Source organism: Balaenoptera musculus, chromosome 10, assembly GCF_009873245.2.
Source record: "Balaenoptera musculus isolate JJ_BM4_2016_0621 chromosome 10, mBalMus1.pri.v3, whole genome shotgun sequence".
Lineage (NCBI taxonomy): Eukaryota > Metazoa > Chordata > Mammalia > Artiodactyla > Balaenopteridae > Balaenoptera > Balaenoptera musculus.
The window spans coordinates 69,271,641-69,559,998 of record NC_045794.1 but is presented as its reverse complement, the minus strand read 5'-3'; positions in this window follow the sequence as shown (position 1 = coordinate 69,559,998).

Below are 288,358 nucleotides of genomic sequence, written 5' to 3'. Positions count from 1 at the left end.
AACCTAACCTTACACCTAAAGCAATTAGAGAAAGAAGAACAACGACAAAAAAAAAACAACCCAAAGTTAGCAGAAGGAAAGAAAACATAAAGATCAGATCTGAAATAAATGAAAAAGAAATGAAGGAAACGATAGCAAAGATCAATAAAACTAAAAGCTGGTTCTTTGAGAAGATAAACAAAATTGATAAACCTTTAGCCAGACTCATCAAGAAAAAAAGGGAGAAGACTGAAATCAATAGAATTTGAAATGAAAAAGAAGTAAGAACTGACACTGCAGAAATACAAAGGATCATGAGAGATTACTACAAGCAACTATATGCCAATAAAATGGACAACCTGGAAGAAATGGACAAATTCTTAGAAAAGCACAACCTTCTGAGACTGAACCAGGAAGAAATGGAAAATATAAACAGACCAATCACAAGCACTGAAATTGAAACTGTGATTAAAAATCTTCCAACAAACAAAAGCCCAGGACCAGAAGGCTTCACAGATGAATACTATCCAACATTTAGAGAAGAGCTAACACCTATCCTTCTCAAACTCTTTCAAAATATAGCAGAGGGAGGAACACACCCCAACTCATTCTATGAGGCCACCATCACCCTGATACCAAAACCAGATAAAGATGTCACAAAGAAAGAAAACTACAGGCCAATATCACTGATGAATATAGATGCAAAAATCCTCAACAAAATACTAGCAAACAGAATCCAACAGCACATTAAAAGGATCATACACCAGGATCAAGTGGGGTTTATTCAAGGAATGCAAGGATTCTTCAATACACACAAATCAATCGATGTGATAAACTATATTAACAAATGGAGGAGAAAAAGCATATGATCATCTCAATAGATGCAGAAAAAGCTTTTGACAAAATTCAACACCCATTTATGATAAAAACCCTCCAGACAGAAAACATAGAGGGAACTTACCTCAACATAATAAAAGCCATAGATGACAAACCCACAACAAACATCATTCTCAATGGTGAAAAACTGAAACCATTTCCACTAAGATCAGGAAAAAGGCAAGGTTGCCCATTCTCACCACTATTATTCAACATAGTTTTGGAAGTTTTAGCCACAGCAATCAGAGAAGAAAAAGAAATAAAAGGAATCCAAATCAGAAAAGAAGTCAAACTGTCACTGTTTGCAGATGACATGATACTATACATAGAGAATCTATGCATTAAAGCATTAAAGATACTACCAGAAAACTACTAGAGCTAATCAATGAATTTGGTAAAGTTGCAGGATACAAAATTAATGCACAGAAATCCCTTGCATTCCTATACATTAATGAAGAAAAATCTGAAAGAAAAATTAAGGAAACACTCCCATTCACCACTGCAACAAAAAGAATAAAATACCTAGGAATAAACCTACCTAAGGAGACAAAAGACCTGTATGCAGAAAAATATAAGACACTGATGAAAGAAATCAAAGATGATGCAAACTGATGGAGAGATATACCATGTTCTTGGGTGGGAAGAATCAACATTGTGAAAATGACTATATTACCCAAAGCAATCTGCAGATTCAGTGCAATCTCTATCAAACTACCAATGGCATTTTTCACATAAAACGTGTATGGAAACAAAAGACCCCGAACAGCCAAAGCAACCTTGAGAAAGAAAAACGGAGCTGGAGGAATCAGGCTCCCAGGCTTCAGACTGTATTACAAAGCTACAGTAATCAAGACAGTATGGTACTGTCACAAAAAGAGAAATATAGATCAATGGAACAGGATAGAAAGCCCAGAGATAAACCCACACACATATGGTCACCTTATCTTTGATAAAGGAGGCAATAATATACAATGGAGAAAAGACAGCCTCTTCAATAAGTGGTGCTGGGAAAACTGGACAGCTACATGGAAAAGAATGAAATTAGAACACTCCCTTACACCATACACAAAAATAAACTCATAATGGATTAAAGACCTAAATGTAAGGCCAGACACTATAAAACTCGTAGAGGAAAACACAGGCAGAACACTCTATGACATACATCACAGCAAGATTCCTTTTGACCCACCTTCTGGAGAAATGGAAATAAAAACAAAAATATACAAATGGGACCTAATGAAACTTAAAAGCTTTTGCACAGCAAAGGAAACCATAAACTAGACGAAAAGACAACCCTCAGAATGGGAGAAAATATTTGCAAATGAAGCAACTGACAAAGGATTAATCTCCCAAATTTACAAGCAGCTCATGCAGCTCAATATCAAAAAAACAAACAACCCAATCCAAAAATGGGCAGAAGACCTAAATAGACATTTCTCCAAAGAAGATATACAGATTGCCAACAAACACATGAAAGGATGCTCAACATCACTAATCATTAGAGAAATGCAAATCAAAACCACAATGAGGTATCACCTCACACCAGTCAGAATGGCCATGATCAAAAAATCTACAAACAATAAATGCTGGAGAGGGTGTGGAGAAAAGGGAACTCTCTTGCACTGTTGGTGGGAATGTAAATTGATACAGCCACTATGGAGAACAGTATGGAGGTTCCTTAAAAAATAAAACAGAACTACCATATGACCCAGCAATCCCACTACCGGGCATATACCCTGAGAAAATCATAATTCAAAAAGAGTCATGTACCACAATGTTCATTGCAGCTGTATTTACAATAGCCAGGACATGGAAGCAACCTAAGTGTCCATCGACAGATGAATGGATAAAGATGTGGTACATATATACAATGGAATATTACTCAGCCATGAAAAGAAATGAAATTGAGTTATTTGTAGTGAGGTGGATGGACCTTGATTCTGTCATGCAGAGTGAAGTAAGTCAGAAAGAGAAAAACAAATACCGTATGCTAACGCATATATATGGAATCTAAAAGAAAAAAAAAAATGGTTCTCAAGGACCTAGGCGTAGGACAGGAATAAAGACGCAGACATAGAGAATGGACTTGAGGACACAGGGAGAGGGAAGGGTAAGCTGGGACGAAGTGAGAGAGTGGCATGGACATATATACACTACCAAATGTAAACTAGCTAGTGGGAAGCAGCCGCAGAGCCCAGGGAGATCAGCTCTGTGCTTTGTGACAACCTAGAGGCGTTGGATAGGGAGGGAGGGAGGGAGACGCAAGGGGGGGGGTATAGCGACATATGTATACATATAGCTGATTCACTTTGTGATATAGCAGAAACTAATACACCACTGTAAAGCAATTATACTCCAATAAAGATGTGAAAAGAAAAAAAGAGAAGTTTCAAGTACAATCATTTTACTTCTTTGTCAAGAGCATTAGGCAGAATATTAAAAAGATGCATACTCAAGGGTTAATATTTAATACAAATTATTATTTTTTACTGCTTCATTAAGGGCATTCTTAAGTGAATCTATTTTTTTTTTTTTTTTTTTTTTAATCTGTGAGTGCATGGTGCATAGCAAAGATTAGAATGACTACTACAGTTTGGTGCAACTGCCTTGTTTCAGGCTCAGTGCCAGTAGTTTTACCCACCATTAGTGTAATGTCAACATTTAAAAAAGGCAAAGGCAAAAAATGTCTTATAGAAATAATTTTGGCCTTGATCACCTCCTGAAAGTGTTTTAGCGACCCTCCAAGTTCACAGACTACACTATGAGATCCTAGTCTATGGTATTAATAAAATAACTATTTGATTTTATAAATGGTCTCTAATAAAGCTCAATTTATTCTATTTCTTTTGTTGACTTCAGCTTGATTTTTCTACTGACTAATTGTATCTATGTATAAATGGCTGAGTATATATAGATATACATATCCCCGTATATATTTTTGTTATTAACCTGCTAACCCAAGATATTGATTTTGTCTATTGATTAATGTATTGTGTCCACTATACCCTCTCCACTTCCAGGACATGATTTTAAGAGTGGATTAACCTATCTAAAATAGTGACTGAATATTCAGCATTATAGTTTGACAGTGATGGGGTTCAGGTCATGCTACCTCAAAATATGGCACCTTGGCATATTGGATATTTTAAGTTGAAAGAACTTAAGATGACAGCAGAAAGAGGAAGGCCATCTGACCTTCTTCCCATGCCTCTCCCCTGAAATGAGTCAGAAAACTCTCACATGACAGTAGCCCTCCCTATTCCCAGAGGAAATGAACATCCTTATCTCTGAAGATAGAGACACTGACAAGAATCCAAAGGAGTCTTGCTAAGTTTCCCCCAGTTTAAAGTTTATTACTTATGTCATACTCTTCACCTATCATATTCCTTCGTGACTCTCCACCCTTGAGCAAACTTAGCATAAAAATACTCGTGTCTGTTTCTTCAGGTCTTCATTTCCTTATGAAGGCTACTGTTGTCACATAAAATTTATATTAAATAAACTCACCTGTTTTTCTCATGTGAATGCTACTATGTTATGTAAAACATATTAAATACATTTGTTTGCTCCTCTCCTGTTAACCTATCATTGCCAGTTTAACTTTCATACCCATCCAGGGACCCTAGCAGGGTCGAGAAAAATGTTTTCCTTCCCTACAACACAAATGTCACAACACTTTGGACTCAAAACTTCAGACTTTGTGCTTATGGTATAATGTATTATCATGAGCAATTGAATAATTAGAAAAACATCCAGTTACAAAAGTTCTTTAAACAATATGATGCAAGAATGCAAGCTGGAGGAGAAAATCAGGTAAGTTTATTTTAAAAAGGCTTAAGTATCAAGAGACAGAAAACCTGACATTTGACTGTTGTTTAGTTGCAAACTTTTCCATTCTTTTGTTTGCATGGGAGAAAATCATAATATTTCTTACTCTAAGTAACCTTTCAAATGCTATAGTCTTTAACAAACTATATATGAGAACAATTAAAAAGCTTTTTTATCCATATATAATTTTATCACCTTAGGGCATGGAGCTGTTTGTTTCTTTATTTCAGTGCCTTTTTTTTTAATTCATCAATTAAAAAATTGAGAGTTTAGATGTTTTACTTCAAAATAGTTTTATGCTTATAAACTAGCTGTCAGTGTGAAACACTAGGTCAAGCACAGATAAATTAGAATGCAGTTACTGATGTTGACAGAAAATTAATATGGTGAGTATTTGGGAATAAATAACTGCATAAGGTCACCTTATGATAGTATTTGATTTGATCATTATATTGTAAAAGGGTTTGTGATGTGTGGCTTTTCTTAACTCTCACTAAAAATAGAGAATAGAGAGAAGTAAAAAAATAATTGGCAAAGTTTGAGTCTTGTCTGTTTGCCTCTTCTACAAAATAAAATGTTCATTTTAGTATTTTTAAAAATAATTTCAGTTCCATTATAATCTATTTTAAGATTATGAAGAACATTATAACACTATATATCTTAAAAGAACATTTTAATTGTATGCAGTTTTTTATACACTCTTTTATTTGTTGTAAATTTAGTTATATTCATTGAGCATTTAATGAATACCTACTATGTGCCAAGATCTTCGCTGAAAGGATAGTGTTTTATTAAAGAGAGTATAAAGTCAACGGAGAAAAACAGACAAACAACTGAATTAAAATATACAGTTATATCTTAAGAGATAGGTTTGAGTAACTTTATATACAGATTATTTTATATTTATAGACTATCATCTACAGAAATTTTGGATTAGATGTTTAACTTCAAAGTCTTAGCAGGAGATGTTACAACACATATATACCTCATATGTAATTCTTTTTCTTTTTTTAGATGAACCTACATTATACCTGTGATTCATTTTCAGGAAGGAAATCTGGATTATGAGCCCGAAGCAGTTTAAGCATCACTTAAATTCTTTACTAGCTTTGTGATCTTGAGTAAGATCACCCCTTGGCTTGTTTCAACATCAGTAAAACAGGAATAATAATATTCCCTCCTATCAAGAGGGCTATACAGAGAGGCTTCAGTTATATGCATATTGTTTTATCTATAAAAATAAAATGAAGTGTGGCAAAACACTCAGATACAAAAGAGCTTTGTAGTAGCATATGGTTGTTCTTCATTCTATTTTCTGGACTTTTCTCTGTGTTTGAAATATGTCATTATGCATTGTATATTTTCACAAAGATGGATATATCATGTAATAGTTCCCTACTTTATTAGATCATGGGTTTTTTTTGTTTCTGGAATATCACATGGTAATAGTATTCTAGAATATGCAATTTGGTAAACACTACAATACCAACACAATAAGATAATAAAATAAAGATTGCCAAGCACTGTCATATGTCACATTTAGGTTAGATGGCCATAGTCTGTAGTAGAGCTAATTGGCATATTCTGCTTTTTTCAGATATGATCAGCAGTCTAGGATTAAGCATGTGAAAAAAAATGTTTTAAAAAAGGTAGTAAGTTTGTTATGATCTATTAGATCAATTAGCAAGAGAGACTTCAAACTTCCCTAAGAAATTACCATATAGTAATAAGAATTTCTTTCTCCAGAATGTCCCTTAAATTGACCCTTGAAGACTTTCAATAAAAAGCAGACTGAAGTAATTTAATTTGAATGGGTAGTCTGAATTTATCTCAAATGAGATGTTTGTAATGATAGGCTTGGATTTGGCACATAAAAAGTCATCTTGTATGCATTGGACTAAGAAAGTCAGATTGCTAAACCCAATATCTATGGGATGGGAAATTATACTCTTCCCACAAGCAGTTACTGCTGGACACATAGCAATTGGCAAGGATATTTAATCCTCTTACAGGGAAGGAGAATCAATAGTTAGAAACAATAATAGAAACCATGGTAATCCTCTCTCCCTACACAAATATTTATTTACTTCCTGCATGCAAAATTCACTCACTCTTTCCTAAGCAACACACCCCAAAATCTCATCCAATCATGGTATTAGGCTCCAAGTCCAGGATCTCATGATAATCTCTATACCAGATTAGATGTGGCTTCTCTTCCATCAGATATCAATAGATTTAAAAGTTAAAAAAAAAATAAAAGTTCTCTTTCTCCCAGTTACGCAGCATACAATGGGAAACAGATACATAATAACTGCAATACACACTCTAGTGTCTAGTGTCTAAAGGGGAAAATGGAAGACATACAGCATTAACGGGTCAATAACAATTCTCTCTGGTCAAGTGTTGTGCAGATCCCCTACCCTGATGATAAGGGAATATTCTTGGATTATTCCTCAACCATATTCCTTGGGAGTAGTTTCTCCGTGGTTTTTGGATTCCCCCTCTGTGAGGACTGTCTTATTCCTTTTAGGCTCCTATAACAAAATACCACAGACTGGGTAGCTTATAAGAAACAGAAATTTATTGCTCACAGTTCTGGAGGTTGAAAAGGCAAAGATCAAGGTGCCAGCATGGTAGGCTTCTGGTGAGAACTTCCTTTCTGTTTATAGCCAGCCCCTTCCTGTTTAGTGGAAAGGTTAGGGATCTCTATGGAGCCTTCCTTATAAGAGCACTAAACCCTTTCATGGGGGCTCCGCCATTATGACTTAAGCACTTCCCAAAAGCCCCGCCTACTAATATCATCATATGGGAATTAGGATTTCAACATATGATTTTGGGGGGAACACAAACATTTAGAGCATAGCAAGGACTTTCCTTGGCCATACCTGGAAAGAACACTGAGAAATACATGATCTCTGGGAGTTGAGTAGCATTTTCAGTCTGTTTCTTCTCTGTCAATATTAGGAATTCTGAAAGTTTTCTATCTCTTAATCCATGCTGTTGGCTCTTCTGGTGGTACAATTCTGAAATTCATTTTCTGCTTTATGTATTCTCACCCACAATTCATTGGAGAAATACCTTTTTTTTTCTATACTGATACAATAATAAAAATCTACCTCATCTCTCTTTACTGGATAAGGAGACCCAATCCTCTAGAGATCGCCTAGTCTGTAGGAAATCTCCCTTTCCACTATCACTGAGGATTTATTCTGCTTTTAGTAAAAGCAGTAATCCTTTCCTACCCCTTTTCTGGGAATTTTCCCACTTCTCTTCTATGTTTCCAGGCAATAGGAGGCATGACATTAACACTTCCTCTACTTCCCTTACACTTAGTGAGTCTATGTTTCTTGTGTAGAGGCCTTATCATTTAAAAAGTTCTGCTTTTCCAACTATAAAATTTAGACTATGATGGGGAAAAGGAGTTTGGAAGGTGGTTATAATAGAAGCTTCTAGGGCACTAAAAAGGCATGGTTGACATGACTGATGGTGGCATACACATTAGGTAAGACTAAAAAAAAAAAAGCTCCTATAGTAAATTACTAGAGTAAAAAAAAAAGATTTTTTTTATAGGAGACCTAAGAGACTAAATATTTAAATGAGGATAAAGACACAGCTCTATTGGAGTTAGAGAATGAGAGAGCCTGGAATAATGGATGGTGGTAGTTTGAACAAAAAATTTTGGAACCCACAATCAGAAATACATAAATAGTCTATATCCTGAAGAAAGGAAAAATATTTGGAGCTATGTCTTAAATATTCCTATTTTACTTTATTTAGAATATATCTAAACGAAGTTATCTCTTGCACATTTTCTCAAAAAAACTTTGGCATGCATACCATCTGTAATATGTAAAAATGGGGAGAGAAAAAAAGCACTTTATTGAATTCACATATAATTTGAGAGATAAACATTAAAATTAAATTGTGTCATATGCCACGATAGAAAAAGGAACTGTTAATACATGGCTTTCTCAATACAAAGATCATTTGCTAGAAAATATGGTCTCAATTTGAATTAAGTGACATAGAAACTTACTGATACAGTTTCTTTCTAGATAAAGCTCTTGTGGTACTGAAATCAAAACCAGTGGAAACAGTGGACAGATTACCGATTAAATTTTTAGAGAGAAGAATTACATTTGCCATGAATTTGACTTACGCTGGAGGTTGGTCTCTTACCTAGTCAAATGTTAATTCACATAGCTAAATATCATTGTAGAAATATATTGTCCACTATTTTTTCAGACAAATATAAAAGAATTTTTTAAAAGATATCACCAGATGATTGGATTCTCACTTTGGAACTTATAAAAAATTGTAATTGCTTCTGCACAGCTCTGTTACCAAAGACAGTGATAAGATCAATGGTAAAATAAAATCTACTATCTCTTAGTGAGAAAATCTCTATGCAATACTTGGTCCTTTCTATAGAATATCTCTTGACTGAATGTATAGAGATGCTTTGGGAATGAGTGTTCTGAAATGAGTACTACAATTTGGAGATGTATATTCAATATTCCAATTGTATTGAGACATTTGTTTATTCATTCTTTCAGAAGGCACTGTGATGGAAATTGGGAATACAGGCTAAATACACCTATGTCCTTGCCTGACTTTTTGAAAAGTGAGGCACTTGCTTCATAGATAAAATCCTCAGGAGTTCTTATGTTCAAATCACTATTTCTTGTCAGCTTCAGAGTTAGAAAGGCCACTTGACATGGGAGAAGGGGGTTTTTAATAATCAAGTGCTTCTCTGGTCTTCCCTGAGGTTATATGAAAATGTAGAACCTATTGAAGTGCATTGAAGAAATTCACATTATTAATTGCCTGGTCTGCTTTATATTTAGTAGATCTGATGAATACCTTTCAGAAGTATATTAAGAATTCAAAATTGTAATTGAAAATCTGAAAATACAAGTGTGTATGGATTCCCTGGTGATTTAGAAGTGATTGATGGTATTTTTCTACTTAATGTTGAATATATATGATTTAAAAATAATATTCTAAAAGAATATTATTGTACTTCATTAAGATGCCATAAATAATAAATACATCTTTAATTTATGTGCAATTAAAAAAGAAAAACAGTACCAAATAACAACATACTGTGATTTGTAAAAAGTACACATATATCTTCATTTCAGATAGCTTAAAATGGAAAAATTAATATTGAAATCAATAAAATAGAATATATATGCACATATACACAAATACACACACTTTTTATTGTTTTTCCTTTCATTTTTCTAGGTACTTGAACTGATTTCATGTGAACTGATTCCCATGCAGTTGTCAGCAATAATATAGACAGATCCTATGTGCCCTTGATCTAGTTTCATACAGTGATACCATCTCTCAAAGCTACAGTAGAATATCCCATCGAAGAAACTGACATTGCTACAGTCCACTGTCTTACTTAGATTTCCCCAGTTTTTCATATACTCATTTGTGTGTGTGTGTGTATGTGTATGTGTGCGTATGTTTATTTCAGACTACAAAAATTTTTGCATATCTATTTGGGCATCCACCACTGCATTCAAAATACAACACAATTCCATTATAGCACAGATATCTTGTTTTGCCCTGTTGCCTGTCATCCTTACCACCCCCAAACTCCAACTCGAACCTCTAACAACTACTAGTCTGTTTTTCATTTCTATAATTTTTCATTTCAATGATGTTATATAAGTGGAATCATATAGTATATAATTTTGTGGTATCAGCTTTTTTCAGTCAGCATAATTTCCTGGAGATTCATTCAAGTTGTGGCATGTACCAATATTTCCTTCCTTTTGATTGCTGAGTAGTATCCCATGCACGGTTTGCTTAAATATTCATCCAGTGAAAAACATCTGGGTTGTTTCCAGTTTGGGCTATAACAAAGAAAACTGCTCTGAAGAGTCATTTACAGATAAACTGAAGTTTTTTGTGAACATAGTTTTCAGTTATCTGGAGCAAATGCCCAAGAATGCAATTGCTTGATCTTATAGTAATTACATGTTTAGTTTTACAAGAAACATTTGAATTCTTGTCCAGCGTGGAAAACATTTACCCTTTTATAATCTATAATCTTGCCAGCATTCTGTGTTATCACTATTTTTGCAGCCTTTCTGACAGGTATGCAGTGATATATTATATTATATTATTTATTTATTTTATTGCGGTAACTAACATTGGTTTATAATATTATATAAGTCTTATACGTAAAACATTTCAAATTCTGTATACACTACTGTGTGCTCACCATCAGAAGTTTAGCTTACATCCGTCATCATACAGTTTATCTCCTTTACCCATCTTGCCTTCCCCCAAACCCCTTCTTCCTGGTAACCACATTCTGCTCTCTGTATCCATACTTGTTTTTGTTTGGTTTGGTTTGTTTACTTTTTAAATATTCTACATATGAGTGCAATCATGAGGTATTTATTCTTCTCCATCTGACTTTCTTTCATTTAGCATAATACATTTAAGGTCCATCCATGCTGCTGCAAATGGCAAAATTTCATCTTTTTTTTTTTTTTATTATTGCTGAGTAGTATTCCATTGTATGTAATACCAAAACTTCTTTATCCATTAACCCAATGATGGGCACTTAGGTTGTTACCCTATCTTGGTTATTGTAAATAATACTACGATGAACATAGGAGTGCATATATCTTTTTGAGTTAGTGTTTTCATATTGTTTGGATAAGTACCCAAAAGTGGAATAGCTGTATCATATGGTAGTTCTCCTCTTAATTTTTTTTTCGTAATCTCCCTATTGTTTTCCATTGTGGCTACATCAATTGACATTCCCACCTCTAGTGTAGAGGGTTCCCATTTCCCCACATCCTCTCCAACACTTATTTCTTGCCTTTTTGATAATAGACATTCTAAAGGGCTTGAGGTGATATCTCTCTATGCTTTTGATTTGCATTTCCCTAATAATTAATGATGTTGAACTTCTTTTCATGTGTCTGTTGGCTATCTGTATGTCTTCTTGGGAGGAATGTCTATTCAGCTCTCTGCCCATTTTTAATCAAGTTGTTTTTTGTTGTTGAGCTATGTGAATTCTTTATATATACATATTTATACATCTTTATTGGAGTATAATTGCTTCACAATGCTGTTAGTTTCTGTTGTACACCAAAGTGAATCAGCCATATGCATACATATATCCCCATATCCCCACTCTCTTGAGCCTCCCTCCCACCCTCACTATCTCACTTCCTTAGGTCGTCGCAAAGCACTGAGCTGATCTCCCTGTGCTATGCTGCTGCTTCCCACTAGCTATCTATTTTACATTTGGTATTGTATATATGTCGATGCTTTTCTCACTTCGCTCCAGCTTCCCCCTCCCCTCCCATCGTGTCCTCAAGTCCATTCTCTATGTCTGCGTATTTATTCCTGCTCTGCCACTAGGTTCATCGCTACTATTTTTTTTTGGATTCCATATATATGCGTTAGCATTGTTTTTCTCTTTCTGACTTACTTCACTCTGTATGACAGACTCTGTGCTAACCTTTTATCAGATATCTGATTTGCAAATATATTCTCCCATTCAGTAGGTTGTCTTTTCATTTTGTTGATGGTTTCCTTTGTTAGGCAGAAGTGTTTTTTTTAGTTTGATATAGTCCTATTTGTATATTTTTGCACTGGTTTCCCTTGCCTGAGGAGACATATCCAGAAAGATATTACTAAGATGGATGTCAAATAATGTATTGCCTATGTTTTCTTCTAGGAGTTTTATGGTTTCAGGTCTTACATTCAAATATTTTTGAGTTGATTATTGTGTGTGGTATAATGGTTATTAATTTCTTTTAGGTTGTCCAATTTGTTGGTGTATAGCTGTTCACAGTATTCTCTTATGATCTTTTGTATTTCTGTGGTATCTATTGTAATTTCTCCTCTTTAATTTCTGATTTGACTTATCTGAGCCTATCTCTTTTTTTCTTTGTGAGTCTACCTAAAGGTTTGTCAATTTTGTTTATCTTTTTAAAGAACCAACTCTTAGTTTCATTGATTTTTTTTCTACTGTCTTTTAAGTCTCTATTTCATTTATTTCTGCTGTGATCTTTATTATTTTCTTCCTTCTACTGAGTTTGGGCTTTGTTTGTTCTTTTTTGCTAGTTCCTTTAGGTGTAAGTGTAGATTGTTTATTTGAGATTTTTCATTTCTTGAGGTAGGCCTGTATTGCTATAAACTTCCCTCTTAGTACTGCTTTTGCTGAATCCCATAATTTTGCTTTGTCATATTTTCATTTTCATCTGTCTTTAGGTATCTTTTTATTTCTTCCTTGGTTTCTTCATTGACCCAATTGTTGTTTAGTCTCCACATATTTTGGGGTTTTTTTTCCAGCTTTCTTCCTGTAGTTGTTTCTAGTTTCATACCATTGTGGTTCGAAAAGATGCTTGACATGATTGCAATCTTCTTAAATTTACTGAGATTTGTTTTACATCCCAGCATATGGTTCAGACTTGAGAATGTTCCATTTGCACTTGAGAAGAATGTATTCTGCTGTATTTGGATGGAATGTTCTGTATAAATTTATTAAGTCCATCTGGCCTAATGTTTTATTTAAGGAGGCTGTTTCCTTGTTGATTTTCTGTCTGGATGATCTACTCATTGATGTAAGTGGGCTGTTAGAGTCCCCTGCAATTACTGTGTTGCTGCCAATTTCTCTCTTTAGGTTTGATACTAATTGCTTTATATATTTTGGTGCTCCTATGTTAGGTGCATATATATTAGTAATTGCTATGTCTTTTTGATGAATTGTCTCCTTTATCATTATATATTATTCATTTTTTCTTTTGTTACCATTTTTGGCTTAAAATCTATTTTGTCTAAAGTGAGTATGGCTGCACCTGCTTTACTTTGGTTGCCATTCCCTTGGAGTAACATCTTCCATCCCTTCACTTTAAGCCTAGGTTTGTCATTAGAGTTGAGATGAGTCTCCTGGAGGCAGCACACAGTTGAGTCTTGTTTTTTTCATCTATCTAGTCACTGTGTGTCTTTTGATTGGTGAATTCAATCCATTTACATTTACAGTGATTATTGGTAAATGAGGACTTAGTACTGCCATTTTATCTTTTGTTTTATGGTTGCTCTATATCTCCCTATTTCTTTTACCTTATGTTTCTGTCTGATATTTTAGTTTGGTGGTTTTCTATGACGTTTCTGTTTCCTCATTTTTTTAATGTTTTGTGTCTGTCCTCTAGATTTATGTTTTGTGGTTATCATGAGGTTTGTATAAAATGTCTCATAAATAAAATAGTTCTCTTTCTGCTGATAGCATCTTACCTTCATTTGCCTATACAAGTTCTATCCTTTTCATTCTTTTATGTTTTTGTTGTCTCAAGTTATTCCTTTTTATGTTGTGAGGTTGTTACCAAACTGAAGTAATGCTATAGCTATTTTTACTGACTTTTTCCCTTTAATCCTTATGCTATAATATTTTAAAAACTTATTCTAATATATAGAGTTGCAATTTTTTGGTTCTGTCAATCTATTTATATCACCTTACTCAAAGTTTTGTATACATTTGACTTTTTGGTTCAGGAAGAATAGCTCCTTTCAACATTTCGTGTAAGGCAGGTCTAGTGGTGATGAACTCCCTCAGTTTTGTTTGACTGGGAAAGCCTTTGTTTTTTCCTCATATCTGAATGATAACATTGCCAGATGTCAGTATTCTTGGCTGACAGTTTTTATCTTTCAATATTTTGAGTATGTCATTCCAATTTCCTGGTCTATAGAGTTTCTGCTGAGAAACCTGCTGATACCTTATGGGGGCTCCTTTGTTGCTTGCCATCCTTTTTTTCTGGTTGCCTTTAAAATTCTTTATCATTGACTTTTGACAGTTTTAATATAATGTGTCTTGGAGAAGGTCTTTTTGTGTTGAGGTAATTAGGTGTTATCTTAGTTTTATGGACTTGTGTATCCAGTTCCTTCCCCTGGTTTGTGAAGTTCTCAGCTATTATTTCTTTAAATAAAGTCTCCGCTCCCTTCTTCCTCTCCTCCCTCTCTGGGATACCCATTATCCTCATTTTCTTAAAAAGAGGAGGAACTGTATGAGCTTCTTCCAGGTTTGTGATTATTTGCATCATTTCCAATACAGTATATGATGCCATGCTCTTACTTCTTAGCAATTTAAGATTTTTAAATTTCAAATAGAGTCAATACTTTGAAAAGAAAAATTCTTACTTCTTTTTAACTTTTTTATTCATTTGAAATCAATTTTATCATATTTTTCCCTGATTGGTCATAGAACTATAATACATTAATCTCATAGAAAAATCCTAGTTATACATACCAAAATAAAACCTCAATAAGAATTACATCTATAATTACTGAAGTTTGGACTAAATCAAATTACTTCCTCAACTATTTATTAAAATTTACAAAGCTAAGCTTGGGATCACAACGTACATAACTAATTGTTTTTGTTCCTATTGTAAAGCACATAAGTACATAGTAATTAGTTTTCTTTCTTTCTTCTTCTTCTTTTCTTTTTCTCTTGATGATTGATCTTAGGAATTTATATGAGTTACACTAGTTACAATGGTACCTAATGGTGCATCTTAGTTAAAGCAATTTTAAGAATTTGCTTGATCATGACCAATTTTCAAATCATATTGATATTTTTATAATATTAATAATCAGATGTTTTCAAAAATTATTTTAAAAACTAAACACCAATTTTAATGTAGTCTTAAAATAAGTAAATGTAATTGTCTGAGAAAGAGCATGTGTTTAAATATAAAGGAATATATGAAACTAAGAGGCAATGTAGGAAGTTTAAAAGAAAAGTGATTGAAAAGGAATGAGAAAATGTTACTTACTCAGAAAGATCTTATTTTCAAACCAAATATTGAAAATCCATTCAATCAAATGTATATTCTTTCTTTCCTTTAAAATTGCAATTCCCTTCCCAAAGCTCTGAGTGAAAAATGAAGATTATAAAGAACCATTCTTCAGTTATGGGAAAGCTGAAGCCATTGTTGAATTTGTTGAATTACTCAATTATTCCAAAAAGTCGTACAGGGATTGCCAAGGGTGATGGTAATGAATGAAATTGATCTAATCTTGCAATATGAAAAGAATTTCTTGGAGTGCAACACTTGTTTCACAGAGGAATCTTCAGGGAAATAACTGGCAAAAGCATTTTTTTTTTTCATGGAAGGAAACTTATTAACATGACATATAAGAGAAAGCATGGGCATTTTAAATCCTAAAGCAAAGCTTGTCTGTTAGATTCTCACAGTAATACTGGCTTCAAGGGAGCTTGAAAGCATCCTGAAAAATGAAAATGCCACAGCCTTTGTCTCAGTGATATACGTACATTCTTGGCCAGGTCCTTTTAATTCTTCTCACCTAGTAATGTGAAATTTAATTTACTTTATGATCTGTCAGGTACAGGCTTCAAGACTTGTGAGGCTACTAGGCATCTTTGATTTACTTTAAAGATTGGCACCAATAAATGGCACTCTGATTTGCATTCATAAAGCAAAGCTACTACATGGGACCTTACGGTATTGGACCCCAGTGATGAAGTATAACTCTATGATAGTTTACAGCTTTCAAAGTTCTTTCATATATATTTGGTTACTTGAATCCTGTAGCAACCTCAGCAACTGTTATAATAACTGCAATTCATCTTTAAATTCATTTCACCACCTACTCTACTCCATGACAGCAGTTGACAATAGCTACAGAAAAGTAGAAAACCATGCTGGCTGATGTCACTTTAAATTCATGACCAGGAATCTCAAGTGGGCCCTTAGCACTGCCAGGCAATTTTACTACATTTCCCTCATCAGTTTACTCTCCTACTTTTTACATGACTATTTCACAACCCTTCCCTTTCCTCACTCTCAGCTGATAACTTTGCTTCTCAATTACTGAGATAGATGCAATTAGAAGAGATTTCTAAAAATTCTATCATTAAATCTATCATTCTATCTGAGTCAGTACCTACATATTTCTTCTTCCTTTTAATTGCAAAGAATGAACCATTCTTGCTCTCAGGTCACTTCCTCCACTTGTTCATCGCATCCCCTCTCACCTCCTCAAGGACATCACTTATGATTTTTTTCACTTTCTTTTCTGTGTCATCAATATTCCCTCTCTGCTCTTTCTTCCATCAAAACACAAACATATTATGTTAGCTTTTTTTCTTAAAATACTTCTTCCTAACCCCACACTCCCTTGATCTAACACCCCAATTCTCTAAATTTCTCTAGAGAGTTTCAGTATTCTCCTCCCATTCTCATATTACCCACTCCAATATATATTTTTTGTCATTGTCATTCCACTGACACCACTCTCGTCAAGGTGACCAGTGATCTCTACATTATGGAATTCAAGGGTCAACTTTCATTCCACATCTTATTTAACCACTCAGCAGCCCTTAACCTGCTAACCACACCACTATTTGGAACCCTTTTAGCGCTTGAATAGAGAATATCAATCTCACTTGGCTCTCTTACTTTACTAGCTACATATTTCTTCTTTGAAGTTTTCTCCTTGTTTTCCTGACTTCTAAATAATGCAGTTCTACAGACTCAGTCCCTGTACTTTTCTTCTTTATCTACAATTAATCTATTTTGACCTCATCCGGAGTATATATGTAAATACCATCTGAATGATGATTACTTCAAATTTACATCTTCAGCCAAGTGCACCTCCTGAATTCCACATTTAAATATTTCAACTGCCTATTTAACTTTTTAAAAATTTGAATATACTGGTACACCCCCCCAATATTAATGTTTACAAAACTGCACTTCTGTTCTTTTCCTCACAAAAATGCTCATTCCTGAGTATATGGCAACTCTTGTTTTTCCATTTGCTCAGATCATCCTTGATGCACTGTATCAAGTGCATCCCTTGATATTTCCTTTTTCTCATTCTTCACAACCAGTTTATCAATAAATCCTGCTGACTCTACCTTTGAAAATCGTCTACAGTGTGACCAATCCACTGTCGTCTCCTACCAGCATTATTACAATTACATCTAACTCACTTCTCTCTTTCTATACTTAGCTCTCTTTAACCCTTTCAACATAGAAATTGGATTATGTAAATTAATAAATCAGATCCTTACTTCTGTGCTCAAAACCCTTCAATATGTCCTCATTTTACTCCATTGGCTTATAAGGAACTCATTATCATGGCCCCAGATAATTCTGTGACCTTAGCTCCTCTCATTCCCTCATCTGATTTACTTCAACCACATTATCCACAGACTCTTCTGGACCACAACAAAGTTACTCCAGTTTTGGGTTACTTCTACCATGTTCTTTTGACTCTTCTTCCTCACCTTTTTAAAGTCTCTGCTCAAATGTCCCCTTTTCTTAGGGGTCTTTCCTGATGATTCTATTAAAAATAGCTAACTTTCCAAAACTGGCTTCAGTAACTCTCTAGCTCCATATCCTGCTTTTTTATTCCTTAACATTTTTTAAAATCTAATATAAATCTATAGTACAAGGATTTTTGTGTGATTTAAATGGTGATTGGCACTCAGAGGTGCTCAACAAATATTGGCTAAATAAATATTATAGACTTTTGGTACATTTGCTTGTTTCTGTCTCCCTAACCACCTATCACATACATTAGGCTATACTGGCCACATAAGAATGGGCTTTCATCTGTTTTGTTTGAGACTGTGCCCCTGTGGTTAGACCAGTGTCTGCCTCATAGCGAGACCTGATCAATAGATGTTAAATGAATGAACACATTAAAATATTAACATTAATTTAAGCTCAGAAAGGTTAAATAAATTGTAAGAACTTATTGTTATATAAATAAAAACTGACCTGAATTCAGATCATTAGTTACAATCTGGCTTTAATCTATATTTTCATATCATCTTCTACCATGGACCTCTCAACTTCCATATACAACTTATAGCTCAAAAACCCAGACCAAATACTATTCCTGAGTATAGCAGGAAATTGAACATATTTTGCATGTTGTTGCTTCTGGCTTGGATGCTCTGCTCTTTATGACTGCTTGTTAATGTTTTATTTATCTTTCAAGACCCAAATCAAAGGTCAACTTCTCTTTGAAACCTTTCTAGACTTCCCCAGGCAGAATTAATTACTCTCTCTTCTGCTATTTCACAACTCATTTATGCATTCATTAAACAATTATTTATTGAATTTTCCAGGGAGCATACTAGGCACAGTGGCGAAAGAAATGGTTACCTAGATGGATATTTTACTGTGAGTGTCCTGGAATAGATTTTCCAGAGCATTAGAGAAATTGCAAATTGTTATTAATTATTGATTTATAGCTGTACTACCACAATTTTTCTATAAACAGTTTCCATGTATTATTCTATTTGTGGTTGTGGTTCTGAATACTGTGTTTAGTATATAACCAATTCAGACAATGTTTGTTGAAATGAAACTAAAACATCCATTCATTTCAGGGCTATTTCTACAGCTGTACGCTAAAACTTCCATAGTTTCTCTGTTACGCTCATTATTCTCTGTTAGAAACAATACCTAATCTCTCCACACTCAAATCAAATGGAGCACAATTTCAGTAAATTACATCTCAAGTTTCAACTCTGCCTTTTCCCCGACTGCACATTGGTTGTTCCTTCAGTTGAATACCTACACTGTGATTATTTTTTATATAAATTGTATGCCTATTAACTAAAGAGGAAATAAAACATGTTTTTTGACCTAGAGATTTGGGAGTGCACCATTTTCTATATTTTGTTTATTACTTTACAAGGTATTTCTTTTCTCCTATCCAGAAGAGCTCAAGTGTTAGGCTGTTTGGAATAGATTTGAAAGATCTATTCCCTTTAGAGATATTCAAGCCAAGATGGAGGCACCGCCTAAGATGCTCTGGCAGGCAATTTACATCTGTTGTTTGACAAGTAATTTATAATGAGTTTGAATACTCTTCAGAGAGACGTGCCAAGATCTTCACCATTGCCATAGAGTAATACTGGGAAATTTCCAATTGTGTAAACACTACATTTTTTTTTAAGATTTATTTATTATTGATTTATTTTATTTTATGTATATTTTGGCTGCATTGGGTCATAGTTGCGGCATGTGGGATCTTCACTGAGGCACGCAGGATCTTTCATTGTGGTGCGCGGGCTTCTCTCTAGTTATGGCGTGTGGGTTTTCTCTCTCTAGTTGTGGTGCACAAGCTCCAGGGTGCATGGGCTCTGTAGTTGTAGCGTGCGGGGTCCATAGTGCGTGGGCTCTGTAGCTTGCAGCACGCGGGCTCTGGTTGAGGCGCGCAAGCTCAGAAGTTGTGGCACGTGGGCTTAGTTGCCCAGCAGCATGTGGGATCTTAGTTCCCTGACCAGGGATCGAACTCACGTCCCCTGCATTGTAAGGCAGATTCTTTACCACTGGACCACCATGGAAGTCCCTAAACACTACATTCTTATCTAATTCAGCTGATGAATGAATGTAAGTTCATATTCCCTGCTACCTACAATATTTATTTTTCCTAGACTGAAAATCAGTTCTTGAAAATGCCAGGAGTCTTGTTTTTTCCCATGGTTATTTTATCAATCTTGTGGGTGATTCTTCTACATGTCCTCTGTCTCTGATCATTTTGTTTGACGTCAAGACAGGTGAATGGGATCCTATGGCTATAATCAGCTCATATCTTCATGAAGAAAGGCAGCTGTCAGTGTTCAGCAATTGGGTCAAGGTATTTTCAGAGAGATTCCTTAAAGTTCATTTTATTTTAGTTTCCTAATGTATTTTCAAATGGGTTTTTTTTGGACATAGCAGCATCCCTTTCAGTTTTATAAATATGTGTGTGTGTTTTTTAATGAAGGTACAAATGTAACATTATACTTTATGTGAGACTGTAGCTGATTTAGTTTTTATTCTTTAAAGAAGGTAAAGGAAAACATTCACTGCTATAGTTCATCAATAAAATTATAACATTTTAAATTTGGTAATACTGGATATTAAATAGAATTATGTAACAGAAGGTGCTCCATTAAATAAGCAACTTTTTCTATCAGAATTGATTTATCCTTGAGAATTCAGGTTTGTTTATTATGAAAATAAATGAGCATGTTGATTAACAAAGACCATTGGCACTTTGATCTCTTCAGGTATATGCTTTTGAATAACATAGGCATCTGAAAATATAATTCCCAGTCTAAATTTTAATGTTAATTTTTTAAAATTAGCAGGTTCAACATGCCATAGGGCATATTTCTCTATGGTGATAAAATCATCAAGAGCGACTATGAAAATTGGCCATAGAACAATATTTAGAAAAGAGTTCACACAAGTTGTTCATTGTAAAATTATTCACTATTCTGCCCCCAGGTACAGTTCAGCTGAGGACAAATTGACAGTGGAAGATGAAGGCATATTTATTTTGTTGGTCAGGCTCAGTTAGTATACAAGTATAAATGCTAAATGTGTAGAAAACTGGGAGCAGCTTAACTTGATTCACCCAAAATACAGATATAAAATCAATACCAGGCAAAACAACAGCTCACTGAGAAAGTTCTGAGGAAATCTTGATGTGCAGCAGCACTTCACAATGAAGCTGAACCAAGTGTCTATGGGTGTCTTGGTACCAGAGTCCTGAGTCAGATAAACAACTACTAACTATTCCAATACTTTTGTTGCCCCCTCGCCTTCTTTTTAAATGTCAGCATGAGTGGGTCAGAAAAATACTATAGAATTCTTTTTGTTTTTAAATTTTCTTAAAAAATCTTTCACTGACTAGAACAATTGCAATTTCTTTCTTTTCATAGTAGGATTGGTAATTTTAGCAGATAAAAATATTTCATGGAACATTCTTTTACAAAAGATTATTCATCGTTTATCTGAAATTCAAATTTAACTGGGCATCCTATATTTTATCTGGCAACCCTACTTGAATTAAAAGACAAAGAAGCCCCGATTATCACTGTTTCAACCTGAAAATATAAAACATATTATTGGGATGCTGAAAGACGATCTTTTCTTTCTGGTTTATTTAGAGTTCTAATCCACTCAGCTGAAGTTGGACACTCACAATGGTGCCCAGACTGTTTTGTTTCTGTAATCTTTTTAGAATCCTAAAATTTGAACTTCACTGAGTGGGGCATGAGCTCCTTTTTCTTCCACCCTTGTTCCAAAGAACACACATTTGCATAAGAAAAAAAGAAAAATCAGTCTGAAAAGTAGGCTAATTAATCTGCTCAACATTTTCAAGACATGGAGATACTAGGGTTGAATCTTTCCAAACATACTGTGGAGCTTGTGTTTTCATGAGGAACTGAAAAGAGGGTGTTACACCAGAGAGACTATTGGCTTTGGACTCAGGAGATGTTTTATCTTTATTTCTATGTTTAACTGGAACAAATAATGTAATCTTTTAGAAACTCAGCATCTTTCCCTTTAAATAAAAAAAAAAAGTCCTTCCTAAGGTAGCTCCTTTCAAATTTAACAAAGTGTGAAGATGTATTTCTCACCGTAATTAAAACTTTAATCAAGTCATTATTTGCAGAGTCATTTAAAAATTCTATTATCGGAGGAGGGGCAAGATGGCGGAAGAGTAAGACGCGGAGATCACCTTCCTTCCCACAGATACAGTAGAAACACATCTACACGTGGAACTGCTCCTACAGAACACCTACTGAACGCTGGCAGAAGACGTCAGACCTCCCAAAAGGCAAGAAAATCCCCAGGTACTAGGGTAGGGCAAAAGAAAAAAGAAATAACACAGACAAAAGAATAGGGACGGGACATGCGCCAGTGAGAGGGAGCCGTGAAGGAGGAAAGGTGTCCACACACTAGGAAGCCCCTTTGCGGGCAGAGACTGCGGGTGGCAGAGGGGGGAAGCTTCGGAGCCACGGAGGAGAGCGCAGCCACAGGGGTGCGGAGGGCAAAGCGGAGAGATTCCCACACAGAGAAGTGGTGCCGACCAGCACTCACTAGCCTGAGAGGCTTGTCTGCTCCCCCGCCGGGGCGGGCGGGGCTGGGAGCTGAGGCTCAGGCTTCGGTCGGATCCCAGGGAGAGGACTGGGGTTGGCAGCGTGAACACAGCCTGAAGGGGTTAGTGCACCATGGCTAGCCGAGAGGGAGTCCGGGAAAAAGCCTGCAGCTGCTGAAAAGGAAAGAGACTTTTTCTTGCCTCTTTGTTTCGTGGCGCACAAGGAGAGGGGATTCAGAGCGCCGCCTTAACGAACTCCAGAGACGGGCGCGAGCCGCGGCTATCAGTGTGGATCCCACAGCAACAGGGGCGCAGAGGGAAAAACGGAGAGATTCCCGCACAGAGGCTTGGCGCCGAGCAGCACTCACCAGCCCGAGAGGCTTGTCTGCTCACCCGCCGGGGCGGGCAGGGGCTGGGAGCCGAGGCTCGGGCTTCGGTAGGATCGCAGGGAGAGGACTGGGGCTGGCGGCGTGACACAGCCTGAGGGGGGCTAGTGCGCCACAGCTAGCCGGGAGGGAGCCCGAGAAAAAGTCTGCAGCCGCCGAAGAGGCAAGAGACTTTTTCTTGCCTCTTTGTTTCACGGCGCGCAAGGAGAGGGGATTCAGAGCGCCGCCTAAACGAACTCCAGAGACTGGCGCGAGCCGCGACTATCAGCGCGGACCCCAGAGACGGGCAGGAGATGCTAGGGCTGCTGCTGCTGCCGCCACCAAGAAGCCTGTGTGTGAGCGCAGGTCACTCTCCACACCGCCCCTCCCGGGAGCCAGTGCAGCTCACTGCTGCCAGGCTCCCGTGGTCTGGGGACAACTTCCCCGGGAGAACGCACGGCGCGCCTCAGGCTGCTGCAATGTCACGCCGGCCTTTGCTGGCGCAGGCTCGCCCCACATCCGTACCCCTCCCTCCCCCCGGCCTGAGTGAGCCAGAGCCCCCAAAGCAGCTGCTCCTTTAACCCCGTTCTGTCTGGGCGGGGAATCGACGCCCTCAGGCGACCTACATGCAGAGGCGGGTCCAAATCCAACGCTGAACCCCGGGAGCTGTACGAACAAAGAAGAGAAAGGGAAATCTCTCCCAGCAGCCTCAGAAGCAGCGGATTAAAGCTCCACAAACAACTTGATGTGCCTGCATCTGTTGAATACCTGAATAGACAACGAATCATCCCAAATTCAAGAGGTGGACTTTGGGAGCAGGATATATAAATTTTTCCCCTTTTCCTTTTTTTGTGAGTGGATATGTGTATGCTTCTCTGTGAGAATTTGTCTGTATACCTTTGCTTTCACCATTAATCCTAGGGTTAGGTCCGTCCGTTTTTTTTTTTTTTCTAATGAATGTTTTCTTAATAATTTTTTCCTTATTTTCTATATTTAGAAATTAAAAAAATTTTTAATAAGTTTTTTCATATTTTTTATTTTAAAAAAAATTAAAAACATTTTTTTCTTAATAAATTTTTTTCTTAATAATTTTTTCTTATTTTTTATTATAAAAAATTAATAAATCTATCTTTAAAAATTAAAAAAAAATTTTTTTTCTGAATACATTTACTCTTAATAATTTTTTTTCTTATTTTTTATTATAATAGCTTTATTTTACTTTATTTTATCCTCTTTCTTTCTTTCTTTCTATTTTTTTCTCCCTTATATTCTGAGCTGTGTGGATGAAAGGCTCTTGGTGCTCCAGCCAGGCATCAGGGCTGTGCCTCTGAGGTGGGAGAGCCAACTTCAGGACACTGGTCCACAAGAGACCTCCCAGCTCCACGTAATACCAAACGGTGAAAATCTCTCAGAGATCTCCATCTCAACATCAAGACCCAGCTTCACTCAACGACCAGCAAGCTACAGTGCTGGACACCCTATGCCAAACAACTAGCAAGACAGGAACATAGCCCCATCCATTAGCAGAGAGGCTGCCTAAAATCATAATAAGGCCACAGACACCCCAAAACACATCACCAGACGTGGACGTGCCCACCAGAAAGACAAGATCCAACCTCATCCAACAGAACACAGGCACTAGTCCCCTCCACCAGGAAGCCTACACAACCCGCTGAACCAACCTTAGCCACTGGGGACAGATACCAAAAACAACGGGAACTACGAACCTGCAGCCTGTGAAAAGGAGACCCCAAACACAGTAAGATAAGCAAAATGAGAAGACAAAAAAACACACAGCAGGTGAAGGAGCAGGGTCAAAACACACCAGACCTAACAAATGAAGAGGAAATAGGCAATCTACCTGAAAAAGAATTCAGAATAATGATAGTAAAGATGATCCAAAATCTTGGAAATAGAATAGACAAAATGCAAGAAACATTTAACAAGGATGTAGAAGAACTAAAGAGGAACCAAGCAACGATGAAAAACACAATAAATGAAATTAAAAATACTCTAGACGGGATCAATAGCAGAATAACTGAGGCAGAAGAACGGGTAAGTGACCTGGAAGATAAAATAGTGGAAATAACTACTGCAGAGCAGAATAAAGAAAAAAGAATGAAAAGAACTGAGGACAGTCTCAGAGACCTCTGGGACAACATTAAACGCACCAACATTCGAATTATAGGGGTCCCAGAAGAAGAAGAGAAAAAGAAAGGGACTGAGAAAATATTTGAAGAGATTATAGTTGAAAACTTCCCTAATATGGGAAAGGAAATAGTTAATCAAGTCCTGGAAGCACAGAGAGTCCCATACAGGATAAATCCAAGGAGAAGCACGCCAAGACACATATTAATCAAACTATCCAAAATTAAATATAAAGAAAACATATTAAAAGCAGCAAGGGAAAAACAACAAATAACACACAAGGGAATCCCCATAAGGTTAACAGCTGACCTTTCAGCAGAAACTCTGCAAGCCAGAAGGGAGTGGCAGGATATACTTAAAGTGATGAAGGAGAAAAACTTACAACCAAGGTTACTCTACCCAGCAAGGATCTCATTCAGATTTGATGGAGAAATTAAAACCTTTACAGACAAGCAAAAGCTGAGAGAGTTCAGCACCACCAAACCAGCTTTACAACACATGCAAAAGGAACTTCTCTAGGCAAGAAACACAAGAGAAGGAAAACACCTACAACAACAAACCCAAAACATTTAAGAAAATGGGAATAGGAACATACATATCAATAATTACCTTAAATGTAAATGGATTAAATGCTCCCACCAAAAGACACAGACTGGCTGAATGGATACAAAAACAAGACCCATATATATGCTGTCTACAAGAGACCCACTTCAGACCTAGAGACACATACAGACTGAAAGTGAGGGGATGGAAAAAGATATTCCATGCAAATGGAAATCAAAAGAAAGCTGGAGTAGCAATTCTCATATCAGACAAAATAGACTTTAAAATAAAGACTATTACAAGAGACAAAGAAGGACACTATATAATGATCAAGGGATCGATCCAAGAGGAAGATATAACAATTGTAAATATTTATGCACCCAACATAGGAGCACCTCAATACATAAGGCAAATACTAACAGCCAGAAAAGGGGAAATCGACAGTAACACAATCATAGTAGGGAACTTTAACACCCCACTTTCACCAATGGACAGATCATCCAAAATGAAAATAAATAAGGAAACACAAGCTTTAAATGATACATTAAACAAGATGGACTTAATTGATATTTATAGGACATTCCACCCAAAAACAACAGAATACACATTTTTCTCAAGTGCTCATGCAACATTCTCCAGGATAGATCATATATTGGGTCACAAATCAAGCCTTGATAAATTTAACAAAATTGAAATCGTATCAAGTATCTTTTCTGACCACAATGCTATGAGACTAGATATCAATTACAGGAAAAGATCTGTAAAAAATACAAACACATGGAGGCTACACAATACAGTACTTAATAACGAAGTGATCATTGAAGAAATCAAAGGGGAAATCAAAAAAGACCTAGAAACAAATGACAATGGAGACATGACAACCCAAAACCTATGGGATGCAGCAAAAGCAGTTCTAAGAGGGAAGTTTATAGCAATACAAGCCTACATCAAGAAACAGGAAACATCTCGAATAAACAACCTAACCTTGCACCTAAAGCAATTAGAGAAAGAAGAGCAAAAAAACCCCAAAGCTAGCAGAAGGAAAGAAATCATAAAGATCAAGTCAGAAATAAATGAAAAAGAAATGAAGGAAACAATAGCAAAAATCAATGAAACTAAAAGCTGGTTCTTCGAGAAGATAAACAAAATTGACAAACCATTAGCCAGACTCATCAAGAGAAAAAGGGAGAAGACTCAAATCAATAGAATTAGAAATGAAAAAGGAGAAGTAACCACTGACACTGCAGAAATACAAACGATCATGAGAGATTACTACAAGCAACTCTATGCCAATAAAATGGACAACTTGGAAGAAATGGACAGATTCTTAGAAATGCACAACCTACCGAGACTGAACCAGGAAGAAATAGAAAATATAAACAGACCAGTCACAAGTACTGAAATTGAAACTGTGATTAAAAATCTTCCATAAACAAAAGCCCAGGACCAGATGGCTTCACTGGCGAATTCTATCAAACATTTAGAGAAGAGCTAACACCTATCCTTCTCAAACTCTTCCAAAATATTGCAGAGGGAGGAACACTCCCCAACTCATTCTACGAGGCCACCATCACCCTGATACCAAAACCAGACAAAGATGTCACAAAGAAAGAAAACTACAGGCCAATATCACTAATGAACATAGATGCAAAAATCCTCAACAAAATACTAGCAAACAGAATTCAACAGCACATTAAAAGGATTATACACCATGATCAAGTGGGGTTTATTCCAGGAATGCAAGGATTCTTCAATATACGCAAATCAATCAACGTGATACATCATATTAACAAACTGAAGGAGAAAAACCATATGATCATCTCAATAGATGAAGAGAAAGCTTTCGACAAAATTCAACACCCATTTATGATAAAAGCCCTGCAGAAAGTAGGCATAGAGGGAACTTTCCTCAACATAATAAAGGCCATATATGACAAACCCACAGCCAACATTGTCCTCAATGGTGAAAAACTGAAACCATTTCCACTAAGATCAGGAACAAGACAAGGTTGCCCACTCTCACCACTATCATTCAACATAGTTTTGGAAGTGTTAGCCACAGCAATCAGAGAAGAAAAAGAAAGAAAAATAATCCAAATCGGAAAAGAAGAAGTAAAGCTGTCACTGTTTGCAGATGACATGATACTATACATAGAGAATCCTAAAACTGCCACTAGAAAACTACTAGAGCTAATCAATGAATTTGGTAAAGTAGCAGGATACAAAATTAATGCACAGAAATCTCTTGCATTCCTATATACTAATGATGAAAAATCTGAAAGTGAAATTAAGAAAACACTCCCGTTTACCATTGCAACAAAAAGAATAAAATATCTAGGAATAAACCTACCTAAGGAGACAAAAGACCTGTATGCAGAAAATTATAGGACACTGATGAAAGAAATTAAAGATGATACAAATAGATGGAGATATATACCATGCTCGTGGATTGGAAGAATCAACATTGTGAAAATGACTCTACTACCCAAAGCAATGTACAGATTCAATGCAATCCCTATCAAACTACCACAGGCATTTTTCACAGAAGTAGAACAAAAAATTTCACAATTTGTATGGAAACACAAAAGACCCTGAATAGCCAAAGCAATCTTGAGAACGAAAAATGGAGCTGGAGGAATCTGGCTCCCTGACTTCAGACTATATTACAAAGCTACAGTAATCAAGACAGTTTGGTACTGGCACAAAAACAGAAATATAGATCAATGGAACAGGATAGAAAGCCCAGAGATAAACCCACGTACATATGGTCACCTTATCTTTGATAAAGGAGGCAAGCATATACAGTGGAGAAAAGACAGCCTCTTCAATAAGTGGTGCTGGGAAAATTGGACAGGTACATGTAAAAGTATGAAACTAGAACACTCCCTGACACCATACACAAAAATAAACTTAAAATGGATTAAAGACCTAAATGTTAAGCCAGACACTATAAAACCCTTAGAGGAAAACATAGGCAGAACACTCTATGACATAAATTGTAGCAAGATCCTTTTTGACCCAGCTCCTAGAGAAATGGAAATAAAAACACAAATAAACAAATGGGACCTAATGAAACTTAAAAGCTTTTGCACAGCAAAGGAAACCATAAACAAGACGAAAAGACAACCCTCAGAATGGGAGAAAATATTTGCAAATGAAGCAACTGACAAAGGATTGATCTCCAAGATTTACAAGCAGCTGATGCAGCTCAATAACAAAAAAAACAAAGAACCCAATCCAAAAATGGGCAGAAGACCTAAACAGACATTTCTCCAAAGAAGATATACAGATGGCCAACAGACACATGAAAGAATGCTCAACATCCTTAATCATTAGAGAAATGCAAATCAAAACTACAATGAGGTATCATCTCACACCGGTCAGAATGGCCATCATCAAAAAATCTAGAAACAATAAATGCTGGAGCAGGTGTGGAGAAAAGGGAACACTCTTGCACTGTTGGTGGGAATGTAAATTGATACAGCCACTATGGAGAACAGTATGGGTGTTCCTTCAAAAACTAAAAATAGAACTACCATATGACCCAGCAATCCCACTCCTGGGCATATACCCTGAGAAAACCATAATTCAAAAAGAGTCATGTACCAAAATGTTCATTGCAGCTCTATTTACAATAGCCAGGACATGGAAGCAACCAAAGTGTCCATCATCGGATGAATGGATAAAGAAGATGTGGCACATATATACAATGGAATATTACTCAGCCATAAAAAGAAATGAAATGGAGGTATTTGTAATGAGGTGGATGGAGTTAGAGTCTGTCATACAGAGTGAAGTAAGTCAGAAAGAGAAAAAGAAATAACAAATACAGTATGCTAACACATATATATGGAATCTAAGGAAAAAAAAAAAAAAAGGACATGAAGAACCTAGTGGCAAGATGGGAATAAAGACACAGACCTACTAAAGAATGGACTTGAGGATATGGGGAGGGGAAGGGGTGAGATGTGACAGGGTGAGAGAGTGTCATGGACATATATACATTACCAAATGTAAAATAGATAGCTAGTGGGAAGCAGCCGCATAGCACAGGGAGATCAGCTCAGTGCTTTGTGACCACCTAGAGGGGTGGGATAGGGAGGGTGGGAGGGAGGGAGATGCAAGAGGGAAGAGATATGGGAACATATGTATATGTATAACTGATTCACTTTGTTTTAAAGCAGAAACTAACACACCATTGTAAAGCAATTATACTTCAATAAAGATGTTAAAAAAAAATTCTATTATCCTTGCAATTCTGTTCTGTAATTTCTTTGTTTCATCATGACACAGATCAGTTATCCCCTTTTCAATATAGTATTCTCAGGATTCAGTACATATTTCACACTTAGACGGCATAAAATAAATGTCCAGATATCGAAGGAATACTGAGTAGTACAGAATGATAAGGTGAAAATGATATATGGCTTTATGTTGGTTAAATTATAGATTTTTTCCTCCAAAGTAGTATCATGATTTGAATGAAAGCTCCATGAGGAATGGAATTTTTTCTTGCATTGTTCAATGCTATATCTTAGCATCTAGGAGCAGGTCTGGCACATATTAGGCATTCAATAAATACCTACTGCATGAATCAAGATGTCTGCAGAACCTCTTTATAGCACTCAAAATGCAATGCCTATTTGCTTTGAAATAAAATTCAATATAAAATTCTTGGTATAGAAAGGAGAAAATGTGATTTTCCTAAATGAGGTCAAGCATTTTTAATTTTATGAGAAATAAAATTTGTCAGTTTTGTATGATATGTAAACAAAAAAGTAGTTATTAGCTTTTGTTTTTTAGTCTTTTTTAATTATAAAATTAAAAACTACATATTTAAGAATGGCTTTTTGAAACTGCTAAAATAAAAATACTTTTCTTATTAATGCATCTTTTGTTTTTAGACATTAAATTTTAATATTGTCATAGTCAACAGTTGAAGATTTAAAATGAAAAGGTCCAACATGGAATTTCCCAACCTTTTTTTGATTTGGAAACCATTTTCATGGTAGTAATTTCATAAATATATATAACCTAATATAGTACACACATTTTGACATATAATATATACATTTACTCAATGTATCTAATCTCTTAAATTTACTTCATTTAGTTAGGTCCTACTGTCAGGTACCAGTTAAGATACTGGGGAGAGACAAATCTGAATAAATACATCCCCTGCTTTCAAGGGCATTCTGGTATAATCCTGATGTCAATCTTTTTTTTTTCCCCTAGCTATGTTGTATAGTTTTAAGGGATAGGCCATCTGACTTTCCCACAGCACATCTAGTATAGTGAATTTCAAATTAAATTAAATAACTTATTAATCAAGCGCTTCTGTGTGCACAACAAAGTTATTTAATGAATGCTTTTGGTTAGATTGTACTGATCTCTGTAAGGTTAATAATGATGCTTGATTTACTTCAGTGACTCTTCCATTTCAATGACTTTACACCTTTCTACACAATAATCACAGTGTTCTCAATAATAAATAATGATTATTAAAGATTTTAATATATCAGGTTCCCTTCAAACAACTTTTTAGGTGACATCTCATTTGATCCTCACTAAGAGGTAGAAAGAATTATTATCACTGTGTTGAAATTGGAAAAGGAAGCACAGAGTAGTCTACACAGTGTGTAAGTAGTAGAACTGAGATTCAAGACCAGACAACGATGAGCAAAGACAAATTTCTCTCCATAATTAAAACTTCAATGAAGCTATTATTTTAGGGTCCACACGTCACTGCTTCAAGTTGCCTTAAGAACCAACTGATTACCAACAACTTTCCATTGAACTGTCCAGGCCAGAACTGACAATTCATAGGTTTTTTTCATTCATAAATATTTATTTAGCACTTACTATTTGCTGGTTACTCTTCTGCACTAACAGAGCAGAAAAGGTTTTTGGCCTCATGAAACTTATACTCAGAAAGAGTAGAGACTGAAAAATAAATGCACAGAATCTTTTCAGGGAAAATGTTGTATAATAAAGAATATGGCTAGCCTTTGCCTCAGTTCCTGAGAAGGAGTCTCTAAATCCTTTTCCTAAGTGATGGGAGTGTCTTTGTTTTTCATGGTAGATACTGATAGTTTATGCTAATGAAATGATTTATGGTAGACCCCCCAGATAGTCTGCACAAATGAGAAGATTCAGAATGAGGGCTGGCCATGCCAGAAAGACTAGCCATGTGATTAGAGCTTTGGGTTTTGAGCTCATTGAGAGCAGCTGATTTCTGATAGGAGGAGAGAGGCTAGAAGATTGAATTGAATCATATGACCAATGACTCAATCAATGAACCTCCAACAAATGTAGTAAAATCCCAATAAAACTGGAAAACAAAGCTTGGATGAGCTTCTCTGGTTGGTAATACACATTTATGTGCAGGGAAGGTGCCTTGTCCTGACTCCCTAGGGAGAGGGAACCAGTAGATTTGCATTTGGGATCCTCCCAGACCTCACCTTATGTGTCTCTTCTTTTAGCTGATCTTTATTTGTATCCTTTTTGCTATAATAAAACTGTAATAGTAAGTATAGCACTTTTCTCAGTTCTGTGGTTTGTCCTTGTGAATTATCAAACATGAAGGGGAAATGGGAACCCCCAACTTGGTAGCTAGTTTGACAGAAATTGTAGGTGGCTTAGGAACCCCAAGCTTGAGGCTGGTGTCTGAAGTGATGGCAGTTTTGTGAAGGACTCTGCCCTTAATCTATGAAATTTGTCCTAACTCCAGGTAGTCAGCCTCAGAAGTCATTGCAGAAAGGTAAGTGCTTTCAGGGCAGTTAAACAAGGTGCTAAGAAAGGGAGTATCTGTGAGTTGATATCTAGAATCGAAAATCAAAAATAGCTCCCAGGGTTGACATTGGAGCTGAGATCTGAAGGATCAGAAAGATCCAGAAATGAGTAATCTAGAGGTAGAATACTCCAGGAAAGAAGAAACAGCAAATTCAATGCCACAAAAATGTTTAGGGCAAAGAAAGAAGCTAATTGAGTTTAGAGCAGAAGGAAACTGATAGATGACAAAACTAGACATATGATAGATCATTAAAAGCTAGATCTAACAGTTGTGGTAAAGATTGTTTACTAAAATCCACATTCCTTTTTTTTTATAGGAAGACTGCTAGAATTATGTTTCCCAGCATCTCTTGAAGTAAAGGAGGGCCTGTGTGATTGAATTCTAGCCAAGGGAAAGAAAGTAGAAGTAGTGTGTGTTCTTACTAGACCACCATTCTCTTTCCTTTAGGAAGGCTTAATGCAAATGACAATGAAAATGTAGAAAATATTAGAGCCACAAGATGGAAAGGAGCTGCATTCCTGAATTACTATATGGAGGAGAACCATTTTCTGATCAGGAAAAGAACAAATTAAAATTAACAAAAAAATAAATCTTCATTTGGGGTTTACTCTAATATAGAATCTTATTTCTTACCTAATGTAAATCACTGTGATGACTTTTGTGAACCTTTTTGACCTTGGAGAGCTTTTAGGTAAGGGTTGAGAGTAGAATTTCCTAACCAGAATTTTCTAAAGGAATTTCTAAGCCACAAATTTTAGTAAGTGCTAGGAATCAAGCCACTAAGAAAAGAATCAAGATAAGTGCAATGGGCAATATGGCAGCAAAAAATAAAATATAATCTGAGGGCCAGGAGTTTGATGAAAGAATAAACCAAGAAGGAGCATGAACACGGAGTGAGTCATTGGCAACTGCCACCAAGACAATAAAATGCCCTTAGCTTATCAGTCTTGGCTTTAGCTGTAGAATTCTATTATATGCTAGACATGAAGGCATAGGTATAGGTAGACAATAGTAATAACTACAATTTATTAAATATCAAATAAGATTTGGACACTGATGTTTTACATATAGTTCCTCAAAAAATTTAAATAATCCAGCATATACTGTGCTGAAGGGACTATGGCGGGTAAAGATAATAAGATTTGGGAAGGTTGAGGTTAAATAATTTGATTAATTTTGTCTAGCTATTACATAGTAAATCCTAGATTAGAACCCAGTTTGACTGACTTCAACTTCACTCCTACAAAGCAGCTGCTCTCTATCAGCATAATTTCTTTTCTTCCTACTTGTCTTAAATTTAATTAAAGAACTTCACAGATGGAAAAGAGAAAGTAGAAAGGGTTTCACATGACTCTATGTCTTTATTTTATATCACCTTAAGAAAAGCTGTTCAAAAATACTCTTCCCACTTTGGTGTGAGAATAGATTAAGGTGCTCTGACAGTTGGCATAATACTCCTATTGCTATAATTAGGCAAGGCACAAAGTCTAATGTGAAACCACATCAGCTACACAGTAGGCCTACTATTTGCAAGATTACACGTGGAACAGGTCAGTTTAAGAGGGTGATAGTTTATTTTTTTGCTTGGGATGAGCAAATACATAATTTCTCAGCTACTTCAGTGGTGTAAGTATTAAAAGGACATACCATAAAATACTACTCTGTTTCCATTTGCCATATACTAGTAGTATTTTTCTCTTTAAGTGATTTCCCAAAATTTCTGAAAGGGAATGAAAATAGCTTTTATTTGAATAGCTACCTTTTGTCAGGTACTTTTGTAGATGCTATGTTTTACAGACAAAGAAATTAAAACTCAGAGAGGTTAAGTTACTTGCTTAAAGTTACAGAAAGTCTGTGGCAACAATCAAGATTTATATTCAGATTGATCTGAATATAAAACCTATGGTACATTAAAAGTTTGGATTTACAAGTAAAACTGTTTTCACGTTAGACCTTGGCGTTTATATCTTTTTAAATGAGGGAAAACTTTCACTTTTTTCTGTAGTCATATTTGAGTAGATTTTATTCACTCACTCAGCAAATAGTTATTATGCACCAAATATGTACCAGGTATTTTGATACATATAAGGTCTAAAGCAATAACCATAGACAAAACTCTGGAACCTCACTGAGTTTTTTACATTTTATGTAAGAGAGACACATAAAATAAATTAACAAAATGTACGTTACATGGGGACTTACTTTAAACTTCTAAGTGTACAATAGTATGGAAGTTTTTTCAGAAAGTTCTGTTAAAATAGACTTTATTGGTCTTTATCTTCAACCAAATATGTAGTTATACGACTATTAATGCAGGGTGCTGAATTAATTTCTTATACATTTATAAGCTTGTTTTACCTTAGAGTGACTTACTGTAGTTGTTGGAAAACACATAATAGTTGTTAAATGACAAAGATAAAAATAAATCCTGTGACAATGTTCTTCTGAAAAGAAAGATATTTTAAAGATTCTAGCAAAGTTGTTTTGACTACTAAGGGAATTCCCTGAATATGCATAAATCATAAATAGGACTGTTATTTTAACCTATATTTTATTTGTCTATATTTTAGATACCCTTCTACATGTATAGTTGTAGCAGCCCAGCTGATTAGTCAAAATTAAATATTTTAAGAGTCCAACTAACAGCACATGAAAACTAGGACAATTTTTAATAAGAAGAAAAAGGTGTTGCATCACAAATCTAAATTGATTCACTGATCTAAAGCTGTTTGAACATCTGTTTAAAATGGGCCTCAAGAACATGTTTCTTGTTGGATTAAATGAAGATACTTCAGTTCAGAAAATTATAGCTTCTAAAGGACAATGCATACCATCATCCCCATTTCTAACCCGTGCTTGTCTTCTGGAGCCCAAACCAGATGCAAACGGTTTAATGGCATTTAATGAAATCTTTGGAGACCTGCAGTGGAATAGTGCCCCCTGGTCATTATTCAGGCTTGCCAGGTATTTCATTTATTTTGCATTTTCTCCTAAATATAGAAAATATAATAATCAGTGTGTCATAATTGCCATTGCTCAACACATTGTACTTTTTTCTTTCTTTTTCCTGCCTTACAGACTAAGTTTCTTTTCTTATTTCTTTTTATTTAGGTGAAAGAAAATGGCTCTAAATGATAGGAACATCATCCTTTAGCTCTGTTTTCTTCATTATAGGAGATATAACTGCACATGCAAAATTGCTCTGCCCAGGGAATTGTTATTTGAACTCTTTAAATCCACTGTGGGAAAACAATCAAGTGGACGTATAAATGTGATTGAAAAAATTCCAAATTGTTACTTTTGAAGCTACATTTGCAAGATAAATATTACTCTCTACATTTCCATTTATTCTGTGGGTTTTTTTTTTTGTTTTTCTTTTTCAAGACAGTGGTAACTAATATAAAATATTCTTGTGCCTTTATTTAAATGAAAGCTCAAAAATGCCTGGAATATATTTGATATTTTTATGTCACAAAGTGCTTATCAATTAAATTTTCTAAGAAAACCTTTTAGTTTTTTATCTCAGAGAAAAGCAAAACAACATTAGCACAACCTACTTGTTGAGAATAATCACATTATAGTTACAAAATTCTTTGGCTGTATGGAATTTATTATGATTTGGGAAAAACTGAAACATTTTTTCCTAATGTATTTTTATTTTTCATATTACATAGAGTAATTTTATTTTTCATGAGACAAGTCTTGTCAGACAAGTTCACTTGAAAATATGAAATCACATTCAGTTCTCCCCAGAGAGAGCCAGGGACTGGCATTCTTGTGGAGAGCAAGGAAGGATTTATCTTTACTGAGAATGAAAGGGGAAGTTTGTATATTTCTTATTGCATAATTGTCACACAAATCAGAAAAAGTAGTTAGTTAATTTGAAACACATTTTCAGTTTCTCAGGAAATTTTTTTTTTTAAAAAATGACTCCTGTTTCAGTTCCAGCAGATTTGGGATAATTCAATATCACTAAGGTCATTTGTTCCCAAGCAGTACAATTCTTGCACCCCTCACCTCTCCACCCCAGGGATATTTAGTAATGTCTGAAGACATGTTTGATTGCCATGTCTGGGGGTGCTACTGGCATCTAGTGGGCAGAGGACATATATGCTGAACGTATAATGCACAGGACAGCTCCCACAACAAAAAATTATCTGGAATAAAATGTCAGTAGTGTCAAGGTTAGGAAACCATGTCTAAGGTAAAGACAATCTTGTTATTACCAGTCACTAAGGCTAACTGAAGAGTTTTATGGAATCCATCCTTCTATATGGAAGGAAGTAAAGCACAACTCTGTCTTTAGAATCTTATACTGTGAGTGTTTTATGTACGAACACTCAAAATACTTCAACATTAAAGAAAATAAAGTTGATAACTCATCCATTTATTAATTAATTTATCCAACTAATATTTATTACAAAAACCCTATGTGACAATTCCTGTGCTAGATACAGATACACAGTCTATACACAAGGACATTACAATTGGATATAAATGTTCCATAAAAGCAGGGAATGATGGTGGTGTGTTTAATGTTACATTTTTCAATTACTAGCATAGAGCCTAAACACATAAGGCTTAATCAATATTTGTTGCATTCACTAAAAAAATAATGACTGTATTAAAGTATATGACATGACAAGCATACATCAGGTACATTGGCTCTTTAGAGAAGGAATTAGCATGCATGGTCAGACATATCAGAAGGGCCTTCATGGATGAGGGAGCGTTTGACCTAAGAATATCTGAGTGAGAAAATAATGAGAACATAGAGAGAAGGGGAGAGAGAGATTCAAAGATGGAATATTTGTAGAAGTGAGGGATACAGATAAAAATTAATCTTTATATTATAGTGTAGTACCATGAGAGCCAAGAGAAAAATGATTTTTTAAAAGAATTACTGGTTTACAGTGACAAATAACGAAAAGAACTCAGTGAAGATGAGATTTCAAAGAGGTCACTGGGTTTTTCATTAGGAGGTCCAATATTTCATACACATATACCAGGTGATAGAAAGGATGAGGGTCAGAGGTCAAGGGAAAGTTACCTGAAAGAGCTGTGAAATTTCACTCCTCTTTCTAGTACCACTTTCCTGGTTCACAGCCTCATTCTATTTTACTTGGGTTACAGCCATAGCCTCCTAAATAGCCTTTCCCTGGCACAATGCCTTTTATAAACAGCTTCAATATGAATCTTTTCAAATCTCAAATTTGAACATAGTACTCCCTTGCTCAAAAGCCATCACAGACTAGTCATTACTTAGAGTCTGAAATTTTATTGTGGAATTCAAAGCCCTTTTGAATCAATTTTTTCTTACCTTATTTTTTTTATGTTTCATCACAGTTTGAATAATTATGTAACAGGCAGTTTTCTGTTTTTACTCCATTATTTCTTGACTGAATGTTCTTTCTCATGTTTTTATTTTTCCCACTTGGGAACATCACTTTTTTAGTTCCTCAATATCAATATCCGAGGCATCTTCCACGCTATAGATTTAATACTGCCTATTCAATTAGACTCTCCCTGATTCTCTCTCCTTGCAGATCATTTCTGTTTTCCATTCTTCTGAAGTATCTTCAGACCTCCCTCATAGCACTTACGTACTCTTTTCTTTATCATATTTATGTACTTTAGTTGATATATATGTATATATTGCTTGCCTGCTCAGCATCCATTCCATACGCTTCTGTTAATAGCAGCCTAGTTAAAATTAGGTGACTACCTAGGCCATGTGGTTCTAGGATTACATTCATATAGGATTAACCTATTCCCATGGCCATGGTGAACTGGCTTATGATCCAAGTGAGGAGGGTGGAACAATCAAGCATCAACACCTGGATTTTTCTGACACTATAAAGAATGTTTTCACCTTCTACTAGAGTCATGTAAGTGACAGAATTAATGTCATGAAGAGGACTGGCCTGGGTATTAAGTCAACGTAGATTAAAATGGAATTGAGAAAAATGAGGATGAAGAGAAAAAGGCCAATTCTAATGAAAAATTTTTGACCCTGGATTTAGGAATTCTGTATTGCATAACTACAGGGAACAATGTTCGCTTGTATTCTGTATCAATGGTACCTCCAGGAATTTTGTGATGTGGTAGCCTGACATCTTAGTTATTTGAGCCAAAAAAATTCTTAATCTCAGATTAGTCCAATTTAACTGAGTTCCTGCCACTCATTTGCAAATGAAACATTTATATGTAGCTTTTAAAAACATTTTTTCTATCAGAGAATACACTCTTGAGTACTATATTTGCTTGCTCATTTTGAGTTCAAGTGGTCCCTAACAGTGCTTTCCCCATAGTAAACAAATTTATGTTTTAGTGTATTCTACTAAGTTGGCCGGTTCTAAGATTAAGTGAATGTCAATAAAGAGAAAATCAAGGACTATAAACCATAAAGGAAGGGTTTATGTGGTATGTACAGGGCTAGTAGTTTAGGGAAAATATCAAAGTTTTCTTTCAGGGAAAGTCATTTGTTTTTGAAAAATTAAATTGAAAAAGTCAAAACAATTATAATTTACATTATATCATCCTGGTTATTAGAATTTATGAATCATTGTTATAGTTCATTGTTTATGCCATTATTCTTATTACCGGATTTTTATTTGTATAACTGAAAAACTGTGGGCAATATGGAGGACTTTTGATAGATCTGGTTCAATAGCTATATCTATATATCTATCTCAATAACTATATCTTAGAAGAAATATGAGCTTATTCTCAGCACTTGAGAAAGTAGTCTGACACATACATCCACACTTAAACTCTAGTAGAGCCATAATAATAAGTGACATTCTGTCAGCTTTTGGTAAGAAATCTAAGGAAAATGACTACCATGATCTTCCCTTCCTCTTAGACTCATCGGCTAATTTTTAAAATTCTCCAACTCAGAGCCCTGCTTCACTCAGTCCTCATTTTTTTATACATGTTTAAAAACATAGTAAATATCTTTATATTATAAAAAAGATGAATAAGAACTTGAACAGTGTTTTTCTGGTTTGAAAAGATCAGTGAAAAGAAACAGGACTTGGGGAAGAAAGAGTGCAGGCAAAAATTATTTTACTAGTTTTTACGGAGTAGTTGAAAATAGTGATCATGAGCGTGGGACACAAAAGTTAGTGGGTTTCTAAAATGTCAAAAAGTATTTAAGTTAAAGTGGGTAGAAATGGAGTCTTTTAAGGTTTGGAATGCTAGAGAGGACGACTATGCTGGGTGTGGAATCATTTTCTCTGACGTTATTAATGCTAAGCCAAATCATTCCTTTTCTGGACTCTTTCCAAGGCAGTTATGCCTGGAGATGTGAGGATGGACCAGATGACTTCTTGAAATGCTTCCTTTGATTTATAACTATCAAGATGAGTATATGTAGACATGAATACACATGTACTCAATTTGAGAAATAGCAGTGCTCCAGATATGTGTGCTGTAACAGATGTGTACTCCCTGAAGAAACCAATGGAAAAATCTTTGTATATAGACAAAAATGTACAACAGAAATTCAAAGAAATTTCTCAAGATTACTTTTACCCTTCACAATGACAATCTACGAAGGCATTTTAGTGAAAGTTCTATAATGAAATAGTAAAATTTTCTAAGTGCTTTTTTCCTCCTTAGAGAAAAAAAGCCGCGTATGTTAAATAAGGTGATGCAAATTAGTATCATTATAAACAATCCAAGAATGAGCTTAGCTAACAGGAACAGGAAATAACCCAATATGTCTTTTAATTACATTTACATGATTACTAGTCAAACAGAGCAAAACATTTACATTTTTGTTTCTGTGTAGTTCTGACTCTAGGACATACTTTATTTTTAAGCAGCTTTGATATTTCCTTTAAAATAACAAACATACCTCAAGTTATCTAAGAAAAAATCAAATCATGGGTTCATAATTGGAAAATTTTAGCTTCATCCTTGGATATTTATTCTCAGTGGATTTTAATGCTGTTATTCACTTCACTTTAGTTATGCAGTAGGAAACCAGTTTGAGGCAAACCAACATTATTTCTCTGTGCAAGTTAAGCTTAGAAAATCCTGCATGTTAAAGTAATGAGAATGGTAATGGTAATGTAAGGTAATGAGGATGGGTGGCATAATCTTTATGTACATACAAAGAACTTTCCCATGATTTTCAGGAGAGCATAAGTTAACGTTAAAAAATATTGCTTAAATATTTTATAAAGCATGACCTTTAGCCATAACTAAAATTAATAATAATAATAATAATAAAACTCATCACAAAGACTCTAGGATCTCTAGAAATATACCTGTTTTGAGATTATAACTATATAAGATAATCCTGTCTGATGAGATTTTTAAATCAAAATTTAAAAAAAACTTTCCTTAAAATTTTTGATGTAATACTTATCTGTGATCAAATATATTGAAGTTCAGGGTGCAGAAGAGAAATCTATACAGTGTTCTGTCTTACATGATGATGTAACTTAGTTTTGCAATTCCAAACCAATAGTCTAGCACACAGTTCTCTTGGTTAGATGAATAACTTTTCTCTTGTGTTTAAATAATATACATTCTTTATTAACTTTGATTTCAGTGTAGTCCAAAGCTTTCAGTAAAATCTCCCCTTTTCCCCACCATCAATAACATTCTCATTTTATACCTGTTCTGCCATATGCACTAAAAGTCTGGGACTCATGACAAGTCCAAGCTATGTCTCAAGACAACTTCAATTCTTAACAACACTTTGCAGACTAGGTACCTAAAGGAAGTCCTATTATTTCTGAGAACTAAGCCGCCAAGCTATCCATCCTCAAGGAAACTTTGGAACCTCTAAGTTTATACAAAACTCATTGAGGTCCCTGGGCGTAATCCAGCTATTCTAATTCTGTTCTCTTTTTGTGATTGATTTCCCAATTATTTGTCTTGTATTTAAATAATGTGTAGCTGTTTCCCTGGTAATGCTTGCTGCCTAAAAATATTTTGGTCTGATATTACTATAGGCTCTCTAGCTTTCCTTTGACTTGCATGTCTGCATATTTTTCCAGGAATTTACTTTCAAAATTGATCCTTATGTTTGGTATGCCTTTGTAAACATAACTTAGGTGGGATAGTTCTCTTTTGTTTTGTTTTGTTTTGGTATGTGGTTACTAATAAAATTTGGATTGATTACTACCATTTTAATGTGTTTTCTTTTTACATTCCCCCTGCCTCCTTTCCACCCCAACTCCCCAATTTTTACTCTTTTCTGTTGAATGGGAGATATATTTACATCTTCCATTTAAACAACGTAAGGAACTTCAAAGATATTAATTCCAGTTAGAAACATCATGACTCATAAGGTTGTACAGTATTTTAATTGTATTTTGTTTTATTTTTTAATTTTTTTTTTTAGACTTTTTAAAAAATTAATTAATTAATTAATTTTTTGGCTATGTTGGGTCTTCGTTGCTGCACACGGGCTTTCTCTAGTTGCGGTGAGCGGGGGCTACTCTTCGTTGCAGTGTGCAGACGTCTCATTGCGGTGGCTTCTCTTGTTGCGGAGCACGGGCTCTAGGCATGCAGGCTTCAGTAGTTGTGGCTCTCAGGCTCTAGAGCGCAGGCTCAGTAGTTGTGGCACATGGGCTTAGTTGCTCCACAGCATGTGGGATCTTCCTGGACCATGGCTTGAACACATGTCCCCTGAATTGGCAGGCGGATTCTTAACCACTGTGCCATCAGGGAAGCCCCTATATTTTGTTTTATAATCTCATAAAACAAATATCATTAATATCTTGTACAGCTAAAGTTTGTTTAGATTCATCTTTTTGGATTTTGGATTTTCTTTATTCAGCATTGCTTTTTGTATTTTCAACTTTTCTTTTGTATTCATTTTGCTAATTTCATCTGTATAATCTAAAAAATTTCTTCAGCAAGGGTCTAATGGTTGTACCATCTCAGTTTTCCAAAAACTGTTTTTAATATGCTCTCATTGAATAATGGTTTCCCTAGGTATATGATTTTAGATTGCCAATTATTTTTCTTGCTTATATGAGGATATAATTCTGATTTCCATTGTGGCAGTTGAAAATGTCAAGTGTCAGTTTAATTTTTATTTGTCTTTAATTGTGGGGGGTGGGCATAGTTTGTCTTTTTTCCTCTGGCTTCTTTTAAGATATTCTCTTTATCTTCATTCATCTGAAGTTTCATTATAATGTGCCTTATATTTCCTTTCATTCATCATAGTAAGGTTTTTTTTGCTTCTCTAAATCTAATTATTTGTATTTTTTAAGACAGTTCTGGATATCTCATCCAATAGCTCTTTGAATTTCATTTCTCATTCATACTCTGTTTTCTCTTTCTGAATCTCTTCATTCTCTTTTTCTCATGGTTAACCTCTTCATCTCTCTGAATTATGGGAAAAAACCTTCGGATAAATTTTCTAGCTCACGAGTTCTCACTTCAACTATTTCCCATGTACTGTTTAGTTTATGAAAGAATTTTTAATTTTAATTGTTACTTTTTTTTTTCATTCCTAGAAGGGTTATTTGGCTCTTTTAAAAATTCTGCTGGGTCTTTTTTTAAAGTCTCTTGTTCCTTTTTCGTATTTTAAATACCTTCTTTTTAATTTTAAACCAACTAAATAATTCTTATTTAAGTTGAAATGTCAACTTAAATGTCAACTATTATAATGCTAAAATCTGCAGTCTCCATGAATCTGTTTCTGTTTGTTATTATTTCTTACTCTCATGCTGGCATGTTTCATTGTTTTTTATAGCTTTTACTGTGAGCTTAATTTCCACAGGACTTTACCCTGTGGTAAGACATTGAGCTCTAGGCTGAAGGTTATTTCTTCCAGGGAGGAGTTTCCTCTTGCCATGCATCTGGGACACTACAAATTTGTAACTATTTTAAATTCAATTCTGGTTTGTGATTAGAAATTCTTCAGGGAGATTTTATTTTTTTCCCTCTACTTATCCAGAACCAAGGCTGAGACAATCTTTCATAACATCTCCTTTTGGGTCATGGCATCATATTAAGGCATCCCTCCAACTTCTCTTCTCACACAGGTCTTAGACTTTTCTTTCCACCCCACATTTATGTGAACTTTTAAAATGGAAAGTTGTAGACAAGGAATGGCAGATGTCTTAAGGACAGCTGTTGGCTTTGGTCCTTGATGGCCTCGCCAGAGTCATGTTTTTTGTGATTTTGTTCTCTGAGAATTCCCCTCCCTTTATTACTAGTTCAGCTATAAATTCAAAACACATTAATAAATATTTGACTCATAATTTTTAATTTTCCAGTTTTGAATGGATTTCATTAGTTATCTAGTCTATCATATTTCTAGAAATAGAAGTGCCGAAACTAATTCTGTATGTTTAATATGGGCTGATAAATGAGCCTAGTTCTACACAGTGCATGTGGACCATCCACCTCACGAGTCTAATTGTATATTGTACTGAGTTGAATAGTGTCCCCTCAAAATTCATGTCCACCTGAAACTTGCAAACATAACCTTATTTGGAAATAAGTTCTTTGTAGTGTAATCAAGTTAAAATGAGCCCATACTAGATTAAGAGAGACCCTATATTTAGTATGACCAGTGTCTTTGTAAACAACGAAGATGGGACACAGAAAAGAACACACACAAGTATCATTCCATGTGATAAACAGAAGCAGAGATTGGAATGATGCATCTTACACACCAAGAAACACCAAGCATTGCAGGCAACAACCAGAAGCTAGGGAATACATTCTCCCTCAGAACCTACAGAAGGACCTAACTTTGTGGATACCTTGATTTCAGACTTGTCTCCAGAACTGTGAGAGAATAAATTTCCAAAATAAATTTTTAAGCCACCAAGTTCCTGGTAATTTGTTACAATAGCCCTAGGAAACTAATACATATTAACCATGGGACCCCCTGATATTTTTCTGATGTATTCCTCCTAAATTTTATTTGCATCTCTGGATATGCATCAACAGTCACTCACTCTATATACAGAGAGTATATGTTATGCCTAAAACCTTGAGTCATTATTGTAGAAACTTTATTTTCATGATTTAGTAAGAGAGTAAAATCATATAAAGTTCATAAAATTATGTCTAAAGAGAAAGTGAAAATCACGTAATCATTTTGATGTATTAATCACTAGTTATAGACGCTAAGCAGTTAAAATCAGAACTCTTGTAATAATCTTTCAAAAATAAAACAAACTAAAATATTCTATAGTATATCCATAATAGAAAATTTCCAGATGGAAACTGTCAGGATAATTTCTGAAATACCTTAATGCTCTCAAATCTATGACACATAGACAAGATAATATGATAACAGATATATATGCTATACTGGTTTCTTGCTTGAGGAAGTATTAAGATATATTGTTGCTCAAGGTAAATATTGACTTTAGAATTTGGACACTCAATATTTGCCTCATCCATCAACGTATTTTGAGAGTCCCTTCAGCGTTCAATATTTCCTTAGTGTTAAATGAAATGAAAGGAGTAAAAGCAGTTTATCTTTGTGCTCCCTCTAGCAGATTTTATAGAAGATGTATTTGGAACTAGAAACAAACTACATCAATAGGATCTGAAAACACTGGCCTCTTGCTAGAGGTGTGTGTGTGTGTGTGTGTGTGTGTGTGTGTGTGTGTGTATGCCTGCATTAGCAGCATAAAACAGATGAAACTCTAATGTGGACTTTACTGAGTTGTAAGCAAGAGAACTGGGGAAGAGTCATGTAGTTGTGATGTCAAGATAAATTTTTAAGGATTATTTTCTTATATTGATGACAACTTCTTCATCATTGTCAAAATAACTGTTTTGGCTATGTGAAAAATATACCTCTAATTGCATTCTATATTTTACCTCGCATTGATAATATATATCAGATATACACGTATACATGCACATACACATCTATATCTATATATAAAACTCAAATACACACATATGATAAAAACAGAAAGCTACTAAATCTTAAAATAGAAATCAAATTTCAATCCCTGATGTGAGCCAACTTTATCTGAGCTATCTACTTACATGCTCAGTAGATACATACATTGAGTAGTTACATATATTGACTCTGAAAGCTTTTAGGATAAAATTTGATATTCAATTCTGTTGGGAGGCTGGTGCCCATTCTCCTTCCTCCACATTATGCCATTAAAAAAGTTTAAATACCACATAAACAATCTCTGTATCTTAAGACAACTATCCATCTACAGTTGATACCTCACCATGGCAGTGTATAACTACATCTCAACTTCCTGGATGCATACTCCTGCCACGGCCGTCATCTGGTAACACTCTTCTCCTGGTTTCATCCAAATAGTCACCACGTTTGCACCTGCTCTCCAGCAGCTGAAAGCTGTTAGAGAAGCCACACACCTAGGCTGACTCATCACTTTAAACAAATCACCACAAAATCTCAGCTGAGTACTCAAAATGTTTTAAAATTATACTACATTTTCACAGTGTGTTTGGATAATCAATATTACTTTTCTCTTGGTGTTTGAAGTTCTCTACTGAAAAGAAAAAAAAAATACTATGAAGCTCCAACTTTAAGTTTCTCAAAAGCCTGGATTGGGAAATTTTAGTTAGAAATTAAAATGAATAATAGAAAGTAAAGAGATGCAACTTCTTGCAAAAGGGCATTTGTGGCCTATAATTCATATTTACTATAGTATTAAATGACTTCTCTTTGAGGGAAACTGCCTGATAATTCTTTCTTGTTCTCAATCTTACATAATGACCACATTTTATTCTTCCTTTAGAAACTGATTGTTTTAAAGGGGAAATTTCTGTAGTGGATACTTCTGTAGTGGATACACACTGTAGGCACATTTTTTCCACATTTCGTACTCAAAGTCTACATAATTCAAGATTAAAATTTCCATTTGAATACAAAGAATGAACATGCACATGTGTTTGCATGTGCTTATTCTTGGAGCAAATAAATCTAAAAGCATTAATATATTTTTCTCTTTGATGTTGATTTTTATTTGTGCAGAATTCTCTTGTATTCTGCAGTGCGTGATCCCTGAAATAAACTACATGGTGCATAATAATGTCATCTGTCCTCTTCATTAACTTATATGGCTTCTAACTTTCTCTCTAAAGTTATTGGGTGTTAAGCATATTTTTAGTACCAGACTCATAAATTAATGAGTGCTCAGGTGACATTGTTATAAGGCAACATTTTAAATTATATAATGACATAGAAATAATAGCATAAGAATAAACAAATCCCTTACAGAAGTACTGATGCACATAAACAACAGCAGGGCAGATTCTGGAGTTCTCTTTCAAAGTGATTCCACAAAGTGAAAATACAGTACACATAGTTTACAGTTCACTTAGTCTCTGATATTTGAAATTACTCAAATTCTGTAGTGTTTAAGATTGAGATATTTGTATAATTAAAGAATGTACATAGAAAGTGAGACTTATTAATATTTTATTGTATAATTTAAAATTCACATCATTCATACATACAAAAAATTCACCTTATATGGTTTGTGCTCATCAGCAATCGCTCACCTTTCTCTTGGTAACTATACTTCTAGAATTCACTGGAATTCCTAATCATCCTCTCAATACTCAGCAATGTGCCTGGGTAGAATTGACCCCCACCCAATATAGGGTTAAACCAATTCGTTTATACTCTATCCTTACATAAAGATGATGTGATGAAAAATATGTAATCAATCAAAGATAGTGAAATGGAAGATCTTTCTTTCTGATGCTTCTAGGAAAAAGAAGTTTGCAATTTCTTTCAGATTAGGTGGCACAAATGTATAAGATTTGAAGCTGCTGCCATTAATGCAATGCCATAGGCTAGTACAGAGAATTAATGCACATATAGAGGCAGGCCCAAGAGAGAGCAACCAGGTATAATTACATTTTTATAACTGATTCATCGTTATAACTGATTTAAAGACTCTTGGAACTAGTTTTCCTGAACTTTCAGCTTATATGAGATAGTAAATTCCATTCTTTTAAGTAAACACATTGAACTTTATTTTTCTGTTATTTGAAATTGAAAATAGTATATTTCAATGACCAAATCTTCAATTTTTCTTTCATTTGCTTCCTTTTGCTCCATTTTAACATCTATTACAATGGAATAAATGTTCCTCCTCATCAAACAACAAACCCTCCATTTGTTCTCCGGATCACAACTCTCTCAACTTCTCAAGAAGTTCTTCAGTTATTCCCTCACAGTTACAACATCAGGTTTTTTTCCCCTTTCTATAATTCCTGTCACTGAAACCTTCCAGTATCTCCCGCTTAAAGAATAATCACTTAAAAGAAAATCTTCCCTTGCCTTTACACCATCCTCCAAATGCCATTACATTGCTCTGCTTGAGTTTTAGCAAAGAGTGGAGGTATTGTCTACACTGTCATTAATCACTTACTTCTCTTTTTGGAATACTCCAATCTGTCTCACATTGTTACCCCTTTACTTCGAAGCACCATTTCCAAATTAACACAAATCATCCTCTTCTCTTTCCTCAATCCCTGGTTTCAGCATGAAGTACCATACACACTTTTTCTTCTTACCTTACAGGCTTCTCCTTATTGTATTTTGTTATGACATCTCTACATTTTAACTTGTTTCTGAGATTCAACTCTTGTTCCCTTTTCCTTGCCTTCCTCTTTACTATTTCTTCTGTTACATCTATTCTCTCCTCTTTTTTCTCTTTCTTTTCATTAACACGGTGTTTTTAGGCAATTTATTTAATTCTAGGATTTCAGATGATGACCATGCTGATGATCTCAAAATGTATATCTCAATCTAAGACTTGATCTCTGACCTCCAAGTTTATAAGCCTAACTGTCCACTTGACATTCATTCCAATAACACACATTTATTAAGCACCTATGAAATGCCAGGCACTTTTCTTTTTGATGCTTGGGATACATCACATAAATAAATATAGCAGGCTCAACAAACTTTTACTGTAAAGAGCCAGACAGAAAATATTTTAGGCTTTGCAGACCATATGCTCCCTACTGCAACTCTGCTGTTGTGGCAGAGAAGCAGTCAGAGACAATATCTAAGCGAGTAAGAATGTCTGTGTTCTAATAAAACTTTACTTACAAGACCAGGTAGTGCACCATATTTGGCCCATAGCGAGCTGACCTTGGTCTATAAAATCTCTTATAGAATTACCCACGGGTATCTCAAATGTCTCATATCTAAGACAGAACTCTGGATTTTCCCTGTCACAGGTTTTTCTTCTTCAGTCTTTACAAATTCAATTAATGGTATCACCTTTAATTAATTTATTCAAGCAAAAAAATTAGTGTTAATTTTTATATCTCTCTTTCTTCTCACTACCAACATTCAATTTCTCAACAAGTCACACAAATTCTATCTCCAAAATGTACTTCATACCCATTCATTTCTTTACATCTCCAGATCACTATTAATTTTCACTGGCCTGTTGCAAGCAATGTTTTATTTTACTCCCTTCTTTATCTCTTTCCCTCCTCATGCATTCTCCACACAGCAGTAGAATGACATTTAAAAAATATAAGCCAAATCACATTATTCTTCTTCCACAAACCATTCAATAAATTCTCGTTGCCCTTTGAAATAATTTCAAATGTGTATGATCCAACTCTACTGGAATTCCCTTAGTTTCCTGAATACACCAAGGTCTTTCCTGTCTAGTGGAGTTTGCATTCACTATTTCTACACCTGGAATATTCTCCCTCCAGTTCTTTGCACGACTGCCTCCTTGAATATCTTTGTTAAAGTGCTGTCAACTTTTGTCTCCTATATCAATTTCTATTATATTATTCTGTTTATTTATTCTCTAACACTTATAACAACCTAATTATTTATGAGTTTATCATCACTCTCTTCCTCTGGTATTTAAGATCCTCAAGTACAGGGTCCTGGTTTATCATAGAGTCCCTACCACCACCAAGCACAATGCCTAAGAGTCAATTAATACTTAAAAACTGGGTGAATAAATGAATCTATCTTTATTAAAGAAATTGCAAAGGAAAATTATATATTAGTAGAAACAAAAGCTTTTGTTTCTTCATGTTTCTAAATCTTGCTTTTTTTCATAATGAAAAATTAGTTTATTTATTAGTTTTTGACTTATTCGTTCAATAAATATTAACTTGTACAGCAGAGTTTCTCAATCTCAACACTATTGACATTTTGTGCTGGATAGTCCTTTCTTGTGGGGGCTGCCCAGTGAGTTGTTGGATGAACAGCAGCATCCTTCATCTTTATTCACTAGACATTAGCAGCACCCACCCTTTTCTTTCACCTCTGCCTAGTTGTGACAACCATAAATGTCTCCAAACATTGCCAAGTGTGCCCTGGGAGGGAAAAATCACATCCCCCCCCAGTTAAGAACCATGATGAAGAGATATCTGTTGTGGCCTACATATTTTGCTAGATGCTGAGATTACAAAATAAATGTGAAGCTTTCCTCCTGCCCTCAAAAAACTAAACTCTAGTAGGAAAGAGAGATATTGAATTAGTATTTTAAACAAGTGCCATGAAGAACTATAGGCTAAAATTAAAGTATGCAACAGGGAAGTGTAACCTAAACTAGAGGCTGGGAAAATTTTCCCTTCTCGAAGTCATTGTAAGCTGAAATATCAGTATTCTAAAAGAAGAGGCTAATTAGAGGAGACTGAGAAAGGAAGTGAGTATAGAAGAAAAGAGTACTCCAGACAGAGGAAGAATCATGTAGAAGAACAAAGTATGGCCCATTTGAAAAAGTGAAAACAAAATGCCAGTCTATCTGAAGTATGGAGTGCAATCCATCACATGACACCTGGAGAGGTCAGCAGGTGCCACATTATATTTACACAGGTGCATTCCATTAAAGATTTGGGACTTTATTCTACAAAAGCCATAAAATGTTAGAAACATGATCAGACATGAATTTTAAAATTTTGCCCTGGATTATCTGAATAAAATGGACGAGTAGGAGAAAGAGGGCCTATAAAGTAAATAGAGAGGGCATGATGTAGTGTTTCAGATGCCAGGTAATAGTAAAATGAGTGGGAAAGGAGAGAAGTGGGTGGAAATGCGAAAAATTTTGAGTGTGAACCAACTGGGCTCACTGATTAAATAGATGTCAGGGGCCAAGGATAGAACCATGATGTAAGCCACTGAGCAGATGGTGGTATTTTGTTATTGTTAATGCTAGGTCCACACACCCAAGCTAATACAGAGAATATCTCAGAAAATATAAATCTACTTTGGAGTACAAAGAAACTCTTCATAATGACAATTTATATAACAATTTAAAATGTTATTCTTTTCATTGATTTTCATTGCTATGCTATTCTCTTATTCATTATCTGTTACAGCATAACAAACTACCACAAATTCAGTGATTAAAACTATTGTTTTATATATATATATATATAATATATATATATATATATATAAAGTATATATATATATAAGTATATACTATATATATATATATATGTAGTACCTATTGGTTGGGAATCTAGGCATGACTTAGTTGGGTCCTCTGATTCAGGATCTCTCACAGGGCTGGGAACAAAGTATCAGCCAGGGCTGGGGTCTTATCTGAAGGCTTGAGTGTGGAAGGATCTGCTTCCAAGCTCATTTGATGGATCCTGACAGAATTTAGTTCCTTGTGGGCTGCTGAACTGAGGCTCTTGGTTCCCTACGAGGTGTTGGCTGGAGTTTTTCCTCAGTGCTGTCACACAGGCCTTTCCATATGGCATCTAACTTCATCAAAGCCAACAAGAGAGAGAATCTATTAGCAAGACAAAAGTCGTAATCTTTTGTAGCCTAATCATGGAAGTAACTCCCTCTCAGTGTTTCCATATTCTCTTGGTTAGAATACATTACTCAGGGGAAGAGATTACACAAGGCCATGAACACCAGGAGGTTGGACTCTTTTTGTGCCATATTGGAAGTCTGTCTACCACAATTTATATATTATTTCAAGCATTCAGATTAAAATAAAATAAATACAATATGAACATGCTGGCATTTAGATATATTAAGAGTCTAAAAATAAATGTTTTACTTAAAATTAGTTCTTCCTAGGAATACTTTTTCACAAATTTTGGAAGTTAACATGTAGCATGGACAAGCAAATATATGTTCTACATACAACACACAAGTTGAATGGAAATAGTAAGTTGAGAAAATATTTTCTTTAATTATATAGCTATTTATAGCACAGGATGGAACTAGGCAGGGTCTATGGAGAGGAGACCTAATGTTGTGTCAGGACTATAAACTTAAAAGCATAAATTGTTTCAATTTTCTTTAATAATGTCACATTATTTCTTTTAAGAAACATTTGATTTTGACTAATCAAAATTAGGCTTGATATCCTAATGTCTTTGTAAAAGTTGGGACACTCAGCATAACATCTTTTTTGCTGAGTATCTTATTTTACATAATTTCCTACACATTGTTTGGAATTGATCTTGACAGACTTTAAACAGGTTGATGAAACTCTGTAGATTGTCAAGCATAAATTGAAATGTTTGGTCTATCCATTTTAGAAGACTCTTAAAATGAACATAACTTATCTGTGGCAGTAGCAACAAATGTTTAAGAATGTCTTCTTCCTTTTTCTACAATGTCCTCAGTAGGTAGGGGGTTTCCAGAGAAGGAAAACTTCCAGATCTTTTGCTTACTTTAACATGACATCTTATAATAGTGATATTTTCAGGTTATTGATGTTCAGCATGTATGATTTGGATTTTTTTCATTAATATTTTCCATTTTATTTCAAGCTGATGTGAGTGCTCTAGATACTGTTTTATCATTCCCAAAACACATTTTTAAACTTTAAAAATAACTCAGTTATATGTCATAGTTCATTTTAGTTAGAATTTTCCATGTAAATAACTCAGGAAAGGCCAGCACTGTCAATTGTATGATTTAATTAATTGATCCATGATGTCAGACACTTATTATAAATAATGAACAGAACTTCCTTTCATCTAGAGCTAATGTTATTCATAGGGAAATTGGCCAATTTGGAATTTAACAAGAAGGGAAGTAAGATAATTTATTAGATTTTTTCTAACTTTGCTCATGTCCAATAATGTGCAGTGCATACTATTACTATTGTCTGCTGTAAGTTAGTAAGACAGTAGTCTCAGGTTAACAGGCTTGGTGAAATTTCTAAGTTCTAAGACTATCTCTCTCCATTTACATTTCTACAAACTAAAATATTAACAAATCAAACCAGCTATTTAAATATTTTTTTGCTAGTGTTGAACTGTGTATGCTGTGTTAATGTAACAAGGGGACCTAGTTAAAAACAAAACAAAACAAAACAAAAACACAAAACTTGAATTTCAGCATTTTTAACTGGCTGTCAAACAATAGGAAAAAGAGACCAACATTAAATTTTTAAAGGTTCTTTGGAGTGAAATTATGAAGGATCCAGACTTCCATCACCAAAAAGAGAGGGTATGGAGGAAAGGGTTTGTAGGGGAGAAGTGAAAGCTACCAATCCTGGTGGGGCAAAACGGAAACATTCCCAATGCTGAGAAGGGGATAATGGTTTATTCCTTATAGCAAGACCTGAGCCCAGCGGAACAGTGCCACTGTGGAGTGGTAGTGGGACCTCAGAAGGGAGTGGATCCATGGACTTTGCTGTGCCTAAGAAGGCAGGCTGTATAACACGGGGCTTCATGTCATGGCAAGAATTCCCAATGGACACTAAAGGAATGAAGATTTCCACCACCTCGAGACCATATGAACTTATATAGTTAACTGATCAAACTAGGTCAACTTGGACTTCCCTGGCGGTCCAGCGGTTAAGGTTTTGCCTTCCAATGCAGGGGGTGCGGGTTCGATTCCGGGTTGGGGAGCTAAGATCTCACATGCCTCGCAGCCAAAAAACCAAAACATAGAACAGAAGCAATAGTGTAACAAATTCAATAAAGACGTTAAAAATTGTCCACATCAGAAAAATCTTTAAAAAAACAAACAAACAAACAAACTAGGGTAGGGGACCTCGTTTCACTTGTATTAACATGGGAAAGAGCTTCAAGACCTTCTCAGGAACCTGGTAAAGAGAGGAAAATTCAATGACAGAGGTTACTTGTTTGTTTTGTTTTGTTTTGTTTTTTTAAATTATTTGGTAAGAGGAATCTAGGATCTAGGTTGAAGAGTGGGCAGAATCAGATTTGCTTAGATTTAAAAAAAAAGCAGTTGCTAGGAATTTTTCTTTTTGGCTGTTTAAAATCTATAATATTGGGAGATGCAAGAGGGAAGAGAAATGGGAACATATTGTATATGTATAACTGATTCACTTTGTTATAAAGCAGAAGCTAACACACCATTGTAAGGCAATTATACTTCAATAAAGATGTTTAAAAAAAAATCTATAATATCACTTTGAATTTTGTTTGCATGTAATTGAGGAGTATAAAGAAGTGTAAAATGATCTTTGCCAATGTGGAATATGTATAGTAGAGAATTCTAGTAGAGAATACAATAGTAACACATAAAATATATAGCTCCCTGTAAAAAGTATTGTATTATAAAAGACAACTGAATGATACTGAAAATTTTTGCTGCAGTAGTTGAAAGGAAAAGAAAATACTTCAAACTGGTGAATCAAGAGAGCCTCCTAGAGGGTAGAGGAGATGCTGTTTGAAGTGGTATTTAAAAGGTGGTACTTGTTTCCTCCAACAGAGAGGACAGGAAAGACATAACCTAGTGATTGCTTGTAAAAAATAAAGGATAATAAGACTCATTTTGATGAATTGTCTTCCCAGTAAACTTGCAATTCCAGGTGTATATCATTGATACTTTAAGATTGTTTTAATTTCTGTATATATTTTAGAGCTGAAAACTGAATCTAAAACAGGTAAAGTCTATCAGATAGTTTTACTAATTGCTGTCAATCAATTCAATCATTAATTAAATTAATTAATTCAAACTAAAGTCTCTTGCCTTGATTAAAGAAATAAATGTAAATTCCAAAAAGAAATGTGAATTCTACATTCACTCTCAAATCAATTTGATTTATAAAAATTATTTTTTAAATGAACATGAGAACACATCTTGTTCCAAAGTTGTTTGTCAATGAACCATTGTAAAAAATTTGCCCTGCCTACAGGGCCTGAAATGGTACTTTTTTTTTTTTAAAGACAATTTTTTAGAGCAGTTTTAAGTTCACAGCAAAATTGAGAGGGAGACAGAGATTTCCTACACATTCCCTGCCCCCCCCCCACAATCCTCCCCCATTATCAACATCCCCTATAAGAGCGATACATTTGGTGCAATTTATGAACTTACACTGACACATCATAATCACCCAAAGTCTATAGTTTACATTGTGGTTCACTCTTTGTGCTGTACATTCTCTGAGTATGGACATGTATCCATCATTACACTATCATACAAAGAGTTTCACTGCCTTAAAAATCTTTTGCGCTCTGCCTATTCATCCTTCCCCCTAGTCCAAGCCCCTGGCCAAAACTGATCTTATTACTGTCTCCATAGTTTTGCCTTTTCCAGAATGTCATTTAGTTAGAATCTTTTCATGGCTTGATAGCTTATTTATGTTTAGCATTGAATAATATTCTATTGTCTGGATGTACCAGAGTTTCTTTACCCATTCATTTACTGAAGAACATCTTGATTGCTTCCAGGTTTTGGCAATTATTAATAAAGCTGCTGTAAACGTCCTTGTGCAGGTTTTACATGGACAGAAGTTTTCAACTCCTCTGGGTAAATATCAAGCAAGGAACACGACTGTTTGATCACATGGTAAAAGTACATTTACTTTTATAGGAAAATGCCAAACTGTCTTCCAGAGTGGATGTACCATTTTGCGTTCCCACCAGCGAAGAATGAGAGTTCCTTTTGCTCCACATTCTCACAGCATTTGATGTCAGTGTTTTGGATTTTGGCCATTCTGGTGTGTAGTGGTATCTCATTGTTGTTTTAACTTGCTTTTCCCTCATGACATATGATGTGGAGAATATTTTCATATGCTTATTTGCTATCCGTATATCTTCTTTGGTGAGGTCTCTGTTAAGGTCTTTAGACCATGTTTTAATCAGGTTTTTTGTTTTCTTATTGTTGAGTTTTAAGAGTTCTTTATATATTTTGGATAACAATCCTTTATCAGATGTTTCAGGGACATCCTTTTTTAATTCTATGACCTGCTGGCAATAATTTTTATTAGTTCCCAGGAGGAAACCAACCCAAATAAATAAACCCTTGTCTCTGCACCTACTTCCTGAGTCCTTTTATAACAAGAGGCTGTCATTGCAAATATTTCTTGTTTTGTGGTTTGTTAGTGAAATACCTTATATGGTACTTGCAACATCATCAAATACGTTTTTGCATAGCACAAAGTTAAGTTTTTGAAGGTAGATACTCTGTTTTAGATCTTATTATCTGTTCAACCTAAAGAAGAATTGTAAAAACATAGGAACCACCCAATGCATTGTTTAAAGAAAAATCAATGAATAATATAATGAAAAAAATAGTAGTTAAATATATGGTTCACACAGTCTAATCTTGCTTCCTATCTTGCATTTGCAAATGATTCCCTTTTCTTGAACACTGGGGGCCACTCTGGGAAACCAACTTCATTCCTGGGGCCATGTTAGCTATGGAAAGACTTCTTTGCTTACCTAGATTTCATATATTGCTGCCTATATCTGCCTGCCTTTCTTGTGCTTTTCTGTTAAGGCACTGTACTTACACCTCCCCTTTCTGTTCTTTACCTATACCCTAATTTTATCCTCAGGGTACTATAAATTATCCTTTTCAATTCTGTTTATATAGTTAAGATAAATAGCTTGTATTGAATAGAAGAACGAATCTATAAAAATGGAAGAGTGAAGGTGAGTTATACCTGTGGAAACAAACTACAGTATTTCTAAATATGACTTTTTGTAGTTACACTGATTTTATTTTACTTGAATATTTTAGGATATAGAAGTGTTAGTTCAATGTTCTTCCCTATGCCTTTCATCTCATGATGCTTTTAATTATTTTAAAGGAAATGAGAGTATCATCAAATATATATACATATATATGCATATGTACATATATATTTGAATGTACATGTATATACATGTATATATGCATACATGTATACATATATATATAATTTTTTTCAACAAGACTTGATAGTGTGCTTGTGGTTTAACAGACTATAGAATTTTCTTGTGGAAAAAATGAAGTGGATATTTGCTTTTTATTGCCAACAGATCTCTAGTTTTCCTCTAGGTGACCACCCCTCTCTACTTGCAGCCACATGTTTACATGAAGCTGGCTGCCAAGGCACATTTGCTTAAAACCATAAGTGCCATAAGTGTTATCATTATGTGTTATCAAATGACTGGCTTATTAAAAATATAAAAATTTGATAAATTGCAAATACAGATGTCATCTCTTTATTATTTCTTTACACAGTGTTTAGGAAATGTGGCCATCATAGTCTTTAAACAGAACTAATACAGCTGCACCAAAGACCCTCATAGTCAGTGTTTCTACCTTCTTTTAGTTTTTAATTCTAAACACCCACACAAGCCCCCAAAGGAAGGTTAAACTCAGGAAAAAAGACAAAAGTATAGGAGCAACAATGATGTTAGGTCTCTTGCTCCAACAAGGCCCAGGGCAACTGGTTGTCAAATTTGGACTGTTTGTTCTGGCAGAGAAAGAGAAACAAAAAGCAGAAGTGTGTGAGTATGCTTGCAGCTTGTTGAGCTTAGCCAAGCTCTGTCTGCTATCTTTTGGGCTGAGATCCTTGTAAATCTTACAACTGTTTCACTGCCTAGCTGAGCCATGTTGGAAGTGCGCAGGGACTCTTATTTTAAAGCCCTCTGAATTCCTAGCTACCTGTCACCTTTTTAACCTTCCTTTGAAATGAAAAATAGTTTGAGACGTTCCCCTAGACATAATACTGAAGAAGAAAAAGGTTGCAATAACAAAATTGTTTTAACAAAGGGCAAGGGCACAAGGTTGTCTCAGCCATTTGTGAACTATAGCTACAGAAATTCGATATTATTACTTATAGGTTATAGGAGGCTGTGAGGAGCATTACGTAATGACTAAAACCAGATTTGCAAACTTGGAACCAGTCCAAATGTTCCTCCAATTCACCTGTGAAACAAAAAATGGAAAAATGTTTTGCTGATTATTTTTTTTCTCCCACAATGGCCTTCTTTTATGCTAGAAGTTCCATCTCTATAAAAAGCCATTCTATTTGAGTTAAAATGTTAGCTACCATTTATTGAGAACTTACTATACACCGGGCATTGTTATGGATCTTAAATGTTTAATATGCATTGTGTGGTCAGTTATAAAGTATACTGGGAGCTGAGGAGAAATCCAGGAGTTTGGGAAGATCATGGCACCATTTGGTAGTGAAATTCAATAGAAAGGGGCTTTTTAAATTAACCTTGGTTTGGAATTTTGTGCAAATTTTTGTAGCAGATAATGTTTTTAGACACTTATTAAGAATTCAACTTCTAGGGATTCCTGGTAACTTCAACTTTTTGGCAACAACTAGGTAGCTATGAGAGCTTTAGATTTGCCTGGGGATGAAGAAATATATCCAAGAACGAAAACATCATTGCCCAGCTTTGTATTTCAAATTAAACTTCTCCTAAAACCCATATAGGATAAGCAATAATCCTGAAAGCTGAGATTGTAATTGTAGAGTTGGTACTCTTAGAGAGAAAAATATATGTTGGGCTTCAAGGTACTAAGAACCTTAAAGAACCCAGAGTATAGAATTTAATTAATACCACAAATCAAATCAGATAAGGTGCTTTGACTAGAGAAAAATGTGATGATTTTTTCCACCTCCTGACTCTATGGTTTGAATTTTGAACCAGAGCGTAAAGAACTCCAGAACACTCCTGAGGATATGAATGTGGATTCTCTTTTGGTAAAGTTACCCATGGAAGGTACTTGGATGAGGGAAAGGATGATCCAGTTCTCTGTGGTCACTGCCAAGCATCATGTACACCATTACTTGGGACTATGAAATAGTCAGGAAATCAGAACCTCTGGGAAAATGCTAGTTTTGATATTTATAGACCTCTAGCCCTTTCAGAGGAAAGCTACAGAGCTAGTTTTGGGGGGAACTAAAGACGAGACTTTCACAGGGTTGCACACAATCCTTACAGCAAGTCCTGTGAATTAAACATATTATTTTCTTTATCTATAATTGAAGGAATTGATATTTAAAGTGCTTAAATAATTTCCCCAAGGTTCCAGTCTGTGGCAGAAACAGGATTCAGACAAACCTGGATTTTTCTAATTCTTCAGCCCATGTTTTTGTCACCATGGAATACTAACTCTGCCACAACCTAGTATGTGAAAAAGCTCCACACGTGAGTAGACAGTGAATGCCACCCATATTTCTGTACATTGTGAAAGCCATTGACCTAGTATTCTTATTTTCAGATATTGAACTCTGAGCAAATACCTCTTTTCATCCCCAAAACACAAAGTACTTTAGCTCCTTTTTTTAAGCAAAAAGCTCATCCATTTGAAGGGAAAAGGAGGGATGTACTTCACGCTATATCTGGGGTGAAAAGCAGAAAGGTGGTCTCACATTAGTCTTTATATTAGGGTATATTGTAAGTAAAAAAAACTCTGTTAAGTAAGAGACAGCTCTTCCTGATAAATTAATGCTCTCTTCTGACATAGGGAAGGATTCCTGTTTAAACAAGTTTTGGGGTTTGTAAATGTGAGGATTACCTCTTCATTCAGTTGTGTCTCTCTAAAATTCATTTGAACACGCATTTATTTAATAAAATATTTATCGAGTATATATTATATTCTTGGCTTTGTAATAGGCATTGGAAATAAAAAGCATAATAAGACACTCTTCTAGTCCATAAAAAGATAATTACTGCCTGTGGAGACAGATAAGCTCATATCCCATGTCTAAGGATATGCTATATAACTCATTTGTTTTGTACAATAACTACTTATTGCTGACATACTTTATGTTAGACATTGGGCTAGGAGATGTGGTTCCCGTGTAGGTAGAAATTCTGCTGGAAGTACTTTCAGAATTCTAGGCATCAGGAAGATTAAAGACACCTGAGAGAGTGATCTGAGGACTACAAAAGGGTTTAGCTAGACTAATAAATAGAAACTTCATCTTCCAATTTTGAAATCTTGACTAACAAAAACTCTAGAAAAAAAGTTTGTTGTCCTTAATTTATCTTGTTCAATTTTTGCAATGAAAATCAAAGCCATTTTAATTGCTTTTAAATATAAATCATAACTCAAATTCCTTTCTCCTCTTGAAATTCTATGATAATAGCAGCTTCAGCAGTGATGAATATATTCTCGGTAGTTTTCATTGTCTCTTATCAATATTTTATGTCCTAACCTGTCACCGCAGAACTCAAGTTGTGATATATTTCTTTCAAAAGTTCCAGTAGAATTTAATTCTGTACCATATAATTGAATACCTTCTTTCAACTGCAAATTAATAAAACTTATATAAGATTTACCTTATAAAAAAGAATAATGCTCATATCTAAAATTCAGAAAATGAAAAGTGGTTGAAAATATTCTACAATTTCCTGACATTTCGACTGGCTCATCTTCAAATTTCTTTCTTCCTGTTGTAATCTCAACATTTTCAAAGTTAATTTGTGGCACTATTTGCATAAGCCCACAATCTGCTAAAGTTTTTCTCTTTCCGAAGTTCAAAGAGTTTATATGTCAATTTTCATTCCCACAGTCATCAGGGAAACAATGTATCAGTGAATATGCTTTTCTAAACTTCTATCAATCTTAAACTGCATGAAATAAGCCTAGTCACCCTTAAACTCATGCTGTCAATCAGAAAATCAGAAAGCAGGATACAAATAACATATGCTCATAGCATTGTAGAATCCACATGTGGTTGACATGCTGAATGATTCATAAATACATATCTTTAAACCCCAGAAAAGAAGCAGAATTTGAATGACTAATAAGGCCAAAGTGAATCCTAAACATTCAAGTTATTTCCAGAAATCAGACAAGGGAAAATGAATTTTTCATTAAGGGAGACAGAATGAATAAAGTATAGGCAATTTGTTATAAATGGCTTTAGGGTAAGCTAGGTAAATTTTCCATCAAAAATGAAATATAAATGCTTATTTCACATATATATATATGTATATATTCAGTTTTAAAGGGAAAAATGGATATAATCTATGAATCGAGACTGTCTTTATAAAAGCTTATTTTAAGAATCGGTTATCAGTTTTAACCTATTCATAGTTGGAAGGAAACCTTTTGTTTGAAGATTAGTTGTCAGTATACTGCATCTATCTTGTTTTCAAATGAATATTATGTGTTTAAATTATTTGCTTTGGTTGGCGTTGATTTGGGCATTAACTTGTTGAACTGCTGTATTAGAGATTTATGACAAATTCTCACAGCAACACTAAATATGATCATTAGAAAATCAGAGCTTAGAAACAATTTCAGACATTGTCAATGTGGTTCTGATTCACCAGGGTTGGAGCATTCCTACAGTTATCTGGCATTAAATTTTGCAGCTTTGATTAAAATTCAGTTATCTTTGGTGATTGAACTTTTTTTAATGATTTGATGTGTACACTTTGGGTGTTTGTTATGTTAAATCTCTGGCAATTTACCAACAAAAAAGTATGTCTTTATAAATAAAATCAAGAGATTATATGTCTTCTTTTTCTTTCCAAATCAACTTTTCAACTCTAATGCATTTCTTGTACTGTCAATCACAGCTGTTTTGGACTTCCTGTAATTGGTGAAGTAATTCCTTTTCATGCTTTTAAATCATGTGTGCATTTTGTGGCTATTAATCAATTTCCTGCTGTGCCCTGAGTTAAATTAAATTATAACACTAATACCAGAACAGATCCCAATAGCTTTTTCTCTATACTTTAGTGAAGTAATCATCGATGTAGAAGCAAGCTTTTATTTTTTATATATAAAATGTAGAGAACAACTGTTTTGCTAGAGCTGACAGATGGTATCTAAGCACTCTTTAGTGCTTACTGTTCTGCAACAGCAAAACTGGAATAATATATTGTAAGCAATTAATGTGGTATAAGTGTTTAGTAACTCCAAACAGCAGCATTTGCTTTTTTCTCCTGCAGCTGCTGCCCTTGCTTTCTCATTTGATGAAAATGAATGCAGAGTGAATGTAAATACATTTCTGCTCTCCTCTCACTTTCATGGCTACATTGCTTTAGTCAAGCAGTTAATTTAAACCAGTACATCCAGAACTTCTAGGTAACAGCAAGGTGGATTTCATACCTCAAAGTAGCTCCAATTGGAACTATACCCAAAACTTTAACCAACAGACAGAGCTTCATGATAACTAGATAGATAGATGCTGGTTGCATTATGGGGAAAGATGATTATGCAGGGATCCAATGCATGTAGTTCCAAGTTGGTGGGAAGCTATTTAAGTTTCATTAATTTATCAGAACATAGAATTAATAATGTTATGATTGGGTACATTTAAAAATTAAACTATGCCGAAGTTTAGCATAGCATGAAACATCGATCATAAAACATAAGCAGGAATGAATTTAAATATCTCAAAATGGAAAATGCTTGTCCCATTTCACTCTTGGAGAGAATTTCAATACGACTTGCCCATGAGTTCTTGCAATTAAATAGAACTTAGCCTTCCATTTTGTTTAAAAATGGGACCGTAAAATAAATGTAAATGATTTAATTGCCTAAAATGTTGCAGGTAAAGTATATAATAGAAAAAGATAAATTTTTACAAGAATTAAAATATACTTTTTATTTTGAGGTTTTTGGAATGTTTTCTGCTAAATGCATTTTTATAGAGGTATAAAATTAGAGTTACTATGTAAGTGTTGCAATTTTATGTCTTACAGAGCTATGAAGAGACATTTTTTAAAGATGTTTATGGCAAGCACACCATAAAACAAAAGTTACCTTAAAATAGAGAGTAGGAACTGAATGAAAAAATAAAAAGGAAGATTACAGGATAAATGTAGATGTAAAAGCTATAATAAATGCCAATCTTTGAAAATATCAAATGAAACAGCACAATTAAAGATGCTAAAGAAAACATAATGAGTTAAGGAAATATTTTCTACCGTTTTCTCTATAATTCTTTTGCTGAAGGAGACTTGGTATGTTTTTAATTTATTTTTTTAGTGATGAAAATCTTCCTTCTCTTACCAGTTATACACAGTATCATATAATTTTTTCTTTTTAAAAAAATTCTGCTATTTTACCCCATAACAATTGAAACAAAATATGTGAAAGTAGGAAAGCAATGCTTCAGACCTCATTTAAATACAATTCTTTGTGCTTATGAACTATTTCTAGGGGAGGAGAGAGGACTGTTAAGGAAGACAGATACCCTACAGGAATGTCAATCACATTTAATAGGCAGTAGTGGAAGGTAATCTTCTCACCATCAGTCTCTAGCAGACTAGTAGACAGAACTCATTACTGTGCAAATGAACCTGCCAGATGCTTCAGCCATTTTCCTCACTAGAGGTCACAGAGAGTTGACACCAGTTAAAGCTGGTTAAATGTGGCCAGGGAAGGAACATGGAGACAGAGCAGCTCCATAAGTGGAAATAAACAGTATCATATTGAGAACAACCTTAAGGAAGTTTAAAAAGTCCTTGTGGAATTGTGGAGGAAAAAAAAAGATTGCATCAAAGTGGTTCATGTGTTTAAAATTAGTTCCTCCCATCGTTTAATATATATGAAAAATGGCATTTAGGTTTTCCAATATTACGGTAACAAAATGTCAGTTCAGCAGCTTTTAGCCTATAAAGAACTATAGATTTTTAAAAGGTTCATCTCACTTTCAGTGGGCTACAGCTTCTCACCGGGTCAATCTTTTGACTTCAAAATATTCAGCGCCATCTTCTCACTAATGGTGGTAATACTGACTATTATTGTTAGCTCCATTGACTGTTAGTTACTCTCTTTGAAGAGCTCTGCTAAGCATCGTCTTGTTTAATTTTCAAAGCCACTCTATGAGATAGGCATCATTTTCTTTGTTTTACAAAGGAGGAAACTGGAGCTACAAGAAGTTGGAATTTGCATCAAGTCATGAGTTTAAAAGCAGAAGAGTTCTAATCTAGACTCAGGTGTGTCTGACTCCAAAATCCAATCTACTAGAGTCTCATTACTGTTTTCTTTAGCTTTTTCACTTTATTATATTTCTCTTCAATAATGTGTTTATGTAGGTATAATGAGACCATACATACTTAAATATATAGTATTGTAAAATGACCCTCCTTAGAAAGCCAGTTGTAATTTTATAAAAATAATTATAGGTTATTGTTGAATCTATACTTCATAGATGAATAATTCCAGTGTAATAGCTTAATATTCAATTTAAGGAAAGGAAAATGAAGGTAAATTTTAGGGACCTTCCTGGCGGTCCAGTGGTTAAGACTCTGCGCTTCCACTGCAGGGGGCACAGGTTGATCCCTGGTCGGGGAACTAAGATCCCACATGCCGTGTGGTGGGGCCGAAAAGAGAAAAAGGTAAACTGTAATACTACTCTCAATAGTGGCTAACGTGTATTAAATACATTTTTTAGGTACTCTCTTCAGTAGTTTTCTATTTGTATTAGGGTTAATTCTTGCAATAGTTATATAAGATAGACACAATTTTTCCCCATTAGATGGATCAGATAATTAAGATTTAGGAGTTAATTTATTTGCTCAGATCTAGAAGGTGAGTAAAATATAGAGATTCAAATCTCCTTGAATGTCTAATTCTGAGCCACTCCTGTAGACAGTCTTCCAAATATGCTCTAGGTATAGCACCTACGGCATAAACAAGTACTGTATTAAGATTAAGATTAGGTAAATAAAAAGACTATACAGTTTTTCTAGGTTTCGTTATGCATTCTAAAATATCTCTAATAACAAGTGATCTAGACTAGAACTCACTCAAGGGAACTTTGAAAATCACTATGTCATGAGAGAACAATGTTATGAAGACTAAAATTATGATGAAGAATAACCAGGAGTTCCTTTTATTTCTCCAATATCCTCTCTGTTGGTTCTCAATTCAGGCTCATTTCCATGTAACCCTTTTCCCCAAATCACATACTTTCTGGCAAAATGGTCAATTACATTCATAGTATTTGAATGTCCCTGGTTTTCTTCTCTCTTATATTCCATGTTCACAGGACAGAGAAACTGAAATGAAGTCAATAATGTCTCTGATTTCCTGCTTTAACAAAAAACCATATTTAAAAAACATTTTCGATTATTTCATTTAAAATAGGAAAATATTTATATAAGAGAGTTAGTCTGTTTAAAACTTCTTAATCATATCCATTGTACAATAAATTCAATAACTGTAACTACCTGACAGTGACAAATATTCTGTGTGCAATATTACCTTAATTGTCAAATCTACGCATATAACTGAATGTTGGACTGATATCTTTTTTAAAAAGAGAAAAATCATAAAATTAACTAACAATCTCTATCTAATATATTTTCCTAGTGGACTTTCCAGTGTTTCTCTAGCCATGGTTCCAAAGTTAACCTTTCAAAGATGAAAGAGCTGAAAATAAACAAATCAATGTGAGAGGAAAACCGGAAAGATTTTATCTGTGGAAGGCAGAGGAAGAAAGAGACTGAGACAGACAGAGGGAAAGATTAGAGATACATTAATCTTAACAAATATTCTAGCCCAGAAGGGAACACTGGAAATTGAGAACTAGTGATGGGTAAGCCTTTCAAGGTTTAAAGATGGGGTCCAGATAAGAAACTCAACATTCTTGTGATTATCCTAACCTTTCTCATAGAGGTTGAAATCAGATTGGAAATATGAGAACAAGCTTTCTTGTAATATATTGCTCCTTCCAGAATCAGTCCAGCTGGAAATGCATAGAAGCATGAAAATGAAAAAGAAAACAAATAGAAACAAGCTAACAAAATCTTGAACCATAGGAAAGGTTCATTTGGGTTTGCATAGGCATAGGTCATTTTTTTTTTCATCTGTACTGATTGTTCCCTTGTTTCTAATAAGAGCACTTTGTTGTTTTTTGTAAATGAGGCTTCATAGAAATAGTTCATCATGTCTTCACAAAGATCTGGGATTATTATTTTTTCCTTGAGAAAGAGTTCAAAACATCATGACAAAAGTGTTGAAGAAAAGGACGTGGTTTTGGATTAGGGTAAAATGGTTGAAAGTAATTAATGAGAATATTCTCGCAAATGGTGCTGATAGCAAAATGGATGAATTATGCTATATTATAATAGACTCAGGAAACCTTTGAAGGCCAGAAGTTTGACAGAATGATATAAAAGGATCAATGTACAAATTGCAGTATTACTGCTCTGATTCCATTTTTGTAAAGAGAAGTATTATAATTACAGAGCCAATTATCTCAATCTGTAATAATGTGCTGAATAAGTGTCTACATAGTCATATCTAAACTTATTTTATGGTTCAGGGAACAAAACTACAGGTTAGGGAAGCAAAATTCCTGAGTATTTTAATTTGATTTGAAGAACAACAGTTTTAGGCTGTGTTAAGAGAAAAGGGAGAACTTTACATACAGCAAGAATCTCTCTCAATTTTAAAAGACAAAACAAAAACTAAACTGTTTTCTCAAAGTCCAAATTTTACACATAACACACACACACACACACACACACACACACACATATTTTGTCCTTACAAAGTAAAAGCCAACTCCACCATGCTTCAACAATGGAAAAGATCAATAGATTTATGCAACTGAAAAGCTCAGAAATGATCCAAGCAGGACTCCAGCTCCATTTTTCGTGACACTTTTAGCAATGCCCTCTTCCCTAGGTTGGTATATCTTACATAGTGTAAAGAATGGCTGCCATTAACACCAAAGCTACAAGTTCTCTGATTCACATTAATAATGAAGGAGAGCATCGACTCTAATCACTATCACATAACCCCTGAATTTGGCCAGTTCTTATTTACTGAGACTACTGATTTCTAAACCAAACTTTCAGCAAAGGGACAAAATTATGTTGACTGGATGATGTCACTGGGGGCCTATCTATGGAGCTTGGTGTGAGTTAAATACTATCAAAATCATAAAGATGAATAAAATTGGAGGAGGCCTGGTTTCGCAAAGGAAAATCTGGATGGGTTAGAAAAAAGGGATAGTTAGTGAATAGAAGAGCAATAACTACTCAATACAGTAATAAAGATAATGGATATAGAGATAAAAGACCATATATAAGAAAAACCATGAAAATGGGACTGTACATAATAAAGCTATTTTATTTCTATTTATAATCATTATTGACTGAATCATTCTAAATTCAAATTTGATGTCTTACAAAAGTAATTTATTCTTAAAAAAGTAACATATCTGTGTACTCTTTGCATTATAGGAAGTTAATATATCCGAGTTTAGCTATATACCACCACCTCTTAACAATTTGCCCTCATTCCTACCTTTCGGCCCCTATTGCTCAAATCAAATTCCAAACAACTTCTTCAACCAAAGCACAATGGGAAAAACAGAATAGGTAATTAAAGAGATAATTTTACTTCAAAAATAATAATTTGTATCTTTATTTAAAATATTCAGTTTAGTTGTTTTTCTTGCACTTATTCAGTATAAATGCTATTTGATGTTATTCTATAGGTACTAAATGTTAAAAATATTCCTATATTTTCACAAAAATAACCAAATTACATCTAAATTTGAACTCCTATTTCTACAAAGTTGTAATTTTTTGGTAATTTTTATCTTCTGTATGTCTATAGCTCTTTTTCTTTTTTCTCAATTTCTTTTACATTTATTCATTCATGTATTTATTAACAACTATTTTTTTAACTTTTTATTTTATATTGGAGTATAGTTGATTAACAAGGTTGTGATAATTTCAGGTGTGTAGCAAAGTGATTCAGTTATACACTGAATCTATTCTTTTTAGATACACTGTATCTACTCTTTTTCAAATTCTTTTCCCATTTAGGTTGTTACATAATATTGAGAAGAGTTTCCTGTGCTATACAGTAGGTCCTTGTTGGTTATCTATTTTAAATATAGCAGTGTGTACATGTCAGTCCCAAACTCCCTAACTATCCCTCCCCCACCCTTCCCCCCAGTAACCATAAGTTCGTTCTCTAAGTCTGCCTGTTTCTGTTTTGTAAATACGTTCATTTGCATCAATTCTTTTCAGATTCCGCTTATAAGCAATATCATATATTTCTATTTCTTTGTCTGATTTACTTCACTGAGTATGACAATCTCTAGGTAGGTCCATGTTGCTGCAAATGGCATTATTTCATTCTTTTTAATGGCTGAGTAATATTCCATTGTATATATGCGCCACATCTTCTTTATCCATTCCTCTGTTGATGGATATTTAGGTTGCTTCCACGTCTTGGAAGATGTCTATTCCATGTCTATTGTAAACAGTGCTGCAATGAACATTGGGGTGCATGTATCCTTTCAGACCATGTTTTTCTCCAGATATATGCCCAGGAGTGGGACTGCAGGATCATATGGTAGCTCTATTTTAGTTTTTTAAGGAACCTCCATACTGTTCTCCACAGCAGCTGTACAAATTTACATTCCCATCAACTGTGTAGGAGGGTTCCCTTCTCTCTACATCCTCTCCAGCATTTATTGTTTGTGGATTTTTTTGATGATAGCCATTTAGACTGGTGTGAGGTGCTATCTCATTGTAGCTTTGATTTGCATTTCTCTAATAATTAGCAATGTTGAACATCTTTTCACGTGCCTCTTGGCCATCTGTATGTCTTCTTTGGAGAAATGTCTATTTAGGTCTTCTGCCCATTTCTTGATTGGGTTGTTTGTTTTGATGATATTAAGCTACATGAGTTGTTTGTAAATTTTGGAGACTAATCCCTTGTTGGTCACATCATTTGCAAATATTTTCTCCCAATCTGTGGGTTGCCTTCTCATTTTTTTATGGTTTCCTTTGTTGTGCAAAAGTTTTTAAGTTTAATTAGGTCCCATTTGTTTATTTTTATTTTTATTTCCATGACTCTGGGAGACAGATTGAAAAAAATATTGCTGTGATTTATGTCAGAGGGTGTTCTGCTTATATTTTCCTCTAAGAGTTTTATAGTGTCTGATCTCACATTTAGGTCTTTAATCCATTTTGAGCTTATTTTTGTGTATGGTGTTAAAGAATGTTCTAAATTCATTTTTTACATATAGCTGTCCAGTTTTCCCAGCACCATTTGTTGAAGAGACTGTCTTTCCTCCATTGTATAGTCTTGCCTCCTTTGTTGTAGATTAATTGACTATAGGTGCGTGGGCTTATTTCTGGGTTTTCTAACCTGTTCTATTGATCTATATTTATGTTTTTGTGCCAGTACTATACTGTTTTGGTGACTACAGCTTTGTAGTATAATCTGAAGTCAGGGAGCCTGATTTGTCCAACTCCATTTTTCTTTCTCAAGATTGCTTTGGCTATTCAGGGTCTTTTGTGTCTCCATACAAATTTTGAGATTTTTTTATTCTAGTTCTGTGAAAAATGCCATTGGTAGTATGATAGGGATTGCATTAAATCTGTAGATTGCCTTAGGTAGTATAGTTATTTTGGCAAGATTGATTCTTCCAATCCATGAACATGGTATAGCTTTCCATCTGTTTGTGTCATCTTAAATTTCTGCCATCAGCGTCTTATAGTTTTTGGAGTACAGGTCTTTTGTCTCCTTAGGTAGGTTTATTCCTAGGTATTTTATTCTTTTTGATGCCATGGTAAATGGGGTTGTTTCTTGAATTTCCCTTTCTGATCTTTTGTTTTTAGTGTATAGAGATGCAACAGATTTCTGTGTATTAATTTTACACAGAACTTTACCAAGTTCATTGATGAGCTCTACCAAGCTCTAATTTACCAAGTTCTTGGTAAAGTTCTGCAACTTTACCAAGTTCATTTATGAGCTCTAGTAGTTTTCTGGTAGCATCTTTAGGATTTTCTATGTATAGTATCATGTCATCTGCAAACAGTGACAGTTTTACTTCTCCTTTTCCAATTTGGATTCCTTCTATTTCTTTTTCTTCTCTGATTGCCATAACTAGGACTTCCAAAACTATGTTGAATAAAAGTGGCAAGAGTGGACATCCTTGTCTTGTTCCTGATCTTAGAGGAAATGCTTTTGGCTTTTCACCATTGAGTGTGATGTTAGTTGTAGGTTTGTCGTATATGGCCTTTATTATATTGAGGTATGTTTCCACTATGCCCACTTCCTGGAGAGTTTTTATCATAAATCAGTGCTGAATTTTGTCAAAAGCTTTTTCTGCATCTATTGAGATGATCCTATGGTTTTTATTCTTCAGTTTGTTGAAAAATAAAGACTCTTCTTCGAAAAAATAAACAAAATTGATAAATCTTTAGCCAGACTCATCAAGAAAAAGAGGGAGAGGTCTTAAACCAACAAAATTAGAAATGAAAAACGAGAAGTTACAACTGACACCACAGGAATACAAAGGATCATAAGAGACTACTACAAACAACTGTATGCCAATAAAATGGACAACTTGGAAGAAATGGACAAATTCTTAGGTACAATCTCCCAAGACTGAACAAGGAAGAAACAGAAAATATGAACAGACCAATCACAAGCACTGAAATTGAAACTATGATTTAAAAACTACCAAAAAACAAAAGTCTAGGACCTGATGGCTTCATAAGCGAATTCTATCAAACATTTAGAGAAGAGCTAACACCTATCCTTCTGAAACTGTTCCAAAAAAATTGCAGAGGAAGGAAAACTCCCAAACATGTTCTATGAGGCCACCATCACCCTGATACCAAAACCAGACAAAGATAAAACAAATAAAGGAAATTAGAGGCCAATATCACTGATGATGATAGACGAGAAAATCCTCAACAAAATACTAGCAGTCTGAATCCAACAATACATTAAAAGGACCATACACCATGATCAAGTGGGATTTATCCTTGGGATGTCAGGATTTTTCAATATCCAGAAATCAATCAGTGTGACACACCACATCAACAAATTATTAACAACTATTTACAAGTACTTATTATGTACTAGATACTCACTTTTTTATTATTGGAATACAATGAAAAAACTAAATAAATGAAAACTCTAGCCTCACTGAATTTATAGACTAGTGGAGGGCAGTGAATAATAAATAGAATATAGTATCTCTGATGATAATACAAATTATTGAGAAAAGAAATAAGACAAACAAGAGAAACAGGGAGGATAAGGAGGGATGGCTTCAAAGTTAAGTACGGTCAGCAAGATAGAGCTTAAGGAAGGAAATAATGAACACCTATATTGAAGGTATTTATGTGGATATCTGGTGAAAATGGATTCCAGACAAAGAAAAGGCAGGTGTAAAGTCCTGAGGCAGAACATGGCTGTGATTTTTCAGGGACAACAAAGAATAGTGTTGTTGGGCAGAAGGGGAGTTGGGCAGAGGGAGATTAAGTTAGAGGGAGAGTTAGTGGGAAATTAGGTCAGAGAGGAAGCAGGAAGCTAGACTGTCTCTCTCACACTCTCTCCTTCTCTCTTAGTTATGAATATGAAAGCATTATCTGATGACTCATTGTCTAATCATTGTCTTTATTAACGCTATTTTGACTTACTCTTTGAGTTGTGAATTTATTATTATTTTTGTAAATTTGTGGTTATTTTGTTGTCCTTTTTCTAGATCTTTGGGAGAATAAATAACTATTTATTTTCAATTTTCCTATTTGATGATAATGAGATTAAAGATATCTGTTCCTTTGAGTATCACTTTAGCTCGACCTCCAAGCTTTTGATGCATTGAGCTCTCTGTTATGTATTTATGATTAGGTTTTAATTTCCATTTCAATACTCTTTTTAATCCATCTGAATAGTGTTTTATTATAGGGCTTATGAATTTCCAGATCTATAAATATTTTAGGTACTTTTGTTATTATATCTCATTTTATTCCATTGTACTCAGACAAAATGATCTGTATTATTTCTGCATTTTGGTACATTTTATTATTGACTTTGTGCTCATTTTTTGTGGATACTACATGTGGGTTTGAAAGCAATGTATATTCTTGCTCTTGGAGATTAAAATTTTAATTATATCTGTACCAGGCAGAATAATGACCCTCAAATATGTCCACATACTAATCCCTGGAACCTGTGAATGTTATTTTACATGATAAAAGAGAATTTGCAGATGTATCTAAGATTAAAGACCACGAAGTGGGACGATTATTCTAAACTATCTGGGTGGGCGTAATCTAAACATTTGCGTCCTTCAATGCAGAGAAAATTTCCCAGCTGTGGTCAGAGAGAGAAAGATGTGAGAATTCAAGAAGAGTTTTAAAGATATGTGACTTTGCTGGCTTTGAAGATGGTGGAAGGGAGCTATGAACAGCCTCTAAGAAGCTAGAAAAGTCAAGGTAACAGATTCTTCCCTAGAGCCTAAAGAAAGTAATGCAGGCTCACCGACACTTTGATTTTAGCTCAGTGAGAACTGTGCCAAACTTCTGATTTACAGAACTGTAAGATAATCCATTTGTATTGTTTAAAGCACTAAGTTTGTGATAATTTTTTAGAGCAGCGATAGAAAACTCATACAATATCTACTAGATCAAGCTGTTGATTCAGTTATTTACCTCTTTTACATTATTTTTATTATTTTTGCCCTGACTTGTCAATTTCTAAAGCTGATTTGATAATCATTGGCTTTTTGTTATATTTTTCTTCTATTTTCATCATTTTTCCTTTGTATATATATCAAAGCTATATTGTTAATTGAATATCAGTTTAGAGCTGATGTATTTTCTTAATATCCTCCACAATAAGAAACAAATATTTAAAAATGGAAGACTGTGTTCTATTCTTAACACTATTATATTAATATAAATACAATATCTATGCAATAACTATGTCTATACAAGAAAAAGCTAAATTATGACTTAAGTTCTCCTTTCATATTTGTGATTAGTTTAGGAAGTCTTGCCATTCCTATGGGGTAACCAAAAATTACCAGAAGAGATCTGTTAACATGATGAAAGTATTGGGTAGTGATTATTTTTAAAAAAAACTTCAGTAATTGGTTTTATTGAGCCTACAGAAAAGACAAAAAAGCTTTAATAAAGATTTTCAAATAAGAAGTAATGCAAGACAATCAATGAATCATCCCTTTTCTCTAAGAAAAACTATATATATTAGAGCAGAGCTTAATTTATCCCAGACCAAAAAAAGAGAAAAATCTAACTTTGGAATTTTAAGAATTCCAGATGCAATTTACACTTATTCTACTGAGATGCTTAAAAATTAATGTGAAAAATCTGGTTGTCTGAAAGTTTGCTTATAAGATCCTACCTTTAGAAGAAACTACAGTGTCCTATGAATAATATCCTATCCATCTTGCTACTATCAGTGTCCTTCAGCCAAAACCACCAGGAACACACCTGTAGTTAAATCAGTTGGGTTTATCAGCAGTTGCAGCGAGAGAGAACACTCACCGTGGGAACCATGGTGCATCTCAGTAAAAGGGTATTAGAAAGAACTTGTACAATTTGAGCAGTGGCTGAGTAATCTGGTGAAAGAAGCAAGTATGCTTCTTTCTGGTGAAAGAAGCAAGCATACTTATTAAGTATGCTCTCAACTGGGTATTATGAGACAGCAGAGACGATTTTGTGATTAGGCATATCAATAAATCTTACCGCTAGGGAGCACAGACTAGAGTAAGGATGAAGATATAATAGGTAAAGAAGTAGCAGTCACTCATTTAGTAATAGAGGGAGATGTTTGATATTTTGTGGGTTGCTCAGTGACCTAATCTGAAATGGATGTTTTATGAGATTGTTTATGTCCAACAGGAGCACAACATGAATTAGCTTTAAGCATCAGATAAATGTGTAATAACACGAAGGCTTAGCTATGAGTGTCAGATTTGTTGCCTAATATCCAACCTAGGGCCACTTTTTCCTCCCTTCACACTACATATTTAGCACTAAATAACATTTTAAAAAAGAGGGAAGATGGTGTTTCTTTGGTTTTAACAAAATCTCTTTTTAGAAAGACAGTGTGATATAGGGTAGTTTTGCATATTTTAAAGAAAATTTTATAATTGCTAGATTTTTATTAGCTAAAATATAGAGTAATATATTTTTCTGAATCCAATTTAAAAAATTTCTCCATTTGAAATTTACAAAAAAAAATAAGTTTTCTTCCCTTGTATGAACTGTGTGGTTACATGAAAATTGTTTTCCAATAGTTCTTCCATTACATACCATTTCATAAGTACCTAGAGAATTTACCCTGAAGACTCATCAGGAAATTGGGCCAACCTCCTTAAACTGATTTGTTGGTGTATTACATTGCATGAGTAGGATTTATAGCTGGATGAAACAGAGCATAAAAAAAAAGGTAAAGATTCACTGGAATCAAATAAGGCAAAAAAGTTAGTGCTTTAGCACATTCCTTAAGGAAATTATTATCAACTCTGACTTTGGGGAACCATTATGAAAACTATAAGGAATATCAAATGGATTTGATTTTAAAAACAACTCATCTTTGATCTCACAATATAGAGAATAGTTATAAAAGGTTTTGTTCCTTCAATCCATATTAGGATAAGGCAGGGTAAGAAATTTTGCTTCGCTAGCAAAAAGTGAAGCCAAAGTAATTCAATGTAATTACCTTGTGATATATTTTATGTGTGCTTTTACTTAAGCAATGCTTCAGAAAAGTTGATTCCATGAGGCAACTGAGTCCAGCCATTTTCAATAGAATAATCAGGTTTTCATTGCCGTTTTTTGAGACTAGAATTACAATCTTAATTTACAATAAAGATTTATTATTTAAATTACTAAAATGCTACCTGCAACTGGGCTAAGTGAAGTTATACCCAAATCCCTCTACTTCTACTTCACAAAATGATATCTCTCTTCAAATCTGCATATATACAATAAAATATCCCTGGCACCTCAGATTAATGAGAAATAACTTTCAATAAAATTTTTTGAACTTCTGAATCCCAGATAAATTTCATTTTAGACAAAGTTATTATTCTCATGTTGTGTGGGATATAGTGTCAGTTATAGTGACTGAATTAGTTTGTAAGATTTTGGCAATTTTTCTTTAAAATTAAAAGAATACACTGTAGTATTTAAACTGAAGAATTCATGATTTGCAAGGAATAATATGATTTCCACTTTAGCAGATGCCAAACTTATCAAAATTTATTTTTATTATTTAAATATGCTTCATAAGAAAGAATTATATCTATTTTCAAAACTGGACAAATATTTTCCAGTACATAGTCCTTAAAACTCTTCCTGTTGTCATAGCCTATTTCATCACAGACACTTCCTTCAGAGCAGCACTAAATGGCCTGCACTTTTTTTTGAGGCTTGAAGTGTCCAATTGAGGTACTAAGCTGGCCACTTAATTCTGAAGTTTGCTTTCAGTTGGACTGTTCCCTTCCATAAGTTGTTACCATTACCGTCCTCTGAATGATTCTAGTGGTGGAGCTATTCAAGTAGAACAAAACAAAATGAAACAAACAATACTTTCCCAGGGTGGGTTCTCCAGAAAGTTTACTCTGAGATGTTGATTAGTGTACAGGAGGTTTATTAAAGAGTTTTCAAGAGCAACATCTGTTGAAAGAAGTGATGAAGCAAGAATGGACAGAGGGAGAAGATGAACTTCGATGAGGTCCCATTGGAGGCGGGGGCTGAGGTATTTCTTCAGAATTTTCCCCAGGAGGGTGAGGGGCCTTGGCTTTGATAACCCTCATATTGAATAGGCATCTTTTGGAGTTGCCCTTATATGGGAATGTGCCCTTGTGAAAGGTCACACTCCTGAGCTGAGGCAGTGTGCAAAGCTGGCAGTCCTTACTTCTGGAAGGCAGGTCTGGGTGGTCCATCACAGGTATACCCGAACACTAGGCGTCTATCTTTCACACTTGGTTCTGCAGATGTAAAAAGTCCTTTTGCCTCTGATCAGAATTACTTCACTAAAAACAAAAAATATGCTATGTACCTTTAAAAAAACCTAATTAGTTTTCAAACTTTATTTTGTAATAAATATGAACATCTCTGTTTTATTGACTTCCTGCTAGCGGGGTTTGGTGTGTATGTGTTTGCCTTTTCTGCATATGGCTGCATAGTTACTACATTAAAACACAGCATATATAAATATATAAATAAACCAGATATTTGTGTATCCAAGTCATTCCATTTTCCCAATATATCAAACTGCATAGAATTTATGTGCTCAGGATTGTAGAAGACTCGAGGTTAAAAAAAATTAAAAAACAAAGTTAAAGTTAAGATACTGTTTAAAAACAGTTAAAAAGCAGAAAGTTAAAAACATTTTTTGTGGGTGATGAAAAAATCCTTGGTAATCATCATGGAACACATAAGAAGCATTACTGGAAAATATGGATAACACTGAGGTGTAAATTATGCAACTAAAGTTATTCTGAATTGCTAAATATTTCAAGATTGTATAATGAAAAAATATTTCCATTAATATAATAAAAACCCCAAGCTGGAGAATTCCCTGGCAGTCCAGTGGTTAGGACTCGGCGCTTTCACTGCTGTAGTCCTGGGTTCCATCCCTGGTCGGGGAACCAAGATCCCCAGAAGCAGCGCGGCATGGCCAAAAAAACAAAAAGAAAAACCAAATCCCAAGCTGTATACAGCATACCATGTAATAACTGGGTATTTTACTGATGTCAAAAACAGGTAGAAATTAGACTTTTAAACAGTGTCTTAGAAAAATTTTTAATAATTTTTATATGAAAATAATAATTTCTACCATTTCCATGAACAAGAATGATTTTTCTCACTTGTTAAACAAGGGTATTAGAAACTGTCCTGTTGAGTTATTATGAGATTTAATTATATAATTCATGGAAAGTGCTGAACACCATGCCTGATACATTGTAACTATTCAATAAGTGTTAATGCTTATTTTTATTGTTGTTGTTCATGTGAAACTTTTATCACAGCATTATAAAAATAGTAAATATGAATCAAGGCATTCTATGACCTATTTGACAATGACTTTTAAAGTTCACATCCTCCAATGCTGAAGTGTTAGTCCAAAAACAAATTTTAAAATCTTGTATTTACTTATATTTCTGAGTATGGAAAAATTTCACCAAATGTGAACTTTAGCTATTAATATTCACTAAGCATATTCTAGATATAATATTTGCAATGTTCTTTGATGTAACCAGATTTATGCTTTTTACGGTCATACTGTTTTGTGAAGATTACTTATTGAAATAACCAAGAACTTTGCTAATAAAATTATAGTTCATCTAAATACATTTTAGAAAATAAGTGCATTATTTCCTATGAGTATTTGACTGGAAAAAATATTGAGCACACCCCTACTTTATAGCCATTTCTTCTAGGAATGAGGAGTAAGAACAAAATCTAAGTTAAAAAATTAATTTTACAGTGAAAAACGGCTGTTTGGGTTGGAATGAATATAATTTTTAATTATGCACCTCAGAATCAGGAATTATAAAACATCTCCATTGTCCCTCTAAATTGTACTTTTTGTTTACAACCTCTTTCTCTTAATAGGTGTCAGACATGTTGTGCCCTTAGCTTCCTTATAGAAATCCTTTCTCTAGAAAATGTTTATGCTCATTTTTAATATTCTTGTATTAGGCTTTATGTTACTGATTACTTAATTCAGGTAAGGACCACTCTGCAGATTAGACATCCAAAGGAAAATGTGTGGAGTCATCACTGCCAGAAAGCCATTAACCAAAGTTCACTTGGAACTTAAGTAAGTCAGCCTGGGTAGGGCAACAATACAAGTAAATGTTTAAAGATTATCTCCTAATAAGACTGAAATATAGTTAGATGCTCAAGATATTTTCTTAAGTAAATAAGAAGTTCAAATTCTAACCAGAAGTTCATGAGATAGGACTGAGGGGGTAGTGGAACAAAGTGTTTGTTACACATTTCTAGAACATAAACATTTTGGTGAGGTTTATATATGGTTTCATATTCCAAGAAAGGAGGGAATGACTTGTTAGGTTTCATTTTATTTGGGTAGACAGTGAATGTTCAGGCAGAGAAGGGAGCTCTGACCTTCAAAATGTCATTGTAAGTTGTCAAGGAAATTCTAATCCTTTATGATATGGAAAATAAGATAATGAAGATCTGTTAAGAACAGAACTTCTATTTATTTGATCATGTGTAGGGTCGTTTATGTCAATGTGAATAACTTACCAGTGTATTACAGTCTGCTCTATTACTTGCATTGTTTATTGCATTGTTATATTCCATCATTCTATTTTGAACTCACATCTAATTAGAGGATTTTGCATTCCCTCTCAAAATCATCAAATATCCTCATATAGAATATGAAATAGCTTGATTGAAAATTGTTTTGTGTGAAATCTGTGGCTTTGAAAATACTAGATAATTGTGGCTACATGAGTTGTTCTTCCTGAAGTCTGTTATTTTTCCCAATTGATTTATCTTAAAAACATTATTTCTGTGAAACATCTACATCAGTAATAGCATTGAACTGACAATGGAACAGATGTGATATAATTTATATACTTTTGAACTGGTCTCTACAGTGGGGGTGGGGAAGGGAGAGTGAAGGTATTTGTCGAATGGAAAGCCAGAGAGAAGACGGAGATTCATGATAGAAAAGAACTAGAACAAAGATATCCTGCTAAAAGTTTTGTCCTTAGTCCTCCATTTTTATTTCTCCCTAGCTCCCAAGATACAGGATTCTCCTGTACACATTGTCTTCTCCCAAAGGTGTATGCTTTACTTCCAAAGATGTACTACTTCACATTTGGTCTTAGATCATCTTATTGTACATCAGTAATGTAGGAAACTGTACATAGAATACAAATAATTTCCAATGTCCTGAGATTATGATAGATTTGCTGCTATAAGGACCATAAAGAAAACACTGTCCTTCGGGAACTAGAAAAATTTGATCTTAGTAAATTATAATTTTCTGTGGCTATTATTCCTTTTATTTACTTGTTGCTTTTGTTTACATTTCTTTGAACAATAAACTTAAAATCAGGCTTTAGTCTTTTTATCATGTATGATTCCTAATTCCCCAAATCCCAGTAACCCTTGGTCAGAAAGTATACTTAAGGGTGACAATTTTAATACTTAGTTTAATTCTGCTGGCTAGAACAACCTCTTGCTTTTGTGAAATGCTTCTGTGTAAGAGAGACTTTGGTCATGTGCCAGTTATTTTGTTCCAATGCTGACATGATGCCAATGCACAGAAAATGGAAATCTATTTTGTGAGTATAATTGATCTTGAATGAGGTCAAACTGTTTATTTCATTCAAATATGATGCTAAATTAACTTGTTAATATGTTCACAGGGCATACACAAACATCTCAGATACACTGTTTATGTTCATAAATTGATGTGTTAATGAATTTTCCTCAGCAGGGTTCCATCACACAAATCCCTTTGGGCTTATTATCTGAAACTCCTAATCTGTTAGACACTGTTTGGGGGTGGTGACTACACAAGGTTAGAATTACTTGGTTCCTCAGTACTATCCTTTGTGTGTTGGCAGTTTTCCTCCAAGGCGTAAAGCATTTTAGCTGAAAATGTACTTAAAAGATTTCCTTCAGTCCAAATCTAGGACAAGGACTTGAAAAAAAATTAGACTGAGTACATTTGAGGATATAAGGAAAATAAAAGGCTGGCTAATTTAGTGCAAACTACACACAAATCAATGCTATAAGGATTTGTCCATTAAGTAAAAATGTAACTCTGTAGAAACATGTTGATATTTTTGTGAAAAAAATAGATAAATAAAACTGAGCTAAAAATAACCAATAGTCACATTATTATCTTCATAATTTACACATTAAAAAAAGCCTTGTAGCTCCACACTTAATACTTGAATCGTTTTACTAGTAACTCAACATCTCTCTATATGAGAGAAAACCTAATTGCATTTTCACTAAAGTTTCCATGGGTGTTAATACATTTTTTCCCAAGTCAACATCTCTCACAGTATAGCCAAATTTATGCTTAGAGAATTGCTTATTCACTGTGATAGCTGGGCTGAATAAAGAAGAGTTTAAAGCATTGAAATTGATCATTGTTCAGTGTAATGCAGGGAAACATCATGAAAATCAGAAAGCTTAATCAGAAAAATAATACCTATACACAAAATTATAGGCATTATTGGGAATTTCAACTATAAACATGGAAAGGTTCAATATTTCAGTGACCGATATTGACTTTGCTCTGTTGTTTCTCCTTCTTCCTACCAGTCTGATGACATGTCAGTCTGATTTCATAGTTTGTATTCCTGATTGGTTGTTAACTGTCAGCTGTCATCCATTTCCTGGTAGGGGAGGAGGAAAGAGCATAGCCTCATTGATTTCCTCTGTCTCTTCTAGTCTGTGCATGTTGACAAAGCTTCTTCAGCCATTAAGTGCTGGAGAACAGCAACTCACTCTGCTTTCCTTCAATTCTTCATGGTAAATCTATAGAACACTTTACCCTCTCTCATATCCAGAGGCAGAAGAGGCATAGTAGACCAAGCAGCAGGGCTTTTAAAAACTTGGCCTTGGAGAATTAGTAACTTTGATCTCAACAGGGTGTTCACTGCCTCCACCATATCCTGCATTCTTTGGCAAGCTCTGGAGACAGGACCATATGTCGATCAGTACCTCATACAAGCTGTACCTCATAAAACCATTGTACCTGGGGGAATATATAGTGAAGGGAGATGGTTGTTAATAAGTGTAAAACTATATTGCAGCCAAATAAAGACAATGCATTTGGAAGTAGTTTGAAAGTCACTAAGTCAGAAAACCTAGATTCAAAGGCATTCGTTCATTCATCTAATCATATATTCATGCATTCATTCAACAAATATTTTTTGAACTACTACTATATGCAAGTCACAGTGATGGAAGTAAGGAGTTTAAAACATATAGCTCTTTTTTCAACAAGCAACAGATTCAGAAATGGACAATGTTATCTAAGAATCTCAGTGTAAACTACTGTATAAAAAGAGAACAGAATAGAAAAGCCACTCACTATACAAGATAGCTTATAAAAAAAGCAAAGTTAAAACAAAGCTAGATACTAAGTAATATCCTTTGAAAGTAATTTTGGATTATATCAGCTTATGGAACATTTAAGGAAGTTAGAAATCAGTAATATATTAGACACAATTAAGTAATAGTTCTAATATAATCTGTCATATTTATGCTAAAATGAATTATTTTGATATAAATTTTAGTTTTAAGAATTTAAATTTTAAAAATTGTAATACTATATTAAGCAAAAACATAAATTAACTTATTGAACATTTCATATATTCTAGATATTTCCACATATATACAACATAATAAAAGGTTCAGTTTATAATGTGGTAAATCATATGGCTTCCATAATATATTAGTGAGATTCATTATCATAAACTAAAAACAAAAACAAATAGAAAATCCTACAAAGTAGCCATAAGAGGAAAAAGGCACACTAGCTTCAAAGGCACAACAATAATATCTACTGCTCATTTTTCAACAGTAATAATAGGGCCAAGAAGACAATGGAATACTATTTTAAAACACAGATAGACAATAACTGCCAACATAGAATTCCCTACAAAGTAAAAATTACTTTCAAAAATCAAGACAAAATAAAGATACTTTCAGCACACAAAAACTAAAAGATTAATGAGACAGCAGAACTTTAATAAAAGATATCATAAAGTAGAATTCTTCAGATAAAAGGGATGAAATCTCAGAAAGAAACATAGAAATGCAAGAAGAAATGAGGGACAGCAAAAGGGCATATCTGTAGATAAATGTCAATAACTATTGCTGCTAAAAAATAATAATGGTATGTTGTGCTATTTAAAATATATGTTTAATCAAAATGCACAAAACAATAAAAATAAAAGTGGACATGATGTAAATGTAATTAAAGCATTGTAATCTTATAGCATTGTTGGGAGAGGAGAGAAACAAAATTTGTATTAAATTTTAATAAATCTAGGAGTCATAATCTTTAGATAACTAACAAGTTAATGAAGTAAAAACAGGATAAGAAAAATATTACCTTCAAAAAAAGACAAGAAAGGAGAGAAAAAGTAATTTATCTGTTCATTTAACAAAAGTAATTATTATCATGTAGGTCAAATAGAACACAAATAAGAAAATGGTAGTTATAGCCCATATGTTTTAGCAATTATTCTAAGTATAAGTTAACTAGTAGTTTTAATACTATAAGACTGTCAGACTGGATAAAACATAAAACCCAAATATATGCTGTTTACAAGGGACATACTTTATATCTAAACACAGAGAAATGTTGAAATGAAAGGATGGGAAAGATAAACATCAACCTAGGGAGGTGTTGCAATACTAATACCAGACAAAGCAGACTTTAGGGTAAGATATTTTTTTAAGATAAAAGAGGGAAATTTCATAATGATAAAATAGTCCTCCAGGAAGATATCACAATTCTAAATCTACACGCATCCAATTACATAGTTTCAAACTATACAGAGAAAAAAAAAACTAACACAATTAGAAGGAAAAAATAGATGAATCCACAATTGTAAGAGAATACTCTCAAGAGCTGATAGAACAAGCAGAAAACCATCAGTCAGGATTCAAAGGATGTGACATCCCAATTAACAAGCTTGACCTACTTGACGTTATTTACCATGCATATCTGCAGCCAACAATGACAGAGTTCAGATTCTTTCCATGAAGCATCTCATGAAGCATCATGCAACACTGCACGTATCACATTTATTGACACTGTAAGCAAGACTCATCATATTTCATAGGATTGCAATATGTTCTCTGACCACAGTTAAATGAAGCTACTAATTAATAAGGTAACTAAAAAACAACGAAAACATTGCAAAGACACTGACCATAATTTAAAAGAGTTCTTTATTTTTATATAGACATCAGATCAAATTTAAAACTAAAAACCTGCAATATATAACGTTTTCTAAAATATTTTTAAATGTCAACATTTATGAGGTAACTTGGTTTAACTTGAAGGTATTTCCTTCCTCATATTCAAGCATGGAGGCAGCACTGGGCAGAGGTTAAGCAAATGAGATCAGTATGCCTAGTTGAGTTTTTCATTCAGCCTCTTGCTAGCTACGTGATCTTAAACAAGTTACTTAACCCCACTAAACTTCAGTTTGCTTATCTGTAATACAGGGATAATTATGGTACTTATGTCACAGTCTGCCTGTGAAGATTAAAATGACAATGCTGCTAAAGCGCTTTACACATAGCAGAACAAATATTTCCAGAGAATTTGGTGGAATGTATTCAATACATAATATTTTCCTGTTATTCAGTCTCTCTGATTCCACAGAATGTAACTGGGCAAGGTATTTTTTGGAACTCAGGAGACATGCCTTGGGGCAAGTATTTTTCACAACAGCACTGTAGTAATTCTTTAATCTCCTGCTAAATACATTTGTTTGCCTTCAGGAAAGTTACACTTATGAATCCATAGCAAAACTAAAAGACTGCAGTAGTAAACATCCTTCACTTGACAGTAAAAGTAGCTCAAAAATTATTTTCTCTTTTATCTTTCTTTTCCTTGTGTCTGAAACAAACACCATGATAGCTAGGTGAGCTAAGTTCTCTGTTTCTCGGTCCAAGGTTCAAAACTGAAAGTATTAGAAATGTTCAAAATAAGCTATTGTGATTTTGGGGATCAAAACATTTGACCATGATGTAATTTTATAAAGTAGGATGAACATTTGTTGTAAGAATTTTGATTGACTTTACCTATGGACTTATTTTTAAAACACTGTATTTGACTATCATTTGTGTGAAATTGAAAAAATTAAAAAAGTAATAAAGAGTTATAAAATCATAGGTATGTCTACTATTTTTATGCTTGAGAAACTCTGAAATCTGTTAAGAGTGATCTACTTCATTTTAAGTGTAACGTGATATCTGTTCAATTGTACTAGGTTTCTGCTGACCTAGTATAATGTGTACAAACTCAAAAACTTGTAAATAATAAAAATGCCCAAATATGAGAAATTTATTGTTTTTAAAGTGTCAGGTTGTATTAGCTTTCTATTGCTGAATAAGATTACCTCAACTTTAGTGGCTTAAAACAGCTCCATTAGCTCACAGTTCTGTAGGTCAAAAGTCCATGCATGTCATGACTGGATTCTCTGCTTGGGGTCTTACAGGTTAAAGTCAGATTGTCAGAAGGGCTGAGTTCCAGGCTAGAGGTCCTGGGGAAGAATCTGCTTCCAGCTTAATTCTGGTGTTTGGCAGAATTAAGTTCCTGTGGTTCTAGGACTAAGGCTCTTGTTTTTTTGCAAGCTGTCATCAGGGGCCAGTCTTAGCTCCCAGTTGCCACCCATGTTCCTTGTCACTTGGCCCCTACTATCTTCAAAGCTAATAGAAAATTTCTCATGTGTAGAATCCCTCTTGTTTTGAATAAGCATTTGGTCAGATCCACTGGATAATCTCCATATTTGTGGTCAATTGATTTGAGGCCTTAATTACATCTGCAAAATCTCTTCACAGTAGTACGTACATTAGTTTTTGATTAAGTAATTGGAAGGAGGTATGTGTGCACCAGGCTGGGAATCTTGGAGGTGGTCTTAGAATTTTGCCTACCACACAGTTTAAACAATATTCTTAGTTATACAAATTGAATTTTTTAACTTTATTATTTCCTTAAAAAATCCCTAAAATAGCAGTAATGGGGAGATACTATTTTAGCTGTCATCACTTAATTGCCAAATTAGTAATGTCAATTAGTTGACAAAATGGATTCTAGTAACTTTTTCCTGTTTTATTTTTTTTTCAACTTTTGTTCATTTGAATTGACTTTTTGCGACTATTGGCAAAATACTTTATTTATTATGTTTTGCGTGACTGAGCAGAAAAAACTCATAAAACTGTCTCAAAGCAGGGCCTACTATATGTAACAGAACTTTTGTCTATAGTATTCAAAACATGGCTCAAATTCTGTCTACTTTTCCCCATTTCTTTAACTTGAGTAAGATGATCGATTAATCCAACCTGAAGTTATTATCTGATTATTGAAATCTTTTCTTTATTTATTCAGGTAGACAAAGTGAAGGAAGCTAAGCATTGATTAAATACAAAATTAAATCCATAGGTTAACTACACATAACTAAGTAAAGGGTTGGCAGTCTTTTCTGTTAAGGCCAGATAGAAAGTATTTTAGGCTTTGCAGGCCATAAGATTTCTGCTACATTTTCTTTGTTTTTAGCTTCTTTCCTTCTTTTCCTTTTTTTCTTTCTTTCCTTCTCTCTCTCTCTCTCTTTCTTTCTTTTTCTTTCTTTCTAACCACCTTTTAAAAAATATAGAAGACATTCTTGCATCATGGGCCATATAAAATCAGGCCACAGATCAAGCTTGGCTGAGGGGACAACAGTCTCTCAACCACTCTAAAAAGAGAAAAGGAACACAGTGAAGAATCAACAAGTAGTCTTCTTATTATTATTGTTATTTTAATATCATTTAAAATTGACTTAGAGTCTATTATGTGCCAGATTTTGATTTACACGTATTATGTCAGGAAGAAGGCATGGTTTTTATGCTCATGTTACCAGTGAATAAATTTAGGCCAAAAGAGACTAAGTTGTCTAAGGGCACAAAACTACTAAATAGTGCTGCCAGTATTAGATGACCAACTCTATACTCTTAATCTCTATATCTGAAATTGTAATCTACATAGGAACATACATCACATACCTATACACATGAAACAGCAAAATAAACAGTAAAATCAATCCAGAAGACATGTACAAACCCTGAGATGAATCATTAAACTTAAGACTTTTGATTATATGAGATTTTCATTTCTGATGCAGTTCTGTTGCTGTGAGACAAAAGTCAGATTTTCCTATTTCAACAAGAATATAGAGAACTCCAAAGAAAACTATTTGCAGACACCAATAACTGGTTATTTTTGTTATATTCTGAAGGTCAGCTCCTCTTTGAAAAATATTAATCAATTCTTTTTTGATGCTTTGAAAAACAACTAGTGCCTAAAATTTACTTTCAAAGCAGTGAAACTTGGAGCTGTTTTAGGTGTGGAGACAATAGTTTTCTTTTCCCTCAGGACCTTCCAAATAGTATTTCTTAATATACCTAATGAAAAAATTAAATGTTCTGAATATTTCTTTGCATAAAGTATTACTTACTTTATTGGTGAAAAAGTATAAAATGATCATATCCATTAGACATAAATTTTTTACAAGGAGGACTATTGACTTTATTTATTGAAACTATTCTCAAAGTTCCTAAAACAACCTTGTTCAGAGAGGCACAAGGTATATATATACTTTTTGGTGCTCTAAAATAGCAGGGTACAAACTTAGTCAACATTTTTTTAATTTCCTGTGAGTGCCTGAGTTTTAAATTGCAAAGTCTTGAGTGGAGCTAGTCCAGAACACTTTTAAATGTATGTTATACAACTTATATAGCAATAAGTTATACAATTTAGATTCAGTGGACAGATTCCATGAAAGATACACTCATTATCAAAATCAACACAAAAGTAAATAAAAAATCCAAAAGCCTAAAGAAGTTGAAATTTTAATTGGAAATCCATCTCACAAAGAAAAACTCCCGTCATGGATGGCTTTATTTGTGGATTCTCTCAAGCACTTAATATTACACAATCTTGTTCATAAAATAAATGATGTTAGGAACATTTCCCAACTCATTTTATGAGGCTAGTATTACTTGATATTAAAACCTTATAAAGTCATAAAATTTTTTAAAACCTACAGACCAATGTCCTTCAGGAAAGTAGAAGCAAAATTTCCCCCAATATATTAGAAAATAGAACTCAGCTACAACTAAGAATAAAACATTATAAGCAGGTGTGATTTATCCCAGAAATGCAAAGTAGATTTAAGTTTAAACATTAGTCAATATGATTTCTTATAATAACAACATAAAGCAGAAAAAATAGATGATCAAAAAGAAATATGTAAAACTCAACATGTCATGATGAAAACCCTTTGCAAAATAAGAATAAAAGAGAACCTTCTCAGACATTTAAAAGACATTATGATAAACGTGTAGTTGTCATCAGACTAAAGAATACCCACCTACCATCAGGAAAAAGACATGGATTTCAGTCTCATTATTTCTATTTAACATTTTATTTGGAGGTCTACTCAGTACAACATAGCAAGAAAAATAAGTAAAAGCCAGATAAATAGTCAGACAAGATGACTGTATAGGTAGAAGATCCTAAAGGATCTCTCAAAAAGCTACTGGCATTGATAAGGTGGTAGGACACAAGGTCAAAACATAAAAATGTTATGTCTGTACACTAGCAATCAAAAATAGGAAAATAAAATTAAAATAGACCATTTATAATAACATTCAAAAACATGCAGTACTTAGGAATAAAGTTAACAAAGATGTATATAAACGTTACAAAAGATAAAGAACTGAATCAATGGAGAGATATATTTATGTCTTCAAAGACTCAGTATTGCTGAAATATCAATTTCCCCAAATTTATCTATAGATTCAACACATTCCCAATCAATATCTCATCAGGATTTTTTGGAGAGATGAGGGACTGATAAAATGGTTCACAAATGTAAAAAATATGCAGAGGCTTAGAACAGCCAAAACAATTTTGAAAAAGAATAAAGTTTGAAGATTTATATTACCTGATAATAGAACTGACAAAGTTACAGTAACCAAGAAAGTGTGATGTGACCTAAAGATGGGTGAATGGACCAATTGAACATAATAATGAGTCCAGAAATAGAATTACACTTATCCAGTTACTTAAGAAAAATGTAAATGTATGTCCTATAATTGAACCCCTCATGACATTAACAGAATCTTTATGCATAATAGCCAAAACCAGGAAACAATACAATTGTCCATCACAGTGAATGGATAAACAAATTGTGGTATATCCATACATTGGAATATTATTCAGCAAAAAATAAAAAGGAACAAATGACTGATTCATGTAATAACACATTGAATCTGAAAAATATTACGCTGAGTAAAAAAGCCAGACACAAAGAGTATTTATTCTATTGAGACAGACTGGGACCTGGGACACTTTGCTGCAGTGCTGCAATGCTTGCACCTGGACAAACATCTCCTCAAGCTACAAAATACAAAGGAACTATAAGGGACTAAAAATAACTGCGTGATGTGCAGTTGGGGCAAATTCTGGACAAAAGATACAAAATGACCAAAAAGCTCAACTGGCACTTCTGACGACCTGGGAGCAAAAACAGGGTCAGGAGCAAAAGCAGGGTACTGTGCATGCCCCCTGCATACAACACCACTTAAGGGGTGGGCAAACCACCTAAGTCGCCCCTCCTTCTGTGTGTAGTATGCAGTGTAGATGACCATAATTTCTACTGACATCGTCCAATTCTTAGTATGATAATTTCCAGGGAACCCAAAAATCAGAGTAGAATGATATCTGTTTATATACACTGAAACCTGCATTCAAATGAGGGTACTATTATTTTTTTTTAACTCAATTTGCTGAAAAATGATTAAACCAGTTGGTGCCAAGTCTTCTTTACTAAACCTAAATTTCCAAACTAGGTAATAATTTATTTTATTTCCTTTTAGATATTTGACTTTAATAATTATCATCGCAACCAGAACCATCACTGCCATCATAGCTAGTAGCACCATCATGCTATGCCAGGCACTGTGCAAGTACATTCTTTTTTGCATTCTTTAGTACTTTCATATTAACTTAGAATTTGTAAATCATAGTTCAAATTAGTAAGACTCATCTCATTTTTTTCTTTCATGCAAGAATTTCCTTGTTATGGCTACTTTCTAACCAATGCCTATAAGATTAAAAGGAATATCCTTATAGTTAACCATAATAAAAATGAGATTTCCTGGTCTAAATCCTTATATCATATTTTAATATCATGGGATTCCACTGCATAAAGTAATAGGGTTTTTGTCTTTTTGTAGAGAAGACCTGAGTGCACAGTGACTTAAAATACAAGTAAATCGGGTTCTTTAAGAACCCCTCATGACATGCCTTTCTACAATTCCTCCTTTAAGTTGACTCATAAGGCATATTGGGGAAATGTAGAGAAATTCATCTTAGACTCAAAGCTGTGATTTTGATGTATAAGCTTTCACAAAAGCATTTATGTGTTTGTGCCCCAGGTTGAAAAACTCATCTAAAAATCCAGCCAAAATTCTTGTTAGCCAGCAAAATAAAGTGTAATTTCTGTTTACAATTATTAGAGTAGACAGTCTGTACCGATTCTCAATGCCACTCTAAGAGTCGGGGAATGTGTGTATCCTAATGGAGCTTTACAGGTGAGGAGGAGCCATTTTATCAGAGGAGACACTGTTGACCCTGTAACGGTGGGAGCCGCAAATGGAATGGGGATATAGTAGGCTGCTTGCTCAGGAGAATAGATGCAAGAGGGAAAGCATCCGAATATATAAATGCAACAGGGGATACTTGAAAGAGTCAGGTAGGCCTTTACATCTTCAGCTCTTCAAGTGGCTTAAAAATCAACTTGAACTGAGCTACCCAAAGCTGACTTACTCTAAACCGAATTTAATTTTACGGGGCTTCAGTCAGGAAGTATCTGTAAAACATATTGCACACAATTCATAATTGAGTGTATAAAATGATAAGATAGTCACCACAAGTGAAACTTCGATTTGGCTTGAAATGTAATGTTCAATGATTCATTTAAATTATAATAGCCTCTGACAGTTGAAGATCAGGAGTTTTATAATAGGTCTTGAAAAATCCTGAATTTATTCTTTACATATGCACTCCCAATTACTGACTGGATATTTAACCACTGCAGTCTCAATCTCAGCTGTGATTCCAGGAGTCAATGAAAATACAATTATTACCATGCTGGCAAGATGGAATTGCCAGGGGGCATAATTAAGGGAGGCATCAAGCTAATTGCTTTCTCAAAGAGACTAAAAGGATATGAGTGGAGTCAAGAGTTCATATGTGCCTCCAGAGAGAACCATCCTCATTCAGAAAAGAAAAGAGAAAAAAAAAAAAGAGAGAGAGAGAAAGAAAAAAAAACATGGAACATTATGGCACACACATCACACATACGTGGGGCAAAACTGCAGGCTGAAGGATGTGATTGATTGATTGGAAGGGAGGAGGGAGTATTTGATACAGGCAGTAACCCCTGAATACCACCTGCTGAAGCATTTTCTCTGAAGTAGGTATCCTGAGAGATGAACAGGATTTTCTCCACTTAAATGTGCTGGGTAAACTGCACAACATATTCCTCTTGTTGATTTAAAATATCTTTAGAATATGTAAACCTTTGAGTTCTAAAGTAAAAAAAAAATGTTTACCACTTCATTGTCCTACATTGAGAACATATTTTGGGACCTCATACCATAGAATATTTCTCATTTGGCAAGGGAATTCTTTTTTGAGGGGATCTTTAGCCTGAAGGTTTTAATATTTCTGCTGTTTAAGAGCCCAACTGTAGAAGAGAGCAGAAATAAATGGAATAGTCTTCAATAGAATGTTATATATTTGGGAAAATAAATTATAGCTACATACACTAATATGAATAGAGCTTTCAATCAAACTTAAGCTATATATTTATGTCATAAAAACTACACAAAGTATAAGTTTATTTATATAAAACAAAAGCAGGCAAAACTATCAATTATATTATTTAAAAACATATAGATAATAAATATTAAAGAGTGGAATGATTATCACAAAAGTGAGAATAGTGGTTATCTGTTGGGGAAAGAAGGGAGATGTGATGATATACTACAGGCACACATGGCAGAGAACAGAGGGACTTTTGGGTACTGGCAATGCTCTATTTCTTAATCTGGATTGTAGTTATATGAATGTTTATATTTGTTCTTTATATTGTACATACATATTTATATACAGCTTTAATTCATAAATACGCATGTGTGCACGTGCACGCATGCATGCACACACACACTCTAAGGCATAGCAGTAATAAGGCATTCCTGAGCTGCAAAAGGTGAATTTTCTGAGTATGTAGTGGGGAAAAGTAAACTTCCTCAGAAATGTTTCCTGTATTTTTATAGTAGGTATTAAGAATAAATATAGCTGAAGTTATTGAAATAAAAAATACTGTAATTTAAAGTTTAATTTGAACAACTGCAGAAACTGAATACGCTGGTCAGTAGTTATATCAAGTGATATACAGAATGGTATGAAAGAGTATAGAACACAGATCGGCATGTGACAAAGAAGATCATGCAATGAAACAGAGCCAGGATAATAAAGGAAGAATACTTAGACTGGAATTAGGGCAGAAGTGTGAGCTTTTTGTCAATTATATACTAAAGAAGGGTTTGATTTAATAATGAAAAATTCTTATTAGAATATGAAAATTTTTATTCGTTAATAGTCACAACTTTTCTGTAGGAAATGACAGGAAGGAATCCAGTCAAAATTTAGGCATAATAGGGGAATTTTTGGCTTCTGTAATTAACATATAGGAAGTAAAGGGAGGAGCTGACCTGAGGGGTTCTTGAACAAGGAACTCAAACATAATCATCTTTCCATATTACTTCACTCTCTCTTTCACTGTTTTTTTTTGTTTGTTTTCATTTTTATTTCCTCTTTCTCTGAATATCTATTTTTTGTTGTTTGGGAAAGAGAGGCAGTGGTAGAGGAGGGGGACTGAGAATTTCTATGTAATGTGTATTATGTATGTATGTAAAATATATCACATGCACATATTACCAATTCTTGGCTCTGTCTCTCTTTCCCAACTTACATAAGACAGTTGAAGCTAACGATGTCCTACAGAAACCTGTAAACTGATTTCTGCGTGTCTCATCTGCTTCCGTGTTCTTCCTCCCACCTGATCACCTGGTAATATCTAACTGCTTGCAGGGTCTTATTGTACCCACTTTCTCTGCTGTCCCTCTGTGTTTTCTGTTTAGAACACCTACTCCTCCTCACTTATACTGAGTGCTTAGCCCTGTGTCAGGCAATGTGCCGAAGACTGTATCTTGGTCAGTGACAATTCCATTCTTCCATTTGTTCAAGCCAACCCTCTTGTTAGTATCCTTTTCCCCTCTCTTTATTTAACACTCTGGTCCATCAGCAATTTCTTGCAGTTCTACTCCCAACCAGGTCTTATACCCTTCACCATGGTCATGGTGAAGTTTATCATCTTATCTTACCTAGATTATTTTAATAGCCTCCTAACTTGACTCCCTAGAAGATATTTTTGCATTTTCCCTATTGTATTCTATATAAAAATAGTGTTTATTGAAAACAGTATTCATTGAGTATGATTTTCCTTAGCAATCCTGTGTATCTTCCCATACACACACTTCTTGGCAATTATTTTGCAGCCATGTCAAGGAATGATGCTAATGATGCTTGGACTGAGTTAACTTAGGGATTGTTTACTTTAGTCCTTAGATGAGGTTCAGTTTCATATGATGAAGCCATCAGGGAAAAACCTCTAGGGACCTCATATTTTACTGCATCTTCAGCCTTATAAAATTTATTATTAGAAATAAGCTTGATAATTTCTTTTTTAATATATTACTTAGTATAACCCCTAGATCCATCAAGATTACTTTCAAACTATTTTGATTTGTTGTGATTATCATAGCTAAAATTAAACTCAAAATTCAGATGCCCCTGGAGACTTATTCCATTTCCCTTTAGCTTTCCAAGAGCTGGCTTAACAAGACTGAGTTAACTCAGCATAAGAATAAAATAATATCTGCCATCTAACTCCAGAGGTATGTCTTTCTATAAGGCCGTTTTCTACATCAAGAATTTCCCATTACAACATAGTATCCTGGATCATCTCTGTATCCTCTCCCTATAAAAAAAAAAATGTAGAGCATTAGGGGGAGGAATTCTTTTCCTGGAATTCTCTATGGTGTGTCTATTCAATCTACACCCTGCCCAATATAGTGTGAATGTTTGTGCCTCAATTGTCCAACAGCTTCATCAGGCCTTAGCTCCTGGCTTTGCTCTCTCAATCTCTCTCTTTCTTTCTATCTATTATCTATCTATCTATCTATCTCCAAAGTACAAATACATTTGTACGAGGTTGTGCATTTCTAGACAATCTACTCTCACAATCTTATTTTCCTATTTAAACTTTACTTTTTATACTGCTTTTCCACAAAAAGTATCAGAATTTTCCCAAACAAACTAGAAGACAGGACACAGACTGGGAGAAAAGATTTGCAAAAAACCCCACATCTGATAAAGGACTTTATCCAAAATACATGAAGAACCCTTAAAACTCAACCATAAGAAAACAAACAACCCGATTAAAAAATGGGCCAAAGACCTTAACAGACCTCACCAAAGAAGACATACAGATGGCAAATAAGCATATGAAAAGATGCTCCACATCACATGTCATCAGGATAATGAAAATTAAAACAACAATGAGATACCACTACACACCTACTAGAATGGTTGAAGTCCAAAACGTTGACAATGCCAAATGTTGAGGAGGATGCGGAGCAGAAGGAACCCTCATTCATTGCTGGTGAGAATGCAAAATGGTACAGCCACTTCGGAAGACAGTTCTGTGGTTTCTTACAAAACTAAATATACTCCTACAATATGATCTAGTAATTGTGCTTCTTGGTATTTACCCCCCAAAACAGAAAACTCATGTCCACAAACAACTTGCACAAGGATGTTTACAGCAGGTTTATTTATAATTGCCAAAACTTGGAAGCGACCAAGATGTCCTTAGTGGTGAATGGATAAATAAACTTTGGTACATTCAGGCAATGGAATATTATTCATCGCTAAAAAGAAATGGCCATTGAGCCATGAAAGTGATCTTGGGTGGCCTCGGCCTGCAGCAGCTTGAAGCAGGATTTCGGTTCTTGGCCAGAGAATGAAGTCAGACTGGGGCAGTGAGAGTGATGAATCTTAGCCACTAGCCCACCAGGGACCAGTGGACAAGGCCTTGGCCTGTATGCTGTGTAGAAATGAATTTCCACATAGAGATGGAAAGTAGTGAAGCAAGTAAACTGTTTATTAGGAGGAAAAAGAGTATGTGTGGACAGACACATGGGCGGGCTCAGAGAGAGAGCTGCACCCGCGTGGTAGTTTGAATCACTTTTATGGAGCATTTCTGGGTTTCCTTTGACCAATCACCTTGCTTTGCCTGGTTCTAAGTCTGTATTTGGTATAGCTCAGGGTCCTCCCCTGTGTGCATGTGCATCTCTTAGCCAAGATGGATTCTAGCAAAGAGGCCTATGGGTAGTTGACATCACTTACTATGGGGTGGCGCCCCCTCCCTTTTTGACCTCCAAGGAGCCTTTTTGCACATGTGTAGTCAGGAAGGTCTCCTTGACTTCTAGAATGAGGAATATGTGGTCTTTTATCTCTTATCTGGGCAGGGCCCAGCCTCCTCTCTCGCTCCTGCTGTTATGGACTTTCTGTCCACAGGGAAGAAACTTCAGCTGTTCAGCCTGGGGCCCATCTATCTCCTGCCTCAAAAGGACATGGAAGAAACTTAAATGCATATTAGTAAGTGGAAGAAGCCAATCTGAAAAGCCTACTGTATGATTCTAATTAAATGACATTCTGGAAAAGGCAAAACTATAGAGACAATAAAAAGATAAGCGGGGCTTCCCTGGTGGCGCAGTGGTTGAGAATCTGCCTGCCAATGCAGGGGACACGGGTTCGAGCCCTGGTCTGGGAAGATCCCACATGCCACGGAGCAGCTGGGTCCGTGAGCCACAATTACTGAGCCTGCGCGTCTGGAGCCTGTGCTCCACAACAAGAGAGGCCGCGATAGTGAGAGGCCCGCGCACCGCGATGAAGAGTGGCCCCCACTTGCCACAGCTAGAGAAAGCCCTCGCACAGAAATGAAGACCCAACACAGCCATAAATAAATAAATAAATAAATAAATAAAAATTAAAAAAAAAAAAAAAAAGATAAGTGGTTGCCAGAGGTGGGGGGAAAGAAGAAGATAAATAGGTAGAGCACAAAAAATTTTTAGAGCAGTGAAAGTACTCTGTATGATATTATAATGAGGGATATATGTTGTAATACATTTGTCCAAACACATAGAATGTACAATACCAAGAGTGAACCCTAAAGTATGGAATTTCATGATTATAATGTGTCAATATACATTCATTCTTGGTATAAAATACACTATTCTGGTGAGTGATATTGATAATGGGGGAGACTGTGCATGTATGGAGGCAGTGGGTATAAGGGAAATCTCAATTTTGTTATAAACCTAAAACTGCTTAAAAATAAAGTTTTTTAAAAAAGTTTCCAAAATGTGAAAACTTCTCTGATGACTTAATATTAATACAGTTCGGTGAGTACACAGAGGAATGCTGTGACAGCATAAAGAGAAGTAGTGTCAGGAGAGGAGTTTTGTTAAGATGGAAGAGATAAGAGTGTGCTTTTATTCTGATGGACAGATTGATAGATGAACATGGGGGAAGAACTGCTGGACAAGATGTTTGAATAGATAACAATGGAAAACCACAACTGAATTATTAGTATGAGCAATGGCATTTAGCAAGCCAACTACAAAAACCTAAAAAGTACTTTTAACAAAATGGAAAATTAAGACCCTAATTCTTCCTATTTACTCTAATTTTTGACTTAGTAAAACCTATGCCAAACTGTTTTCCTTTGCAGTAGGATTTGATGGGCTATCTCTAGGGTGAAGAATAAACAAATTTTGAAGACCAGCATTCATGAAATGAGAGACATTAGTATGCTACTCAACTACATTCTGCTTCTGAAGGTGTGCTTCATACTAATGATTGATCTCAGGGACTTGGGGGAAAACTATTATGATGAATTAGTAAAAAGTTTGAGTTGTAAAAGAAACAAAATTGGAAGAGTCTTCAGGGTGCTAAGGGGTTTATATGCATTATCACATTTAATCAGCAGAAAACCCTGATGAAGTAGTAATAATTATTCCTGTCTTATTGATGGGGAAATAGAAGTTTAGATGAGTAAGTAATTTGTCCAGGGTCACCAAGATAAAGCTGAGGATAAAACAGGTGCCCTTAACTCCTGTGTTATTGGTCTCATGTGTCAAGCAATGGCACTTAATACATTTTTAGTCTTTAACTTAAAGGTGAGTGTGGAGAATAATCCCTCCAATCCCTTTCTAAATATCTTTTTTTTTTTTCTTTCTCTCTCTAGTAACTCACTAATATATCAAGCTTTTTCATTAGCCCCGGTGCACAACACTTGGCTGTCTCTTCTAATTGTGGCCTTGTGAAATTTCTCAAAAGCCATCTCCTGGCTGTGTTTGCAATATTGGGAGCAATTGTGTTCTCCTTATTTAAACTGGTTATAAACACAAAGATGCTTATTTGGCTATTCTTTAGCTTAATTTATGCAAATAATACCTTTTAATTTTATGTATACCCCTGTGATGGTAGGAAAGAGCAGGTAACATTTTGCTTCAGTAGACTATAACAACTCTAGCTGTGACTGAGGGCTAGACAGCCAGTATAAACATGGAATGGGGTGCTTGAAATTGAGATTGTAGAGCACTGTACAGAATGTACTTATTTTTAATGACAAAATATAGAGGGAATGACTATAGGAATGGAGAAGAAGATCATTGCAAAGGGTCAAATCACTCAGAAGCTTATTCTATGTTGATATTGGGGTTACCAGAAAGTAAAATAAAGTTAATAATGAAGAAATTGGTGGTAGTTTTGAAGATAATAATCTTCACAAAATGAGATAGCAGTTGCTAGATTACTTCTACATTGAAAGGTAATGATTGATAAACTAAGTGTTTGTAGTGAGGAGGCGTCGTGTGTTTGGAGAGGAATATTTTACCATTGGTACAGGGGTGTAGGAGAGAACACAACCACCACTTGAGAGGACTGTAGAAGAAGCAATATACTCAGGAGAAAGCCAGTTTTCTAGCAGACCAAGAAGGTGAAGGAAGTGGAATTTCACAGGACATTTGAATGGAGGAGGAGTTACCTTTTTCTTTGGTAAAAAGACCGAGTTAGACTCAGGGATCGTTAGGCTCCATCCCTTCCATAAAACCTATAATTCTGTGATTCTGCAAGTTACATGACCTGTTTTCTTTTCCAGGGATTATTAATTGAGTGACTTTCCTGGAGGTCATCTAAGAGTCCTTCTTATCTCTTGCACTTCATATGTAGTCAAGCACCAATTCTAGTTAATCAAGTCTACTTCTTCCTCTCCTATAACCCAAGTACAAGCCACCATCATCTCTAATATTAGCTACCTGTTTTCTCTCAATCTACCTTTTTTGTTAATATATCCCCTGAACCTAATGAAAACTAAAATCCTTAAAAAAAAATATATATATATATATATATATATTTTTAAAGAAAGCTTTAAGTAATGTGGTGGTTACCTATTTCTTTAGCTTAAGTACTGCCACCCTTCTCCTTATCCTTAATGCTTTGTTTATAAAATAATTTTTCCCTCCCTTGAATGTACTGTAACCTTTCATCCTTTAGTGATTTCATCCATGCTCTTTTCACTTTTATAATGTTCCTATCCTCTACTCATTCTTCATTCTCAGCTTAAACATCATATTCTTCAGAAATCTCTGGTCTCTAGACTAGGTTATAGCTACATGAATAATTTCATAACATACCCTACCCTGTTTGTCTCATTTTTAATTTACATGTTTTAAACTAAAAACTACATTGAGAAGTGTCTGTTTTACCTGTTGGTTAAATAAATCAATAGGAAGAATGGGCTTATTATAATAACATAAACATAAACTTGAAATTAATTGATTTTCTAGAACTTGATGCAAGTATCATAATAGAATGTAAAAGTGGGATTTTGCTTCATAATCAAAAAAGACCCAATGGTCCAAAACAACAGCACCAACAACTATAGCAAATGTAGGAAATATTTTAAATTGAAAAATGCTTTAGTAGACCACCAATGTAGAACTAGGAAAAAAGTGAGCAAAAACAACCCTTCACACGCCTTGAATATATATATTGATATAATGGTTGAAGTTGAAGTGACCAACATGTTGGAAATGGGGAGTGAGAATTTCTTTGGAGAAACTGTGCTCTGTATCAAAACACAAAGAGATCTCGCTTCTTCTTTAGCTAAAGCCAGATGAGAAATGGTTTAAGAAGCCCATTTGTTGTTTGAGGGGGCAGAGTGGATGGGTCGGGATTGAAAAGGAGGAAAGTAAGGGCGAAAGGTGAATATTGATGTGAGGCAGCAGAAGAAAAAGAGTTTTATTTGTTTTGGGAGCCTCTTTTCTACTGATAGTAGAGGCAAGGGTATTTATGTTTTCTTGAGGATCAAGTTAAAGCTCCACAGGAGAGAAAGCCACCCAGGAGCTAATTCTAATTTTTCCCGAGTGGCTGTCCAGAGAGAGAATGTGAGCCCAACAAAAGGATGAACAATGCAAATCTCAAGATCAGAGAAAGAACCATAAAGGGCCTACCAAAGAAATCTGCATCATCTTGCAGTGGGAATGCATTGGAATGTTTCTAGTGTGACTTCCGAGGCCTCCAAAACATCTACATCAGCATGAGCTAAGTCCAGAGCAAGTGGACTTTAAACACTCCCCAGTGGCTGAGATATGCAGGCCAGAACACAAGAGAAATCCTTTTCCTCTCTTCTCTCACTCTTCAACCTGGAGGAACCAGAGGCCCCCCTCCTGAGTGGAGGAAGAGAAGGAGAAATCAAGCTGGGGAAGAGAGAGGAAGTCAATGACTGGCATCTTTTCCATCTCAGGCTTCCTACCTATGGCAAGTCCTAGTTGGGAGAAGAAAGACACATTTACTCTAAAAGAATTTTGAGTTATGACTACTGTTTTCCAATAAATGAAAACTTTTTTTTTATGAACAGAAGAATTTTAATCTCTATATGTTTGACCATCAGAATAAGTAGCTGGCAATTATGGAGGTAATGATTAAAATAAACAAATAATTAAATATTTAAATGAAACCACAAATAATAATATAAGAAATTGCTAGTGTTAAAACTCTGGATGAACTGGGAGATTGGGATTGACATATATACACTAATATGTATAAAATAGATAACTAATAAGAACCTCCTGTATAAAAAAATAAATAAAATTAAATTAAAAAATTAAAAAGAAAAAAACCAACTCTGGACAGAGGGGTGCTTTCTCCATTAATAAAAATTAAGAAGATTAGACAGTTACATACCTTGACTTAGTAAGATTTTTATAATTTTGAGGATAGGATGTTGGGTCTATCTCTTAGTTGATAAGTAAAAAGAAAAAAATCAACTTTGAAAAAATTTCACTCTAACTTCCTGAATTTTTTTGTTTTTATCTTCCTAAAATGCTGCAAACTATATTCAGACTGCCTAATTCTTAGCATAACTAATGTGTTATTTGATTTTTAAATATACAAGCTCTATTTCTGAATCAATTTATATTAAACCCCAGTTGAAATTTTTTATTATGTGCATATTTCCAGTAAGTGATTTCCTCCGTTAGGTCTGTGGTTTAATTTAAGCCTTCAGTATGTAAACCCTTTCCAAAACAGTGCATAAAAACTTAATTAAATCATGGGGAAATGTGAAGTTGGTGGGGAAAAGAAAGAAGAAAACAAATAGGAAATAAGAAGAGTGGTAAACAAAACTATACCATTTGTTTAGTTAAACCAAGTTCAGTTTTAGTAGTCTTGCTCTTAAAGCACACAGAAAACACCTTAATTTTTTTAGTTATATTCTTGTTCATGGGAACCATTAGGAAAGTCTTTAGACTATATTTTGAGAGCATTCCAGCAGAGTAAGATAAAGTATATTATTTAAAGTTCTGAAGGCCATTATCATCTTGGCTTTACCTGCTGATAGAAACAGGCAGCTGTTGGAACAATTTTTTTTTCTTTCTTCCCAGGACCTTTCATTACTCAGACCGTATTACTGTGTTGAAGCACTAAGTGGTGAATAATTCCATGCATGTCTTTTCCATTTTACTGTATTTCCAGGAGCTTTGGATGCCTTCAACAAATAAAACAGTAGGCCCTCTCTATATTACTTAAATTGCCAGAGTTGCACAGTGTTAGACCATACAGGTGAGTCTGTATACTAGATGAATCCCCCTAACACACATAAAAAAAAGTAACCAGAATGTCAACATTTTACATTCTGTTAAATGAAAGCAAAATTCTAGAAGCAAAGGACATTTATAAATAGGTCACAATTTCTAGAAAAATTATCAGGAACATTTCAATTTTGTTCAGCTGTTGTAAAAGGACATTATCCAAACACACAGCTGATGCACAGAATCACTGATACCTTTTGAGATTTTCAGTTGTTTTTCTTATTGTACTTGACAGTAGCTTCAAGTTTAGGGTGTCCTGACATAAAAGGAAAGCTTAACATAACACTGCAGCACATTATGTTACTGCAATCTATTTTCTTGTGGTCACAAAGTCTGAGAAATGAGGGTAGTTTCTCATTAGGAAGACATTTTTGCAACCTGTAAAACTAAATAAAAATATTTTAGCCAATAATGCCACTTAAGAAAGTATCATCAGATATTTGAAGAAACTCAGTGTTTTGTTCTTGATGACAAAGGGTAAACAGAACCTACTTGTGGCTGTCTCATTGTTATTGATTTATTATCTTCAGGTATGCATTGAAGCAATAACTTCTATTTTGCTTGATACAAAGTCTGGCCAGGGTATCCTTGAAGCTAGAGATTTTAAGCAAGAACCCAATGTCTGTTATATATTGAAATAATTTAAGATTCCTACTTTGGGGAATTCTACTTTGCTTTCACTGCTAGCTTTTAGGAGATACATTCTTCCCTTTAGATGATTGGAAAATTTCAAACTATTCAAGGCAGAAAACTGCTATGAAATGCTTCTTTTAAACTGACAATATTTGTGATTACCTCACTAGTATATTTTTTCTATCTCTCATTCCATGAACTTTTACTAGACCCTTCTGGATGTACAGAACAGTATAATGTCTTAAGATTTTTCTATATGGCAATTATAAAACAAATATAAATAGCTACAGATTATAAAAAAATAAAGTTAAGATATTATAAACTTTATGTATGCCTTTGAAGGTAGCAAAGTAAAAATTGTATCATAATTTAGACACAGTCAAAAAACCATACAAAGATAAAGAATAGTTATAACTAATTTGTTTATACATTAAGATATCAACTTTACATCACAGAGTAAGTACTCTCAGATGAGGTAAACAAAAAAAAAGATATGGTCTCTGCTCTCACAGAAATCCCAAATGTATTGCAATATAGCAATACAGCACTTTTAATTGATTGATTCATTGATTCATTCATTCACATAGACAGCCCCTTGAGCAGACACTATGCTTACAAAGATTAAAAAGACATAACCTTGTTAATGAGTCACTCACATTTCATTTGAAAAAGCAGACCAGTAAACACATATTACATTATAATGTACAATATAATGAATGTTATTATCAGAGTTTTATATGGGTACCTTAAACTGTGCCACTACCTTTCCTATTGGAATCAGGAAATTTTTTTCTCAAATTATGTGACATTTGACAGAGAATATAAGTAGATAATTTTCAGATAGAGAAGAAAGGCTATTCCAGGATAAGAGTTACAACATGAATGTGAGTTTAGGGAGTCATGGTCTACACAGGCCAGATGGCAGACAGTGAGTGGGAATGAAAGGGATGACAGGAGATAAAACTATTGGGTCCAGATGTTAAAGAACCTTGAGTGCCCTAAAAGAAAGTTGAAATCTTTTTCTATTTTGGTTTTTGATGCAGATAACATGTAAAAAACAGTGGATGGCTAGATTTGGTACAGCTACTATGGAGAACAGTATGAAGGTTCCTTAAAAAAGTAAAAATATAGCTACTATATGATCCTGCTATCCCACTCCTGGGCATATATTTGGAGAAAACTATAATTTGAAAAGATACATGCACCCCAATGTTCATAACATCATTATTTACAATAGCCAAGACACAGAAGCAACCTAAATGTCCATCAACAGATGAATGGATAAAGAAGATGTGGTATATATACACAATGGAATATTACTCAGTTATAAAAAAGAATGAAATAATGCCATTTACAGCAACATGGATGGACTTAGGAATTATCATACTAAGTGAAGTAAGCCAGACAGAGAAAGGCAACTATCATATGATACCCCTTATATGTGGAATCTAAAAAAATGATACAAATGAACTTAAATACAAAACAGAAATAGATCCACAGACATAAAAAACAAACAGTTACCAAAGGTGAAAGGGGGTAGGGATAAATTAGCAGTTTGGTATTAACATATACACACTGCTATATACAAAACAGATAAGCAAAAAGGACCTACTGTATAGCACAGGGAGCCACACTCAGTATTTTGTAATGACGTATAATGGAAGAGAATCTGAGAAAAATATATATATGTATGTATAACTGATTCACTTTGTGGTACACCTGTAACTAACACAACATTGTAAATCAACTACATCAATACTTCAATCAATCAATCAATTAAATAAATACCATTAAAAACTCACACACCAGATTAAAAAGAATAGATTTGAAATTTTATGTTTGTCCTATTTCTGGGCTTCTGTCTCATTCTTTGCATTACTAGCCTGGAGCAATGCTTCCAACACATTCTAGTGATGTTTCATTGTGGTTGTCTTTAATAGAACTACTGTTTAGGACACCCTTGACAAACATGGCTTTGGTGTGTAGTTTTAACATTTTAACATTTTGTGAGCTGACCTGAATGTGAGTCGTGTAACAGTTTGTGCATATTTACATGTATAATGTATGGACTGAGAAATGGATGAGAGGTAAGTTACTTAACTATCTGTGAACAAAATTTTGCCCAGTGTACGTCCATCAAAATTGTTCTGTTATTCTTTGCTCCTCACCAGGGACAGAGTAGTTGAAACATAAATTAGTTCTTCTGAAGAGTGAGAGAGCATGGTGAATTAGTGGCTTTTTAAGGGGTATCATTATTACTATTGTTGTTGTTTTTGTTATTTTGAAACTGTTGGGCACATTCTACAATGTTTAGGAATTAAAGGCATTTTGTTCCCCAAAGCTACCCATCTCGCTCTTAAAAGAGAAGCTGCCTTTTTGTAACCACATAATTACTCACACTGGTTTCTTAGCACTTTACTGGTGAGATCCTTTTCTTGAATTGTTTTAAAACCTGTACAGAATTGAAGAGTTCTCCCTTCTCCTTTGTGTTAAGAAGAGCAGACAAGAGTTTTTTACCCATAGTCATCCTTTGTGAACCCAACTCTGTCCCTCTTCTTCCTAGCACAGTGATTTGGCTTGCTCTTTTGTAAGGGAGAATATTGACAATAATGACATTATTAATTCACAGCACTTCCTTCTTTGTTTGGGCACTTCATTTTCAAATAGAAAGATCACAACTAGGTAAGTAGCAAGATAGCAAGATAGAAAGACTTAGAGCATGCCCTGCTGCTGATCTTTCCCTCTTATGTAACATAAAAATTATGTTTTGAGAGAGAAATGGTCCAAACCACGCTCTTACAGTGACAGTTTATCAAGTCGGTAATTATTTTTCCAGATGAAGAAAGAATTCTCCTGGGCAAAAGGACAAAAAGTGCCCCTGATGTGTGAGGCAGGGATGGTGTAGGTTCTACTCACACAATGTTGCAATCAACTCTTGTTCTTTAGTGCTACCTGGCTTATCTTTAGGCTTTGCTACATGGTGGGGAAAGTTAAATTTACTCTCCATCATGTACCATGGTTCTCCAACTTCATGGTCTACCTTAGAAATGGGGCCATATGTAATCCATCCTTGGTGTAGTGACGATACATTGCATACAGTAATCATGATCTTGTGACACAGCTGTGAGAGGTTTACGGTAAAACCAACTGCTCCAGCCCACTGCCCTGGAGTGCCCACTTTGGGACTTACTGCACAGTAATTGATGGAAAGATACTGAAGGAGTCAGTGATCCAGAGCCTAGCCACATATTATACATTTAAGAGTAACCTGACCTGTTTATACACCTGTCTAGCTGACATGCCCACTTGGATTTCTAACAGGCATATCAAATCTACCAAGTCCCAAATGACCTCCCGATATCATCCTCCATTTTTGCTTTCTCACAGACTTTGCCATCTCTATACATGGCAATTCTACTTTTTTTTTTTTTTTTTTTTTGGCTCAGGCCAAAAAGCTTGGAATCACTTTCAATGCCTCTTTATTCTCACACCCTAAATGTAATTCACTAACACATTATGCTTAGCTCTACTCTTCAAAATATATTTAGAATTTAATAAATTGTTACCACTTCTCTGCTATCAGGTCTCATCTGCATTATTTTAATGGCTTCTCAATATATCCCCATTTCTGGTGTCGCCCACCTTTGATCTGTTCTTAATCTGGCAGAAAAAATTATCCTGCAAAATAGTAGCCTGATCATTTTTATTCCTCAGCTCAAACTCTACAAGGGCTTGGCTGACTCAAAGTGAAAGTCAAAGTGCTCATGATGACCTACTGGTCCTTACATTATTTATTCTCTTACCTTCTCTCAAACCCAAACCTTCTGTCCTCTCCTCTTCCCTACATTTGCTACAGCAACCGTGATTGCCCTGCTGTTCTTTGAAAAGACTAGTTGAGCTCCCTTCCGAAATGCCTGTACGCTTAGTAGTCCTTCTGCCTGGAATCTTCTTCCCCCACATACCAACATAACCTGAGTCCACATTTGAACTCTTTACTCACATGACGTCTTTGCAGTGCCAACCTCCCTGGCTGCCTTCACCCTGTGGACTTCCCTGGCAATCCAGTGGTTAAGACTCCTCGCTCCCAATGCAGGGGACTTGGGTTCGATCTCTGGTCAGGGAACTAAGATCCCACATGCCTCATGGCGCGGCCTAAAAATAAAAAACAATACAATAAAACTACATCTTGCTGCTCCACCCTTTATACTACCCCTGCCTATAGCTCTTCCTATCTCCAGTTATGTCTTCATTTAGCTTTCTTTGGTGTTTACTGTCTAACATACTATATAATTTAATAATTTCCTTTTTACCTCTAGCTTCTTCACTAGAATGTAAGCTCCAGAGCACATTTTTATAAAAATATGTTTTGTTGTTCAATGTTGTATCCATAGTACCTAGAACAATTCCCAACATATAGTGGGTATTCGAAAAATCAATGTTGGATAAATAACTGAATTTTAATGATTCAATCCTCAAATATTCATTAAGAATTCTACATTTTGACTGAGGAGCCTCAAGATGGCGGAAGAGTAAGACGCGGAGATCACCTTCCTCCCCACAAATACATCAGAAATACATCTACATGTGGAACAACTCCTACAGAACACCTACTGAATGCTGGCAGAAGATGTCAGACCTCCCAAAAGGCAAGAAACTCCCCATGTACCTGGGTAGGGCAAAAGAAAAAAGAAATAACAGAGACAAAAGAATAGGGACGGGATCTGCACCAGTGGGAGGGAGCTGTGAAGGAGGAAAGATTTCCACACACTAGGAAGCCCCTTCGCGGGCAGAGACTGCGGGTGGCGGAGGGGGGAAGCTTCGGCGCCACGGAGGAGAGTGCAGCCACAGGGGTGCGGAGGGCAGAGTGGAGAGGTTCCCGCACAGAGGAGCGGCACCAACCAGCACTCACCAGCCCGAGAGGCTTGTCTGCTCCCCCGCCGGGGCGGGCGGGGCTGGGAGCTGAGGCTCGGGCTTCGGTCGGATCCCAGGGAGAGGACTGGGGTTGGCGGCGTGAACACAGCCTGAAGGGGTTAGCGCACCACAGCTAGCCGGGAGGGAGTCCGGGAAAAGGTCTGGAGCTGCCGAACAGGCAAGAGACTTTTTCTTGCCTCTTTGTTTCCTGGTGCACGAGGAGAGGGGATTCAGAGCGCTTCCTAAACGAGCTCCAGAGACTGGCGCGAGCCGCGGCTATCAGCGCGAACTGCAGAGATGGGCGTGAGGCGCTAAGGCGGCTGCTGCCACCACCAAGAAGCCCCTGTGCGAGCACAGGTCACTATCCACACCTCCCCTCCTGGGAGCCTGTGCAGCCCACCACTGCCAGGGTCCCGTAATCCAGGGACAACTTCCCCGGGAGAACGCACGGCGTGCCTCAGGCTGCTGCAACGTCACGCCGGCCTCTGCCGCTGCAGGCTCGCCCCGCCTCCTCCATACCGCTCCCTCCCCCCGGCCTGAGTGAGCCAGAGCCCTCGAAGCAGCTGCTCCTTTAACCCCGCCCTGTGTGAACGAAGACCAGACACCCTCAGGCGACCTACACGCAGAGGCGGGTCCAAATCCAAAGCTGAACCCCGGAAGCTGTGCGAACAAAGAAGAGAAAGGGAAATTTCCCCCAGCAGCCTCAGGAGCAGCGGATTAAATCTCCACAGTCAACTTGATGTGCCTGCATCTGTGGAATACCTGAATAGACAACAAATAATCCCAAATTGAGGCTGTGGACTATGGGAACAACAATATATATATCTTTTTCCTTTTTCTCTTTTTGTGAGTGTGTATGTGTATGCTTCTGTGTGTGATTTTGTCTGTACAGCTTTGCTTTTACCATTTGCCCTAGGGTTCTGTCTGTCCAGTTTTTGTTTTTTTGTTTTATTTTAGTATAGCACCTGATATCATTGGTGGATTTGTTTTTTCATTTGGTTGCTCTCTTCTTTCTTTCTCTTTTTTTTATTATTTAATTTTTTTTATTTTTAATAATTATTTTTTATTTTAATAACTTTATTTTATTTTATTTTATTTCTTTCTTTTTTTCTCCCTTTTACTCTGAGCCGTGTGGATGGCAGGGTCTTGGTGCTCCTGCCAGGTGTCAGGCCTGTGCCTCTGAAGTGGGAGAGCTGAGTTCAGGACATTGGTCCACCAGAGACCTCCCAGCTCCACGTAATATCAAATGGCGAAAATCTCCCAGAGATCTCCATCTCAACACCAAGACCCAGCTCCACTCAATGACCAGCAAGCTACAGTGCTGGACACCCCATGCCAAACAACTAGCAAGACAGGAACACAACCCCACCCATTAGCAGGGAGGCTGCCTAAAATCATAATGATGTCACAGACACCCCAAAACACACTACCAGACGCGGACCTGCCCACCAAAAAGACAAGATCCAGCCTCATCCACCAGAACACAGGCATTAGTCCCCTCCACCAGGAAGCCTACACAACCCACTGAACCAACCTTAGCCACTGGGGGCAGACACCAAAAACAACGGGAACTACGAACCTGCAGCCTGCAAAAAGGAGACCCCAAACACAGTAAGTTAAGCAAAATAAGAAGACAGAGAAACACACAGCAGATGAAGGAGCAAGGTAAAATCCCACCCGACCAAACAACTGAAGAGGAAATAGGCAGTCTACCTGAAAAAGAATTCAGAATAATGATAGTAAAGATGATCCAAAATCTTGGAAATAGAATGGAGAAAATAAAAGAAACGTTTAACAAGGAACTAGAAGAAATAAAGAGCAAACAAACAATGATGAACACCACAATAAATGAAATTAAAAATTCTCTAGAAGGAATCAATAGCAGAATAACTGAGGCAGAAGAATGGATAAGAGACCTGGAAGATAAAATAGTGGAAATAACTACCACAGAACAGAATAAAGAAAAAAGAATGAAAAGAATTGACGGCAGTCTCAGAGACCTCTGGGGCAACATTAAATGCATCAACATTTGAATTATAAGCTTCCCAGAAGAAGGAGAGAACAAGAAAGGGACTGAGAAAATATTTGAAGAGATTATAGTTGAAAACTTCCCTAATATGGGACAGGAAATAGTTAATCGACTCCAGGAAGCACAGAGAGTCCCATTCAGGATAAATCGAAGGAGAAACACGCCAAGACACATATTAATCAAACTATCAAAAACTAAATACAAAGAAAAAATATCAAAAGCAGCAAGGGGAAAACAACAAATAACTTACAAGGGAATCCCCATAAGGTTAACAGCTGATTTTTCAGCAGAAACTCTGCAAGCCAGAAGAGAGTGGCAAGACATTTAAAGTGATGTAAGGGAAAAACCTATAACCAAGATTACTCTACCCAGCAAGGATCTCATTCAGAGTCTATGGAGAAATTAAAACTTTAACAGACAAGCAAAAGCTAAGAGAATTCAGCACCACCAAACCTGCTTTACAACAAATGCTAAAGGAACTTCTCTAGGCAGGAAACACAAGAGAAGGAAAAGACCTACAATAACAAACCCCCAAAATTTAGAAAATGGTAAGAGGAACATACATATAGATAATTACCTTAAATGTAAATGGATTAAATGTTCTAACCAAAAGACATAGACTGGCTGAATAGATATAAAAACAAGACCCATACATATGCTGTCTATAAGAGACCCACTTCAGACTCAGGGACATATACAGACTGAAAGTGAGGGGGATGGAAAAAGATATTCCATGCAAATGGAAATCAAAAGAAAGCTGTAGTAGTAATTCTCATATCAGACAAAATAGACTTTAAAACAAAGACTATTACAGGAGACAAAGAAGGACACTACATAATGACCAAGGGATCAATCCAAGAAGAAGATATAGCAATTATAAATATATATGCACCCGACATAGGGGCATCTCAACACATAAGGCAACTGCTAACAGCTATAAAAGAGGAAATCGACAGTAACACAATAATACTGGGGGACTTTAACACTTCACTTACACCAATGGACAGATCATCCAAAATGAAAATAAATAAGGAAACAGAAGCTTTAAATGATACATTAAACAAGATGGTCTTAATTGATATTTCTAGGACATTCCATCCAAAAACAAAAGAATACACTTTCTTCTCAAGTGCTCATGCAATATTCTCCAGGATAGATCATATCTTCGGTCACATATCAAGCCTTGGTAAATTTAAGAAGATTGAAATTGTATCAAGTATCTTTTCTGACCACAACGCTATGAGACTAGATATCAATTACAGGAAAAAATCTGTAAAAAATACAAACACATGGAGGCTACAGAATACACTACTAAATAACCAAGAGATCACTGAATAAATCAAAGAGGAAATCAAAAAATACTTAGAAACAAATGATAATGAAAACACAATGACCCAAAACCTATGGGATGCAGCAAAAGCAGTTCTAAGCGGGAAGTTTATAGCAATACAATCCTACCTTTAGAAACAAGAAATATCTCAAATAAACAACCTAACCTTACACCTAAAGCAACTGGAGAAGAAGAACAAGAAAACCCCAAAGTTAGCAGAAGGAAAGAAATCATAAAGATCAGATCAGAAATAAATGAAAAAGAAATGAAGGAAACAATAGCAAAGATCAATAAAAGTAAAAGCTGGTTCTTTGAGAAGATAAACAAAATTGATAAGCCATTAGCCAGACTCATCAAGAAAAAAAGGGAGAAGACTCAAATCAATAGAATTAGAAATAAAAAAGGAGAAGTAACGACTGACACTGCACAAATACAAAGGATCATGAGAGATTACTACAAGCAACTATTTGCCAATAAAATGGACAACCTGGAAGAAATGGACAGATTCTTAGAAATGCACACTCTTCCGAGACTGACCCAGGAAGAAATAGAAAATATAAACAGACCAATCTCAAGCACTGAAATTGAAACTGTGATTAAAAATCTTCCAACAAACAAAAGCCCAGGACCAGATGGCTTCACAGGCGAATTCTATCAAACATTCAGAGAAGAGCTAACACCTATCCTTCTCAAACTCTTCCAAAATGTAGCAAAGGGAGGAACACTCCCAAACTCATTCTACGAGTCCACCATCACCCTGATAGCAAAGCCAGACAAAGATGTCACGAAGAAAGAAAACTACAGGCCAATATCACTGATGAACATAGATGCAAAAATCCTCAACAAAATACTAGCAAACAGAATCCAACAGCACATTAAAAGGATTATACACAATGATCAAGTGGGGTTTATCCCAGGAATGCAAGGATTCTTCAATATATGCAAATCAATCAATATGATACACCATATTAACAATTTGAAGAATAAAAACCATTATAATCTCAATAGAGGCAGAAAAAGCTTTTGACAAAATTCAACACCCATTTATGATAAAAATCCTCCAGAAAGTAGGCATAGAGTAAACTTACCTCAACATAATAAAGGCCATATATGACAAACCCACAGCCAACATTGTCCTCAATGGTGAAAAACTCAAAGCATTTCCACTAAGATCAGGAACAAGACAAGGTTGCCCACTCTCATCACTATTACTCAACATTGTTTTGGAAGCTTTAGCCACAGCAATAAGACAAGAAAAAGAAATAAAAGATGCTACCAGAAAACTACTAGAGCTAATCAATGAATTCGGTAAAGCAGCAGGATACAAAATTAATGCACAGAAATCTCTTGTATTTCTACACACTAATGACAAAAAAATTTGAAAGTGAAATTAAGGAAACACTCCCATTTACCATTGCAACATAAAGAATAAAATACCTAGGAATAAGCCTACTTAAGGAGACAAAAGACCTATATGCAGAATACTATAAGACACTGATGAAACAAATTAAAGATGATATAAATAGATGGAGAGATACACCATGTTCTTGGATTGGAAAAATCAACATTGTGAAAATGACTCTACTACCCAAAGCAATCTACAGATTCAATGCAATCCCTATCAAACTACCACTGGAGGTTTTCACAGAACTAGAACAAAAAATTGCACAATTTGTATGGAAGCACAAAAGACCCCGAATAGCCAAAGCAATCTTGAGAAAGAAAAACGGAGCTGGAGGAATCAGGCTCCCTGACTTCAGACTATATTACAAAGCTATAGTAATCAAGACAGTATCGTACTGGCACAAAAACAGAAATATAGATGAATGGAACAGGATAGAAAGTCCAGAGATAAACCCACACACCTATGGTCAACTAATCTATGACAGAGGAGGCAAGGATATACAATGGAGAAAAGACAGCCTCTTCAATAAGTGGTGCTGGGAAAACTGGACAGCTACATGGAAAAGTATGAAATTAGAACACTCCCTTACACCATACACAAAAATAAACTCAAAATGGATTAAAGACCTAAATGTAAGGCCAGACAGTATAAAACTCTTACAGGAAAACATAGGCAGAACACTCTATGATATAAATCACAGCAAGATCCTTTTTGACCCACCTCCTAGAGAAATGGAAACAAAACCAAAAATAAACAAATGGGACCTAATGAAAGTTAAAAGCTTTTGCAAAGCAAAGGAAAACATAAACAAGATGAAAAGACAACCCTCAGAATGGGAGAAAATATTTGCAAATGAAGCAACTAACAAAGGATTAATCTCCAAAATTTACAAGCAGCTCATTCAGCTCAATATCAAGAAAACAAACAACCCAATCCAAAAATGGGCAGAAGACCTAAATAGACATTTCTCCAAAGAAGATATACAGATTGCCAACAAACACATGAAAGAATGCTTAACATTATTAATCATTAGAGAAATGCAAATCAAAACTACAATGAGGTATCACCTCACACCTGTCTGAATGGCCATCATCAAAAAATCTACAAACAATAAACGCTGGAAAGGGTGTGGAGAAAAGGGAACCCTCTTGCACTGTTGGTGGGAATGGAAATTGATACAGCCACTATGGGGAACAATATGGAGATTCCTTAAAAAACTGAAAATAGAACTACCATATGACCCAGCAATCCCACTACTGGGCATATACCCTGAGAAAACCAGAATTCAAAAAGAGTCATGTACCACAATGTTCATTGCAGCTCTATTTACGATAGCCAGGACATGGAAGCAACCTAAGTGTCCATCGACAGATGAATGGATAAAGAAGATGTGGCACATACATACAATGGAATATTACTCAGCCATAAAAAGAAATGAAACTGAGTTATTTGTAGTGAGGTGGATGGACCTAGAGTCTGTCATACAGAGTGAAGTAAGTCAGAAAGAGAAAAACAAATACAGTATGCTAACACATATATATGGAATCTAAGGGGAAAAAAGGGTCATAAAGAAACTAGGGGCAGGACGGGAATAAAGATGCAGACCTACTAGAGAATGGACTTGAGGACACGGGGAGGGGGAAGGGTAAGCTGGGACAAAGTGAGAGAGTGGCATGGACATATATACACTACCAAATATAAAACAGATAGCTAGTGGGAAGCAGCCGCGTAGCACAGGGAGATCAGCTCAGTGCTTTGTGACCGCCTAGAGGGGTTGGATAGGGAGGGTGGGAGGGAGGGAGACGCAAGAGGGAAGAGATATGGGGATATATGTATATGTATAGCTGATTCACTTTGTTTTAAAGCAGAAACTAACACACCATTGTAAAGCAATTATACTCCAATAAAGAAGTTAAAAAAAAAAAAAGAATTCTACATTTACAGTTAAAATTTTATTTTGTACAACGTATACCTAAAACATAGCTCTGTATGTAAGAGTAAGATGAAGAATGAGATATAAAACAGAATATCAGGTTCATAAATTATTTTTACATATAAGAACAAAAATAAACATTTTATAAGAGCACATAAAAACAGAAAGGTGCACATATTAAACAGGCTGGGATGGTTGCCTTTGGGAGAACAGGGGCATGGGAGTGAGGTATTGAATAACAGCAAATAACTAGAAAGAATGAAAGAGGAACACTGTAGAGTTTAATGATAGTGATTAACTCAATCCTCAGCATCTGAAGACATGTGTACAAGAGAAAGAGATAGAGGGAGATAGAGAGAGAGAGATTGAGAGAAAGACAGAGAGTAGGCAAACTTGCAGCCAACAGTGAAGTTTGGCCAATAAGACCTTGATGTCAACTCCCTTCTTCGTTGTCTGATTCTACCACAGAGACTGCAAGGCTGCAATTGTTAAAAACAAAACTTGAACTGAGATTTTCTTGCACCTAGTGGTGGGATGTTACTTACATTTAAAAAGCGATACATACGTAAAAGCCCATGAAAGAACAACCCTTCCTAAAGAAAAAGGAAAAGCCAGACTGGGAGAGAGTCTTTCACTTTTGCCCGTTGATCTTCCCTCTTCTTGAGGAGAACAGTAATGATGCCTCTAGGTACGCAGCCAGATTGCAGACTTGAGGACAAAAGCCAGACAACAAAGGCTGTGTAGCAGAGAGATCGAAGCAGCACAGGTCTTTTTCAACATTCTTGAACAGCTCCACAATCACTGCACTGCTTACATGTGGAGTTCTTGTTACATGGAAAAATAAACCCTTATCTGTTCAAGTCCTTATAATGTTTTCTTCTATCACTTGATGCCTCTATCCATCTAGTTAGTCTAGTGAATATCAGTGCTTCTTCTTCTTAAGATCTGATACATCATTCACTGTCAATTAAAATGAGGATTTATTTTCACTCAGACTCAAAAATATTATTTGTATCCATCAGATGATGGAGGGAAGCCAGATTGAATTTACTTGAATGACCTGGCTAACCAGAAAGAACAAAATACAGACAAGTATAAAATGTAGAATAATACAATCAATTTTATTCCATTTCATGGCTGATGGTTTATAAATATAAATAGATATTGAATACATTTTGCAAAACTGCTTGCATGAAGAATAAATTAGGTTGGATCATTTCTCTATATCAGACTTATATAGGCACAGATTCTTTTTGGTTTTGACAATCATAGATGTTAGAGCATTTTGAGAGCTCCAAAGTCAAAAAAATATATCCTTTGAATTATATTTGTTGCCAAACTGTTTGAATATGTAGCTACTACAAAACCACTCTATTAAGCTTAAGCAGTGTGTCTTCAATTGCAATTTACTCACTCATTACGGCTATTTATTTTTTAATCTGAAGTGCTCCATTGTGTATAATTTAGAGCAGCTTTGAAGAACCGATGCAAATTTTATCAATAAGTTAGTCTAGCACAAAAGATTTGCTAATAAGTACACATCCTTCAAATGCTCAATGTCAACCTTTTAGTTTGTTCTAAATGCTTTGTATGTAAAGTTGATACCATGCATTTGAATGAGTTAAGGGTTGTAATATATTTTTGATCACTAGGAGAAAATAAAGGGTAAGAAAAATTGGCTTTTATTTTTAAAATATTAATGGAACCAATAAAGACACACTAGAACTCTTTTCTGTTCTTATTTAGTTTTTTAAAAAGTCACTTAAGAGGGGCTTCCCTGGTGGCGCAGTGGTTGAGAGTCCGCCTGCCAATGCAGGGGACATGGGTTCGAGCCCTGGTCCGGGAGGATCCCACATGCCGCGGAGCGGCTAGGCCCGTGAGCCACAACTGCTGAGCCTGCGCGTCTGGAGCCTGTGCTCCGCAACGGGAGAGGCCGCGACAGTGAGAGGCCCGCGCACCGCGATGAAGAGTGGCCCCCGCTCTCCGCAACTGGAGAAAGCCCTCGCACAGAAACGAAGACCCACCACAGCCTAAATAAATAAATTAATTAAAAAAAAAAAAAGTCACTTAAGAGCAATCCAGCACTTACAATCTGGACAAAACTCTTGTATATTCACTTTCATTCCAAAACATTTTATAGATACTTATTCAATTTCAGTAACTACACTCTGAAGACCCTCCAGCTCATTTTCTTCTGTGTCCTCATGAGAAGTTCACAAATTCATAAGAACTTCTATTCATATTGAAATTGTAATTATGATTCACTGTAAAAGTGGGAGCTGTAGATTAACATTCATTCATCCATCCAACAATGTGCCAAATGCAATGAAGTGCTGGTGGATCAGGTATATATAGGACCTGACTTCATGGAGCTTCGCGTGTGGTCAAGAGGCTGCCTTGTAAAGAGGACATTATTAGGGACCTAATAATTAAGTAATTAGAGGTATGAGAGGGGAAGTTCAGGTATTTTAGGAAATTTAAGAAGTGGGACTTAATGTGGACTTAAGGTTTCCTGAGGAAATGCTAATAAGTTAAAACCTAAAAAATGAGTAGGAAATATCAAGGCAAAGTGTGGGAAGAATTGTGAGGAAATGGATTCATTGTAAAGGTACACCACAACTAAAGTGTCATAGGCAGGAGAGAATATTGCTCTTTCCAGAAAGTGCAAACAGTGGGGCATGGATGGAAAATAGAATAGGAGTTTGGAAGTGGGCTAAACATCAATGGATAAAGTCTGATCATTTCTCTAAGAAGCAAGATTTCTGTAGCCTGCCCTCTTTTCTCCTCACTACTCATCTTTAGTCTTCTTAAGTTTGTACTGATCTGACTCTTCCTTAAGACACTCAGTATTTCCTCGACACTCAGAATTTCCTCATTTATTCACAGTTCCTTTTAAATTGGATAACCTTATAACTTCATGCCAAATATGGGCACATGGTTCTTTGCCAAGCTGGAAGCCCTAGTCCTAGTGTTCAGCGTTATACAAAGGATTCCTTTGAAAAGTCTGACTTCCACAAACCTGGGTTGTAAATTTTGTAACAACCGTCAATCTGCCTTTAAACAAACAAAGAAAAGGAACGCTGTCCTTTTCCTGGGAATGAGGATGAGGGCAGTGATGCTGACACCCTCCAACTGTTCTTACTAATTCACCCCGTTAACACTAGTAGGAGAATAAAGTTTAGAATCAGACTGATCTGCGATAAAGTCTCACTTTTACTACTTGAAAGCTATGTAAACATGGTCAAGCTACTAATTTCTTTAAGGTTTAACTGTTTCATCTGTAACACTGGAGACATAAAACCTGTCTTTGTGCTGTCATCAGGGTTAAAAATAATTATGTATGAAAAGATTTTAGAACAGTATCTGATATGTAGAAAGAGCTCAATACATGCGAGATATTACGGTAAGTCCCTTACATGTGAACGAGTTCCATTCCGGGAGCGTGTTCCTAAGTCCAATTTGTGTGTAAGTCCAACAAAGTTAGCCTAGGTACCCAACGAACATAATCAGCTATATAGTACTGTACTGTAATAGGTTTATAATACTTTTCACACAAATAATACTTTAAAAAACAAACACAAAAAATAAAACATTTTTAGTCTTACAGTACAGTACCTTGAAAAGCACAGTAGTACAGTACAACAGCTGGCATACAGGGGCTGGCATCGAGTGAACAGGCAAGAAGAGTTACTGACTGGAGGAGGGAGAGGAGGTGGGAGCTGGTAGAGCTGAAGGATCATCACAATAGGAGACGGAGGGCAAGCTGCAATTTCACTCACGCCTGACATCGATGGCACAGGTTCTGGTTCCTTGCTGGATTCAATTCTACCTACCCTTTTGAAAAAATGGTCCAGTGATATCTGGGTAGTAGCTCTTTTTTCTCATCATAGATGACACGGTAACACTGGATTGCACTCTGAACAGCTGCTGCAACCTTCATGTACCATTCTATGTTTGGGTCCTGTGCCTCAAAAACTAACAGTGCCTCCTGAAATAAAGAAAATCCCCTGGCCATTTCCTATTTCATGAATCTCTTCAGTTCTTCAGTTACTTCTTCTTCCTCTTGTCGTTCTTCATTCGTTCTCTGGGCCTCCAATTCCTGGTGTTTATTAGCAGTACCAGCTACATCACTGCTGCATTTACACTTGCTTCCAGACATTCTGGACTTGAAATAAAGATACTGTACTACTGTACTCTATACAGTACTGCACAGTAAAGTACACAAAAGCACAACCACTTGTAGAAGACGCACGCACGTTACAATGTACGCCAGACACGTGAACTAACTTAACGTGGTTGGACATGAGAACGCACGTTCACATCTTTGAAATTTCACAACTTGAAGGTTCGTATGTAGGGGACTTACTGTACTGTTAATTTTTGTCTGAACCTTAGTTTTTCATCTTTAAAATAAAGGTAATGTTGTCCCCATCAAATGACTATTATGAGAAATAAAAGAGATTAAGACCACAAAACACATAGAGCAGATACCTAGTACATGGTAGATACTGAACTAACATGAATCCCCCTTCCTTACGTTTAGTGTAGAAAAAAGATGGTTGAATTCAAGGGTGTTCATATTTTTCATATGACCACTAATCTGGGAGTAGGGGAAAGGTACATGTAAACAAACAGGAGAGTAAATGAAACGTGCCCCAAGGAATTCATAGAAATGAATACTGATGCTTCCTTTGTTATAACAGTGGGTATAGTAATTCCTCACTTGTCTAAGCTGTTAAGTAAAATAACTAGGATGTTCAAGTCGCTTGGTAACTTTACAACTATTTGTATGAATTTTTATACAAATTAGGAAAATTCAGTCTGTTCTGGTTAATTTATTATAAAATGTATACAATGTAGTGTTATATTAACTGAGGATAATTTTGACTGAATAACATGTTTATTAATATTTTATCTTAAAATATTAAAAATATCAACTCAAATTTCATTTAAATTCTAAAATGTATGGAAATGTTTAGTTTTCTTCCGATGCTACAATCCCCTAAACTTCATGATTTCATCACAAAGCTACACAAAGGAAACCTATAGGAGACTTGCCAAAACACAAAGACAAAATAATTCTCTGTGATTTTTTACAGAGATGATTATTCATACAATTTGGATCACATTAAGAATATAGCATTGCCAAATAAAATATCATTATCTGGCATTTTGGATGTCCTCTGAGTATTCAACAATGATTCTTAATCTTTAGTGTTCCTTTTCGGATATTAAAAACCACAAAGCAATTTGTAATCACTCAATTTTGCTGTTATTCACTTTTCAGCAAAAACACGATAAAGGAGGTGATACAAGGCATTCACACGATTCTGAGGCATTCACAGTTTTTCTAATAATATAAACTGGGTTATGGTCTCTATCTGAATGCATTCTAATTTAGAAGTTATGGGTTAACCACAGAAAATTAAAAGAAAGCTGGGCAATATCATTCATCATATCTTGGTATTGTTGGTATTTATCATATGTTGGTATTGAACATTGACAGATAAAGAATAATTATCCTCAATTCTATTGATGAATCTTTCATTGGATTTAAGGTTAAATTTTTTAAAAACTTCCTCCAAAATGATTTCCCAAACTCAGTTTAAACATTTCTTTTGGCTCAGATCCCTCCTGTTGATCCTTCACAGACCCTGCATTTTTTAAAAATAGTTGCATCTCCTTGATACCCAACCTTGTTTGAAAAAACAAAAACAAAAACAAACTGTCTGTGGGAATGACAGGAGGCTTTAGATTAGGCTTTTATAACTTAGCACTAGCCAACTGCCCTAATCACAAATCAAATGTTTCAGTCTGTTGGAGGCTAACAGATTCACAGAAGGCACCCATTTTAGCAATATGCATATGTTGTTTTGTACACTCACCCAGAAGAAAACATGCAACTCACAGTACTAGAAAGGGCAGACAACAGACTAGCTTGCCTGAACCTCTCAAATCTGGAGATGGCTTTATGCAAATGCGACATCCTGTCTAGCAGTCTGAGAAGGGGAGGAGGGGCTGTTTAACCTCAGTTGAATAAAAGTAGGAAAAAAGTTGCATTTTGTTGGTGATTCTATTAAGGTTAAACTGACATCTGGTTCTAATTTGCTTTCCAAGATGAATTTTCATCTTTTTTTTTTTTACCCACTTCATACTGGTCTAAAGTTGCCATTTAAAAAACCTTGCATTAAAAAAAAATTATATAATTTACAAAATGAAATGCTATTGTTAATTTCTGCACACTAGAGGGCACTAAAATATCCTAAGATAAATATGTACTCAAAATTTTACCTTAAACTACTTTGGAAGGAATAATGACCATAATTTTAAAATTCATTAAAAGAAACCCAGGGACAATAATAAAATTAATACAGCATTGTTAACATTAGCTTTAATAAAACAAGATTGCAATATTACTGTTTTAAATGCCAACTGCATCAGATTTCCTTAGCAAGGAACGCATCTCTGAACATCATATCTCAGAATATTTTATATGAACCTCTCAAACCTCCTCTTATAACTAATCTTCTCTTTTCTGAAGCTGTAATTGACAGATATTTAATAGATTTTTTTCCCCATTGATTCATAATAGTAACTTTTTTAACCATCTTGATATAATCATATCAGTGTATTATAATGTCATTGGATGCACAAAAATCTACCATTTTTAGGGCTGAGAAATACTGGCCATCTATTGTGCTTAAAAACAAGGGTTTTTTCAAACAGTCAATATTAATAGTTCTTTTCCCTTATCTCTTTTTTTTCGGAGTCTTTTTCTTCTTTATCCATTGTACTTCTTCCTCTCAGCATTTTAATAATCACTCAAATAGCTTCTTATGAGTGTTAATAGTAAGACAACAGACCCAAAATGGAGTTACTTATGCAAAGCCACGTGTCACCAAACTAAGACGACGTAATTAGAGTTTCAGCTCTCCCAGAAATGGAATCTTAAACCAGTCAATCAGGAATCCCTGGCTCAGCACCAGTGAGGTAATCTGCTTGATAGACCCCTGCTATCCCCTAAAGGAAAGTAAATTTGCGATAACCAATCCCCTTTTTTGCCTAGTATAACTTCCTTGTTCCTGCTCCCTTCTAGCTGGAAAAGTCTTTCATTTGTACAGCTCCTCAGAGTTCCCTTCTATCTGCTAGATTGGATGCTGCCCAATTCAAATCAATGTTTGCTCAAACAAACTCAAAAATTTTTAACATGCCTCGGTTTATCTTTTAACGTAAATCACAGAGAAACACACACAAAACTTCTTTTTTTAATTTCTAGTTACAGACATCAAGTAATAATAAGAAAAGGCAACAATAACTTTGTATGCTATAGATTAGAAGCCCTTTTCAACTCTGTCTCAATTTACAAACCATTACTTTTAGTGCCCATCTTCTTTGAAGTGTGCATATGAAAGTGTTAAAGGAGCAGAGCTTAAAAATAGACTTAAAAAAAAAAAAAAAAAAAAAAAAAAAAAAAAAAAAAAAAAAAAAAAAAAGGCTTCCCTGGTGGCGCAGTGGTTGAGAATCTGCCTGCCAATGCAGGGGACACGGGTTCGAGCCCTGGTCTGGGAAGATCCCACATGCCACGGAGCAACTGGGCCCGTGAGCCACAATTACTGAGCCTGCACGTCTGGAGCCTGTGCTCCGCAACAAGAGAGGCCGCGATGGTGAGAGGCCCGCGCACCGCGATGAAGAGTGGTCCCCACTTGCCGCAACTGGAGAAAGCCCTTGCACAGAAACGAAGACTCAACACAGTCATAAATAAATAAAAAAATAAATAAAAAGAACGTGAATTTCTAAAAAAAAATAGACTTAAAAGCAAGCAAGTAGAAAGACAAGAAAGGATAATAGAAAAAAAAAGAGATGATAGTATTGATTCAACAGTTTATCATTTTGAAGTAAATATAAAAGTGCTTGGTTTTGGAAATTGTGAGTGGAAGAATTTGTCTTATCTGAAAGATAATGTTCAGGGAATTTGGCTTGAAGCATACTCACAGTAAGTACACACGTCTGAAATTATCCATTGTTTTCTGTGACATGGAAAAATAAACCCAACTGACATAAATTTATGTGCCCATGAAAAAGAGCTTTTTCTTTGTATTTGCCTTTAAACATTTAATACATTATAGTGATCATTACCACCACATACAAGAATGACATAGAGTACAATACTTAAAGGTGTAATAATGGTCTATGGTGGGAGGTAACATTTAAAAAATAGTCAACATTTATAAAGATATAACAAAATAGTTTCCAACTTGAGAAGTGGATGTCAAAGCAATACCCAAGGGACTTCCCTGGTGGCGCAGTGGTTAAGAATCTGCCTGCCAATGCAGGGAACACGGGTTTGAGCCCTGGCCCGGGAAGATCCCACATGCACAGAGAACTAAGCCCCTGTGCCACAACTACTGAGCCTGCGCTCTAGAGCCTGCAAGTCACAACTACTGAAGCCTGCGCGCCTAGAGCCCGTGCTCCGCAACAAGAGAAGCTACTGCAATGAGAAGCCCGCAAACCACAATGAATAGTAGCCGCCATTCAATGCACCTAGAGAAAGCCCGCGCGCAGCAATGAAGACCCAACGCAGCCAAAAATAATAAATAAATAAATAAATATTTTAAAATAAGCAATACCTAATTTGTCAGATCGAAGCAAATGGCAGATTTGACAAACAGGGGAACAGTAGTTCTAACCTCGAATGATGCAAATGTCTACATAATATTGGCATATTCTGGTTGAATTAAATTTGTTAATATGAGTATCCATTTTTTTCTAGTTTTTTCTCCTTATTTTCTATGTTAGATATAGTCTATGTTAGGTATAATTAAACATCAGAAGCAGCACAGTGTAATGTCTCAGAGTTTGAACTCTGAAGCCAAGCCTTCTAGGTGGAATCTTGACTCTGCCTTTTACTAGTGGCATGAGCTTCAGCGAGTGGTTTAACCTCCCTATGGCCCAATTTCCTCACCTGTAAAATGGTAATAAGAGTGGAAGTGGTGTTTTGAGGATGAAATGAAATTATTCATCTAGGCAGTTTAGATCAGTACTTGAACAGCAGTTTGCAAGTGTTTATTAAATATTTAGGGACTAGGACAATCTGAATTAATGATGTGTTACTTATGATATTTAGAGAAATGGAAATTGGTATTTTCAGTTTTATGTACCTCCCTGAACTAAAATCTGGTTTTAATGATTAGCTAGCAGCTAATTGAAATAAACATAGCCAAATAAGATCCTAAGCACCACTTGGCTCTGCTTATCTATTTGATTGTAAATGTATTTCCAAAAGTGCTTAAAAGCATTTGATTCTTTAATCATTCTTAATGTTACCCTTCTACATCTAGTTTACACTATGGATTTTAACAGTTAATCATTTGACTATACACCATACATGTATAATTTTTAGCTCAATCGATCAGAATATAAGAAGACTTCTCAAATCTTCTAATCTTCATTATTGGCCCCTATTTTACATAGCACTTAACAGAGGTTTCTTTTATTTGAAATTATTTGCATATAAATATTTCCACCTATGTATTTTAGAGCTCCAGACATATATAATCAGAGGTTAAAACGAGTGAGTTTTTTTAATATACTGAATTTCAGTATTGTGTGTGTGTGATGATTTTGAATTTCTTATTTATTTTACCTCAGGTGCCTAGATTGAGATCATTTTTTTTTTAAATTTTGCATTCATATTAACATAGCACTAGAGTAGATGCCATGGCGAACACAGATGAAAAAGACCTGCAGGATACACAGGTAAAAAGACATACATGCCCATAATTTTAACTCAGGGTAGTATGCATTAAGGGCTACACCTAATAGACATCAAAAATGAGCTATGAGGATTGCAAAATATGAGACGTATTCTTAGAGGTAATGATGTTCTGATGGACTTTAGCTATGAGGAAGAAAAGAATTCCTGCCAATCAAACCAGCTTAGTCAAAGGTAAAGACATGAAGATACATAAGACAGACTTCTGGTATAACAACACCGGTGACAACTAATCAAAGACGAATCAGGTGCTGCCCTAAGCAGATTCTGTATGTTAAATCCAGTTAATCCACATCAACCCTGTGAAGTAGACACTCTCATTATCTTAGTTTTATATGTAAGAAAATTGAGCTATTCAGAATTATTTTGGTTGTTGTACTTAATTTTCCTTTTGAGTACCATTTTTCAGGGGTTATACATTCTTGTGACTAAATGACAATGAAGATCAGCTTTGGGAACTTCTCCAGAATTATTGGATAAAATGTCTTCACTTTTTATCAAATTCAATAAGCTGAGAGAATATTAGCCTGGACCTACCCATCTGCCAATAGTCATCAACCTCACTCTGTAGGTAGAGATGGCCTAATGATATTTCTCCAAACAGGGTAAAGCTGAATCAAGGAACAGAGAGGCCCGATACCCCTTTGATATTGTTTAATTCCTAGAACCAGCAACATTTAAGATCAAATACCCTCCCTTGATTTACTTATTATATGAGTTAGTAAAACATCCTTTTCTTTTTTGCTTAAAATAATGTGAGGTTTTTTTTTCTCACTTACAACCAGTAAACATCTAAGATAAGTAAAAGGTGGGGAGGGATAGAGAAATGTCAATTTATTCTCTGAAATAAGAAGGAAAATGTGAATGATAAAAAAGAACAATCTTTGAAAACCTGTGCATCATTTATATTTTGAAATGTTATGTCTAGCATAATGCAATGTAATCGTAATATACTACTTACTGCAATTTGTCAAAATTAATTTTATTTTAAAAATACATTGTATGTTAACAATTTCACATCAATGTTTTCTTAGTTAGAAAGCTGAATTTCCTAGATATCTGAAAACTGATTCTTACCTATCATTTCACCCAATTATATTTTTATCAATTCAATGTTAATTTCTGTCTCAATATTAACTCTGTATTTTATCTATACATGGCTTTATTATATATCAACTATTATATAAATAATACATTATAGTTTATACTTGTAATTTCTTGGTAACCTAGGTAAATTGTTGAGTTTATGTAATTGTCAAAATTGAGCACTAATAATTACTTTCAGTTTCCCTTTTGGTATGATGCTGTGCCTACTCATTAAAAAAATCTATACACATGTGCTTTCTTAACCTCATATTTAGAAACAAGAATTGTCATAAATAATAAATAAGTTGTTTCTTAAAGTGCATTTTTCTTAATTTTAGATTTTCTTTAAATTTAACTACAAGAAAAATAAATGGGCATTTTCCTTCAATCAAAATAAATTAACAGCATAGAATTATTATTTTCCATTTATGAAGGTTGTATAAAGTCCTCCACTAATCTCTCAATAACACTGTCAGGAAACAATGTTATTCATACTTGGATTAGATAACATGTAGAAATCTCCTATAAAAAAATTAAGATTTTATTTTTTTCCCCAGGAAGCAAATCTGAATAATGTTTCTTCTGATGTGCTTTCAGCAAGATTCTTTTAGAGTTGAAAATAGGTCAATATAATTAGTATTTATAAGTAACTACATTTTATCTCTGAAAATGACTTTACTTATTAATATTTGTTACTTGCATAAAATATATGTAACATATATGTAAGTTATAAGCATAATACTATTATGAAGCATAGTAATATAAATATTACTTATGAACTCTTTACTAAACCTAAAAACTAGAAAATTTACAGTAATTTGAGTTTACTGATCAGTCCCTCCCCCAATCCTTTCCTCTGCCTCCCCCCTCTCAGAGATGTTAATGATTTTCCGAATTGATTTTGCCTAAAAAAAGGTAAATTTTATAATTTCATTATAGTATTTATTAGAAGAAACAATTATATAGTGGATAGAAAAAGAATGCAGTGAAGTTATCTTTGATAAAAATTCACCTAGAATAATTTTTATTTACCAGACATAACTTTTTTAAATAATAGGAAATCCAAGGTTCATATTTCCCACATATTGAATCCAACTATGGATTTTACAATAGCATAATAACAAAATGATAATTTTCTGTTGACCTCGGATAATCTCCTAAGTAGCTAAATTTGAAATATTGGAAAATTTATTACTTTTTAAATTTATGTTGCTTATGTATGTTCTTTGGCAAATTTAATAGGCATGCAATTCCTAGTTTAGTACAAATAACATTTCTCCCCAAATTTTACAAATTCCTGAGTATATAAACTAATTGAAGTTAAATGCAGTCTTAGATTTTTAACCTAACAATATGTTCTGTTTTGGCTGCCACAGTAGCTAAAAAGAACCATTCTGATTTGACAGTGAAGAATTCAAACAGCCATTAATCTAGAAAGAAATCTGCAAAATGTATAAAAGTTGAAAATGGCATGTAGTCTTTTTAGCTCTGATTTTCATTTTAGGATTATTCATGTTATTCTCAAGAAACTTATAAAGGATATGATAGCCCTTAAAGCATGTCTTTATTATTTTCCAGTTATGTGGAAAATTCTCTGTTGAGTATGCCTAAGTCAACAAGGAACGATGTTATTCAATTCCACAATAACATCATTCATTCAGTCAACAAATATTTTATTCAAAAATATTTATTGAGCCCATACTATGTACCAGGCTCTATTCCAGGTTCTGGCAATCTAGCAGTGAACAAGACAAATTTTCTGCCCCATGGAGCATCAACAAACCAAACTAACCATTATTTTAAAAATTCAGTGTGGAAACAGTAAATTCCAAATAGAAAATATCATTTTTCTTTTAACTTTTCATTTGAATGATTGGTATTTACAGATAAAGTCTAAAATCACCTCTATTAAAGGTCAATGATTACTTTTGGAATTGTCATTTATTGAGTAATGCATTTGAAAAGAGGCCATGACTTTAAGGATATTCAAGAAACAGGTTTAGGGAAGAAACTGTCCAATTTAAGACGTAAATAATACCAGCTTCATTCTGAAAAATATAGATCTTTATTAATAAAATTTGAGACAATGAATAAAAAATGATATTAGTTCATTGAAATATTAATATCATAATTTAATTTTCTTGCCTATGTAGTTCTTGCCTTCTTTTTAGATTTGAGATTTAGGGAAATTTTATTTCCTACACATCTTTAAAGGGTTTGTGATTATGTTCTGTAGAACTGTATTGAAGAGAAGTAGATTTTAATATCTACCTGTTCTACACATTTTTGTTTTCATAATTTTTATGAATTCCCATGGAGGAAAATGCATATTATCACCCAGTTATTTCTGTGACTTTACTTCCCACTGGAAAGGTAGCTATCTAAACAGAAGCATCCTTACTATGCTACTGGAAAACCCTCTACATTGTTTGAAATGGTAAGAACTGTACGGGATCCAATATGTTATTGAAGTTTAATTTTTCGATGCTCCATTCATTGTTCCCATACTGGTAAATGTAGTCAAAATGATCAAAATAGAACTTTTTTTTTTTTCCAGTTGGGAAATAGCATGAATAGTTGCCTCATAGTTCAGAAATACAAATCAGGTAAATAAATTATTTAATTGTTATAGCATAATTCCTGCATATAGATGATTTGTTTGGTTAATGAGTGTAAAAGAAATTTATTATAAAATATGAAAAAATATATCATAGTTTCTAAAAGTTCCTTAGTTTGTATCTACACCCTTTGTCATGTGACGCTGCAATACTTGTAACTACAAAGGCAGAGTTTCTCCCAAACTGTGAAGTTGACCTAACCTTGTACCTTGTTTGGCCAATAGGATGCTGTGGACATGGATGCTGTGGAGTGGATTCCCACTCTATATCTCAAAGACTGTGTGTGTTTTTGTTGACTCTCTGTGTCTCTACCATCACCACCATGAGAACATGGCCAGGCTAGCCTGTTGCAGGGTGAGAGACATGTGGAGCAGAGCTGACTCACTCCAGTCAACCCAGGAGATTTCAACATTTATCTAACATGCAAAAGCATGAGTGGATCCATCTGAATTCACAGTACTGCCTAGCTGATGACAGTTGATGAGTGAGCAATACACTAACTGAAGTATTTCACAGGAGCTGTGTGGCCACTTGTTATGCATGATTATTGTGCCCTTAGACAATCGATTAAAAAAGAACTAAAATATATTCAAGATCTACTTAAATTTTTTGATGGTTAAAGTGTGAACAAATTAATTAACTGTAGATTGTTCATATAGGTTCTTTTACGTTTATATTGTTCTTTTAGGTTCTAAATTCTAAGGGCTTGCATCATATTGTCAGCTCTCGAACAACTCAGCAATAACTCATTAGAAAAGGGTGAAATGAATTTGTGATATGAGACAAAACTAAAAATCTGTAAAAGTTTACAAAATATTTTCTATGCCTGCAATCTCCTTTGTTTGAACAAAATAAATGTTTCCACTAAAACCCAGAACAATTAATCCTTAATTTACATTTACTTTTACTAAAATATTTTACCATTCTAGACAGACTTGAATGTTAATAGATTCAAGTATGTTTTAGTAAAAATTTTTTTAGTTCAGGGAAACCCAGGTCTAAAATGTCTATGCTTTTAGATTTTCTTCAAAAATCACAAGTGTAACTAACATGAAAATGAATTAAATTCACCTTACTTCATCCATCTATAAATAAGATAAAAGTGTAATCACAGAGACCTTCAAATGATAGAATAAAATGACATAAAATGCAATTAGAGTTTTATGAACCAATAATTATGAGGGTTTCATATCTGTGCTTTTCTTTAACTTTGAATCCAACATTCTCAATGTCATATTAAAACTGTAATTACAAACTACGTTCTTATAATATTTCAATAAAATATTTACAGTTAACCCATTGGAGGTCCTTCCTTTAAATCCTAAACAACAAATTAATGACAGGGTTAATCAGTGTTAATTCCTATAATTCTATGGTGGTGTAAACAGATGCATAATTTTCATTTAGCTCAACTGATTGCAGAAATAACATTCCATAAAAAAAATTCAATCATTAATAAGTTTCAAAGCTCAGTGGAGGAATCTGTCTAATTCAACATCTCTTCTAGGCTGTTATTTTGGTAAGGGGTCTGGTGCACAAGGGTTGATGTTATTTTGGTAATGAAAGTGGTAGATGATAAAAATGCTTTAATTTCAGAGATATACAAGTGAAAACTATTTTCTCTTTTATCTCTCTTCTTTTTAATTTCTCTTATTCTTTAACTTTTGGCTATGAAAATGTTTTCGTTTTAAAAATAGGCATCTCACATGTGTTTGTTTTCTAGCACTTTTAAGGCATTTGCCAATCTCTGCATTTCTTTGTGATTACCGCCTCTGACAAGTGCTTATTTTTCCAGTGGAGCATGCTAGATTTTCACGCTTTGCTCTACTGCTTTAAACATATTGTAGACTAATTCAAAAGCTATGTTATTTTTCTTTGTATGTTAGCAAAAATTATTTAAAAATTAATATGAATGCTAATGCCTGAATTTAGAGGAACAATTATTCTTTATGGATCATTTCAAAATTATTAGTTAGTTTAAACAAAGCTATTTCATTATCTTATGTTACTTACAGTCATGTCTTATAGGGTACTTAGACCTATAATGATAGTCAGCAATAAAAGCTATCATTTATTGTTTGCTTAATCTATTCCAGGAAAAATGTTAAATCAATTATCCTAAAAAGCTGTTCTTAAGGAATTACCCTATTTTAGGAATGTGGTAGTTGAGGCTTGCAAAAAGAGTGACTTTCTGAAAGTTGTGGAGCTGCTGAACTGTACAGCCAGGATGTGACCAAAGTGTATCTGATTTTAGAACCTATTTATAATGTAGTCAGTCACCACTGAATTTCTAAGACTTTTTTTCTGATAAATTTCAGCATCATCTCCACACACATTCCCCCACCATCAGTGTGTGTATTTAAGCTGTTCTAATAAATCCATCTTATTAATTAGAAGTCAGATAGTTTTTATTTTTGTAGCTCTTTTCATATGATAAAATAGCAGCAATCTCAGTTTTAAGACTCTCAAGAACCAACTTGATGTTTGAGGATGGCAATATTAACTGGAAAGAGACCAACTGGACATTGTAAAATGATGCTAAATTAAGGAAAGGATTAGATCATGCGTATTGTCAAGATGCATAGGATGCTGAAGAATGCCTTTGAATGTTGACATTAAAAAAAAAATACACAGTAAACACAATGTCATTCAAATGGCTAGTGTGTAGTTTTTAAATGAGTAGTTTCTATGCCTGAGCAGACCTACACCATTGCTTGGCTTACTTTAATAAAATTGAGCCAGGAATCAAAAACGTTGCTTTAATCCTAGCTTCATCGTGAACTAGATTTTGGGAGAGTCATTTGATTGTATTAGAGCCTCAGGATCCCCATCTATAAAATGGAGGTTGCTAAAAATCTCTGTACCTAATAAGCTGTCACAACAACATAATCTATTCAAATCAACTCAGTAATATAAAGTGATCATCTACCACATACAAGGGTTAGGAACTATGTAAATGAAGAAACCTCTATCCTCATGTTAAGGATTTTGCAGTCTCTTATTTGAGGTAGATATTGAAATACATAATATGATGTGAGAGGTGCAATAACATTCTTATGTTCAAGATATAGAAAACAAAGGAATTGATTCTATTCATTTAGGCAATTTGAAGTTTCCATAAATTGAGTGGCTTCATTGACAGACTGCTGATTGTACCCCCAAATCTGTTTTCTTCCTCTTCCTCAGGATATGGTCTCCCAGCTGTCTGTTACAGATCCCAGTCTCCCTTGTAGCTATGAGTGGCCAGGGTTGGAAGAGTGATTGATGCACCTTCCTCACTTGAGCAGAGATAAACTGCTGCCTTGGATTTTATCTCATTTTCCTCCTTCTACAGACTGGAATGCAAATGATTTGCATCTCAGCTTGGGCCACGCAGAAGAGCCCAATGTCTAATAAATGGCAGGGCAAATGAAGGGAGGAACCTGGATCCCTGAATGACTTCATGGAGCACAGCTGCCTCACTAGCCTAAACTAGCTGGGCTGTTCCATGAGAAAAAAATGCACTTGTGTCTCTTTGTTATAATTACCCTAGCTTAGCCTTCACCTCAATGGATACAACATTTGAATTTGAACTAGGTCATGTATTACCAGGTGGCAGAGAATGAGAGCAGAGTAGTTGAAACTGAGTTTGAGAAGGTAGTAATAAACCAGATCTTTATGAGCCTTAAATTTCATTAAAAAATACTCTGAAGGGAAATAAGATCAAAGACAGAAAATAATTTGACTCTGAAAGAAAAGTACGTTGTTTGATTGCAATTTGCTTAAAATGGCATAAAGATGTCCACGAGGGAGGACACGTGACAGCTCAGACACTTACCAGGATGGTAGCACCATGAAGTATTCAGCGTGACTCAGACAAGCTGGGATGCTCCATGTAATCACTTGCCCCAGAAAACATTCATATTTTAACTTGACATGTTCTGGCTGAACTTATAAGTCCCATCAGATATTTTTCAATAGAGTGAAAGGGAATAGCCTTCTGTGGATAATGTGGTAACCAGTATACTTTTTGCCTGCACTGATAATTCCAATATTCATTTGATTCAGAACTTGTGACATTCAGTTCCAGAAAATTCTGACTTTTAGCACACAGTGACCTGTCAGTTTATGGCTGCTTAGTGGTAGAGAAATAGGTTCCAACTATCAGGTAGTGACAGTTTGCACAGTTTCACTCAAGTGAGAACAGAGTTAAAACATTTCCTCTCACATCCCCTCCAACACCATCAGTTTTCTTTATGTTCATATGCAAATAATCGTAATAAAAAATAACAAGCAGGGTGGTGGCAGGGTGGGTATGCCTAACCTACAGATGTATAGACCTATTTACAACAAAACGTGTTTTCCATTCTCCTTTCAATTTTGTAATTTCCCCTTGCCCTTATTTATAATTTAATAGAAATTAAATGTTAATTTCTAGGTTAAGGTGACCGACCATCCTAGTTTGCCGAGGACTAAGGGGTTTCTCGAGATGTAGGGTTTTCAATGCTAAAACCAGGAAAGTTTTTGAGAAAGTGGGAGGAAGTGTTCACTGTATTCTACGGGGAGACAGAGAGAGAGAGAGGTGTTCATGAGATGGGTTGAGAGCCATTAGCATTGGGGACATTTACAATAATCTCATTTTAAGCATGTTTCAGTTATAAAGCCTTTCCTTCTATTCTCAGCTTTGTGACACTGAGCCTGGGACTCTGAAAAATTACATTTCTCCTTTATCAGTTAACTTCCTGTGTCACTAGGGAGATCTGGAGGGAGAGGGACTCTGGAAGCAGGAAGAAGAGAGAAGGGACTTTCTTTTCCCCATTTACTGCTGTTTCTGTCAGCACAGCCCAAGCAAGGGCACTTTACCTGGGCAACAGTAGCTGGTTCCAGGGTTTTTGACACTCAGCACAAGCCTCATTAAGCGCTATCAGAGGTATCCAATAAGCTGAGCAACACTACCTCCTTAGCAACCTTAGCCCCAACTCCAAATGCCCTTATTCTGAGCTCCTGAGTCACTAGCATCAGCCAGCTCGCAACCCCTCCTCAGAGGTCTGAGTGCCAGCTTTGTAGGGCCCCACCCCCAAGTTTCTAGATTCTGATAATCCTGCTTCCTATGTGCAGTAGCTACTTCCTACTGTTACTACCTTTATGTCACCTTAATGCTCCTTTTTGCTTTTTCAGCCCTCCAAATGTGGAACCAAATCAGTATATTGAATTTTCTGTTGAAATATGTAGTGTAATTTCCATTTCTTGGTCCAAACCTTGACCGATGCAAGCAGTAATTTAAAATTAAAATTAAAAAACTCCTACAAGAAATATTATTAAGTTCTGTAACCCCAAAAAATAAATTTAAAAGTTACCAGCCAATTAGCTTTTAGCTAAGATTGTTTACTGTATCAGGTTTCTTCTGAATATGATTATAGTTTTCCAATAAATAACTAACCAAAGATGAGGCCCTTATTTAGGAAAGGCCAGTCGTATCACTTAAAAATTTCACCAGATTTTTGTATAAGGAGCAAAAATAAACTTATGAAGATCCTTTTATCTAACTAATATAAATATAATATGCTTATTTCTTAGAAAATATTTTAAAAAACACAGAAGTTTTAAGCTCTTTAACTGTAAATATAAACAATTTCTCTAGAGCACATTTAACTTATATACCTTATTTACTATTTACTGTATAAATATAAAGAAAACAAAGAAAATTACATAAGGCACTATTTAGTTTTCATCCTATTAAAAAAAAATCATGATCCCTATTACTATCTACTAAAAATAGATGCATTTGTATATTCATATGGTAATATTTTATACTTTTTTTTAATAAGCATCTCTAAATGATTAATTGCTAACATGGATGGCTTACTACTCTAGGCACAGTTGTAAACCCTCTAATTATAAATTAATTTATAATATAGTTACTCTTCTGAGATAAGATTATAATTTTATTCCCATCCTCTAAGTAAAGAAATGGTGGCCCAGAGAAGTTGCATTACTTACCCAAGGTCACGTAGATTGTTGAAGCTAGTAGCCAAACCAAGACAGACACACTCCTATTAACGAATTCTCTAAACCACTCCAATATGCTGCTCCTCATCCAAGTAGATACCTACAAACAGTTGTTGATGTCTGGACATAAGGAAGAACATGAGACAAACACATCATTTTGGAGAAGAGTACTCTAAGTAAGCAAGGACAAACACAACAAAATAATATTATTAATCTTTTGTAGGGAGACAATTATTTTTTTCTTTTAACGTTACTCTTTATGCAATTGAAATAGTTTTATTTCCAGTAACTACCTACATTGTTCTGCTGCAGAAAAAAATAAATCCCACCAACTAGTGTGGCGATCTGCCTATGAATCTAGTATATATTTTAGTTTGAAATTAGTGGGGTGTTTTCATGCAATTCCTTCAATGAGTGATTTTAATTCATTAGGCAGGCAGAAATTTGTGGGGGTTACTATTTTTCAAGGAAAATAATCTTTGACAGGTTTCCATTACCAATAAAAGGAACATATACCAAAATTATAAATTCCTTAGTAAGAACAATATAGCTGCAACCTTAAGATCTATTCTATAATATATATTAGATGTTAAGCTTAAGATTGAAAAACAGAAATGAAAAAGCTTTGATTTTATTGAAGAGGCAAAGTATATTTCATTAACAACATTCATTAACATTTCATTCATTAGGTTAACATTCATGGTCTACTACAAGTATAAATCAGGATTTATTTTTTATCTTAATTTGCAAACAATCCATCATGGTTAAATAAGGAGGAGGTGGTATGATCTGTAGAAAAGTTACTCCTAGAAAACTTGGTATATCCTAAGAATGTGAGGTGGTGTGGTATACAGATACAAGTAAAGAATTGTACATCCAATTGGTTTCTTTATATTCCTGGCTATTCCACTAAGAACAGTGTGACAAGTGTGACTCATAGTTTCCTTTTCTGCAAATGGTGAGTGCATGGAACACTTACAGTCATTTATGTCACAAGTCTTCTAAGTGATGATGGTTATTTTACAGATATAGTTTAGATACAAATATAGATACAGACATAGATATAAACTATTTTATAGTTACAGATATTTGAGGCTAGATACAGTAGAGAAGGCAAGATGAAATTTTCTCACATTGTAACTTGAAAGCATAGGTATTGAGTTGAGAAGAAATAAATGATTAGAGGCTATTATTTTGGTCAAAAGTCCCATTCCCCATCCCCACAGATCAGACTTTTGACTTTATGCACTATACTTAAAAGAGCTGTCATATCACATGAATAATTTTAGAGCAGCAGCCCTGTCAAATAGACCTTTCTGCAATGATGGAAAAGTTCTATATCCTCACATGTGAGTACTGAGCACTGGAAATGTGGCAGGTGCAATTGAGGATCTAAATTTTGTATTTTATTTAATCTTATTAATTTAAACTTAAATAGCCACCTGTGGCTAGTGGCTATCACATTGGACACTTCAGCTTTGAAGGGCTTATTTGTGGGTAGAAAATACAAGTAGTAGCAGGGAAGACGGCAGAAAATTTTGGGAGTCCACTAATCTCAAACAAAATTCTATGTACTAAGTCTTCTGTATACGAATGCTGGTTTTAAGCAAAGAACAAATAACATGCTAGAGCAACAAATGACCCCAGAGACTTGGGTTATAGTCTCATGAAATCACAGAATGTAAGAGACTTGAGGGACCATGTATATCAAATGTCTCATTAAATATTTAAATATAAATTAAATCTCAGACATTAGTTAACTCACCTGAGGTCACCCAGGAAAAGAATTGTAAAGAGACATCACTGATTTAATTAAAATTTAAATAAACAGTAAGAACAACTAAATGTCAGCTGATAATTATATGACAGCATAAGCTACCTTACATAGTGTGGCAAAGAACAAACCTGACTCCATTTTGGATCTATTCCTATAGCTCTAACCTGTGTACTCTGTTGCCTGTGCTTCCTCATGCTGGCTCTGCATCTTTGTAACGGAATGTTGCCTATAGCCTGAAATATACATAATAGCCCTTTCTCAAGGCTCTGCCTCCCAGGCTTGACCTTTAAAGCTATAACATTTTTCATTCATACAGAGATTTTAAAAAGTTCCAGAACAGAGAATAACATTTGTCTTGTTGGAGGTTTACAGGAACATTGTGACCAGATCTATGTGCACAGCTGAAAGAACAAAGGATTATTACATCCCCTCCAGGTCTGGCCAGCACCAAGAAGTTTGCAAAAGCCAGCCACACCCTCTCCCCTTTTAGTATATCAAAAGCCTGAATTCTAACTCGGGTAAGATGGTACTTTGGGACACTAGTCTGCCATCTTCTTGGTCTGCTGGCTTTCCAAATAAAGTCACTATTCCCTGCCCCAACACCTCATCTCTCAATTTATTGGCCTGTTGTGCAGTGAGCAGCATGAGCTTGAACTTGGTAATATAAGCATGATTATCATCCTGTCCTGTTTTACAGAAAACTCAGAGAGCTTAAGTAATATTCCAAGGTTATTGTGATATAATAAGAAATATATAGTTTGATCTTCATCCCCACTCCTGATTAGAGCTCCTAAAACCCTTGTAATCTCCTAAGTGATAAGGGCAGTAGAAGCATCTTCTGTTATAGATGGTTTTGTTCTTGGCTCTTGAAACAGCTCTGGAGCATTAAATTGAAATGAGCGTCTTTTGCTCCTCATAAGAAGCCCCTTTCAACTGTACCTGAGTTTATGTTAATGAGATGACTTGAAAAGCCCCTAAGGATGAAGGGCTGATAGCCAGGGCAACCAATTGTGATAAGAGGGGTGGAATTTTGGGGTCTACCCCCTGACCTCCAGGGAGGGAGAGGGACTGGAGGTTGAGTTAATAACCAATAACCAGTGATTTAATCAATCATGTTTATGTAATGAAGCCTCCATTAGAAACCCTAAACAAAGGGGTTCAGAGATATTCCAGGTTGATGAACACATCCATGTCCTGGGAGAGTGACACACCCTGACTCCCCAGGGACAGAGCTCTTGCATTCAGGATCCTTTCAGACTGCATCCTATGTTATCTTTTCATTTGTCGGATCATCTGCATCCTTTGAAATAACCTTTACAATAAATCCGTAACAGTAAGTAAACTGTTTCCCTGGGTTCTATGAGATGTTTTAGCAAATTATCAAACTCAAGGAGGGGTTTGTGGGAACCTCTGATTTGTCATCAAGTTGGATAGAAGTTATGGGTAACTTGGGGACCCACTACTTGCAGTTGGCATCTGGGAGGAAGGTAGCAGTCTGATGGGACTAATCCATTAGCCTGTGAGGTCTGTTCTAACTCTGGTCTGTTAATATCAGAATTGAATTAAATTGTAGGACACCCAGTCGGCGTCTGCCAAGAACTGAAAAATTACTTGGTGTGGAAAAACCCACACATCTGGTGTCAGAAGTGTTGTGAGTAGAAAGGGCAGTGAGTTGACTTTTACAAGGTTACAGAGACGATAAATGGAGGAACTCATAAGCAAACTCCAGTCTGACCCCAAAGTCTGTTTTTTTTTTCACTACATGAACTGCCTCCCAGGGACACCAAATTCCATAAGGTTAGGGACAGAACACTTGGGGTCAACATGAAGTTCCCCTCTATGGAACTGTGGGCCACATTAGGTGATTCACCAGAGAAAGACCAAAAACCCATCCACAAGCAGAGATCAATGAGTTGCAGCACTACAGAGGATGGAACTAAATGTTGAGTCCTGCCTTCTAACACCGAGGCAAAGAACATCAATCACACTTAATTGAATACCTAAGTCATTTTAGCTTTTTAGAAATGTTCCTGGGTTGAATAGAAACTAATCATTTTCCAGGTGATCTAGAGGGATTCATATCCCAGGATGCAGTATTCCCAAAGTGGCAAAGATATTTCCGCTTTAGTTGTAAGAATGTCTAGCAATGATGTGCTGGATCTGGCTGGCATTTAGTGACCTACAAGACATGACTGTTTAATTCCAGGAGTTTTGTAAATCAGTTGAACTATATTGTTAGCTTGAAGTTGGCAATGATGGCAGAATTTATGCATGGAAAACAGCGAATTTTACAAGACAACCAGCCTCCCCAACCTTTGAAAAACCAGTTGTTAATTTACCAGCATACCACTACCCTTGAGAGTCTGATTGGTGAGAGGTACCAAAGTCTGTCTAATAATCAACTTTAATTGTATCATGCATCTCTTGTTCCAGCTTGTAATTTAAGTCTATTCTTATTTTTTCTATGCCTCTGTGAATGCTCTTTCTTGCTTCTTTGTTCTACCAACAAAAATCCTACTTACCATGTGCCAAAAATTTTCCCCAGCTGCTTTTATATATGGGTTTTACTATCTTCGCTTATTTCTTCTAATCTTACAGTCAGTATCAGGCAGTTTTTCATTCAATCCATTTCACTTGGTTTTATATTTATTAATCTCTTTTTTCAAATAAATAAAATTATCTTATATTTATTTTTATTTTGCATATCTCACACACCAAGCATGGGTTTATAGGTCCTAATTAGTGCCTAAGAAATTTGAAATGTAGGGGACACACTGGAAGACCATGAAGATTTTTTGGTTGTGTGTTCTGATCGATTTTCATTTACTCTGACCTGCCAAATTTCAGCATCAACATTTAACAGCTGTCTAGTAAGCCACGTCTCTGCCTCTTCCTATTCTCGACCCATACAAGTGGAGAAAAACACATAGACATGCTAACTGGTCACCAAGCTTGATGAAGTCCTTAAGGCTGCCTGCCTATTGTATTATATTTCCCTTGTTCATTTCTTCTGCTTGAATACATAATAGGTAACACATATTTAGCCTGTCCAAAATAAGCTTCTAGTCTTCGTCTTTAAAAGCAAACCTCACGGGCTTCCCTGGTGGCACAGTGGTTGAGAATCCGCCTGCCAATGCAGGGGACACGGGTTCGAGCCCTGGTCTGGGAAGATCCCACATGCCACGGAGCAACTGGGCCCGTGAGCCACAATTACTGAGCCTGCGCGTCTGGAGCCTGTGCTCCGCAACAAGAGGGGCCGCGATAGTGAGAGGCCCGCGCACCGCGATGAAGAGTGGCCCCCGCTCGCCACAACTAGAGAAAGCCCTCACACAGAAACGAAGACCCAACACAGCTAAAAATAAATAAATAAATAAATAAATAAATAAATTTATAAAAAAAAAGCAAATCTCACAAAATCATCCCCATCAAAGTTACTAGTAACTTCATTGTATCATATAGCTTTTGCTATGTAACATCCCCTACCCGACTCCACCAGCCCCCCAGTGTAGTGGCCAAAAACAGAAATCAATTAGCTAGCAAATATTTATGTGGGTTGGAAGTTTGGGCTAGGATCAGCTGGGTAAGTATTCTACTTCTCTCAGCTGGGCTCACTCATGCATCTGAGATTAGCTACAGATCAGCTAGATTGGTTCTTTTTTTGAGGGATTAACTGGTTATTATCAGAGAAAACGAGAGTGATTTGGCTGCATGTTTCTTATAATCTGGACTCCTGTTTGGGCTTGTTTGCATGGAGGCTCAGGATTCCAGGTGAGCAGGAGGGCAAGCCCTAATATGCAAGCACTTTTTAAGTCTTACATATTACTGTTACACTGGCTAAAGCAAGTCACACGGCCAAGCACAGATTCAGCATAGGAGCATTTAAAGGAATATCCTTGTATTCAAACTCTGTGGATAAGGAAGATGAGAACAGATTGGGTTCATTGGCACAGTTAATCCATGTCATCAATCCTTTATTTACTCAGGCAAAACCTTACAGTCATCGTTGGTACCTCTTTGTCTCATATCCCACATCTAATCCACAAGGAAATTCTATAGGTTTTACCTTTAAAATATATCCAGAATCAAACTATTTCTTACCACCAGCACTGCTTCTCCATGGTGTGAATCACTGTCATCCCTCATCTAGTTTGTTATAGACTCATAACTAGTTTTCCTTCATCCACCCAACCACAAGTCCATCTGTACTTAACATTGCAGCCAGAATGATCCTTTAAAATGAAAATCAGATGTTGTCACTCCTCAAAGTCCTCCAATGATTTCCTACTCATAGGAAAAATGAATATGTTTAAAGTTCTACATTCCCTACCAATTTTGGTGCACTGATCTTTCTGATCTCATCTCTTACCACATTCCCTCTACCTGCCTCAGCTCTAGCTACACTAGTCTCCTTGCCATTCCTCATACTCACCTGGCTGTTCGTCATACTCACCAGGCACCTGGACCTGGTATTCTCTCTCCCTGTAATATACTTGCAACTAGATCTCCATATTGTTCTCCTTCACTCCTTTCGATCTTTCTGTTACCTTCCGAGTGAGATCTTTCTTCATCATTCTATTTAAAACCGTAGCCCCTAACTCTAATTGTTCTCCTAGAAATTATCACATCTAACTGCTATATATACATTTACCTAACTTACTTTGTTTATTGTCTCCTATCATTAGAACATGAGCTTTATTATTCCAGGAATTAATGTTTGTTCACTACAGCATCCTAAACCTCTAGTGTATTTCAGGCACATAGTAGTAAATTGATAAATTAATGTTTGAGTACCCACTGAATGAATGAAGTACTGAAACTGAGCAAGGCCCTATGAGGCCTTCCTGGGACAGACCCCCACCTCCTCATGTCCTCCACCTGCCTCTTATTCGTAGAAACACTTTAGCCTCCTAGGCCTTGCCTTAGTTCCAAGAAATATATTTAATCAGAGAAAAGAGAAAATGCAGAAACAAAGGAAAATAGTCAAATAAGACAAAATAATAATAGCTTAGCCACTAACTTAAGTCATGGACCTTTAGTTCCTCTTCAAGGGCTATAGAAAATATTCTGAGCCATATCCTTTGAGCTGTTTTGCAGATAATAAAGTCCCCACCAAGTGGAAGAAGTTAACTATATGATGCCCAGACTGTAGCCATGACATAAGCTGCTCCATCTTACACAATTCCAAGAACTGGCCTCAAGGAAATGGGAACCAACCAACCCTGGAACTGAAGATTAACTGTACTTAAAACAACCAAGATGAAGCTGATCAGGCCACCACATGACCAACTGCAAGATAACTGTCAAAGCTAACTATTCTGTTGTGCACAGAGTCCCCTCCCTCCGTCTGTACACCTCTGAAACTCCCCTTAAAAGCTCTTGCCCTCTGATCTAGAGTTGGGAGCTGGCTTTTGGACATGAGTCTGCTTTCTCCTCAGGTCGCCAGCTTCCTGAATAAAGAAACCTTTCCTTTCCTACCAACACTTGTCTCTCGAGTATTGGCTTTCAAGCCGTGAGCAGCCGAAGCAGAGTTTGGTAACAGTGCTACTAAATGACTGAAACTGTCCTAGATTCAAGGCATGTAGTAGTGAAAGTCAAACTAAGTTTTGTGTAGATTGTATTATTGTTCCTAATTATTTGATGCACTCCCTCTAAGAGGAACATAATCCTTACTCATTGTCATATGATTTGCATGTACATCCAAGCAGGAAAATACCATTTCTTGTTTAAGTAACATCAAGGTTGCCCATTCTATTGGCTATGACTAACCAATGGCACGTAAGCAAAAGTGATGCATGCCATTGCCAAGAAGAGATGTTAAGAACCATGCAGTTTTTACCATTATTTTTTTTCTCTGTGCCATGAGAATGACATGTCTCAGATAGTGGCTGCTTCTTCAGTTTGGATTCCAGAATGAATATATGTGGAGCAGAGCCTCAGCTGACACACGGCTTACATACAGTGTGAACAAACAAAAACCTTTGTTTTTTTAATCCAGTGAAATTATGGGATTATGTGTAATAACAAAATGGATCAGGAAAACTGACTAATATAGTTTCTGACCTCATGGAGCTTACAGGCACAAAAGGAAAGCCATCAAACCTACTGGAATATTTCTTATATTCTACTTAATTAACTTTAAATCATAAGGGAATCGACTGTACATGGAAACTACATACTGCAAAGAAAACAGAATTCAGGTGTGTGTGAAGAATGCTGGGCATCTTGCCCATATTTCTTATGATATATCTTCATTCTGGCCAAACTCACACTTTCTCACATCTGTTTATTTGGTGTCTTTCTGTTCTTCAGAGACACTCCATGCAGAAGCAAGTCACTGAGATGAGGAGAAAGAAGTAAATTTGATCAAGTTGTTACAGTTTAATGGATTCCTACTGCACTGAGTCATTTAAAACCTTTAAATAACTCTTTTATTTTATAGAGTTTGATGTAAATAGTTTATTGTGGAAAAAATGCAGCATTTCAAATATGAAAGAGTCATGGTTTGAGCCTAATAACCCAACTGAATTTCTGTAAACAGAGCCCCACAATGATTCCAGTGTATAAGCAAGTACAAGGGATAAAACAGCAGGAGAGAATGCATACAACTCCCAGCTAGAAAACTTTCTACAAGCATATACCTCGAAGTCCATCCTCAGAGGCCAATGCACAACTGATTCCAACAACATGCTTCTTTGTCCTTTGTTTGCCTGTGTGTGCCCAGTTATACATTTAAACCAAAAGCAATGCATAACGTGGCAAGAAAAGGACTTGATATTCATAAAGTTACCTTGTTTCTCAGGTAATTCTTTATAATGTTACTGTGTTTAAATGAAAAAAAAAAAAAAAAGAGTCTAATTATGTCCCTGGGAATGAGCAAGGGAATAAAAATTTGGTTAAAACACAGTGATAGGAATAAATTCGTGGTGGTGAATAGTTAGAAAATTCAGGTTCAGATGTAAGCCGAAAGGAGGAGTAGAGTGATGGTTTCATGGACTTTATCACATAGCAATGATATTACTCAGAATAATTTTTAAAATCTTCTGTAAACATGTGGTTGCAGGTAAGGACTTTCAAGGAAAAATATTCCTTGAGACCAAGATTTGTGTTTCTTTTTTTTTTTTTTTTTCTTCAAACATAAAATGCCTCGTATATTTCATATTAATATAATAATTAGAAAATATTTAATCAGTAACTACCTATTGTTTTTAGAATCTTGTGTAATATTTGAAACTTTTAGAGAATATATAAAACATGTATGTTAATTACAAAGTAGAAAAGATGAATTCCTGAGGACTGACCACCTAACATGAGCTAGTTGTTTCCAAGATAATGCTGTCCTTACCATCTTGCTCCTTTCTCATCTCAGGCATCTATTACCCCCAGAGGTAAGCATTCATTCCTGGATTTCAGTTTGTTATTTCCTGATCGCTAATTCTTTGCTAAACACCTATTACTTATTCCCCCTTGTTTGAAGCCCTGCTATGTTTGAGAGGATGGCATGTGAAAAATCTCTACACAGAGACCTCAACTTTTTCCACCTTGTGCCCTACTCCAGCGTATCTGTCTTAGTCTGTTTGGGTGGCTATAACAAATTACTGTACACTAGGTAGCCTAACCAATAGAAATTTATTCCTCATAGCGCTTGGGTGAGTAAGTCAAAGATCAGGGTGCCAGCATGGTCGTATTCTGGTGAAGGCTTTCTTCCTGTTTCACAAACAGCTGTGTTCTCACGTGGCAGCGAAAGACAAGCTCTTTCTTGCCTCTTCTTATTAGAGCACTAATTCCTTCATGGGGTTCCACCCTCATGATTTAATTACCACCCAAAGGTCCCATCTCCAAATAACACCACATTGAGGTTTAGGGTTTTAACATACGAATTTGGGGAGGACACAAGCATTCACTCCATAACAGCACCTGAATTAACAAATTATTCTAATTAAAAATAATATAAATGTGCAATCATAATAACATTCAGATTAAACTATTGGCTTTTGATCTTTTCTAATCTTCACAACAACTATATGAATCAGGCTAAAAATGTATAATTTTATCGCCAGTCTAGAATTAATGGTGTTGATTATCAAAAAGGATAAGTGATCTTTTCAGTCATGTTGCTAGAAGCATAGCCATGCCCAGTGCCCAAGGTACCTGACTATTATCCTCATGATGAATAGTTAATGAGATCCTATTATTTACCAAGAATTTTCAGTAGCTTTTGCCAACAAAACTATAAGGTATGTTCAGTTACTATCCTCAGTTTCCTGTGGAGGAAACTGGACTCAGAGCAGTTAAGAAATTCATCTATGATCACACAGCAGGAAAGTAGCAATGCAATAGTTATGGCAAGGTCTGTATGACTACAAAACACATTCTCTTAACCACTTAATTTTGTGACTCTCAAGCTATTTTGTCAAGTCCTTTCTTTACGTTACATACTAAACAAAGATGTGATAATACTTCAGTGAAAGAGGACCTAATATAACTTAATGTAATAGGAAAAAAAATTTTAAGGAGAAAGCATAACATTTAAAGAAGCTGAAAAGAATAGAAAAAAGAGAACCATAAGTAATGATAACTATGTAGCTTAGTTATAGTCTGTACCATTCAGGATCTATGGCCTCAGTTATGAAGGTTGATAAATTGTGAATAATTTTGTCCATTACTTGACTAGTTCTATGTATGTATCAGGACTCAGGCCTTCATTCAGAGAATCTATGCAGTAGTGTAACTGCATGTCAGAACGCAACCTCAGCTATGATCTTTGGCTCCCCCTATTTACACAGTCCTTAATTTCATAGGGATACAACAGTGTTTCCTAGCCATCTATGCTTGAACAAAAGTCACTGTAAATGTCTTTAGAATTCAGACAACAAAATGAAGGAATATTTCTCAAGCCCATTTCCTCTTCAGTTAGTCTCTGGATCATAACATGGTCAGAACATTTTATAGTGGTGTCGATTTATTCTCTATCCAAGGATGCAGTTTTGAGCTGGCTGGCAATTGTGAGTGATATGAGCTGTACCGTAAATTAAAGTTTTGTATGTTGTATCAGTAGGAGGGTAATATTGTAAGCCAAGGTAATAACGGCGGAAATGACAAAGAAGTGTGGGGAGAATATTGTGGAGGATAAAGATTGGTATAAAGGTAGATTTTAAATGATCCAGTAATTATTCTGAACAGTAGAATAAAGGGATAACTCATTACTTATAAGTAGGGGTGTGAAATAACCCAATTCCTGTGTTAGGAAGAACTTTGCCACCAAGTGATAAATTTTATAGAGAGATGGGATGTTAAAAGCACGAGTTCTCTTCGTTTGCAATTAAAAAAAAATTCATTAATCAACCAATATTTAGCAAGTACCTAGTATATGTCAGACACTTCTATGCCACAGCAAAAAAGGCAGGTATGATTCTAGCCCTTGGCCCATAGTATAGCTGGAAAAATAGGTATTAAACAAATAATATAAGTTGAAGGAGTGTTATAAAAGAGGTTAAAAATTGCATGGAAATATAAGACAAGGTGATATTTTCTCACTGGAAACTCATGAAATGACCTCAGTATTGAGTATTTCATGATTCATTGCAGTCAGGCTTTTAGGAACTTCTGACAAAATAATTAGTCATGTTTTTATTCCAAATATTAATTCTCTCATTTTATCAAACTACGTTGGCAAGAGTTAATTACCAAATCTGTGAAACCAGTAATATTTATAATGGTACCATTTATAAAAATCATGCTCAAACTCAATGTTAAAGCATGTAGAAATCTCAGATAGAAAACTATTGGGAGTAAATGAAAATGGAAAATGGAGAAAAACTGTCTGATGGGGCAGGACAGAATATTTGGATTAATGGAAGAGACAAAAAACATGGCCGCTTTTGAGCCTTACCCCCTTACTGTCGAGGAGGAAAAGCTGTAAGGTATGTGTGTGGTGGCGGGGTGGGGTGGCGTGGGGCTGGGCACAGGATGTTGTACACGAGCACATGGAGGACTGATGTCAATGTGCGGATGTATTATTTTTTGTACTCCAGAAATGCTCTGTATTTTTCTGTATATAAAACCTAGGATGGCATCATATTATATTATTTTATGTGTTTATCAGTCATTGATTAAATTGTTGGATTGTGAAATCAAAAATCAAGTTAAGTACATGTGCAGTTTTAAAAACTATATTCATAAAAACACTTCCTAGTTTGAGAGACTCGGGGATAAAAACAGGATTTCTTTCCGTCTTTGTGGTTATGAGGCAAAGAGACTCTACTTTCAAAGAGAAAATTAGATGTCCTTATGGAAAGGGCATGAGTTGTCAAATTATTTTTCCAGTGCTTTAATAATCACAATATTCATTGATAAAATCTTTTTGACCTAGCAATTAATCTGTATATTTGTTAGGAAAGGTCCACCATCAATTTTGAATCCAACTGATTTTTGAAAAAAACTTAGAGAATTATACCCTCAATAAGTCTTTAATAATTGATAACATGAACATGCTCAAAATGGTCTCAAGGGAGGTGAAAGTATTAATTATTCATAAAATAATTTATAATTATTCTGACATTCTCCTCTATGTTGATGGGATGGTCAGATATTTTACTGTTGCTTTTATTTAACCTTTTACCTGTCTAAATACAGCCAACACACTTAGACATGATTTGAAAACTGGAACACTGAAAGACATTAGATAACTGTCTGAGTAATTTGGGTATTTTCCGCACTTCCAGACAGGAAAGTTAACAATGTTCTTAGAGCAGATCCTGTTAGCAGGCAAAGTTGAGATTTCAACTTAGAGGAAAAAAAAAAGTATTGGCAGAATTAAGTAAAGTAGGAGAATGACATCTGTGAAAATGAGTTAGGATTTCATTTCTTGAGTTTTAAAAATCAAAGATTTGGAGAAAGGGTGAATAAGAGTATAAATTTCATAATTTTACAGTGCACTTATTTTGTGCCTAGGTGCTTTTGTTTAAACTTTTTCTTTGTTATAATCATCCTTTCTTCTCCCTTTACCTTGCAAATTGGAGAGTAACAATTACCTTCACTTTTATTGTGTTCTATACAGTTGTTATCATTACTGGAGAGGTAGATATTATTATTCCTATTTCACAGACAAGAAAACAGAAGCCCAGAGATTTTCAATAACTTATCAAAGTCAGATAGCAAGTGGCAGAACCAGGACCAACTCTTATGCTCCCCTCACCGCACCCTTGAGAATCCTTTTCCAGTGACAGGTTTTTACTCCTTCTGCCACTTATCTTATTATTCCAATTAGTGTAAGAATTGACCTTTTGGGTTTGAATTCTTCTCACAATATTCTTAGTGCACAGAGTGTCCTCCTCCCAACTTCTTCCCATGTCCCATCTTCATCTTGTGAATTGAGTAAGTATTTCTCTCACAGAGACAAACTTTCACTCACATGGTCCCAGCTGCTGGTTCCTTACATTATGTTATTTTATTATAAAAATTAATCTTATTTGATATTTCTTTGAACATAAAATTAATTATTTCTTTACTCGGCTAATTTTGGAAGTGAGAAAATTTGAATATGAAATATATTTCAATTAAGGAGTAACCTGAAATGTATACAATGGACTTCGACATATCTATGTAAATATATAAGAAAAACACAAATATCGACAACTCCATGGTTTGTGTTTTACTTTCAACTCTTTGGAGAAAAAAAAAAAAGTCTAATAAAGATGATTAAATGTCCTTCAGTTAGAGAAATAGATCTTGTTGAGTTTCATTGCATAATATTTTTTCTTGTTTATGTGACCAAAATGGTAAGAGTGGAAGATATAAATATGATCATGTATGATTTCATCAATGCCTTATAGTTATGTGATTTATAGTGAACATATATATACGTGTGTGTGTGTTTGCCACATATTCTTAATCTGGTAGCTATATAAAATGGTTCTGTCACTTCCTTTCGAGAAAGTCTCTGTCCAGATGCTTCCTGGAATTCTACCTCTAATGTCAGGGTTAGGACAGGCAGGTGGGAGACTCAAGTCTGAACAAATGAAATAGAACATTCTGTAGCACAAAGTAATGGCTAAGTGATGAGCACCCAGACAGAGGCATTGAGATACAACGTGATGCTTCCTGGGGCCACTGAGAGGCAGAGACTCTTCCCTGTTGGACTTAAACCTAAAAGGCTGGGGGGCTGAGAACAAAGCGTGTATAGGATATTCAGAGCCAAGACATGTAGGGAAAATAACTCCTGTTGACAACATTTGAGGCTTTGGATCAAGCTGCACCTGAAAATTTACAGCTGGACATTTCAGTTACATGAGGCAATAAAATTTTTTGTGTTGTTGTTTAAGCCAGTTTGAATTGCATTTCCTGTCATCTGCAAGAAATAATATTAACCAACACAAAACAGATGACTTGGACACAATGACCTAGCAGAATCCGGTTTATATTACTAGCTTTAAAACTTGGAATTTCTAAGAGAAGGAGTTCTGTTTTACATAGAAAATGGAAAATAGTTTGGAGATGGAGATATGTGGGAAGAAAAAGAGATGAAAGAATATTCATGTCTGTCCTGACATTGAGGCATCAATAACAATAACATTTATAAGGCAGATTACTACTAAAAATGACAAGCAAGTCAGATGTGGTCCCTGCACTCAAGGCTTATTGGAGCAAATGACCATAAGTAATTTGACAAATAAGTAGCCTTTTGATGAATTAGTTAAGTGTAGTTTTGATGAGTTCTAGGAGGACTAAATTATACAATGAAAACACATGCAAAGCTTACCTGAAAAATGGTAGTCAAGCTGCCACTGGAAGATCTGAGGAGTAAAACTTAGGTCAATGGGGAAGGGAGAGGGTCATAAAGGTTGAGGCTTGAGGCAAATAAGTATGGGGAAGATTCTGTGCTAGGAAGTAAAGACCAACTTTAAAGGCTTTACAATCCCAGTGTAACTGAGATGTAATGACAAAAAGGAAGTGAAAGTTACCTGCAAAGGACAACTTAACCTGCTGTATTAAAGAATCTATACAGGGAGGTAAAGAAAGACAGGAAGCTGCTGGTGGATAGAGAAGGCAAGGAGGAATCAAAAGTTAGGAGGTTCCAACCAGGGTGTAGAACAAGGGATGTAGTATTTGAGAGAGATTTATAAAAGTGAAAGGTGTGAAATTGTGATTCTAGATAAGGGAAGTTTGTGGGAATGACAGAGTTCAAAGTATGATTGAGAAGATTAGTTACCAAGGTAAACTGAGAAAGTTTCTTAGAAATAATAAAGCTCAGGTCTCAGCAGTGTTACACGAGTCATCCATAATCTTATTGACATCACCCAGTTTGATGGTAGGAATTGGAGTGTAACAAAAAGAAGTCAACTGATGCCAAGTTTTCAAAGAAGTAGGAACATTTGTATATTACATATAGCAAGAGGCAAATAAAGTATTGAGAGCTACTTATTATTGACCACATAAAGTATTAAGCAAATGCTAAGTATTTTATTTATATATGTTATTTTAACTAAGATTCACTTTTTCCCTATCAGGTAGGTACTTGATAGTTTTGATTTTATAGATGAGGAAATCAAACTGTAGAGAGGAGTAATTAAGTAATTTGCCAAAAGCCACATAGTCAGGATTTGAACTCATGTATTTTGATTCTAGAACATATACTCTTGACACCTATACTTCCATGTAAAAAGTAAATTGCATGGGTACTAATAAAGTAGAGGAAGTGGCAGTGAAAAGGCAAAAGATACTGACCCTAGGAGAAGTTTTAGAGGTTTGTTAAAAATAATATAGGGAGAATAAAGAAGGGTCTTTATCAAGCAGTATGAAGATGATAATAAGATAAAGAATAAACCATTCGATTTCATTTGAGGCCTGAGAGGTCTGGGCTCAATAGTCTTGGGCCTGTTGATACTTTTTCTGGTGTTTTTCAGATGTAGGCCCTGTAGTGGACAGAGTGCAAGCTTGGGATAAGAAAAATCATTTCGAACTCTATATTGTTTGCAAATGGTTGCAGTAATTTACGTCCTTATATCCACATCCTTGGCAGTCTCTTCCCATGCTGAGTATGTTCCTGGCCATGGGACAATACCAAGGTGACTGTGACTTGATTTGGCCAATGGGGAAAAATCAGCATGATTCAAGGGGAGACTTTAAAAGTGTTTGCTTATTAAGATTTTCTTGCTCTTGTGGCTCTTGGGAATTTTGAAACCACCATCATGTGAAGAGCCTCTGATGGTCTACTAGATGAAGAACACCTCAGGTCTTTTGTTTATTAATGAATAATGCTTAGAGTCATTAATCTTACAATTCATTTTTCTGAGTTTTAAGAATTTATTTCTATTATATTAAGAGTAGATAAGTAGGCCAATATTTTTTCCTATTTATATTTTTCTTTACTTCAATATTTTTCTTGTTATTCCTCCAATTAAAACTCTTTGAACCCCAGATCTCAGGTTTGTTGGCATATAATAAATATCTCATAATCTCATTGTGAGGTTAAAATGAACAAATAAATGAATTGATCAGCATAGTCTCTGGCATATAACACATGCTAAAAAAGCCATTATATTTTTTTATTAATAAGACCAGAGGTATAGTGTCTTTTACCATTCTTAATATCTTTCAACACTTCAGAATAAATATTGGTTATAATACTCACTTTGGGGATGCATGTCTTTTGTCTGTGAAGTGAATTCAAAGTTTTTAAAAAAAGCTGCAAAGTTGATACTCCTTTAAAACACTATTGATACTCCATATTCAAATTACATAAATTAAACAATAGTTGATAAGCTTTTTTGGGTTATATCTAGAATATCTCAATCTTTTATATTGTTCAAGAGTTATGTAACTTCTTAGTAAATGACTGTGTTTAAATTACTAAATACCCATCTTTGCTACCAGTAAATGTAAAACAAACATTATATAAATATCAATTTTATAAAATGCAAAAATATTTAAAAAATCATATTAACTTTTCCAAATTGCATACAACAAATACATCCATGTGTTTCAAAGTATTTTTGATATATTGATGCAGAAAGTAAATATCTTTTATGTTAGTCTTAAGAAAGGGAGGCAGCAGTTGAAAAGGCATGACACTGGTGACAGAGAAGCAAGGATACAGCTACTTGATCAATTTTGTGAACTTGGACAAATTTAGTAACTTTGTGAAACTTGAACTTCTTTATCCATAAGATGAGAATAAAAGAATACTATTTCATAGGGGTTTTGATAGGATAAAAAGGGATAAAGTATGCATAAACTTTTCATAAGTTGCAAATTAAAATTTTAATTTATATATTAAAATTAATCAATTGTATTTTAAATTAAATTAAAAATAGGAATGTGGTAAATGAAAGCACATAATCTTTATATTCAAATATTTGTTCCTGAATACTAGCATTACCACTTCATAATGATAGGATAGTGGAGAAGATTAATGAACTTTTAAAAATCTGTATCTTCAGATCTGTACAATTGAGATAATAACATCTAGCTCATATGATTTAGGATTATTAGGTGAGTTAACATAAGTCAGTGATGATCCTTAGGGCATAAAAGGAACTCAGAAGGAAAGTCATTATTATTACCATCCATATCATAAGTCTTTAGTTTCATTATTTAATAAAGTCATTGCAGAAAAATTCTGTTAGAATACTATTAGAAAGTTAATAAATATAAAGTAAATATAAAAATAAAAGTTAATAAATTGAGTTATATTTAAATTGTGCCTATAGAGTTGTTTCTTTAATTCCTTTTTATCAGTATGATTCAAAGTTTATCTTTTCCTGTAAGGTCAATACATTTTAATTGGTATATTTATATATTCTTACTAATTAACATGACCAATAACGCATTTTTGTGTGTATGGAATATCATAAGCCTTATTAAATTGGATTTATTTATACAATTTTAACAACTTGATTAATTGATATAATATTTATCAATCACTAACATCATTGCTAATGCTTTAACAAAGTGAGCTAAATAATTTAGCATCAAAAGTTTAGGAAAACTGACAATTCGTTTATTTGGATAAATGGTTAAAAAGAATTTAGAATGTATCTGAATCACATAAAATATGTGATTTGAAAATGTATGTATTATTCTTTAGCAACATGATTTCTCTTTGACTTTCATGTAAAAAATTACCTACATAGTTATAATTGTACGCACGTCAGATTTAGAGAAGACGGCAGTAATTACTTCAGTTTTCGACTCTGGGATGGCATGCTGAATGAGTTTCATATTTCTTTTCTTTAAAAGGGTAGAATATCTATCGTTTTATTTTGACAGCTATAGACAAGTCCATATTTGATTAAGTCCTATATATCATCTACTGAGCTAAGCATAAAGATTTTTAATTATAGAAAGCTAGGACATTTCAAGCCTTGGAATATTAATTAATCATTCAGGGAAGATGTTAGCTTCATCTCTTGTGTTAATTTTATACCCTGACATTTATTCATAGTTTGTTTACATTTTTATAGACTATTTCATCTCATATTTTCAGAGGAGGAGAAGTAAGATGAACTGTTTTCTATCTTGTCCCAGCGTTCAGTAGTAAGAACCAGAGGAGAGAAAGGTCCTGCATAATAGTCAGAATAAATGCTCAATCCAATGCTTCATAAGCCACTAAAATGGCTTAATCACTTTGCGTTTTTAAAATACAGAAGTGGAAGAGATATAAGGATTTTTCCCTCCCTTCTATAATTCACAGCACATTTGGACTGTGATCTTTGCAATACAATCAGAGGAAAAAGAACAAAGTGGTGCCAAGGAAAACAGAATGACAGACTAAGATTAATTATAGAAAAACACATATCGTTATTCTAAAATTAGTTCAATTAAATAGAGAAATATACCAGCTATGAACAATAAGTAATATTTTATTTTGTGTTTTTCCTCTCCTCAGTTTTTCTATAAAGTGGAGACTGTTGATAAAAGTACGATATTCTAGGCATAATATGTCTTCTTTCCTCTGTTTAAAAATGAACAATACAAACAAGTATACAAACTAAAACTAACATATTATCTGTGATGCCTGGGGTTTCTTTCAGAGTGATCTTTTATGCACCTCCCAGATATGTGAAAATGGCAGGTCATTGTTCCCTAAAGTGTATGTTTTATGGAACGTAAGTCCCAGGATGTGCTCCAAGACCAAAAGGTCCATGAAGGAAGAGTGATTCCATGGTTGAATGGTATTCTTTTCTAGAGTAGTCACAGTGATATTAACCCACTGAAGATACCTAGAGATCTTTTGATTTGATAAAGAAACTAATTTAGCTTTGTGACCTAGTGTTTTTCAAACATTTATCTTTACATACTTTTTTTAAATAAATTTATTTATTTTATTATTTTTTATTTTATTTTTTTTGGCTGAGTTGGGTCTTCATTGCTGTGTGCAGGCTTTCTCTAGTTGCGGGAGTGGGGGCTACCCTTTGTTGCAGTGGGTGGGCTTCTCATTGTGGTGGCTTCTCTTGTTGCGGATCACGGGCTCTAGGTGCGTGGGCTTCAGTAGTTGTGGCATGTGGACTCAGTAGTTGTGGTTCACGGGCACTAGAGTGCAGGTTCAGTAGTTGTGGCTCACGGGCTTAGTTGCTCCACAGCATGTGGGATCTTCCCAGAACAGGGCTCGAACCCATGTCCCCTGCATTGGCAGGTGGATTCTTAACCACTGCGCCACCAGGGAAGTCCCATACTTTTTTTTATATATCACTTTCTTCACAGTTAGTATTACTTGGCAGTAAAGTGGAATGTGGGGTCTGAATGCCTGGGTTCAAATCCTGGCTCTGCTACAGTCTAGATGCACCAACCAAGACAAGTTATAGAACATTTTTAAGTAATTTTTTTTAAGTTTAATTAGGTTCTATTTGTTTATTTTTGCTTTTGTTTCCTTTGCTTTAGGAGACAGGCCCAAAAAAATATTGCTGAGATTTATGTCAAAGAGTGTTCTGCCTATGTTTTCCTCTGAGAGTTTCATAGTATCCGGTTTTACATTTTGGTCTTTAATCCTTTTGAGTATATTTTTGTGTACGGTGGTAGAGAATGTTCTAATTTCACTCTTTTACAAGTAGCTGTCCAGTTTTCCCAGCACCACTTATTGAAGAGACTGTCTTTTCTCCACTGTATATTCTTGCCTACTTTGTCATAGATTAATTGACCATAAATGTGTGGGTTTATTTCAGACCTAATTAAACCTAGAAGCTGTTTGCACAGCAGAGAAAACCATCGACAAAATGAAAAGACAGCCTACTGAATGGGAGTAGATATTTGAAAATGATATGACTGATATGGGATTAATATCCAACATATATGAACAGCTCATACATCTCAACATCAAAAAAAAAAAAACAAACTGAAAAATGGGCAGAAGAACTGAATAGACATTTTTCCAAAGAGGAAAAGCACATGGCCAACAGGCACATGAAAAGATGCTCAACATCACTAATCATCACGGAAATGCAAATCAAAACCACAGTGAGATATCACCTCATACCTGTCAGAATGGTTATCATCAAAAAAACCACAAATAACAAATGTTGGGAAGGATGTGGAAAAAAGGAAACCATCCTATACTGTTGGTGGGTACGTACATTGGTACAGCCACTGTGGAAAACAGTATGGAGATTTCTCAAAAATCTAAAAATAGAACGACCATATGACCCAGCAATTTCACTCCTGATTATATATCTGAAAAAAACAAAATCACTAATTTGAAAAGATACACGCATCCTAATGTTCATAGTAGCATTATTTACAATAGTCAAGGTATGGAAGCAAGCTAAGTGCCCATCAATAGATGAATGGATAAAGATGTGGTATATATATATAAATATATATAATATATATATATATACACGATGGGATATTACTCGGGCATAAAAAGAATGAAATAATGCCATTTGCAGCACCATGGATGGACTTAGAGATTATCATATTAATTGAAGTAAGTCATACAGAGAAAGACAAATACTGTATGATATCACTTCTATGTGGAAGCTAAAGTATACAACAAACTGGTGAATAAAACAAAAAAGAAGCAGACTAACAGATATAGAGAACAAACTAGTGGTTAACAGTGGGGAGAGGGGAGGGGGGAGGGGAAATGAGTAGGAGATTAAAAAAAGGGGGGTTATTATGAGATTATATGAAATCATGTTTGTGAAACGTCTGAAAATTGTGAAGCACTGTAGAATTTAAAGAATCTTTCATTCTATTAAAAAAATAAAGTACCAAAATATAATGTTTTTAAGAACAGTTGTAGATTTACAGAAAAATTGTGAGGATGATATAGTTAAGATTCTGTTATATGTTGGTAGTAATATTGGTAACTACTTTACTGTGTACAAAGTTCTTAAAAAATCTTTCAGAGTTGGTTCTTGCTTTCATGAAAATGAGAACACTCAGAGCAATCAATGAAGTGAGATGATTAACTGGTTTGGAGTTTGTGGAGTATAATGCAGTCCTAGGGAGAAAGAAAACACATGTTTATTTATATGTTTAGAAGAAGGAGTATATCTTTAAAATATAAGTAGGTTGAACGCAGAAGAAGATTTCAGTCTCCTGAATTCTAGGCTTTGAAAAGATATGTATTAAATGGGAGGCCACAGCCTACTTACTAGAAAAATATATTTTATGAAGATTGTAGTCTCATCAAATATTCCTTAGTATTTCAGAGAGATTTTGAAAAATGTTGGCCTTTTGGGACTACAAAAGGTATGGCATTTCATATTCTGCAAAGCAATATTGGTCTAAAATTGAACCATTTATTTTGTCCTTGTTATATGTCACAGTTGTCCTTTCCCTTGAGTTATTAGTTTTGTCACCTGCAAGTTCTTTTCAGGAAAAACTGGTGGATATCATTAAGGATCAAAATAGAGAACTGATTTAGTCTGAGGACTGGACAACTAGTAATTGGAGACCAGTAAAGTGTCTCGATCACCAAAAGAGCTATTTAAATCAAGGATTCTGGACTTGTAAGGAACTGATCCTATTAAATCGAACTACATATTGAAACAAAGAAAACAGACTTCTTGGTTCATCACAGAGGTCAAAAGCACACCAAAGAAATTTTCTATAAATTTTCATGTTTGTTGACATTTCTTCTCCCTTTAAAGATTTGTAAAATCAGATTATTCTCCAGGAATAAAAGGCTAATTATTCCCTAAAAGCAACATTATCTAGGCTCAGTGATGGTCATAAACTACAACAAAATAGAAGGCATTTGGTGTGGTTTGTAGGACAAATCCATCAATCACAGTTAATTACATATTATATTTTTACATCTTCTTTCCGTTGGCCCAAGCTCTGTTGTCTTTGAATGCAAATCTCTTACATTTTTATTGTGTAAATAAATTTATTGGATCCTTCTTCACCGTGAGTCTTGAGAAGAGAGTGAATTAAAAATATTTGGCCCCTAGGGGAGGGATAGGAAGGAAACACATAGGCCTGAGGTGTGGACAGACATGGAAAACACACAAAGAGGGAGCTTAGAGAATCAAAATCCAATATGTTCACACATTTTCATGGAGATTCCAAAGGAAAATAATGAATAGCAGGAAAAGGAAATAAAATCAATACAGACTGAGACGGTTTTCAATATGAAACCTAGAATAAATGGTCAAGCTGCCTAGGAAATGGAGTAAAAGACCTTTATTATTCGTGAATGATATGGAATTGGACAACACGTGTTTGATAGAAGATTCCAGAAGCAGAGTTTGACCCTGAGCAGTACTGGCAGAGATGATGTGAGGAGATCAGAACCCTCAGCTGACCATGCCTGAATCTAGAGCTGAGTGAGATCCTCGTACAGAACTGGAGAGGGACCGTATGCCAGCAGTTTAGTCAACAAATTGGCTGAACCAAGAGTTAGGTAGGCAAGCTGCAACCCAGTGCTCGCAGGAGCTGAGAAAACTAGATGTAACTCATTTTTCATTGAATCCCACCAGATACCCCAGAGTGGAACAGGAAGTCTAGTTCCAAATCCCATCTTACATTAAAGGGAAGGTAACACCTAAAGTACCGTTAAGCAGTGCTCAGTGTTTCAGGCACTGGCAATGTGTGCTGAGGTAAACTGTGGAAGCTTTTAGTACACATGGCTGGCAGGTAAAGAAAATGCAAAGACTGAGAAAATATCCAAATCCTATTACTAATCCTTCACTTCTGTGAAACTACTAATCCTGTCAGGGTTTGCATAACCCTCAGTATAGTAAACAGGATGCAGAGAAATGGACAGTTACACTAGTTCAGCGAATATGTGAAAAGAAATGGCTTAAATTTAAGTGGAAAATAATCTAAGGATAATCATCAGACAACAAACAAACAAAACAATAATAACAGCTGTAGAAAATAGACACGTTGAATAGGAATTTTTGAAAATATTATGCAGGAAAAACCATTTCATTTACAGAGAATTTTTTAAAATATATAGAGGATAGATAGCAGACTCTTTTCATTTTTCAAAGTACTCACAAAAAAATATTTTCCTCCATTCAGGGGGTTGAGGGGAGAAGAGAAATAAGTGAGGGAGATTAAGAGGTACAAACTAACAGTTGCAAAATAAATGACTCATGGGTATTAAATGTACAATGTAGGGAAAATAGTTAACAATTATGTAATCTTTATATGGTGACAGATGGTAACGAGACTTCTCGTGATGATCATTTTGAAAGGTGTAGAAATATCAAATCACTATGTTGTGTAACAGGAACTAACATAGTGTTGTAGGTTAATTATACTTAAAAACAAACAAGCAAACAAACCAACAAACTCATAGAAAAAGAGATCAGATTTGTGGTTACCAGAGTTGGGGTTGGGATGGGGGAAGGGAAATCGGATGAAGGCAGCCAAAAGGTACAAACTCCCAGTTATAAGTACTAGGGATATAATGTACAACATGATAAATATAATTAACACTGCTGTATGTTATATATGAAAGTCGTTAAGAGAGTAAATCCTGAGTTCTCATCACAAGGAAAACATATTTTTTTCTTTTTCTTTAATTTTGTATCTATATGAGGAGATGGCTGTTCACTATACTTATGGTCATCACTTCATGATGTATGTAAGTCACATCTTTATGCTGTACACCTTAAATTTATACAGTGCTGTATGTCAATTACAATCACAATAAAACTGGAAGAAATAAATAAATATGAGAGAAAAAAATTTTCTTTACTCAGGCTGACAACATATGTTAAATATTTTTAGCAAAATTATAGATTATATACATTTGAGAAAATGCACACATCTTGAAGAGAAAAACTATTCTAGTATCTACTTCACTTTTAAATTAGAGAAAAATGAATACTATGAATTAAAAATATAAAAATCATAATACTAAATTACAGATTTTGTGCATTAATATGAAAAAACGGATTGGGAATTTGTTGAAACTTTAGAATAATTTCTGAATGCTCTGAAGAGAGTGGAGTATAACCAAAAATACTCAGACTTTTGTTGAATTGCTTATTATTTTATCACTTGCTTTTTTCTTTAGTGTAAATGAGGAAAATAGCTAATTCTTTGAATATTAAAAGAGATAATAGAATGCATACTAGGAACCACATCTTGAGCTATATTCATGAGTATAGCCAGATGCTTTTTCTGTAGCCATTGGATAGGGCCCCACAGAAGTGTAATTGCATAAGGACATTCCTAGGATAGATAACATCCCATAGGAAGAGAAAGGCATGCAGACTGGTCTACTAATAATGCTTGTCTGGTTAAGGAGCAACAAAAGTGAAGGCTACACTGGAAATTGGCTGTATTTCCTCCTAAATCATAACAACATTAGATGTTTCCTGTGTACTATACATGGTCCCAGAGAAGGTAACCAGCTTAGAGTTGTCTGTTAAAAAGAAATGCCCCTAAAGGATTTTCTGGAATGACATCATGACTCAAGCAAAGAGGTGACCCAGAAGAAGCAAGAGAGTGCAATAGAGGGGATTCAAAAAGTTACTGGCAGGAAGGGGCAGAGAACACAGTCTGTGTTAAGCAAACTGTGGTTGAAGAAGCCAAGAGATGAAGCTTTGAGGACTCTGCAACAGCCCCTGTAGTGGGGACTGTGGATCAGTATTCCTTGGACTGTATGCCTCCTTGCACTATAGAGACTGAAAAGCTAAAATGTGCATTCTCTAGGCTCCCTTGCGATTTGGTTGCACATAAAATTTTGATTTGGCCAACCCGATACATTTGTGTGGGACAATGAAGGTGGGAGTAGGGTGGAGTTCAAACTTCTGCTGGTTCTATGGTTTCTACAGACACACAGGATCACAGAAGCCATTGTTTTTCTGTGTTAGTATTAGCAAAGTACCAGTCACTAAACTAAGGATGTCAAGAAGGAAGACATGCAGCATCCATTTTGTTGATGTTACACATTTCTGGAGCATACACAGCTTCCCAAATATGATAGGCTTCTGATATTATGATCCCTGATTAAAGTCACAGCAATGCAACCATTCTCTGAATTACAGATAAGGCAGTGACAATTTGGTGTCCTGCTTTTGTGACTTCTGTCTTTGGTAGACATTCCTAAAAGCTACTTTGAGTTTGTGTCTTCTGCTCCCCTTACCCTGCTATACAATTTGATACCAGAAGTGGTCACAGGCAACAAGCACTGAGGTGCAGGGCAGTCTGAGACTGGTCATCCTCTGGCCGAGTTTGAAGACACCGATGTCCTCATGAACATTAGAAAATGGAGACTGGCATTTTTATTGTCCATTATGGCAAAAAAGCTACTCTAGCTTGCAGTGCTGAAATAAAATACCTATTGAAGACGAGTTTTTGACAGACTGAGGGTCTGCTACAATAGATTATCATGGTAAAAATAAAAATATTATAATAATCAGACTACTTCTATCTGTGCTGGAGAACATAAACATAAAAAGACCAGGTTCAGGGCAGAGTCAAAAAACTGAGGAGTCTCCTGTGACTGCCCTTTTTCCTATCTATGATCATGTGAGTCCCTGGATTAACTCAGATTTGCCTTATCTTTTATGTGAGAAGTAGGCCTTTATTTGGGAAAGAGAGGGGCACAATATCATTCCTGTGGTATTCTTAAACATAATGAAATAACAAACAAATCCAAAGTGAGGAACACTCTACAAAATAACTGGTCTTCACTATTCTAAAATGCCAAATTCATGAAAGACAATGATTGACAAACTGTTCTTAATTTAAAGAGGCTATAGAGACATGAAAACTAAATATAATGTGTGATCCCGGGTGGACCATGAATCAAGACCGATAATTACCTTATACATAAAGCGCATTATTGCGAAAATTGGAAAAGTGTATATGGTCTGTGAACCAAACAACTGTATTAGATTAAATTTTATAAATTAATAAATATATTTACATTTATTAATTATATTTAGATTAAATTAGGTTAAATAATCTGATTTTGATAATTGTACTAGGGTTATGTACGGAAATGTTATTATTGTTAGACAACATATACTGAGTGCTTAGAATAATGTGGTATGCACATCTGCAATTTATTCTAAAATCATTCAAAAAATGATATATAGATATATACAAGCATATATATGTATATGCTCAATTGATATGAAAAAGATAAACCGAGTAAGTGATTGGTCTTTGTTGCATAGAATTTTTTATTTTCATTACACCCTTATGTGCTTTTAAATATTTATGTAATGTTTTTGTCTATTTAGGCATTCAGAAGCCCACAATACGTCATCTAGTGTCAATAAAATTGACTGTTATGATGTTTAATAATAAATTAATATACAACATTTAAAATTAACCAATATAAGTAGCTGGGGCTACTTATATTTGGGGCTGAATAATTTCAATAATATTCCTAGGCAGTACACTAAGAATATACAAATGTTGTCTAAAATATCAAACAATCATGCCACAAATTAATAAAAGAAGAAAATAGGGAATATAAATTTTAAAAATTTCACAGAATTCTACTAGAAAAAAATTGTTACTAAACTTATCTTTAGTATTTGAAAAATTATACTGGATCATTGAAACTTTTATTAATCCACTGTTTTGTAAGTTCAATCCATGTGTGATAAAATATTTTACATCATTTTTTTAATTTAAATTTTTTCTAATCATACTATCATGGTTAGAGTACATTATTAGTGAATATGTTAAGTACATAATTGTGAAAATAGTGAATATGTAGTACATAAAATATACTGACCATATTTTAGAAACACAGAAAGTTGGGTTCTGTTAGCTTAATATATTTTGAGTAAAAAAACAGACTCTACAAGATGCGGGGGATGATGTTATTGACATGGGCTGAAAATAATATCTTCTGTAAAATCATTGTGCCTTAGAATAATTCTTTTTAATTAATTTCCTAAGTTAACAATCCTACCAACTTAGAAAACATAGGAAAGAAAAGAGGTATGAAAAATCAAGACGCCAATCATTTTATGCATTTGACTTCCAAGTATTATCAAAACATTTGCCACAGTTTTTATGTGATTTTAATTTTCTAGATACTAACATTTTTATGCCACATGTTGCAGTATCCCTTTGAAAAAAATGTACTCAAGCAAAAATATTCCTCCAAATCTCAAAAAAGTAACTGGTGAATGAATTAAATTTTAATGCTTTTGACAGTCAAATAAAATAACCTGAAAAGAAAAGAAACTTTAGTCTTCCTTATTATTTAAAAATAATATTTAGCTTTGCACGTTATGAATAAAGTATGTACGTTGAAATTTTTAAAGCAAAAATATTCAATAAGTATAATTTTTTCCAATGTATTAAGGATTGTTAAAAACCGTTAAAGATAATAACAAATGGTTGTCCATAGAATGTAAAGGGCTAGAAAAATATAAAGGAATGTAATAATGAATTTGTAGTCTTTTTCATTCCAGTGAGGCGGATCTTAAAGCTCTAACAAGAAACGTCAAGTTTAAGAAAAACAGATGCACAATGTTTGTTTTATTTTCCAATACTGAGTATATCTGAAACCAGATCCCTTTCTTCTTACTTACTCTGCTTCTAAATGTCATTTTAAATAAAGTAACACACACATTTACCCGCCTTGTCCCATCTCCCTTTTTGAGTTTCAGCTATAAAATGTCATTTTGTGAAAAACATATTCCCCTTAGATAAAGCTTCCTGAATGAGTCCTCCATTATTTCCAAAGGGCAAATATATTAGCCTGAAGTTTATCATTTACAACTTTATTATTCTTTGCAAATGTCCTGAAAATGTAGTGGCAAATATAACAGTTTCCTAAGAAATACTGGGAAAAGCTTCAAGCGGATTTTATGTTTCCTTTTACACAGATAACATACATAGGATTTCTTTATGATGGAAGTTTGATGATTAAGTATACTGGGGCCAAAAGAAGTTCCTATATTTCAGATTCAAAATGACTTTTAGAATTAGAAATACTATATAGATTTTTTTTTGTTTTTTATTATTTTTTATTGGAGTATAATTGCTTTACAATGTTGTGTTAGTTTCTGCTGTACAACGAAGTGAATCAGCTATATGTATACATATATCCCCTCCCTCCTGGGCCTCCCTCCCACCCCCCCATCCCACCCATCTAGGTCACCACAGAGCACCGAGCTGAGCTCTCTGTGCTACAACACAGGTTCCCACTAGCTATCTGTTTTACACATAGTAGTGTATTTATGTCAAACCTAATCTCCCCATTCATCCCACCCTCCCCTTCCCCTCCTGTGTCCACACATCCGTTCTCTATGTCTGATAATAAAAAGAAAGTCACTTCATTGCTCTGTTTATTTTCCATAGCTGTTTAGGATGTATGCGTGCATATGTATGCATGAACATATATAATTGGGTTGGCCAAAAGTTTGTTCGGGTTTCCCGTAAGATGCTACAGAATGAACGAACTTTTTGCCAACCCAATATGAGTACCTGAGTATATACATGTATATATGTAAATGTACAAGTGCATACATATGCATATGTGTCTGTGTCTTGTCTGTGTCCCTATCTGTGTATTCCCTCTCCAACAAAAGCAACTTGCTTTTTCCTGAAGACAAAGTGGGCATTTCATCCTGTGGTCAGTTCCCTTACTTGGAAAACCCTTCTCTATCATTCTCCATCCATGGAAACACATTACAGCTGGGCTCCTAATGTAATAATACCATGTGGTAGAGATATTTTTACCTATCTTATCTTGATGCTTTATGTTGGTTCCTGGAAGCTATGAACCTGATTTCTTCCATCTTATTTACTGCAGTGTCTCATAATTGGTAGCTGCTCAAAAACTATAATATTTGCTATCTGAATGAGTGAGTTTTGCCCATATCATCCAAAGTGCCTTATTTCCTTTATCATCTCTGCTTGAAAACAGGTTTGTGGGTTGTTTGATACAATGTTCTCACAGATGTTTGGAGGCAAGTGCTCTATTAAGCCCCCATGGAAGGGAGATTTATAACTATTTTTCATTTATTCCACTGCTTTAGTGGCTTAGTTAGGGAAGCATATAATATAGCTTGAAGCAGTGTGAGACACTGGAGCATCATAATGAAGAGTCTGAGTTTCATCTCAGTTTTTTTCATGAGCACAATAAAATAATAATGTCTACCTCTTAGGTTTTACAAAAGAAAAATGAAGCGATGCATGTAAAATACTTGGCAAAAAACAAGCACGTAATAAGCAGGCAGTTAGGCCAGAATAATAATAAAGAACCTTGTTTTTTCATAAATAAAGAAACTGTTCTATGCGAAAGAACCTGAGAATTGTTTCTACAACATCCCACATAGGTAGAGTGACTTTATGGCTCCTATTTTCCTGGACTGTATGCTTTACATATTTCATATTTTGTATTTTGCTAAGACAGAAAGTTGGGTTCTATTAGCTTAAAATATTTTGAGTATAAGAACAGACTCTGCAAGATGTTGGGGATGATTTTGACACAGGGCTGAAGATAATGTCTTACGTAAAATCATTGTGCCTTAGAATAATTCCTTCTTTTTTTTTTTTTTTTTAAATAGATAATGTTTTTTGTTTTTTTTTTTTTTAAATTTTTTTTTATAGCTACTTTTATTTTTATTTATTTATTTATTTTTGGCTGTGCTGGGTCTTCGGTTCGTGCGAGGGCTTTCTCTAGTTGCGGCAAGTGGGGGCCACTCTTCATCGCGGTGCGGGGACCGCTCTTCATCGCGGTGCGCGGACCGCTCTTCATCGCGGTGCGCGGGCCTTTCACTATCGCGGCCCCTCCCGTTGCGGGGCACAGGCTCCAGACGCGCAGGCTCAGTAGTTGTGGCTCACGGGCCCAGCCGCTCCGCGGCATGTGGGATCCTCCCAGACCAGGGCTCGAACCCGTGTCCCCTGCACTAGCAGGCAGACTCTCAACCACTGCGCCACCAGGGAAGCCCAGAATAATTCCTTCTTATTAATTTTCTAAATTAACAATTGTACCGACTTAGAAACATGGGAAAGGAAAGAAGAATGAAGAAATTGAGATGCCAATCATTTTGTGCATTTGACTTCCAAGTATTATGAAAACATTTATCACTGTCATATAATTATTAATATTATTAATATTATTCCTTTTTACTCTCAAGAAGTTTTCTAGTTTGGAAAATGAATTATATGACCACCCTACTCCTAGTCCTTCTTCATGGCTTCTTTATATTTAAAAGTATTATTGAGCCATCCAAAAATTGTAGAACTGGAAAATTTTTAGAATCCAAATAAGCAAAGTGGTCAAGTATTACTGCTTTCTTTTTCTTCTCTTTAGGAAGAAAATGAACAAAGTTTTAGGTTATGCCATAGGAAAATATCTTACTGTGTTTTAGGAATAATTGCATTCTTCCATTTTTCTTAAAAAGTAATTTTTAAAAATGTGCATGTCTCTATGTTTTAATGTTGAAAATTGCATAATTTCAAAACATAGTTTGCTTGTTACAAAATTGAAACTAAAGTGTTTTGTACCTAAAAATTTTCAGGCTTGATTTTTCAGGAAAACTAGAAAGTGAAAAAAAGAAAAAAAAAAAGCATAATTGAACAAACAAGAATATAATTACATAAAAAATGTCTAAAAAAGAAGACCTACTTAAAAAAAATTTCTATAAAATGGTACCTGAGTAGGAATAGAACATGAATATTAATTATTTTTAAAATGGAGCTTGACTTTATACATATATATATTCTTTAATTTACTCATGACTCTTCTTAAATATATTACAAAGATATAAAAGCATATATTTATACATTTAATCAATAATTTTCACAAATACTATCTTTACATGAAAACAGGTACTTATATAAAATGGCTTTGAAAATCTAGAACTCAGTGAGTGTACAAATAGGAAGACTCTCTGAGAAATAATTCTGTCTTAAATTAGAAATGGACTGGGCTTTATAACTTAGTTTGCTTATTACATTCTTTGCTTATTTGCCTCTCCCTCTCCTGTAACTCCCAATCAGGGATCACAACATTTGCTCATCTTTACCCGCAAAATCTAGCATCAAGAAAAAAGAAATGAAGCTGAATAGTTTCTGTAGGTAGGGTAATCCTTTGACCTTGATGGTAAAATGTTACTGCCTTATCCTGGGCTATCTGCAGTACTTGACATTTATAGCCATATTGTTTTTAAAGTTAACAATAAGGTCATTCTGTTTTTCTGTATTCCAGACATTTGGAGTAAAATGCCCTTAGTGTGTCCAGAGAAGGAAGAATTATACCTGTGAAAATCAAGAATGACCCAGAAGGCAGACACCCCCAAGCTGAGAAGTCCAGAAAAAGCTCACTTGCTTAATGATAGACACTTCTGTAACTAAGCATTTTCCTTACACTGCTTGATTTTTGTTTTTGCTCTAGTTGGTTCTATTACTTGACACCAAATGGATATTTGTTTGGCTAGAAATGGCTAGAAATCATCTTATTTTTAAAATGCTGGGATATAATGGTCTAATAATCCTTCACACATTGCATGAATTAATAAAAAATTTGTTTCCATACTTAAACTGAGCTAATGCATGTGGTTTCCCCTGTCAGGAATGGAGAATGTTGGTAATTTCAGAGAATCTTTGAACTTCATAGTAGAGCACAATCTAAATGGCAGTCATATTGGGGGTGTGATTGGCCGTAGGATGGAAGCAGGTGGTAGGGGAGAGTTACCAAAAGGAAAGAAGAGAGAAACCAAAGACAAGCCATTTTACCAGATTGTGACTTTAGTAGGGGGATATTGTTGAATACATGCCTAATAACCATTTGTTCACCTTTCTGGTTCACAGAAACCTGTGTAGAGTCTACCAGACTCAGGAAATAAATTATGATATACATAAGTCAGCATTTTCTTAGCTATGGAATATGAACCAATTGTGAGTCATAAAATTAATTTGGTGGGTCAAAACCAATTGAAATAGCAAGGAAAATATCAAAATGCTTTTTTTTATATATGGTAAATACAGTTCATAGAATTTCTGTTTTTATTATAAATATAAATTGTGTATAAAATTTTTTATTTACAAATAATTTTCTTACTGTGGGATACTTTTAAATTCACAGATATAAGCCAACCATGGAAACTCTGTCATTGGTGCCACTGATATGTCTCTTGATGGACAATGGTCGTGTCCTAATCATCAATCCTCAAGGGGATTTTTGCTAGGTGTTTTTAAGAGAAAAATGTATTCCCTTACAGGAAGGAGAGCAGAGAAAGAATACAGGTTATTTTTCTTTTTAACTCATCTTCCCTTCTTGTTGGTATATTACTGCATGTTAATTAATGCTTAGATCCATAGAAAATAACATGTGAATATTATACTGAGGATAACAGAACAAAATGATTAAAAAATCTGCATCCTTAATGACATCATTAAGTCACTGTGCTGTGAAATGGCCCACCTTCTTGCTAAGTTATGTAATAAATGTCTGAATTGTTTAAGCCATTATTTTATTGTTATTCTTTAGTTTGCAGTGAAAATTGAATGACTATAAGTCTAAAGCCAGTTATGCTGAGAAAAAATTCAAAATTATTTCATACTTTGTCTCCACTTCCATTGTCTTTATCTTTTACCATTTGCCCCTCTTTTTCTAAGTCTCAGATTTTAAATTAATACTTGGCAATATGTATACTGTGTTTACTTCACTATTACTAAATAAACTTGCTCCTTTTTTAGCTCTTATTTCTGTTTTGTCTTGCTTTTGGTTTTGTTTTTTAATAAATTGTGTTTAAGGTCAGTTGCTTCTTCCCCAATTTGATCTTGAGGCTACTACTTAACCAGATTGACTAATTATGGGACTCAGCATCAAGAATTTTGATCATCACACCTTGGATATTATTCAGATGTAAGTGCTGACTGTCCTTTAAATAGTTCTTTCAAAAATTTTTTCCAAATCCTTTCCTTTGCTCTATTAAATTACATATTTCTTAACATATTCCATTTTATTTATTCTTACTCTGTACCGTGCAGAATCATAAGATTTGGCCTATAAATAATATTAATTTTCATGGTAAATAGAGTGAAGGTAGAATTTAATTTTAATGAAGCTTGGTGTAACAAACATTCCACTCCAATGAAGTAATACAAAGCAGTGGCTGGAGACCAGCCATGTCCCATGCTCTCTTACTGTAGTGAAATCTTGCTATAACCAAATAAAGCAGATACATCCTTGAAGGTTTTGATGAACTTTGCAAATCTTCAGGTCAGGTCTTTCATATTCTGTATTAGCTAAAATGCAAAAAAAGTCCATTCTCTTTGGAGGCTCATTAGCTGCTCTTTGAGGCTCTGCCAAAAATTCAGTTCTCTGTCAACAGACAGAGGTGATGTTGTATTGGACTAATTAGGTCCTAATGCCATTCCTTCAATATAGATAACCAAAAACATCAATTATGCTTATAACAATATACATTCTTTATTAAAACATAAAAGTATTAAAATACAGTTGTAAATTATACAAAAGGAAAATTTTTTAAACTAGGGCTTTAGATGTTGGAGATTCCTCTCTGATAAAAATCAGGTAAATAATTCAACAGTTTCAAGAGGCAAATAATTACATAATGATAAAACTCCCAGTAGAAATCTGTAGTAGTAAAATTATGAGCTATATTATCTAATAAAAAGAGCAGAAAGGGTGATATGTTCACATAAGTTTTGGCAACAGGATATTTAAGTTAATAATGTCAATGCCATAGATTTGTACAGGTGTCATAGTTACATGAACCTTAGGGAAACCAAATATAACCAAAATATTTGCCTCTAATTAATCTAGATGTGATCAGAAATACAGATAGACTCCTTTTCTAGACTTCACTATAGGCAAAGCATGATTTGTTAGCCTAGTAACTTCAGTTTGGGTTAAAATAAATTCCTAATTGTTTAATATGCGGTTGGTTTGCATAATTCTACGTTTAAGCTATGAAAAAGGCACAGGAGGATAAATAAACCTGGGTCATAAATTTTAGCATAAAAGTATCACAGGGGACAAATGGAATGAACCTGAGGAACTCTTTCTATAAGCATTGTAGGATATTTTTGAGTGGTTTGAATTTAGCTCCAATAATTATAATGTATTGTATTTAAATACTGTGTGTGCATAGTGGAAAGGAAGGTAAGAGGTTTTCAGGCAAAACGATGAGCATGAAGTAGCCAATTGTTTAAGTTGTAAGAATGTTGTATAAAATAACGTTAAGATTTTAGATTCAGTTTCTGCATAAGCAGGAGCCTATTTTATACCAGGTATTATGATAATCTCTGGAAACATAGTTCTTTTTGCTAGTGTTATTATCTTAAAATCTACTAAAGGTGTATCCTATGTGAAGGTACATGCAGTTGGGTCCAAAATCCAGATACATTATTAAATATGTGAACATCAAGCTTCAATTTACTTATAATTCAGAGGATAATAATATTATTGAAAAAGCTCAATAAAGTGATAAATGTGTGTGAACATGTGTGTATCTCTCATGCACTTAAGTGCTTAAGCATTTAATAAATAATAGATGATATGAACACAGAAATTTGTATTCAATAAGAAGTATTTATGAGCTACTGTTATTCTAGTACAAACAGTTCTTAGAGTAATAAACACAGTGCCTAATCTATATTTGCTGAATAAATGGATAATCAAAGAAATAAATGAATTTTTGGATATATAAGAAAATCTTTTCAGCTACCTATCAATGTAATAATAAACACAAAATAGAAAGAAGGGGGGACTTTCTTACTCTGAAGTGATACAGTTGCTGATATCAGAATAAGCCTCCCACTGAGACTATATAAAAAAACCTGAATAAAATATAAAAAATTTAGCCTTTTATAGCATTGGAAAGCATCCAAGAGATGCAGGATTTGAAGAGGCAAGAACCTTGAGACAACGGACTGCATTAAGTTGATGCCTATTTTGGCCACTTTTTTTCCCCCAGGTTGTTTTCTGATTTCCTGAATGGGGCATAAAAAGCTACAGTCTAGAGTCTGTGACACTCCAGCATGCTTTGAGAGAAAAAATGGAATTTCAGGGACAACAATACAGGAAGGGTCTGATATAATGGGCAAATTTTCCTTTTGAGTAATTTGCTAACTCTGAGACTTAGGACAAAATGAGCATGCGGATAAGGTTAAAAAGCAGAGCCTATAACCGTACCATGAAATTGGTGACTATAACTGAATCTAAGTCTTGCAAAGTAATGGGTTGAGATGCTTGAACTCTATTTCCTAAGAAACTAAACAGACTCATCTTATTTAGTCATAACAATAGAGGAAATAAGATGCATATTGAAAATACTCCACATTATAGTAAAAACAAAGAGGAAAGGAGAAGAAAAAAAGAAAAATAACATGTAAGACAAATATAAAATAAATAGAAAGCTGGTAGACTTAAACTCTGCCATACAAATAATTACATTAAACGTGAGAGTAAACAGCCCAATAAAAAGGTAGAGACTCTCAGATTGGATAAAGCAAGCAAGACCCAACTGTATGCCATTTATAAGAAACACACTTCACATATAAACTCAAAAACATATTAAAAGTGCTGTAAAAGGATGGGAATCTTTTATGTCTTTCACACAATGAGAATAAAATACCTTTAAGAGAAAAATGTCAGTGGGTAAAGATAATGCTGGAACAATTACTTACTTATGTGAAAAAAAAAAAAAAACCTAGATTTACACCTTATATACTATATATATGCTAGACTATGAGAAGTTAAAAGTGAATGCTCTAACCCCTAAAACAACCACTAAAATATCAAAATGAATGGTTATGCTTAATAAGACTTCAAAGGAGATAAAATAAAACAATAAAGTTTTAAAATAATTTAAAAAACAAAAAAAGATGAAAAAGAAATAAAGATCACATGGCTCCAATAAAAAGCAAGTGGCAAGATGATTTATTTAACTATAACAATAGCAATAAATACAGTCATCATAAATGGTCTGAATAAATCACTTAGTAAAGATCTATTTTCAGATTGAAGAAAAAAATGAAGACTCAAATATGTGCTGCTTACCAGAAAGGAACTTCAACTATAAAGTCACAAATATATTAAAAGTAAAAGGATAGAAAAATATATACCATAATAACACTAATAAAAAGAAGTCTGGAGTGGCTATTTATATCAGAAAAGTATATTTCAGAATAAAGAATTATCACCAGGAATTAAAAATGTCATTTCATAATGATAAAGGCTCCAATTCATTGAGAGGGCATAGCAATCCTACACTGCTAAGTACCTAACAACAAAGTTCCTAAATATATGAATCACAATATGATAGAACCGTAAGGAGAAAGAAACATATCTAAAATTACAGACTATAGAAATTTATATACTATTCTGCAAATAATTGATAGAACAAGGAAAGAAAAACTCATTAAGAATATAGAAAATCAGACAATCACATAATAAGAAATGAAAACCACAGGTGAATATTCTTCCTGGATACATATGTAAAAAAACCTAAACAAAAATTTTGCAAACAAATTCAACAATATAGAAAAAGAGTACAGTAATGCATTATGACTCAGTAGAGTTTATCCCAGGAATGTAAGATTAGTTTAACATCCAAAAACTAGTCATGTGATCTACCATATTAGCAAACTAAAAGAGGAAAACCATGTAATAATCTCATTAGGTGCAAAAAAATAAATGATAGCATCCAACATACATTCAGGATAAAAACTCTAAGGAAAGGGGAAAAAGAGGGTAACTCTCTCTACCTCATACATACATACTTCTTCAAAAAACCTATGGCTAATATTATACTTAAGAGTGAAAAATTAAATGTTCCCCACTAAGTACAGGAAAAATACAAGGATTTCCACTCTCACCACTTGTATTCAACATTGTTGTAGGGGTGCTAGAGTACAGTCAGGCAAGAAGAAGAATAAAAGTATTAGCCAATCATATCTTATAAAGGACTTATATCCACAATGTAAAACAATTTTTCAAAACTCAATAATAAGGAAAAAAATTAAAATGGCTGAAAGATTGATATATACATTTTATCAAAGAAGGTATACAGATTGCAAATAAGCACAGAAAAATCTTTGTTGATGTTAATGCTTAATTATTACTAGACATCAGGGAAAATGCAAATTAAAACCAGGAGATACTATTACACATCTGTTAGGCTACAATTTAAAAATACTGACCACACTCACTTTGCAAGGATGTAGAGCAACTGGAATTGTCATACACTGATTGTGCGAATGTAAATTGTACAGTAATTTTAGAAATCAGTTTGGAAGTTTCTAAGAAAAGTTTTTAATAAAGCACCACATGTACCAGCTATTCCACTCTTAGGTATTTACTTAAGAAAAAGAAAGTATATGTCCATATAAACACTTACGTGTGACTATTCATAGCAACTTTGCAATAGCCCCAAACTGTAAATAACCCAGATGTCAACCAACAGGTGAATGAATAAAGAAATTGTGGTACATCCATACAATGGAATTGAACTCAGCAATAAAAACAGCTGAACTATTGATACACACAAAAACATTGATAAATAGCATAATAATTATACTGGGTAAAAAAAGCCAGACAAAAAGAAATACATATTGTATGATGCCATTTATAAAATTAAAGAACCCAATCTATAGTGACAGAACACATATTGGTGGTTATGTGGGGACTGAGATGGGTGTTGGGAAAGGAGCAGAGGAGAGAGGGATTATAAAGGGACATGAAGAAATTTAGGGGGATGATAGATGTAGATGGTACATGTCCATTATCTTGATTGTGGTTATGATTCCATGGTTTTATATATATATACATATATACATATATATATGTATATGTCAAATTTTCAAATTATACCTTTTAAATATGAATATTTTATGTTTAAATTCTATGTCAATAACACTGTTAAAAAATATTGGGCTGGCCAAAAATTCATTTGGTTTTTTCCATAACATCTTACGGAAAACCAAAATAAACAAGAAATAATTAGAAACATACAAATATCTAGTAAAATTAAGATAATACATGATGCTAACATCAACAGGAACTCAGCATTCAGTAATGTATACAAAGCACCTCATGGTATGTAGCAGAAATTTGAAAGTGTTAGGAAGTGTTTGACAGTTGAATTTTCCAGGCTTTTCCAGACGTTTGATATGATATAATGGAGATAACCAGGCTTAGATTATTACAGTGAAATTTGTTAGACTAAAATTATGAAGAGGCAAGTGCTGGAATGGGATGAGTGTTGCAGAGAGTCAAGAAAAAACTGAATTATGAATTAATTCAAACATAGTATTATAAAAGTAAAGAGGCTACGACAAAATAAGCAAAAAGAAAAAAATATATAAAAATATTGCAATGACAACTGGAAATGCCCTGTTGTCACAGTTTTTCTTTCACATTTTCAAGCAAACCACATATTATTATTTTAACATGTTATTAACGGTTATGTTGAACTTATCTGATACATTTTTAAAAAAATATTTGATGCTATCCAAAATATTCCCATTATTTATTTGTTTCAATTTGGGTCAGCAGGAAAAGATGAGTCCATAATAACTTTGGTTCAGATATTTATTTTGTATAGTCAATATATTGTTAAAATTTTCGAATGATATTACAAAGAAACTTTTGAGAAAAGTTACTAAGTCTCAGTAAATCAATACTAATTTTTAAAATAATTGTAAACTTTAAGCACTTATATTTATAAATGGAATTTTAATTCCCTTTATAAAAAAAGGGCATGTGATTTCTTATCTCGAAATAACATTGCAAATAAAATTCAAAGTTTACAAAACTTAAAAATCAAATTGGCTATTCAATTTGCTTTTTATACAATTACCTTCAATCAGATGAACCACAGGGATAGGTGAAGCATGAATTACTTTTGTTGAGATATATCTTTATGGCATTAATTTTTTTGACTTGTTTAAAATGGTATTAATTAACACCATAGTAAACATTGATTCCCATTCACCTCAATGAAAAATCATTATTTATCTCTAAATGGTATTAAAAATAAATTTAAATTGTTGAAAAAAATCCAAGTACTTCGCTTTCAACTTGACCACTACATTTACATCAAACCTTTGAAAATACTATAGTGCTAGTGAACATGAATAATGAATATATCAAGTTACATGATATGTACTCAAACTTCTTATTTAAATCAAATTTAACTGTATGTGTTTAAATCACATGTGTTGTATTATAAATTTCCCTTGTTTGAATAAATATTATAGTAAAAATATATGGTAATCCCATAGGAAAATACTGATGGTTTACACTTGAGGCAATCAATCTTACAAAAAACGATACACAAGAAATTAGCATGCTTAAAACAGTGTCTCAAATTTCTCAATAAAGGCTATAAAATTATATCTTATTTTTGACGCTAAAATTTTTACTTGTTTCTTCATCACAAATGTAGCCATTTGCTAAAGCTGTCTATTGCTTCCAAAATGAAATATTGCAGTCAATAAATGTGAAAAATGTGATGTGTTAGACACAAACAAGATGAGAAGGGAATGGGAATGAAAAAGAAAAAAATAGTAAAACACCTTAACACACTGTAGTATAAACCCTGATAAATTTTTTTTTCCTTTTTTGTAGTGCAAGTGCCTGACTTAAGCTTTGATTGCCTGGGCATCCACTTCATAGAGACATCCCTTTCAAAGACTGTTATTTCAAATAAACACATTGCCAGCCACAGACCCAGATAAAGAGCCAGGCTGTCTCCACCTACTGAAGCTCTTTTGTTTTAGAGATTTTGGCTGATTTTTATAACTGACCATTTGGGCCACTTTTGTTTTTTCTCTTCCTGTGCTTCCAATTCTCACTCTTACATTTCCAATTCACCAATGAAGAGTTAGCCTGCAAAACTGTAGGCCCCTATCCTCCACCCCAACAAAAGCAGAACCCCAGGCCTGCATGTGCTCTCTCTTTCTATCTGAGACCTCACTGTGTGGCCTTAGGTGTGCTGTGTAATTTCCAGGTCCTGTAAGCAATACACCTTTATTTTTTCAAAGTTTCCGAAGGTTATTGCTGAAGGGCATCCTGCAATCATAAGAACCATGAGGCCTGGTCCAACCACAACATTGCTTATTGATAGGCAGAGACCAGCACAAAACAATTGGCACAGTTGGCAGGATTGCACGATTGCCCTTGCAATAATCTACAACTTGGTTACTAATGAATGACCTAACTCAGGTGGATAATACCATCTGGGAAAGGAGCACTGCTTGATGGGGGTCTGTTCCATGAACATGCTATGTGTTTTCACAAATTGCTTCTGTGGTGTGTTGCCTGCGATATCCAGCCCAAAAGGTAACAGCTGCCATAATAATCCAATGATCTTTTCAGAGTAGTGTGACCAATGTCATATGGTCTAATGAGACAATTAGACCACTAATTACAAAGGCCTTAATTGATTATTAATGTAAATAAGGATCCTTCATGCCTCAAGACCAAGGAGAGCTAAGGAAGGTAGATTGAATTGCGAGGATATTGTTACCACCCAAGGAGAAGCTCTGGGCTAAAGAAACAAGGAAAAGATTCCTGTAGGTGAGGAGGATGGGAGACGTCTGCCTGCAAGCACTGGGTCAGAGGGTTATGCCCAGAATCCACGTCCTAACCCACAACAGTGAAATAGCCTTGCAATCAGAAATCAGTGGCACCACCACGGGGAAAATACAACACAGGCTTGTGGTGTCTGTGTCACCACTTTACTCATTACTGTTGCTCCTCATCCCCTGACCTGATGGGATAATATGGGTCCCATACCTGGTGTGATGTTACTAAAAACTAATGGACAAATATAAATATCCTGAACATCTGGGGTCAATGTCTCCTAAGAACTTTGAGGAGGTATACTTGTTCCTTGATAAATGCAAAACCCCAAGGATGCTTCCTGGGTATTATTCAATGCCATGCATACCATCATGCCAAGACTCTGGTATTACACTCCATAGGCCTAGGGGCTTTTCTCAAAAACCTTGTGCATATTGCACTGGTAGAGGCAGAGCCCAATCCCAGAGAGACCCTGTGGGACACCCTGTAAAGAAAAGCAGTCACCCACAAAGAAGTCTCACAGTGACACCATCCAAAATTTTCCAGTAACACTGTATAAGATGAAGGTAACAGGATAAAAACAAGAAGTAGAAACTGAGATAAAAAATTATACCTTAACTGAAAGTCAAACCTTTCTTTAAGATTTATGCAGCTCCTAGGAAGGAGAGAGGGGGACTAATTGACTATTGCAGGTTTTCTTGTTTGCTTGGAATGGGTTCTGAATTGTTACAGTTGCTACGTGTGTCAAATGACTGGTATCTCTAAAGACCCTAAAATCCATAACTTTCTTAAAGATCCAGCGAGGCTCTATGCTCATTTTCTTCAAGATACCACAGATCCTGAGCCCCCTTAGCTTTCCCCTGAATGGGGCAGAACTAGAAGCATGTCTCATGAGGTGTCCCTGCCGCCAAGGGGAAAGCTGACAGGGTTATCAAGTCCTTTAGTGAGAAGAAAGAGGGAAATGGGAAGGCACAGACCCCTAGAGCCACTGATATTTGTTAAGAGGGCCCTTCTTCTCCTCACGTATTTGTCACCTGGTACCATGTCCATCCTTCCATCACAGCGATCAGAGCTAAGGCTCACAATAAATAGAAAGCATTAGGATGAAGCCCAAATCCTGCTGTGCAAAATTGTCATGGTACAATGGGTTTATTATTTCCATAACCATAGTAACCCAAATGACCCCCTCTTCTTTTCTAACCCTGAAAAGGCCCCATTTGACTTTGAGCCCAGAGAATTATTTTTTATAGGATCCTCCCTTAAATACAAGGTTGTGCTACTACACTTTACTGGAACTGCCAAAACCCTCCAAAAAGCTTTAAAATGTCTAGGAGAAAACTTACATTTTTTTCCTCTGTCTCTTGAAGATGTAAATTTACCATGTCTTTGAAATGTAAGCACCCCATAAGGTATCTTAAAATTACTTGCAAAAGACAAATACAAATCTTAAAAGTCTTTTCCACAAATATTAGTAAAAAGCTTTAGCCATTGGAGAAGGTAACCTTAATTTTCCTTATCAGCCAATTTGGAAGAAACTGTTATTTATAAACTAGTGACTTTTATATTGTTGTACTTGACTCATGGCCAAAATTTTGGAATGGAAGCTATAGGGTTTTTGTTTGTGTCTGTCTTGTGTTTATGTATGTTTGTAGATGTATGTTACGTATATGCGATTTTTTTTCTATCTCTGGATGGTATTGTTAAAATTAATTTGTTAAAGAGTTCTATTTAGTTGGTTTAAAAATAATTGCTTATGAATAAGCATTCCAAATATTGAAAAAAGAGAAACTAACCCCAACGTTTTTCAAGTCATGTGATCTGGGATAAATTTTGGTTAAAAAAAAAGCTAGTTTAAGTTTGGTTTAATTAAAATAAGAATGTGTTCAGAGTTATCAGCATTAAACATAATTCATATAAACTTTTATTCTACGTGGGTTTACTAGTCAAATAATTCATGTTATCTTTATTACAAAAGTTGTCAGCAAGAAAAGTAACTTGGGATGATAGCTGACTTGATCTAGTGTCTAATGAAGTTTCCATGGGTCATCTAAACATAATTTTGGGGAGTAAATGATTTAAATAGATACAAGTAGGATAAGAGCTTTTAGGTGACCTTTTCGGCAATAATCATGTGTTACGGTATGTCTACTTAAAAATAGTTTCCTAAATCTCTGGTAACTTGTACCCTTAGAATTTTGTTAAGACAAATTAAATGATGGGAATACATTGAATGTCTAGATCATTTCCAAATGCGATAAAATCCTGAAACATTAATTGCAAAACAATTCTGTTTCCCTACTTTGACCTTATTACCGAGAAAAGAAAGATATTTGGTCCTATTAATAAACATGTTTTATGCTACACTGTAAAAGTGTGCTATGAATAGATGTATGTTTCTACAAATTATTAAACATATTCATAAATTTGCCAGTCTAAAGAATGCTGGTGTAACAGTGCACAATTGCTCACTTCTTAGTTTTCACTAGAAATTGTTTTTTAAGGGTTAAGAATTCTAATTAATATATGTAAATAAAGCTACCATAAATAATAAGGGAAACAACTCTGTATGCACGGAAAGTAGAATGTATTTTGGCTAAGAGAGGGTATGAGCTATGGAGATGCAATTTGTTAAGGGAAAAGAAAGTAAATTGGTCCTAAAGCAAAACTGGTTATTTCAGAATGAGAAAGAAGAAAACAAAGGACAAAATGGTATAGAAAGTTGGAAAGAAAGAGATATTTTTACCTTGTGTGGCCAAGTTGTCTAAAATTGATTTTTTATTATAAAGTTGTTTTGTTTTTTAAAAATAAGCTTTAATGTCAATAGTATGCTTATATAGTTTTCTTTCATCTGCTAAAAGAACAAAATTTTCTTGAAACATTGTTCTGCTCCTGATAAAAGATTATGAAAGTTTTTTCTTTACCTTTTAAGTAATATGCTAGAAAGGAAAGATTCTATGTTTTATCAAAATAATTTTCTGTGCTTCATACTGTCTTAATCAGGTCTTTGATTTCTTAACAAAATGGAGTCTTCTCAATACTAAACGAGTTAAAAGTTTTGCTCACAACTATGTAACCTTTTGTGTTTGCCTTTAAAAACTTTTGTCACTTTGGTTAAGTGATAATTATTATTTCATAATGATCTGTGATCCTATTTAGTCAACTGTCCAAAGCTTTTTGATATTTTTGACAAACTTCCTAAAATCAAATTCTAAATGAAATCTTTTTGACCTTGAACTAACTTGGAGTTTTCCAGAGGGTCTCTGAAACATCCCCAAAGATTCATTCTCTCTCCTTATAAAAAGAGAGACATTAAACTAATTAAGATATTTGATATGTTAAATTACATGGGGAACATTGTCAAAAAGAAGTAATGCTAAAACTTCTATATGGATATCTTTGCATGGATATATGCTATTAATATAAGTGTTCCAGAAATTATATAAGATTCTTAAAAGTCTAATATGTAATGTCATCAGTCATAATTCTAGTTATCATCCTAAAATCTTGTGTGTCACAGAAATAACCAAATTTCCTTGTCACCTGCATTATAATGATCTCTTATCAGATCTTTAACCATGGGTATTTTTAAGCCTTTTGTCATTTATAGACAGTTATTGTTCTACTCTGATGTTTTTGCAAAAGTGCTTCATCTTCAAGGAGATTCATGGAAAAGACTCTAACAAGTACAGGTTTCTGTTAACCTTCAGATATTATCACTGAACTAGGTTAGAATTTACATAACTTTAAGGATAAACTAGATTCATAAAATTGTTAACAAAAGATCAATATCAAGAATTAATTACATGAGACTAAATGAACTGATGAGGATAATTATATGACTTTTGTTTGAAAGATTGCTGGTTCTTTAATCTTTTGCTTCCCAGATTTAAAGAAACTTTTTCTTTTTCTAGTATGACTTACAGTAACTTGATCAAGTGTATCTTTGTGAACAAAGATGAAACAATTATTTTCTCCCTACCTTTTCCTTCCAGAATTTAGGAACTCTCAGTGAGTATTTTTATTTTCATGGCAATATAGTTATTTGCATAAGTTCAGTAAGTATCTGTTTTCCTTGTAACAGATCACAATTGAAAACACGGGTTATATTACCAAAGCTTTAACTGGACTATCATATTTGAGAGAGACATACATATACTCAGATATGATCAGACAGCTTTACAAAACCAAATTTGACTTTATGGAGCCAATAAAGCCGCTTGGGAAAATCTACCTGGTACCTTGCTTACAGGGTTTCAGCAGATTTATGAGTTGAATAAAGAAGGTCACTTCCTGGCAGGCCCAGGAACCTCAGGACATTTGGGGGATCTCAAGAAGAGAGGATGGGAATAAAGACACAGACCTACTAAAGAATGGACTTGAGGATATGGGGAGGGGGAGGGGTGAGATGTTACAGGGTGAGAGAGTGTCATGGACATATATACACTACCAAATGTAAAATAGATAGCTAGTGGGAAGCAGCCGCATAGCACAGGGAGATCAGCTCGGTGCTTTGTGACCACCTAGAGGGGTGGGATAGGGAGGGTGGGAGGGAGGGAGACGCAAGAGGGAAGAGATATGGGAACATATGTATACGTATAACTGATTCACTTTGTTTTAAAGCAGAAACTAACACACCATTGTAAAGCAATTATACTTCAATAAAGATGTTAAAAAAAAAAAAAAAGAAGAGAGGAATTCACCCAAATCTATAGGCATTGCAGGCCAAGTCTGCTGGCAAGTTCTTGGCTTGGCTTCCTAGCTTCAAGAGACTTTTAAAAGTTCAATCTGAGTTTTCTTATGAAAAGTTAGAGCAAAGCAGCCTATGTGGTTAATCACTGTTCTTGCTGCACTTATATAAGGCCAAGCTTATTGAGATTAGACTTATTTTTGCAAACAAATTAATCTTACTTTGATTATCTCTGATAGAAATGGGGTAAATGTAGAGAGAGCAAAATATATACGTTTCAATGGAAAACTATAGTACACCCTTGTGGATATCAGATTCTAGTCCTGTTAATTGCCTTTGCGGTTTTGTTTTATATCTGTTAACTGGACTGGATGCTGAATTCTTCTCATTTCCTCTAATATCTGGCTACAACTCTCCAAACTAATGTTTCCATTTTTTTCCTACCCTTACAACTTGAAATCATTGAGAACTAAAACTGCCCTTTTCCCAAAGCCATGCAGGCTAAAGGGGGACAACTTGATAAAAATTTCAAAGAAATTACCACAACAGCTCATGTATAGATAATCTTCATGCCTGTTGCTGTGTGGGCCACTCAGAAAGATCACCAGAGACATTCAAATGGCAAACCAGGAAAATCTTTGATTGTCATTGTCTTCCCTCACTACATCTGAAGATGCTTCAAGCCCAACATCTAGAAATCTCCTTGACTGGATGCCTTCAAAACTCAGAAACTAGGATTATAATCTAATCCAATGACTAACTTTTTTTTTTTCCTTTCGTTTCCATGAAAGTGCTTCTTACTAAATACCTGATGCAAATAATTGTGCCAAATGGGTCTTACTTGGGAAATCTACCTGTTTTCACTGTCTCCTGAAATGAGACAAAACCCTATAACTGGACTGACCTATTCCCAGGACTAAGTCACTGGCTTGATGAGATATGGGACAATCTACCAACTCAGGACAAGTTCAAACCTGCTTACACCAGATGACCCAAGATATTAAAATATTCCACAATATTACCCAAATTTTTGAACAGATTCCCAGGGTCCCCAAGATCACTCACCTGTTTTCCCAAGTTTGAAACAATGGCTATGGATGAGATTTCAAACTATTGCCTGTGTAATTATTAGAATTGCTATTATAACCTTACTTAGACATGCAATTTCTGGGTTACAACACATCCTACCCCTGGCCTTTAGCTTATCAGCTTCCCAGGCCATTAATGTCTTTAACTCTGTTGATTCAGCATCACAGGGTAGATTGTAGTGTAAATTCTGACAGTTGAGTTTTGTTTTCATGTTTTTTTCTTTTTTGTAATGCAAGTTTTTTAAGCTTTTGGGGTTTTTTGGGCAACATTTTATTAGCTTTATTTTCTTTAATTAAAAAAAAATTTTTTAACATCTTTATTGGAGTATAATTACTTTACAATGTTGTGTTAGTTTCTGCTGTACAACAAAGTGAATCAGCTATATGTATACATATATCCCCATATCCCCTCCCTCTTGCGTCTCCCTCCCACCCTCCCTATCCCACCCCTCTAGGTGGTCACAAAGCACCGAGCTGATATCCCTGTGAGATGCAGCTGCTTCCCACTAGCTATATATTTTACATTTGGTAGTGTATATATTTGACTTAAGCCTTGATTGCTGAGCCATTCACTTCAAAAAGGCATCCATTTCAAAGACTGCTATCTCAAGTAAATACGTTGCCAGCCACAGGACTAGGTTAAGAGCCAGGCTATCTCCCCCCAGTAAGGCTCCTTTGTTTTAGCGACCTTGGGTTTGATAACTGACCATTTGGACTACTTGTTATTTCTCTTCCTATGCTTTAAATTCTTGCTCTTATGCTTTTAATTTATCAATAAAGAGTGACCCATGAAACCCTAGGCCCCCACCCTTGACCCCAATAAAAACAGAACCCCAGGCCTGCATGCATTCTCTCTCTCTCTCCCTCCCTCCCTCCCTCCCTCTTTCTCTTTCTCTTCCTGAAACCTACCTACATACCTACATGTGTGGCCTGAGGTGTGCTGTGTAATTCCTAGATTCTGTAAGCAATAAACCTTTATTTTTTCAAAATTTACTAATGGTATTGCTGAAGGGCATCTTGCAATCATTCTTAATCATTCTTAATGTGGTTCTTAATGAACCACAAGGGCCAGTCCAACCACAACATTGCTTATTGGTAAGCTGAGATGGGCACAAAACACACATGAAATTGCACAAAACTTTGAAAAGGAGTTTTGTATTTCATGAATCTATTCTCTACTGGTATGATATTCAGTAGAGAATACAAAGTATTGCTGCTAATAAGCTTTTAGTACTACCTGTCTTAGCAGAGGCTTTTTCCGTTAATACTGATGCCTTGGAAAAGCAATTTGCTTTGTGGAATAAAAAAAAATCAGCACAACCCAGACAGAGAAATCCAATTTTATCCTCAGACAGGCACAAAGCTGAATGCCTTCCATTTTAATGACTGACAGCTTCTATTTCTTTATACAAGCATCATGTAAGCAATGAAAACAACTGCCAACAGAAGTACAATCCAGCCTATAAGTACTGGTAGCATCCTCTATGTGGACAGTTCTCTACATAGGCACATACTGAATTCAAGCCCAGAGAAAAACACTGCAACCTTATGAGTTCTAAACAGTATTTCCACAACAAAATGAACAATATTATATATAAGCTAATGTGTCCTTAAAGAAAACACTAGAATTATGAGAAAGAATTTCTTGACAAACCGTACATAGTAGACCCTGAGATTCCCAAGTGAAATAATTTCTCTCTGTGGGACAACATGACATGATGAACATATTTTGCATGTGTTTGTGTGCGTGTGTGTGTGTGTGTGTGTCTGAGAGAGAAAGAGGGAGGATGGGAATAGAAGTAAAGTGAAAAGAGAGCAGAGCACGACTGCCTGTTACATGACTATCTCTGAGTGCTCAATTCTTCAGTAAATTTACTAAGAAATGTTTGACGGAGGGTGTTCTTGTGGAAATCAATGAAAGAACTATATTTCATAATTAAAGAAATTTTCTAGAGCAGAAAAGAGACAGCAAAGGCAGTCAGGAGTAAAAAGGCAGAGAATGTAGACAAAAGAGATCATAAGCAGATATTGAAGAGATTTGCAGAAATTGAGGAAATGGCGCAAAGCGTAAGGAAATGGAATTGAGGTTTAGATCAAATTTATACTTTCTGGATCCTTTTTAAGAGCTACCTAAAGTGACCACTGTAAACTACATTATATTTCTATCTTGAATAATTCAGTTTGCAACATAATTTCATTTGCTACGATGGCTTTGACCTCCTTAAATTGAAAATTTTAAATGCCAGCTCCTGCACACGTGAAACCAATTTTGTCAGCATAGCCAACTAGTTAGTGAAAAATGGAAAACAGTTTGGAAAGGGGGGATTATCCTTCAAGATTCATTATTTTGTTTTGCATATTTATATTAATGAGATGAGAAAAATTAAAGTAGCATTTTATGTTTTTGTTTCAAAGTGAATAGATGTACATCTATTATGGAGTTCAAATTTCTCTCTGTATTCCAAAGTAATCTGGGGCCTAAGCACATGGTTTTCAGCTCATGGTTTCATTTTGTACCATAGGATACATTTAGTTTACCTCTTTTCCAGTGGAAGCCAAATTTTTCATATAATTGAAATCTTAGAGAAATGAGCATGGAGGCACTAATATTTTTTAGGTTCCAGTGTCAGGCTTACCAATAGAGCCTCATAGTTAGTAAATTAAAGAACCAAAATTTGGATCCCTTAAGGCTGTTTCCAAAGCATATTAACTACTCACGATTCAATGTTGACAGTGAAGCCAATGATTACTGAGAGGTACTGGTAGAGGGAATTTATTTTTTAGAAGAATCTCTTATTTATCTTATTACTCTTCTCTCTGTCTCTATCTATATACATATAATTAAATCTGTGTTTTCTGATGAAACTTAGGGAATACAGTTATTCATAGACATAATGGCTTTAAAACTGATTGTTATTATTATTGTTGGATATAATATGAAGGTATTACAATGTTTCAATATTAGACTAGTTAGGTAGACTGTTAGTCTAGGGTGCCATATTTGAATAACAATATTAGTTATTGTTGTTAGTGTTGAATTCATTTATTGTTGTAGTAAAAGTTCATAAGACACATTTTGTTGAATGTTTATAAAGGTAATGGTTACTATAATTAGTTTAGCTTTTAAATCTGGCATTTTGAATTCATTTAAAAGTGAGGAAATATTTTCAGTTACTAGAGCTTGCTATAATTTAAAAATTTCTATATTCTAATTTATTTTTCTTTTCCATCTGTTGCTTTCATAATTGGTCACTTTAGACACAATGATATTTCCTTTCTCACTCCAGGTTTTAACCTGTAGATTCTAGAGTCAAACGTGTTTGAATACTGTCTCCTTTACTTACCAGCTAGATGTCTTAGCAAATTTACTTGAACTTCCACAGCCTATTTTCTCATTTACTAACAGTGAATTCTAGAAAATGTAGCTCAAAGAGTAGAGCCTATAGTAAGCACAAAAATACCCACCACCATAATCAACATATTATTATCATTGCTATAATTAATTGAAAATATCATTAGTGGTTCACCTCAATTAGAATTTCATATAGTTTCTATATGTCTGTTTTAATCTTATCCAGCATTTAGTTTATGCCTATGATTATTCTGATTATGGTGAAATCAATTGGTTGGTATCTACCTCCTGAAAAGAGGCTTTAGGGTTATACAAATAAATTACACTTATTTTTAAAGAAGTACTTTTATTATGTGAGAAATAAACTTTTTCTTAAGAAATGTATATTTACAAGATCAATATAAAAATAAACTTAACTAGAAATTAATCAAAGGAATGAAAGTCTTATCTGGAAAAGTGACTATCATTGAGTATCATTAGAATTAGAAAAAAAAAAAAAAAGTCAAAGGCCCAAGCAGAGACTTCGGCCCTGGTCAACTTGATCAGAAAGAGTTTCAGATGGTATTTAATATACATCTATAAGACTAATACTTTTGCAAATGACTTTTAATATAGTCTTTCACTTCATATCAACAATGTTTTAGTCCTGGATGACCTATTACTTCTACCTTCTGAGCTCTGTGGTCATTGAAGAGAGGAATTTTTCTCCAATCATTCCAGAATTTGTTCCATTACAGTCAAACAGTTCAACCTCATATTCCATAAGAGTGTCTGTTCTCTGAATCTTTTGGCAAATTATCTCTTTTTAAATGACAGTAGTTACAGAAGGATGTTCATGGGTTCATGGGGTTTGATGGGCTAATCATTAGTGGCCCTATTATTATTATCATCATTTAATTCCCTAACCCTGTACTAGAAACTGGGCAATATGGGCTTGCCTTAGTTTTTCCCTCCCTTGCTTCTGGAAAATGAAATGCTTAGGTAGCATCTTCCGTATGTAAACACTAACAACCCAGCAAATTTAAAACAATGGAATATATTCAAGTACACAAGAGTAAATTAAAAAAAATTTTCTGAAAAGTACCCAAAGTTCAGAAAATTATAAAAATTAATAGACAAAATTTTAAAAAATCACCTATATTGATTTCCAAGATGTTAGAATCTGCAAATAATAACAAAGAAAGGGAGTTCTACTACAAGGAGTTTCACCAGGGCAACTCAGTTTTCAGCTAATAAGAACTTAGAAAAAAACTGTCATTCATATTTTTGCTGAATGTGTCACAGTGTAATTATTACTATCCTAACAGTATAGCAACTTCAAATTTGTGTGAGATATATGAAGACATCAAAAAATAATTTTAAAAGTCTAGAACAAAGCAACTCCCAAAAGAAAAAAATAAAAGACATTTGGACATTAAAACATTACAGCATCACAACAAAAAAAAAATTAAACTTTCATGCCAAATTAGCAATAGTTTTAGAATAAGAATACACAAAGATGAAACTATACAATCTTATACACTACTAGTGCATACATTAATTGCTAGTATCTTTTAGGAAACAGACATGATATTCAGAGGTTTTCTTAATCTAGTTATTTGCCCAATCAATAGTGAATGCCCGTTCCTGCTTTGCCACATGAAAAGTGATTTTCTTTGCACATCAATGTGCCAGACAAAGGGGATGGAACACAATTAATCTAGTTCAATTCTGACCCTTTATCCCCCATTTTCAGTCTCTCTCCTGCAATTGACTGTTCTCATGTGATGCAGTTCTGGCTAATAAATCATGATAATGTTGCTAGTGGTCTCTTAGGAAGATTATTTCCTCCATGACCAAAGGAAAAATGGTATATTAAGAAGTCTCCTGTCACTCTGATTAGCTCTTATACTTTCTGTGTTTGAGCAGAGTTGTGTAAGGACATGAAACTTGGAGATTTTGCAGCCACTCGGCAACCCTCAGGGAAAGATTAACTGAATTTCTGAAAAAATGACATGGAGGCTTTATGTCACTTAGTCACTAAACTGCCTTCCTCTAGACTACTTTTCACATGAGATACTTAAATATTTTTATGTTTATTGTCTTAGGGATATAACAGACATTATGGTGAGGACAAAATAAAAAAAGCCCAAAACTAGAGGTCACCTAATTACCCTGTAATAGGTGCCTTAACACAACAGAATGCATGATATTTCATTAAAATTGGGTTTTAAGAATTTTAATGGAGAACTGCTTAGGATACATGGCTATGAGAAAAATACAGAATGCATCATTTTATAGACATATTACTCTAACCATGTGAAAACCATATAGAAAAATTCAGAAAGGAAATATGGTGGTATCAATAGATAGTGGAATTATGAGTGACTTCCTTTCTCAGCTTCTTTTACTCTCATAATTCCCAAAGTCTTGTTTATGAGTATATGTTATACTGTCATATATTATAATCAGCAAAATAAGCCAAAGATCATTGCTATCAACGTTATTCAGTGTTGGAATATTTAGCTTACCACACATAAGTAAGAATTCCTAAAAGTTTTCAATCTATTATAATAATTGATTATTGTAATAGTGTACTACAGTTGCAAAGGAAAATGTCAGGTTTAGAGAGCAAAAAAATGTGTTTGGTAAAAAATAAAAAATAAGCCAAGTTGCTAATATAAAAAAATTATTAATATACAAAATTGACTTATAAGCAACAACTTATTTACCTATGGATGCTAAATAAATGATGTTGCTATATTAATCACAATAAAGTCTCTTTGAAATGTGGTCTTAAGAAGTAGTATGAACAGTCACATTATTCATTAGCTCTTTAAAACACATAGTTTTATTTAGAGGGCCTGTTTTATTTTAAAAATGTTATCATAATTAGTTTAGTTTTAACGATACCATTTACCATAGCTGTTTCTGGGATTTTTTTAAAAGCATCTGTTCATTTTATAAATGTTTTCTCAGACATTTAATATATATTTTATGTGTCCTTCACTTTGTTTTTCATACCATAATATCATTCTTTGTTGAGATTGGAGAATAACTTCTAAAGATTTGTCACCGTTTGGAGAAAAACCATTAATGCGCTTGATATTTGAAAGTGCACCAGCTCTGAAAGTGAGATGCTCTCGGGGAGTATTAAATGTTCTGTTCTGTACAAGAAGCTGACATCATCTTGGGGATGTTGCCAGCAGATATTTGAAGTGTCAAATGCTAAGGAATTTTAGTGTCTGCTGACAGTCTCTGATTTCTCTTACTCTGGCAAGTGTTTGAAAAGACTGAGTATAAGGAGTAAGTAATGTTTAGAGCTTCAAAAATGCTTTTCCAATATAATTAATGATTGAAATGGCTAATACTCATTTGTATGTACTAAAATATCATTTCAGAACACATAAGAATTACTCCAAAATTTGATGTGCAATAAATAGCTTATAATTTTAACATTTCATGAACTAATTCTGAACTGAAAGAAACCTTTGGAGCTCATCTAACATCAAATCTTATTTTACAAATGAAGATATTGAAGCCTATATTGTTAGCAATTTATCCAAAAATCTTCTAGACTTTGTCTAATAATCCTTTTATTATACCACAATTATAAAGATTGACCATATTCTGATCTTTTAAAACAAACTTGATTTTGTTTCATGTCACTAGAAACCAATAAACAAATAACCAACCAAAAACCAATGGCAGAAACCTAATAAAATATACTATGCAATTGCCTTATAGCTGTAAATGTGTATATTCCTGTTATATTAAAAAGAACAATCTCAGCCTATTGATATAAATGTATATTTCCAAGTTAATTGTACAGTAAGGAATGCTTATATATTTATTTTCATTGCCTTTTGTACACGTAATGTGTCTCTTGCTTAACGTAAATATTTTTCCTTTGTAATGTTACTGATTTTGTGTATTCAATATCTTTGGGAATAAAGAAGCATAAAAAAAGGAAAACTAGTCATTGCTATTCAAGATAATGACCTTCTCAGATTCCAGTTCTTAACTTATAAACTGAATTACCTTGCTTTATTTTTTACAATTACTAAATCTATTTAATTTGAACGATTAGGGGACTGGTGAACAAATAATATTCAAAGTAATATTTTGTCCCGTGGAATATGAGTATAATATTAAATGGAGCCCCCAATCTCTCATCAACAAATGAATTTGTCTGTACTGCCTTCATTTCATTATACTGTTATAATTTCAGAAGACGCTTACAGGAATGGCCCACAAAGTTATAATGTAAATCACATGCACTCACATACACACACACAGAAAGTCACACATACTCACACAGTTAAAAATGAAGCATTGTTTTTTAGAAAGGAAAGTAAACAAGGATTATTTTTCTGTAGGATAATATAGGACTTCTCCTTTCCATCACATATTTGAAAATAGCTGTCTTTTTTCAATTGTTTTTGTGAAGGATTTCCCCCCCACCCCCATCTAGTTAATTAACGCATTTATCACCTCACATATTTCTCCTTTTTTGGTGAGAACATTTAAGTTCTACTCTCTTAGAAAATTTCAATCTTATAATACAGTGTCATCAACTGTAGTCATCATGTTTTACCTTAGATCCTCAGTCCTTATTCATCTTAGAGCTGAAAACAGCTGTTTTTTAGTAGAGCTTTATTCATTATATTTTCAAATAGTTTTTTAAAATTTATAATTTTCTGGCCACTTTTTATTAATCTTTACTACTAGTGATAAACTTTGACCAGAAAATAATTGCTGGCACTTTAACTAATAATGTATTATTTTCTCTGTTGCTCCATGGGTATAAAGTTTCACTCATGCTAGATAAGTTCTAGGGATCTGCTGTACTGCACAGTGCCTACAGTTAACAATATGGTACCATGCACTTCAAAATTTGTTAAAAGTGTATATATCACGTTAAATGTTCTTACCACAAAAAAGAAAAACCGAAACAAAACAAAAGGACACAAGGAAACTTTGGGAGGTGTTAGACATGTGTATTACCTTGACTGTGGTGATGGTTTCACAGGTGTTTGCCTATGTCCAAACTATTCAACTTGCACACATGAAATATGTGCTGTTCTTTGCATATCAAGTACACCTCAATAAAGCTGTTGAAAAAAAAAGAATTAAAGAATTAGATCTTTATCTCCGGAATTTTCTTGACTTATATCTTAGTATTCCATTGGAATCGGAATCAACAAAAGTCAAAACATGTCTAAAACTGAGTTGTTGTTATGTATCAATTCCTTGAACTTGTCAGGTAAGTAGATCTTGCTGCAGTAAGAAACAATCCCCAAATCTCAGTAACTTAAAAAGCAAAGATTCTAACTTGTTGATTGTGGAAGTTTGTTTCACGTTGCTTTCTTGGGAACCAGGACTCCACTCTCTGGGCCATTGTCAAATGTCATGACAGATGGACAATTGTGTACACATATAACACATCATATCACTAATGCTTTGGCCAAAGAAAGTTCCTTAGTCACACCTAACTTCAAAAAAGACAGATACGTGTAATTCTATTGTATTCTTAGAAGGAACAACACCAGTGTCTTCTACTGCTTTTACTAAAGAAAATAAAGTGATTTCTCTAAAAGAGCAATCAAGGAATTTACAGTTAGCATACTGTCTTTAAAAAGTCTAGCTTAGCAGAATGTTGAAAAAATCTGGCTCTAAGATCCAAAAAGGATTAATTTAAATACTTATGTCATTTTTTAGTTGTGTATGTCTTTAAGGAATTTATTTACTATCTCTAAACCTCAGTATCCGTTTCAGAAAAATGTGTCAGTACTTTGCTGCCATATAGAATGATTATGAAAATTAAATAGGACAACCTATGAAAAATGCATAACATGTAGTTGATATGTTGAACATGATAATAACACATACTAGGTACTAAAATGACAATTACTATTATTTAATTGTAATTAATATAATAATGAATATATTACATCAGAAATTCACCAAGGAATATATAGTGAATCCATATTTCATAATGTGGATTATTCAGGGCTGCAACACAATAAACTGGGCAGTTTAATTAAAAAATTATTTCTTTAGTTATTATATGGAGGACATTGTATTAGATACAGAGAACACAAAGATAAGCAAGATTTGGTGTTAGCCACAATTTCAAGTAATATTTTGAGGCAACACAATTAAGTGCTCTGCTAAGAATTATGTAAAAGCTGCAAAAAAGACAAAAGGGAGAGGCATCGAACCTGGCTACCTGAAGAGGGGATTATTAAACTGAGAAAAACTTGTTGGAGCAAAATATAAGGCAGAAGATCACAGACAGATGGATATATCTATGATCATATTATATGTGTCTATCACCTATTTCACTTTCCTTGGATTTCCAGCTAGTGTGATGCACAAAGGATTGTGATTATCAACTATGACAATAGCATAATTATCAAGATCTCAGTTGATATAGGGCATATTTGGCATCTCCTAAAAAGCAAAAAGGGAGAAGCAAAAAAGGAAAATCTTGAAAATAACATTTGCTAATTTTGTAGAAAAGTATTTTATTTAATTTGGGATTGAGATAATAGATATCATCCTCTTTTTACTTACACTAATTTCAATGTGATATTCATTTATTAAAATTTTATTATTTACACTTAATTTTATGTCGATTTACATTATACAATAGTAATGTGAGTTCCTCAACCTGCTCAAGAGATTTATTCTCTAGACAATAGGATTTCCTTCAATTAGCCACCACTGTGCTGGGAACAGCATTGGTGTTGGATGTCAGAGGTTGTCATGTATCCAATTCTTATTACTACTTTTTGCTGAGGAAAAGAAAGTGATAATAATAAATCTGGAAAAAACTATGGATGAATGAACTTGGGGATTTTGGTTTGACAAAACATCCTCAAATTATTTTGAGTGTCTTGGTTTAGGCAAAATATTTTGTCAAGTAACATTTCTCATTGCTTTATCTTGTTAAATAAAATTGAAAACATATGGTCATAATTACTCACATATATCTTAGCAAAACATTAGTATAAAAAAAGTTTATGAATTCAGTGTAGATTTATGAGTTACATCCCTTTACTAAGTTTTTTACAACATTTTAACTGGGAATTGGGATTTAAAGAATGAGAGCGTTTAAGCTATTTAGAATCTACTGAAGTTCAATAAGATGGGGAATGATATGCTCATCAAATAATACATCAGTGGATTTTCATATGTACAATAGTTTTGAAGATGATTCATGAGCTAGTATGGCAAAATGTAAAAGAAAATTGAAACTGGAGTCACAAAACATGAATTGAAATCTAGACTGCATTTTAATTCTCTAAGCTTCAGTTTCTCATCTATTCAATATATAATAGAGATATTGATTTGTACTCCATAGAATTGTTCTGAGCATTGTTAGTAAAATACATTAAAATAATCCATGATGCCTTGTACAGGGAAAGCATGTATGTTCTCTTTGAATGAAATGGTATACCAGGGAGTTTTGTGGATTAAAACTTAAAATTACACACAACAAATCCTCTTTTCATTACTTCTATGTACTATCTATCTATCTACCTACCTATCCCATCTTGTATTAAGATTTTCAGAGCTGGTTCCATTGATAGCTCTGTATCTTCCTGAGATGGATAGCATCTATAGCCAGCTAAATTCTTGTGTATTCGTGGACTGGCTGGGCAGTTGTTCAGCAGTTACCTCCTCCTCCCTTTTAAATACGTTTGCAACAAAGTTTTGTATTGAGCAGAACACCTTGTACTGGTTACCAGTGCCAGAGTAGGACTCCAACTACATGGAAAACAGCAGAGATCATCACAATGGTAGCCACCAGGAACTGAAGTCCCGGCATCTTGGTATCTGAGTCACCAAGGAAAGCACAGCACAGCAGGCATTGGTGGAACAATGCTTGAATTCACATAGAGAAGAGACAGAACAAGATCAACTCCAATGGTGTTTGTAAGTCCCTCATGACTAGCGGGTGTCCCTGGAAGCAGACACAGAGCAATTGGCCTATGTGCACTGCTCTCATGCCCCAGCAGAAGGACCTTGACCCCTCCTCTGTGAAGTCTGGAATACTGAGAGTTGCAGGTATGCCTGAGGTCCACTGACATACATGCTTAAGAAGAGCAAAGGAACACCCATTGAGCATGAAATCAGAAGAGATATTCCCGTAGAAGGTGATCAGCCCCACTGTGTAGGATCTTTATTGTTTGGTAAGGAAATATTTCAGGCCCAAAGCCCATGTTACCAAATGGTCTGAATGAGGGTCAACAGACTGTACACAGACCACTGCCTTTCCCAACATTTTAAATTAAATTTCAGTCAATAAAACAATGCAATAATACATTAATAGGAAATTTAGAAGAAAAAGGTTTATCACCAAGAGGAGCAAAAAGTATATTTTACATGACAAATTTGGAGAATTCAGATGTTTCTAGATGTCTCTTTTAGATATTTTTTTTAACATCTTTATTGGAGTATAATTGCTTTACAATGCTGTGTTAGTTTCTGCTTTATAACAGACTGAATCAGCTATACATATACATATATCCCCATATCTCCTCCCTCTTGCATCTCCCTCCCACCCTCCCTATCCCACGCCTCTAGGTGGTCACAAAGCACCGAGCTGATCTCCCTGTGCTACGCGGCTGCTTCCCACTAGCTACCTACTTTACATTTGGTAGCGTATATATGTCCACGCCACTCTCTCACTTCATCCCAGGTTACCCTTACCCCTCCCCGTGTCCTCAAGTCCATTCTCTACATCTGTGTCTTTATTCCTGTCCTGCCCCTAGGTTCTTCAGAACCTTTTTTTTTTTTTGATTCCATATATATGTGTTAGCATACAGTATTTGTTTTTCTCTTTGACGTACTTCACTCTGTATGACAGTCTCAAGGTCCATCCACCTCACTACAAATAACTCAATTTCGTTTCTTTTCATGGCTGAGTAATATTCCATTGTATGTATGTGCCACATCTTCTTTATCCATTCATCTGTCAACGGACACTTAGGTTGCTTCCATGTCCTGGCTATTGTAAATAGAGCTGCAATGAACATTGTGGTACATGAGTCTTTTCGAATTATGGTTTTCTCAGGGTATATGCCCAGTAGAGGGATTGCTGGGTCGTATGGTATTTCTATTTTTAGTTTTCTAAGGAACATCCATACTGTTCTCCATAGTGGCTGTATCAATTTACCTTCCCACCAACTGTACAAGAGGGTTCCCTTTACTCCACACCCTCTCCAGCATTTATTGTTTGTAGACTCTTTGATGACGGCCATTCTGACAAGTGTGAGGTGATACCTCATTGTAGTTTGATTTGCATTTCTCTAATGATTAGTGATGTTGACCATCCTTTCATGCATTTCTTGGCAATCCATATATCTTCTTTGGAGAAATGTCTATTTAGGTCTTTTGCCCATTTTTGGATTGTGTTCTTTGTTTTTTTGATACTGAGCTGCATGAGCTGCTTGTAAATTTTGGAGATTAATCCTTTGTCAGTTGCTTCATTTGCAAATATTTTCTCCCATTCTGAAGGTTGTCTTTTCATCTTGTTTATGGTTTCCTTTGCTGTGCAAAAGCTTTTAAGTTTCATTAGGTCCCCTTTGTTTATTTTTGTTTTTATTTCCATTTCTCTAGGAGGTGGGTCAAAAAGCATCTTGCTGTGATTTATGTCATAGAGTGTTCTGCCTATGTTTTCCTCTAAGAGTTTTAAAGTGTCTGGCCTTACATTTAGGTTTTTAATCCATTTTGAGTTTATTTTTGTGTATCGTGTTAGGAAGTGTTCTAATTTCATTCTTTTAGATGTAGCTGCCCAGTTTTCCCAGCACCACTTATTGAAGAGGCTGTCTTTTCTCCATTGTATATTCTTGCCTCCTTTATCAAAGATAAGGTGACCACATGTGCATGAGTTTCTCTCTGGGCTTTCTATCCTGTTCCATTGATCTATATTTCTGTTTTTGTGTCAGTACCATACTGTCTTGATTACTGTAGCTTTGTAGTATAGTCTGAAGTCCAGGAGCCTGATTCCTCCAGCTCCGTTTTTCTTTCTCAAGATTGCTTTGGCTATTCGGGGTCTCTTGTGTTTCCAAACAAATTGTGAAATTTTTTGTTCTAGTTCTGTGAAAAATATCATTGGTAGTTTGATAGGGATTGTATTGAAAATGTAGACTGCTTTGGGTAGTATAGTCATTTTCACAATGTTTAATCTTCCAATCCAAGAACATGGTATATCTCTCCATCTGTTGGTACCATCTTTAATTTCTTTCATCAGTGTATTATAGTTTTCTGCATACAGGTGTTTTGGCTCCTTAGGTAGGTTTATTCCTAGGTATTTTATTCTTTTTTTTGCAATGGTAAATGAGAGTGTTTCCTTAATTTCTCTTTCAGATTTTTCATCATTAGTGTATAGGAATGCAAGAGATTTCTGTGCATTAATTTTGTATCCTGCTACTTTACCAAATTCATTGATTAGCTCGAGTAGTTTTCTGGTGGCATCTTTAGGATTCTCTATGTATAGTATCATGTCATCTGCAAACAGTGACAGTTTTACTTCTTTTCTGATTTGTGTTCCTCATTTCTCTTTTGTCTCTGATAGCTGTGGTGAAATCTTACAAAACTATGTTAAATAACAGTGGTGAGAATGGGCAACCTTGGCTTGTTCCTGATCTCAGTGAAAATGGTTTCAATTTTTCGCCTCTGAAAATGATGTTGGCTGTGGGTTTGTGATATATGGCCTTTATTATGCTGAGGTAAGTTCCCTCTATGCCTACTTTCTGGAGAGTTTTTATCATAAATGGGTGTTGAATTTTGTTGAAAGCTTTTTCTGCATCTATTGAGATGATCATATGGTTTTTATCTTTCAATTTGTTAATATGGTGTATCACATTGATTGATTTGCATATATTGAAGAATCCTTGCATTCCTGAGATAAACCCCACTTGATCATGGTGTATGATCCTTTTAATGTGCTGTTGGATTCTGTTTGCTGGTATTTTGTTGAGGATTTTTGCATCTATGTTCATCAGTGATATTGGCCTGTAGTTTTCTTTTTTTGTGATATCTTTGTCTGGTTTTGGTATCAGGGCGATGGTGGCCTCGTAAAGAATGAGTCTGGGAGTGTTCCTCCCTCTGCAATATTTTGGAAGTGTTCGAGAAGGATAGGTGTTAGGTCTTCTCTAAAAGTTTAATAGAATTTGACTGTGAAGCCATCTGGTCCTGGGCTTTTGTCTGTTGGAAGATTTTTAATCACAGTTTCAATTTCAGTGCCTGTGATGGGCCTGCTTAGATTTTCTATTTCTTCTTGGTTTAGTCTTGGAAATTTGTGCTTTTCTACAAATTTGTCCACTACCTCCAGGTTGTCCATCTTTTTGGCACAGAGTTGCTTGTAGTAATCTCTCATGATCCTTTGTATTTCTGCACTGTCAGTTGTTACTTCTCCTTTTCATTTCTAATTCTGTTGATCTGAGTCTTCTCCCTTTTTTTCTTGATGAGTCTGGCTAATGGCTTATCAATTTTGTTTATCTTCTCAAAGAGCCAGCTTTTAGTTTCATTGATCTTTGCTATTGTTTCCTTCATTTCTTTTTCATTTATTTCTGATCTGATCTTTATGATTTTTTCCGTTCTGCTAACTTTGGGGGTTTTTTGTTCTTCTTTCTCTAATTGCTTTAGGTGTAAGGTTAGGTCGTTTATTTCAGATTTTTCTTGTTTCTTGAGGTAGGATTGTATTGCTGTAAACTTCCCTCTTAGAACTGCTTTTGCTGCATCCCATAGGTTTTGGGTAGTCACGTTTTCATTGTCATTTGTTTCTAGGTATTTTTTTATTTCCTTTTTGATTTATTCAGGTGTCTCTTGGTTATTTAGTAGTGTAGTGTTTTGCCTCCATGTGTTTGTATTTTTTACATTTTTTTCCTGTAATTGATATCTAGTCTCATAGCGTTGTGATCAGAAGAGATACTTGATACAATTTCAATCTTCTTAAATTTACCAAGGCTTGATTTGTGACCCAAGATATGATCAATACTGGAGAATGTTCCATGAGCACTTGAGAAGAAAGTGTATTCTTTTGTTTTTGGATAGAATGTCCTATGAATATCAATTATGTCCGTCTTGTTTAATGTATCATTTAAAGCTTGTGTTTCCTTATTTATTTTCATTTTGGTTGATCTGTCCATTGGTGAAAGCAGGGTTAAAATCCCCCACTATTATTGTGTTACTGTCAATGTCCCCTTTTACAGCTGTTAGCTCTTGCCTTATGTATTGAGGTGCTCCTATGTTGGGTGCATAAATATTTACAGTTGTTATATCTTCCCAGATTGATCCATTGATCATTATGTAGTGTCCTTCTTTGTCTCTTGTAATAGTCTTTATTTTAAAGTCTATTTTGCCTGATATGAGAATTGCTATTCCAGTTTTCTTTTGATTTCCATTTGCATGGAATATCTTTTTCTGACCCCTCACTTTCAGTCTGTATATGTCCCTAGGTCTGACGTGGGTCTCTTGTAGACAGCATATATATAGGTCTTGGTTTTGTATCCATTCAGCCAGTCTATGTCTTTGGTTGGAGCATTTAATCCATTTACATTTTAGGTAATTATCGATATGAATGTTCCTATTACCATTTTCTTAATTGTTTTGGGTTTGTTATTGTAGGTCATTTCCTTCTCTTGTGTTTCCTGCCTAGAGAAGTTCCTTTATCATTTGTTGTAAAGCTGGTTTGGTGGTGCTGAATTCTCTTAACTTTTACTTGTTTGTAAAGGTTTTAATTTCTCCATCGAATCTGAATGAGATATTTGCTGGGTAGAATAATATTGGTTGTAGGTTTTTCCCTTTCATCACTTTAAATATGTCCTGCCACTCCCTTCTGGCTTGCAGAGTTTCTGCTGAAAGGTCAGCTGTTAACCTTATGGGGATTCCCTTGTATGTTTTTTGTTGCTTTTCCCTTGCTGCTTTTAATATTTTTTCTTTGTATTTAATTTTTGATAGTTTGATTAATATGTGTCTTGGTGTGTTTCTCCTTGGATTTATCCTGTATGGGACTCTCTGTGTTTCCTGGACTTGATTGACTATTTCATTTCCCATAGTAGGGAAGTTTTCAACTATAATCTCTTCAAATATTTTCTCAGTCCCTTTCTTTTTCTCTTCTTCTTCTGGAACCCCTATAATTCGAATGTTGGTGCGTTTAATTTTGTCCCAGATGTCTCTGAGACTTTCCTCAAATCTTTTCAGTCTTTGTTCTTTATTTTGCTCTGTGGTAGTTATTTCCACTATTTTATCTTCCAGGTCACTTATCCGTTCTCCTGCGTCAGTTATTCTGCTATTGATTCCTTCTAGAGAAATTTTAATTTCATTTATTGTGTTGTTCAGCATTGTTTGTTCTTTCATTCTTCTAGGTCCTTGTAAAACATTTCTTATATTTTCTCCATTCTATTTCCAAGATTTTGGATCATCTTTACTGTCATTACTCTGAATTCCTTTTCACGTAGACTGCCTATTTCCTCTTCATTTGATTGGTCTGGTGGGTTTTTATCTTGCTCCTTCATCGGCTGCGTATTTCTCTGTCTTCTCATTTTCCTTAACTTACTGTGTTTGGGGTCTCCTTTTTGCAGGCTGCAGGTTCATAGTTACCATTGTTTTTGTTGTCTGCCCCCAGTGGGCAAGGTTGGTTCAGTGGGTTGTGTAGGCTTCCTGGTGGAGGGGACTGGTGCCTGTGTTCTGGTGGATGAGGCTGGCTCTTGTCTTTTTGGTGGGCAGGACTACATGCGGTGGTGTGTTTTGGGCTTTCCGTGAACTTAGTATGATTTTAGGCAGCCTCTCTGCTAATGCTAATGGGTGGGGTTGTGTTCTTGTCTTGCTAGTTGTTTCACATGGGGTGTCCAGAACTGGAGCTTGCTGGTCGTTGAGTGGATCTGGGTATTGGTGTAGCAACAGAGATCACTGGGAGAGCTCTCACTGAATGATATTACATGGGGCCAGGAGGTGTCTGGTGGTCCAATGTCCTTAACTCACCTCTCCCACCTCAGAGGCTCAGGCCTCACCCCCAGCTGGAGCACCAAGACCCTGTCAGCCACACAGCTCAGAAGAAAAGTGAGAAAAAAAGGGAAGAAAAGTGAGAAAAAAAGGAAAGAAAAAATAAAATAAAATAAAATAAAGTTATTAAAATTAAAAAAATTTTTAAATTATTGAAATAAAAAAGTAATAGAAAAAAGAAGAGTGAGCAAACCAATAAACAAATCCGCCAGTGATAACAAGCGTTATAAACTAAACTAAGATAAACCTATAAATCAGAAACTAGTCAGTTGCACACAGCAAACCCCAAGTCTACAGTTGCTCCCAAAGTCCACAGCCTCAACTTTGGGATGATTTGTTGTCTATTCAGGTATTCCTCAGATGCAGGGTACATCAAGTTGATTGTGGAGATTTAATCTGCTGCTTCTGAGGCTGCATGGAGAAATTTCTCTTTCTCTTCTTTGTTCGCTCAGCTCCTGTGGTTCAGTCTTGGATTTGGCCCCGCCTCTATGTAGGTTGCCCTCTGTTATCTGTTCTTCACCCAGACAGGACAGGGTTAAAGGAGGGGCTGATTAGGGGGCTCTGGCTCACTCAGCCAGGGAGGAGGGAGGGGTGCGGAATGCGGGGCGAGCCAGCAGTGACAGAGGCTGGTGTGACATTTCAATAGCCTGAGACATGCCATGTATTCTCCCGGGGAAGTTGTCCCTGGATCACAGGACCCTGGCAGTGGTGGGCTGCAGAGGCTCCTGAGAGGGGAGGTGTGGATAGTTACCTCTGCTTGCACACAGGCTTCTTGGTGTCTGCAGCAGCAGCATTAGCATTTCTTGTCCATCTCTGCTGTCCTCGCTGATAGCCGCGGCTCATGCCTCTCTCTGGAGCTTGTTCAGGCGGTGCTCTGCCTTCTGTGGGCAGACAGGGAAGGATCCCCTCTCCTCGTGCAGCCCAAAACAAGGGTCTCTTGCCTTTTAGCCAGGTCCAGAGTTTTTCCCAGACTCCCTCCTGGCTAGCTGTGGTGCACTAGCCCCCTTCAGGCTGTGTTCACGCAGCCAACCCCAGTCCTCTCCCTGGGATCTGACCTCCGAAGCCTGAGCCTCAGCTCCCAGAACCTACCCACCCTGGCAGGTGAGCAGACAAGCCTCTCAGGCTGGTGAGTGCTGGTCAGCACCGATCCTCTGTGTGGGAATTTCTCTGCTTTGCCCTCTGCAACCCTGTTGCTGCACTCTCCTCCGTGGCTCCAAAGCTTCCCCTGCACGCTCCCCCCGTCTCCACAAATGAAAGGGCTTCCTAGTGTGTGGAAACTTTTCCTCCTTCACACCTCCCTCCCAGAGGTGCAGGTCTGGTCCCTATCTTTTGTCTCTGTTTTTTCTTTTTTCTTTTTCCCTACCCAGGTACGTGGGGAGTTTCTTGCCTTTTGGGAAGTCTGAGGTCTTCTGCCAGTGTTCAGTAGGTGTTCTGTAGGAGTTGTTCCACATGTAGATGTATTTTTGGTGCATTTGTTGGGAGGAAGGTGATCTCCACATCTTACTCCTCCGCCATCTTGAAGGTCCTCCCCCCTCTTTTTGGTATTTTTTTAATCATTTAAAAAAGCTTGACAATTTAGCATACATAAAATTCAAACCCCGATTTAGAAGACAAGTTAATCTTTAATTTTCAGAAACACGTTTCCTTGCTAAAGGGTCTAAACTGAGCAAGTTTTAACATTTTCTTTCACACCTTTTTCATGCATATAACCCCATCAACATCACTGAACTCCCACTGACTTCAATACGGACAATTTAATAGAAATCTCTGCATGCCCAACTGCTAATAACATAAATTGAAGGAAAAAAGATTATTAGTTTCAGTGGGAGTTACATGAATGTACAGACTACAGATTGGAGCCAAAGTCGTTATTCATTTTCACAGTTTTGATGGTCTTCCAAATTAGAATCAAGGTCTTATTTTTAAAATAAATAAGAAAATAAGATACCCATTTCTACTGTGGTACAGGTTAGGAGTGAGATGAGAGGTCTTCTTGTCTCTCCATAGCTTCAAACCGTGTTTGTTTTTTAATACACCATGAGAAACAGTGTACAGCATATGAAGACTGATCTTACTCTCTTTAAGAAAATACCTGCGTAAGATATCTTTCTTAGATAAAAGATTTTCTCGTGTTTATCTTCTGAGGATGTTGTAAGTGAAGTTAGGAACCTGATTGAAGCACACCTTTTATTTACAATAGATGCTAAATATAAAGCCATGTTTAAACCATGAACTATAAAACTAAACTGAATTAATATGTTCTATTAAGCAAATTCCTACTTATATTAAATTTTTCTTAAGATATCAATTACATTCATTTTAAAATTGTAGAAACTTGCACTGATAATTCCAAGTGTTCTTTCTGAGATTCAACAAAATATAATTTATTTTTTGTGTAGGGGAGTCTTTATTTTTGTCACAAATAAGATGACCAAATACAGTCAAACTAGAAGAAAATTTCAAATATGAAAATCTTATTAATATAATTTATAAGGCCAAAGGCCCTGAGGAAATTTAAGCCATGGTATACTGACACATGATATCTTCATTTTTTAAATTGATAATATTTACCTTAGATTATTACTTTAAAATGCACTATAGTCGGGCTTCCCTGGTGGCGCAGCGGTTGAGAGTCTGCCTGCTGGTGCGGGGGACACGGGTTCGAGCCCTGGTCTGGGGGGATCCCACATGCCGCAGAGCAACTAGGCCCGTGAGCCACAACTACTGAGCCTGCGCGTCTGGAGCTTGTGCTCCGCAACAAGAGAGGCCGCGATAGTGAGAGGCCCGCGCACCGCGATGAAGAGTGGCCCCCGCTTGCCCCAACTAGAGAAAGCCCTCGCACAGAAACGAAGACCCAACACAGCCAAAAATTAAAAAATATAAATAAAATACACTATAGTCTTAGAATAAAATATATGGAGAAAACTGTTGGATAAAACAAAACACAAAATACTATCCTATATCAAACCAATATGTAACCTTATTAATATGCAATTGTATGTATATTTGCCAAATAAAAGATGTTTTGCCTGGTTAATGGTTAGGAACCAAGTCATTTATAAAATAAAAAAGGCATAACATTATTTCTGAGGGACTACTTTAATTAAAAGAAATAAGGGTATTATTAGGAAGGAATAGGATTTTAAAGCACTTAAATAAATAATGAAGTAGAAAATAATAAATTGGCAACATAACAGAAAGAGTAAAATTATCTTCTGAATGATAGATCATAATTGGATGTATATATTCAAATGAATAACAATAGGTACTGCTTTTCCTTGAATCTTTCATAATAAGTTCTTAAATCACTTATTTTTTTCCCAATAATACAGATTTTTTTTTCTAAAAAATAAAAAGTACTATTTTCTGAAAGCTCTGTATTGAGAATTGTTTGTTTGTTTTCATGAGATATACGTCTCTATCCTGAACATTTACTTCCCTATAAAAACCAACATCTGTAATAGAATTTGTCTATAATGTACTATAGGGAAAGTTTAGTAATTATTTTAAAACTTTCTTCCAGCTACCTTTACTCTTCTACTTTGTTACATCAATCCAAATTGCTGCAAATCCTTGTACAGATATGGTTTCCAGATATTAATGCCTGGGAAAACATCCTTTCTTAGAAATCAAAGGTTCAGAACCAAGTGTGATGATCTTGTGTGTTAAAAAATTTATGCTGTAGCTGTTAGCTATATTGATCTCAGGCCAGCACACCTGAAACCTAAAACTAACTCTACATCCCGAATAAAAGTTTGTTAGCACAAGACAAATAATTCCCCTGAGGACACAATTTCTTCAGAAGATGCAGTTTGTGTTAAATATACGCTGATAATTCAAAGAAACTGAAACACATCTGCTTAGTTCTTTCCAAAGTAACTAATTACAAACAGAAGTTAGAGCTGAACATTTTGTGAAATGGTGGAAAATAGACCCATAATTCACAATTTCAGAGCACACAAGTTGAGTTCATATCATCTACTTACAGTTTTCCTGAATACTCAACAAATAAATGAAATAATTTATGAAATGATTTATTACTTTCTTTGTTTCAGATTTTTAAAACAATGAATGGAAAGGAATAGAGTCTCTTATATGGAACTAAATCTTGAACTGCTGTATAAACACAGGCTGCAGGTAGATAAAATTCCCATGCAAACAGCCAGAAGTTTGGCCAGAGGAATAAACAGTAAAAATGAGCCTGAATGCAAAGTTTATTGTGGAAGCCGTTATAGGGCAAAGAAAGCTCCTCTCATATCAAAGTCTGGCTCAGTACATGACAATTTCTTGAGAGAGGGAGGTAAGGAAGAACATTTCTTTCCTTAAGTTTTATGAGGTAGTTTATAAAAATATTAAAAGGCTGGTGTGTTGATTCCTTCAATAACATTGCTCATAGAACTGATAGTTGCCAAAGACCTACCAATGATTCTTAAGAAACAGTAAAATCAAGCCCTTATCTCCTTGGGACCAGAAGTCTTCTTCTCAGTATTTTTACTTGGCAATCATAAGCTTATGTGCTTTGGCCTGGTCCTTTACTTCTGAACTAGTTGTGAAAATCTCTTACAACCTGTAATCATTGGCCCTGATGCATTTTCACACACCAGCCACATTGGCTTAGATTCACCACAGAGTCTGGTAAAATACTTCTGCACTGATGCTTTGTTTTGTTTAGTTTTGAGTGATGAAGTCAGTATTCAAACACAGATTAGTGTTAAAATCGGAATCCTATAATGGTAGGATAAATTTTCCTCAGTTGAGTCTGATATGCAATATTTCCTGTGACACCTAAGACTCAACTACTAGGCTGCCAATTGGAACATATAATGAAGATTGCAAAAGGCTCAGAATTTGTGGTATTTCTATCATTTAGCACTGTCATATCAGGTAGTGAGTCTGAATTTGTGCCAGGGTCTATTGAGACTACCTAAATGCTAGATCCTTGGAAGGAGGTGATGTGGAGAATTTTATTCAATTTGAATCACATTAAGACTCTGATTCATTTCTGGACCAGCCTATGATCCTAGACTCCTGAACTGTTGAAACTGGAAAATCCATCCACTACCATTTCCAAGTTTGGCTGAGTATTAGAATCATTTGGGGAGATTTTTCTTAGAGATCCTGGGGAGATGATACAGATCTACATTTTCTATTAACTGGTATTGTTGCATAAAAACCATTCTCAAAGTCAGAGTCTTAAAATAACCTCAGAGTATTACATTACCTGATTGTGTTGATTGGCTTGGGCTCAGCTAGGTGTTTTTTTGTTTGTTTTTTGTTTTTCTTCTTTTTTTTTTTTCTCCCATGCTAGTCTCACTTATAGTTTTTCCTTGGCAGCATTTACTTGGGAGCATGGCTGGAACTGGGCTGTTTAAATGGCCTCTCTCCCCATGGCCTCTCCAACCCAGTCACTAAGAGTGGGGCCTGGAGGTCTGTATGGTACTTTAAAAGACACTTTCATAAGTGATCTTCACTCATTGCAATCTGTGAAGAAACCAACAAGGAAATGAGAATCTGTATCTAGACAGGTTCAGTACCGTGAATGAGGCATCACAGCTGGTTAATAGTAGGCCCAGTCTAGACTCAGATCTTTGAAAATTTGGGGCATAGCCTTGTTTGTCACATTATTCAATATTTTGATGCTGCGTATGCAATAATGAGGGCTTAATATACTGAGTAGTGCCATAGGGCCATGCCTTGATATGTGATACTTTTAAATCTATTATAAAATTATGGCTTTTTTTGATGGATAGCAAATTTATGTTTGTAATTTTGTGTATGTTGTGTGTTTATGTGTGAATGTGAGTGTGTTTATGTATACCTAGCTGAAGAGCAGGAAAATGTTTTTACTCTTTGGATATAAATAAATGTTGAGTTCCAGTCTGCTGGCTTTCATTGGGATTCTAGTTTCTCCATGCCTTCTTCTTTAGCAATCATTTTAAACCATAGGTTTATATTTTCAGCTGTGTCTTTTTCAAGGTTAAGGAAGAAAAGAGTCTTAAGACCTATACCATTAGGAATACTTCCAAAATCTCAACGCCCTCATCCAAAGGCCAAGCTTAGCAAGAGGATATTTTCCCCAACATATGATGAAGGACTGCCTATAGAGTACCATCCCATGTCTAAGGAATGCCATTTTCACAGTAAGATTTGCAGTGAGATTTTACTTTTTCTTTATGGAAAATCACACCAACATCCTCACAGGTGCAGGCATCCTTTTCTCTCTTCTCCTGAACAACAGAACACAGTCATCCAGCATCTAAGCTACTAAAAGTAAATTAAGCAATCCAGATTAATTACTTTTTATAAATTTCCCTTAAAGACAAGATAAAGACTAGATCTACATCTCCAGTTTATCTTCAAGCCATGCCTTAAAAGACAACAGGAAAGTAAAGACAATAAGAATCAATAATATGCTGGCACAAAGTAGACTAAATCAAAATTGAAAAAAATGAACACTCTTCAAAAGGAAATGTTTTACTTAGAACTACTCTGCCTTTTATAAACAAATACTTCTTGTTGTTAAGCGGAATTATTTAGCACGTTGGAGATAAACCCTCAAATATCTCTTTTAGGAAAGGCTTCTACTCCTCACCCCTAATCAAGTTTCCTTTCATTTTGAGCACATTACACATTGCAGCTCCTCTTTTCCTGACTTAGGCAGAGCCATATGACTGGTTCTAGCTCATGTGTTGTGGAAAGAAGTGAAACCAGTGTGAGACTCCACTGATCTCTTCCCTTGTCAGAACAACCACATCAGGCTTTTATTGAGATGGAGGAACAAATTGGCATAGTCTGGATCATTGAGTAGTAACATAGAAAATAGTTTCCCTGGAGAGTCACCCAGATTTCAAGTACATTTAGTAGGAGAAATAAAATTTCCTTTTTGGTGCCACTGAGGTTTTGATGAATTTTGTTTGTTTTGACGGCAACATATCCTATCCTACTCCAACTAAGGAAAGTTCATTCTGGAAGACTTTTGCTCTAACTCTTAAATAACAATTACAGTGGTTTGTCTAGTGATCATTTATTAAGGGTATATTAAGCTCTCCTTTGGTATTTTATAATATGTTAGATGGCTGCTGTCCTAGAAACTTACATTGCTCTGGGATAGGGAAGGATATGAAGAGGGTGTTTGAGGTGCTGGCACTAGTTTGTTTCATGATCCGGGTCTTGTTTACACATGTGAGTATAATTTGTGAAAATTCATCAATGCTGATTACAAAGGTGTGTTCGCTGTTAATTTGTAATCTGTACACTTAAAATTTGTATATTTTTCTAAATAAATTTTATTTTTTTAAAAAGTTTACTGAAAATAACTTTAAATAACATAAAATTAAATCACTGTTTTACTTATATTTGCTTAAAAGCCTCTCCTTGAAAAAATTATATCTTTGAGATCTGGAATATCAGATTATTTTAAGTCCCTAGAGCCTGGATTTCAATTTATCCTTGCAAAGATTAATAACTTTTCTTAAGGATATCAGAAGCAGAAGAACGGAGAATACCCTTGTGTCTGCATCAACTGAAATAAAATCAGCTCAAACTTCCATTGTACTCCTGAAGGGAATCTAAGTATTTCTCAAGATTTCTGCAAATTTTGGGGGATGGGAATCAATGTGTGCCATCTTTAGCTCTGGGTTTCTGATTCCATACAATTGGTTTAAATCATAGCTCCTATAATATGCTTATATGCCATCTCTCTTCAGAGATGAATTAACTGAGATATAAAACTCAGCCATTTGCTTAATTTAAAAAAAGAGCAAAACAATACTTAAAACTCTCAGAAGGTCCTTATGTATGTGATAAACTTGACTGGAGATTGGATATAGCTAAATAAAGAAGGAGTGAATGTTAAATCTGCATACACTATTTAAAATTGGATATCATTTATTATTTACCTTAAAAGAACTTTAGTGAACTTCTGGTTTTAAGTCTGACACATGAAGAGCTTGGAAGTCCTTACTCCCTTTCTTCTGACAAGAAAAACAAAAACAAAAACAAAAACCAGTAAGCTGAACATTAACTTATCTTGGGTCTTTCAAAGAACATAAATGGTAATTTTGATGCATTTTTAGAGGCTGAATTTTGGAGTGAAAACTTCCAGAAGCTGAAATCTTAGAGGATCACAGGCTTTTATGGACTTCACCTTCAGAGACCCCACCATGGTCTCATGGACCTGAGACACTTCTCCTCCTAGCTCTGGCTAGGAAGGGAGAAGGGATCAGTAATCAACATGAAATACACTCAAAACATTCTCCATAACACAGGCTTACTTCCTAGGTGAAAAGATTTTATTTTGCCTTTTTCTAGCTGGAGAAGGGCATTTCTCCCTCTCTATCAACAACCCCCACATTCCAACTCTTCCTGTCTCATTTAAGGGAAAAAAAAAAAAAAAGCTATGCCAGTGGAGAAATACTTGTGAAGATCACAGCCTAGAGACACAGGCCCACTAAAAGTTTGAGATTTAATCATGAGGTTACAGAATGCTTCTCCTCTCTAACCCTTACCACTACACCAAAAGGGCTATAGTATAACAGTGAATTATACCTGAAAGAGCTGCAAGACACAACCTATGTCTAAAGAGGAGTATTTAGGAAAGTCCAAAATGCAGAGCGGATACAAAAACAAAGAACCCAAGGCATTGGAAGACCCTGGAACCTATAGCTACAGAAAACATTAAACCTAGCCCAACTCCTAGCCAGATAAACAAGAGACCTCACAATAAAGGCCTATTTCTCTCAGTCCTCACTACCTGATGCACCTTATCAGGTGTTCAACAGAAGATTTCTAGACATACCAAAGGGAAGAAAAAACACAATCTGAAGGGACAAAACAAGCATCAGAACTAGACATGAGACAGATGTTGTAATTATCAGACGGGATTTAAAATAACTGATTAATATGTGGAGGATTCTAATGAAAAAAGTAGACAACATGCAGGTATGTATTATAAGAAAAAGAATGAAACTATAAGAAAGAATTAAAAAAAAGTTAGAAATGAAAAATACTGTAGAGAAATGAAGAATGCTTGTGGTGGAATCAACAGTAAATGACACCAAGGAAAGGATGTGAGATTGAGGATAGGTCAATAGAAACTTTCCAAAGAAAAGAATGAGACAAAAATGGAATGGAACATTCAAAATGTGGAACAATTAGATAAAAATACACATAATTGTAACATCAGAAGGAGAAAATAGAAGAAAGCAGAGGAAATATTTGCTGTATTGAATATTAATGGCTGAGAACATAGCAAATTAATTACGAACACCAAACCAGTGTTACAGGAAGCTCAGGAAACATCATACTAGATAAATACAATACAAAACAAGAACAACAGAAAACCTACACCTAGGCATATCATATTCAATTGTGGAAAACCTAAGACAGAGCAAAAAAAAGTGAAGGCAGCCAGAGAAAAATAAGTACCTTACCTATGGAAAAGAATCATAGTGACAACTGCATTAAAAAACATTAAGTCAGAAGAAAGTGAAACAAAATATTTAAAGTGTTAAAAGGATTAAAAAAATGCCCCAGTACTAGAATTCTATATTCAGTGAAATTATTCATCAAAAGTGAAGGAGAAATAGAAATTTTTTGAAAAATATAAGCTGAGGGGATTCATCTTTGCTAGATCTTCCTTACAGGAAATATTAAAAGATTTTCTTAGGCAGAAGAACAATGACATAAGATAGAAGTTCAAGTCTACAAAAAGAAAGGGAGACTATTAGAGAAGTATAAAATATTTTATTTTTCTTATTAATTGATATAAAAGATAACTGTTTAAGAAAAAATAGTAGTACTTCCAGACAGCGGAATATTAAAGTAAACACAGATTAATGTATTAGGTCATCACAGCATATGAATGACAGCAATAAGTTATAAGGGAAGGGAGAAATTCGGAATATTTTGTTATAGAGTACCTGTACTGTGTATAAAGTGATATAGTGTTTGTTTTTTTGATATTGAGCTATAATAAGCTGTTTGTGGGAATGTAAATTGGTACAGCCACTATGGAGAACAGTATGGAGCTTCCTTAAAAAACTAAAATAGAGCTACCATATGATACAGCAATCCCACTCTTGGGTATATATCTGGAGAAAAACATGGTTCAAAAGGATAGATGCATCCCAATGTTCACTGCAGCACTGTTTACAATAGCCAAGACATGGAAGCAACCTAAATGTCCATCGACAGATGAATGGATTAAGAAGATGTGGTACATATATACAATGGAATATTACTCAGCCATTAAAAATAATGAAATAATGCCATTTGCAGCAACATGGATGGACCTGGAGATTATCATACTAAGTGAAGTAAGTCAGACAGAGAAAGACAAATACCATATGATATTGCTTATATGCAGAATCTAAAGAAAATGATACAAATGAACTTATTTACAAAACAGAAATAGACTCACAGACTTAGAGAACAAACTTATGGTCACCAGGGGGATGCGTGGGGGATAGGGATAGATTAGGAGTTTGGGATTGACATGTACACATATTTAAAATAAAATGCCTTTCCATGAAAAAAAATAAAGTAAATAAAATTTAAAAAGTAAAGTGATATAGTGTTATTTGAAGTTAGGCTTAGAATATTTGAAAACTATATTTTAAAAGAAGACCAGTGTAAGCCTAAAGCAGTAGAAGAAAATAAATAATAAACAGTAGAGCAGAAATTGGTGTAATTGAAAACAGAAAAACAATAGAGAAACTGAACAAAATCAAAAGCCGCTTCTTTGAAAGGTAAATAAAGTTGATGATTCCCTAGCAGAATAACAAAGAAAAAAGAGAAAAGATACAAATTACCAATATCAGAAATGTAAGAGGGTAATTACTACTAACTCTCTGGACATTGAAAGGATAATGAAGTACTACTATAAACAACTATGACCATAAGTTTAATAACTTAAATAAAATGGACTAATTTCTTGAATGTCACAAACTATCAAACTCATTCAAGAAGAAATAGATAATCTGAATAGGCCTATATCTATTAAATGAATTAAATTAACTATTAATAACCTTCATAAAAAGGAAGCACCAGACCTAGATTATTTCCACAGTGAATTCTATCATACACTTAAAAAAGAAATAATACCAATTCTTCACAAATATTTCCACAAAATTAAAGCAGTGGGAACATTTTAAAACTCATTCTATGAAGTTAGAATTACACTTATAACAAAACTAGATTTCAAGAAATGAGTTATGCAACTAATATATCTCATGAACACAGATGTAAAATCCTCAACATAATATTAGCAAACCAAATCAATGTTTAGCAAAAGTTATACACCAACACCAAGTGGGACTTATTTCAGGTAAACAAAGCTGATAGATTCAACATTCAAACATCAGTCAGTGTTATCTACAACATCAAGAGGCTAAAAAATAAACATTATATGATCATGACAACTGGTCCAGAGAAAGCATCTGACAAAACCCAACACCATTTATGATAAAAATTCTATGGATTAGAAGGAGAGTTTCTCAACTTGGAAAAGAGCATCTACCAAGAAACTTATCACTAACTTCATACTTAATGATGAGAGATTGGACATTTTCCCTTTAGACTGAGAACAAGCAAGGATGTCCTCCTCATTGTACCCATTCAACATTGTGCTAGAAATCATAGCAAGTGCAATAAAAGAAGAAAATAAAATAAAAGGTAAACCGATTGGAAAGGAAAATAAAACTATCTTTATTGCAGATGACATGAGACTTGATTGTCTATGCAGAAAGGCCTAAAGAATTGACCAGAAACAAAAACAAAACAAAACCTCTGGAACTAATAAGTGAGTAAAGCAAGTTCACAGGATATAAGGTTAATGTACAAAAGTCAATTGCTTTTCTATAGCCGAGAAATAAACAAGTGGCATTTGAAATTTAAAAAAAAATGCTATTTAACATAACTTTAAAAAAATCAAAGAAATACTTAGGTATAAATCTAACAAATTATGTATAGGATTTATATGTGGAAGCCACATAATTCTGATGAAAGAAATAAAAGAACATCTAAAGAAAGGGTAGGATTCTGTGTTCATGGAGTGGAAGACTAAATACTGTTAAGATGTCAATTTTGCCCAAATTTGTCTATAGAGCAATGCAAACTCAATAAAAATCCCAGTGAGCTTTCTTGTTGATATTGACAGACTGATTCTAAAGTTTATGTGGAATGGCACAGACATAGGATAGCATACAAGGTACTGGAGAAGAAAAGACTCCAATCTACCTGATTTTAAGGCTTATTATAAAACTACAGTAATTAAGGTAGTGTGATATTGGGGAAAGTATATACACATAGATTAATGAAAAAGAACAGAGAGCCCAGAAAAAGGCCTACAATAATATAGTTGATTAATCTTTGACAAAGAAACAAGGAGATTTAATGAAGAAAGGATAGTCTTTTTAACAAATGATGCTGGGAAAGTACAAATCAATATGCAAAAAAAAAAAAAGATATTTCAGACTTACTAAAATTAAAATCTTCTGCTCTGCTAAAATCACATTTAAGATAAACAAAAGATAAGACACAGACTGGAAGAAAGTAATTTGAAAAATAGAAAGAACTCATATCCAAAATAAAGAACCATTAAGATTCAACAACAAGAAAGCAAACAGCCCAATTAAAAAAGTGGGCAAATGATCTGAAAAGACACATCATCAAAGGAGATAATAAAGATGACAAATAAACATATAAAATGATGTTCAACATCTTTTTTCGTTAGTGAATCGCAAATAAAAGCAATTACAAAATACCACTACAAACTATACAAATGATCAAAATCCAATAACATGGACAATGCTCATTGTTGGCTAGGAAGCAGAGCAAATGGATCTCTTATTATTGCTGGTGGGTGGAGATGCAAAATGGTACAGCAACTTTGGCAGATTTTTACAAAGCTCAACATAGTCTTACCATGCAATCTAGCTATTGTTCTCTAGGTGTACATCCAACTCATTTGAAAACTTATGCCCACGTAAAAACTTGCACATGAGTGTTTATAGCAGTTATTTTCATAATCACTGAAAACTGAAACCAATCAATAAGTGAATGGATAAACAACCGGTGGTATATCCATACAATCTAATATTATTCAGCAATTTTAAAAATGGGCTACTCCACCACAAAAGGACATGGATGAATTTTAAATGCATACTGATATTTAAACAAGCCAACTTGGGAAGTCCATGTATTACAGGGTTCCAATTATATGACATGTGGAAAAGATAAAACTCTAGCAACTTTAAAAATTCATTGGTTGTCAGAGGCTCAGATGCGGGCAAGGAGTGTTGAATAGGTGAAGCACAGGGATTTTGTTTTTAGAGTGATGAAACTATTTTGCATGATACTGTAATGGTGAATGCATGGCATAATGTATTTATCAAAACCCATAGAACTTGAGCACTCGGGTTGCTTCCATATTTTGTCTATTGTAAAAAGTGCTGCGCACACAAACACACACACTCACACACACAACGGGATATTACTCCCATAAAAAAGAATGAAGTTCTGCCATTTGTGGCAACATGGATGAAACCTAGAGAAAGTCATGCTTAGTGAAATAAGTCAGACAGAGAAAGACAAATACTGTATATCACTTACATGCAGAATGTAAAAAGTAATACAAAAAATGTATATGCAAGACAGAAACAGACTCACAGATATAGGAAACAAACTAGTGGTTACCAGAGATGGAAGGGGGAGGGGCAAATTAGGAGTAGGAAATTGAGAGATACAAACTACTACGTATAAAAAAATAGATAAGCAACAAGGATATACTGTATAGCACAGGGAATTATAGCCATCATCTTGTAGTAACTTTTAAAGGAGTATAATGTATAAAATACTAAATCACTATGCTGTACATCTGAAACTAATATAATATTGTAAATCAACTATATACTTAAATAAAAATTACATTAATTAATAAAACAAAACATGATACTTGGCAAAAAAACAAAACAAACAAAAAACCCATAGAAGTTTATAATACAGCTGTTTCTTTTAATTCTCTGAGGTTTTATGGACATTCATAGGTACATAGGTGTTCATAATTATTATATGTCCTACAAAAGAAGATAATAGAATACAAATCTGTTAGTAGTCATAATAAATGCAAACTTATCAATTTGCAAAGGGTCTAGAGTCTAAAATTGGATGTTAAAAATATCCAGCTACCACTAGTCTAAAAGCCACAAATGAAACATAATTATATTAAAAAGTCAGTTTTACCAGGTACTCAGTAACCAAAAGAAACCTGGCAAAGTGATAATAATATCATATACTTTAGGTAAACAGGCAATAATAGGGCTAAGGCTAATAAAGATCCCTACAAAAATGATAAAAGAGATATTCTTAACTATTCTGAACACTATAGTTTTTACTGGGTTTTGTGTCCTTAAAAATTCATATGTTGAAAACCTAATCCCAATATGATAGTATTTGGAGGTTGAGCCTTTGGGAGGTAGTTAGGTCAGGAGAATGGAGCCCTCATAAATGGAATGTGACCTTATAAGAAGAGGTCAGAGAACTAGCAAGCTCAATGTCTACCATATGAACATACAACCAGAAGACAACCCTCCCTGTAAACCAGGAAGAGGGCACTCACCAAGAATACAACCATGCTGACACCCTGATCTTGGATTTCCAGGCTCCAGAACTGTGAGAAATAAATGCTTGTTGTCACCCAGTCTACGGTAACTTGTTACAGTAGTCTGAGCTAAGACAAAGAATATACAAATTATAATAGGAGGAAAACTATAAAGTACTTGTGAATAAACCTTTCAAAAGATGCATAAGATTTAATGAAGAAACTCATGAAACTTTATTGGATAACAGGCACCAAAGAAATATATATAAAATCAAAGAGCTTTTCCACATACATAAAGTTATATACTTGGCTTATGGATAGAAAGACTAAATATAGCAAAGATGTCCTTTTTCTCCAATATAACTTACAGTTTAAATGAAATTCCAATTTTTTGTCATAATATGTAACATGCTAAGCCAAACCAAAAACTCATATAGAGAATTAAAGGGCTCAAATTAGAATATTTGAAGTAGTAGGAGGAAACAGGATATTAAAACCCATTATAAAATTGTACTGACTATAAAAATACTATTAAAAGTACACAAAGTAAAACAAAGAGTTATTTTTATAGAATTCTGTGTGTGTGTATGTGTGTATGTGTGAGTGTTTATGATGTACTATCTAAGTAATACTGCTGGAGAAAAAAAAAGCTATTCACATCAAAAGAGTGATAAACTTAGATTTGTACCTCACACCATAACTTAAAATATTGGTGTATTAAATACTGTATTAGTTATCTGTGGCTGCTGTAACAAAGTGCCACAACTAGGTGGCTTAAAACAGAAATTTATTCTCTCAAGGTTCTGGAGTCCAGAAATCCAAAATCAGGATGTTAGCAGGACCATGCTCCCTCTGAGGTCTTGGGTAGCATCCTTGCTTGCCTCCTTCTAGCTTCTAGTGGTTACCATCAATCATTGGCATTCCTTGGCTGGCAACTGCATCACTCCAATCTCTGTCTCTTTCATCATATGCCATTATCTTGTCTGTCTCTGCCTCTGTATCCAAATTTCCCACTCATTACACTAGGCATTTTGAATTAAGAGCCTACCCTACTCTAATATGGCCTCATTTTAACTCAACTAATTACATCTACAACGAGCCTTTTTCTAAATAAGGTCAAATTCTAAGGTAATGGGCATAGAACTTCAACATATCTTTTTGAAGCACCCAACTCAACCTGTAACAATCCACTTCTGCCTAACCCCCAAAAATGCATGTTCTTCCCATGTGCAAAATACATCCACCCCATCTGAACATCCCCTAAAGTCTTAAGCATTCCAGTATCAACTCTAAGTCCAAAATCTCATTTAAAGGTCATCAATTTAAAGTCCCGAGTCTCATCATCTAAATCATTTAAATCAATTACGTGTGATACTCAGGACATGATTCATCCTGGGGCAAAATTCCACACTCTCTGTGAACCTCTGACGAGACAAGTAGTCAATTTCCAAAATACACCAGTGGAAAAGCATAGGATAGATATCTATACTCCCAACAAGAGAGTCCTACTCAAATATTTCCTGGATAATCTCATCTCTATTCCTGGCTTCTGCTGAGAAGGTTGATTGGATTAATAAATTACCTACCTAACCTCTTCAGTAAATGATTGTCCAGCCCAATCTTGGTCTTATTTTTAGAATAGGCTGTGAATTTTCTAAATCATCAACTGCTCGTTATTTTTTGCTTACAAGTTCATTCTTCAATTTATCTTTCCTCTTGAATTTTACCAAAAACAGCAAAGAGAGATAGATGCACCTTCTAAGACACTTTCCTTGGACATTTCCTCAGCTAAATATTAAAGTTAATCACTTACAAATTCTACTTTCCACAAAAAAGCACATATACAATTCAACCAAGATCTGCCACTTTATGATAAGGATTACCTTTCCTCCAGTTTCCAATAACATGTTCCTAAATTACATCTGAGACCTTTCCAGAAGCACCTTTAACACTCACATTTCTGGTAACATTCTGTTCATGATGATATATGAATTCTATAAGATAATACAAGCTTTCTCTGCAGCTCTCCTCACTTTTTTTCTGAGCCCGTACCTGAACTGCCTTTAAAGTCCTTATTTTTGCCAACATCTTTGAGGCTATCTATGTTTTTTCTATCATGTACTTCAAAATGCTTTCATGCTCTACTCATTATTCAATTCCAAAGCCACTTCCATGGTTTTAGGTATTAATAACAGCAGCAGCCCACTTCCCAGTACCAAAATCTGTATTAGTTTCCTAGGGCTTCCATAACAAATGACCACAACTGGGTGGCTTAAAAGAGAAATTTATTCTCTCACACTTTTGGAGGTTAGAAGTCCAAAATCAAGATGTCAACAAGACCATGCTTCCTCTGAAATTCTGGTTAGAACTCTTCCTTGCCTCTTCACAGCTTCTGGTGGTGGTCTTCAATCTTTGGCATTGCTTAGCTCACAGCTGCATCATTACATGGCATTCTCCCCATCTATCTCTGCCTCTGTGTCCAAATTTTCCTCTTCTGAAAAGGACACCAATCTTATTGGATTAAGAGTCTACCCTATTCCAGTATGACTTCATTTAACTTAACTAATTCCATCTGTAACAATCCTCTTTCCAAATTAACTCACATATGAGTTAGGAGTTCAACATATTTTTTAGGGGGACAAAATTCAACCCATAACAAATATGTGTATTTGTAAAGCAAGATTACAAAAAAATAACTTGGAAGAAAATATAGAAATGCTTTTGGACATTGTGGAACATTAAGATTTTTTAAAAGACCAAAAATCAAAAATAATAAATAATAAATTTGACTACATTGCAATTATATACTTCTGCATGTGGAAATGATTAATTAGCCACATGCAGTAAAATCTTCATACTTAGGAAAATATTTAGAACTCACATTGCCAAGAAAGGAATAGAAATTTGATTATGTAAAAAAATACAAAAAATTTCTACATATTAATACAAAAAGACAAACTCTTGAAGATAAAACACACAAATATGAGTAGTGAATTCATAGTAGGTGCTTAAAATCACTAGAAATCTGGAAATTCATTTTTTTTTTTTTTTTTTTTTTTTTTTTTTTTTTTTAAATTAATTTATTATTTATTTATTATTTATTTTTGGCTGTGTTGGGTCTTCGTTTCTGTGCGAGGGCTCTCTCTAGTTGCGGCAAGCGGGGGCTACTCTTCATTGCAATGCGCAGGCCTCTCACCGTCGCGGCCTCTCTTGTTGCGGAGCACAGGCTCCAGACGCGCAGGCTCAGTAATTGTGGCTCACAGGCCTAGTTGCTCCGCGGCATGTGGGATCCTCCCAGGCCAGGGCTCGAACCCACGTCGCCTGCATTGGCAGGCAGACTCTCAACCACTGCGCCACCAGGGAAGCCCTGGAAATTCATTTTTTAATAGGACCTTATTAATCACTCATTAGATTGGCAAAAAGAAGAAATATTAAAATTTAACACTATATATTGTTGGTAAGGATGTGAGAGACATGAATTTATTAGTGCTACTAAGAGGAGTATAAATGGTTACATTCACCTTGAAAACAATTTAAGAGTACCTTATAAAATTTTCTTATAACTATCTCATCCTTTGATTCACTATATCAGTTATCTGTTGCCATCATGATAAACCACTGTTTACAAACTACTGTGTAATAAACCACTCAAAAACTCATTGATTCAAAGCAACAGTTTTTTTATTCTCATGGATCTATGGGTCAGCTAAGACATGCTTTTTAAAGGTGTTAGCACAGCACAAGTGAACAATCAGTATATGCATAATGGTACTTAAGGTTTTGGCTTAGAACTGGCACATCATCCCTTCCATCCACATGCTATTGATCAAAGCCAACCTCAAAGTCAGAGGGAAAAGTGCACTTTGACTTGTTATGGAGGAAACAGTTATATATCAAGGGGCATGGAAACAGGGAAGGGTGAAAAATGTTAGCCATTCTATTAAATGCAGTGTGCTCTCTTGGTCACATTTATTCACAAGCTTGTTACATGTAAAACATGTTCACTCTCATCCCAAGACCCTAATATAAGAACAGCATGAGGCCTGAAATCCAAGATCTTGGGATCTATTTCAATATCATCTTTGGATTAGTTCCTCATGATTCAAATATTTATGAACAAGAAAGAAAACATCCCCTCAACATATTGGGTTGGCCAAAAAGTGCCTTCGGTTTTTAAGTTAAAATAAAAGACACATTTTTCATTTTCACCAAGAACTTTATTGAACAACGTATTCACCCTTTTGTTCCACTACCTTCTGCCATTTTTCAGGCAACTTCATAATTCCATCTTCTCAAAACTTTTTATCTTTTTGAGCAAAGAACTGTTCCAGGTGCCTTTTGCAGTCTTCCAGGGAATTCAAATTTTTTCCAATAAGAGAATCTTGTAAAGACCGAAATAAATGGAAATCGAAGGTGCAATGTCTGGTGAATACGGCAGATGAATCAGAACTTCCCAGCCAAGCTGTAACAATTTTTTTCCTGGTCATCAAAGAAACATGTGGTCTTGCATTATCCTGATGGAAGATTATGCATTTTTTGTTGACTATTTCTGGACGCTTTTCGTTGAGTGTTGCTTTCAGTTGGTCTAACTGGGAGCAGTACTTGTTGGAATTAATCGTTTGGTTTTCTAGAAGAAGCTCATAATAAAGGACTCCCTTCCAATCCCACCGCATACACAAGCTCACTTTCTTTGGATGAAGACCAGCCTTTGGTGTGGTTGGTGGTGGTTCATTTCACTTGCCCCATGATCTCTTCTGTTCCACGTTATTGTACAGTATCCACTTTTCATCGCCCGTCACAATTTGTTTTTAAAACGGAACATTTTCGTTACGTTTAAGTAGAGAATTGCATGTGGAAATACAGTCAAGAAGTTTTTATTTGCTTAACTTATGTGGAACCCAAATGTCAAAGCGATGAACATAACCAAGCTGGTGCAAATGATTTTCAACACTTGATTTGGATATTTTGAGTATGTCAGCTATCTCCTGCATGGTATAACGTTGATTGTTCTCAATTAATGTCTCAATTTGATCGCTATCAATTTCAACTGGTCTACCCGACTGTGAAGCATCGTCTAGCGAGAAGTCTCCAGGACGAAACTTCGCAGGACGCTTTTGACATAGTCACAAATCTATTTTTGTGTTTCAGTTGCGTTTTTACCTTTCTTGAAATAATAAAGCATAACATGCCAAAAATGTTGCATTTTTCTTCCATCTTCAATATTAAAATGTCTACACAAAAATTCACCAATTTTGATAGGCATCTTTTTAAATGCACGCTGATATGATAGCTGCCACAATACAATGTAACAAAGTTGTTTCGAATGAAGTTAAAGACAGCTAAGCACTACTAGAGACATCTTATGGAAAAACTGAATAAGCCAATACAATGGTAGAACAGGGAAAGGATATCCTCAATAAAAACTTGTATTTAGATAATTTGAGACACATAGGAGTCACTTGTTCATTTGTCCATAACCATTCTGAAATCCTGCTGGATAAATGATGCCAGATCTCCCTGACTGTGGGGTAGGAGATGCATTTTATTAGGCACTGATTCTGCTTCCTGGGACTGCTTTGTCATTCCAATATTCTCCAAGACTCTTGGATTTGCCCTAGGGACATCCTTCTTTTTCCATCATTATCTTTGACCATTTTTAGAGAGAATTGTATAACATGCTTTTTTTTTGAGATGAACAACTTTCCCATCTTTCTTCATACCTATAGAAAGTTGGGGACCAAGAGAACTTTTCTCAACTTGCACTATTTCAGTCAAGGCTTGCTGCACTTTAAAAAATATATTTCTCTTAAAAACTTCATGGATTTTCTGTTTATTTGAGTTCGGTCAATTCTCTTTGCCACATTCTATTCCCCTAATTCTTTTAGAGACATCTATTTCCCTATAGATATAATTAGAAGTCTTTAAGTATATCTTTCTTCAGCAAAACCATGAATTTATGCCTTTCATAAATTCTTTTGCCCAAATGAAAAGATCTACTAGATGTCATCTTTATTCTTTCAGATATAAAAGTGACTCCCCTTCTTTTGATTTGGTCTGTGTTCCCAGGCTGTATCTTAATTTGAGAATATTTTACTGACTGGAGAGGTGGGAAACAAGATACAATTTTATTTTTCTATCCAAAGTTTTGGGCTCTCTATATTATCTCTAAATTATGCCTGAAATCTGTCCAGCTGTTTTCTGAGTTTATCCATTTTCTTGGTAGCTTATATGCAGCAACAATCTCAAATTTTCAGCACTTGCCTAGAAGTCACCTTGCCACAAGTTCATTGGATACATTTTCTATTATTAAATTTAATGTGATAGTTTTACTGGATGTTTCACCACCACATAACACTGATTATAATAATATAAATTGAAGATAATACCAACATATGACACTTTTTAAAATATTTGATAAAATGTTATATCCATTCCTGAATAAAATAATTAACAGACTAGGAATAAAAGGAAACATACATACACACACACACACACTTTATATCTTGATTTATATTGAATCTTTCTTGCAGCAACAAAAATTATGGTACCATTCTGCAGCATTTTTCTGAATTGTGCTATCATCAAAAAAAATCTCAATATCAAACAATAGATGTTTTTAAAAAAATATTAATCTAGACAGTATTGTGAGAATTGACCTGTAGAAATATTCCCAAGTTTTTAAGATTTAAAACAGAATATACTGGAACAATTTTAAACAACTCTCTATTTGGACATATACAAAGAAATATGAAATGTTTGCATGAAGTTTAAAAATGCTGTGTTTTATATTTGTATACTTTCTTTCCGTGCGAATATAGCAAAAATCTAATTGTAAATTTTAATAATAATTGTATGGAACCTATGGGAATATAAATATCATAACACATATTTTTAACAGTTAGGCTTTGAAACAAATGGGTTTTGAATGGTGTACAGCACAGAGCACTTGTAAATAACTAAATATCACTAGGTATATCCAATAGAAGATTTTCCCTTTCATAAACATTGAAAGAAAAAACACCTTGAAACAAAGAAATTTTTTATAATATATTCAATTCCATGTTCTGTTCAGCCAAATTAAAATTTACACATTACATATAAGTTTAGGTCATACTGAGAAATTAGTTTACTTAAAAAATCTTTTTTTGAACACTTGCTAACATGATAACTAATAATTCAAAACAATTACTGAACGATTATAGATCCTTGGATAAGAAAAAAATTTCCTTTTAAGGTTAAAACATTTTCAGAAAAACAAATTGTCCATTTTTTTTATTGTAGTTATCTTTTTAACCTCCCTTTCTGAGCATCCCTTTTATTATACTGAATAAAATTATAAAGTACTTTAAAAACTAATATGATAGAAGTTTATAGATTATCACATCATTAGTACCTTTTTGCATATTTGTTAAGTTTACCTTGCTTAAGAGCAAAGAAGCCTCCCATTATCAGCTAACTTGCTGTTAAGCTCTATCAATAGAGGGCTCTAGAAGGCAATTAGAAGACAGAAAAAAAGAAAACTTTTCTTCCCCAATTGCTTGCCGTTTTTGCCAGCAAAGCCACACAACAGTCCTTCAGCTGAAGATAGCAGTTACCTCCAGTTTTCAGCTTTTGTCTGTTTTTATAGCACTCCCAGAATGAGACTCATCATGCTCTTCCTCCAAACTCAATAATATGAAAATAACTCAATTAAAAAAATGGACAAAAATATCTAAACAGACACCTCACCAAGGTAGATATGCAGATTGTAAATAAGCATACAAAAAGATGTTCAATATCATATGTCATTATGGAATTACAAATTAAAACAACGAGAAACCAGTACATACTTATTAGAAAGGGTAAAACCCAAAACACTGACAACATCAAATGCTGACTAAGATGTGGAGCAATGGGAACTTTCAGTCATTGCTAGTGGAAATGCAAATAGTACAGCCACCTTGGAAGACATTTTGGAAGATTCTTACAAAGCCAAACATGGACTTACCATAAGACCAAGCAATTGTGCTCCTATGTATTTACACAAATGAATTGAAAACTTATGTCTACACAAAAACCTGCACAGGGATGTTTATAGCAGCTTTATTCATAATCACCACAAATTGGAAGCAACCAAGAAATTCTTCAATAGGTGAGTGGATAAACAAACTCTTGTACATTCATATAATGGAATATTATTCAGTGATAATAACATATGAGCTATCAAGCCACAAAAAAGACATGAAAGTACCTTAAATGCATATGGCTTAGTGAAAGAAAGCAGTTTTAAAAGACCATCTGCTGTATGATTTTAACTATATGACATTCTGAAAATGTCAAAATTGCAGAGATTATTGAAAATATCAGTGGCTGCCAGAGATTTTGGGGGAGAGATGGAGAGATGAATGAATAGAACTTGCTTATTCAACACTGTCTTCTCACTGGTCTAGGTGATACACCTTTTCAACTGATTGAATCATGTTTTCTAATATCTGCTTTATAATTTATTCAAATCAAAGACTGCACACGGTGGGCAATAATCTGTATACAGTGATGAAGGGGTAACTTTTAACTGGCTCTTAATTTGTCTTTTTCTGTAACACAAAAAACTACTTGTGTTTATCAATAAAAAAGACTTTCATATTAACTATATTACGATAATTGAACAGCATGTAAAAGACTATTTTAGACAAGATTTATTTTTCTTATAATTAATTCCAAATTTCTTAAGCCACTTGATCTCAGCTCAACTTACATGTGGGTATTTTAGTGCAATTTAACTTTTTTTATAGTCTGTGCTAGGGGACTTATAAACATTCTCCTTTTTGGGTGTTAGGCTAATAACACTATCACTTTAAGTGCAAAAGAATAAAGATGTAATGACATATAAAATGAGCTAAGATTTCCATAAAGACTGATTTAATTTATTGAATTACATGATGAGAAAAAAAAATGCAGAATCTATTTATAGAGCATGCATCCATTATGTAAGCATATAAAGGATCTCATCGATCTCTTGTAAATTTGTTGAACAATGTTGTTTATTGTATTTTCACTGACTTCTTTCAAGAACTTAGATTTGCAGTTGCCAGAGAAATTTTAAATAGAAAAGAAATACCCCTGAAGCTTTATATTATATGAGGACATATCTCCCTATATAAGTGGTTCTGTACCAAATTAAGCAAAATTCCTGATTTAAGTTCATCAGAATCACCTCAAATAAAATTTGAAGTCATGCTATGCTTTTGTTATTCCTACCCTTAAAGTTTATCTCTAAAGACCTTGGGAAAAAAATCAGCTATTTTTTGATGATGAGATTTACAAACATTAACAATAAAATTATCTTGAGAATTTATAAACAAGATAAAGTTTCCTATATCTTGGCTGCCAGTATTTACTCCCTGATGTAACTTCCTACACAAGGTGCATTAGTTCTGCTTTCTCAAGAAGCAGATGGCCAGGTGTGATGAGACATGCGAAAGATTTATTGAGAAAAATGACTGTGAAGAATAAAGGAGAGGAAGCAGGAGAAACTTCAGACCATAGTGCAGATCTGGTCTGTGAAGGAGAATGGGAAGGAATGAGGAGAACGAGGAGGAGGAAAACTCTCACATGGCAGTGCAGTTCTGAGAAAATTTTGGCCAGGGTAATGGTGGGTGTGTGAGTCAAATTCACCTGCCGGAGCAGTCCTACTTCCCATAGGAAAGGTTCAGTGTCAGTATCCTGGGAGTAATTAGCTGGGAGCAGCTCTGGAGAAGGATGGCCTTGTCATAGGTGTGATGGTAGATCTGGAGGAGCAGCAGTAGCTGGGACTGTTGGTCAACTATGTGGTCCCCAAAGCAATAGATCTGAGTGACTCATTTTCATGGCTACTCCTCAACGGGTATTACAGAGGAGTATTTTCTTTCCCAGAGAGGAGGATCTCTCTGATTCCTCTGAAATGATACCAATAGTTTAACTTCCTTCTCTTTGGTGAAGAATTTGAAGAGTGTTTGTTGCTTCTTTATTTCATAAGTTGACTTTTTTTGTTATAAAGTACCCAACTGCGAGAATTCCAGGGAAGAATTCAAATCCTCTTTGAGTACTTAAGATTTATCTCTATTATTTATTTGAACTTTTGAGTGAACACTTTTCTTCCTTCCTCCTATACTGATCCTTATATTTCCATCCTCCTGGCTATCTGCTTAGCTCCAGAGTTCTCCTTTATTTTATCCTAATGAATATGAATACATTAATTGGGGAGACAAAATTACTATCATGGTTAAGATCCGATGCCTTCTGTTTCTCTTGTGTTTAAGCATTATAGAAAAGTTTTACATCAAAACTAGGAAGAAAACCTTAAAAATTGGTTGTATAAGTGAATTATATACAACTTTTTTCCTCCAACTGTGTTCAAAAACTAAATACATTTTCCCAGAGAAGTAATCTTTATTATAATGTAAATTTTAGTTGTATTGATATTTGAAGATCACTGGATTTATTAATAATACATGACCTTCAGTTTTCATTAAGTTTTAATCACAATAAGATTATGTTATGGCACATACCAAAAGAAAGAGGGTTAATCTCTTATAAGCTTTTAAACTAGAAAAGTTTAATCATATAACTCTCTGATATTAAATACTTTTTATCCAATTTGAAAATGTGGCTGAAGTGTAATTTATTTATAGTTGGATGATTTCTAACTATTTATCAGCAGGAGCTTCCTTACATTTATTAAAGCAGTATATTTAATAAATTCTCAACAAATTCTGCACTGGGATGGATATGTATAATTTTCTATCCAGTGAAAATTAGATATCTTCATCTTAGGAAATATTTTACCTAAAGCTAAAATATAATTTTGATTTTATACTTGTCTTAATTTTTCTTTATTATTTTCAGTATCTTAGATGAATCCTCATTATAATCTTTTTCCAAGGTTGTCTGCATTTAAGCCAATTCAATCAACATTTTTTTCCATTAGTATCTTGATGCTATATTAACTTGACTCAAGTTGCTAAATTCAAATCTCAGCTCTAACACTTAAGAACTGTGTCAACTGTCAACTTTTTTTGGTATTTTTTAATGTATTAGTTGTGAAGATATGTGATCTAACCCCAAATCTGTTTTCCGTTTGATTTAGAATAAGGTTACATTTAATTTTTAGCATAATACAACTCCAATTTCCTTTGCAACTAACAATGACTAATTGAGTATAATCTGCCTATTAGGATGTAGGGAAAGGAATGTGTATAAAATTCAGGATGGTTCCTTTAAAGTGCAACTTGTGCTTTTACTTTTTGGTTGACTAAAACATAGATATGAAGGCTGGAATATCCAGCTTCATCTTGAGGGAATCTGGAGAATATGAAGTTTGCCCAGTGAAGCAAAAGAAGGTTATATCCTTGAGGACTTTGTGGAACATAGCCTTAATGTCAGCTCTGAAATTATCTTTTCTCCCAACCAATAGTAGTGAATTAGAAGCAAATATATTTTATTCTCCTATCTTCTTCATTTTCATTTTGTATACCTATCTTAATTATCTCTATCAGAATAAATATTGATTAATAGTACAGACTTTGAGCCAGACTTCTAAACTTGAATTCCTCTTCTAACATGTAACAGCTATAAAAACTTGGGCAAGATATTTTACCTATTTGTGTCTCAGTTTCCTCATTGGAAAAATAAAGATAACAATAATATCTAGCTCATTGGGTTGGTGTAAATACTTAAAATATTGCTCTGCACATATTAATTGACTTCTTCTTCTTCTTCCTCCTCCTTATTCTTATTCAGCAGTTGTTTCCAAATATATTGGGTATACAAGATGATTAAAATTAAAATATGAAGGGTACATAGATTAAATAAATTTTGATAACTTCTATTAACTATTCTGGATATTTCTAGTTTTCATTTATTTAATTATTCAAGGAACGCTTATTCAAAACTTAATATGTAATATATTTATTAGCAGAAAATTAAATTAGAAAAATAATTACCTTGTATTACTTATTTTCTTGGAGTTTTACAAAGAAAATAAGAGTGTTTTCTTATTGGTATGTTTTAAATTTTCTGCAATGAATATATATGTAACACAACATTAAAAGATTGTGAATACATTTTAAAGTGAATTTTTATTCAATTACATTAAAATTCACGTGTGCAAATGGTTCTTAAATTGGTTGTTTTTGCCACCACACATTTATGCCAGAAATAATCTAATTGGTTATATATTAAGTTTAAAAATAAAATAGAAGCCTTTAGATACTATGTAAAGTGACGATATTCTGTGCTTAAAAAAATTTAGGACTTCTTGTTAAGCTTAATCATAGCCTATTTGGATGTCTTGTTTACTTAAAATTTCCAAAACACAGCTCTGTTAGAGATGTGTCTTCTTCACTCTTTTCCTTAAGGACACACTGCTTATCACACATCTCATCTCATCAGAATTATTCTGTCAAGCCATTATGAAATGTTTCCTTGTTTTTGTTTTTTTAAGTGTATTTTGTTTTTGTATTAGACCCTCAACAGATAGACATACCTGTTTTTAGTTTTATAATAAAGTATCCTTAAAATACAGATATGATGCATTATACTAAAGTAATGTACTTCTAATAATAAATAATTAAAATAATATTATACATTATTAAAATAATTATTACTAGATTTTTAAGCTATCATTATAAAACAATTAGGTATTTTTTTCATGTTATAGAGGGAAACCAGTTGTGATCATGCTTACATAAAAGCACAAATCATATTTTATTTGAAGTATATATTTTTATTTTAATGAATATGAAATAACTTGATTGAAATAACTAGGATGAAAAGGAAAGATGCTTGCCAATCTGGGCATATTTCCCTATCATGCTTTAAAAGTGGTCCAGAAATGCTTTATTGGCAATCTACAGCAGCATTCATGTAAAAAAATGAAAAGTAATATTAAACTGATGCTTAAAGATGCAAAAGAAAACAAACACTTCTGGGTGCTCTACACATTCAAGTGTAAGTTCATCTGCTTTCTATTGTTCTGTTTCTCTCTTAATTAAACTAAAGTTTCAAAACATGTTCCTCCTAAAAGTAAAAAAGGAAAAAACAGATGTCACTATAAATAAATCAAACTACTTAATGGAATCTTCAAAAGTAAAGGAAAACAAACCCATTCAATGTTTACATTACCAAAAAAAAAAAGAAGTTGGGGGTAACTTCTGGATTAAAATGGAATCAACTTCTTCCTACTTTCCTAGAAACTATTCCTAAGCAGGAAACACATGAAAACTCATTAAAAGTAATTAAACCTAAGACCAATAAAAAAACAAATGCCACCCTCTGGGATAAATACCAACTAAATATAAATTACACTTATAAAAACCATCAGTGGCAGACTTTTCACCACCTCATGAAACAACTGAAGCTCTGAATGACTGAAAGAACATGGGGCCATGAGCTGTTTTCTAACATTTACTCCTGATTCAGAGAAATACAGTTATGTCAAACAGAAAACGTGCACTCTCTCTCCTCTTTTCTGTTGCTAATCTTTATAAAGTAGTCATCTGTTCAAGGTGACTTTTCCAGTCTTGTCTCCCCAACACCACTTTCACAGCTTTTCAGAGAATGCAATTCCTACAAACTACTGTGGCAGAAAATATAAAAGTTTAGTGATACCACACTGCATCCTGATAAAGGTAAAATTTAACAGTAAATTCCTGTAGAAATGTAAGAGGCAGGAAAAGTCTTCATTGAAAGGTGTGGTCAGGATTGTACAAAGTCACCCTGTCTACCTCTCAGTGCTAGAGACTCAGGCAGTGGAAAGAGGAGATGACCATATGTGGTTCAACAGATACCTTAGAAATTGCACTGCCTATTACCCTGCTTTCCATGAGTATGTCTGAGAAGGACTTCAGCCTTACCTAAGGGTACGGTGAGTGAAACCAAAAACAAACAAAACAAATAAGTCCCATGAACTTTGCCATTCCACAAGCATGTAACTTGACTATGTTTTATCTGGATAAAAAAAAATGTGTAAAGGGAAGTCAACAAATTTATGATAGAACATGATAGAATATAAGCAGCAAAACTTCTAAAAGACACAGAGACTTCGTAACAAGGTTCCAGCTCCACAGGGGCCAGGAACATGTTTTCACGGTGGCATCCTCAGCACCTAGCACAGTGCTGGGTCCCCAGGATGCACTAAGTGAATGTCTCTGCATGATATGTAAGGGTAAGCAATGACTGTGGGGATAGAAAGTAGATGAATGTTGAATATAAGTTTTAGCAGATGTGGAAAATAAGAAAAAGAGTGAAATGGCAGATCAAATGATTCATTCCTACATGACAGGGAGAATAATGCTATCAAAAATGCAATGTGGCTATCGGTGAGAAAATGTGTGAGGGGAAAATAAGTTTTATAATACAAATATTTAGTAGTAGACACTATTACTATGGTTAAATGTTAGGTAAAATTCTATTATTATCTAATTTAAAGAGCATTAAATAATGGTTTTTTGGGTAGTTTTGTTTAATGCACTTTGATAATATCTTATAATAGGAACAAGAAAAAAAATGTTAGGTAATGGTTTAGATTCTTCTATATGAGGTAAGAAGTTAACCTCTCAGAGAAAGGAGTAAATTTCATAATAAGGGAAAAGACTGATGTCAACAAGAAAAGTTTAAGACTGGAGAACTTGGAATCAAACAATGGGAGCTGATCTTTGAGCCTGACTGACTGCAAGCTTCTCTTAATTATCATGTATGGAATTGCAAAACTGAATGCAAATCATCATTCAAATGAAATATATAATATAAAATAATAACATGGAAATATTATGAGCCAAAATGCAAAACTTTCACTTTCTTTATGATTATGATTTTATACATTTTAATCATGTGTATTTTAAATTATATAACTCATCTCTTAAATCTTATTAGGTTTATCAATCACAATTGAATATCTTTATAATAGTTCCAGCCTGATGTAACTCTGTAGAATATCATCTTTTAAAATCATGCTCTTACTGATTTTAATTTGAACAACTTAATCCCTTCCTGACTCAGAGAAAATAAATATTTACAACTGTGATTCATTCATAATGAAAAAGGGAACCTTGTTTACATGGAATGTAAGTCAATCGATGTTCATCACAGACCATGCAATGAATGAATAAATGTAAAACTCTTGTAATACCATTTTCATTAACTTAACACTATCCTAAACAGAGAGTATGGAATTAAGTTTGTAAGGATGAATTTATTATCCCTTTGCTAAACTACTGTTGTCCTCAAATTGTCCATTGTGTCAGAGAGGCATGGGTTACAATGGTGACTTTGCAACTTATTGCTTTTATTATTCCCAGTTTTGTGATTTGGTGTATAGAAGATATTAATACCTCACAGTATAGTCTGAGGACAAAATAAAACAATAAGGTAGACAATAGGGTAGAACTGATTGTTGTTATATTTTCAGTGACTTGGAGGGTCCCTGACACACATTCACACAAAATAAATGAAGACAGAAACACTTTTTTTTTTCCTTTGGCACATAGATAACCCTTACTAAGTGAAAAAAATTTAATTCTCTCTGATTGATAAAATGAAGTACCCATGCATTTTTCTGTAATATGTACTGAGTCCTTAAATATAATGCATGTTTGAAACACCACCTAACATATTAAATACCTTTTTGTTTGTTTAGAATGTGGGTATTTCTGCTATAAAGCATTGCTCATTAAACTATATTGTATAATATCACAATTTAGGTCTAACATTTCACTACCAATAAATTTGGGCAGCATGATTTATATATTAAGAGTGTTTAAATACACCTACTCTCTTGTCAGAACTTACATCTTAACAATTAAATTATTGCTATAAATCTGAATTGTTTTAACCTACTGTGATTTATATTCTCTTCAAATGAGCAGTTAATTTTTTGTAACTGTTTGCCTTAGTTTAAAAAAGCTAATTAGGGCTTCCCTGGTGGCACAGTGGTTGAGAATCTGCCTGCTAATGCAGAGGACACGGGTTCGAGCCCTGGTCTGGGAAGATCCCACATGCCGCGGAGTAACTAGGCCCGTGAGCCACAACTACTGAGCCTGCGCGTCTGGAGCCTGTGCTCCGCAACAAGAGAGGCCACGATAGTCAGAGCCCTGCGCACCGCGATGAAGAGTGCCCCCGCTTGCCGCAACTAGAGAAAGCCCTCGCACAGAAACGAAGACCCAGCACAGCCAAAAATAAATAAATTAATTAAAAAAAAGAAAAACTTAAAAAAAAAAGCTAATTAATAAGCGAAACATTTATTTAAAAATTATATATTTTTCAGAATTAATTTTGTGGTGCAAAACAAGATTCCCTCCTAAATTCAATATATCAGTTTTTTAGTTCCGTTTTGAAATTGTGAAAAATGTAGTACAAGTTAAGGATGTATAGCACTGATGATCTTCAAGAAGTAAGGTATTTCTAGATTTCAATCTGTTGTCTTTTCTGCAACAGACTTTTATATAACACCATGCTTGCATGTTCTCCTGTGACTATTTATTTATTTTTTAATATTTATTTATTTGGTTGCACCAGATCTTAGTTGAGGCTCGCCCACTCCTTAGTTGTGGCATGTGAACTCTTAGTTGCGGCATGCATGTGGGATCTAGTTCCCTGACCAGAGATCAAACCCGGGCCCCCTTCGTTGAGAGCACGGAGTCTTATCCACTGTGCCACCAGAGAAGTCCCTCCTGTGACTCTTTAAAAGCATTAGGAAACTATGATTAGAAACACAACAGTTTTGCTATATTTATAGTTTTAAATATAAAATGGTAGAGGTGTTGATTATTAAGTAAACACATCAACAACTATTTTTAGAGTGATGCTTGATTTTTTAATGCATGTGTGTTCTGTAGTATTCTGATTTTTGAAGACGTCTATTTCATCAAAGAATAGTAAGTTTTAACTAAAGTATTTGATATTTGGATGAGGAATATCTCAATTGCACACATAAAACCAAGACTTTGATGTACTGAATCAAGAATAAATAAGCTATTTTCACCTAAAAAATATAATGCTTGGTGTGAGTGGTATAAGAGAAAAGGTTTTCCTTAAAATAATTTCCATAAAAATAAGAAACCTTTTAGAAATAATTTTATTTTATAATAAATTCTTATTTCTTTTATTGGCTCCGTTGAGTCTTCGTTGCTGTACGCAGGCTATCTCTAGTTGCAGCAAGTGGGGGCTACTCTTTGTTGCGGTGCGTGGGCTTCTCACCTGCGGTGGCTTCTCTTGTTGTGGAGCATGGGGTCTAGGTGTGTGGGCTTCAGTAGTTGTGGCACACAGGCTCAGTAGCTGTAGCTCACGGGCTCTAGAGTGCAGGCTCGGTAGTTGTGGCTCATGGGCTTGGTTCCTCCGCAGCATGTGGGATCTTCCCGGACCAGGGCTCAAACCCGTGTCCCCTTCATTGGCATGCGGATTCTTAACAACTGCACCATCAGGGAAGTCCGAAAATATATTTTAAATTGCCATTAATTCTGAGCAGAAAGAATTCCTCTGTTATAATAATCTTCAAAAAGGAAATGGGGGGCTTCCCTGGTGGCGCAGTGGTTGAGAATCTGCCTGCCAATGCAGGGGACACGGGTTCGAGCGCTGGTCTGGGAAGATCCCACACGCCGTGGAGCAACTGGGCCCGTGAGCCACAACTACTGAGCCTGCGCGTCTGGAGCCTGTGCTCCGCAACAAGAGAGGCCGCGATAGTGAGAGGCCCGCGCACCGCGATGAAGAGTGGCTCCCGCTTGCCGCAACTAGAGAAAGCCCTCGCACAGAAACGAAGACCCAACACAGCCATAAATAAATAAATAAATAAATAAATAAATAAATAAATAAATAAATAAATAAACCCAAAGTTTAAAAAAAAAAAAAGGAAATGGGAAAGGATAGAAGTGGCCATAGGATATATTAACCCATCAGGAATTTGCATCTGCCAGGGTGGAACTTATGAAATAGTGACGTAGTGTGAAGTCATACATTTGAATGTTACTTTAAGTGAACAGAAAACATTATTATGTGTACTCTATTCTCATTCTCTTTAAAGAAAAGGTGTCAAATCTCTTTTTATATTATTTAATATAGGATTTTAAAAGTCCCAATAAAATGGTAACATAAAATTCCATCTTCATTTGGTTTTTATTTCTCCTAGTACTACATATATGTAAACTTAGTAGGTGTAACATAGAATATGAAGAATAAAATAATAATAGTCGGTCTATAGAAATGTATGAATTTTGCACATGAGTTTTTATTAACCTAAGAACACAAAACACACATACCCATTCCCTCTGTTTTGGCTCACACTCTCTTCTCCATAATTAAGAATTTTGCTCCTAAAATTATTTCTGCTCTTCACCACATCACCAAATTCTGTATCATTAAGAACATATTTCACCAGCAAACAAAACGCATAACAGAATCATCGAAAAACTCCTTTGATCCCATGTGCCTGTCCAACACGAGCTGTTCTCACATCTTTTTCCACTTCTAGGAGAATTTCTCAAAACTGTCATTCATGCTCTTATACTCACACTTTTCACCACTTTAGACTGTTTTTAACCTATTCCAGATGGACTTCTTTCCTCTCAACTGAAAGTCTCCTGTTGAAGTCCCCTTGCTTCTCCTTTTATCTCTTTTCTTTCTACACTCTCTGCTAAAGTAGACTTATATATCAATGTTCTAAAAGTTGTCTACTTGCTTGTGGCTCTCAAATCTATGTCTTCAAGAAATTTTTATAGTTAATACAATATTCTAAAGTGTAAATATAATTGTAATAAATACAATTGTTTTTTAAATTTTTACAATTTTTAAATACAATTGTCATATTTTGTTCTTATGCTTTATTCAGGTCTGTGCTGAAAAAGTCTTCCTTGATCACCCATTCTAAACTAACACCCTTTGTCATTCTTTATTCTGTTACACTGCTTTATTATTTTTTCTGCAGGAGTTTTATCACCATTTCATATCTTATTACAGAATTATTTATTTATTATCTATTTTCTCCTCTATTATTTTTATATATTATTTATTTCTCTGTTGTCAATTTATTGTACCATCAGAATGTAGATACAAGACAACTAGGTAATCTACTTTGTTCACCACTGTAATACCAGCACTAAAACATATAAACTAGCACAAAGAAGGTGCTCAATAAGTTTTAATAATGAATGAATTTATCTTTTGTATAAGCTCTCAAATTTCTTCCTACTATTATTAAAATAAAGAACAAATTTGAAACCTGATCTAAAAGCCTACTTATAATTCTTGCCAAACTCTTTAACTCATCTCCATATATTCTCCTGCGTCATTTATTGCTTTCCAACGTCACTGGTCTTATTTGTGATGCTAAATACACCAAACAAATTCACACATCAGAATCTTTGCCTGGATTATTATTGTCACATCATTGATGTCTGTCTCCTTCTAATCATTAGCTGGAAAATTTTCTGTGTTGTTCAAAACAACATATCTTAGACCCTCTTCGGTACATTATAGGAATTCAGCTGATATTATTTTAATAAATTAATTATTTAATATATGAAATAATTAGACTGTTTAATAAGCCAGTGAAGAGTAAGTGGTGAACTTAAGAAAAATTTCAGGATGAAAACCAATTTGGTGGTCATGAAAAACAAAGGCAAGTGCTTTTCAATAAAAAGAAAGTAGTTAACTCCTGTGATTTAAATTATATCCAGTGTATTGATTACTCCAACAACTATATATTCAACTTGGTTTTCTCTGCTACCTAGTGAACAATTTACACTGGACATCTAACAGTACACAGACTCCAATGTGTCTAAAATCCACCTAATTAACATCCTCCTGAAATCTGCTATTCTATCTTGCCAATATCTGCAGGTTAGTTTCCCTGGGAATCAAACCCTAAAGCAAAGATTTATTGACAGTGATCAACACACAAGTTCTGTTGGATGAATGCTGAACTGCTGAATAGTGTCCAAATTTGGTTCAGCTGTCACACCGTAAGCAGCTAGTGGAATGAACGCTTCTGCTTCCAAAAGAAGTAGATATCCGGGAGCACACCTCAGTGTCCATAAGCACTAAATAAGATCATTGTCAAATTCCAGTACCAGGTGAAATTAGCAGCTTGAAACAGAATTTATTTTTATTAAAAATCCTCATGCTTTTATAAAAAAATATTTTAATAAGTACCTAGGAGTAGAAAAGTTGACCTTTAGAGTATGAGTGTTAGTTAAGGGCCTCAGAAACTGAAGAAACAAAGTGCACTAGGTGGAAAATTAGAGAAACTTATTTCTGTTCCTAAGAAAGAAGAATTAAGAATTACAAGGTGGGGGGCAGGGTATTGCCTGAATAACCAGATGCTGAGATGACATGGAATCGAGAACCATACAAAGTGAAGCAACTTATAAAAAATTTTTTTGAGGGAAGTAATAATTATAATTGTTGCTCTTTAAAGTTCTATTTAAATCAATGTCTGTTGTTTGGACATAAATATATCTTCTGTTCTTCCTGCTAGCATTTGAATTTTCAATATAGTCTTCTACATTTAAATATCTGCTGGAGGGGGTGTGTGTGTGTGTCTGCACGTGTGAATTTTATATATATGAAAGCACAATGAAACAGAGATTACAACTGTAGGATACTGCGGTAATTGTTAAATGGAGGCAATTCAGCATCAATGGGAGTTCTGATCTCTGGATGAGAAAGAAACTTAAAGCCTTCTGGGAGTTTATGAATTCTAAAAATAGAGCCTTGCAATTCCACAGTACATGCATGTTTAGTTATTCTTCAAGGCATCCTGTTTTGCTGCAAGTGTCCCTTTTTAGATTGTAAACTGCTGAAATCAGATAATATGTTTTATTCAGATTTTGTAAGGATTACGTCTACTAGAGAAGGTCCTCTGGAGTATAAACAGAAGTCAAAATTTTTTATCATTGCCTTTCACTGTTTTTGCATTTAGTTGCTGGGGTTATATCGTCCCATCCCTCTGGTTGAAAACTAAGGCAAGGTTCATGTTTAGTTATCTATTGCTTTGTAACAAGTTGCCCCAAAACTTAGTGGCTTAAATTAACAACATTTATTACATCACCATTTCTGTACATCAGGAATCCAAACACGGTTCAGCTGGGCCATCAGGCTCTGAGTCTTTCACAAAGTTGCAATCATAGTGGTGGCTAAGGCTGTGGTCTCATCTGTAAACTTGACTGGGGTTGGATCCATTTCCAAGCTCGTTCTACTCATTGTTAGCAGGATTTATTTTTTCACAGGCTTCCCTCACTTCTTAGCTAATTGGGTCTTTCCATACGGTTCTTAACATGGTAACTGGCTTCATCAGAATGAGTATGCATGAGGTCAGAAAAAAATGCCAGCAAAACAGAACTCATAGTCTTTGGGAAACCTAATCTCAGTAGTGATGTCACATCACTTTTGCCATATTCTATTCATTAGAAACAATTCCTAGACCCATCTCACACCCAAAGGAGAGGATTATACAAGGGCATGAATATCAGTATGCAAGATCATTGTGGGCCATCTTGGAGAGTTGTCTACTAAAACCTATGAATTTTAAGGTGGCACTTACGTAACAAAAAGTGTCTTCAAATATGACTTCAAATCATAAAACGCAATCTTGGTTTAGTCATTTGAAAGTTTAGTCAAATGTGTTTGGTCAAATTTTCAGTCTTAAGTTAAAAAATTATTCCCTGAGCCTTTTTCCCATTCAAGTCTATTGAGAAAGATGATTGTTTCACATTTCTCTTTTCCCAGCCAACCCTTCCATGCTTCCTATCCGGAACTGCTACATTGCATGTGTCCTGAGAATGGCATCCACATTTTGTTTAAATGGGAATGATGCCCTCTGGAGTAATAAAAAGTGGGTGGTCTGCCATTTCTTATCATAATCCGAGTTTCTTATCTTTTCAAGGTTGAGGTATAAAGAAAGAGCAAATATAGGAGTAAAGGTATACAACTCACGGACTTGAAAGTTTTTAAATTGGATTTTCTCTCTTAAAAAACTGTATGGATGTTGCCCATCACTCTGGGGCTAGCAGTTAGTTATCTATAGATGTCTTGATAAGGGCAAACACATCTCTACACCTTTACGTCATTTTGTCTTTGTTCAACTACAAAGTTTGTAGTGGTATCTCTAATGTCTCTCTGCTGAAGTATTGTTACACCTCAAGGTAGTTTTCTTGGATAGTGTCCAAGACAAAACCATCCTAACTCTCTTGTGGCATGGCACACATCTGGTCTTGGTAAAAACAGATCTTATATCCCAACAAGCTCTGGGAGTGTGGGCCACCCAAAGCTGCTACATTTCTAAACCACTTATGTGTCCAAGCCACTAGTGATATCATCGCTCTCTAGATATCTCTATAGGATTCACATGCCAGTGCACTTTTCATAGGGCATTAATCAAGCTCACTGAGTTTTCTTAAAGCTTTACTTCTTCCTGCCCCCCACCCCCCCAGCCCTGGTGGAGGAAGAGGAACTTAGAGCAGACCTTAGATTTGTCAGTAAATTTTATTCTAACCTCCACTCCAGGTACTTTAGACTTTACAGTGTAAGTGAATGTGGAAAAGGATTAAAAAAATTAGAACCCTTTTTGCTCATCCTTTGAAAAACCTCTTCTACAGTCTTGTTTCTTACTTTAGGATATGACATTTGCTTTAGTGATTCCATAAACAATACCTTATACATATAGGTACTCCATAAATATTTTTAAATAAGTGAATATTATTATGCTGATTAACTATTATATCCTTTAAGGATATTTCAGTTAGATAGATAATTCCTTGGCATTCTAACCACAGCATGTGTTATATGGTACACATCAAGTGCCAAAAAATCTCATGAAGCATTTTCCTAGGACAGTCTCCCCAGAAGCAGACTCCAGAGTTGAGGATAAGTTTGCAAGTGATATATCACATTAGCTGTTTTGCTTTCTTAGATATTCTCTTTCTTGTGAGGAGCAAACAGTTGTTTTTTTAGCAACTGGCCTGTATTGGGGTGGTTGGATAAGGCTGTTTTAATTTAGTGATACATCATTGTTGTTGTGCACCTAAAGTAACGTAATCTACAAGTTCTAAATTTGATACTTTGAGCCCCCCCCCCATTTTCTATCCCTCATTGGTTCAGATATAGAAAATAAATTAATGTGTTATATATATTGATCCCCTCAATCCTCAAAATTTATCACTAAATCTATAAAATAGATATTTTAATAGCTGATTACAAGAAAATACACACACATACATAAACATTCACACATATATGTATACATGAACACACATACATACACCTACATCTATCTACTGACCAATCTATCTATTTACAATATAGAATTACAATGTAAACTAAGAAATGGATCCTTCATTTGAAGGAGTATAAAGAGACAAAATACAAGTTGGAAGCAATGAGTAGTGTGGGGTTATGCACTACAGAGAAAGAGCAACGTCCAGGATGGCTATTGACACTGGGGAGGAACAACGAAATTCCTGTCCCAGAAGACATGACGCTGGCTCATTTCAAACAGCAGCAGTTGAACTTCACCTCCTACCAAATCATTCGAGTAAGACCTGGCAGCATCACACCCCTTCATACAAAAAGGCTGTTAAAAATAGATATATAATTCAGCTAAAATAATAAGAAATCAACAATACAGGACAAGCATGGATCCAAGAACCAAATGTCTCAAGGCAATCAGTATTAGAGAAGAACCAAACACATACCCAAACACGAGGATAGAGCCAAGAGAGTACTCATAGGAAAATATATAGTGTTAAATGTTTTTATTTTAAATAAGAAAGACAAAAAGAAATTAAAAGAGTAATTGCTATAGATAAACCTGGAATTAATGAATTGGAAAAACAATTGTATAATTCATTAATTTAAAATTCCTATTCTTTACAAACACCACTGAATCAGCAAATCTATGCTAACTGATTAGACAAGAAAGGGAGAAAGCGTATACAAGTAAGATTGGGAACAAAAAGAGCACAAAACTAAAGATTTAAGGAAGAGTGGTAAATAACTATAAAGAGTGAATACTGTGTTCAACTTTATGGCAATAAATTTGACAACATAGACAAAATGGTCAATTTACTGGGAAAAATATACATTTCTAAAACTGGCTCAGAAATAAGTATAGTACCTCAAGAGATCAATAACTGCAGTAGATATAAAAAGCTAGTAAATTTTCTACCTATAAAGAGAGACAGTGCCAAGGCAGTTTTAGAGAAGATTTTAGCAAGCATTCAAGGAAGAGATCATTCTCACGTTCTATACAATATTCTGGAGAATAATTTTTTAAAAAGCGGAGACCTTTCCAACACATTTTACAAGGATTACAGAGTCCCGATACAAATTTCTCTAAAACAAAAAGAGTACCGGTAAACAAACTGACCAACCAAAACCAAATAAAACTGTTGGCCAATCTCACTTGTGAATATAGGTGCTCAAAATATAGAAAGGAATAATTGCATTGCACACATAATGAGATTTTTTAAAGGAACTAATTTGAAAAAAATGCAGAATTATCATAAGATTTATTTCAGAATTGTGAGGATAATGTAACAACACCCCATACCAGAGTACTACATTTGTTACAATTGATGAACCTACAGTAACATATTATAATCACCCAAAGTCCCTAGTTTACATTAGGGTTCACCCTTGGTGTTATACACTCTACGGTTTTGTAAAAATGTATAATGACATGTATCCATCATTATAGTGCCGTACAGAGCATTTTCACTGCTCTGAGTCTTCTCTGCCTTGCCTGTCAATCTCTCCCCACTCTTCAGTCCCTGGAAACCAGACATTTTTGCCATCTCTATAGTTTTGCATTTTCCAGAATGTCATATTGTTGAAGGCATACATGTAGTCTTTTTAGACTGGCTTCTTATATTTAGTAATATGCATTTAAATTTCCTCCATGTCTTTTCAGGTCTTGATAGCTATTTCTTTTTAGCATTGAATAATATTCCATTGTCTGGATGTACCACAGTTTATTTATCCATTCACCTTCTAAAGGAAATATTGATTGCTTCCAAGTTTTAGAAATTATAAATAGGGCTGCTATAAACATCATGGGCAGGTTACTACACGGACATAAATTTTCAATCCCTTTGGGAAAGTAACAAGGAACACGATTGCTGGATCATACAGTAAGAGCATGTTTAGTTTTATTTTTAAAAAACCCAAGCTGTCTTCCACAATGACTGTACCATTTTGCATTCCCACCATCAATGAATGTGAGTTCCTATTGCTTTATATCTTTACCAGCAGTTGTTGTTGTCAGTGTTCTGGGTACTGGCTCTTCTAATAGATGTGTAATGGTATCTCATTGCTACTTTAATTTGCATTTCCCTGATGACATTTGATGTGGAGCATCTATCATATGCTTATACAACTCATATATCTTCTTTGGTGAGGTGTCTATTAAGATCTTTGGCCTATTTTTAAAATTGGGTTATTTGTTTTCCTATTGCTGAGTTTTAAAAGTTCTTTGTTTATGTTGAATAATGGTCCCTTGTCAGATGTGTCTTCTGCAAATAAATTATCCAAGTCTGTGGTTTGTCTTCTAATTCTCTTGACATTGTCTTTCACAGAGCAGAATTTTTAATTTTAATGAAATCCAGCTTATCAATTATTTCTTTCATGGATAAAACCTTTTTGGTTACACCTAAAAAGACATTGCCACACCCAAAGTCATTTAAATTTTCTCTTGTGTCATTTTCTAAGGGTTTTATAATTTTGTATTTTATATTTAGGCCTATGATACACTTAGAGTTAATATTTTGAAGGGTGTAAGGTTTGTGTCTCAATTCATTATTTGTATGTGGATGTCCATTGTTCCAGTACCATTTGTTGAAGATAAGACCTTTGTTCTATTGTGTGACATTAGATCCTTTGTCAAAGTTCAGTTGAGTGTATTTATGTGAATCTATTTCTGGGCTCTCTATTCTGTTCCACTGATTTATTTGTCTATTGTTTTTTACCAATACCACACTGTCTTGATCACTGTAGCTTTTTAGTAAGCTAAATAGTGTAGTGTCAGTCCTCTTTCTACTTTTCCTTTGATATGTGTTGACTATTCTGAGTCTTTTACTTCTATATAAACTTCAGAAAGAGTTTGTTCATAGCAATAAAATAACTAGCTGGGATTTAGATTGGAATTGTGTTGAATCTATAGAGCACGTTGGGAAGAACTGAATCTTGACATTTTTGGGTCTTCTTATCCATGAACATGGAATATCTTCTCATTTATTTAGTTCTTTAATCGTATTCATCAGAGTTTTGTAGTTTTCCTTATATTAATCTTGTACATATTTTGTTAGGTTTATACTTAAGTATTTCATTTTGGGGAACACTAATGTAAATGGCATTATGTTTAACATCAGATTTCTCTCATTCATTGCTGATATACAGAAAAGTTATTTACTTTTGTATATTCACCTTGTATCCTACAACTTGGTATAAGCTTATTAGTTCCAGGATTTTTTTGTCAGTTATTTTATATTTCTTCATAGACAATCATGTCATCTGCGAGCAAAGACAGTTTTATTTCTTCCTTCTCAATCTGTATGCCTTTCATTTTCTTTTCTTGTTGCATTAGCCAGAACTTCCAGTACTATGTTGAAAATGAAAGGTGAGAGGCGATATCCTTGCCTTGTTCTTGATCTTGGTGGAAAAACTTTGAGTTTCTCAGCAGTAAGTATGGTGTTAGCTGTGGGTTTTTGTTTGTTTTTTTTCCGATATTCTTTGTCAAGTTAAGGACGTTTCTCACTATTCCTAGTTTACTGAGAGTTTTTATCATGAGTGGTTGTTGCTTTTTTATCAAATGCTTTTCTGCATTCATTAATAAGATCATGTGATTTTTCTTTCTTAGTCTGTTGATGTCTGGATTTAGTTAATTGAGTTTTAAATGTTGATCAAGCCTTGCATACCTGGGATAAATCGCACGTGTCTGTGGTGTATATTCTTTTTATATATTGTTAGATTGGATTTGCTAATATTTTGTTGAAGTTTTTACATCTATGTTTACGTTTATAAGAGATATCGGCCTATAGTTTTGTTTTCTTTTAATGTCTTTGCCTGGTTTTGGTATTAGAGTGATGCTGGTTACAGAGAATACATTTGGAAGTATTCCCTCTGCATCTATCCTCAAAAAGAGATTGTCAAGAATTGGTATAATTTTTTTCCTTAAATATTTGGTAGAATTCACTGAGCCCATTTGGTGCTGGTGCTTTCTGTTTTGGGAGGTTATTAATTATTGATTCAGATTTTTAAATAGATATAGGCCAAACCAGATTATCTATTTATTCATATGTGAGTCTTGACAGCTTGTGCCTTTCAAGGAATTAGTCCATCTCATTTAAGTTATCAAATTTGTGGGCATTGTGTTGTTCATGTCATTCAATTATTATCTTTTTAACATCCATGGGATCTATAGTAATGCTTTCTTTTTTATTTCAATGTTAGTAATTTGTGTCATTTCTCTCTTTTTTTCCTTTGGTTACTCTGGCTAAAGCCTTACCAATTTATTGATCTTTTCAATGAACCACATTTTGGTTTCATTGATTTTCTCTATTGGCTTTTAGTTTTCAATTTTATTGATTTTTATTCTAATTCTTATTATTTCTTTCCTTCTGATTACTTTGAATTTAATGTGCTCCTCTTATTCTAGTTTCCTAAAATGGAAGTTTAGATTATACTTTTAGCTCTTTCTTTTTTTCTAATACATGCATTTAATACTCTAAATGTCCATCTCTGCACTACTTTTGCCACATCCCACAAATTTTTATAAGTTGTGTTTTCTTCATATAGTTAAAAATATTTTTGAATGTTTCCTGAGATTTCTTCTTTGACTCATGTGTTATTTAGAAGTGTGTTGTTTAATCTTCACATATTTCTGGATTTTCCAGTTATATTTCTGTTATTAATTTCTAGTTTAATTCCACTGTGGCCTGAGAGCAGACACTGTATGATTTTTATTCTCTTAAATTTGTAAAGTGTGTTTTATGGCCTCTATGGTGATCTATCTTGGAACTATTTTATAGGAGTTTGAGGAGAATGTGTATTCTTCTCTTGTTGAATGAATTAGTCTATAGATGTCAATTATATCTAGATGATTGATGGTGTTATTGAGTTCAACTGTGTCCCTGCTGATTTTCTGTTTGCTAGATCTATCCACTTCTGATAGAAGGGTGCTGAATTCTCCAACTATGATAGAGGATTCGTTTTTCCTCCTTGCATTTCTCTCAGGTTTTGCCTCAGGTAGTTTGATGCTCTAATTTAGGCATATACATGCTAAGGGTTGTTATATCTTCTTGGAGAATTGACCCCCTTATCATTATGCTATGCCCTTTTTAAAAAAATTCCTGATAGCTTTCCTTCCTTTGATGTCTGCTCTGTCCGAACTTTTTTTTTTTTGGCTGCATTGGGTCTTCGTTGCTGTGCATGGGCTTTTCTCTAGTTGCGGCGAGTGGGGCCTACTCTTTGTTGTGGTGAGCGGGCTTCTCATTGCAGTGGCTTCTCTTGTGGAGCACAGGCTCTAGGCACGTGGGCTTCAGTAGTTGTGGCACACAGGCTTAGTAGTTGTGGCTTGCAGGCTCTAGAGTGCAGGCTCAGTAGCTGTGGCACATGGGCTTAGTTGCTCCACGGCATGTGGAATCTTCCCTGATCAGGGCTCGAATCCATGTCCCCTGCATTGGCAGGTGGATTCTTAACCACTGCACCACCAGGGAAGTCCTCTGTCTGAAATTAATATAGATATTTCTGCTTTCTTTTGATTAGCATTAGCATGGTATACCTTTCTCATCCATTTATTTTTAATCTCTATGGATCTTTATATTTAAGAAGACAGCATACACTTGGGTCTTGTTTTTTGATCCACTCTGATAATCTCTGTCTTTTAATTGGTGCATTTAGGTCCTTGATGTCCAACATGATTATTTATATAGTTGGATAAATATTTACCATATTTGTTACCGTTTATACTTGTTGCCCTGTTCTTTGTTCCTGTATTTTTTTTCTTCCAGTCTTTTTCTGCCTTTTGTGGTGTTAATTGGTCACTCTATGTGATTCACATTTTTCTGCTTTCTTAGCATATCAGATATATATATATATGTGTATATATATATATATATATATATATATATATATACACACATATATGTTTAAGACATTGCCTGAGTTTCCAATATACATTTCCAATTCATTCAAGTGCAGTTTCAAATAACACTGTACCACCTCACGAGTAGACTGAGTACATCACAATAAAAAAAAAAAAAATCCTAATTGTACCCTCCCATTCTTTGTATCATTCTTGTATCACTGATGTCATTTATTTTACTTATATATAATGTATATAATATGTATTATATATATAATCATACATAATTGAACACATTATTATTATTATTATTTGAATGAGTTGTTACCTCTCAGGTCAATAAAGAATAAGAAAATTAAAAGTTTTTATTTTATAGTCACTTATTCCTTCTTCAGTATTCTTCCTTTCTTTATGTAGATTTGAGTTTCTGACTTCTATTATTTTCCTTCTCTTTAAAGAACGCCTTTTAACATTGCTTGAAAGACTGTTCTGCTTACAACAAACTCTTTCAATTTTTGTTTGCCTGAGAAAGTCTTTGTTTCTCCTTCATTTTGAAAGATAACTTTTCAGGGTACATATTTCTAGATTGGTGGGTTTTTGTGTTTTTTTTTTTTTACTCAGTACTTTAACTACATTATTCCTCTCTCTTCTCATTTGCATGATTTCTGAGAAGTTGGAGGCTTCTATTGAGATATCTTCAAGTTCAGAGATTCTTTCCTCAGCTGTATCCAGTCTACTAATAAAGTTATTCTTCATTTCATTACAGTGTTTTTTATCTCTAAGATTTATTTTCAGTTCTTTTTTGGATTTCCATCTCTCTGCTTACATTATCCATATGTTTTTGCATGCTGTCTACTTTATCCATTAGAGTCATAAGCATCTTACACATAGTTGTCTTAAACCTCCCCCTCTGATATTTCTAACACCCCTGCCATGTCTGGTTTTGATGCTTGCTATGTCTCTTCAAATTGTATTGTTTGCTTTTTAGTATGTCTTGTAAATTTTTCCTGATAGCTGGACAGGATGTACCACATAAAGGAACGGCTATAAATAAACCTTTAGTAATGAGGTATAAAGAGATGAGGAGAGGGGAAGCTTCCTATAGTTGTTAGAGTAGGACTCAGTTGTTTAGTGAGCCTATACCTCTGGATTGTGAACTTCACCAGTGTTTGTAAGGTTGTTTCTTTTTTTTTTCCTCTCCCCTTAAATGGGAGAGGGTGTCTAGAGTGGGGTGGAGTTGAAAGTTTGCTTTCCCTCAGATTAGTTAGGCTCTGATAATACTCCAGCAGGTTAGGCTCTGATTAACTAGTTTCTCCTGATGGAAGGCCTTGTTAAGAAGAAAAGAGTGCTCTGGCATATTTAAAAAATGGTACTTAGGAGGGTTCCCTTTTCTCCACACCCCCTCCATCACTTATTGTTTTCAGATTTTTTGATGATGGCCATCATTCTGACTGGTGTGAGGTGATACCTCTTTGTAGTTTTGATTTGCATTTCTCTAATAATTAGCGATGTTGAGCAGCTTTTCATGTGTGTTTTGGCCATCTGTATGTCTTCTTTGGAGAAATATCTATTTAGATCTGTGGGAATGTAAATTGGTATAGCCACTATGGAGAAGAGTATGGAAGTTTCTTAAAAAGCTAAAAATAGAACTACCATATGACCCAGCAATCCCACTCCTAGGCATATAACTCGAAACAATACATGCACCCCAATATTCACTGCAGAACTATTTATAATAGCCAGGACATGGAAGCAACCTAAATGTCCATCAACAGAGGAATGGATAAAGATGTACATATATACGGAATATTACTCAGCCATAAAAAAAACAAAATAATGTCATTTGCAGCAACATGGATGGACCTAGAGATTGTCAAACTGAGAGAAGTAAATCAGACAAAGACAAATATCATATGATATTGCTTATATGTGGAATCTAAAAAAAGGGTACAAATGAACTTATTTATGAAATAGAAATAGAGTCACAGATGTACAAAACAAACTTAAAGTTACCAGGGAGTAAGGGGGGCAGGGATAAATTGGGAGATTGGGATTGACATATATACACTACCATATATAAAATAGATAACTAATAACGACCCACTGTATAGCACAGGAAACTCTACTCAATATTCTATAATGGACTGTATGGGAAAAGAATCTTAAAAAAAAGAGTGGATATATGTATATGTATAAATGATTTACTTTGCTGTACACCTGAAACTAACACAACATTGTAAATCAAAGATACTCTGATAAAAAACATTTTCAAGGAAAAAAAAAAAAGGTACCTATTCTCCTTACCCTGTGGAAGCATGAGGTGATTTTTCTCCAGTATTTACTGTGAGAACCCGATCAAACTCCCAGAGGTAAATCTCACAAAATTGGGGGGGCAGGGGTTTGATTGAGTCCTCTTGGAGTTTTTAACTCCCAAAATTGTCCACAGTGAAACTCAGCAATTTGCCAATAAACTACAGTACAGATTTTCCTACTCTGGTATTGGTTCCCAGGGTAATTTTCTTTCATGAGTCTGCTCACGTAAGCTTATGGCTCCCTGTGGTCTCTGTCTTGCCAGTCTCAGGGGCAGTGGTTTGCCTTGTATCCTCAGCTCTCTTAAAGATACTAAAAGAGCTGTTGATTTTTCAGTTTGTTTGGCTTTTTACTTATTGTTAGCATAGAATAGTGAATTACATACATAACTGGAAACTAAAAGTCCTTGTGCAGTTTTTTTTGTTGTTGTTGTTATATTAATTATACCTCAAAAAAGCTGTTAAAAAAGAAAAGAAAATATATTTGGTGTTGTGTGAAGCCTATCCTTTCTGGTAAGTTATACTGTCCTTTGAACCCTAGATCACTATTAGTAATAGGACATAGTAGATGTTGTAATGTGACAACCAAATAAATTTCCAAAATAATTTAATAAAATTCAACCCAGCATCATGCTAAAATCTCATGAAACTGGGAATAAGTGAACTCGTTTAAATTAAGAAAAAAACATATATGGGATACTCAGAGAAACAGTATACTTTATCATAAAATATTAGAAGAATCACACTTAACATAAGGATATAACAAAGATGGTTTACTATTCAACACTGAACTGAGGATTCTAGTCAGTGCAGCCAGACCCAAACAAATGAAGAAAGAAAAAACTAGAATCAGAAATAATTTTATGGGGGCTTCCCTGGTGGCACAGTGGTTGAGAGTCTGCCTGCCAATGCAGGGGACACGGGTTTGAGCCCTGGTCTGGGAAGATCCCACATGCCGCGGAGCAGCTGGGCCCGTGAGCCGCAACTGCTGAGCCTGCGCATCTGGAGCCTGTGCTCTGCAACAAGAGAGGCCGCACACCGCGATGAAGAGTGGCCCCTGCTCACCGCAATTGGAGAGGGCCCTCGCACAGAAACGAAGACTCCACACAGCCAAAAAAATAAATTAAAAAAAAAAAAAATAAATAAATAAATAGAATTTAATTTAAAAAAAGAAATAATTTTATGGAAGGGACTATAATGTCATATGTAGAGTATAAGACTATTCCATGGGTAGAATATGATCATGTACTTAGGAAACCCAAGAGAATGAAATACATTATTTCAGTAGCAGGTTATCTAGGTGGTTCTTGCTCAGAGACATTCTTTTTTTTTAACGTTTTTACTGGAGTATAATTGCTTTATGATGGTGTGTTAGTTTCTGCTTTATAACAAAGTGAATCAGTTATACATATACATATATCCCCATATCTCTTCCCTCTTGCGTCTCTCTCCCTCCCACCCTCCCTATCCCACCCTTCTAGCTGGTCACAAAACACTGACCTGATTTCCCCGTGCTATGCGACTGCTTCCCACTAGCTATCTATTTTACATTTGGTAGTGTATATATGTCCATATATACACTACCACTCTCTCACTTTGTCCCAGCTTACCCTTCCCCCTCCCCGTGTCCTCAAGTCCATTCTCTAGTAGGTCTGCGTCTTTATTCCCATCTTGCGCCTAGGTTCTTCATGACCACTTTTTTTTTTTTTAGATTCCATATAGATGTGTTAGAATACGGTATTTGTTTTCTTCTTTCTGACTTACTTCACTCTGTATGACAGACTCTAGGTCCATCCACCTCACTACAATAACTCAATTTCGTTTCTTTTTACGGCTGAGTAATATTCCATTGTATATATGTGCCACATATTCTTTATCCATTCATCTGTCGATGGACACTTAGGTTGCTTCCATGTCCTGGCTATTGTAAATAGAGCTGCAATGAACATTGTGGTACATGACTCTTTTTGAATTATGGTTTTCTCAGGGTATATGCCCAGTAGCGGGATTGCTGGGTCATATGGTAGTTCTATTTTTAGTTTTTTAAGGAACATCCATACTGTTCTCCATAGTGGCTGTATCAATTTACATTCCCACCAACAGTGCAAGAGGGTCCCCTTTTCTCCACACCCTCTCCAGCATTTATTGCTTGTAGATTTTTTGATGATGGCCATTCTGACTGGTGTGAGATGATATTGCATTGTAGTTTTGATTTGCATTTCTCTAATGATTAGTGATGTTGAGCATCCTTTCATGTTGGCAATCTGTATCTTCTTTGGAGAAATGTCTACGTAGGTCTTCTGCCCATTTATGGACTGGGTTGTTTGTTCTTTTGATATTGAGCTGCATGAGGTGCTTGTAAATTTTGGAGATTAATCCTCTGTCAGTTGCTTCATTTGCAAATATTTTCTCCCATTTTGCGGGTTGTCTTTTCATCTTGTTTATGGTCTCCTTTGCTGTGCAAAAGCTTTTAAGTTTCATTACGTCCCATTGGTTTATTTTTTTTTTTATTTCCATTTCTCTAGGAGGTGGGTCAAAAAGGATCTTGCTGTGATTTATGTCATAGAGGGTTCTGCCTATGTTTTCCTCTAAGAGTTTTATAGTGTCTGGCCTTACATTTAGGTCTTTAATCCATTTTGAGTTTATTTTTGTGTATGGTGTAAGGGAGTGTTCTAATTTCATTCTTTTACATGTAGCTGTCCAGTTTTCCCAGCACCACTTATTGAAGAGGCTGTCTTTTCTCCATTGTATATTCTTGCCTCCTTTATCAAAGATAAGGTGACCATATGTGTGTGGGCTTATCTCTGGGCTTTCTATCCTGTTCCATTGATCTATATTTCTGTTTTTGTGCCAGTACCATACTGTCTTGATTACTGTAGCTTTGTAGTATAGTCTGAAGTCCGGGAGCCTGATTCCTCCAGCTCCGTTTTTCTTTCTCAAGATTGCTTTGGCTATTTGGGGTCTTTTGTGTTTCCATACAAATTGTGAAAATTTTTGTTCTAGTTCTGTGAAAAACGCCCGTGGTAGTTTGATAGGGATTACATTGAATCTGTAGATTGCTTTGGGGTGTATAGTCATTTTCACAATGTTGATTCTTCCAGTCCAAGAACATGGTATATCTCTCCATTTATTTGTATCATCTTTAATTTCTTTCATCAGTGTCTTATAATTTTCTGCATACAGGTCTTTTGTCTCCTTAGGTAGGTTTATTCTTAGGTATTTTATTCTTTTTGTTGCAGTGATAAATTATATTGTTTCCTTAATTTCTCTTTCAGATTTTTCGTCATTAGTGTATAGGAATGCAAGAGATTTCTGTGCATTAATTTTGTATCCTGCTCCTTTACCAAATTCATTGATTAGCTCTAGTAGTTTTCTGGTAGCAGGGACATTCTTATTTGCAGAAGACCTAATTCTATAGGTAGAAAATTCTAAGCACTGTACTCATATGTAAAACTAGTAAATGCATTGATCAGAGATGCATGATACAAAGTCAATATGCCAACTATATTGCTATATGGGCAACAAACAATTGGAAGATAAAAAAAAGTCACATGTATAATCAAAGACATATCCTTAGCAATAAATTTTACAAGTATACAAAACCCCTACATCTAAAACTACAAGAGAGACAGTAAACCAGATACAAATAATGGAGAAAATATACATGGTCATGAATTTTAAGACTCATTATTAACATACCAATCTTTTCCAAATTGATGTACAGATTAAATGTTGTCTGAATCAATACCCTTGAAATTTTTTGAAACTGACAGACTCACTGTAAAATTTATGAAGTATTGTAAATAGGCAAGACAATATGAAAAATGAAAAGTTGGTAAATTTGCATTTCCTCATTTCAAGACTTAACCTAAAATAGTCAAGAAAGTATGGTATTGACATAAAAATACAGAGCTAGAACAAAATAGAGGTTGGAAATAAACCTATACATATATGGTCACTTTTTTATCTTCAAAGGCTCCAAAAATATTCAATTGGGAAAAAAAACCTATTTAGAAAAAAATTGTTCTTAAACAACTGTAGAAACATAGGAAAAAAAGAATCTTAACTCCTAACTTTTATCATATTAAAAATTAATTTTAGATTGATCAGAGGCTTAATCAAAAAAGCTAAAATTATGAAGATTTACAAAAATACTTAGAAGAATATGTTGGTATCCTTATGGTAGGAAAATATTTTTGAGACAGAAAACACTAATTAAAAAGAAATTAAAGTGACATATTGGACTTTAACAAACTTAAACATTTCTCTACATCCAAATATATAATTTAGAAAATGAAAGGACAAGCCATAGATTAGAGAAAATATAGGCAGTGGACATGTATCTGACAAAGGAATAATATCCAGAATATATTAAAAAACACTAGAGGTAAATAACTAAAATAATGTGACATAAGTGGGTGAAAATTTGAGCATTTTCCAAAATATATGGAAATGGCCAATTAGTCCTTAAAAATATTCTGAACATCGTTAGTCTTATAGAAACACAGTATGAAACCACAATGAGTTATGATCATCATTTTTTAGAATGGCTAAAATTAAAAACAACTGACAATAAAAATTTGGCAAGGATGTGGAAAAATCAGAATTTTCATATGCAGCTTGGGATATAAAGTAACATAACACTTTGGAAAATAGTTCATCATTTTCTTATGAATTTCATGTACCTGCTGCCCTAGGTATTTATCAAAGAGAGATAAAAGCATTTGCTCAAAAAAAGATTCGTATAAAAATGTTCATAGTAGCTTAATTGATAATATCCCCAATTTGGAAACGACCAACAGAGGAACCAATAAACTGACTGTAGACCACCACTCAGAAATAAAAAGAATGAGGTAGTGATCCATGCAGCAACATAGATGAATCTCATGGGAATAACATTGAGCCCAACCCAAAGATTCATATATGATTCTACTCATATGTAATTTAAGAGAATACAAATGTAGCATATGCTGCTTAAAATCAAAACAGAGTTCGCTGTGAGGAGCAGATGTTGGCATTCATTGGAAATGGGCATGAGAGTACTTTCTGGAACGATGGAAATATTCATCCCGACTGCAGTGGTAGTTACTTCACTATATATTCCTCAAGTCTCCTCAAATTCAAGTAAGACTTGTAAATTTCATTGTATGCAAATTATATCTCACTATAAAAATAAACAGCATCAAGATAACTGAGGAGTCTGCCTGCCAATGCAGGGGACATGGGTTCGGGCCCTGGTCTGGGAGGATCCCACATGCCGCGGAGCAACTGGGCCCGTGAGCCACAACTGCTGAGCCTGCGCGTCTGGAGCCTGTGCGCCACAGCAAGAGAGGCCACGATAGTGAGAGGCCCGCGCACCGCGATGAAGAGTGGCCCCCGCTTGCCGCAACAAGAGAAAGCCCTCGCACAGAAACGAAGACCCAATGCAGCCATAAATAAATTAATTAAAAAAAAAAAAAAAAAAGATAACTGAGGGACTAGAGGTGAAACATGTATTAGAGAAATAGACAGAAGAAATAAACAGCCATAATTGTCCCTAATATATATGTAAATTATATGTAAAGTTGCTTGACTTCACTTATACTAAGATAAATGTAAATTAAAATTACTTTGAGATAGGTGTTTTTCACCTTTTATATTTAAGGCAAAATTCCAAAAGCTTGTAAACAAGGCAAGACTGAGAAGACTGTGGGGGTAAAAACAATTTCATATATGGCAAGTGAACAATGGTAATATCTCTATGGAGAGAAGTTAGGAAAATCTTATAAAACACAGTTGTTTTGGCCTTTTGTCCAGCAACCTCACTTCTAGGAATTTACCCTAAAGACTAATTAGAAAATAATTTCACTAATTGGAAAATAAACACACAATGACATAATATCAACAACAAAAATACATGCACAAATGCATTCACAAATGCAATTTTCATAGTAATATGCTGGAAATAATCTAACAGCATAATAGGTTATTGACTGGAAAAAAAGACATATATATATATATATAAAATGAAGCATATTACTATGAAAATTGCATTTGTGAATGCATTTGTGCATGTATTTTTGTTGTATTTTAATGAGAATACTATGCAGCTATAAAAAAATATAAGAAAAATCTCTGTGAACTTATATGATATGTTTTCTAGGCTACATTTTAAAGTTAAAAAAACAAGGTGTAACAGTATATATAATATGTTGCTTTTTATGCAAGAAATGAAAATAAGGCTATTTTTGAAGAATTTTATACAGGAACAATAAACTTATGAAACTAATGAAAATAGGTGCTTACAGGAGGTGGGTTGCAAGTGATAAAAGTGTGGATTCAACTTTTGTGAATACCTTCTCCCACAGTTTTGAATTTCGAATTACGTTATTATTACACATCTAAATGTCAAGTTAAATTTGTTTATGAGAGTAATAAGTAAAGATATTTAACTTCTCAGGAGATACTAATATGGAACGGGGAAAGGAAAGGAGAGAAACAATGATGCTGAAATATGATGTTGAACTGGAATTAAGGGGATTGAGGTTAAGTCATTATTAAAAGACAGGAAAGCTGACTCATTAGCAATGGGCATATTTTATGCCCACTCTAAATACTATTCCCTACTAAAAAAAAACAAAACAAAGCAAAACAAAAAACTGGTGCTTCTTGTAGAAATGATTGGTTACTATTCGGGGACAGGGGAATTTCAAAGTAAGGTAAAATATCTAATTGTTCAATAAAGTAAGAAAATGCTCCCAGACTAATGGAAATCTGGCAAAAACACACAGGAGCCAGATTAAACAGCTCCCACCAGCCAAAAATGAGCTTCAAAATGAATAAATGACAGAAATGGATCCAACATACTGATGTCCATAAAAGAGTATTCAAGTGCATACTTACACTAAAACAAAATAACACTTAAAAAGTAAGAGAGAACCAAAGGAAAAACTTTTCTTTATAAAATAATGCTACTTGGTAAACAGGGGACTTCATTTCACTGAAAATTCAGGGTATGCTTTATAGAAGACATCCATGCACATAAATCATTTTATAGAAATGAATTTAAAAATGAGTATTCTGAAACATTGTATTTGAAAAATTTCCTATTTATTTATGAGCATTCATAATGAACTCGCTTAAAATATTAAGGCACAGTGACACACACTCACTTGGAAATTGTTAAAATTGTAAGTCGCAATCCTTCTTTGCAAATTATGGGTATGTATTTTAAGTTTTATGGGCTAAGATGAGTATTGCTTTTTAAGTATGCACATTATTATATATGACACACTGTCAAATATATTTTGTCATATAACAAATGCAAAAAAATTAAAATAATATCGTACACCTCTTTTTGCTTAAAAGACATCATGTATTCCTATTGTGAAGTCAAAAAAATCCAAACTTCTTCCCACCTCCTACAAGGCTCTGCCTGGACTGGCCCTTCCCTTCCCTCTTCCACATTCTTTGCTGTTTGCACACCATTCTTTGTCTCATGGTTGAACTTTACCAAGTTCTTTCCTGTATCAGAGCCTGCATGCTTTTTGACTCTATCTTCAATGGTTTTCCTCCAGTTCTTTTCATAGCTTTTTTTGTTGTTGTTATTTTAGCAGACAAAGTATATTTTCCTGAGCACCTCATATTCTCAATTGCTTTATTATTCTCATTAGGCTATTATTATCCCTTCAGAGAACTTTAAAATAGTGTCAATATTTACTTTAGCATTTGTTCACTTGTTTAGTGTTTGTTTCTTTTACCAGATTGTGAATTCCTTTCTCCTTACAGAATGTTGTAGTTACCATGATTTCCCTAGGGCCTAGTATGGTGCCTAGCACATATTGACACTATCAATATAGATTTTTAAAATATAGGAATGAATCAATATTATCATTAACAACTCACTATTTAGTATAGGTAAATGCCTTATTCTTTAAAGCAATTTTATTTACTATTAAACATTTTAGTTTGTTACCCATGTATTAAGCATAGGCACTCAGCTGGTGCTGTGGGAACAACAAAGGTGAATTGAATGTTTCTCAGACACTGCCAACTTGAATCCACAATGCATGTCTAGAAGGTCTGGCGAGCAGCCAGGATTTGCTTCGTATAAAGAATGTAGACTCTTCTTGTGGAAGAGGATGGAATAGTGGAAGGGACATTAAGTAAGAAAGCATGCTTAGTAAAAAAATATAGCCCTAGTGGTCAGAAGGAAAAAAAAATTTAAAAAGCTCCCTCAGGTGTCAGCTTCCTTTTTTCCAAAGGGATAAAGCTTGGTGTTTCTCATTTAAATTTGTCGTTAGCCCAATACCATGAACTCAGACCTGAATTCTGGGAAGAGAAAAGACAGGTGCAACAACTTAAAAACGAGGCAACTGTTTTCAGACAAGCTTCTGTGAGATGTTGCAATCAGAAAGTAGCATTATTTGGGCAACAATGTAAGAGAGGATGGTATCAAGACTGGGGAAGGTAGAGGCTGCCTATTCACTTCTCCCCAGTGCAGGCTCTGGTACAGAGGACTTGGCAGGCAGAGGGACAAAAAACATGTTCCGTCAGGATAATAGGCACCTGACCAGAGGAAGAGGAGAACTTCAAGTCTTTTTCTTATGACACTCATTAGACAACTCCTTTGGGCTCCAAAAGGTAAGAAAGAAGACTTGGAGAGGAACTAGTATTTGTAATAGTGGATGGGAAAAGATAAATTTTGCTTATTGTCATGACTTCATTTTTACTTCCAGGCCACTATGACCCAGGGTTACTCATAGTCCTTGGTTTTGAAGAGTTCATAGGCTAATTTATCTACCAGTATATTACAGAGTTTTTGAAGCCAAAAATGTGAAGTTTTCAAATATTCCTATAATATGTCTGTATAGAGAAAATAAATGAAAAAACAAAGTGTAATAAATAAGATATTTTGGAAATTTTAAAAGATAAACCATTATCATAAAAGGGTATAGAGAAGTAATTTGGATAAGCAAAATTTTTAAAAGAACTCAAATAAAAGACTGCTGTAGAAGATCATCATTTGTATCAAAAAATAAATTATTAGCTTATTGAACTCCTTGTAGCCGCACAAATTTTTACTAGAAAGTAAAAGGAATCATTTTGTTATATAGGTACCTCACTAATCATAATCAGCAAAGACCACTGAGAAACATACTGACCTTTAGTTTGAAAGGAGATTAAAGAAAATATAATGCAGAAAATACTCAGTCTTTTAAAAATTTAAGTAATAAATTTGATAACATATTTTCTTATTTTGACTTCTACTGATTGATAAGTTTCTTAACCAAGGAAGTCCTAAAGTCACCTCCATGATTTTTAATTTACTAACTTTCAACTTGAAAGAAATTATAAAAGTATAGAATTAATTTTCAACATATTTATTAATAGTTATTTGTTATCATTATTAAAGTAATAAGAGTTTCACATTACAAATTGGGCAAGGCAAAGTGTTTCCAAAAAGTGTTTCCAAAATTTTTCTATAAATATGCACACATATAAGTAAAATTAAGTTCATTGTCTGAAGCATAAATCCTTATTTTCACTTATCATTTTTATAATTTCTATACTTAATAGTCTCTAAAGGTTAAATTAGGTGGAATTCTAGGAAAAACATTAAAGATGATCTTTCTGTACCATAATTCTTAAGCACCCAATCCATTCTGTGCTCACTGTAATTTTATTCATTACAAAATTTTTTGCAGGGATAGGAATTGTTAGATTCAATATTTGGGGATTTTTTGATCAGGAGGTGTTAGACTTTATTGCCTGAAGTGGTACCATTTGTTCTCTGTGAAATATGGTTAGCATCACCTTATTTTTTTATTAAGTGTATATTTATATCTTTGAGAAGCAAATGTACTCTATCCACATGGCTAGCGTTTATTGTTTTATGTTCTGCACGCAAAGCTGCTTTTCTTAATAATAAGAAACAGCTGTTGTAAGCACAACAATGAATGCAATGGGTCATACATGCCTAAATTAGATACAAAGGGAGCCAAGCAGGGCTAAACTCTTTAATTCTGTCTCACTCTTACATGATTGATGCTCTCTAAAAAGGGCAGTTGTACACTGTGTTGAGATTTAACAGATGCTAAAAGCAGCCCATTCCAGTGTACATTTGTTAGGCAGCTGTGTTTTATACCAGCAGTGATTACAATGGAAAATCAATGTTTCCCTGACAGTAAGACTGACAGAACTTACATGCAGCAAAACTAAGGTAAAATAATGGAAAATATTAGTGCAGTTCACAAATGCAATAAATCATTTCCATGGTATATATATGAATGTACAAAGTTAGATATCAGTACTCTGGTTTTGTTTGTCATATCAGCATATATGTATATATATATCACTCATTAAATCTAAAGCTCTATTCTTTGCATAAATGATAACTGACTTATTGAGCCATGAAGAGTGGTGGTTATAAGACATATGGAGCTATGTATATTTTGAGAAAAAAATAGAAATAAACTTAGAATTTATGGCGTGTGGTACCTAAGGATAGTCAAAAATTTTGCCTCTATTTAAACCTCTGTTTTCATGGATTTAAATGTCATCTTTTGATTATGTATTTCATCTTTTAAACTTTAACAGTTCATATTAAGAAATATTTGACACAAAATGAAGTCATTTCCGATGTACAAATCTACTTTGGAAGGAGACAAAAACTACATATAAAATAATGTCTATAGAGGATTTATACACAACAGTTTCAAAAATTTACAGTTAAATATACAGACTTCTTTCATCTTTTGGCTGTCATGAATAATGCTTCAGTGAATATGGGAGTGCACATATCTCTTCGAGATCCTGTTTTCAATTCTTTTGGAGAAATACCCAGAACTGGGATTGCTGGATTATATGTTAGTTTTATTTTTAATTTTTTTTGAGGAATCTCCATTCTATTTTCAATAGTGGCTGCGCCATTTTACATTTCCACCACAGTGCACAGGGGTTATAATTTCTCCATATCCTCACCACCATTCATTATTTTCTAGGGTTTTCTGATAATGGCTATCCTAATGGGTATGAGGTGATATCACACTGTAGTTTTGATTTGCATTTCCCTGATAATTGGTGATGTTGAGCATGTTTTAATATACTTGTTGGTCATTTGTATGTCAACCTAAATATCCATCAAATGATGAATTAATAAATAAAATATGATATATACATGCAATGGAATATTATTCAGCCTTAAAAAAGAAGGAAATCCTGTCATGTGCTAAAACATGGATGAAACTTGAGGATATTATGCTAAGTGAAATGAGCCAGTCAAATAAACCAGAATGAATACTGCATGATTCCACTTATAAGAGGTACCTAAAATAGTTAAACTCATAGAAGCAGAAAGTAGAACAGTTGTTTCCAGAGACCTGGGGGGATAGGGGAATAGGGAGTTGCTGTTCAATGGTATTGGGTTTCTGTCAAGCAAAATGGAAAAGTTCTAGTAATCTACTGTATAACAATGTACATATAGTTAATAGTACTTTACATTTAAAATTTTGACAAGGGGTAGATTTCATGTTATATTTTTTTTTTACCAAAAAATTAGAATATAGAAAAATAATATAGTTTTGCACATATTTCCATTCACAAAGTTAATTATTAGCACATAATTTGGTTTTATGAAATATTTTTAAAATGTGTATTTAATAAGGAGTATTAGTCTTCTCAGGATGCCATAACAAAATACCACAGATTGAGTGGCTTGAACAAGAGACATTTATTTTCTCATGTGCTATAAGTCCATAATCAAGGTTCCAGCAAATCTGGTTTCTGCTGAGGGCTCTCTTCCTAGTTTTTGTCCCAAAAGTCACTGAGGTATAGTAAAGTTCTTCAATCTTTTTATTTTTTCTTTCTGTTCTTCAAAGTAAATCAATTTAAATAATCTACCTTCAAATTCATTAACTTTTTTTTTTTCTTATTTCCATTCTTGTGTTAAACTCATCAGAACATTTTTTTTCTTTTGTATCAGCTATTGTACTTTCAGTTCCAGAACTTCTAATGATTTTTTGGTTGTTTTAGTTTTATTTTCTCTGCTGAGATTCCTCAAATATTTTCTTATTATATCTATCTTGTCCTTCAAGATTCATACATCCTTTCAATAGCTGACAAAGTTTTTCATAGCTATTTATTTATCTAAATCATCTTGGTGTCAGTTTATGTTTACCAATTTTTCCTGATTATAATATTTTCCTGCTTCTATACATATCTAGTAATTTTTTACTGTCTGCTTGACATTATGTATGTTAACTTGAAGGCTATTTGGATTATGTTGCCTTCCATTAAAGGGTATTAAATTTTTATGCCGATATACCTTTTCATTTACTTTTGTTAGAAGGATTTCCTACATTCGCTTTCTCCAATTAAAAAAAAAACTTTATTTTACTTCCAGTTGTATTCATAGTTAGGTCAAAAAAACAATAAATACCTTAGGTATTTTAAGTAGGAATTGATTTAATAAAAATAATAATTTGCTTAAAATTGTTGGGAGGGCTAGAGGGGAAAAGGTCAAGAAAATTGCTATTAATTCTCAGCTTTAATAATAGTTTTTAGGGAATCAGAAAGATACTTGCTCCTTGAGCAAAAGATTTTCTCAGGTATTTAAGAACAAAGTTAGGCTTTTCATAGGGAATGTTGCAAAGCTTTGTAAGCTCATGTGTTTATATGAGGCTTCTGGAGAAAAACTAATACCTTCCAAATATTAAATGAGTGGCTAACTTGAAAACTGGCCCTGGAACACTGCTGGAAGAAAGATTTTGTGAACAGTACTTGTGCTTCTAGACCCTGTCCTACATATCATTTGTCATAATCAGTATATAATTAGAGCTGAGTTTCCCCACCACTATCTTGTTGTATCCATAGTGCGTTTTTTTTTTTTTTTAATTTTGTCATTCTCTTTCTTTGATTGGTATGTGCATTTTATTCTGTTGATTATCACTGATTCTTGAAAGGTGTTGCATCCTTGCTTTCTGAGATATTGTCTGCTTTTAGGGAACTCTCTTTTAATTTACCCATTTTCATCTCTGAATTAGCTCTGTCTACACACTGAGGCAGAGTCTCCTTAAGTGTTAGAACTCATTCTTAAATTTAAAAAGTCATACAAAAAGTTACATACTAGGAAAGTTTTAGGGGAAAAAAATCAAGGAGCTTAGTTAATACAAACACTACCATGCAGGCAGGGGATACTCTTTCATATCTTTTATAACTCAGGATCACACAGTTACTTGCACATAATAGGGGTTAAATAAATATATTGTATGATATATGAATTAAGAAATTAAAGAATAAAGAAGTTGAGATAAGCAGATGTGACAAACTCTCTTTGGAATAAAGGTTTCTCCTTCTTATATTTTAATCCTAATAACTGAAACCAATATCTAAAACAACCACTGCCTGAGCTTTTCTCTCCCCCAGTAAATGTAGAAGATAATTTTGTGTATAGGAGCAATGAAGAATTTGTAAATTCAAGGGATTACTAACAGCTTAGTAAAGTATTAAATTATATTTTTTCAAATTATATTTGGTCCCTTACTCTTACTTCTAGAACTTGGCGATGCAGCACAATAATAGGAAATCAAATCTCAACTGTAAATAAAACAACAATGACGGTAATAACGAGAGTCAAAGCAATTTGATGGGAAAAGGAGAAATATCTTCCAAAAAGTGGCGTTAGAATAATAGGATACCCTACAGAAATAAAGAAACTCACCCTCCCACCTTATACCATATGTGAGAAATATTAATGTGTGATGAATTATGAAGCTCAACATAAGAGTTAGAAAAACAATTTATAGAATACAACATTGGAGAAAATCTTTGAGACCTTGGGTTAGACAAAGATTTCTTAAGGGATATAGAAAGCATAAACTGTACATTTTTGTGTAGAAAGTTAGGCTTTATGAAGATTAAAAATTTGGGCTCATCAGAAAAGAAAAGAAACTTCATCAAGAAAATAAACTATTTACGTACTGGGAGAGAATATTTGAAACACTAATATCTGAAAAAGGACTTTTATTGAAAATATATAAGCAATACGTGCAATTCATTAATAAAAAAAATATGCCAATTTTCAAAAATTGAGGAAGAATTAAACTAACATTTTCCAAAATAATATATACAAGTGGCCAAGGATCATAAGAAATGTACAGAACATCATTAGGGACATACAAATTAAAACTATACTAAGATATCACTGCAAAAGTTAAAATGAAAAAAAAAAAAATGACCACACCAAATGTTGGAAAGGATGCAGGAGTAACTGCAACTCTGATACTTTTTTGTCTGTACTGTAAAACGATACAACCATTTTGGAAAACATTTTGGCAATTTCTTCAAAGAAATTAAGCAATCCAGGAATTCCAGTTCTATATTAAAAAGGTATTAATTAAAGGTATTAATTAAATATTTAAAAGGTATTAATGAGAATATACATTCAGAAAACAATTTCTATATGAATTTTCATAATAGCCATACTCATAATATCCAAAACTTGTAAATAATCCAGATTTCCATAAACAGGAATATAGAAATTCCACTGTATATATTTATATCGTGGAATGCAGCACAGCAAATGATAGATATACTGATAAATGTAACAACATGGATAGAACACGCTCTATGATTCCATTTATCTGAAAAGTTTAATAGGTCATAGGTCTCTCTCACATTGATGGGGGATAGGATTACAAAGGGCATTGGTTATTAGGTCTCATCTTTAAATTATACCCACGACACTAAACTATAGTGATAGATATCAAATCAGCGATTGCTTCTGGGATGGGTAATTGACTGGGAAGGGACATAAGGAAACTCACTGAGGCGATAGATATGTGTTGTGTCTTTATCTGTTTCAAAATTGATTGAAGAATACACTTAAAATCTGAGTGTTTCCTTGTATCTAGATTATAGCAGTATAAAAATAAATCATAAAAAACTATATACAGGTAAGTATGTGCTAAAACTGTACTGAGAATTTAAAGTACATAGTATATTATACTATTCACAACAACCCTATAAGATGAATATTCTTTTTATCCCCATTTTACAGTTTATGACACCGAGGATCAGATATTTTATGCAATGTGATTAAGATCTCATGATTAATAAAGAGAAGCCAACATTCAAATATAGATTTGTCTAAATGAAGAACTAAGATCCTATACAACCATTATCTCAATTCTTTATTGGTAGATAACTTTTTCCAGAGATTCAAGTTATTCTACTAAATATGATGACTCTGATGATGATTGCCAATGGAAATATATTGGTTGTTTAAAAAAATAGTCGGTTGATTGACACATAAAAGGAAAGATACAGCTATGGGATGGGTAAAAAAGTATAGGGGATCTCGAGTTGACAGAACTATATTTTTCCTTACCAAAATACCAGTGTGATTCCTTCTTCTCATCATTCAAAAATCCTACTTTCTTGTTAAAGCGATTGTTTTTATATGGATGACTTGTCAGTTATACAAGGTCAACAAGTACAGTAAGCAACTTTTATGAGTTTTCGTACACTCTCGGTCAAAGTTTCAAACTCTGATTATTGCCTACTGAGAGCAAGAGTGTCCGAGACTTGACAATGGCTGTATTAGCTTTGATTACCAGGATGGCTACTGCATATCCAGAAGGTTCTGGCAGATTCTACTAAAATTGAATCAAGAATACTTCCTAAATTTAATTCTTATAGATAATCAACAGAACAATCCTCTGTGTTTATGAGAATTGGATCCAGTTCTTATAGGAAAAGACATTATCGTTGAATTCCCTATCAGGGAATTAACACCACTATGGCTTAGCAGCATTCTGCCAGCTCTGAGTGAATATTTCTCATGGATACACTATGGTCCTCTTCACCATCCTTGAAAGAAGCTCCATTCTAAGAACAGCTATTAGTCTTACTGCTCTCCAACATTTTGATGATTGGTGTGATTATATTATTATCTAAACATGAAGTAGAATTTAATCACTAGAACAGGGAAAGGTACAGCTAATCAACAGATCTTTTCCTAGTAAGCATGCTTGATTCATGAAAACATTACTATATCTTGATTCAATATAAAACTGAAGTATCTTGTTATCATGGTGCAGAGAAGGGGAGAATACACTTAGGTTTGGGGATGCTCCTTTTAACAGTTGAGTCTCAGGTCAGAAAGCATAATCACTATGAAGATTATAAAATAGGGAATTTATCATAGCAATTAACTTTTACTCAATTGTGTGAGGAGTTGGGGAAGAAATGTCTTAAAAGGGAATTGATTAGACCAAGGAAAATATACTTATCAACCCCGACACAAGAGAAAGAGTTGGGGCTTTCAGGGAAATTTGGAAAGTAGACATATGTATATTCAGCAGCTTGATTGGAAATCAAGAAGGGAATTGATGTGGGAACCTGTGAAATGTTAGCTCTTGATGGCTACTGTTGCTGTCAAACTGGAGCTAAGTGTCTGGGGGTGGGCTTGTGTCAGGAGTGATGGCAGTTGGGGAGAAGAGTTAAATGAGAAGTGGAGGAGGTTGAAGGCAAACTGAAACTCACTGTTAGCTCTGCCTGTGCCTTTTATCATTTCTAACCAACAATGGCCTTCAGAGAAAAATGATTCTCATTTCATTTTTGTCTTTCCAATTTTGTGTAAATTTACTTTTGTACAACTCTTTCCTGTCACTTGAAAGGAGTAACAATTATAGGAAACAGTTTTTGGAAACACCAAGTTAACAATAGAATAATCTAGCACACAGGAGAAGATTAACTTCTGGGAAGAATGTGGAGATGATGGCAAAGCTTAGTTTGAGTGTACATTAAAAACAGAGACACTGAGAGATCAGTTGAAACTAGGTCAACGCAAGAAATATGAAATTCAAACATAAAATGACCTTAAGATAGGCATTCTTGGGAAAATCTGAGGTTGGAGACAGCTGAGATACCTCAAAGCAAAGGAATTAGGCCTTAGTTTGATAGAATTCAGTTACATTTCTATGAATAGCTTTTTGTTACAATGAAATCTTAAAATAGGTAGAAGGTGTGCCTTGCAATATCAAAGTGAACTAAAAGTGAACTTATATATAACATTTTAGGCTCATTTCCAAGCCCACTGTCTTTTCCTCTCCACTTAAATATTTGTGTTCCATGGCTTCATTAACTTTCCTCTTTTGTGAAAAAATTTCTACAGAGGCCTGTATCTCTAAGCAACAGTTAACCTATTTGCACGCTTCATTAATGACATCATACTACAAAATCCTTCTAAAATGTTGTTCCCTTAATATTAGGTTTTTAAAATTTATCCATACTTTAATGTACACATTTTAGTTGTTGTATTATATTCCATTGTAGGAACACAAAATAAAATTATCATTGTATTGTTAATGAGCATTTAGTCTGATTCCAAGATTTAACTACTGCATATAATGGTGCCATGAACACTCTTGAACATTGTATCTCATGCATGTGTGACAACTCCTCTCGGGTATATATCTAAAGTGGGTTTAATGGGTAGAGGGAATGTTATTATTTACCTTTGTTAGTGCCAGTTTGTTTTCCATGTTGACTATGCTATTTTATAGCATCACTAGCCATGTATGGAAATTTCTGTGGCTCAAAATAATTGCAAACACTTTGTATCATCAGTATCTATTTTTTTTGCCAGTCTGAACAACGTGGTGTTTTCTCCCTAGTTTTAATTAAAATTTCCATATTGTGAGTCTAAAAACATTTTTATATCTTTATTGGTTATTTGTAGTTTCTTTACTGTGAATTGTCTATACAAATCTTTTGCCTAATTTCCTATTGTGATTTTTTTGTCTTTTAATTATTATAAACATTCTTACACATTCTGTATACTAATTTGTTGATAGTTATATATACTGGAAGGACCACAATAGAGTGGTATTTATTTTCATTTTGTTTTGCTAATTTTAAGGCATTCAAATTTACCATTCATTTTCTTTATGGTCTGTAATATATATAAAGATATTCTCTTATATTGTAAGTCTCTAACAGTTTTCTTTCCCAAATAAGATTTTAATTCATGTGGAAATAAGTTTTGAGTAGGGATCCAATTTTTTTCCCTTTTTTTAATGTAGATATTTTATTTCCTGATACAATTTACTTAATAGCCTATTTTATTCTTCACTGAATTTTAAAACACTTTTATTTTTAAAATACCGAATCTACTGAAAATTTGAAAGAATAGTACAATGAACACTCATATGTATCTTTCATCTAGACTCACCAATTGTCATTGTTTAATAACATTTGCTGTCTTTCTCTGTGCGAATTCACAAGTGCAGAAAACTCACACAAATATTTATATATATTTTGATACTTCGTTTAAAAGTAAATTGCAGATACAATGAGACCTTACCCTTACTTACATATTTCAGCATGTATCTCTCAACATAAACAAAATATTATTAATATATTCATGGAAAGTAACATTGATAAAATTATATTACCTAATTCAGAGTTCATATTAAAATATTCCCCATTGTCAATTTTTATCTTATAACCTAGAGCCATATCTATAATGACATTAAGATTTTTGAAAATCTATGCCAGTTGATCTGCAGAATATTTTGTCTAGAACATGCAGTACAATGTTCAACTGATGTAGAATAGATAGTGGGCATAGCTGTCTTATTTCTTATTTCAAAGGAAATGTTCCAAAATTTTGTTCTACAAGAATAATGTAGGTTGTTGTGTTTTATTTTTCTTTTTTATAGATGACCATTATAAGGCTAAAGAAGTTTCTTTCAATTCCTAGTTTGCTAAGAAATTTTGATTAGGAGGTCCTTTGCATTTGAACATAATAGTTTCCTATATCATTTGAGAAGATCATATGTCCTAAGCTCTTAAAATGATTATTATTTTATTATCTTATTATTTTTATTTTGGGAGAGATGTTACTTTGGTAACATTCTAAAAACAGAATGCCCACATGGCTATTTTTTTTTCCTTATCTAAAATTTGCCACTGACATTTGAATAGGCTGCTAGTTGAATTAGCCAAAGAAATTGGAGACACATTTAAACCTTGATTCAGCTCCATCCACGAACTCATTCGGATTTTGACATTTATTTTTTATTGAAGTTTAACATACATCAAGGTTCACCAATTTCAAGTTACTTATATTTTCTTATTTACAGATGGAGAAAACTAAGTCTCAAGATGGCTTGGTGATTTGTCTAAAGTCAAACTGCTAGTAAATAGTAGAGCTGGAATTCAAGCCTGTACATGTCAGACTGCAAAGACCATACTGTTTCTATGAGTCAGAAATGAGGAAAACTTGATTCTTGCTTCAGAAGTGAAATCATGATTGAGTATAGAAAAGTGAGCTTAATTTTTTCAGGCAATAATGGAAGAAGCCATAACAAAAATTCAAGGTCTTTTAGGAACAATTAATACTGCCTGTTGGATCAAAGATGTCTCACTGAGGCAGATGACATTGAGTAGATCTGCATGGCTGATAGAACTGCAGCTGGAGACGGCACAAAGACATTTGCGAATGGGAGCAACATGCAGTGACAGGTGTTGCAGAGAGCAGAGAGGTGTAGAGAGAGGCAGTTACATGTTGAGAGATACTGCTCTTGCTCAAAGTGATGACCCTAGGCAAAGACAGCCCTAATTGGACCTAGGTAGGAAGTAGAGGAGTTAAAAAAAACCTGCTCTTAGAGACTTTAAGATCCAAGAGAGAATTCCTACAATATGTGGAAAGGGATTTAAAAAATCAAGAAAGCTTCAAGGACCAACCCAGGAGTCTGCTGAAATATCTGTGGTGGGAAGAGCTAATTCTGGAAGTAGAGTGAGTAGCTCCAGGGCTCTGTTACCCAGTCAGCCAATGGTATCAGAACTGGGGACCATTTTACATTGGACAGCCCAAAGATGCTGTCCCCACTGCTTCACAGTTAGAAGAAGTGCACCCACATTCCCGGGGAGTCATTTCCTGATCCATAGAATTGGTTTTGTTGCATAAACAATGCAATTCAAGATGTTTCTGTCTTCTCTCCTCCCCCAATTTGTCGTTCATCCTAAGAACTAAAGGACTTAGAGTTTATAGGTTTCACCAAAGAGTCAGGACTTATGATAAAATATGAAGTATATTACTATGTATTCCTAGAAACCCTGTAGCTGACCACAGACCTAGACAGGAGAATGGAATAATTTCCATTTGAAACATCTAGATGTTAGGTTGCCAATAAAGAGATAGATGATGTGATTTTGTTGAAGGTGGATGGGCACAAAATTATTTAGTCCAGGTGTGACTATTGAAGCTTCCACTTTCATGTGTTGGAGGATTTGTAGGGTGACTCCTTGGAATTTACCCCATGGCAGGTGACTGTTCTACAACAGTCACGGTCATTAAGACTCCGTGCCTGTGATTGGCTTGATAATAGACACATGACTCAATTTTGGCCAAAGAGATATGCTGTAAAATTCCTTTACTTCTTAAAACCCCACAGAGATAATCCCCTTTACTTACTCTGGTTGTTATCGTGTCAGAGGTGATGTCCAAAAAGTGGGAGACATATTGCCACCATCCCTATGATATTTCTCAATGATGTCAAATTGAAAGGTAGCAAAAACCTGGGATCTTCATGACGATGCTGAGCAACTGAATCAACTCTGAAGACCAGCCTTTCCATAGACTTTTATTTCCAGTGGTCTTTATTTATTTTCTGTACATTTGAGTTTCTATCTTGTCTCATTTCCTTTCAGAATGAAAGACATTTTATCATTTCTTGTAGTGACAGACTCTCTCAGCTTTCATTTTTCTAAAAATGTCATTTAAACCTTGCCTTTCAAGGATATTTCCACTGTATATAAAATTCTTGTCAGCAGTTTTCTTTCTTTCTTTCTTTCCTCCTCTCTCTTTTTTATAACTTTCAGCACTTAGAAAGGTCACTAGATTGACTTTTGGCCTCCACTATTTCTGATGAAAAGTCAACAGAACTTTATTCTCTCTGTTACCCTGAATATAACATGTCTTTCTCTCCTGTGTATCTTGTTGAGGCTTATTTTTAGGATTTTGGGGGGGATAGGTGGAGAGTAGATGCAATTCTAGGGCAGTGTTTCTCGACCTTGGTGTTATTCACATTTTGAACCAGATAATTTTTGTTGTGGGGGCTGCTGTGTGAAAAGAGGATGGCTAGCGCCATCTTTGGCCTCTACCCACAAAATACCAGTATCACTTCACAATTTGTGACAATCAAAAATGTCCCCAGACGTTGCCAAATGTCCACTGGTTAGCAAACCTGCACCATTCACCTCCTCCCCCATTAAGAACTAGTGCTCTAGGACATGGTCCTTCCTCCTAATATGTGGTGGTCTTTCTGTTGTCTCAGCCAGATGCCATGAATGTGTTAAATTAAATACAAAATGGAGACCAGACTTGAAAAGCCCCTGAGCAGACAAAACCATTTAAGCCACATAAACAAAATTTACTTCATGAACATACACAAAACTTCGGTTATATCTTGTAAATGCCTCTGATAATCACAAAAGAAACTTAAGTCATCTTCCTGAAAATGGTATAAGATAAACATTTATAACTAATCCCTTTCAGTCTGGAAATCCCCATTGTAATTGTAATAACCAATCATTGTGAAGGTTAATGATTGATTATTTTTATTTTATAAACCATCCTGTAATGTCATGCCACTGAGCTATCAGTTTTAAATTTGAAGGTTTCCAGTTCACGAACTGTTCTTATACGCACAGTAAACTCTTAGTAAATATTACTTATTGATTTGGTGGTTTTAATTCTGCTATTTTTGGATTTTGGGCAAATGTTAATAAGTTATGACAATTCTGGGTGGGCCACAACTCAAATCTTTCCTTTTTCTGTTCTTGCCAATGCAACGCAATATCTCTATCCTGTTTTTTAACCCATTTGTTGCCGCTTTCTGGAAACCCTCAACTCATCTTACTCCCTGAATGGATAGCCCACCTCTCACTCATGAACTTACAACAAGCCCCTTGATGTACTTCTCAGGCTCTCTCTCTTTTTTTTTTTTTTTAACATCTTTATTGGAGTATAACTGCTTTACAATGGTGTGTTAGTTTCTGCTGGGGCCCTCTCTTTTTGTAACCCCTCCTCTCTCTGATGCTCCAACTCACAGGTCTGATCATTGCCTCATCAATTCAGCAGAACCACTGTGCTCTATTCAGGCTCTAGTTTTCTGCAATGTGGTCAGGAAATTGACTCTAGGCAGGAAGTCGGGCATTTGTGCCAAAGTTGACTTTGTAAACCTCCCTTTTCTCAAAGTTGTAGTGTTACTTTTCCTGTTGACTTGAAAATAATTTCATTTTATATACTGTCCAGTTTAAAATTGTTTACTGCAAGAGAACTAGTCTGGCACCAGTTATTGCATCATTTCCAGAAGCATATTTAGGTTATTTAGGTTTATTATTTGTTCACATTTTATTTACCTCAGAATATTATGAAGAGTTTTTCACATTTTCAACTGAAAATGCAAAAAGAAGTTAAGATTCATCATATTTGTTTAATTTTTATCATTAGCAATTTGGTTATTAGTGATTGTCCATTCCTGGAACTTCTCTCTTTAATTTGTATAATTGGCTTCAAAGGAAGGTTTGTATCTTTCCAATTATTTTATATCAAAGGCTCTTCCTTTTCCTCCAATTCTTTCCAGTCCTTGATGCCAAAAGCCCTCCAGCTGTTGGGTAGTACAAGAACTTTCGTACAAGAACTTTCTTTTCTAATTTCTCATTTATCTATCCTACAGAAAAGATAACAGGAAAGGAAGATTTCTTCTTATTTTTCCCTACTCTCGCACCTCAAAAGAAAAATGAAAAACATTTCTTGGACCCACTAAAATAAAACCTCAAATATTTTCCTTCCCACCACAAGGCAGTATTTTCTCACTGTACCCTCTGGTCAGAAGTGAAAAAAAAAAAATTACTTGCTTGAATTTTGCCTTTTCTACAGAAAATGCCTGTTGCTAATTAAGCAATCTTTATTAAATTATTCCAGCAACAATTCAGCTAGTTTTCTTTAGACCTTTAAATTTTACTAATGTTTTGCTATATATCTAAATGTTGGAATATTTTTTTGAAAAAGTAATAAGTTGATCTTATTATTAAAGTATTTAAACCAGTATCTACTGAAAGCCTGCTGCTCTATGTAAAAACACGTATTTGGTTTCTTAAAAGAAAAGCAAGATAGGAGAATAAGTAATTTAGGAAGAAATAAAAAGTGGAAAGATAAAGTGTTAAGTGTGGAAAAAGTACGGTAAAACTTATAAATTGGATGTGTGCTATGGCGTGCAATCAATTATGTTAGGAAAGAGATGTACCCAGGCTTAGGGGACAGATTAGCACATTTCCTTGTAAGTGTAGGGGAAAGATGAGGGACAATATTCAAAAGCTATTTGAAATTTAAGTTTCATTATCATTCCTTAGTTTTTGGCAAATAATTGCTAGATAACACATAACTGTTATCTGGTAGAGTTGTGGACAAAACGGGTTTGTAATCTTGCAGTGTAGTTTTAAATCCCAGCTCTAATATAAAATATTTATGATAGTGGACTTCATTTGTTATTTATAACATGCAAAAAGAGTTGATATGAAAAATGCCTAAGATAACATGTAAAATGCTCAGCACAATGTGGCATATAGTGACAATGTATTTTATGAAGATTTCCTTCCTCCCTGAAAAAAAATGACTTGTATACTCCATAGAGAAGACATAAATCCAAGAAAAATTTGGTTCATAAGTAAAAATTATTCTTACAGTTTCTTAAATATTTCTAACTCAATATCACCTATTTGATATCGAAACCATCTAAGACTAAACCTTATGTGCACAAAAATACGGATTCTTATTAAGTATTCATTCTATAAATCCACAGAAGGATAATATAAAACACAAGATAATGTAACATATTGATTAGCAGTTTAAATCCTATACACATTGATCCTAAATTCTCCCAGTTTCCTCCAAGTACCTCCCAATAGAATACTTATTAATGACAAAAAGAAAAAATAACATATCTACAGTGCAGAAGCCTGGAAGATCCCATCGTAATCAATGATCAATGTTAACATCACCAGGAATGGGACACATTGTCATTGTGTGTCAATTCACAGAATGTAGTATTTTGTTGGGAGGTAATTTGAGGCTACTTAAATATATCATTCTTCATCATATTCTGAATTAATTAAATAATGTCAGTAGAAATTCAGACCCTTATTCAAAACTTTATAAATTGTTACTATAATTATATATATTTTTTGATTCTCAGAATGTCTCTGTTTTAGGCAGTGAAAAAACCCTCAAGCTATTTATAGGTCCTTTTGACATGGCTGAATTATTCTTAAAGCACTTTATTATTTTATGGCAAAACTAAATGTTCTAGGTTCCTTTGAAATTTCTCTGACTAAACCTTGGAATCAACCATATCTCCAAAAAAATCCTCATTTCTTATTTTAGTAGAGGTTGGCATATACAGGCATGGTCTGAGGTGTGCTCGTTAATCTTGAGTGAGCTCAGTAGACAAAGCTTGTGACTAAATTATACATCTATATTTATTTCTCTACCTATTTACATTTATATTGAAAACCATGCGTTCAGTCTGACACCATAAATATATTAATGCAAAACCACAAGGCTTACTAGCCTTCTCTCTCTCTCTCTCTCTTTTTTTTTAATTTGTGACTCACTTCCAGACAGTGAGACACCTGGCTCCCATTATATAAAATGAATATATTTATTTGAATGGTCCTCCGTACGTAACCAAATTCTCATTATTGCCTTACTGTGTAGATTTCCTTCTCTCTTCAGTTGTGTTCTGACATCCTGAACCTGGCTGTGCCTTCATATGTGAGGACTCTCCTTAGCTCTAATCCCCGTCCTCCACCCTGCGCTGGACAGCCTCCCATATGCCACCCCAGGCTACTGCAGCTGTGAAACTCCATGCTCCTCAATGAGACAGCTGCCTCATCTTTCTTGGGCTCTGACTCTTGAGCCAAGCCACACCCCTCCCCCACATTTTGAACTTCTTCCTCATTTGAGGCTGGCTCTAAATTAACACTCTGGACTACCGTGATTCTCCTAAATCCAGATGCATGTAGGACTAAACTGTTCAGGAAATGAAGGCAAGAAAAATAAAAGAGAGGGAAAGAAAGGAAAAAGAAAGGGCAAAATAAGAGATAGAGAAAGCTGCAGTTCCTTTTTTATACTATTTTTTAAAATAGGAGATTTGCGTTAACAGCCTAAACTAAGTTCTGAAACATCTATCATTCATCGAACACATGTGTATTAATGACTTCCTGTGTAACAGGCCTAGGGGAATTCAATTGTTTCCTTCACTTACAGAACTTATAGTCAAAGATATGACGTGTATGTTGAAAAAAAGAGCAATATTTGTGATTTTCTGGACAACTTCCAATTATTAATTTTGAATCTATTATAGTTCAAATTATGTTTGTATATATGTGAATTAAATCATATGTAGATCTATAACATGGGAGTTTAGCTACATAGGATTCATTAGTTAGACATAAGAGAGAAACAATTATGTATTAATTATATATACCACATACTAAGTACTTATTATGTCACACACTTTTATAGATACTTTAAATATATTAGCTCATTTAATTCACACAATGAATTCATGTGTAAAGTTGTATTTCTATACTCTCTTATAAGATGAAGAAACAGATACAAATTCAATTTAAGTGATGACTGCCACTTCTGGGAAGAGGTAGTAGACACAATTTTCCCTATTCCTACTGTTTAATATAACTAAAACTCATGGCCAGTATATATAAAACAAACATAAAAGGACTCCGAAGGTGAAGAGCATGAGGCATATTGACCAGGAACATCGGGATCTGATGAATGACAGGATGTCAAGTTCCCTGGGTTTTCTTTTTACTTCATATATTCCAGACATGGAGCTAAAGAAGCCAGCAATCCAGAAATGCCAGCAAGAAGAGACAAAAAAAATAAATAAATGAAAAAAATAAAGCTTCCCCCAGTGTCTGCTATCTTTAACCAAAGGGCCAGGAAACTTATAGACAGTAACAGCCATATTCCATCCATACTACAGAAGAAAAATGTTGTCCCACCTGCACACATGACAGCAAATGTTTGGGGTGAGCATACAACATCACCCTTTCAAGGCTGTAATAACATACCCCAACTCAAAATGGATCATAGACCTAAATGTAAATTATAAAACCATAAAACTTTTAGATAGAAACATAAGAGAAAATCATTGAAATCTAAGGATAGACAAAGAGTTCTTAGATTTGATACCAAAAGAATAATCCATAAAAGGAAAACTTAATAAATTGGAGTTCATCAAATTAAAAACTTTTGCTTTGGAAAACAACTTGTTAAAAGGATGAAAAGACAAGCTACACACTGGGATAAAATATTTGTAAACCACGTATATCTGACAAGGACCTAGTATTTAGAACATATAAAGAACTCTAACTCAGCAGGAAAACAGACAATCAAATAAGAAAATGAGCAAAGATATGTTATTGAAGATGATATACAGATGGTAAGCAAGCATATGAATAATTGTTTGCCATTATTTGCCATTAATGAAATGCAAATTAAAACCACAATGAGATACCACTAAACACCTATCAGAAGGAGGAAAAAACAGTGACAACACCAAATGTTGTTAAGATGTAGAGAAACTGGATCACTAATGTATTGTCAGTAGAAGTTTAAAATGATAATTCTAGAAGACAGATTGGCAGTTTCCTAAAAAAAAAAATCTACATATACAACTACTATACAATGGAGAAACTGCACTCCTGAGCATTTTCCCAAAGAAATGAAAATATATGTTCTCACAAAAATCTGTACACAAAGATTTATAGCAGCTTTTTTCATAATAACCCCAAATGGAAATCAACCCAGATGTTTTTCAATTGGTGACTGATTAAATAAACTGCAGTACATCCATACCATAGAATGCCACTCAGAAATAAAAAGGAAAAATATCCATTATACACACAACATCCTGGATTAATCTCTAGTATGCTGGAGAATTTCCTCTTGCTCAGAGGAGGTCAAGCCTTTTGTACTATTCAGGCCTTCAACTGATCAGAGAAATCTCACCTACATTATGGAGAGCAATCTGCTTTCTTCAAACTCCACCAACTTAAATGTAAATCTCATTCAGAAACATCCTCACAGAAACAAATACCTGGGCACTGTGGCCCAAGACAAGAGACATAAAATTAACCATCACACAGGGCAATTACTCTAAGTTAGAGGAGGATATTAATACTCAAAAGGAAAACTGCAGGAAATTTCACTTTATTTTAGTTAATTAAAAGATTGTTGAAGGATTAAGGAAAAAGGAAACGCTAGGATTTCACAATGTCTTGTTTGTAGAAGATGCACAAGAGTGAACAGGAAATATGTTCTGGTTTACTGGACAGAAAATTCTTCTTATTTTTCCCCACCAAGTTTAATTTTATGCAAAAATATTACTAGCAAACCTATAAAGCTCTCACTATGTATCAAGCATTTTCCTAGCTGTTTTATATACATTAACCATTTGAGTCTTTATAATACATTAGGAAACAGGATTTATTTGTTAAAAATGGAGTAATTAAAGTACAATAGGTTACAAAATTTGCCCAAGGTCACAAACATTAAATCTCAGAATTGAATTTGAACACAGGCCATCTAGTTTTAGAGTCTGGTTGTAACCACTGTCCTCTAATGTCTTTCATTAATATAACTGAGATTTTCACTTTGAATTTGGATCTACTGTGTTAACATTTAGAGTGACAGCATGCTCTAAAGTATAGGAGAGTATTTGTGAAGTATATCTAATCTGTCAAATGAGAATAATGACTTTGTTAGGTTATGAGGATTAAAGATAAAGTTACCATCACAATGCTTGGCACACAATAGAGCACAATGATTTATTTTCCTTCTCTTCTCCCCACCTGCCTTCCTGATGACTATTTAGACCTCTTGCCTAATCTTTCTATAGATGTTCCCAAGTGTTCTAAGAGAGGAGGATATGTTAGCTAAATTGGAATTTCAAGATGACTGGACTGGAGAACATTTTGGTTTAGGAATACCTGACACTGGAGCCATGTATTATTGGATGAATATGACTCAGGTTAAGACAGCATTAAAAATGTTATGGTACAAAAAAAAAAAAATTATTTTTTAATCTGCAGAACCCTTACTTCCTACTTCAAAACAAGCAATAACATGATAGACTATAGGGGACTTTGTCTATAGCTACATTAACATAGAATTTGCTTTTTAACACAATGAAAGCTTTAACTCAAAATGTATGTTAATATTTTTTTTTATTTTATTAAGGTAAAGTTTTATATATATGTGTATATATATATATAGTATTTAGCATATATACACATATACTATATTTAGTAGATAGATAGATAGATAGATGATAGATAGATTATCCTCTCTAGACTAGTACATACCGTTAGATTATTTATTTCTTGAAAGTTTGAAAGCACTTCCTGACAAAACCAGGCAGGCCTAGAGCCATTTTCATCTGGAAATGTTTCTCAGTTTTTTTCCTGACTGTGATTAAGTTTTTTCTTCTAAACATAAAGCCAATTTTGCAATTTATTTTTAATAAGAATGCTGTTCATACTAGATTTTTCATGGTATTTAGCATAGCCTTATATAATTAATTTATACAATTTTCATTTCTTTTTTTAGCAGGTAGCCTAATTTTTAACCTTGAATTTTATTAATAAAATTAAAAAAATAAAATGTAAGTTTAAAGGATGTGAAGCATAAATCCATGTACTATAAACAAAACTATTCTGGCTAAAATAAATTTATTTTTAATCACTCTATGACGTGGGACCAGCCTTTCCTTCCTTTTGGTTCATATTGAACTTGACCTATAGACAAATTTCATAAAGGTTAATGCCATATGAATACATGATGTCCTATTTCATTATTCAGTTGGGATCATCTGAGTGGATTTCTGGAAAGGAGTTATGAATCTGTGCCTATATCACCCTCATGTCCATAGTTTCTCTCACTGGTTTCTTGTTTTAACATCTTTAACCCTTTTATGCTTCCATCACCATAAATACAGACCTTTCTCAACGATTTATGTTCTTTCTCAAAGTTCTTTCTTCCTCCCTCCCTCCCTCCCTCCCTTCCTTCCTTCCTCCTCTCTCTCTCTCTCTCTCCTTTTCTATCTTTCCTTTCTTTCTCTCTCTCTTTCTCTTTCGACAAAAAGACTCACTAGAACCAGCTCAGGCTGGTTTTTATATGGGTACAGGCTGTAATCTCACAGAAACCCACAAACAGACCAAAATACATCCAGACCTCTTATGGAGTGCAACTGGGAATTTGAAAGCCATCAAGAATTCAGATTTCTATTTATTGTGGGCCAGAATGTCTCTCAGTCACTACATTTCTGTTCCTCTCTAAATGTCTGAACTTTTTATATTTTTTATCTCAAGTACTCGGTAGCAACTGGCTCATCTCATGATTTCTAATTCTAAGTTTCTAGAAGATAAATCTAATTGTCCTAACTCATATTTCTTTTTCAGGACTTTAAAAGGCATATGGAGTGAAGCAGCCTCCTTATTCATTAAAAGAGCTGTTATGGCCTATATATTTTGTGTAGACAACACTTAGATCGCTTCCTCTCTTGCTGCATTTATGACATTTCTCTATTCTAGATGCTCATCGCCTCTAGCCTAACCATTACAATGCCCTCCACCTGATTTCCATAGCTGCGTCTTTTCACCGCCTCACTGCATCCTCCAGGACACCATGAATGTAATCTTCATAACTTTAAGGAATGAGGATTATAAAGTCTGTAGGATATTGATGAGAATAGGAAAGAAGAGCAGGGACACATGATTAGAGATATTACAGACCTTGAATTCAGGTAGAACAGACGTGGATTTTGGTTCTCTTATGAGTTGTTTACTTCTAAGAATGTTGCTTAATTTCTAAGATCTTTAGGTTCTTTACCTGAAAAATGTGGATGTTTGCAGTTAAGATAGAATCCCAAGAACTAACTACCCAGGGAAGAGGCCAAGAAACAAGATGACATGTTTCTTCATGAATTTGCAAAGCCCAGTGACTAGTCTGGCTCTTGGTCTAATAGCTAAAAATTTTGATTTGTCAGCACACTCAGTATGATTTTAAAGTGACTCCTTCTGTAATATTATTGCTATTTTTTTACATAATTACTATTTTACAAACATGTTCTTCTCTTCAAAATACTTACTGGACATGCAAATAAGATCTAAGTGCTACAGAGGACAAATACTGCTATAGATACTTACACTAAGATATTATACATTTGTGAGTACCAGAATGCCACTGGGGTTAGCTGTCCTGTTTATCATTCTGAAAAAATATTTTCAGCCTGGAATGAGAACAGAGCTATCTTCCAGTATGGGTATGTTTTGTGCTATTTGTGGCATCTGAACAGTAATATGCTGTGGTTAGTCAAAACTCTAGTGGCTGTCATCAGTGGGAAAGGTGGTGTAGAGGAAATTAACTTGAGGCAAGGAAATAATAATGGCCTGAAACATGGATTTTCATTTTTATTTAGACAGTAATTTTCCGAGTCAATAATAGCATTTGTGGTGCCATTCATTGGAAATTTGGTTTCTACAAAGTTTCCAATTACAGATGTTATTAGTTTCCCTCAGAAGCCACAGATTACAACATATTGCAGGACTGTTGATTTATCTCTCTCAGAATATCATAAAAAATTTTATTTTGAGTGAGGAAAAGGTAAAACAGAAAATCTAGAAACAAATTATTGCTGTGAAAACCAAGCACTTATTCTTTAGTGCAAAACTTTGGTTTCAAATCTAAAATTGAATTTTATGGTAACTGAAAACTAACAACCAAAATATGTTTTTTCACGTAGTCTCATGTCTTGTGCCTTACATATTACTTTTTCTACTTATGTTACAAATTTCATTTAGTTCTTAATATAATACTATTTACAATTAATAGTTTAGAAAGAATAATATACTAAAAAATTATGTTTAAAGTAAGGCAATTTAAAATTTATACAGGAGAGATCTTAAGACAGCTGTTAAAAACTTTAGATTTTGTTTTTAGTAGCAAATGGTTACTCACATGGCTATAAGAAAAAAATCACTTTTTTCAGAAAAGCCACTGTCTCTGACACTTCTCAATATCAGTCACACATCTATGAGCTGTCACTTCCACTCAGCTATGTCTGTCCCTTGACCAGTCTTATGTCTAGAATAGACAAACAACAACTAGGACATCTACTTCATGAAAACTGTTCTTTTGGCCCTCGGGTGAAATCAATCTGATATGACCACTGGTCTAGAACTGCAATCACCCAAAACATGGAAAAATACAGACAAAATGGCATCCAGTAATCTGCCTACATATTTGGGATTCTGGATCCATGAACTGAATCTATGAAGAGATAAAATCCTCATGTGCTTGAAGGTTGTTCTAAAGAAAGCAGAGGAAACATACAATGTCCTAGTATTGAAAGAGAGGTATTAGAAGACAGTTTTTCAAAGGAAAATTGGAGTGACTATATGTCCCCATAGAGTGGCTTCAAATTCAAGTGAATGTCCAATGGAGAGAGAAGTTACTTAGTATGAATCCATCAAAGTGATATCAAAATCCAGGAGTGATGAAAGAAATGTCTATGGTCCATACAGTCTTTGTTTTAGATACTATAAATGATGTGGAAAGAGTTGTTAGGATCCAAGTGTGTACATTGGGAAGTCCTAACACCCCTTTCTTACATAATTGGAAAAGTATAAACTGTGAAGACATATTGGTAATGACAGAAAAGTTCAGTGGAAAGAAAAAAAAAAAATCTATGAAATGGAAGCTATAATATAAAAAGAGACTGTGAGAAAATCTTACTACAGCACCAAAAGAAGGATCCAGGATAACTTTTCATGGTCTGGGTTTATTTAAACCCTAGAGTCAGTGAACAACTGGGCAAGTGGGAATGACAGCAGCTATTGTAAAAAATAATAAAAATAAAAGCTTCACAATGGGTGAGTGAAGGAGTTAAGTCTGCCTAGGGATTTAAAGAGATCTATTTAGTGACTAGCCCTCTTTTCAGCTATATAACCTAGCCCATGAAGGACTGAAATATTTTACTTGGACTGTTGTAGTTAGCCACAGACAGGGTATAATCTTTCTGGGATTATGATTTGCCTGAATAATAAACTATTGGAAGTGATGCAAAAGTGAAACTTATAATATTGTGTTACTTCTTCTACCTCCCCTATGATTTTATTGTGTCCCTATAATTGGTGTTCACTTTTTTAGTGTATCAGCTTAGTCTGAATATATTATATTAAATCTCTCAGGTTGGCAGCAATTTTGAATATTTAGACTGGATGGTGAGCCAAACCGCTATTCCTACTTTCATATAAATTTAAGATTCTACATTACAAAATATAAGGGAAAATGTGTTTCACATTCATAGAGACTCTATTCCATACCTAATTTTCAAATTTAGAGTCAAATGACACTTTTAGTAAGCACTTTGTTAACTTTTGCTTAACCAAATTTTCTCCTATTCGTTAATTGTACAAATGTTATTTTTGGAGTATTATAGATTTTGAAATCTTAGTTTGGATTCTGGGTTTCTTAAAACAAATATACCTATGCATTTTCCTTTAAAAAATATGAAAAATAATATATATATAATGACAGTGCATAAAATTGCATTATGCAACATATCAAGTAACTAGAAAACCAATGCCCAGGTGACCACCATCTAGGCTAGGGAGAAACCTGCAATCTGCCCAGAATCCCCTCATGTGTCCTTGCTTCATTGTATACCACCCCTCTGGAGTAACTACTAATGCAAACTTTTTTATGGTAAATAGCTTTATATTTTTAAAATATTTTAAAATATTTAGTATGTATCCCAAAAGGATCCTACAAGTAACATATGATGACTCTGATGATAATTACTTCTTTGTTTTCACTCATGTTTTTACCACCTGAATGTTTGTGTCCCTCCCACCCCAAATTCATATGTTGAAATTCTAACCCCCAGTGTGCTGGTACTAGGGGTGGGGCTTTTTGTAGGTGATACGCTCGTGAGGACAGAGCTTTCATACATGGGATTAATGCCCTTATTAAAAGGACTCCAGAAAACTCCCCCACCCCTTCCTCCACAGCAGGAACTCAGGGAGAAGATGCAGTCTATGGAACAGGAAGGGAGCTCTCACCAGACACCAAATCGCCAGCACCTTAATTGTGGACTTCCCAACCTCCAGGACTGTGAGAAATAAATGTTTGTTATTTAAGTCACCAGTCTATGGTATTTTTGTTACAGCAGCCCAAACAGACTTAGATACTACCTATGCATATGTCCCGCTAAAGATACAATATAATATTATATTTTTGACCTTTTTATAAATGTAATCATATTGCATATTTTATCTTGCGTTTGTATCTTTTAGTACTGTTTTTATGGTATACATAAATATTTACATATGGCTAGAGTTCAGTAAATTTAATTGTTGTATATTTGTTAATTCATTGTATGGCCATATAACAATTTATTCATTCTAATAACAATGGGCATTTCAATTGTTTTGAGATTTGGGCTAGTACTAACAATGCTGCTGTGGATATCCGTGTCATTTATTCTGGTGTACATATGTATGAGTTTCCCTAGAATATCCACCTCAGAGTGAAATTGTTAGGTCATAGATAAGCATATCCTCAGCTTTGCCGCATAAAGCCAAACAATTTTCCAAAAAAGTTGTACTTATTTACACTTCTTAACAGGAGTATTTCAGAGAACTTGCTCCATACTTTAGCTGATACTTATTATTTCCAGACTCTTTAGTTTCATGCCAATCTGTTGTGTGTGCCTTGCAGAATTTCATTAAATTTTCTTAATTACTACTGAATCTGATTGCCACTTCCTGTTACTTGATCATTTGGATTTTACCCTTTTTAATTTTGAAATAATTTTAGAGTTCAGGAGGAATTGTGAAGACAGTACAGAGTTCTCATATAAACTTTACCCTGTTTCTCCAATATTAACATCTTAAATAGCTATAATAAACTTATGAAAACCAAAAAAAAAAATTCATACTGGTACAATGTTAACAAATTAATAGACTTTATTTGAATTTTAACAGTTTTCCTAATGTCAGGAATATTTAACTGTTTCCTAACAGTTTTACTAATGTCAGGGTTTTATTCAGGATTAAATCCAGGATAACACACTGAACTTTGTTATCATCTCTATTCCAATCTGTGACAATTTCTCAGTCTTTCCTTTTTTTTTTTAATGACTTCTACACTTATGAAGAATCCTGGTAAGCTATTTTGTAGAATTCCTTTAATTAAAGTTTGTCTAATGTTTTCTCAAAATAAGCCTGGAGTTATGGATTTGGGAGAATAGCACAGAGGTAAAATGTCCTTCAAAGTAAATCATATCAGAGGATACATAACATCAGTATGATTTGTGTCTGGTAACGTTGGCTTAAATCATTCTGTTGTTGTGTGCCAGTTTTTATTGTTGCAAACTTAAGACTTTTCACTTTCCATGCTCTATTCTTTTAACACAAATCACGAAGTCTAGTCCACACTTAAAGGGAAAGGAATTAATATCTACCTCCTGGAGGGAGGAATATCAAGGCATTTTCACATAGTTAAGACCATCACAGTAATTAACGATGATGCTTTGAGGTTATAAAAATATTGATCCTTCATAAAGTTTCATCCACAAATTTTAGCATTCATCAAGATATTTTGCATAATGACCTAATAATGATCTTCTATTGTATTTTTATTCCTTCTACCTTTGGTTTGTGGAATTCTTCTGAAGAGAATATATGCCTCTTCTCCTCTGTTTTAAAATTTATTTTATCATTTATTTATATCAACATGAGCTTAGATATTTATTTTATTCTTTGGTTTATAACTCAATATTGTCATGATTTATTTTGTTGTTCAAATTCTTCTAGCTTTGGTCATTGGAAGCTTTTTCAGTTGGCTCCTGTTCCCTCTGACACATTCTCATTCTTCTGGTTTTTACTCAGTCTTTCTTATTTTTTGATACTGCAAAACGTTCTAGGATTGTCTTGTGTTTTCCCTATCCCAGTCCTAGAATCAACCATTTCTCCGAGGAACTTTGGTTCTTGTTATTGGCGAATGATATTTAGAAACCAAGGGCTTTGTACTTGACATGCTTATTACTACTGGGGTACTTCTAAACCCTCTCAGTGAACACAGATAGCAATATATGTATATGCACCGACCAATGTAGAAATCCATATCTATAATTGTTTCTGTATATAGCTATCAGTATATGTATTAAATTAATAATGGGTTCATATTGATGTCAGATAAGACAATTTTAAAATGTTTTGGCAAAGCAAAACTTTGAAGCAGATTTAACAACCAGTTTTAATGTAAATAATAGTTAAAATAGCAAAGATGACATCTCACCACCCACTGTTTCCTATTTCATTTACCAAACACTTTAGCATAACAGAAAGTAGAGAAAAACATTATTAATAAAATTTTTGAAATAGCAAGCATTTTAGACAAAATTATAACCATAAATTTAAGAGTAATGATATTAACAAATATAAATGGAAAGTTGTATTATTATTAGGTACTTTGAATGAGGAAGATATATTATATATGACTGGTAACATCTAATTCAACCATCATATATTAATTGATCTTTCTTTAGACAGTCAACCTTGGCTTCTTCAGTGGTAAAGCAAGAGCAAAACCAGATGTTGATTTGAATTAAAAACAAGTGTTTGTTTCATTAACCATGTAATGTCATATATAATTATGTTTTATGAACATTGTAACAGTAACAGTTGGCAGAATTTCTGTACAGCAAAAGTGTATTTAAGAACTCAAGTTGTTATAAAAGATCTCACTCTGAGATGGAGTGAAAATTACAAACTACTACTAAACTAAACTTAGATTTAATTTTATAATAATTTTAACAAAAAATGCAGAGGCATTACCCATATTTCTTTCATTCTAGAAGGCACTCAATAAAAATTAAAACATCAATAAAGAAAATAATGTTAATTACATGTGAATAAGAAGCACTTGTTAATTTTAAATGAAATAATGTTTATTAAATTTTAATTAGAAACTACAAAGCCTAGTATGTACTGAAAAAAATTGATCAGTTCCACAGTATGGTATAGTTAAATCAAAAAATTTTTTTCATAGTTAGAGAATATTTGAGTTAAATACTTAGTGCTAGAGCCTATTAGCTTCCAATCCCAGTTTCTGCTTCTGGTCAATAAGATATCCATCAAATGAGGACTACTTAATAAGAAAATTTAGACTAACACATTACTTGTCCTTCCCTAAAAAAATTCTCCTCTAAAATGCACAAATAAGCACCCGTTTTATAATTTAAAAAGAGAGGAAGAAAGAGGCATTGAAAGAAGAAAGAGGGACTTTTACAGAGGGACTAAGAAAAGAGGTGAGATGAGTGGAAGGTGGGAGGTGAATAAAATGGGATAATACCAGCCTCATGCACTGGATTTTGATCTTGTGTAGAAAGCTCAGACCACAGTTGTGAGCAGATTATTTGCAGGAAACTGAGCAAAGTCAGAGATACTTCAGTGTAGCACTGAGTTGAGGAGGGTCTTCTTCCAGACTCTTTATGGAACCCATTATCATTTTTTAAATTAGCATACAGTAAAATTGACTTTCTTTTTGGTGTAGAGTTCTATGAGATTTAACACATGTATAGATTTGTGTAACCACCACCATAATCAGGGTAGTAGTTTTAGCATCTTATTGAAAAATCTCCAGGATAATTGTTTTAGCACCTCATTAAAAAAATCTCCCTAGTGTTTTGTCCATTTGTAGTCACGTGTTCCCTTCTAACCCGTGGCAATCACCGATAATTCCTGACCCCTGTCATTGTGTCTTTTTCGGCAAGTCACATAAATCAAATCTTGAGATATATAGCCATTGAAACTGGCTTTTTTCATTTAGCAAATGCATTTATGATTCATCCATGTTACTGCATTAATCAATAGCTTGTTTCTTTTTTATTGCTGAATAGTATTCCATTGTATGGATATACTACAGTTTTGTTTATTGATTTACTCAGGAAAGCCATTTGAGTTGTTTCCAGTTTTGGGCTATTACGGATAGAGCTGCAATTATCATTTATGTACAGGTTTGTGTGTGAACATGAGTTTTCATATCCCTTGGGTAAATACCCAGGAATAATATTTCTGGGTCATAAAATAAGTGGATGTTTAAGTTTCTAAGAAACTGCCTCACTGTTTTGCCGAGGTACTGTACCATTTGTCATTTACACTGTAATCTATGAGATACCTAGTTGCTCTATGTCCTTGTCAGCACTTGTTATTATCAGTTTCAATACCATTTTTTATCATTATTGTTTCTATTTTAGTCATTTTAATAGGCATGTTTTAGTGTATCATCATGATTTTAATGTACAGTTCCCTAATGGACAACAATGCTGAGCATTTTTCAGGGGTTTATTTGGCATTCTTCTTTTCTCTTTGGTGAAGTATCTATTCAAGTTCTTGCTTATTTATGAATTGGGTTGGTTTTTCACTACTGAGTTTTGGGAATTCTTTTTGTATTCTGGATACATGTTCTTTGTCAGATATAATATGATTTGAAAATATTTTCTTTAAATATGTGCTTTGTTCTTTTAAAAACGTCTTTCACAGAGCAAAAGTTCAGTTGATCTTTATTTTTTTCTCTGTGGATTGTGTTTTTTGTGTCACATCTAACAATCCTCTGAATATTGTTGCTTATTTTTTTCTAAAAGTTTGTATTTTACATTTAAAGTTTTAAAGTAAAAATTTTATATTTTACATTCAGCTCTATAATCCATTTAGAATTAATTGTAGTGTAAGTTATGAGGTTTAGTTTGAGGTACATTTTTTTGCCTATAGAATATGCTTTTTTCTAATACCATTTGTCAAAAGGATCTATATAGAACATTATATAGAATTATAATTGATTTTTGTGAGTTGACATTGTGTCTCGTGACCTTACTAGACTCACTTATTAGTTCTGGGTGATTCTCTGTAAATAACTTGAGGTTTTTAAGTTAGGCAATCCTGTGGTCTACAAATAGGGAAATTTTCATTTCTTCCTATTTGTATGGATGATAGTATAATTTTTCTTTAGACTGTCAAGCATATATTAAATAATTTAAGATGGAAAGAACAGTCTGTCATATTTACCCAAATATTAATAATTTCTTTGCTCTTACTTCATTCCTCATGTTACCTGGCTCCCTTTAGTCACAATTCTCTTCTGTTTAAATAATATCCTTTTGAGCGTATCCATCATGTCTGCTGGAGATATATTCTCTTAGGTTTCTTTCCTCAGAGATTCTCTTTATTTCACCTTTATTCCTGAAGTATATTTTCACTAGAAATAGAACTCTGAATCAACCATCTTTCTTTTCAGCTCATTATAAATTAAAATTTTTTTCCTCACTTCATTCTCACCTTCATGGTTTTTAATAAGAAATCCTAAGTCATTTAAGTCACTGTTTCTCTATAAGTGAAACTATAGAGAAACTCTAGCTTCTATTAAGCATTTTCTTTGTCATTAGTTTTTAAGTCTGATTATCGTGAGGCTGGATACGGATTTTCTTGAGTTTTACCTGCCTGGGATTTTCTCAGCTTCTTGAATATGTAAGTGTATGTCTTTCACCATAGTTAGAAGGTTTTAACCGTTATTTATTTTTTAAAAAATACATGTTTCTGCTCCACACTTGTTCTCGTTTCCTCCTAGAAGACTTATGCTACAGGTATTAAATCTTTTAGTATTTTCCCACTGGTTTCTGAGACTCTGTTAATTTTTTTCATTCTTTTTTTCCTCTCTTTTATTCAGCTTGATCTATCTTCAAGTTCAGATTATTTTACTGATTATAAGTTCTCAGTTTTATCCATTATGCTACTGAACTCACCCATTGGTTTATCTTTGTACCTATTATTTTATTGATTAGGCTTTCTATGTATATATATTTTTTTACTTTCCTTATTTCTTGGAGAATGGCTATAATAGCTGTTTTTAAGTTATTCTCTGTATTTCCAACATGTGTGTTGTTTGGATTTGAAGTCTGTTGAGTTTTTTTAATCTTGCAAGTTGAGACTTTTCTGATTCTTCAGATTGCATCTTGAATACTTTGAATATTATATCCTTCGTCTCTTGCTCTTGTTTGAATCCTAAAAATAATGCTAATTTTTATCTGTTTGTATGTTTTACATAGACATTCCACCTTTTTGGGTTCAGGCTTTTCTGAGGGCTGAATTCCAATATGAGCCTCATTTTTTTAATGCCACTTTATTGAGATATGATTGACATACAACTAGCTATACAAAGTTAATGTATACAAGTTTGGATATAAGTATACACCTGTGAAACTATTACCACAATTTATGCCATAAACATATTCACCATCTTCAAAAGTTTCCTCCCACCCTAATTACTATTTTTACTTTATGTGATAAGAACACTTTACATAAGTTCTACCATCTTAGCAAAATTTTAAGTGTACAATATAGTATTGTTAACTTCAGGTAGTATGGTGTACAGTAGATCTCTAGGATCTAATCATCTTGTATTATCATAACTTTGTAACTTTTGAAAGCCTTTTTTAGTTTTATCTGGAACTGTCGTCCATATACGCCACCCAGTGGGCAGTCTGTGACTTGGATGGTGATTTTTCTTCTGTAGTTCAGTTTTCAAAATGTTTGATACTCTGTTTAGGGACAGGCCTATGCAGTGCAGCTTGGGAGTGAACCCAGGAAATCATAAACAATTTTAAGGAATTTCTTTCTTGAGCACCTTCTTCTCTGTGATTGTTCTAACTCTTCTGCTTCCCTTGGGCTTCACTCCTTTATATTTCCCGCTCTCCTGCACACTTCCTGTGACTACATCCACATCTAGAGCTAACTCTCAGGATAAAGAAAGAGAAGATAAGCAGTGGAACTTCAGCTCATGTTTTTGGGACTAAAACTTCCGTGGTTAGAGAGAAAACTTTCCCTCCCTTTCAGTTTAAGGCCACTGCCTGACCAGCACTGTGGCTTCTGTTCCACTGTTGCCACCATCACCATGGCAGTCATTGGTGGTTGGGGTGAGAGAGAACAAAAAAAGAAAGAAAGAAAGAAAAATAGAACGCTCCCCACTGTGTCTGACCGTTAGAAGTTTCCTCTTCCCTCTTATTGGACCAGAATATGGGCACTTCCTTTGGAGATTTTTCTCACTGCACACTTTTGGGCTTGGGGCTATCATTGAATGTAGGCTGAGTAATGCCAAACGCAAGAAAACAAACAAAATGTCAATCTCACCACTGGTTCAGTGATATTACAAAGTCTGGTCTCCTTCCCTAATCAGCCTTCTGCCATAACAAATATGCTGGGGAAGAAATTTTGCCTGATCATAGCACCAAGGAAAGTTGTGATTCATGTAAGTAATTGCAAAGTCTTAATCTAAGGATATCGTGAATTTTAAAAAATGATCTAACTTCTTAGTTTCAGTTAGGTGTTAGAAAGCTTAGGTTTTTAAAAACTTGACCTTTCACGTACAACGTATATATCATGCATAGTTGCATTTCTGGCTCCTTTTAATCTCAAAATCTTGTTAATTTTTCTTTACTTCCTATATTTAAACAATGTTATTATATTATTGATATGTTCTTTTAAGCTTCTTTAAACAACCAGGATAAAGATAAAGATGTTTTTCCCTCCATTTAGTGACAGGCACACAGATGTACTGCTCAGACCCTTCCTGAGAGGAGGACTGGCTGCCTAGATGTGAGGAATGTGATTAGCTGACAACTCCCACCTGTAAGTGCCTATCAGCTTTTGAGCTAATTCCATTTGCTTCTTAGGGCAGTCCCCAACCATGCAGTGGTACAAAGGCAGGCCTAGGCACTTCTGTCAAGTGGGAAGAAAATGTTGATAGAAAAGAAAAATTATCTAGAACCCCAAATGTATTTGGAATTCCAGGAGAAAATAAAAGAAAAATTAAAGAAGTGCAGTAGTTAAAAATTACTGAAAAAAGTTTCCCTGAGTTGAAAAGACTCAATCAAAGATTGAAAGAGCTCAGACAATTCAGGATGAATTGATAAGAAAAAATAAATAAATAAAAAGCAAAACCAAATGAAACACAAAACTTAGCATATCCTGGTAAAATTACTAAAGTCTAATCATAAAGAAAAATATCTACATCCTTTCAGTCATAACAAACCATCATTATTAATTTCGTATGTAACCTTATATAGAACGTGGACAGATTTAATTCTCCTTCTATAATGCAGTCTCAGATTGGGTTAACATGAAACAAATAAACTAAATACTGTTTCCTAAACAATGACATAATTAGACTAAGCAAAGAAAGGTTGAAAATAATACTTTGTAATAGAAAAACAGGTACATGAAAACAAAATGAGCACAAACAGGAATATTCACATTAGATATACCGAAATTTGAGAATAAATATATAGTGGTGACATTATTGGTGAATAATAATACATTATTAAGAAGAAATAGCCATCATAAACATGACATTGATTGATTTCATAATAAAATAAATTCCATAATAAATTAAATTAATTTTATAATAAAATAAAATTTTATAGTAAAATACATCATAGAGAGATAGAAGTAATGAAAGAGGAATTAGGAGAGGGGGAAGAAGGCATAGAATGAAAAGAAGAAAATCAGAAAATTAACTTTCCCAAATAGACAATATGCATATATTATATAAATATCCACTGGTATAAGCTGTTAGTAAAACCTCTCAAGTTGCTACCACAAGGAAAACTTAGACAATTAAGATTTTATAGGCTATGTCCTCTTATTATAATATAATAAAGTTAGAGATGAGTAATAAAAAGGGTGTTAAGAAATAACTACTTGGAAATTTGGAAAAACACATGTATGTGACTCTAGAATCAAAAAGGAAAATTAAAATAATGAAATTTCAAACTATCTAGAAAGCAATGAAAAGGAATATATTTTATACTTATACATATGAAATAAAGTAAACACTTTGAGGCGAAAAGTTTATAGCTATAATTCATTAAAGAATAAAGAGGAAAAGTTGCAAAGAATATGGAATTATCTTTTGAGATTAGATAACCAAAAAAACAACAAAAATACAATGATAAAAATTTTAATAACTAACATGATTTATAAGCTCTCAGAAAATTGAATAAGGAAAAAGAGAAACAAATATGTAAATAATATTGGAAAAACAGGTTAAGCTATTTTAAAGAAAATACTAAATGTGACTTTATAAAACAATTGTATATTTGTCTAGAGACATGTGAATCATCAAAATTGATCCAAGAAGAGGTGAAAAGTTTGAGTAAACTAATTGTACTTAAAAGCATTAAGAAGGTTAATTAATGCATATTGAAAAATGAGTTAGTTCTAGTTGGATAGTGGCAAAATATTTAAATTATAATAAGCTCTAGAAAAATATAGAATTTCAAAATTTATTTTATAATGTCAAGTTCCAGTCATCTTCCATGAAGAAACCTTGCTGACCACCCGTAATTCATTAAATACCCCTGGAAAGTCAGGCCTTAGTAGTAGGGATAAACTAGCAATAGACAACAGCTACAACAGACACAAGCCTCAAAAAGTCAAGCTGATTTATGGGTAACTTACGTACCAGCCACAGAAAATCATACAATAACTAACATAAACTAAAGATGAAAAAACTAGAAGATACAACTGTAACTTAGGATGAAATTAACAGTAATTTAGAATGGGCATACAAAAGATCAGTGAACTTTATGACATAGCAATATAAACTATCAAAACTAAAGTCTGGAGAAATAAAACACTGAAAAAATAATATGAGATTCAGTGACCTGTGGAACTATACTGGAAACTCTAAGAAGCTTACAGAAATATGTTTGAAAACACAATTAATGGAGGGACCTCCTTTATCTATTATCCTTTATAGCTCCAGGATCTACCTTGTGGCTAAAAATGTCTTGCTTTGCTTCCTTTCTTTATCCTAATTTTAGTTTGAATCTTCACCTATCCTAAAAAGGACAAGGGGAACATTATATTCTCACAGTCAACTTGGATTGCTGGCCACAGACAGAAAGCCATTTTTAGCACTTACTTCCTAACCTTTCTGCTTTTAGAGAGGTTACCATTATACTAAGTATATCTCTGTGTTTGGAAACTTACTCAATACTTGAAGAAGTAGACAACTCAGATAACTTGTGTTTTTTCTGCATAAATACATATTATTCATAATTACATAGTCTTCATAAGTACATGTGCCCCAAAGTGCAGTAGGCCAGAGTTTACCAAAAAGGAAACAAGCCAACTGGAAATGCACACACTTCTGAATAGAAAATTCACTAGAAACATCTCTGAATAATCATTAAGCACATGAAAATGTTCTCACCATCATTAGTTATCAAGGAAATACAAATCAACACCGTAATAAAAACACACCAAATGATGGAAGGTTGTGGAATAAGTGGAACTCACATTATTGGTGGCAGTGTTAAATGTTATAGCCATTTGGAAAACTGTATTTAAGTTTCTTATAAAATTAAAACTGTACCTACCCTATGACTCTGCCATTCCAATCCTAAGTATATACCCAAGAAAAATGAAAACGTGTATCCATAAAATATTTGTATGAAAATACTCATAGTGGCTTTCTTCATAATGGCCCCAAACTAGAAACATTCCATATGTCTATCAGTAGGAGTATGGATAAATAATAAAATGGAACACTACAGAGAAATAACAGACTACTGATACATGAAACACCATAGGTTATTCTCCAAAACCTTATGCTGAGCAAAAGAAGCCTTAAACAAAGAGTAAAATTGTTTGATTGCAATTTTATGAACTTATAGAACAAGCAAACCTTATCTATGGTGGAAAAAATTCGGAAAAGCCATTACTTCCATACACGTGGGGCAGGAGTTGATTGTAAAGGGCATTCAGAAAATTCCTGATATTATATAATAGTGAGATTCTATATCTTGATAGCATTATGGGTTACATGGGAGTACACATTTCTCAAAACTTAGCAAAAACACTTAATATTATATTTTTATTTAGAACAAGAGTTCATATGCTGAATTTTATTCCTTTTTACCCTTAGAAGTTTGTGAACTATACTGACTATTTCTCCCAAACTTTTATAATTATAGGAATCATTTAGCTTATTTATTAAAAATGTGGATTCCCAGGTCTTTTTTCAGAATATTCTGATTCACTATATATGGATTGTAATCCATCATTTTTATAAGTCTCCTAGATAATTATTTTAATTTGTATAATTTGGGAGATTCTGCTTTAAGAAATACACATTTCCATGCTAGAAGCCAAAATTTTAAGGCTCACTGAACTTGCTGGAATATACATTTGCTGTTTTTAATTATTCCCTTTATCACTGATATTCAAAATCAATTTTTACAGTAATCTTGTTATTTATAAAATATGTGGATTATCATGGTGTTCCTTACAAAGAGTTAGTCCCTATTTATAGAAAATTATCGTTTCCGGGAACAGATAAACTGTGATTTTTAGAAATGTTAAAAAAAATATACCCTGGAAGACTTATTTTCCAACATTACTATACAATTAGAAATAAATTTGATGTTATTAATTGCAGAATTTGGTAACAGCCACTTAACAGTCAGGTAACATTAATCCCTCTTAACATTTTTCCTCAACCATAAAAGAAGACAGTAATAGTATTTGCCCATTAGTTGGGCATTGAATGAGAAATTCTGTGCAAACATGATTTTGTAGATAAAAAATTCACAAGTATTAGTTGGACTGTTTTGGAATTAAAAGATATATATATAGCTTTGGGGGATAATGCAATAGAGTTCAACAGAATGTACGTAGAATATAAACATTGTAAACAGGTATGCTTAGTTAGGGGAATTTTCTGACAAGCTTGATAATGAAAACCTTAACTTTTTCTGTTTGTCTTCCAAAAATGTGTGTCAGTGTGCATTTGTGTGTGTGTATGTGTATATGAGTATTAATTAGTTCTTTCTTATAGCTTGAATTAGTTCTTCCTTACAGTTTACGTCTATTCATTCAATAAAGGGAGGGATAAGTAATCCCTTTGTTAAAATTGTCCATGCTGTAATGTACATGCTCTGATGTTTTTCACATTTACACTCAAGATTGCTCCAATATGTTTTGACTGAACTTGCCTCAACCTCAAGACTCCAAGTGCCCTGTGACTTTTCATTCAGACACATGAAAGCTGGGAGTTGTCAGGAACACCTAGATGTATACGTAGCTTTCACAAGTAACATCAAGTGTGCAGGTGAGAGCAGAGGTTAGATTATTTAATATTTCCCATCATCTATAAATAAAAATGGCCTTTTTGAATTGAAAGGCAGAATCGAGTAGTCTCATTGTTATTAGGAGAATTTACTGTTGCTATTAGAAAGATGATAAATTTTGTGAATGCAGATATATTGCAACAACTATGACACACGCCTTCTGGAGCAAATGAAATGTTTCCTACATGTTTAGTTACTGCCATTCTGATATTTATAAGCATATCATTCTTAATTTGACATAATTTATTTTATTCTACAATAAAAAGTTATTAGCCAAAAGGTAAATTTTTCAGTGGAAGCACTTTGGGGGGGGCGGTCAAAAATGTCAAATAACCAGTTGGATATTTTCTATTTTTACACCAGTTAGTCTATTCTTAAAAGCAGTGTTTTATGAGATGTTCAGATTGACTCATTCCACTATGTTAGTTGAAAAGCATTTATTAATGGAAAGATTACAAAAGAAATCATTCCTTCTTTATTTTAATTTGTTTGGTCTGTTACCAAGGAGTAATTTTGTTGATGCTCTACATATTTTGTGTTTCACAGTAACTGCTAATTATATATTCACAGAATGGGAATCATGCACACCTTTTGAAGCCAGTGGGATGTAATGAAACAAGAAGTTATTTTGAAGTAAAACAAATCTCCTTTTTAAAAAGTTTACTTTATAAAAATATCAATTCTCAATCTCTCAATACCTGGTTACTGATATATGAAATGGTTCTAAACATGTATAAAATTTTGAGATAAAAATATAATACTTTTAAAAGTATTTAGTACTATGAATCAAAACAATGCTTTCTCAAACTTTTAAAGGAAAAAAACAACAATCAGAGGTGCAAAATCAAATACATTTAAAATATTTGTCTTTAAATAATCTCTGAATTCTTCCATGCTCTATTTGTTGTCTGATTCCTTACCTAACTGCATGTCTAGGAGTCAACGTAAGCTAGGTGTTCTGTAATTATTAGCCATTCATTATTCAAGAAAGCTCCTTTTAGCTTGCTAACTGTTCTTTGAATTTCCATCAAAATATTGGCTAAAGTGATATAATAAATGTGAGCAATTCTTTGAGTATCTTTGTTTATCATTGAATCTGGGAGATATGAAAATATAGAGGTTATTGAAAAATTCTCTGAGTATCTTTTCCCTTTAGTTTGACTTACAATCTTTTCAACTCTGCTGAGATATATTCAAGTTATCCGATCACAAATGATATATATTTGTAACTGAATGCTATCAAATTGTTCCATCTTTATGCTGCCTTTTGTTGTTAAAATCTGCTATCAAGGGAACACGTTTGTGTTGGTATTTCTCTCATTGATTCTATAGAGTCTTGAGTATAGACTGTTTAGAATTTTGAGATTTGCCTGTCTTTTTTAAAAAACATTTGCCTGCTTTTGTTTGTCTTTGCATTAGCCAAGCTGATTCTTCATAAACATGTTTTCCTTCCATAAAACCATTCTGGAACAAATCAGGATATAAAATTTAAAACAATGTTTTATGTTTTCAAATACGTATCAAGTTTTAAATTTTGCATTGTGTGACCTTGTGTTTTCTGATTGTTTTCTCCACTTACTTTACTTCAAGAAGGATGAATCTGACTGGAAACCAGTGCTACTGCCATTTTCTTAAAAGTTAATAAGACTATTGCTGTTTCATATTTATTGTTTCTACTCCCAAATCTCCCAGTTCTTTTGAAATGACAGCAATCAGACTCATGTTCCCACTACTCCACTGAAAACAAATCATTGTCACTAGTAAGCTCTATTTTAACAAATCCAACAATTAATCCCTTGTCCTAAAATTTCTTGACCTCACTGCAACATTCTAAATAGCCAATCACTGTCTTCTTTACTATAGCTGTATGGAAGAAACTCCTAATCATTACCTTACTTATTTTTTCCTTCTTCAATAGTAATAAAGTTTTAGCTGGACACACTGCCATCTCTTTAAAAACTGTATTTTCAAATTCTGCAGCAGCTACGTAGGGCCATGAAATCAGGTACTTGCTATTAGGATGTGTGCAGAAGTGATGTGTGCCTCTTCAGGATTAGGACC